General features: G+C 34.6%; 4 protein-coding genes across 18 annotated transcripts in view; 2 read left to right on the top strand and 2 right to left on the bottom strand.

Annotated features, from left to right (window-relative positions):
• Positions 1–18,733: 18,733 nt before the first annotated feature.
• On the bottom strand, positions 18,734–209,153 carry LOC111047531 (neuropeptide CCHamide-1 receptor). Of its 14 annotated transcripts, none has more exons than XM_022333294.2 (4): positions 209,068–209,153; positions 111,533–111,612; positions 64,912–64,981; positions 18,734–23,190 (listed from the first exon to the last, which is right to left on the bottom strand). In XM_022333294.2, exon 4 carries the CDS (start codon positions 23,188–23,190, stop codon positions 22,102–22,104), a length of 1,089 nt encoding a protein of 362 aa, XP_022188986.2. In that variant the 5' UTR covers positions 64,912–64,981; positions 111,533–111,612; positions 209,068–209,153; the 3' UTR covers positions 18,734–22,101. The 14 variants fall into 14 exon arrangements, 9 of the variants coding, with proteins under 9 accessions (XP_022188986.2, XP_039294656.1, XP_022188988.2 ...); XM_039438722.1 differs by lacking the exon at positions 111,533–111,612 and adding an exon at positions 139,637–139,713 and having other exon boundaries at positions 209,068–209,139; XM_022333296.2 differs by lacking the exon at positions 209,068–209,153 and adding an exon at positions 139,637–139,707.
• Positions 69,224–87,188, top strand: LOC111047533. 2 transcript variants are annotated; one of them, XM_022333302.2, is made up of 2 exons: positions 69,224–69,650; positions 78,297–78,695. In XM_022333302.2, the coding sequence occupies exons 1-2, from the start codon at positions 69,591–69,593 to the stop codon at positions 78,597–78,599; spliced, it is 363 nt and encodes a 120-aa protein (XP_022188994.2). In that variant the 5' UTR covers positions 69,224–69,590; the 3' UTR covers positions 78,600–78,695. The 2 variants fall into 2 exon arrangements, with proteins under 2 accessions (XP_022188994.2, XP_022188993.1); XM_022333301.2 differs by lacking the exon at positions 78,297–78,695 and adding an exon at positions 86,572–87,188 and having other exon boundaries at positions 69,345–69,650.
• A 6,982-nt stretch (positions 209,154–216,135) lies between the features above and the next one.
• LOC111047528 (uncharacterized protein C11D3.03c) overlaps positions 216,136–288,358 on the bottom strand; it is a 93,841-nt gene continuing 21,618 nt past the window's right edge. The window contains exons 2-7 of the mRNA XM_039438810.1: positions 254,826–255,077; positions 252,124–252,181; positions 221,752–221,901; positions 219,005–219,162; positions 218,115–218,220; positions 216,136–217,015 (exon numbers count right to left, since the gene is read on the bottom strand). Coding sequence (XP_039294744.1) covers positions 216,930–217,015; positions 218,115–218,220; positions 219,005–219,162; positions 221,752–221,901; positions 252,124–252,181; positions 254,826–255,065 — 798 coding nt within the window. The 5' untranslated portion in view covers positions 255,066–255,077 and the 3' untranslated portion in view covers positions 216,136–216,929. The remainder of the gene's footprint in view (positions 217,016–218,114; positions 218,221–219,004; positions 219,163–221,751; positions 221,902–252,123; positions 252,182–254,825; positions 255,078–288,358) is intronic.
• LOC111053425 (IQ and AAA domain-containing protein 1-like) lies at positions 256,069–288,167 on the top strand. The gene is made up of 12 exons (XM_039438801.1): positions 256,069–256,379; positions 258,273–258,425; positions 259,214–259,547; positions 268,805–269,042; positions 270,791–271,063; positions 275,764–276,011; positions 277,514–277,790; positions 278,570–278,820; positions 281,399–281,659; positions 282,238–282,447; positions 284,620–284,883; positions 287,726–288,167. Exons 1-12 carry the CDS (start codon positions 256,234–256,236, stop codon positions 287,876–287,878), a joined length of 2,808 nt encoding a protein of 935 aa, XP_039294735.1. The 5' UTR covers positions 256,069–256,233; the 3' UTR covers positions 287,879–288,167.

Below are 288,358 nucleotides of genomic sequence, written 5' to 3' on the forward strand. Positions count from 1 at the left end.
AGGTGAACGTGCGGGCCACGGTACTGGTCCACCCCGCCCAATCCACCGCTGACGATAGGTCATGTTCAGAAAGTCCGTAACAACATTTCCGAAATGAGCAGGGGCACCATCATGTTGAAACCAAATATTATATCTGTTTGCAAGAGGCACATCTTCCAAAAGTTCTGGTAGTATGTCTCTTAAAAAAGTAATGTACGTGGGAGAATTCAGACGATTAGGAAGAATGTATGGTCCAATCACGCAATTACCTAAGATACCCGTCCAAACATTCAGCGAAAATCTATGCTGATAACCACGCACTTTGAGGATCCTCATGAGGATTGTCTAAGGCCCAGACGTGACTGTTGCGAGAGTTGAAGATTCCTTCTCTTGTAAAGCTGGACTCATCGGTAAATAACACATTTTCTAGAAAATTTGGTTGGATAATGTCTTGCTGAAGAAACCAACGGGCACAGTTTACTCTTGGCTCATAGTCGCGTTCAACCAATGAGTGAACTTTTTGGAAGGGGAAGGGGTGAAGTCTTTCCTTGTTTAGTACACGCCACACAGAAGAAGCACTTGAATTGATTTGCTTTGCAACTGCTCTCGTACTCGTTCTAGGATTGAAATCGAATTTCTGCAATACTTCCTCTTCAAAAGCAACATTTCGAACTGCTCGAGGCCTACCAGCAATTACCCTGTTCCGTTCAAATGAACCAACTTCTCTCAGCCGATTCTGAGTTCTTGTGAACAGCTTGTCGGAAGGGAGACGGCGGTTTGGAAATGCAGCTGCATACATTCTTCTTGCTTCGGTCGCATTGCCAAGAGCTGCTCCATACATGAAGTGAATATCGGTGTACTCCAGCGATCTAAATTCCATTACAATAATTAAATATTTGTGTAGAAGCAACGTAAGAAAATATTGAAACTGGAAATTTAAGATAGAAATAAGACCTAGGAAACGTGAGACTAAGAAATAGGAAGCACTACATCTGGTTCTTTACTTTTAATGAAACAACAATACTTTTACAAGACAAACATTATCATCTGAAAACCATTGTAAAATCATCTGTTTGCCCATATGGAGCCATACCGAGTTTCAAAGCTTCATCTTAAATACATCTGGAATTAAAAAATTAATATTGATCTTTAAATGGTGAAAAGTGGTCATGCATGCAGTAGGAAAAAAATTAATTTCTTTGTTATTCTTCGACCAATCTTAATAAATTAGGTATCATTGGAATCGTGAAAAAATTTGCTAACTTTTTTGTCTCTTGTAAATTTTTTGTAAAATGGACGGTTTTCGAGATATTCGCCATCAAAAATTTAAAATGGCCGCCATTTTGAAAAATTTCAACGAAAAATTATTTTTTTATTTTTTATAGTTGAGTCTTTATAGCATAGATATCCATGCCAAATTTCAGATCAATACAACATTTCGTTCTTGAGATAAAAATTTTTAAGTGAAAAAAGCAAAATGGCAGCTATAAGGATAACCGCTGAGTTTTGGACACTTCAAATATGACATTTGTAGTCTCCTAGCATCCAGGTACAATACCCTAAAATTCTCGACACTACTTCTGAAACACCCTGTATATATATATATATATATATATATATATATATATATATATATATATATAGAATTTCTGTTTGTTTGTATGTTTGTTTGTTTGTTCCCTATAGACTCGAAAACTACTTGACAGAACGGCATGAAACTTTGGGAATATGTTGTGTGAATATTGGATATATATATATATATATATATATATATATAGAATTTCTGTTTGTTTGTATGTTTGTTTGTTTGTTCCCTATAGACTCGAAAACTACTTGACAGAACGGCATGAAACTTTGGGAATATGTTGTGTGAATATTGGAGATGGATTCTGAAATTTTAATAGGATCCAGAAATTTTAATAGGGAAGCTAATAATAATTATTATCCATTTTACAGACCTATATTTTCGAAATTTTCGGCCGAGCGGCTACCGAAGAACGGAAAGATGACCATGATTGCAGATCATATTGTGATAATATGATTTAGCATCTAAAGTTACCAGCTGTATAACAAACACGTCACCCTGTGATAAATTGTGTACTGGTATTGAAATGGTAGTTTGAAGTTGAAGTTAATGTAGTTAATTGGTACCAGCTGTAGATAACCTTAGATCACCTATACAAATAATTATCACTCCCCTATCATTGAGAAACTGGAGAATGTTGGAAAAAAATTATTCACCTCATGAAAGAGAGTTGTTCATATTGCATGACTAATTCACATTTTTTTACATTTAGCTTAGCTTATATTCATCCTAAAATGGAAGATGGAAAGAATATGGAATTCTGTGTAATTCATCGTACATCGCATATTCCTTGGACCATCTATCGACAATCAACAACTATGAAAACATTAAATTCATGTTTGAAACACTGATTTAATCTATCTATTTGTTTTCTGATTTATCACTCTACTGATAAATATTACTATCAATTGATTGAGAAGAATATGTTCTCGGAATAATAAATACTGCATGACTAAGCATATAGGAAGTCCGTATTGAGATTTAAATGGAAATATTGATTGTCAGATGAATATCATGATTCACCGAATAAAGTCAAGTGTGACAAGAGATACCTTGGTTTTCTGGCGCTACGAAGCTCGCCGGGTAAGCACACCGGTATATATCATCATGAAAGTGATACCGATTCTAGGTACCTTGGTCCCCTAAATGATTCACCAAATAAAGTCAAGTGTGATGAGATACATTGACTTTTTGGCGGTACGAAGTTCGCTGGACCAACTAGTTGGAAATGAAGCTTAAACTTTATTATATTTCAAAAATCTTTATGAGACGAACAATCTATCCTGGATAATAATTTATCCATCGATTAAGTTGGTGTAATCGAATCTTTCTGAGATCATCGTACTAGCAAAAATAATTAAATGTAATTGTGATAATTATGAAGGTAGTATTACAGAAATGCCTTGACAGGTATGCTCCAAGTTGTACAGAGTTAGATATTCACCCAAAATTCAGGACACTTAGTAAAATGACAATTTGCGGGAGTCTTAGAAAAGTCTTAGAGTTACATTACATTACTTTACAAAGAATACATTACTTTTATAGTAGTGTATTGTTGAAGAAATAACTATTAGTGTACTTTTTTCTTTCTATTTCCATTTAGCCTTGTGTATGTCAAGTAGAAGATCCGGTGAGATACTATTCCTCTTCACAGGCAATCATAAAATATATTATCAATTCCGACACTGGATTGAAAATGACATTCAACCCACTTCATATTAAACCCACTTTACATTTTTTACTGATGAATGTATGTGATATCCTGTTTTTTGGCTAATAAATTTATTTATTTATTTATTTATAGTCGATTGCAATATCCATCTCCCTTATGTGGATGCATTTATTAGCCTATCTGTAATGATTGTTGGGTAACTTATGGGGTAGCTTCAGTATTTTGCACATGTGATGCGCAATTAAAAGTACAGATTCCTGCAGTTGATCATGGATGGCAAGATTGAAGGAAGACGCCGGCCTGGAAGTAGGAAAACATCCTGGTTAGAGAACCTGAGAGAGTGGTTCAACATTGACTGCTTCGAACTGCAGTCAATAGAATCCAGATTGTATTGATGATCGCCAATCTACGTCGCGAAGCGGGCATATAGAAGAAGAAGAAATTCTGTGACACATAATAGTATGCTATATTTTGAATAATACGTTTTGGAATAGAAATGTGTCATTCTCGTCACAGTTCGATGAACTTATTCAGATTTCCATTTGAATATAGATGGATAGGTTGTATAACCGTATACCAGAAAAGTGTGAGATCATTAAATAACTTTAGAAGGTCTGCAGCATCATAGATGCTTTGTTATCATTAAATTGGAGCCAATTGCTTCTTACAAAGTTCAAGCGGAGTTTCATGTGACATACATTTTGTGCTCGTTCCATTTAATAAGGGAAATGCTATTTGAGGTGGCACAACGCACTGGTTGGTTTATTTAGATACTTGTTCAACCGTATCGAAATGACGTTCTGTATCATATTTCATGATATAGAACGACCCAATCACATTCAATTTCCTTCACTTTGTTAATGGGCAAAGCTATCTGATTGTTATATGTGAAATTCATATGAAGCTTCCTATCATCTTCATCCTACATCTCTTTGCGGGATCCATTATGTAACATTAATATATTTGGCTGGATTGAAAAAACTAAATAAAAATTTTTTGTAGCTCAAAGCAGTATAAAAAAGGAAGAGTGGGATATGCTTTCCATATCCTAGTGTTTGATTGATCAGTATAGATCAGAGTATAAAAGAACTTGTATTTTGCTTTCAGAAACGATTGGAAAACGGAGTTTTCTATTCCAGTACTTTATATAGATGGAAATTACTGAAATACTGTATTGCATTTATTCAAATGCTAATTATTTGCAGCATTTAATTCGGATTCTTGTTTGAAAATAATCAATAATAACCAGTACTTTATATTGTTGCATACAATATTAATTAGAAAAAACTACTATCAACATTAGAGACTCTCCATTACAGTTTTTCAAATGTCACCTGGTCTTATATATCAACCCATTTTTATTCATATAAGTACTATTCCAGTTGATGTGGAAGATGGAAGTTTCATCAATATTATCAAGCTCAAGATCATCTTAATCATTATTATCAACATCATTCTCATACTAATTATCGTTATTTTCGTATTATAATGATAACCTTTCTGCATATTTTATATTGTCTTTGAGACTATATATATATAATATTATTTGATTCTGGTATTGCCATAAAACAGACTGTGATAATTTTAACGTATTTTGGTGATACTTTACTTGGTCTGTTGGTGGTTGAATGTTGACGATTCAATGTTCACTTTTGGGATTGACAGAGTCGCTTGTTGAAGGAACAATTTATTTTCAATAACAGAAACTGTGAAGGGACGTGATATAACGAAATGGGAAGGACAATGGAACACGACACCTTTTCGTCTTGGCCTTCACATCTTGAACGGTTCCGGTGCGTTATAAAAGTGTTTTATGAGCGCAGCGGAAAACAAACAAAAACACAGAAAATTCCAATTTGAGAGAAAAAACGAGTTTTTCAGAAGAGAATTTCCCATGAAAAATTTGTCTCAGCCAGCTCGCTATTCTGGTCACAATAATTTCTTTTAGATAGATAAAGAATTTATTTTTCACTTCAAAAAACAATACAAAATAAGATAAAATTAAATACATTATCATTCGTCAACAATCAATAGGCCTACCATAGTTCATAATAATCCGAAAATTCTTAGGCATAGCCGAAGCCGTCAGCCGGAGTTGATAGTTATTTAATCTATATCTCATCCTTATCTTCTAGTTACTTTCCTTGCCCTATTACCATAGGTAAGGGAAGTATTGCTTTCCAAAAAAAATTAAGGTACCCTAATTTCATGTTTTCTATACGTTTCAAGGTCCCCTGAGTCCAAAAAAATGATTTTTGAGTGTTGGTCTGTGTGTGTGTATGTGTGTGTGTGTGTATGTGTGTATGTCTGTGAACACGATAACTTCATTCCTAATTAACCGATTTACTTGAAATTTTAAACTCAAGGTCCTTATACCATGAGGATCCGACCATAAGAAATTCAATAAAATCCAATTCTAGATGGCGGAAAAAATGGCGGATAATTACTAAAAAACCATGTATTCCACGTTTTTCTCGAAAACGGCTCTAACGATTTTCTTCAAATTTATACCATGGATAGCTATTTATAAGCCCTATCAACTGAAATGAGTCTTATTTCTGGGAAAATTGCAGGAGCTCCGTAATATTCTTGTGAAAAATGGCGGATAATCACTAAAAAACCATGCTATTCACGGTTTTCTCGAAAACGGATTTAACGATTTTCTTTAAATTCATACCATGTATAGCTATTTATAAGCTCTATCAACTGACATGAGTCTCATTTCTGAGAAAATTTCAGGAGCTCCATAATATTCTTGAGAAAAATGGCGGATAATGACTAAAAATCCATGTTTTTCACCGTTTTCTTGAAAACGGCTCTAACGATTTTCTTCAAATTCATACCATGGATAGATACTCATAAACACTATCAACTGGCATGAGTCTCATTTATGGGAAAATTCCATGAGCTCCGTAATATTCTTGAGAAAAATGGCAGATAATGACTGAAAAACCATGTTTTTCACGGTTTTCTCGAAAACTGCTTTAACGATTTTCTTCACATTTAAACCATGGATAGCTAAGCCCTATCACATGACATGAGTTTTTCTCCTGGGGAAATTGCTGGAGCTCCGTAATATTCTCGAGAAAAATGGCGGATAATTACTAAAAAACCATGTTTTTCACGATTTTCTCAAAAATAACTTGACCGATTTTTTCAAATTCATACTCTGTATAGTTATTTATCAGCTCTATCAACTGGCATGAGTCTCCTTCCTGGGAAACCAATGGGGGGTCCACCCCATTCTTGGGAAATGGACTTAGTAACCTCCATCTCGTGCATGAGGTAGGTAGGTAGCGCAGTTCATAAAAAGAACACATAGTCGAGATATTTCATCTGTAGAACAGCTGTTTAGACGACTTTAAAAAAATGACAACTAAAAAAATCATCGAATTTCACAATTATTCACACAAAGAAAAAGCACTTTGAAAACAATTAAACATACACATATACAGAAGTCCGATCTTAGTTTCAAATTTGAGCAAGGAAAGTTGTGTGAGTGTACCACACCAGATTTTTTTTGTCAAAGTTCTCACAGTAGGCTACAGAGTGAACAATGTCATGCGATAGCACTTAATAAGCTTTATAAGGCAACTGGGAAGTTAGCACTAAATATCAGTCACTCATAGCACAGTAGTCCGTCTATGCTTGGAATCTTATCATTTTCAGTTCATTTGAGAAACCTGAATTATTATTATAGGCCTAGAGATGAACTACACATTGATACAAAGTAAATTATTCTTACTTATTAATCGAACATACAAAAAATTCTTTATGAAATGAAGTGATGCAATGATAATTTGAACTCATTTGAACAATAAATAATCATCTTCAATAATAAACCGATGAACAGTTTTCGGTTTGGGAAGAATATTTACAATGACATATTTATTTTCTATTATCCACAAGTATTATTATAGTACAGCTATTTTTAGAAATTAAATTCATCCACAAGGAGCTTTCTATATCTCAATGTTACATTCACATATCCCGCTAGACTTTTCCAGTTTTTACCATTTAAATACTCTTGAACCATTTCATCCGTTATCACCGAGCTTCCAAACCATTTTACTCGGTACTCTGATAGCACCTTACATTTTCCTATAAAGTGATAAATGTTTTCAATTTCTTGACTATTACATAGTGAACAAATATAGCTGTTTTCCCCCCTATCTACTCCGAAATTCAAGGGCAATAATGACCCTCTCGCTCTGAAAATTATGTTAATCATCCTTCTTTTATTTGAGTCGTTTAAATAATCTTTCATAACTGCGTTATTGGTTCTTAACGTATAATATATTTGATGAAACTGAGAATTTGAAGCTTTCTCCCACCAAGTTCCCAGTACATTACGGCGAATTTTATCAATTATATTGTCGCACGTCATCCCCCACCGATCTGGCTGAGTTATAGGGTCCACCCATCCCTCATTAAATTGATTAAATAATTGTTTCCATTCACTACACCAGCCACTATTACTCTGTACCACTAAGCTTGTTAATATTTTAGGGAATCTATGGTCAGGTAATGCAAGTGCTTTTAATATGTATTTGAAATGCATTTTTAGGGTCTGTAGCCACATAATATCCCTCCCGTTTTCTAAATATAGAATATAGTTGGGCGTATTCTGCGGTAACCCGAACATTCGTTTCATGAAAAATCTATTGAAACATTCTACATCCTCCCTAAGTTGATACCCCCACACCTGACCAGCATACGTGATAGTTGTTCTACTCACTGTCTCAAAAACTTGCCATTTAGTGGATAACGGTACATCTTCGCTGACTATAAACTTCCGTCATAAACTATTAATACCGTATCTTGCTGATGTTAGCTTATTTGAAAAATGTTTGCTGAGGGATAAAGTGGGAGTGAACGTAACCCCTAGATATTTATACTCATTTACAATTTGAATGGGATCCTCACCATAGTACCATTTTTCATTTCGACTTAATCTACCTCCTTTCCTAAAAACCATAATCTTAGATTTATCTTTGTTTAATACTAAGTTCCATCGAAAACAGTACTGTTGCAGCCTATTTATCATACTTTGTAACTCCCTAATATTATCAGAAAATATCACTAAATCATCTGCATAAAGAAGGGAATTAATTTTAGAGTTCCCCACCCTCAATCCTCCACCTACACATTCACAAATATCATGCGTGAAAATCGAGAACAAAATTGGAGAGAGTAGGCAGCCCTGTTTTAATCCGCTCTCAAATCTAATACTCCTTGTTAACCCGTTTTCACACCATACAGAGGAGGACTCGTTTCTATATAAAGCTCTAATCATTCCTACGAATTTACTGGAGATTCCTATCTCAAGAAGTCTATAGAACAGTGCTTCTCTGTCTATAAAGTCATAAGCGGCTTGGAAGTCAATGAAAAAACAGTATATTTTTTTACGCTGTACAGTAGTGAAATATTTTATCAAGCTATACAGGACAAAAATATTATCTACGGCAGAATACCCTACTCTAAAACCCGCCTGATTCTCGGGGATAATTTTTCTCATTCTAACCCAATCCTCCAATCTAGTAAAAAGTAATACTTTGACTTTGTTGAATTGTGGTGTTCCCCAAGGATCTGTACTGGGCCCGGTTCTATTTCTGGTTTATATTAATGACTTGTTCAACCATAAATTCAAGGGATGTGTTACATCATTTGCTGATGACACAGCCCTGGTTTATGTTGCTAAGGATTCTCATATTTTGTGCAATATGATGCAGAGAGATCTAAATGATCTTAGCTTGTGGTTTGGAATGAACAGGTTGGCTCTGAATTCGAACAAAACTAAGTATATGTGCTTTTCCTTGTCTACCTCGGTTGACCTCCCTACCCCGCTCAGGTATCATGATATGGATTGCTTGATGGGGCAGCGGAATTGTAATTGTGATGTTGTCTGCCGGACCAATTCTATCAAGTACCTAGGGTTAATTTTAGATGATACTCTAACTTGGAGGCTCCATATCAAGAAGCTGAAGCAGGTTCTCTTTCTGATGCTGCGGAAATTCTATCACATAAGGCATATGTTTCCCGGTAATGTTGTCTCTAATATGTACTATGCATTTGTGCAGTCCAGACTTGGGTATGGTATTTCGTGCTGGGCATCCACTTATATATCTCATTTCTTGCCTTTGATTAGGCTGCAGAAGGCAATTATCCGTGTTATTTGCGGTGAGGGTGGGCGAGTCCACTCATTCCCACTTTTTAAAGCAAGATCCATCCTGCCGTTGAGATATCTGTATGTCTTCAAGGTTCTGGCACTATTTTATAAGAAAAGTGGTAACCATGGACCTGATGTAGGCCTACCCTATTACACTAGGAATGCTGAGAGGGGGTTCATAACATTGCCTCGTTCTCATTGTACTTTGTTTCAGAAGAGCTTCGTTTTTTTGGGCCCGAAATTTTTCAACTGTCTTCCCACTGAAGTCAAAAATGTAGCTAGTATTGCTTCTTTTAAATCTAGATTAAGATTGTGGTTGATGAATCGTTCACCGGGAGAGATTGAGGATCTTTTTGGAATTTTAATCTGAACTTTATTCACTCGTTCTTCTTTTTTTTGATACACCATTGGAAGGTGTAAGCTATGATTTAACAAAATCAGCTCCATGTTGTATGAGTGTGTGTGTGTGTGTGTGTGTGTGGTTTTAATTATTTATTATATTTACTATTTGGTATCTTTCATGTTCATTGTCATTATTATTTTATTCCCATTATTTTCAGTTTATAATATCTCATGTGTGTACGCTAAGCGAATTCCCTATTTTATTTTCAATTGTGAGATATGCTCCTGTTTGCAGACAAAGTTCACTCTTTAGCAAACAGTATTGTATTCTTTGACTGTACACTAAGCATTTTTGTTGAATTCAATATTTGATTATTGTTATTCTGTAATGTACTTGTCATAGAATAAAGATTTATTTATTATTTATTTATTTATATTTATTTATCTTTCTAATAGTATTCCTACAAATACTTTATAAACGGAATTTGTGAACGATATGGCTCTATAGTTATTAGGATTCTTGGTGTCGCCTTTTTTATGTAAGGGAAATATTATTGATTTATTAAAAGACTCAGGGAACGTACACTCATCATAAGTTTTGTTGAAAAATACATACAACAACTCCTTGAATTCTAATGGTGCTTTTATGTAAAATTCAGGAGGGATCCTATCCTCTCCTGGCGCTTTTCCGTTTTTAAGCCTTTTCAGGGATATATCTGGTAGGATTGTAGGACTGGAGAATAATTCTAGGACAACCAATAAAATGGCAAATAAAATAACACTAATCAATCCTGTCAATAAACAGACTCCTAGTCCAAGAGTCTCTACTAGGAATTATTTGAAAAAGAAGACACTGGAGGCAAACAACAAAATAGCATTGATTGACGAAAGCCCCATTGTAAAAACGATTACGCCTTAAGAAATGAATAATAAGACACAAAAAAACCATCCTGTATTGAACACTGATATCAAGGAAATAGGAGTGAATACTGAAAACAAAATAAATTTGACTATTTCTATGCTAAATGGAGAATGGGTGACAGATGATGCCCTTCAGACTTATTTTAACTTAATGAATGATTCCATCGGCATTAGGTTCTCTATATGTGTACTTAACCCTATAATTGTACAAGCGGTGAAATGCCTCGACGACATCTCTCATATAGTAAGACCATTGAGATTAGATATGAAAGAATACATATTTATTCCAATAAATGATGCAAAAAGTACGGAATTGAAAGAAGAAGGCTGCCATTGGAGTCTTGTTGTTTACGTGCGGGCTCTAAGTAAATACTTTTATTTTGATTCGATTGGAAACCATAATTTTAAAGATGCGTCTATAGTTACAAAAAAATTGGTCAAATACATTCATGTTAATTCAAATGATGATATACCTCTGTTGCCCAAATTGACTCCGCAGCAGAATAATTCAGTGGATTGTGGTATTTACGTGATTTTAATAACAGATACAATTATTTCGAGAATACTCGGAACTGATGACTGTGAATTTGTCGATGAAAGCCTACTCACATTGCCTACATTTACCGATCTGGAAGTATGGACAAAACGAGCTCAAGTTGCTTCTATACTATTCACTCACGACACATCAGTATATTCTATTAAAAAGATCATGCATATGCTGCTAAGGAACCATGCCAAACCAGATAATAATGAACACAACATGAAATATATTGCAAAACTGGAGAACAAATTGAAGACTATGGAAGAGAAGTTTCATCTTTCAATCAAAGAAAGTGTAAATACAGAATTATGCAGTGATATTTTTATTGGAGAGTATGCTAATTTAGACAAGCTAGATGTGATAAATCAGAACTTGAAAGATAATATTAAGAGCTTAACTGAGCGTATTGGGTCTTTGTCAATCTCGATTGAGGCTTTAGAGGCAGAAAATTGAGCTCTAAGAAATGATGTATTTAATGAAAAAAATGAAACAGATAGATATAGAATGCTCTATGATGAATTACACTGTAAATTGATAGAAAGTGATCAAACTATTTTCCAACCACAAAATTTAGAGAGAGTAGGTCAAATATCTGATCACAACTCTATTTCAAATTTTAATTTTCGAGATGATTGTCGTAGTGTTCCTAATTTGTCCGAGCCAATAAACAAGAGTCTCAAAAGGCGTATTAAACTCTTTATGGATAGTCAAGGAAGGAAGGTAGTCGATATTCTTATGCAGAATAAGGGTGATAATTGTGATGTCATGGGCACCCTAAAGCCTGGGGCTTGTTTCAGGAATGTAGCAGATGAGTGTGTGAGTGATTGCTCTGAAATGGGTCCACAAGATGCAGCAGTTTTTCTGGCTGGGGGTAATGATATTGCAAAAAATGAGGCCAAATCATTCATAACAGTACTACGTAGGAAACTTTTAGAAATGCGACACACAAGAGTCTTTGTCTTTGATATTCCTCATAGGCATGATCTCCCCAGCTGGTCGTGCGTGAATAAATCAGTGGCGTGGGCAAATGTTGAGCTGCGAAAAATTTGCGATAATTTTAGCAACGTTACCGTTTTGGAGTTGAGTGGACTTGGAAAGCGTTTCCATACCCGTCATGGGCACCATTTAAATAGGTTAGGAAAGCACTACATTGCAGCTAAGATATTGAATGAGCTCTATGAAAAGGTGGATACTGTTGTAGGTGAGCCAATACCATTAAAAAACTAGACAATTTAGCCGATATTGATACTGATCAATGTCGGCTGGATACAGGGAGTGATGAGGAACTGTCTGCACAAACAAATACTGAGTCGGAGTCTGAGAAATTGAAATTTATACACCAGAATATAAGATCACTGTACAATAAATTGGATAGGTTAGAAATATTCATTGATTCAGAGAAGCCAGATTTTCTTATTTTATCCGAGCATGGTCTAAGGGATAGTGAGCTGAGTTGTACTACTCTGTATAATATGCGCCTTATTGACAGTTATTGTAGAAAAAATAAGAATATGGGAGGGGTTTCTATATATCATAATATTAGTCAGCAACCATTGAGTATTCTGAAAGTTAATGTTGATGAGTACTGTATTGAGGGTTGCATTGAACTGGCCTGTTGTAGATTCAATTTAAAAAAAGAAAACATATATTCTGCTCGGTGTTTACCGGCCGCCAAACGGTGACATAAATTTGTTTTTCAGTAATTTAACCAATGCTTTCGACAATTTATTGATGAACATGGAAATCAGGTTTATTTGTGCAGGTGACTTTAATATTGATTTTATGTTGGACTCCCCTCATCGTACGGCTTTCCTCTGCATAATGAAGCAATTTGATTTAATTTATAATGTAAAGGTTCCTACTAGAATAACTACTCATAGTAGTACAGCAATCGACAACATAATTACTAGTGATACATTAACAAAGATAAATGTGGAAGTTATAAATTCATGGCTTTCCGACCATACCGCTCAGTGTATTGAATTGTCATTGGGGAAACGTTCCCGCGAAGCAGGAGTTTCAGACAGTGCAACTGTTACTTTTCGGAATTGCAGTAAGGATAATATAAACAGTTTGGAGGCATATTTGGCAGGTGTGGACTGGAATTCATATTTCAATTTCAATTTGGGAGATACAAATAAAAATTATGAGGTTTTTCATGATATTTTCCTTTACTTATATAATATGCATTGTCCCTTAGTAACCAAAACTTTATCTAAGACTAAAAAGATGAAACAAAACTGGATGACAAAAGAAATTCAAACAATAAGAATTTTACTTAAAATCGCAACAAGTAGGGCACACTCAGTGGCTGACTTCGACACTTCACTTATAAACAAAGTTGAGAAACACTATGACCAATTAGTAATTGATGCAAAGAAAGATTTCTATGGTAACAAAATAAAGAATGCAACAAACAAATCTAAATCCAGCTGGAAGTTAATCAATCAATTTAGAGGGAGAAGTTCCAATAGAAAAATTGAGAAAATAACTCTCAATATTGAAGATGTACTTATCACTGACCATCAAGAAATCGCTTTTGAATTTAATAATTTTTTTGCATCCGTTGCTGAAAGAGTTGGTACTGTCTTGAATGAGTCTCATGGGAACCCAGGTGAAGAATTCGAAATCAATAGCTCTGAGACATCATCAAATAAATTTGTTCTATATCCCACAAATGAAGATGAAATATTGGAAATAATTAAGAATCTCAAGTCGAAATGTAGTGTAGGTTATGATGATGTCTCTGTTAAGGTTCTGAAGCAGTGCAGGAGAGCAATAGTTCATCCACTGGTTTGTATGATTAACTCTATGTTTGAATGTGGAATTTTTCCAGATCTTTTAAAAATAGCGAGTTCTTCCACTATTATATCTCTACATCAACATGGTTTTGTAAAACATAAGTCGACCAGTACCGCACTTATAGAATTTTTCGAAGGTGTGATACATGAGTTAGAAGGAGGTAACTACACAACAGGTGTCATGCTTGATCTTTCCAAAGCTTTTGACTGCATGAACCACAAGATACTTTTGAAAAAGTTGATTGGTCTAGGGATAAGCGGTACAGAAAATAAACTGGTAGAGTCATACCTAACTGATCGCTATCAGTATGTTTCCATCCCTAGTGATAAAGAATTAGTGACATCAAATCTAGTTAAAATCACATCAGGAGTGCCTCAAGGTTCTATCTTGGGACCTCTCCTTTTCATTCTGTATATAAATGATATTTCCTTAGCAGTTCCACAAAATAAACTCACATTATACGCAGATGACACCTCCTTAATTTTTTCCGATTTTAGTTTAGAGGAACTCGAGAAAAAATGTAATCTATTATCAAACAGTTTAGTTCAATATTTCAATTCACTTTCCCTCTCAGTAAACTCAAGAAAAAGTCGACTAATAAATTTCAGCCTCAGACATAGCCATATAGAGCCCAAGCTATACATCGGCTGTGATCCTGTTGAAAATACAGATTCTGTTAATATACTCGGTCTAGAGATAGATTCAAAATTTGCATGGGATTCGCATGTCGAAAAATTAATAAATAGATTAAGCAAAGGCTTATTTGTATTAAGAAATATGGTGAAATTAGTACCTTTATCCGTTTCAAGAATGGTTTATTTTGCCTTATTTGTTTCCCATGCAGCGTATGGTATTGAATTGTGGGGTGGGTGTCCAAATATTCACTTCCAAAGGGTATTCAAGCTTCAAAAAAGAGCAATCCGCTACCTGGCTGGTCTTGGGTTTAATGATTCGTGTAGAGAGGCTTTTGTGGACTTGAATATACTTACGCTACCATCAATTTATATCTTCAAACTGTTAATTTTTACTCATAAGCATTTATCTGATCTAAATACAATTGCTGATATCCACACTTATAACACCAGAGGGAGGAATAAACTGTCTTTGAGACAACACCGACTGCAGCTGTACGAGAAAATGCCCTCTTATATTGGAGCTAAGTTGTTCAACAACTTACCTACCGAGCTGCAGTCCTTGCCTGATATAAAAGTTTTCAAGAGTAAAGTGTATAAATTCCTGGTTTCACAAGCCTACTACAGTGTGAAGGATTTTAGTGATAAAAGGTAGCATAGTTTGTAGGTAGGCCTACTCTAGTCTTCCATGTGTGTTTTTTTAATGTGTACTTATTATTTTTACTTATTAAGACCTGACGTTATTCATCTGTATATTATAAAGTGTACTGTGTTGAATAAAAATATTATCCTATCTTATCTTATCTTATCTTATCTTATCTTATCTATCTCATCATAACTAATTATCCTATCAAGCGCATCACTATTGATAAGTGGTTCAGCATACATTATTGGTCCACTTGATCTTTCAGGTGTGTATAACCGTTTAAAATGATATATCCACTCATTTGCACTAATATTAGGATTTTTTTTGACCGAATTCCTTTCAGTTTGCGTACTATCTCCCAAAACATTTTAGAATCTTTAACAGTAGCAAGTTTATTTTTTAAATCTTCCCAGTAATATTCCTTTTTAGTTTTACATGAAGCCTTATATTCTTTTGTTAATAATTTCTTTTGAAAAATGATCTTTCTGGGGAGAGCTCCATGCTTGAGTCAAAAGACAACAAAAATTAATCTTTATTGTATCGATGCAACGCTGAGAATAATTGTCAGTCATTGGATTTGAACAAGAAGAATTGAATTAATAAGATTTTTCTAAAGTTATGTATGATGTGTGCTAGAACCGATGATTTTTCTCTTTCAAACAATAAACAACATTCATACATTAGGACTCTGCTACATTTTCAGTATTTTCAATGTATTGATCCATTTAATAATTTCAGTGAATGTAAAAAGATCATGCGCCTTGATCTGCTACTTCCTGTACTCCTACAGTTTATCATAATATCATCCGTTGACAATGTTGTATGCAAGAGAGAAATAGGATCTCAGGTCCAGTGAGTGTGAAACTCTGAACTACATGAAATTGATGAAAGCTTCTCTGCCATGAGAATAGAATGTTTCGCGTTTATTCGGTAAGGCAGAGGGACGAGTCCAAGTGAAGTTGCCTCTCCTCTTGGAGGAGAACTTTAGTCACTCTCGGGGAAACCTCACTCGCATACTCGCAAGCAGGACAGCACAGGGTATTAACTTGTCTTCGAAGGGACCGACGGCTGTCGTGCAACTTATGAGCAACTGCTAGACATTTTTCTTCAAGTCTGTTCCAGTGAGTCCCTCCCTAAAAGCTGGCTTAGCAAATTCAACGGTAGAACTTCATCTTGTACATAAAACATGTGTGAGCTCTATAGATGTATATTGTTCAAAAACTTGTGCTCTCTGTACTGTGTACATTATAATGTTCAAGTGAATGAGGTGACACTATGATCCACTATTCTACAGGACTGAGGAGTGACGCTGTATTCTAAAGATCTTTAGTATAATTCAGCCAAGGATGGCCACATTATTATATGAAAGGTATATATACATGGAAACGCCATGTATACACTTTACATGGAAAGCGTATCTGCATCCTATTGCAATAACATCTCAATCAATAGTTTCTATGAATCAATTTGATGAATACTTCTAATATCACTCATTCAATCACATTTAGATCTTTGGAATAGCTATGAGGGAATACATTTTGATTCTAAATATCATGGATAATATCATTGTCTACAGTAATCTGAATTCATATTCCTAGCGAAAAAAATCTGGTGTGGCGCACTCACACAACTTTCCGTGCCGTTATGAAAATTGATCAACTGACGCTAGTAGTGTTCACGCACATCTTAAGTCGACTATTCTAAGATCTGAGTCAGTTGGTGACAGGACTATAACGCTGGAGACACACGAGGTCTGCTATCTCTTAATAGTGAATAGACTCAACAGTTGCCAACAGTTTGCAATTGAATAATCATATTTTCTTGAATTACGAGCTTTTTTTCTATTTTAGATGAAAATGTTACAGAACATTAATTTATTGTAGAGATTTTTATGCTCAATCTTTTCCATTTGAAATTTTTGTTTGAATTCTATCTGAAGCCTGATAATTGAGAATCTAAAATCAAATTTTGCATAGATGGGGCGGTGCTCCTGAAATTTTCACAGTTATGGGACTCGTGGCAGTTGGTAGAGCTTATCTATAACTTTTTTAGGTATGAATTTGTTCAAAATCGTTGGTGCCGTTTTTGAGAAAATCGCGAAAAACCCTGTTTTTGACAACATTTTCGCCATTTTAGCCGCCATCTGAAATTCCATTCGATCGAAATTGTTCGTGTCGGATCCTCATCGTGCAAAGGACCTTAAATTCCAAATTTCATGTCATTCCGTTAACTGGGAGATGAGGTATCGTGTACACAGATACACACACACACACACACACACACACACACCACACACACACACACACACACACACACACACACACACACACACACACACACACACACACACACACAGACGTGTGTCTTGAAACGTATAGAAATTTAGAAATTTGGGTACCTTGAAGCATTACTTTCCTTACCTATGGTAATAGGGCAAGGAAAGTAAAAATTAATATGTTCTATCACTGTAATATTCATGACATCAGCAGCTTTATCAGCTTATCGCTAATTAGTGGAAACTTATTCTAAATTGAATCTTATACAGTAGTTAATGGCTGATCGTAACAAAGCCTAGAAACTATATAATTTCTTTCTCCAGTAGCATTTGAACTTGCAAACAAAGATGTATGAGGGAATTCAATTATCTTATCATGCATGCGTTCTCTAACATAGCGGCAGGGTAATTAAATCCAATGATTTCTGTCAACAAACAAATTTCATTAATTAATTCCCGTGAATGACGTAAGTTTGGCAGGTTATCGTGTTGGCTTCCAGCCCAAATTGAATACTATACTGTACTGAATGCTTTATTCATCCTATTCTGCAGTTGCCAGATAGTCAAGTGCATCTGTGAGGCATGTTCGTAATCCATGTAATGGACTAGGCACTTTGTCGCAAGCTATGTAAAATCTCACATGAAAAGAGAATTGAATGAATTATTCAATAATTAAGAGAAAAACCAACAAATGGATGGAACTTCTTGTTCTCTCACAATGGCGTTCCATGTCTCCGTTTGAGTGATTAGATTCAATGCTCCATGTGACACTCACTTGTTTTTTAAATAAGCATTGGAAAAAAGAGCTTGTGTAACTGACTCGACTCTCCTCTTATATTCGATTGATTGCACAAACTATCACTGAGCTGGATTTCCATCAGAGTTGATACTGCATTCTATTCAATGGAAACCGATTTACCACTCAACTCTCAGCTTTCATAAAAATCAAACTCCAGTGTGAGCAAGTGAGAGCGGAAATCAGCAATTAAATAGTATGAAAACAACATAAGACATTCTCATTTATAGAATGTTTTCATGATTCAACCGATGATAAGTCGTATCAGGGAAAAATCTTAATTTAGCTAAAAAATAATATTTCTTTATTATTTAAAGTAAATTGAACCAAAAAATGGTAAGGGATTAATGATATTCCATTATGCATATTGACATTGCAGTTGAGTAAGACTTTATTAAACTTTATACACTTATTTACATTGGACATTTTTATACAATAACAAAACATTTATAATCATATCACATCAATATCGGGTTTTAAAAATATAATAAGACAATATTCAAGAAACATCACAGAAATCTTGCTAACATGCTAAGAGAGGGTCTATACTCTATACTAATACTCTAATAAATATTTTCTCACGATCAATATTAAATTTCATATTTAGACGTTGGAATACTGATAAAGTTTTACATTTAACTTTGTTTGAAACTTTTTCATAATACCATTATAGAATAGTTTCTCCATAATAATACTTGAAAAATGTAGATCTGATCATGTTTTCAAATAGTCATGATCAATCAACTAGCCTATCTGAGTTACATAAGATGCATTTGAAACTATAATAATGAGTAGTAACGGTTGGAAGGAGACTTGTAATATCTTCTCTTGTCTCACGAGAAACCTCCTAAAATATATGTATATGAACGAGATCAGAGTTGAAGCAGTAATGTGCTTATAATAATTTGATGCTTTATTCACAAGAGAGAAATAAACTGTTAGATATGAGTGATTTCAGAAAGTACAATGACCAAGTAATTTGAGCAATTACTGTAACACTATAATCAAAATATTTCTCACATACAAGCGTGCAGTTCCCTGTATTACATTTCATCCTGTTATTTACATTTCAGTATAGTACTGAGTGGAAAAATATGATGATAATTATCAATCTATAATTCTTCGAGCTCAATTTATTTTACAGAGAATAAGCCCATTAAAAGCTAGGGATTATCGTTGAATGGATGACTAGTAATTGAAGTATTGATATTATAAGTAAAGCTATCAGTGATCTCAATGGTATTCGAACAATACAACATCACAGTAACGTTGAACACAATTCTTCAAAACATACAAAATAAAACTGTTCATGACACTACGCATAAAAGAAAATACGAACACATTCATCAATATGAGGCAACTTATGGAGCAACATGTTCAAGATCAATGAGGATAGCAAGTATTGAATAACGCGATAAAGATTTTACACCAAAGTTATTAACAGAATGTTAATAACTTAATCCTTATAGATTCTATTAGATTGAACGGAATTTGACAAACACATATGTTCATCATGTGTATGATAAATTATGTTCAATCCAATAGAATCTATAAGGATTAAGTTATTAACATTTTGTTGATAACTTTGGTGTAAACGCAGCTTTAGTTAGTCAATATGCGATATGGAGTTTGTTATTTATTTGCTATAAATCATCAGCCACTGCTATACATACAGCAATATTATTTGGAGCTAGTTTCAAATCGTGAAACTTATAGTTTTATGAGTGCGATATTTTCGGCGATCAGCACTTCAAAGGAACTCACATATGAAGACGAAAAAAAACGTGTGTTCAGGAGCATCAATATAGTTGGGAAAGTTATTCCAGACTTCTAGTCTAAAATTTTCTGAACATCTATTTCTCATCATATTGGGAACTCCCCTGTGACTAGCACATGACGCTGTAAATCCCTATTAATTTCAACTTTGAAACGTGATTACCAAAGTCCTCATATACAGTGAATTCAACAGCAAGCTCAACTTTGCAATCACATTCGATACTTGAAATTGATTGAGTTAGTGAACGACGGCATCACTGCACTTCTGGTTCTTTATTTCAAAAAAAGAGTACATTAATTTAGAAAAAAATCACTGTATTGCTGTAGTCAAGTCAATGAGTTCTATATCTTCTTCTAAGATGAAAGTCCCTAGAAGCTTCCAGATAGCTTGTGACAATTAGCCTTTCGTATCATTGTGTCTAGTTTCAAATTATTTCAACAGTTATATTCCACGTCTTCAACATAAAGTTATTCAATTTCAGCAGCACATGAGCTTGAACTTGTTTCGATTCAAGTAGAATGCAAAACCGATAAATAACTCATGATATTCATTTATTGAGTTTGAAAAGATGTCTCATTATGTTCGATATCGAAAAAATTAGAAAACGTCTGATGGAGAATAATTTTAATCATAGATGTTTCTCAAACAATTGTCATCATTTCTCTCGTTACAATGAGAATGGAGTGAACAGTTATTTCATATAGTTACTATTGAAATGAAATCTCCATGAAAAATCATATGCACTTACGTTTCATATTGGTTGAATATGGAAGGTGGAAGTTGAAGTAGAAATTGCATTTTAGAGCAATATGGATTTTCCCTTTAACTTTCTGATCTAGTACATCCAGAAATGAGGAATGAAAAGAAAGTACAAACAATTGTTACGAATTTATGAAGCATACTATCATATTTTATACTACCGACACTGAATAATGATTCAATAAACAGTATACGAATTACATGTACTTGATAATAAGACTAGGTCACACAACCTTGTTACAAATCACAGATAATTTAATACTTCTCCAACAAGAATAAATATATTTTGGCTCTCAACTATTTCTATCTTTCTTATTCTCACGAATACTCCCAACATCAACTGATTTCAGATGATATACTTCCCTTTGGAATCATATTCTAGAAAGTATATTGTTTAATGAGCATAAAACAAGTCATTAGTTTACAAGTTAAGAAATCTTTCAGAATGAAAATTTCAATAATTATCTAAATGAGAATTACAAATTAACATGCAAAATTACATTTTTAATTAGTTTTCTGATAGATGAGAGACTTTTCAGAATAAAAATTTCAATCATCTTGAAAAAAAAAACAAATTAACATGTAACATTTGTTTATACAATTGGTACCTAAATAGTTGCTGTTCCGATAAATGATAATCACAAGGATACAGTTATGGAAATTCAAAACAAGAAACAAAAGCATGTCTTATGAGACTATTCATAAAAACACTAACGTTTAAGTGCTATACTAAGTTTGATTGTGAGTGATTACATTATACATAAGAATGAATCCATTTCACTCTATTAAATTCCATCAATTTAACCCACATGGTTTCAATCATCAATTCGAATCAGCTCGCATAATAGTGACTCTCTATTTTACAAATAAGTGGTAGGGAAGATTTGAGTTGTTACAGACGGAAATATCGATAATATTATTGATGATTGAATGTTCCATAGGAGTTTTATGTTACTCATAGTGGGATGAGGCAATGTTTTTCCAATACAATGACTTTGGAGAAATCAGTTATTGATATTGTGTTTATCACTTCCTCCTGCAGACTACAACATTTTTTTGAATGTTATTATCATGTTGTATATCCAGGTTAGAAATTCATGCATCGTCTACTTGTAAGGTTGTTGTACCTACAAAGGAGTGGTGTAGCAAAGTATCAGGCTATTGATAAGTTATTCGCTGTCACACTCAATGCATGATGGGCACCGTCAGGTTCTTTCAGCGTTGGATATGGTGTAGTGACTTGTGGAAATGGAATTGTGTCGTCTGTAGGTGGAACTGTACATGTTCATGCGTGACATGTCCTGTTGACTGGGGTGGTACAGACAGCAGAACAGATATTGGTTAAAGTATCTGCGAAATACTTTGCTCACACAGTACAGAGCAATTGGATTGACACATGAGTTGATGTAACTCAAACAGAAGCCTATAATACGTAAGGTATGCCAGTACTCATCGTAATCTTCTTGAGCTTCAGGGTCGAAGTGGAACCATAGCATGAAAATGTGGATAGGCAGGAAACATATTACAAATATAATGACAAAGGCAAGAACCATTTTGGCCACTTTCTTACGTGCTTTGATTTGATTCGATTGCTGACCTTGTTGTTCACCAGGCATATTTTGTGTACTGATAACGAGAAATCTGGCCATGAGGATGTAGAAGAAGCCGATAATGCAAAGTGGAATCAAGTAGTAGATGAGAAATCTGGTCATTACGATGAATTTTGAGTAGGATTTCCCATATTCTTCAGGAAAAGGTGTGCAGTATACGATGACCTTGTCTTTTGAGACGATTTCATGTTGAATGGTGCTGTTGATGACAGCAGGCAGTGCCAACAAGCAGGAAACAATCCAGATGAAAATTGCGGTTGCGATTGTGAAAGGCTTCGATGAAACATGTCTCCGTAGTGGTTTGACAATAGCAAAGTACCTTTCTGCACTGAGCACGGTCAGCGTGAAGACTGACACGCCGATCGACACATCCTTCGCCATTTCTGACAGCTTGCAGATGGCCTCACCCCATGGCCATGACTCCACCGTGTACAGAGTCGACGTGAAGGGTACGCAGCTGACGATAACTAGCAAATCACCAAGTGCTAGACTGAAGATGTAAGTATTTGGCACATTTCTCATTGCGCGATTACGCGCAAAAATTAGAATAAGTGTGCCGTTGCCCAATACTCCGACAAAGAAAATGACCGCGAAGATGACAGGGACTATGTAGGTTTCTGGTCGCTGTGAGTAAGAAACGTAGTAGCTGCTGTTATCCATCAGGCCAAGCGTGTCGTTCTCCATCTGAAAAATAATACAAACATCAATATTTAACTGGATGTGTGAGGTTTTCATTTTGAAGAAGGTGATTCGATTTTAGTCTTGCCAGAAACAAATTCAAACTTGGATTTATCATAAGTATCAAATTCACTGATTTTCAATCGACAATAGAGTTTCCTTAGCAAAACCAGCTAGCTCAATCCATTCATCAATTCTCTACAAAATACTTGAATGGAAATTAATGAATTTGCAATAACAATAAAATAAATAGAAGCATTCTATCTCTTCAATATTATTTTTTCCTGGTTACATTTTGACGACAATATCCCCTAGAGTGCGAAATTCATGACTTTTACTCTCATTAACTCCTACTAAAAGTAACAAATTTTATCAGAAGAGAAAACGATATAAGTATGATTCATAACATATTCAGTAACAGTGATGATATGAAATTATATAAGGAAGGTTGAAAAACAAGTTTGACACGATGATTTTCTACAAGTTTGTTTTTACTCAAACTTTTTATTGAAGCGGGGAAGGAAAAGTGTTTCAAATGTATGGGACATGGGAAAGAACTCTCATGTAGTTCGGCAGTTATGGTGGGAGGGGTGTATTTTGTTCAGTGTCACAAGTAGTGTGAATCCAGGAAAGCTCATTTTCCAGATAAGAGCTTTTTCGAACTACTGGAAGTGGACAAGGGAATATCGTTCATAACTGTCAGGCTTAGAACGAGAGTCTCCACCGAAAAATATCATCGATTAGGAAAATACTATTTTCAAAACAAGCACGTTTTGGAGAAGGTTCGTGCAGTAACGCCTAATATCCGTCATTATAGGCACATCGTGATTCTTGACTCGAGCTATCTCTGCTGCGGAATGTGCAGTTTACGTTCACTTCAAGAGCGAAATCATGTTAAAAGAAGAATCAATGGAATCTCTCCTATGGAGGAGAATATGATGATGATGATAACTCAATCCTGTAAAATTTGATAGAATAATTGTAAGATTGATTAATCTTGATAACATTAATTTACTCTCTTAAAAAAATATTCAGGTTGCATATGCGTTTCAAATAATATAATTTGCAGTACAACATCAAATCATACGAACAATATGAGAGTCATAAAAGAAAACAATGAGTTATCTTATCAAAGAATGTTCTAGATTTTATTATGATGACAACAGGGCTTTAAAAATTCTACCAATTATTTGATATTCTGTGTAGATTGCAATCACGTCTCTTTATCATAGTGCTTCTTGAATTACTTCATCGCTTGCTTTTTTGAATCATTACTTCAACCATGTCAACTAGGTACAATGATAGAATCATGCTATTGAATGAAATATCATAGTCACTGTCAGAATCACTGATTTTCAACCAATTTGAGATACTAGTTTCGGTTTTCGAATCTATAAATCTCTATCAAACTCGTTCAATAGAGATTTTGTGAACTAGTATCTAGTACCTAGTGTATTGGTAAACTTGGTTTTTTTAAAGATTGATGAGCCTAATGGTGTAACAACAGCATTAATTCAGTATCTCAAATTGTTTCTATAAACCAATAAATTCAACTCAGGAACTGATATACCCAATCATTATCCATAATGAGAGAAACTAAATTTAGAACAGATTCATTTACATGTCAGTTTCATGATGAATAAACTTCACTCTCAATAACAATTAAGAAATTGTAGAAGCTAATCAAAAAATCAATATGATTTACATCGAAGCTCACAGAAGCCAAATAGCTTCTACATTATAGAATAAAATGTGATCATAATTGAAATATTATCACTAAAATGAATAAATTTTCAATGTTAGATTAAAAGCAAAGACAAATTTCAAATGTCATAGTTTACAGTCTTAAGATATTGAGCAGTTTCATGCCATCATTTATCTATAAACTTGGATAATATAATATCCTCCAATCTCTTAGCGTGATATGTGTGTAATATCGTAGGCTTATTGGATCCTAAAAGCGTGTGTGCCGCCAACAAAGTAGGCCCAATCTCTCTGAGCCGCACCAAAAAAAGAAGCTCTTGCCAGATACATTATTTATAAATATTCATATTCATTTATTCCTGCTTGTATTTCATGGTTACAGAGCAATTAATGTCGCAATTCTCCCTCTTCACGTTCCATATCTCGTTTACATACCAGGATACAACGTTTTTTGCACCCTGTGGTGCCTGCTGCCTCACATCTTTATGAGTAGCTTGAAATTATCATAGTAGTATATTTTTTCCCCGCAGTTTTTTGGAAGAATTACAGAGGCTGACCAATGTTAGCAGATGTTCTGGTCGATAGTCATATTTTGAGGTGGAGGGGTGATATGAAAACTGTCAAGCAATCAAGAAAAGTAACTCATTCCAATAAGTCTATAGAATTCGATAAAAAACCCTACTCTACCCAATAAAGAATGTTCTCATTATTTCATTTTATCATTATTTTATTAAATGACATATTAATACTATACAGGGGGAACAAACGACAACTTGAAACACTACACACCTACCTCAACCGCATACAACCAAATTTGACGTTCACACTTGAATTAGAAACCAACAACAGCATAAATTTCCTGGATATCACCATCACAAAACAGAACCAATCATTCAAAACATTCAAAATATACAGAAAGCCCACAACAACCGACACCACAATCCATTGCACTTCAAATCACCCTATCCAACACAAACTTGCAGCCTACAACCACCTGCTATACAGATTAATAAATATCCCAATGACAACCACAGATTACAACACTGAACTGCACACAATAAAATATATTGCGTAACAAAATGGATACAAACCCTCAATGATTGACAAACTACTACAAAAAATTAAAAACATCAAGAACAATCCGCAAAACTCTGACAAATACAACACTGATAATCATACAGCATTTGTCACCCTCACATACCACAACAATAAAACTTACAAAATAGCAGCATCATTCAAGAAAATAAAATACAAGGTTGCATACAGAACAAAAAACTCACTGAAAAAACTCTTGTCCCCACACAACACCTCTCAAAATCAATACAATAGACCAGGAATTTATAAGCTAAATTGTAGAGATTGCAGTAAATGCTACATAGGTAAAACAGCTAGAAATTTCAATATAATATTCAAAGAACACACAAGAGCCATTACCCATCCATCCTCCCATTCCACCTTTGCAGAACACATTATCTCCACTGACCACACACACCCTGACATAGAGAACAACCTCGAAATACTCCACTATTCCCACAAAAACAGAAAATTAAATGTACTAGAACAGTTTGAAATATACAAACACACCAAACAACAGCCAAACAATATTCTAAATGACCAAATCAACTTTTTCTCCCACACCCTGTTTGACAAACTCATTTAAATACTCCTCCATTAACCACCAAAACTCCCCTCTAACCCCACCAAATTTCACCACCATAACCTTAAACACTTAAGTTCCTGTTTGGCTTGAAAATGTGCGATACCAGCACGAAACGGACGTCGCCACATCAAATAATGTGAGTGCTTTTTCACTTTAAAGTTTTATAAAAGTTAATAGTGATTATTTTATAGTTCCAGATTCAACATACAATCATATCCAATTTCATTCATGTACGAATTAGTTACATGAACTGACAATTATCAACAAGGAGTTATTAAATGACACGTACAAAAAATGTCCTACACAATAAAAACATCAATAGGTTATAGCAGAATATGCACGATCTGGGAGTAAAAACATCTACTCTTTTCTAAGAATATTTGAGACTCTAGCCATCATTCTCTCTAAAATGTACTTGTTGGATATCGTATACTAGAAAAACATTTTTGTCATTAATTTCCCTATAAGTTATCTCTAGAGTACTCCAATTCTAACAAAGTTCATTACAAAGTCGATAAACCAGCCACAAAGTTCAACTGGTGACTTTTAAAGCAGTCATTGTTAAAAAGTTTCCTTGATACTGCTGAAATCCTTCTCGTTTCAAAGTCTTTTGAAATATTCTTGAAAACACTCAATTAATGTTTTTTCTCCCCCAGATTATATTGAAATTGATGTTAGAGTCCAGAACAGAGTTCCATCTCTCGAAGTTTAACCCAACAAGCTTTGTCAATATCACTTGATATTTGAGACCGGCGTTATAAATATTTTATTGAGTTTCTCCAGGAAGCAATCTTCCATGATTTATGTGAAAAAGTGAGAATAGAATGACAAAGGTCCATGCTACTGTTCGGGACATCTCAATATAATATGTATGTGACATCCGCATTCAACTTTCAACGATCAAACTAATAACCGTGCAACGGAATAGCTTTCCATTTTCGCGTTCAGAGAGATGATTCTCCTGAACCTGAAATACATTCCAATACTACACGCTGCTCCATATTTGAGCGCAATAGCACTTCAAAAGCGCATAAGCTTTCGGACGAGGGATTATTCTGTTACTGACAGAAATTGACTCAAGTTCGACATACAAATTCTCCTGAGAATTGTTTTTGGTACGAAATAGATTACTGTATGATATCAAACGTGAATACCTCGATAACAATCGCTTTCAGAAAGACGAACAGAGTTACACCAGTTCATGAACTACCAACCATATTGAACAATGGAACATTTAATTCTACGATCAATGCTTTTAATGCAGTGCGAGTGCATTGTAAATTTACTCTATGAATTATATTTTTGTGTCATATAGTGATTGGAGGAGTGATAAGAATTAAGTTACATTTAATTCACAAAACTTGTTTCAGAATTCCATTTGACATCTTCCAATCCTTTTATTCATTGAATTACGATATTCATGTCAATAGGAGAACGGAGATGTAATATGGGGAATATTGAGAGGTTTGTATTGTAGTTTTTTTTGAGCCTTTCTTTCAGGTTGTTGAACTGATCAAAATTGGACTAAATTTTTCCAATATGAACTTCCAAGGTGAATCTTGTTCTTGATAATTGAATAATTTATTCATGCACAAAGTAAGCACCTAAATTTTGTGTTGCCATAAAAGATTTGCTAACTTGCTTCTTACCCATCCAAATTATTGTAGTCTTCTAGCATTTCCATAGTACTGGCTTGAATTCCATAATGAAATTAATGCAAACGTATTTAGGAATGTATTTCAACCGTGTGACCCCACGGCGTTTTAACCTGAAATTATTAGGCCGGGCGTTCCACGTGTTTTCTTGCAAATCGGAAAATTTGAGTGGAAAAGCGGCAGTTCCAATCGAGTCGTCACCGCGAGAAGATGTAGTCGCAGAACAAGTCTCGGTCTCTAATTTAGGCTTCGGCCTAATTAGATGAAAAATCTCCTTATTATTTTATTTTGTATAAATTAAAAGCATGTAGTCTGAAATATAGTACCGTAGTTGAAATGTAAGCGTGAGTGATTGTGAGTGCCGATTTATTTGTTAAATGTCCGATTCCATGGTGAGTGCCAAAATTATTTTATTATGCTCAAATAAATTGACCGAGGCCCTAAATTTATTGTAGAATGAGTTAGCAAATTCTTGTCTAAATATCAAAATCTTATCTAAATATTCACAATTATTAAATTGTTTGAAGCAATTCTACAAATTTAAATTGTTTGAATGTCAGTAGCAATTCTACAAAATCTTTTATTTCACGTTCCTGGCTCGTGATAAGTTACATATTTGCTAGAACAGGTGTTGTTAATAGTGAAGATCTTGGCATTTGCATGAACGAATCCATCCAAAGCTCCCAACCGTGGATTCAAATAATTTAAACAGAGTTATAGTTAAGAAGAGATTTCAAGAGCAATTATCATACATTTTTACTTGTTACAAAATTAGGTCCTCTCATAAATAAATTCCCCCCTGGCTTCCCAACCGTTACAAATGAAGTCAGGTATGGGTAGTGTTATTAATACCTCCACCCGTTACAATGAAGTCAAGTGTGGGTATTGGTTATAGATATATCCACCCATTACAGAGATAAAGTCAAACCTTGAAGAGTTGAGTGTTGGGAGTGTTCAAGAGTACTCTACCACTTGTTACTATTGTAACAGCTAAATGAATTTCTTTCCTGATTACCTTCTAGAGGAATGTTAGATTTAATATTCGAAAATGAAGGATGTTGAGTTTGGAGTTTGGAGTTTGCTCATAAATCTTTTATGTTTTAGTTTTCTATAGTTTAAGAACCCTCGACTGTTCGATTCTTATAAAAATTATTGTGTTTCTAAAAAGGAAAATGAATACTCAATATGGTAGCTCATATTTCAACTTGAGTTTGGGTTGAGTCACCTTTCCTACTTGGATGATGCTTTGACTATCTGACCATGTCGATGTAAGAGTGAGTACTTGAGTGATATGCAAATTCGATATCCAAAGTTAGTCTTCGACCAAACTAAATCCATTATAAACAAGAACATTTTCTGTGAAGGATGGGTAATTTGTTGTTGTTCGTTCAAGTAACAACGAACAACCCAAGTCTTAGTAGATGCATTAGACCTTCATTCGCAAGATTCACCTGTCAGCTCGCCTAGCAGATATCCCGAGGCGTTCTCCTTGGCCATTTTCGCACAATATTCCTTAATCTTCCCGGTCCATTGTCTTGACATGTCCGAAGTAAGACCGAATCATTCATAATAATAATCATAAGACGTACTGAGCAGCAGCTCACACAAACAAAAGACTTTTCCTTTCCTCTTGAATAGCATTGAGGCAGATGATTAATGAGCGAAGAGCTTGAGGGTATTCCACAGGTATTTGGAAATTGTACTTTCAGATGAAAACCACAAAATCGCATCATAACATAGCACTTGTACATTGTTTGTTGTTTCAGAAGAACCATTCAGTTTGAGATTAATTTCCATCACTATACTAACAGGTATTAATATTGTTTTCACTTGTTGTTTTGGTATATTCATTGAAAATTTCAAACTTGGAATGTCAGGAGTGCAAAAGTGTATGGTATAGAATTCAAGAAAAAAAATTGTCCATATTGTATCATGCTGTGTAATAATTAAACTTCTTGTAGAATTGGAACATTGAGGAAAATCAGTCATGAACTATTATTCTACCGAGAGCCTTGAATACATGAAGATACAATTATTATCATATGAATACTCATTTATAGTCATGTTGAGTAAATACGATTTCGTTATATATGTGATAGAGAGTGAAGCAATGCTAATGTAATAATATGAGTAATAACTGCAAGCTCATAGCAATGATAGAGGAAAGTAATAACAACTCAAAACAAATAATTCGACTGCATCTATGATATATAATAATGTATAACCATAGTCAAAACTGTATCAGAATGATAGAATTGAAATATGCCGACTTGTTCAGTTAAAGGAATACATAGAATTTATGTTATTGCATTGCCTGCATACGTGTTATGTTGTCTGCATACCATGCCAATAGAATAACACACTCAATAGTCCCATATCAAGATTCATATTCGAATATTCTCTATCATATTCAAGATCGTTTTGGGTATTTAAGTGAACGGTCTGGCAGGGCCCGGGTTTAGATGAATGGCGCCCTGGGCATATGTTCTACCTTATTACTATAATGTAAAAGCAAATAATCTATGTCATTTATGGAGTGGATAACAAGATCACGTATTTCAAACACAAATAGTTTTTGATCAACTGGTTTAGTTTTATTGGAATGTCGCCACCTAAAACTCGTGCTACAGCCGGCTCGAAAGATAACAACTCCACAGTACAGTCACCAGCCGGACAGCAGCAGCAGCGTAAGCAGAGCCAGCAGCAGCAACAACTGAATCAACAACAGAGAGCGCTGAGCAGCCGGTCTCACTCGGCATCGTCTTGTTCATCCTTGACTGACAGCGTCCTTCCCGTTGCCATGGAGACTCAGGGTCGTATGCGACAGGCATTGGAGGAACTGTTACTAAGTGATGATTTTCTTGATCGATTTGCGGCGCAACTCGAAGATCGTCTGCGGGAGGGCCTGTGTGCGTCGGTTTGCGCTGCTTTGGGGGGCAGGCTGGAGGCGGCTGAAAAGAAAGTGGACGAGCTCACACGTGATATCGAATTGCTGAACAACCGAATGATGCAGCTGCAGCGCGGCTTCGATAATCGTTTGGATGGCATCGAACAGTACCAGAGAAGAAATAGCATAAGGATATCTGGTATACCTGAGATCGAGAATGAACAGTTGACGAGAACTACAGTCGTATCCCTGATAAATGAAAAACTTTCACTGAATCTGGTGGACGCTGATATCGACCGGTGTCACCGAGTGGGTCGAGCGCCGCCCGCGTCTAGAGCTGATGGTGCACGGCCGCGACCGCGGCAAGTCATCGTTAAAATGGTCAGCTATCAGTGTCGCGAACTGATCATGAAAAATCGGCGAAGCCTCAAGAACACTGGAATTGCAATACATGAGGATTTAACTAGGATGAGACGTCAGTTTCTTAAGAGAATGGGTGATAGAGTGGGATGGAGGCAGGTCTGGTCTAGTGATGGTCGAGTCTTTTGGAAGCAGGATGGACAGATTCACTCACAAACTTTCGATAATCCTATTTATGAAGAAGGTACTTATTAATGGTAAATAGTAAAGCTTTACTTGAAACAATATATTGGAAAAATATTTTTCATGTATTAACTATTGTTTGAACATTTAAATCTGATTCAGCTGTCTCATGGCATTGATTTTTCTGTTTGGTTTTGTTTCGTATAGCATCTCATAAATTATTTTTCTATAATTCTCATTGCTATTTTTCTTCTCAGTTTTGATTATATCTTCCTGAGTCGAGTAGAATAGTGGAACATTGATTATAATTTTAAATTTACTCTTATTCAGACTTTCTATTCCTCTTCTCAAATTGGTTTGTGTTCTGAATTTGATAGATAATGGATTATGACAATTGTAGGAGAGCTTTTACATTATTGAGACTTGCTATTTCTTATTATTGATTTTCTCATTGAAGTTTATTATTGTTTTAGTTTTTGCTTTTCATAAGCTCTATCATTATCTTTTCAAGTCAAGGTATATGGAGCTTCCTTCCTAACAAGTAGCCTAATGTTTCTTTATTATTTAAATATTCGATTTCATTTACATTTCAAATTCGTTAATGAATTTATTTTTATTTATTTCCTCTTAACAAGGAAGATTGTTTTTTTTCATTTTAGCTTTCTTCCTTATCATAATGTAACTTACTGTACTATTCTTTTTCCAATTGATTATTTCCTGCTACTGTTTTCTTGAGGATGACTGATTCTAATGTGTGAAGACGTATATGTAGTTTCATACTAAATTCGATTACTTGCTCTTTCTGGCACTTCAATTCACATAATATTATCACACAGAAAAGTTTTCCTTATATGCATACACGCTACACTGTAGTCTGTTTGTGCTGATGACTGGATTTCATTAGTTATATCCCCATCAAAGGAATTATCATATTATATTTATTGGGGAGTTCCATCTTGCGTTGGATCTGACTGTGTTTCGAAGGGTTATATTCTACTACGGCTTTCCACACATCGTGGCTTTTCTTCTTATTTTGATATCATAATTAAAAAAATTTTTCTTACGTCTTCACTATAAATAACCATAAAAATATTAACACTTTTTCACTAAACTTTCCATATGTCAGCTTTACATGAAGATGATGAACTTGTGGGATATTATAACACTGTTGAAATAGATGATTTTTTTTCCATTGAACCTCTTGAGCGAAATCATTATGAAGGGGGCTTAAATATTTTTCACACGAATATAAGGAGCATTAACAAGAATTTCGATGAATTAGTGCATTATATTGGTAATGTCAGTATTAAATTTCAGGTTGTTGCATTGTCGGAGACATGGATTTCGGAGGACTCACAGTTTCATTACAGTTTGCAAGGTTATAATGTAATACAAAAAAAAAGTAAATTCTCTAAATGTGATGGGATATGTTTGTTCATTGACGAAAACATTAAAACAGAATTAATTGACTTAGTAATCGAAAAAGCAAACTACATCTGCATTTCATGTTTAATAAATAATGTTAAATATATTATAATTTCAATTTATCGATCACCATCTCTGAATCTAAACGAATTTATTACAAGCTTAGATACTTGCCTGAATCAAATGAAAGATTTACATAATATAATTATAATAGGTGACATAAATCTCAATATCCTCGCAAATAATCATTTCGCTAACGAATACCTAAGTACACTACACATGAATGGTTTTAAATCTTATATTAACAAACCAACCAGAAGTATCAATGGAGCCGTATCCTGCATTGATCACATTTTTTTCAAAGAAGATAATAAAACTAAAAATGTTGTGACAGGTGTAATTTCAAAAACCAATATAACAGACCATTTCAGTATTTCTTTACATTTGAACGAAGTTAATGATAAGGAAACGAAACACGGTGAGCCATGGACTAGAGTCAAAATAGATTTTGATGGTCTTATGAAGGACTTACAGGGAGAAAACTGGGAAGATATATACAGAGCCGATGATATTGATATTATGGTGAATCTTTTAGTTGACAAATTAAACTCTTTAACACAAAATAGAACAAAAACAATTCGCATGAGTAAAGATAAAAGACCTCTTAAAAAATGGATTACACCCGGTTTAGTAAACTGTATACGTGTTAGAGACAAAATGCATAAAATTATTAGAAAGCAACCAAATAATATCCAACTAAATAATAAATATAAGTCATATCGAAATATTCTAAATAATTTGATAAAACAAGCAAAAATCAATTACTTTAACAGAAAATTTGACGAATACAAAAATGATTCCAAGAAAACCTGGGAATGTATAAACGAACTTTTAGATACTAAAAAGAATACCAAAACAATCAATCTGGATGCCGAAGTACTTAATAAATACTTTGCCGATGTAGGAAAAACTTTCGCTGGGAAAATTTCTGATGATATAAATAATATACCTATACCTAAATCCCAAAACAACTCATGTGAGAGAAGTATCTTTCTCCGCCCCACAAACACAATAGAGATACAAAAGATAATTGATAAATTGAAAAACAAAGCAACACCTGGAGCCGATAATTTCTCAGGATCGTATCTAAAACGAATATCAAGTTTTATTACCGAACCCCTGGAATTTATATTCAATAAATGTTTGAGCAATGGATACTTTCCTAGTAAATTTAAAGAAGCAAAAATTATTCCTATACCTAAAACCGGCGATCCAAAAAAACCTGAAAATTACAGACCAATCAGCCTACTAAGTAATTTATCCAAAATTCTAGAAAAGATTCTAAAATTGAGGTTAATGAGTTTTCTTGATAAGGAGAATATAATTAGTGATAACCAATATGGTTTCCAAGCCAAAAAGTCTACTAAAGATGCAGTAATTCACCTTAATAAAATTGTGTGCAACAACTTCAATAAAAATAAAAAAACTTTAGCTGTCTTTATGGACTTATCTAAGGCTTTTGACACTATCCCACACAAATTACTACTAGATAAGCTGAATAAATCTGGAATTAGAGGGTCCGTAAACAATTTATTTGCAAGCTACTTATCAAATAGAAAACAATATCTAACTTTAAATAGCCGAACTGACATTAAATTCACATCCGATTTTGGACTGCCTCAAGGATCAGTTCTATCACCGATTTTATTTCTAATCTATGTTAATGATATGCTCAACCTAAACCTTGGAAATTGTACTACATTGTCATTTGCTGATGATACAACACTCATTTTTAGTGGGAGTAGCTGGGAGGAAACGTTCAGTAACGCGAACAATAATTTAAAAATAGTTCAGAAATGGCTTAAGGATCATGTTCTCACCCTCAATACTGAAAAAACAAAATACATAACCTTTTCACCTAATATTACCGGACAACCACCAATAACTATGAATTTGAATATGAATGCAAACTGTATAAACATGGTAAATGAGGACAGGAGATAAAAACACTGGAAAGAGTACAAACTATGAAATACTTAGGAATAGTAGTTGACCAGCACCTTAAGTGGAACAAACACATAGAATATTTATGCTCGAAGTTAAAGTATTTGATCCATATCTTCTACAAAATAAATAGAATAAGAAATATAGATATCACTAGGAAAATTTATTTCGCATATGCACATTCATTATTCCAATATATTATAGAGGTGTGGGGTGCTGCTTTCGATTCTCATGTAAAAAAGCTTTTTATCTTACAAAAGCACATGATTAGAGCGGCCCTGGGAAGACCTCGAATTTACTCAAGTAGAGAAATTTTCCTAGAATTAAAGGTTCCAACTCTAAGACAGACTTACATTAAAAGTGTAATTCTGTACTTGAATAAACATAACCATTTATTTACCACTCACACAACTCCCTACAAAATTCGAGCAAATAACACAAATAGATTTAATATACACTTCACAAAACTCACTATATGCAGACATCAACTTCCGTACTATTGTAATTACTTAATCAACAAAATACCAATAGGCTTTGTTTACAGAAATATAACCAAATCATTACTCTCAGATATACAGATTTGGGTTGATAGGAACATTTTCTTTAGGCTGACTTAGACCTGCAAACTAAGTTTTGTTTCAGTTGGACGACCGTTACCATGTCTCTGATTTTGCTTTTTTGTCATATTCATAATGATCGAATAGCTTGGATCTTCATCATCTCTTTTCTTGCTAACAGCTACTACAAGATTTGAAAGAGTAGACTTCAATTATTCAAACACGTCATGGATTCCACCATGTTCTTCCTGTTCTCCATACATTTTGAAGTGCAGACATCCATTTTCAAATTCACTTCTCAAGTCATTAGGGTAGGAGGCATAAAGTTTGTTCGCAGCTTGTGGTATGGCCTCTTTCTGTGATTCTTTTTGAACAAGGGCAAAGAGTATGGTATTCAAATCTTATCAGTTAAATTTTCAACAGATATATCAGCTTATAATTCTCATATTTCTTACTATTTACATTTTACATTTCCGGTAGCCTGTATTATATTTACATGTTCTGCTGTTCTATGTATTTTTGAAAATCTTGTATCAGATGTATTCAGTGGGTATTTTGATTCTCAAAATTATTTTCATCATCTCTTATTTGTGTCCTCAAAAATTTGGCGCCCTGGGCAAATGCCCAGTCTGCCCATTTATAGGCCGGGGCCAGCGGTCTGAGGTTATTGAGCAGCTTTTCTAACCTACGAATTCAATTGGTGTGGAGAGCGATAACAAATAAACAATCACGAAACATGGCTAATTAAGTGTGAATATGAAAACATAGAGATTCTAGAATTGTCATATTGAAGTTACATTGTCAGTTTTGATAAGGACCAAGAATTTATTCAAAGCTGAAGTTGCAATTCAATTAGAAATGATGCTTATTAACAATTTAATAGTGTTTCACAGCATTTTCCTGTTAAAATATTTGTATTTAAAAATGGAAATTGACAAATAAGTGACGAATCTATGAGATCTCTCTCAGACATCTATTTTAATAAAATGGAATGATAGGTTTCATTGATGCAGCCATAAATTAGAATCCACTGACAGCAATTTCAAGGGTATTGTCAAGAGCGGGATGGACTTATATCTCTGAGAGTTTTTTGATTTGTTTTCTGGAGTCTCTGCTTTGTGACGTTATTATCAAGGTGCGATATATCATAGATTTTCTGCCCTTGTCCTTCCTCATATTTTCCTCGTTTCTTTCTAACTATCCGGTAGGCTCGCTTGGCTCGTCTTATCCGTCTAGCCTGCACCTCCGGGTGTATCATCCACAATTGAAAACAGCCGGTTTGCTTTACTCGCCAGCATTCTTCGGTTGCTCTTGCTTCCTCCAGTCTTATACACACTTTCCAAGTGTTTCCAGTTAACTGAGAGAAGTGCTGGAGCTGGAAACAACGCTTTTGGTCGTATTGCTGGCGACATTTTGAAGCTCTCTCTACAAAAAACTTTTAGACCCTAGCTGAGCCTTTGTACACATATCAATATTTCCTATCAATATTAGTCCTCAAAAAAGTGTATATTAACAATATTATAACTCAAAGACGATAATTTCTGTATTTAAAAATTTCTGTATTTCTGTATCATTCTTCACGAAGAGAAGCTGTTAAGATATGGGAATTATTGTATTTCATTCTAGTTCTTTGAAACAAATAAAGTACATAACTTACAAAAACATTCATATCCGCCCTTGCAAGTTCTAATCTAGTGTACTTGAAAAATCTAAAAGAATGCATTGAGAAACAGTAGAAAAAACCCTCTAAATTAGCACCGCCATTACCCAAACAAAACCTGTGTCTTCGATAGTTCCGGAAACTCCATTGGCAGAATTTTGAAGACCTCGCTACACAACATCTCTAGACTGTTGCTGAACCTCTGTGAAAGTTTCTAACGTTTACTGTTCATTTTTTTTTTTGATGCTGAAAAACGCTTGATTATCCTTGGCGCTCCCAATTACTTCCAAGCGTTCTCAATAAAACATTTGTACACTTAGTTGAACCACTGTAACCAACTTCAAACTTTTCTGACAACCACTTATCACCTTTCACTTCTCATGAAACTGAGAGATAGCAAAATTGTCGATTTTGGGCGTATATTCCGCGAAGCCCTTTAATACGAAATTTTTAGAACCTGGCTAAACTTTTTTACCAAATTTAAACATTTTGTTCCAAAAGGTTCTTTAAAAAGCTTAGAGAATGCCTAAACACCGCCATTTTTAAATCTGGCTTCACTTCAAAACCCCTCCAATATAACATTCTCAGACCTCAGTTGGGCCTGTGGACCAAATTTGAACATTTTTGTCAATCAGTTGTTGAAAGAGTTAAGAAACCGCAGAAAAACACAGGTTTTGGGCGTATCTTGGGATTTTTCTTGAAATCCGTTCTTAGTGCACCTCTAGAAGGCCAAGAACTGATCAAATCTGCCATATTCAAACGTATTTGGTCCAGTAGATCCTACGAATCAGTGAGTGATAAGTAACTGAGTGAATGAGTCAGAGCCATTTCGCTTTTGAATGCTCAATCATTCACACGTATGCTCGTTGTACATGTTCATATTGAAGTTTAGGCTGTCGGTAAAATGACTCGGTAAATATCACAAATACAGTACTATCACTTGGTAAAGTATTATGGATAAACATGAATCGGCCTATAATTGAAATTTATCATACGTTTCATGTATTGCTGAAGAAATTACTAGGTACCAGGAAAGCCGAAATGATGTGTTCAATGAATTCGTCGAAAATGGCTCAATTGAAACAGTTTCTCAATCTCGATTGTGGTTTATGAGTCTTTATCTACAATTTATTGCTCATTGTATGACTTCAAGTATAGCCAGACATCAAATTGACTAATTATTATACCATTGATTATTTAAAGAGCTTCCATCAACATAGATAATAAATTCAAATATATGATCTACGCAAAAGAATAATCGTATAGATAAGATAATAAGAGTGTTAGAAGATACTTGAGAAACGCACTACTTCTATTCAAACCGTTACACATTATTCTAAAGCAGGCACTGTGTAGTGCTGCCGAAATAGTTAACTGAAATTACAAGAATAGTAGCTCTGTAAAGCTTGAAAATGTATTAGTCCCAGCGCTTGAATAATGTTGAACGAGTTTAGTAATACTTGTTGCCATGCTGCGACAGTTGAGATAGAACATTCGGCTAGAATTGCGGCTTCTGGCTGCGGTGAGTTGATAGAAGACTGAAACTCAGAAGCCGGCTAATGTCCTGCACAACTACAATGACGTCATTCGTATACTACCTGACCCATTTGGCCGGACCACGGTGACCCATGGCTACAGTATCACTCACAGTCACTTTTGTGCAGCGATTTAGAGCGGAAGTAATTAATCTCACAAAATTGAATGCGAGATTTGCAAGGCGCGTGTCTGACTATAATGACGCTCATCTGACAAAAAGGATTCGGCAGGCCATTTCGGGCAGCGGTCTCTTGAGCCTTGAGCCTCGAGTCTCACCAACAATGCCAGCTGCTGCGAAGCCAAACAGCTTCCAAGCTGCCTTTTGTCTGCCGCTGATTAGCAATACCAAGTTAATCTATAAGTACACTGTGTTTGCTGTAGTCTCTGAGAAGATTTCCCGATGAAACTTGCATGGAAACAAGCAGTTCTCCACTTCCTGATGATGGAAATAGTTCAATACTACTACTTCAATGAATTACATATTACTACTTTTTGATCATACGAAATCACTAGCCAAATTCGTCAAGCTTTCTCTTCGGTTGGGAAAAAGTTAAAATAGGCTTCGATAAGAGCACATGTGTTGGATGAAAGGATGAATGTCTGCAGGGGATAACACTGAGATAACCTAATTGACAGGCAATTAATAATTTGAATGATTAGTCACTCTTGCTGGAGGGTCTTTAGTCTAAAAAAATTGATAGACGTAAGATCATTATGTACCGAACGAATGGACAGGATATTAGCCTTATATTGGAATAAGTAATTGGTTGTGTGTTTCAATCTAAGATTTTTGTCACTATACTCGTACATTGAATGATCGAATAGTACAAAGTCTAGTTAAATTTTCCTATTCGATCAGATAATACCAGAGAAACGAAGCTTTCACTAATGAAGGCGAAACTCCAACTTTAAGGTTGATAAACGCAACTAGCGTCAGCTAGAGGAATGAAACAGACTACTTGTATCAATTTATTCCTGTGTAATTTGATCACCCTTCGGGTCGACCATAGCTGGAAGCTGAATCCGTTGCACAAAATGATTCGTGTTTGTCTTCGATCCAAATTCGTTTGCATGATCCTGTAGACTACAGAGCGTGGTCTCTTCTCAATTTTAATTGAAAATGAAAGCCTTCATACTTGACAACGTTGTTGACGATATCGAGCCTGTTTACTCAGTTGATTATGACAACCGATTCCAATCAACAGTTTCCCCCTCACTTACCATTCTTCGTTATTAAGTATTGATGGTTGTCTAAAAATTTCATTTGGATTAGAGCTGCTACTCCTGATTGTTGATGGATATATCACTCTGGTTTTAAACTTTCTGATCTCTCTTAGCTTTTCATGAGTTGGCGAAACATGCACCTAGCAACCTCAGAAATGAAGGGCCATCATTGTATTATAAAGAAAATAGTTTAATATCATTTTTTCAGATTTTTCTGTGAAATTCACTCGAAACAATATAGATTTCGATAAATTATCCTCAGCCTCCAGCATCATGATTTTAGCAGAATGATGTGAGAATATTAAAGACAATCACTTGAAATACTGAAAAAAATTGTAATAAAATATTATAAATGATGCGATAAATTAATAAAAGTATAAGCTAGAGAAGAGCAACCTATACAGGGCTGGTGATAATTATTCAATTAGCTTAATATTTCTGTTACAAGGCTGATTCGACAGAAGGTTTCATTGGGGTTCCTATTAAAATATTAAAAAATGTATTTTCTGTGGAATCAAAATTTAGATTCGCCGTGTTGGATCCGCCATTTCGAATCAAACATTACTTAAGGTGTAAGGTAGGCTAGTCTATGATTTCAATGCAGAACTTCAAGAGAAAATAAAATGCGAATACCGTACATAAATATCTCAACCATCCTAAATCCATTCGCATTCAACGATAATAAGAGGTTATACAAAAATTGATGGATGAGTAGGCTACATTGAAAAACTAAACTATAAAATCTTACGTCTTGAAGTGTAAGTAAACACTCAAAGTAGCTTCTACTAGCATATTTAACACTTTCAACAGAAAAGTTTGATGTGTCAGATTTTTAATGTCTCCATTTATTCAGTTTTGTGTGATTTATTGATTTTGAAATAGCACAAAGTATGTTTTCAGTTTGAGTAGGATCATCACTGGAACTTACTGTCAAAGTTTCCTAGACAGTAGAAATTTCAAGCTGTTTCCATCATTTCCACCAAAGTATATCTATCAAATGAGTTTAAGTTAGTGTTTGAGATTTTATTTTCTTCACTAATAAGGTATGTGTATCTGGGAAGCATTAGTATCATAGTCAAGGAGAAGTATTGATTCATAGAATGAATTTATGATCGATAAAAATCAAGAATCATCAAGTACGGCATCTTATTGTTATTAAACATCAGAGATAACTTTTAATTACTTATTTTAAAGCACCTGGGGAGAAGAAACCAATCGTGAACTCCAGTAGATGAATAATATTCTGAATAGAGCTGACTTTGTAGCCTTGAATTGACAGCAAAACTAGGTTAAGAATAGAAGAATGAGAGGCAAAATACGATCCATTTTAGTGCGAGGAGGGATGAAAAGTAGGTTAACGTTGTATCAACAGAAGCGTGAAAATGAATTGATTCAAATCAGCAGTAGAATGCATAAGTGTAGTCGACTCCCCGTGAAACAAATAGCCATGATGGATCATTAATCACTATAACAATACATTCTGGTATCATTCCAGGCTATAGATAAATATCTTGGCTCTCCGCAATGGATATATCATGTCGTAAACGGTACGGTGTTTTGAATGTGACAGCGAACAATGAGAATCATCACAGGTCCAGTAAATGTGAATGTAACTTGCTTTCAAAAACAGTTTGCAGCTAAATAGAATTGCTCCAATAGCATCAGTTCATTATACAAATTGACGGAATGCTTATTCCAATTCATTCACACAACTGGACATTCAACTTGGTAGGAAAATTAAATAGAGAAATTGAGGTGTATTATATACCCTGTCTGTTATTAGGCTATTTTCATCATTTGAGTTATCCTATAAGTAATTTTATCGAATTAATAAACAAAGGAGGAGGAAAAGAAAGAGAAGATGTGAGGGCTGGGATTTTCTTTGCAATCAACCCAAATCTATTGACTGATTTTATAGCATGATCATGCCTCCCCCAACTCATGCCCAAGTAAGAAGGCTTGTGTCTTCAACATTATTCTGACCAGAAAATATTAATTGATATATGATAAGAATGATAACATATATTCTCATGCTACATATCAACAAATTTCAGCTTGATAATTATTAAGCCAGTGGGAAAATATGAGTGAACTTGCTTTGTTGAAAGGTCCTCTTTAATGTAGGTAATCTCATCTCTTCAAAGGAATCGTTGTAGAAAAATAAGAATCTTGAGAGGAAACAAAGAAGATGGGAAAGAAGAAAAGAGGATGAAACGGAAAAAAGAAGGTGAAGATAAACAAGTCTGAGAAGATGATACCGATCAGTAGAAGGAAGAAGTGATAGGACACAAGCAGGACCAAGTCCATAAAAGACTGTTCAACCGCGAAAATTATCGGCTTTTCATCAGGGTTTACTCTCTTTGATGAAGACCAGACGACCACAGTTAGTTGAAGAAGCTATTGGAAACTGGGAAAACTGACTTTTCATCCTCCATCACTTGATTAGTAGTTCATCATCAAACTAGAGCTTCTTATCTGGTTTGTGTTTGATCAGGCTCAAATAACGATCGTAAGGAAGGCGGAATTGAGTTGGAATATCCTTTGTGTGGCATTAATTGATATTTTTATATAAGCAAATCCTGATTCTCAATGCAATCGATCCTTCATGAATTTAAGGCAATTATTCGAATTAATGATTAGAGTAGAACAGGACTGGCTCTCCAGAATCATGTATATGTATTCAATATGAACAGGTTCTGTTAAGTAATGGGAAAAAAGAAACTGGAGTAAGAGCATAAACTCCAATTTTGAATACTAGAACGTTTTGATCTCTGATTCAGATCATCGCACGTTATATCGCGGGTCTCAGCGTAATATAAACATATTATTCCAAGTAAATTTACCAAACCAAAGAAAATACCATGATAACTTAAAACTATATCACGAGTTGATGATACTCCATTCAATTCAGATATGAAAATATTCAATAAGAGTCTTGAGATAATGTTCAACCTCTTTTTAAACTGAGGGTTCTCGACGCTTGCATTCCTAAGCCTGCACCATCAGATGATGAAATTGAGAACCATTATTATTGCAAGGCCCGTCCAAAAAGTGCGTTTTCTGTACGATTAACAGAGATTCAGATGCTTACTCTCTACTTAGATCCTTAGACTGTATACTAGAATGAATGCTTCCAATATTAATTAGATCCCCCTTTTACATTCTGAATAAAAATCATATCCAGGAAAGCTTCTAAATATGTTTTAGCGAAAATACTGCCGTGTCGTTGACACGGTTCCCCCATATGAAGGGAAATGGCGAACATCCGCAAAGACCCCACGTTTCAAGAAACCTGCAAATAAAACATAATATCGATAGATAAGCTGAAGTCTTCTGCTGCCAGTTTCAATATTAAATTATTCTCCCACAGTGATCCTGGATTGAACCTTGTATAAAAATTATAATAAAAGATCAAAACTTCATTCTATGGAAGTGTATGTTCTTCATTATAATATAAGCATTGACGGTTCCAATAAGATGACGGTTGTCAGCTGTTATTGTGCTGGAATAAAGCATGAAGAGACAAACTAGGAATGGGCGAATTAAAACTCATAAATATTATCACTTGTCATTTTAAAAATTGTGGACTGCACGCTCTAATATAATTTATAGAGGTAATGGATTCATGTATCAATAGAATTGGCTCTCACATTTCATGGAATCTCAGATTCAAGGATATTATTAATCTTCTATTCACTGTTCAATTACCCTAATGCGAATACCATCAATCTCTTGTTAAGTGCACATCAATCAATAGCGATGTACTATTATGTGACTGAAGTAAAAAAAGCTTGACAGGTTCTTCCCATAAGAGCTCTATCCATTTAGCTCTATGTCAATTTACTTCTTCTATACAATAGTTGTCGATCGAATGTAATCCCAAACAGTTGAAGGGCTATTTTCCTCAAATCATAAAAACCATTGTCACCTCAACCAGCAGTAAGCACTGTAGCAGTTTTGAGAGATTGTTCAACAATCAGTTACTCCTGAATTGAAAAGTGAAATATTATCTGCAATATTAAGGAGTATATATATAATGTGAAAAATTCTCAATTTTCTCAAAATTATCATTCCTTCTGAAAAAGGATTACAGAAATTGAGCTGAGACTTTTAAGGTATTTTTCTCTTTAGGCGACAAATCAAATCTAATTTTATTACCAATATTTACAAAAAAACACTTACATAGAAAATATATGTGGCAACAACAAATACATTAAAAAAAAAAAAAAAAAATATGAAGCATAAATGCATTATGCGTAATCAATAATCAATGGGCGTTGACACAATAATCATTGACTACGAAGTAGACGAAATAAAATGGGGACATCCCGAGGCTTAGCCTGACCTTTAAGCTTATTCTTCAGTTAATCACTTCAAAAATGATTCAAATAAGATATTATTCCATATTCACCAATAAAACTGATTGGTCAAATAGAATATTAGTCGAAAAAACTCATACAATTATTATTCAATATGAATCCAATCGACTTTGAATGTCAAGGGTTGAAATGGATAGAAACAATACCATGTAAGTGTAGCCGTTAGTAGGACTGAAACCATTCTCCAAGTTTTGTATGATGCCTATCATATTTATGATGAAAGTTTGAAATCCAGATATTGAAATTGTGGGATGAAAACTCTGACTACATTGTCAGAGTTTTCGTAATATCCAGTAAGCTTTCAATGGATCGTAAAATTGTTGAGCTGTTTCATGTCACAGCTGTATCATCCTTGGCACTATTCAATTGAATTTGCAAGTTTAGTTCTGTAACTAGAAGCTAGTTCAGGATGGTAAATGTTCGTTGCATTCACTAGCCTTTTGCAACCGCCGTAATAAAGGCATTCAGCACAATTTAATGCTGCTTGAGTTTACCAGTGCTTGCAGAGTTATCGGTGGATTGATTTCTCGTGGTACTCAGTTACTTCCATTAACTGTCAAACAAATTAATCAACTTGTATTTTGAAATTACAGTTTTGATTTTTTCTTTGAGGTGACAAGAGAAAGAGACCACTTTTTCTCTCCATTGGAAGTATTACCTGGAACAAACGGAAAAGAGCTACTTAATTTTGCCAGTGATTTCTCAATTGCATTTGTAAAACTACCTACCATTCAAAATTTAGAGCCGATCGATTATGCTAAATAGGTGAGTTTCAGACTCTGAATTCATTATGCAGATTATAGTTCACAGGACGTGAATCCATCTTAATGCAGATGCTGTCAAGATTTTGTGTCATTTTCTTAACTCGATCGCAGAATTTCGATTACTCTATTGACTTACAACGAGTCAGGGTATTACATATTCCGCAGATGCAAGAGGAAAAATTATTTGTATTGAGGGATCTATTGTATGAAAAACTATTCTGGAGACTAAATAATAAATTTTCATTTCAGAAGAATAATAACTCCTGTCAATATTGAGTTACTGCTGAATGGGACCCAATTGAATTCATTAATTTTGTATAAGTCAAATCAACGGACCCCCGATGCCATTCTTTCATCTCAATTTGGGCTTTGAATCAATAAAATCTAAGATGAACTACTGTAATTTTACGTTTCAGATTGCGAAGAGAATCTCTACCATTGATCTTGATAAGATAATAATATTATACGGATAGTCTGTGTGAGCTTAAATCTCATTTGAAAATTATAATTCATACTTTTTCAATCCTAAATATGGAAGAGATTCTTATTATAACTGACCGAACGCAGTGAGGTCCATGTTTTAATGCGAATTTTCTTTTGTCTGTCTTTATGAAACGCGATTACGGCCAAACGCGTTGATTGAATTCGATGAGATTTGGCCGGAATATTCCTTTTTCAACTGCGCCTAGAAGTATACACAAGTTTTTTTTTTGAAATTTCGCATTTTAAGGATAATATAAAAAGAAAAGGAATTCCTCCATACTCTGATATCACTATAATAATATTATATTACCATCTACTTTGAAGATAAGATTAATCAGACTATAGAATTATTCATAATCAATCAGCTGCGAGAAGTGGATTATTAATTGCATGCATTACACAGATGTCTGGCCGTGTCTATTTTTATAAGGTAGGGCAAGGTACATTGAGGTAGGGTGTCAATTTTTTATGATGCGTGCCCATCAGTATCAATATTCTTACATTTGAAAAACAAATTTAAAAGGTGATTGAAAATGAAATAAAATATGATTAAATGAACTGAATAACGCTGGAGTAATTATAATATTCTTGATTGGAAAAAAGTTAATTTTGAAATAGTTGAGAAATATTTTTATCAGATGTAAAGATTATCACGTGAAATTATCATATGGGATTCAAATCCTATTATATTGAGCGAGCAATTTCTGTATAAATCTTTATATCTGGTTATTTATGTTTAACGGATCTCGAAAACGGCTCTAACGATTTACACGAAATTTGGAACATAGTAGGTTTATGATATAAAAATTCGATTGCACTAGGTCTCATCCCTGGGAAAACTCGCTGAAGGACATTAAAAGGATAATTCATCCTTGGCTGAAACAGTTGTGGATAGTAAAAAAGTGAGTAAGTGAAAAATCGAAATATCGCATCCCCGAAATTCATAAGATGACATAATATGTCATAGCCTGCTGTGAAATATAAACTCGATCATTTTAGAGAATAATTGTGTTCTGTTTATCAATAAAAAAAATCTGGTGTGGCGCACTCACACAACTTACCTTGCCGTTATGAAAATTAATCACCTGACGCTAGTGTTCACGCGCATCTCAAGTCCACTATTCAAAGATCTAAGCTAGCTGGTAACAGGACAATAACGCTGGAGACACACGAGGTCTGCTATCTCTTCATAGTGAATGATTTAGGTTAATAGAACCAACAGTTTGCAATTGAATAATCACATTTTCTCGGATTTCGAGCTTATTTTCAATTTTAGGTGGAAATGTTACTGAACATTAATTGTTAAGATTTTCATGCTCAATCTTTTCCACTTGAAATTTTTCGTCTAAATTGTATCTGAAGCCTGATAATTGAAAAATCTAAAATCAAACTTTGTATAGATGGGGCGGAGCTCCTGAAATTTTTATAGATATGGGACTTATAGTTGATAGAGCTTATCAATATCTATTTTGGGTATGAATTTGATCGAAATAGTTGGAGCCGTCTTTGAGAAAATCGTGAGAACCCTGTTTTTGACAACATTTTCGCTATTTTAGCCGCCATCTTGAATTGCATTTGATCGAAATTGTTCGTGTCGGATCCTCATATAGTCAGGACCTTAAGTTCCAAATATCAAGTGATTCCGTTAATCGGGAGATTGATTGATTGATTGATTGATTGAGTACTTTATTTATGTAGATTACAATTATACTGCCCCGATATTTCAAACGTGTACTGAGTTTATTAACATATTAAGTGAGTTTTTGATCTTGGAGAAAACAAATAACAGTTCTCAAGAGTAAATTAAATGAGATGATATATCGTGTACACAGACGCACATACACTCATATACACACACACACACACCACACCACACACACACCACACACACACACACACACACACACACACACCACACACACACACACACACACACACACACACACACCACCACACACACACACACCACACACACACACACACACACACACACACACACAACACACACACACACACACACACACACACCACACACACACACCACACACACACACACACACACACACACACACACACACACACACACACACACACACACACACACACACACAACACACACACACACACACCACACACACACCACACACACACACACACACACACACACACACACCACACACACCACACACACACACACACACACCACCACACACACACACACCACACACACACACACACACACACACACCACACACACACACACCACACACCACACACACACCACACACACACACACACACACACCACACCACACACACACCACACACACCACACACACACACCACACACACACACACCACACACACACCACACACACCACACACACACACACACACCACACACACACACACACCACACACACACACACACAACACACACACACACACAACACACACACACACACACACACCACACACACACACACACACCAATATCCAAAAATCACTTTTTTGGACTCAGGGGACCTTGAAACGTATAGACATTTAGAAATTGGGGTACCTTAATTTTTTTGGAAAGCAATACTATCCTTACCTATTCTAATAGCGCAAGAAAAGTAAAAATAACGAGCGAAGCTCGGTGACCCGATATTTCAAACGTGAACAGAGTTTATTATATTGTACAACATTGTATAACATTGTTGAGGTTATTAAATTTTTTCATATTTCCTGCATAAATATGGCCTTTGGTCATGTGACCACTACTTGAGTCAATGTGCTTTTGTGTGTGTGTGTGTGGTGTGTGTGTTGTGTGTGTGTGTTGTGTGTGTGTGTTGAAACAAGGTATAATACGGGGAGACAATCAAGTATACACAGCACATTAAGGGGAGGGTGTACACTAAGGGGAGACCCCATAGTGTCACTGCTCAATTTTAGTAAAAATCACTTCTACATGCTTAAAACCATGTAAAAACGTAATAAAAAAAATCTCCCCATTTTGTTAGTACTCCACCTAATTGGGATACCTCCAGTTTCCAAAATTGCCACCACGTTGTGCTACGATCGCTAATACACACTTACACAAAACTCATTACGGATTGAGCATACAATGCGGGTACTTGCATATCCCTGCATATCTCCATTGTCTCCTTCACTGTTCGGAGTAACTGGTTTGCTATGGGGCTTGCCGTGAATTTATGAATCAGCAACTTATCTCCTTTTTCGTTCAGACTCATTGAGTCACAGCTTAGCGAATTCATAGTTTATTTTTCTGTTCATCCACTTGAGACATGAGAAGGGAGCGAGGAAACATGCTGCCAGAATGTATTGTGGTACTGATTTTTTAGTTATTTGCTACAAATAGTCTGAAAATGATTCTTCACAAAAAAATACCCTCTGCTAACCTTACAGTGTTAAAAATACCTGTTTTTTTTCTCCATATAACTCAAAAACCTTCCATAGTGAATAAAATCCTCTACAATTCAACGCCAAATTAGGTTCATCACAATCAATGGTGACTTGGTAACACAATTTCCCGAGAATTTTCCGCATTGAATTTGGGCTATTGCTAGTATGATGCGAATGGAGGCTTGTTAAGATTCAAGAATAGCACGTCAGTAAGTTTATATTCTTGAACAGGCTTCACTGAGAATTCACTTACTGTTTTAGAGAAGCGGATGCCTCAAACTTTGCTAACCTAACATTGTATCTCAAGATCAGGATAGCCTATGATAAAATGAAATTTGTCTCTTAGTTTCTCTCCATATTGACATTTTCTTCTGTGTCTGTCAATCCTTGCAAAAACTCTCTTGTAAACCTTGGATTGAATATTTTACTTGTGTACGGCATGCTCACTTTTTGTGAAAAGACGTTGTTCCGGAGAAAAGATTTAGTAATCATACCCTGCTCAAAAAAAAAAAAAATAGTAGTCACAACACCTTTTCCAATTTTATTTGAGAAAGTAAAAAGTTAATTTGAGAAAGTATCAATTGTATTTGAGAATAGTCACTTGTAATTGAGAGAATGTCAGATGTAGCCCAAATGAGAATAGTCAATTGTATTTAGGAAGTCATCACACATGTAATTGAGAGTAGTGAATTGTATTTGAGAAATCGTCAAATGTAAATGAGAAGATATCATATCATGAGCAGACATTTGAAAATGAGAAAATTTTCCAATTGACATGTCGTGACTCTTCTGTAGCCTACAGTACAGGTTTGATTTGAGCAGGAAAGGATACTGTACTACGTACACAGTATTCATAGGCTTTGTATGTGTGAAATTATTATTTTCAATTGTGAAATTGAGGAGCTGGTAGAAAAACGACCCGAGGCCACTCGTGTCGTTTTTCCGCAACACGCTTCATTCTATCCGCCATTAAATTCTGAACAGATTGGTACATAAATGTTGTTGTATCTTGAAAATGATTGAGTTGTGAAAATTTTTTGTTTATGTGGCAAACCTGAAATTATTCAGCTGACAAGCTGTGAGCCAGCAGCCAGTGAAATCCTTATTTTGTTTTCTTACAAAAGAAGAAGCTGATTGATTGATTGATTGATTGAGTACTTTGTAGATTACTTGTACTTATGTAGATTACAGTATATACTTGCTTATACACTCATATACAATAGCTTACAATACAGCAAAATTATAGATGAATTTACATAATATAGACTAAGAAAATAATTATTGAACTGTATATGATATGGAAAAAGCAATTTGGAATAACTATACAAGATTATATTGTAATGCATCTACATAAATTGGCGGAGCTTTGGACATATCAATGTCCATTCTTCGGAAAGAATATTAAAAATATCCTCCCAACTAACTCTCTACCAAATGAATGGTATAAGAAGATCATTAATACATCCAAGGGAACCAATTATCCTCTAGATGATGAAATAATGAAGAAGACGCTCCTGAAGAAGAATCCGATGCTGAAAGCATTGGGTTTATGAATTTCCCGAAAATCAGAACAGTACCATGTAACATTCCAGAGTCTTGATCATGGAAGAAACGTGTTCAAGAAGAAAATATCATCTTCAATTGTTCACTTCTAAATGACATTTTTTAGATCTTTATTATCTACTTATTAATTATCCAATATCATGAGCAATATATTATCATTATCACTACTCTTGATACGGGTTTTCATCATTTTATTGAACCTCTGAACATGTAACAACCAGGGTTATGGAAAAACGACCTGAGACAACACACCTTATATCAATTAATATCAGTTAGCCTTGGATTACTGGCTAATTATGAATAATAGCATTGAAAATAGTATAAAAAGATCAATAAAGTTCAAATACTTGCAAGAATATTGCATTCTGATGAAATAATGAAGATGTGTTCTAAATATTCCAAACTCAATTTACACAAAACTTGATTTTTTGACTCAGGTCGTTTTTCCACCCAACTCCTCAATTATTTCCCCTGTGCTGTTCACGAATGATTAATGAGAATCATTTCTATGTATGTATTGGCAACACGACTTTTGTCTCCAAACATTTGAACTTGATGAAGATCAAATTCTCTATGTTCACGGCGCAATTGAACTTTATCATCAATCAATTGAATCTCTTGATCAAGCAATTCGGTAACTCTCCAATGGATTTTGGGGCTCAAAAATATTTTTTTATTTAAAAACTAAACGTTTCATTTGAATATAAAATATATTATCATATTATTTTTTATGAGTACAGTTATGGAAAATAAAAGTATTGGTTTTTTAAAATCATTCCCCAATTACAACTGACAACTTTTCGATTTCAAATCGAGTTGATAGTGAGCTGTTGAACGGAGCGGTCGCAGAATTGTTTTGCTCTCTTATCTCAAGTTTCCGGACGGGTCGTGCTTAATCGGTTCATTTAGTGCATGTTTAACCTAGAACGTTCTTTCGTAATAATTGAATTATCAATTTGTTATTTATTTGTGAAATTGTTTTCAAGTGAATCGAAATATTCAAAGTTTATATTAATAAAACATTATCCAACAATACTTTCCACCAGACGGTAGTGCTAAAAAGAGACCTAGAGCTAAAAGTTATTTCGTAATAAATTGAATTATCAATTTGTTTTTATTTGTGAAATTGTTCCCAAGTGAATCGAAATATTCGAAGCTGAATGAATAAGAACATTATCTAACAATACTTTTCACCGGACGATAGTGCTAAGAAGAGTCCTCGTGCTAAAAGTTCGCCTGAGCTCGAAGAGATGGAACAGAAAAAGCGTGCTCCAGACCCAAGTGTTAAAGCTTCCGGTAATGTGAACTCAGACTTTATTGAATCACTATTTGACCGTTTTGAAAAGCGGTTTAGTAAGGCTATGGATGAAAAACTCGCGCTGCTAGCTACAAAGGTGGATTTAAATGGTCTAATTGAAAAAGTGAATAAACTCTCTGTCGAGAATTAACAGTTAAGAAATCAAATTGTTGCTCAAAAAATTCAGAATAATCTCATAATCAGGAACATGGAAAATTTTGAAAATAGATCGAAAAGGAACAATATAATTTTTCGCGGGCTGAAATATTAATGTGCAACAGTGGATTACGTGAGAACTGTCAAAGACTTTTGTGTGAGTCATTTGAGGGCACGAGCAGGTACCTGGGTTAATCGAGCACATGCATTGGGCAAGAAAATAGATAACGGGCCAATCATTGCGCATTTTCCGGACGATCAGGACATCCATTTCATCACGAGAAACAGTAGGAAGCTGAAGGGTACACAGTTTGTGATTCATAAAGACTTTGCTTTCGACACAAGAAAACGACGATCAAAGCTTTTCCGGGTGCTTGGCGAGTTGAAGAAACAAGTTCCGGGAGTGAGAGGAGAGTATCGGTTGAAGTGGATCGTTTAATCGTGAATAGTCGGGTTTTCACGCTGGATGAGGAGAATGGACTGGTCTCGGAGGGAGAGGATGGGCTGCAGAAGATCGGGAGCATGTTCGATGAGAGTGTGATGCGGGCCGTGAGCGGGAGCATGTGTGATGAGGAGGAGCGAGGCGGCGAGGACGAAGACCGCAACCGCTGAGATAACGCCGTCAGTCCGTGTGAGAAGGGACAGTTGAGTATAGTAGCGTACAATGTGGCTGGATTAAGTGGTAAGATTTTTCAAGTATATAATTTTATTTGTAATTATGATGTTTTTGTACTATTGGAGACGTTTGTTGAAAGAGGAAAGCAATTGTATTTTGAAAACTGTTTTCCAGATTACAATTTATACTGGGAATTCGCAGTTGGAGAATCAAACTGAGGTAGAGCAAAGGGAGAAATTAATAGAAATTAGTAAAAGAATAGAGAGTTTTTGTAAGGTAATCGATGCGCTTGAGAGGAAAGTTATTCACATGAATGCAGGACAACGGAATGAATATTATATAGTTCCAATTTACCTGAGTGGTGGAGAAGACATGGAATGGAGAGAGAATTCAATACATTATGGGAGTTTATGATAGTGCAAGAGCATAATAGAATAATATGATTTTAATTGGAGATTTTAACGGTAGAATAGGAAATGGACAGGACATGTCGGAATTAACAGATGTAATAGAATTGGGAAATGCACTGAGTAATAAGCAAGAGTCAAAGGATGAGGTGATTAATATGAAAGGTAAGAAAATATTGGAGTTCTGTGAGGTTTTTAATTTCATCATTATGAATAGAAGGATAAGTGGAGATAGGTGGGGAGACTTTACTTTTATAGGCAGAGGGGCTTCCGTAATAGATCTATGTTGCATGGCTGTCGAATTAGCGCAAATAGTTGGAAAATTTTCTATTGTGCCAGAATTTTTATCTGATCATTTCCCAATTGAAGCTACGCTAATCACGGTTGATACTCTAGAAAGAGAGAGCACAATTTTACCACTCTTACCGAAGTTGAAATGGAAGGAAGCGAGGAAGAATGAATATATATCTAAACTCACCAATGCTTGTAGAGAAATAAATGGTCTTCCCGAGAGTAGTGAGGAGACTTATAAGTATTAAATAATCTTATATAGAGCTGCAAATTATGTGCCCCAACCTGATAGAAAGAGAGAAGGATGGAGAGAAAAGTGGTTCGACAAAGAGTGTGCGGTTATGCGAAAGCGAGTGTTCAGCCTATTGAATGTGTTTAGAAAATCAAATTCGGAGCAGGTGAGAGAAAATTATATGAAGGTAGTAAAGGAATACAAACTGCTATGTAAGAGTAAAAGGCAAGCGTATTACAGCGATATAAAAGAACAATTCAGAAGAGTCAAGGATTCCAGTGATTTGTGGGCTCTGATAAAGAAATTCAAGTGTAGAGAGTTCAAGATTTCGGGAACTGTGAGTGCTGAGGATTGGGTTGAACACTTCAGACGAGTGTTTGGATCAGTTTGCGGGGTAGTCACATATTATGCGGCGAGGAATGTTGAAGATCAAACTCTTGACAAATACATAGATATGAATGAATTGGAAAGTGCCTTCAAGACAATGCGCAACAATAAGGCTCCAGGTGATAACAGAGTTCCTGCTGAGTTTTACAAGAATGCGTCAAAAAATTACAAAGAGATTATTTTGACTTTTTCCAATGCCATCGTCAGAGTGGACAGATACCAACAGGTTTCCACGTTCAATTATATTTCCATTGCATAAAAAGGTGATACTAATGAAGTGAATAATTATAGAGCCATATCTTTTATAAATGCTGTCGCTAAAGTATTTTCATTTATTTTACTGAGAAGGTTGCAGTTGTGGGAGGAAAGAGAAAATATTATTATAGAGAATCAGTGTGGCTTTCGGAGAGGTTATTCGGCTACTGATAATATTTTTGTTCTATTCAATATAGTAATGAAAACGTTGAATAGACCTACAAAGAAGTTGTACTGTTTCTTTTTGGGCTACGATAGTGTGGACAGAGAGGCTTTATTTTTTAAACTGAGTGAATTGGGAGTGTCGACTAAATTTATTGCGATGTTGAGGAGTCTATATAGAAATACGAAGTCTCCTGTATGGCATGGCGTGGAGGGTAACTTAACAGAATACTTTGAAACCAGAAATGGATGCGTATTCTCCCCGTTGCTATTCACACTATTTTTGAATGATTTGAGTGATGTTATTGGTGGAGGTATATTATGTTGGGCAGAGGCTGATAAATTCGCTGTTATATTCTGATGACGTGGTATTGTTGTCTGAGAATCCTCGACATCTGCAGTCAATGATAAATAAGTTAAAGGGATATTGCATAAGGTGGAATCTCACAGTGAACATGGCTAAATCCAAGATTGTAGTTTTCAGAAGAGGAGGACGATTGGGAGAAAGAGAGAAGTGGTACTATGGAAATGAAGTTATTGAAACAGTGAATGAGTACAGATACCTGCGAGTTGTTTTTTCATCAAGACTTGCCCTAACCGCACATTTTAAATGTAAGATAACAGCTGCCAGATTTGGGATTAATAGTGTATGGCGAAGACTCATTTTGAATGATGAAGCACCTCTGTCAATGAAATGAGGAATTTTTGATTCGATAAGTAAGCAGTTGTAACATATGCAGCACAGGTATTGGGATATGCGGAGAGAGAAGAACTAGAAAATTTCTGAGGTTGTTTGTCAAGAAAATATTTGGACTACCGTGTAATACGCCAAATTATATAGTATACTTAGTGACAGGAAAGGAAATTTTGTGGTTGTATACTTTGAGCGTTCATATAAAATATGTATTGAATTCTTTTGAGATACCTGGCGACCGATATCGAACATTGATCGCAAGGCATTGTTTAAGATAAAAGTGTGGTTGGTATTCTGAATGGAGACGGATATTAAGTGAGTTTGATATTGAATTGCCGATAACAGCGGACAACTGGCAAGCAGCAAATTTCAGGAGGGGGTGAAGCAACGTGGGAGAGGGTAATGGAGAAGATAAAAGCTAAAGTTAAAGTAAGTGGCTAGAGAGAAGAGAGCGGTCACAGTTTCACAGAATCTACGCAGATGTAAAAATTGACGATGGAACGAGAAATTACATGAATGATGAGTCCAAACGGAATGTTACCTCGATGATTTTCAAGGGCCTCCTCTGGGCTATTATCGCTCAATCACGCACCGCAAAGAGAGGAGGGGATAGGTATCTGTTCTATGTGCAATAGCCGAGAAACGGAAGATGCTTATCATTTCATCGGTAAATGTTCAATTTTGGTGAAATAAGAAAGAAATATCTGAGAGGGGTGATGCTAGAGAGAGAGACAGTAATTGAGTATCTGAATGGAAAATTTTGGACGAGTCTAGTAGGATATTGAGGAGGCAGTGGAATACAGGCGAGAATTGATAAAGGAATTCAATTTTTAGGAGTTTATAATCGATAAGAGTCATTTCCTCTTTATTGTTATTGATATCTTGTTATGCATATTGTGAAATGTACATTTTAATGCTGAAGTGGAAAAGTCTTTTTAGAAAAAGACAAAAGAAATTCCAGCTTTGAAAGTTTCAAACTTCAAAAGGTTGAATCCAAATATGGAATCAGAAATCATCTCCCATTATCACTCAATAAAATACGAGAAAAAGTAACCTTGTACAGTTAACATCACTGAATTATTTACGTTGTCGGGATTTCAGTTTTGTCATACAACAATCTAATTCATTAGGTTGAAATCGTTGAATATTACCATGGATTTCCTGTTGAATCATTGACTTAAAATCTTTGCAACAATCAATAAATCTATTACACAGTATAAATATGCAGTCAGTGAGTATAGAATGTAACATTCTATACTCACTGCTTACAGTAGGCTATAAACATTGTGCTGATCTGAACAGTGAGTATAGAATGTAATTACATTATATTACTCTAACAGCTAACTGGATCTGAATTGATCTATTGTAATAATGGACATAATGAAATAATGTCTTACTATTCCAAGTAAAACGAAACTAATGTTTGTGTTTGTATTAGAGCTGATGAGTGGATACTGCATACTGAGAAATTCATAAATGATCCAGACCAGCCTGGCGACTTCGATGCTATCGACACCGAATCTCCTTTTATTTCTATCAATGAATGAATCTGAATTAAAACCATGTATTGTATCAACTATCCTATTATCGTATTGTAATTCGTGAAGCCTGTTTAGTAAAAGCCAGTTACATACACATCGATTTTTACCGTCCTTATAAAATTCTATTAGATCAAACAGATGATGTTTGACAAGTTGCACTTATTCGAATTCATAAGGATGGCAAAAAACAATCGTACACAAATCAACGTGCATGTCGAAGACCCATACGATATTGTATTCTATGATCAAATAGAATAGTAAATATCGAAATAAGTGTTGCAGCCAGAACTTGTGTTAAGAACCACACACACACACACACAACACACACACACACACACACACCACACACACACACACAACACACACACACACACAACACACACACACACACCACACACACACCACACACACACCACACACACACACACCACACACACACACACAACACACACACACACAACACACACACACACACCACACACACACACACCACACACACACACACAACACACACACACACACACCACACACACACCACACACACACCACACACACACACACACCACACACACACACACCACACACACACCACACACACACACACACACAACACACACACACACACACACCACACACACACACACCACACACACACACACCACACACACACACACCACACACACACACACACACAACACACACACACACACACCACACACACACACACACCACACACACACCACACACACACACACCACACACACACCACACACACACACACCACACACACACACACACACACCACACACACACCACACACACACCACACACACACACACCACACACACACCACACACACACACACACAACACACACACACACAACACACACACACACAACACACACACACACAACACACACACACACACCACACACACACCACACACACCACACACACACACACCACACACACACACACACACACACACCACACACACACACACCACACACACCACACACACACACACACACACCACACACACACACACACACACAACACACACACACACACAACACACACACACACACACCACACACACCACACACACACACACACACACACACAACACACACACACACACACACACCACACACACACCACACACACACCACACACACACCACACACACACCACACACACACACACACCACACACACACACACAACACACACACACACACACCACACACACCACACACACACCACACACACACACACCACACACACACACACACACACCACACACACACCACACACACACACACAACACACACACACACACCACACACACACCACACACACACCACACACACACACACACACCACACACACACACACACCACACACACACCACACACGTAAGTTAAACTAAACACACAACTCTTCCCCGGAATGTGGGTTTGAAGTGTACACACCATTTCTCCCCGCTTTGTGCAGTGGAAGTGTACACACATTTCTCCTCGGTTTGTTCAGTGAAAGTGTACACACATTTCTCCCCTTTTTGTAGGTTTAATGCGTAATTTTTTTTTCAAGTTAACAGAAAAAAAAGTTACAACTGTATTGAACACATATTAATATACTTTCTAAAACAAAAATTAAATCTCCAACATGTGTGTAAATGTGTGTAAATCAGCCTCCCCGCAATGTATGTTCATTTCTCACCTCCCCGTTTATTACCTTGTTCCAGTATGTGTGTGTGTGTGTGTGTGTGTGTGTGTGTGTGGTGTGTGTGTGTGTGTGTGTGTGTGTGTGTGTGTGTGTGTGTGTGTGTGTGTGTGTGTGTGTGTGTGTGTGTGTGTGTGTGTGTGTGTGTGTGTGTGTGTGTACCCAAAAGAATGGAATCAAAATAGGTGTTGTGGTTGCGAGTTGTTCTTTTATTCCTTAAGCTACCAGGAGTGCAATGTTTCTAACCCGATGATTATTTCAAGGGCGAAAGAAGCAATAAACAAACATATTAAGTGAGTTTTTGATCTTGGAGAAAACAAATGATAGTTTACCTATGATTCAACTGTGAATTTATTGTAATTCAACTGAATCAACTAGAACATGTGACATCAGATACTTGTGGATGAGAAAACTGCGTGTGGTCTACTGTTCACAGAGCTACTAGTAAATTTATAGAATTGCACGATAAATTGACCCACCTTAGTCTCTACGATACTGAAGGAATCTACCCCAGTAGATAAAAGAAGGATCATAATCATTCAACAATAATGAATTTTGGGTTGATGCGGTATTAATCTCGATTATTGATCAGTAGTTACAAAAAACATTAAGAGTGAATCTCTGTTGGAGACAAGAGAAATGTTATAGTTTAAGCTTGTTTACTAGCTTATTATATGGCAAACATGAATAATCCTCATAGAAATGTGAAGGTTTAATCAATTTCGCCAGATTCGTCACGAATATTTGTCAACATTGATCGAGTTGTTGTTACATTGAAGCTACGGTAGTTGTTTGGCTGTCGAATAATAGAGAAGGCCTACCTCTGGTTCTGCTTTCCTGCTTTATTTTCAATGGTATTATGGCGGCATAATGGTGTGCATCACTTTTTATCCAATCTCACTTTCCTTTCTACGCTTATTTGTATATCATTACAGTCAATGTATTGACATAGGAGGCAAAAAGAAGAAAAACATAGCAGATCAGAGAAACGATAGCAAATCATCCAATTAGGATGTTAACTGTTTGCAAAATTCAGCAGTTGAATTTAATAAATCTACAGTAAATATTCATCGTTGTAAATCAGCAAAGAAAAGAAAACAACTGAATTAAAGTTATTATATATCATATACTACCAGATATCCACAGATACCATCCACCATCCACCAGTGAACTAGGATTTATTATTAGAGGTTTTATTAGTCACAATGAAATCTCTACTGAACCGCGTGAGTTACATACAGCAACTTCCCAACAAAGATTAAATTTGAAGGTATTGAAAAGATACTGCAAATAGAAGGAGATTTTGGAGGAATTATAATGGTAATTTCATCATAATTTCTACGAAAAGATATGGGTTTGCTCCCCAGAAGACAATATCTATTTCAGAGAACCATAAAGAGTGTATTCCAGGAAAGCGTATTTGATACGCTCAATAGATTATACTCATAATATTCAGCCAAACAGACAGAAAGAGAACCGACAATTCGGGCAGGTCTCATAGGAAATGCATATTTTTGTTCATTTAAGATTGATTACATAGTCACTAAAATATATTTACTGACAGTTTTAACTACAAGTATGAAAGAAACCTTCGTCATCCGTGAAGAAAAGTAATTATAAATTCCAGAAGAATGCCTAGAATAGAAATATAAATTTAATAAAAAATTGAAGATCAAAATCCTAAAAAAGACATGAATGAATAGATGAATTCTAAATCACATTCACAATAATTTATTTGCATTTCTTTGTCATCCTATATCTCTATATCATTGTTTTCAGAAGCAAGTGTGTGTTAAGCCTTCAATATTAGTCATCTATAATTATTAATGGCAGTCATGTAACCTGTTCATCATCCATTATTTTGTATTTTTGCATCCAATCTGAGAATACGATTCATCAGAGATTTGAATTTAATTGATTGATGCAGTCAAGAGTTGAATGGAAACAAACATGAGTCTCGGGTTGTGAGTAGGACCACCAGGCTATTCATTCATCTCAACACTCAATCATTCAATCAATTATTAATACTTCAACAAGTTTTCCACCATATTAGACAGTATGTGAATACTCAAGAGAAGTATCCATTTTCGGATGAACGTTATCCATTGCTAGCTTCATTCAATTATCTCACCCATATTCTGTAGAGTACATTGGTTCTAGAACAAGGTCCAAACATCTAGTACTTTATTCACTTTTCATACTGGAAACCGATCAGCCCACGAGTTATCAAATTTTGATAATTTCCAAATGAATGAGTCGATTGCGTCAATTCTATTTGGAGTAGTTTCAACAACCATTTTTTGAGTTTTTAAATTGCCATCACTTCCCATTCACCAACAAGCAACGAATTGAATGCATTTGATCGTTAAATTCCCGCATTCCTCGGTTTAGTCTGCTCTCAATTCAATACGTTTTACTTTTCGACTCGTTAATAATATTTGTTGTTTTTATTGGTATATTTATTCATTCTCTGATCATTGGCCGCTACAATAACTCTCAAAGAGTTGAGAGTCCGGTTTTTTATCAGAAACATCATCGCAAAAACAATGAGTACCGTAATGGAGGAGGCTGCTGTAAAATGTACTTTATGAAGGCTTTAGGAATGTACTAATAAATAATGTGGTATGTAAGTGGATAATTGGTTTGTATTGCAATCAATATCAATTATTGTAATAATTTTTATATATGTGTGCATGCTATAAAAAAGGCACTGGATGCAACTTACTTAACTTGACCATTGATTAATCATGAATTCTTTAACGACATATTAGCATGTAGTGAATGATGATGGAGAAATACTTGGTGAAATCTTATTGTTGAATTTATTTCATTATTTTAGAATAATTATTAATTTTTTCAAATTTTATTCTCCTTGGCCTTAAGAAAGATTTATTATGGAGCCTTTTTTACTATGGACCCCAATTTTAATTATTATTATGGAGCCTTTATTCTCCATTGATAGATTAATCAACATTGTCAAATCACATATTTAAAATATACAGTTAGTGAATATTCCAATATGCTGTTGGGAAACTGGTTAGATTCTCAAATTTTCTCTTGGAGATTATTCTTATTAGTGTGAATTGGTGAAAAAGTCTTCTATGAACGTCCTACGAATAAAAGTGAAAAAGTCCTTCTATGAACGTCCTACGAACAAAAGTAAAAAAGTGCTTCTATGAACGTCCTAAGAACGACGAATAAGTGAGGAGGGAGCTGTGGAATGAAGCGGTGGATAGTGCTATTACTATTACAATTAATATTATGTAATAATACCTCTCGAGTAACTCAGCATTGACTTCAAACTAATTGCTATAGAAAGTTATAGAAAGTGAATCAGAATGCTCTGTAAAACAAGGGGGAGAATTTTGTAAGTCAACGTATCACTACGGAACTTGGAACAAGATGACACGTAAAAGAATGCCAATAGAAAAACCACACTTCTTTGTCATGTGCCCTGATTCATTGAAATATAAATACACTAAATTACAGTAGAATCACTGAGACAAAAATGTTTCTAACTTATTAAGTCCAAGAATATTTCATCAACACAATCTGGGTTTTAATAAATTCCAGATCTGCTTTCAGACCCAAATATTAACTTTTCGAATACATGGGAATGTACATAACAGATATATACAATCCATGAGGTAACTTTGTAGTTTTTATCATGTTTTAGCAAGCTCTTTTTGTTAGTTTTGGTGTAGTTCCGTTTTCAATTTTCCCCACGTCAAGCTTTTTAGTACAAGGGAAACTCAGTGCACATTCCGTACAAGTCTCTTGCAAAATTGTTTGAGAACTTTAGTCAATTTGCTGCACGAACTAAAACTTTGTCTAACCCAATCGCAGCGACTGATAATGTTATAAACAGTGTTTCCCAACTAAACGTACCCACATAATCTCTCACAGTAATTCAAGGTATTATTAATTTATTGTGAATACAAATGAAACTGGCATTTGAAAGATATAAGATTCAATCTGCGACACATTTCAAGTTCTCGTTTCGAGACTGAGATGAAAATTAAACTTATAATCCTTCTCAGATTCCACCATTGATCCAGTAAAGCCCTGGTATTTGAAGCTACAACGAACTAGTTCATCTGTTTGATGAAATTTCTGAAGCTTAGGCCTAATTTCTTGGCTAGGATATAAGCCAGGAGATCAGTAGTGTAACTGATTAATCTTGAGTTGAATTATTGTTCCACGAAATTAATCGGTGTGATTTCTGTTGGAGTTTGAGTCCTAATAAGTGATGTGTAATATAGAACAATAAATTTTATTTGACAGATCTATAGTTTGTTAGAAAAAGTGAAATAATGCGTCGATGATTTGTGTTTGTAATATAGTCATTTGAGTTGATGGGTAGGTATATACTTTTATGCTGATTCATTCATTTTCGCTTAAAAGGAATCCTTCTCAAACATACTACTTTCTTTATATCAGCACTGCTCTTCAGTTGATACGGTCAAGAAGTATGGATTGGCTTGACAACATGTTTGCGTCAAGACAACATAGCGTCCTGTTACACCATGTTCACACCAGTTACACCAGTTCATGCACGAAGGCTGCCGAAGTATTGAGGTTGAGTGGTAGAAAGGACTTAAAACTCCGCTAAATAAGCAATTTTTCCATTTCATGTTCACGGAACTGATGAATAATGAAGAAGAGCAATTCAATACCTATAGTCTAGTATAAGGACAGAATGATGCTTTCTCCGTTCCATCACTCATTCTGATATCAATAATAATTGGTAGTACTAGTCTTGAATGAGCTTGCAATCCGTATGAAGCCATTTTTCGACAAGAATAGGAATAGACGTGCCAGGTCCACTCTTACATTTCAGCTTACTCTTATCATCTTTTGAGACGAGACCTCTGAATAAGGATATACAATACAAACTCTACCCTACAATTATTATGATTTCTCATTTCTATGGAAGTGAGAGCCGTTATCACGAGATACGGCTGCACTATTATTTTATTCATCTTGAAAAATGTTTGAAAAAGTGTGTAACATTTAAACAACATACTTCCTTATGAAAATGCTCGAGGGAGCTTCTCAAATATTCAGTTAGTAAAAATACATTTTTGTTGAATGTTCTTGGTAACTGAATGTTACCGTACACAACGTTTTTGAAACTCTAGTTGAGAAAGTCATGAGCGTAGACTTTGCTGACTGAAAGAATGGAGTGTTTGTTTCCATCTCTCACTCAAATTCTCATATCTCATTATTATTAATAATCCAGCCCCTTCTGCTTCTTATGCTGCACTCGTAATTACAGATGAGTTGGGTGAGGAAGCTTTGCATTTTAAGAGTGTAATCAAGATCAAGTACGTTTCCCCTAGTTAGCATGATTATATTCCATTTTAATTGGATTCGCTTCCAGAGGAGGCAGCAGTGTTGCTTCAAAATTTGACAGACATGTTTTGATCAGAGCGAAAGTGTTGAATACTGTCTAGATCCGGATGGAGTTTTTGCTGAGAAGAAACATCAAGTTGAAACTGTATGATATTAAAGTGGAAACACCTCAAGTGTCTGAGAGCAACTCCCCTGTTTGTAAACTCTACTTACTCTCTGAATAAGAATTACGAGAAAACTGGACCTGAACAATAATTGTGTAAATCATGATATCTGGAAAATAAATAGAATTTCATGCTCATACAATGAACCTCTATTACAAACTTTGTTATAATGACTTAGTTGAATCACAAAATTTTTTGATTTGCAATAACCTCTTACATTTGGATACTTTGTAGTTTGTAATTAAGTTCATAGACACCTTAGAGATAATTTTACTGATTCTGACTTTTATTCTATTGAAGAAGCTATGATTTTTTCTGATACCACATGAAGTTAGTAGTTCAATACTAGAGAATTGAATGCTAGAGATACTATAGCATCATCGTTGTGTTTATCAAGATTTGCTACTGAAAAATCAATTTTTAGCGTCATAGTTCCGCGTTTCGGACCTTTGAGATGTTTCCGGGATATTGACAGCATTTCCATTTTTCTTTGAGAAGAAAGCTCAGTGGAAGAGACGTGAAAAGTCATTCGTTATTTCAAAGGAGGTAGAGTATTGAATAAAATTTATCCTTTCAAGCAAATAATATTTTGCGTGTCAAAGCTATTCTTCTACCTCTTCCGGTACCGTAGTGAAACTAGGACGGAGTCTGCAATGGTAGGTTGACACTCACTTTTTGCATCTCATCTACTCCCTGGAGAGTTTCGAAGCCTTCACGTAGGTGAAAAAGAATTATTTCAAGCTCTCTAAATCCTTTTAGATAGTTGAGGTTACATATTTATATAAACTTCAATAAATTCGAAATAAATTTTATTTTTATTGAATAAATTAATAAAATATGATGATCGCCCTTCCTCTACCATTCTCCGTGTTTAATATTTCCAAGATAGGAAAGCTTCCTAGTTTTCCATATTGTTGGTTCTTTATGATTGAAAAAATTCATCTAATTCCCTGGAAATGTGAATATATCACAAAATTAAATTAGATAGCATACGTACTTCCCCCAATTTGATGGCGATTGGTCCAGTTGTATATCAGAGCGTTCTACTGATTGTTGTCCATTTGATTCTGAAAAAATAATAGTCGTATGAGTTTCATAGATAGCATTGTCCTACAAATTGCCTTAAAAATGAGAAAAAGTTAATTGTGATTCCAAACAATGTGTTACATTCATTCCACATGTTGCCAGTGATGGTAGTGATGATTGTTCTTATTTCATTCAGAAATTCACAGAATAATAGACGTTAGAAAAGAACAGGCATTAAAGCCCAAAACTGTCTCCTTTACGAAAATGTGATGAGTAAGAACTTCGCGAATGAACACTGAATGATACAATAAATTGATATAATATTATTATAATAAATTAATATGTGAATAGATGTCATTCAAATTCGAAAAATCTGGAAAATCTAACCTAGTAACTCATTTTCCATTCCAAATTTATTTAGGTGTAATTCAGCAGAATCCAATACTTAATTTAAGAAACCTATTGAGTGAAAAATAAATAGCATATCCCCCTTCATCTTTAGGATTCCTCTACATCTCGTATATCATGAGTTGACATATTTGACTCATAAACAAATAGCAATGCAAACTTTGAATACCCAGTTACCGAATTGAAGAAATAATTTTAGAAACGTCAAAATAATAAGGCTTATTACAATTGACCAACTACAACTCGGAGCAATTCGAAGGAAGTACGTTGTTCAAATTGCAAGACAAGATATCAGAAGGTCTCCTTAAAATAATATTGAGTATCAAGACAGGAACAAGAATATTTACTCCAAATTACAACAGGAATCCTTGCAAACCAATCCACGTAATTCCAAACTCAATTGAATGCTTGTCGTTTGCGGAGTCATGGTAAACTTAGATGAGAACACCATTCAAGGACGAAGGTAAGTTAGTTTCCTTGTGAAACTAAGTTTAGCACTTCAAGAGTATACAGTATTCTCATTCCGTGATTGTCAAGAGCACTTGTTAATTATGGTCTGAGAGAACACGCTGTTGTGAAAATCTTGATTGGTTTTAGAGCTCGGTTTTGAGCTGGAGGTAGTCTCCAACAATGGCTATCAGAAGAATCAAGTTTGCGAAGATTTAAGTGCAGCTTGACCAACTACATCAAACGGATCCACATCCCTGTGCTCCGCTCCATCACTCAAGTATCCTGTCAATTATTTGCAAGTGCTCTTCGTTATTGGTGATTCCAGCATTCAACTGGAACTCCATTGCCAATTGATAATTGGTAAATAGTTCTGTCTCCGTTGTTATTCTCAATTATAATGATAGTTAAAATACCCTTGCCGATATTACTTGTGGAATTTCACAATATTTTTGTGATTGAGTCATTCATAAAATTATTAACTAATTTATTACAATTTCCAACAAACAAAAGGGGAGGTTGTGTTGACGTGATTGAAACTTTGGATTTTGTGTGACGTGTATTATAAATTTTCTGTCGACAAATCATTAATATAATCCTCAAGTACTAGGAAAGGGTATCGATGCATCGATGTTTAAAAACATCGATGTTTCAACATCAAACATCGATGTTTTTAACTTATCGATGGTTTTACATAGACATTGGTCATCCGATGTTTTTCCCAACAAAAAGGAATTTTTCAATCAGGCTCTTTGTATTTTTATGTGAGACTGTTGGATACTCTTGCAGATTTAAATAACTTCTGTGGACCTTGTCAAGGTTAGATACTTATTTAGAATTGAATAAGACTTCGGATTCTTCGTTTCTTAGGAAGAAAGTTATCTCTTATTACAAGTGATTTCCTCTACATACGTTTAACACCAATTAATCTAACTCTGGAATAGAGGTCCTCGTATTGTAAGGAGTGTAGATATCCATATGAAGAAACTTTATTTATTTTCATTTCCTAAATAAAACTATCAGGTATCGAATGAATACGATATGAGTATCAATGAATGCTAAAGTTAGCTTAGGATGAAATTCCAAGAAAGAATCTTCGAGGATATCCCGAGAGGTTTCTGACTTAATATGAAGATGACAAATCTTGTGAACTAGAGTTCACTTCTTTCTAGTCACAACCTGACTCCAATTATTCGAAAGACTGTTACTTAATAACACAAGTCCAAAATTGCTGTAATTCCAGTTAGTAATTGTTAAAATATTGGAACAATAGCTCCAGATAAAATTGTTTTCACTTTATCTGGATTTTAGATTTCACTTTTTAGATTTAATATTTAAATCTATAGAAAAATATTTTAGAATATTGGATTTTCTTTTTTATATTCGATTAAATAGGTATCAATCTCTGTTGCTATACGTCAAGTCTGATTACTCACAACTACAAACAATTTATAAACTTTCATTTTGGCTGCTGCCAATCAATAATATTTCTTTATTGTTAACTTCTTTTCAAAAGCTCTGTCCCTTTCTTTAACATGTACATAGAAAAGAAAATTGATTTCACTATCTGAGTTACTCTAAGGATATAATAGTCTTCCTAGTATCATCCGTAAAAACGTACGGCGATTCATCAATGTTCAAAAACATCGATGTTTTTTCAGCTTAACATCGATAAGTAAATGTTCAAAACATCGATGTTTTGTCTTTCGATACCCATCCCTAGCCGGTACACAAACCGGAAAATTTGGTCAATCCTCACTTCGTTCAATCTCAATTAAAAACAGTTCAGGGTTTCCGAGAAAACCAAGTAGGATTCCTGTGTTCAAAAATACAAATATTAAAAATCCTTGGTAATACCAAACGGAAAACACATAACTTCAAATCGACTTTCTTCCGTGAAAAATCATAATCGGGGGAATAGAGGGAGAATAATAGATAAAATAAATCTGAAATCTGATAAGTTCAATTTCTAAAATAAAATCTTTATATTCTCATTGGTTTATTAACTAATTTCCTTTATTGATTCTGTTCAGTAGCAACCAAAATCATCAATATATCACAGGAAAATACGAATGAAATATAAAAAGAACCGTACTTAAATCGATATATTGAACCCCGTTTAAAATGAATGTCTTTGAACGCGTTTTGAGAGCCACACACGATGCTTCATGAAAAATGAAATCAAGTACACCCCAGGGTTACTCCAGTTATACCGCTGGGATTAGGGAGTGAGCTCCAACTTGGTGAAATATTATGAACATCAAACAGGGAGAAAGAGCTGCTGTTTGTGTCTTGGAAGAAAGAAAGTCTGGAAGGCAGTGATATCTTGTTGCCGAGTAGGTAATAAGGAGTGTTGTGTGTCCGTCCAGAAGCGAGGAGTCGGCAAATAAATGACAGCACAGTGCAGTCCCATCGCCACACTTCTCATTATCACGTGTAAGATGAAAAGACGAACGAGGAAAAAACAAGTTAAACACCGTACTCGAACTTCTCTGTGCTTTTTTGCCGCAAGGTATCTGCTTTAGTAAGCGCATTGAGCTGTCTTCTGCCCCATTGCCAACAAAAAATAGTCTTCACTTTTCAGGGGTGGCAAATACAGAAAGCGATGCCTTCGCAACTTTGTTTATACCGCTTGCTATGTTGTAAATTGTATTCTCCCCTCAACCTGGAGGTGATTTGTGGCATGGAAAACTACAAACATCTTGTTTCCAACTCTGAAATGGTCCTCGTACAAACGAAAACTGACATAATATTCTGAACAGTTTTTTCTTGAGTTTTTTCAAAAGTTTTTTAACCAGATCACTCCCGTGCTACCGGATGGGCATGTTGAATTGTCGGTCCCGGCTGAAGTATGGCAGTCGTAAGGCCCATTGACGGCCTACACATCCATTCATCCAGACATCATACATTCAGGCGGTGGGACCTTCCCGCAAGGGACTCCCCACCAACAAAAGCCATACGAATCTACTTTTTTTACTTTCTTGAGTTTTATATGTTTATCTCTTCTGAAATAAACTCACCTTAACACTTGCAAAATATATTTTTATCACAGTACGATGAAGAGATTTCTTAAAAGTTTGATGATGGAAACAATGATTTTCATTAAATTTGGCTGTGTTTCAGGAGAAGCTTTCATGTCATAAACTTTATCGATTGATCTGTGGATCTGATATCCAAAAAGCGAACACAATAATTACATGAGATACATGTTCGAATAATTCAACTTTTTATGACATATTACTGATGACAAAAACAATATCTATTCATGATCTCTTTTTTCAAATCCTTGTTAATAGAGTAGTAGGCTACATTACTCCATCAGGAAATTTGTTGTGTAATAAGTTGATGTGAACTTGAAAACATGAATTATTTCTGAAGTGATTGTTATTTTTTAACAAACTAGGAGAAGATTATTACTTTTTATGGGAGTTATCAACAACTAGATGTCAATTCAAGGTGTAACTGTGACCAATCTGTAATATATTACTATACGTGTCATCCATTATTGAAGATGCTGGTGAAAGCTATTACTCACGGTTTCATCATCGTATATTGATAGCATCTTTTATTGTGATGCCTGGTATTGCTGGCGAGATACAAGCGACGGCCTAACTTGATAAAAGAGCCGTATGATCGGAATTGAATCGACCTTGGACATTGAGCGCTGCGTTCAACAGGTCCGGTGAGCCGAGTAGTGACGCAGCAGCATTACCCAGCCGAGAGCTTCCTCAACAGCCAATCCAGCAGTCAACTGACATCTCACGTTGGAGAAACATCACACAGGTCTATTTCAACATGAAAAGCATCACGTTATGTTTGATAGCTGTCAGCGTCGCTGTACTTCTTGTTAACGAGGTTAGTTTTGATGTATTACTTTTAGATTACATTGATAGGCTATTTACTATACTAGAATTAATTCTACTGGATTTGGGTATTTTTCCCCCGGCAGGAGATACAAATTGATGTATTTTGAAAAAGAATTGCTATTCATGTCATATCAAGTTTGGGTGAAAACGATCTAAACAACAAAAAACTCTTCCTCACCTTGAAACTTTCTCTTTCCGCTCTTTTAACGTGCTAATTAATTTGGAAGGGTGTCAACCTCTTAGGCTTGTCGCAAATTGAGACGCGACGCGACGTGAGTTTGTCAGATGAGTTGATAATATTCACATTATTAGCATTTATATAAGATCATAAATATGATACCAACTTATCCAGCAGACTCACGTCACGTCGCGTCGCATCTCAATTTGCAACAAATCTTAGCCATAACCAAAAGCAATATATTCATTTGATTTTAGAATACTTTTCCGAAAATACGTAGACCACCCATAAGCGTAAAAACATAAAATATTACTTGACATTTATGTAAGCTTGAAATTTATGAGAATGTAATGAGAGTGGTGTGGACAGTGCAATCTACCATACTGAAGATCTATTATAGTTATGGTAGAATTATAAAATTATGAAAATTCAAAAATAGTTTAGTTTTAATGGTTTGCTTAAACTGAATTTCTCTTCTTGAAATTGACTAATTCTTATTTGCACATTATGCCAAATCACGAATCCACATCATACTCTTCTTAAAATCAATTTTTATTCTCTGGAGAAAAATATGGATGAATATTGTGAATAAGAAGACCAGTTACTCATATTTATTTACCTAATTAGTTCTGTTGCTTAACGCGTCATCATCCAATACCACAATTCGACTATTGGATTTGTATTAAAATTTCAATTGGAAGAAGGAGTATAATGAGGTTCTGTATCGTATTTGGAGGTTCATGCCAAAACAAAGATTAGCGGCACAAAATGTGAAATATGTGAACTTAGATGATGATGCTGCCATTCCGCAGGTTATGACAGAACTTTTTTGAATCACTACCGGTACTTGGAGTTTTGATTGGTAGGTGGATTTCAAAAAAGTCAAGCATTTGACAAAGCAAGCTGTGCTTAACCATGAATTTAGACGAATAGGCCCACTTGAATTGAAGTTCTTGTTCAATGGAAACTGTTCGAAATTGGAAATAATGGACTTGTTGATTCCATGACATACTTTGTTTCATCATTGCCTGTCATTGCTGTTGTTATTGTCTACGCTGGAATTAAGAAAATGAGAAAATTGGGTTTCAACATTCCCTATAATATTACAGTTTGAATCTGAACGAAGAGGCAGAGAATAGACGTGGCCTTACGACAGAGATAAACGATATATTTACTATTACAGAATAGCAAATAATATTTCAGCCTATTTAGTTAACACATTGATCGCTGCAGGCCAGAAACTGTAATTATAGACGGAACATACGGTAATATTATATCTCGTGTATGAGGAAGATGCACGAGAACTTCAATAATATCAGAGTGTGAAATAATGAAATGTAGCTTATTATTGATAGTACCATTATATTTGTTAAATTGTACAATCACTGTCCCAAAATAGTTTTTGTTGATCTCATTTGATGACCCAGATAAATAAAGTCAGTAAGGCCAATCTAATCAAACCATTATTATTCTAGATTTTATGTGACCAAAAATATCACTGTGGAAATAATCCTCAGAAAAATCGTATAATTAATTGTAACTGATCATTTTCATTTATCAGATTTTTAATTTAGCACATCAATACGGAACATGGTTAAATAACTTATTTCACTCATAAAGAAAGTTGTGAACTTCACACTTATTCCAAAAGAGAATACCAACATCTCATACAGTTATTATAATTTGTAAGTTGATTGATTATTGAATAATTAAATAATTCGAGTAGTTCTCAATTTTCAATAGATTTTTTAAACTTTGCTTGCCTGTATTGAATCCTTTACTTATATGTGATGAAATTATATTGTGACCATTCAGTGTATGATGCAATCTTCAACATTATTACGTTATTATTCAAACTTAATATCAAGAACTTCTCAGTGAACCTCAGATGGAGTTGTATATGAATCCACATCAGACATTTTTAAGGATAACGTTACTCCCAAGATCGTTTGAGAACGCGATACGGGTTGCAATAGAGACTTTTTGTTTCAAGTATTTTATTTGCATGGACATTTTTTCCTGTTGGCAATGTCTACATGAGTTCTAAGCTTGTGCGTGGGTAATATAATGGATGATGATGAGAGATAAGTGGACCTACAGCTTTGGATGTGTTCAGAACCATCAGTAAGCAGTTTTTATACTCATTAATGATAATCAGAGGAGTTTCCCTTAGAACTAGAGTAGCAGGCGCATTTATCTAAACTTATTTTATCGATAGCTCATCAGCGCGAATAAAGAGACTATTGTTTCCTTATATAATCGCTCCCAATCACTTTGATTCAGTGAAATATTGAATGTAAAACGTAAATATAATAAGAATAGAGCTCATTCAAAATCTCGATAGATCTTGGACTAAGAAAGGAAACAATAGAAAAAATCACTGTTATTATTCAATTCTGTTTTGGTGCAATATGAAATATCATTCACATATGAAAGATCTTTCACAACAATGTACAGTATTTGACAACCAAGCCCCACTCCACAATAGGAAGGCAATCGGGACATCAACCTCTTCTCATCAGCAGTGTTGAAGATGAACATAAGACGCATAATTCAGAGTTCAAGATCCAGAGTTCAGAGTTCAAAACTGAAAGAAGGTCAAAGTAGTTACTATCAATCAGGGTCTGTGGGCTTTGATTCGTATCACAACTGGCGACTAGAGCACATTGTAGATTGTGTTCTCCAACGAGATTTTTCATCCCTCAACATTCATCAAGTAGTGATCTCTAGGACTGAAACTCTCAGAAATTTTCAACTATTGCAACCAATATACATTCTCATCTCAAATATAGGGTATACATTTTTATCAAATCTATGGACAGTCGGAAATCTGATCAAAAGTGAATATTAATATTCACACAATAATATTATTAATGACAACACTGATGTCATTCTGTTTCAGAATTAATTTCCCGATTCACAAATACGTTGGTGATGATGGTATCCTGATATTTCGATTATAGATAAAAATGTTCTATCTCCATTTTTTTCCATTCTATTCACATTTCATTTACATTCATATTCATTTAACATTTCATTCATTCACAATAACCGGATTATGCTAATATAAGAATGCAAATGAGATGATTAAATTATTACTTTATATTTAATTATTATATTACATCCAGATTGATATAAATCAGTTATCAGCAATGGATGTCTTCTGTTAGTATTGTGAATTGTTCAATATTCGATAATTTCTCAATTTCAGCGATTTTAAAAAATTGTAAGGCTCAACCATCGATTAATTATTTTTTTGAGAAATATTCTGGAGGCTTATTATTCATTGATGTAGGCGATTTCATGCATAATATAATATGAGATAATTATTAAACTGTTATTCACAGTGTATTCACAATGCCTGACTGAAGAAACCAATTGAAATATGGAATGCATTCGTTATAGATAAGTAGCAAAAATGGACATAATAGGCCTACATAACATTTTGTTTGTATTCGGGCTTTTCTGAGAATCATTTCAATCGCCATCAAGTAACAAAGAAACCTCTATTAATAAAAAAAGGGAAATAATTATGCTTTCTGTTATTTGAGGAAAATTCATTATTCAGAAAAAATTGAAAGTATTTATAGGTCAAAAGTATTTTTAGCTGCTTATCTACATTATTTGACCTATGGCTGAAAGATGGTTTAGAGGAAGCGACGGATCCATGCGATCGTCATAATTACTCATCACAATAGTGAATTACAGACCATTGTACAATAAAAACGTACTCTATTTATTTCAATCATGTCATGATTTTCATCTCGACTGTACCACAAACAATGAGCAAACCCAGAAATAATTCCGCTTTAAGTTGACAAAAACTTTTTATTTGACTATTATTACCGGTAATGAAGATAACCAAAATCTATATTCCACATATTATACCGTACGAAATTCCATTCCTATTCCTATTAAAGTAGTCGAGTTGCGAAAAATCAATTACAATAATATTATAGACTCAATAGGAAAGAAACAGAATATGGAACGAATCAATTTGTGCAACTTATTTCACTTGCTTTTCCTGTGTAGGAGTAACATACTCACATGATTTTTTTTGAATTTATAAAACGTATTTCACCATGTAGTATTGGTTGTTCTTGATTTGAAGATTTTTTAAATATTCTCTTGTTGAGATAAATAGAAAATCAACATAATAATATTTTCATGTATGAAATTTAGGTGATGTTACCTAATGAATCATGCACTTAATCATGTACTTAATCAGTAATGTGCTTGGTTATTGTCTTATGAAAAGGACTCTTATAAAGTTCATCATGTAAAGTATCATAATGGATTTCAAATATTCCTAGATACATCATATTAATCATGGGTATGGTGTTAGTCAAAGTTTTATTAGTTCATAATAGGATTATTTATCTACTGTATTATTAGGATATGGATAATTTATCTATCATAGTTCTATTAGTTCGAAGTTCTATAAACTTGATTCACAATACTGTATTTACACTGGATTTATACAGTTACGGTCATTAAACTGATGGGAACATCCAGAAAAGTTCATAAAAAATTATATAAACAACTTTAGAAGCTCACTGTAGAGTGAATCAGTTTCATACGAGTGGAATCAGTTTTTCCTAAAATCCCTTCCAACTGGAAAGTGGACTTTATCCCATTTTGATGTGCAACTACACTCCATCAGAATGTTACTCGTTCAACAAAATGATGAGAACTCCCCCACCCATTCCCAACTTGTTGCAATGGAATTGAATCCACCAGTGCCGCAATCAAATTTGTTATCTCATGTAAATATTAATTCAGGAAATGGAATACTAAACTACTCTCCCTTAGCGAGTGGAATATGAATGAGCAAATGAACAATATTCAAGACGCGCCCAATATTTGCTTAAATAGTAGCATCACTTCAACGGAGAGAATATTAATGATAATAGTTTCGATCCTTTGTTTTTTTGTAAATATTGTAACTTGATTATAATTTTTATTAGGCATTATTTTTTGTAAAGTGAAAGATAATCTATTATGATATCATCAGTTTTATTGAATTTTAAGTAATCAGTTGGTCAACAGAACAACATAAGATTGGAATATATTGATGTAGGCCTACCGTAAGTTGTTGAAATTTTCAATAAATACATTTTTTGACAGTAATTCCACAATAATCAAATAATAATTAGTATATCAAACTTTTACTTCAATGATGGCATTCTTGAAGTTTACTCCAAAATGAAAAATGTTCTACACTTTCTAGTTCATGCTTTATCATTCAGAGATAACTGGACCTGAAAACTGGACTGGCAAATATTGTTCTTGAAAATTGGAAACGCTCATGCAGAAAGTCGAAGGAAGGGGGGAAAGTGGCTGTCAGGGTCCTATCGTATGAAAACAAATCCATGAAGTAAGAAAATATTCCGGGATTGATATGCTATAGCTACTTCAGAATACCAGGAATTTGCGAAAAATAGAGAGATTGAATAGATAGTTCGCAGTCGACACTTTGGATGGAACTGTGAATCATCCATTTCTTCTTTTACTTTTTCTTCTTCTTCTTAACTTCAAGTTTTAGGCATATTTGCATGTCCGAATCAAAATTTTTGATAATTAAATAGATTGTTTAAATGATCCATCCATTCTATTATTATTTATCCCATCTAGTACTAATAATATGGATTGATAAAAGTAGCTCCTAACAAATTTCAGATCCATCGATCTATTACACGAAATGATTTTTCAGACGTTTAAATTCTTATAACTTAGATGATGAACATAAGCTTAGCAATATTACTTAGCATACCAAACTTTAGACTGCATTTAATACCTGGAATAAATATTCCATTGTGGTTTTATGAACTCAGTTATGATAATTTAGAAATAACTTACTGAGACTTAAGAGTACTTACTATGAACTTGAAGCAAGTATTTAAGTTATTAGGGAGTATTTGGGAAGAATACTAAAATGTAGTTGTTGCAATAATGGTGTATGAATTACAAATTGTTCGAGTCTCATAGACAAGCTCGAGCGTTTCTTCCATAAGTTGTACGTTGTACGATACTCGTTGGACTCATTGATCAGGATGATCTGATTTTTATTGCCCTCGGTGGGCCCATCTAAGTAGTACAACATCAAGACTGTTTATTATGGTTTGCTCTACTTCTCAACCAAACAAACTCCTGTACATCGAGTTCATTGGTGGTGTTTATTAGTGAACACTGCGTTATTCATGTGAGATTGCAGACTGGAGATTTGTGTTCAATTTAATTGTACATGGATATAATTCCTTATCAAACTAATTATTTTCTGACTGAATCAGAGCCCAACATTGAGATACAATGTAATAATACTCTCATTTAATCTTGAACTAATCTCCAAGTATTGTTTTCTATCTCCATTATTATGTATTATTATCTGTGTCACTTCGATATAATTTGTATTGGTGCGATTTATTTATGTAACTGATGAGGAACGGATCCTATAGTAAGATACACTCTAGAGTGTCAACTTTCTCCATTCACAACATTATTGCATCCTCATTCAAACAATGCTGACAGTACCAAGTGAACCTTAGTTTATTAGTGTTAGCACTGAGAAACTATTTATGATTTATCTGTGGTATCAGTATCATGGAACATGAAGTAAATGATGTATTCTCCAATTACAAGCTCATGGGCTGCATTATATTCAGGTAATTTTTAGGAAGATGAAAAGTTTTGGTCTAGCGCCTGTTTTTTCTTCTCAATATTGTGATATTTTTGAACCCATAAATAGATATGAATACTATTGAGGAACATACTTATACACATCACTGTGAATGGAATATTCTTTGAATTTCTATACCTGGTTCAAAAAATTATTTAGCAACTTAATCCTCTCCACATTTACCGATTTATCTCTTCATCACTACTTGAGAAGATTCAAAATCAACAGGTTGAATCGATTATGATAAAATATGAGCAACCAAGAATGAACATTTCATTACAAGTTGTAATTAGCATAATGAGAATCCTGTTCATAGAGAGACAATCCACATGATTATTTTACATCTTGGTTGTTGAACTACTGCAGTATAAAGCGATTATGCAACAAGTGGAATAGGTGAGTTTGACGCTCAGCGTCCAAGTTTTCTGCATGAGCTGCACGCATACGGACAGAATCAACTTAGGAAATCATTTTGACCTGATACAAAAAGTGCATGTTTATCAATAACAATCGGCAAGAAAAAGAGCCTTCTTATCAATGCTTTAGTACCAAAAAAGCATGGAAGTAGCACGTAGAACGCATGATATTATAAGTTGTGTTCAAGCATGAAATTATAACACAATATGAGTCTATATTGAAGTCTAGTGGATTGCCAAATTCTTCCTTTCCTACTCTTTTCACATTGAATTCGAAATCCACATGGAGATCCCAGAAAGTATTGAACTGAGCAAAGCATTATTATTATAATTATTTGAAAAAATGCAATTTCCAATTTATTTCCATCTGTAGACATTATATTGTTCTGAATAATAAAATAGTGGTGGGAATCGATTAATTTTTTGTGTTGAGATGATAAAGATAAGAGAATATTAATTAATATGTATCAACTTTTCATCCACACACTAATACCCAGAAAAAATCACGAAAAAACTTAGCAATGCATGAGAGTATCGATTAGCTGATTAAAATCAATCATATTGGATGTGGTTGTTGTAAGCCGTCGAATGAATTGGAACTATTCAGGAACGTGAACACTCTCATCCGATTTGATGAATCATCGTATAAATTATACAATCTAATAAACTCCATAATATCAATCGATCTCATTGTTTTCAATCATATTCTATTCTTTGCTTAAAAATAGTTTATTATTGTAGAATCAAACATGTTAAATTGGATGTAAAGCATGAACCTTTCAATAAACATTTCAATAATTTCTATTATAATAGATCTAGAATACTTCGAACTTCGAAATTTTCATCAACAACCACTACTATAACTCTATTGAATTTGATCTCTCCAATTTATATTCCATTATCAATATTTTTATAATATTATGACAATCATTACCTAATCAGCTCCTGAGCCCATGCCATGAATGGTGTTTTGATCTTGTGATGCACAAAGTTTTGCACATATTGGCATGACATTAACAGTTTGTATTCATCCAGTGATTTAGAAAAAATTCTCTTGAATCGCAAATCATTTTCGCATTACACATATTTCGAAATACAGTATAGTCATAAACTTGTATCAACAATAGTTTATTAACAATTTGATTTCCAACATAGGCGCTACGCGGAGAACAAAGTCGGCTCCTCCCAAGCGATCTTAACGTTTATCACTATTTATAGTAATAAGTATATACATACAACTCATCGAAGTTTTTTATACTTTAAATTTATTTATTGGTGTGAGTTGGATTCGATTCTTATGTCTTGGCATGACTTTGTACGTGTTGATTGAAAATAAACTGAATAACATTTTCTATCTGCTCACAGGTATCTTGCAAATGGGAATGGCTGGCTGATTTGGAAGAGAACAATTATTATGAATTTGAAGAACTGGAAACGATTAAAAGCGATCGGAATCTTAGAATGGCCGGGAATCAAACACTTTCATCAGCAATTGATGATGCAATGAATCGGATGAGTCAAGATCTAGACGAAGATGTAAGAGAAATTGAGGACTCGAAGATTGGTAAAGAATTGTCAAAACTAGCAGATCTGATTACAGACGAGCTTGGAAAAGTTGAAAAAGAAGTGGAAGATGGTTTTAAAAACATTACTGGAGGAAAGGCCTGATACGCAAGAGTAACAGCAATTAATTGAACAATGAAATGATACAATAGTTTCAATGTGAAGAAAGAGTTGTTAATAATAAAGAGTTCTCATCAACTGTTTTTTTTCTATTGGTCGATTTTACCTTAATGATACCTCATCAGAATATTATACTTTAACCTAATTTTATCTATCATTATTCTGATGCGATCGTTAAGTCAGATTCACTTAAAACTGTCTCAACATTTGAATAGGTAACATCGACAGAATTTATGCTAAAAATAACACAATGAATAAATAACTTTAACCTATCCTATTCTATTAAGCGAGCAATGTTTCCTGAATGTGTGTATGTATGTGTATGTGTATGTGTATGAGTATGATGTGTAATGTGTATGTATATTGACAGCTCCAACGATTTTGATCAAATATGGAATATAGTAGGTTCGTGATACAAAAGTTCATTTGAACAGGTCTCAACTCTCACTCTGTGAAAAGTCACTGAAGGTACTTGACAAAGGATTCAATCATCTTTCAACCAGCTGATCAAGAGATTTCCGTATTCTTGTGAAAACCAGACAGAGTGTGAGTTGGTAACAGCTGTCGAGTTACCAAATTTGGCGACGCTATTTTTTGAAAACATTGCATAATTCATCTGGAAGAATAGGTACAGAAAGTAACCGGATGATAGCAAAGCAAATTTGAAATTCATCCTCCAAAACATACTGTAGTTGAATGCAATGTTCACAGAGAGGTGATAGAAATGCGACTGATTTCTCCTGTTTCTGTTATTTCCTCAATTGCTGTTTGTACTCAGTAATGAGAAACTTAATTGTGGGGGGGACATAATATTCAGCTGCTCCAATTTCAAATAAAAATTAAAAATATGTATATTGGGGGACCGAGCTTCGCTCTGGAGTACGAAATCATAGAAAATTTATAACAAAAGAGGAAATTATAATATAAGTAGGAAATATTGTATTTTGAAAGTTACCATCGCACACATGATCTTAACATGTGTTTAAAATGTTAATAATTAAAGTAACATGCTCACCAAAAATAAACATTCAGTCATCGAAATGGGCTCAAAGAATAATGTTGTGTGAAAAAGGAAGTTGTAAAAACGAAAATAAACAGACGTTTATAAAGTAAGTTGGGAGAATATTATTCAAAAATATAAGGTATACTACATACAGAGTCTGTGAAAAGTGCGAGAACGGCTTAATATCTCATACACAAAGGATATTTGACGGTGGGTGTGATTGAGGATCCAACTAAAATTGAAAATACTACTTTACTATGACTTCAAAAATCTGGTCCGCCATCTTGGATCCCCCATATTAAATGCATCTTTAATTTTTTTAATAGGAAGGTGGTCATGTAATACATGATTTCGATACGAAATTTTAAGAAAAAAAGAATGGCGAAAACCGCATATCGATATCTCAAACCGTTTGAAAGATATTCACATAATATTAATCAATACTATTCAAAGCAGAAAGGAGAGAAAAAAGTGCGAGAACGGCTTCATATCTCATACACAAAGGTAATTTGATGGTGGGTGTGATCGGGGATCCTACTCAAATTGAAAATACTACTTTACCATGAAAAATTTAGTCCACCATCTTGGATCCGCCATATTGAATGCAACTTTTTTTTTAAAATAGGAAGGTGGTCATGCGATACATGATTTCGATAAGAAAATTCAAGAAAAAATTAATGGCGAAAATCGCATATCGATATCTCAAACCGTTCAGAAGATATTCACATTATTAATCAATATCATGCATATCAGAAATTAAAAATATATATGTGGTATTGAATAATAATGTGAATATTTTCTGAACGGTTTGAGATAACGATTTGCGGTTTTCACCATTCATTTTTTCTTGAAATTCCGTATCAAAATGATGTATCACATGACAACCTTCCCAAGTAGAAAAATGAAGTTGCATTCAATACATGACGAATCTAAGATGGCGGACCAGATTTTTGAAGTCATAGAAAATTGGTATTTTCAATTTGAGAGGGATTCCCAATCACACTCACCTTGAAATCACAATCTTTTATGAGATACTAAGCCGTTCACAAACCTTTTTCTTTCCTTTCTGCTTTGAATAGTATTGATTAATAATGTGAATATCTTCTGAACGGTTTGAGATCGATGTGCAGTTTTCACTATTCATTTTTTCTTTGAATTTCGTATCAAAATCATGTATCGCATTACCTCTAACCCATTTAAAAAAATAAAGTTGCATTCAATATGGCGGATCCAAGATGGCAGACAGGATTTTAGAAGTCATAGTAAAGTAGTGTTTTCAATTTGAGTAGGATCCCCAATCACACCCACCATCAAATTACCTTTGTGTATGAAATATTAAGCCGTTCTCGGACTTTTCACCCACTCTGTATATTATTATAGTTTATACAGAAAGGTTCCATCTAATCACAGTGGATTGAGATTGAGATTCCCAGTGGAATGCAAAAATCTCTCTCACAAAGGCCCGGTTGCACAAAAGCCGGTTAAATTTTAATCCTGTGAACCAAATCAGAGAAGACCATTTTAAAAAGACGGCTTCTTTAATTGGTTCACCTGGAATTAATCAGGATGTGAAACCGGCACTATGTACCTGATTGAATGATTGCAATAGTTCAACAGCTAAGTCATAATTTTGTTTCAGTCCCACACACATGCACTTCCATTATCCGTCCCACACTTCCATTATCGACCGACGACGAAATTATCAGCTGTTTCTCCAAGGATGAATAATAATCAAATAATAATCCTTTTTTGTCCTTCAGTGAGTTTTCTCAGGGATGAGACCTAGTGCAATCCAGATTATATATCATAAACCTACTATGTTCCAAATTTCATGAAAATCGTTAGAGCCGTTTTCGAGATCGGTTGGACATACATAAATGCATAAATAAATACATACACACAGAAATTTCTCACTTAGCCTAATATAATAGGATTCATGATGCCTTCACATGACATATATCAAACCTAATATTATGATTCACGAGTAGATACGACAATAATAGTCGATATAGATGAAAATTGAATTGTATTACATGTTCATTTAATTCCGAATCTTCATCCGTAAGCCGACGTACTTTCGATACCCTCGATAATAAGTAGAATATTAATGCTTCTCATCCAGTCACTGCTGGAAGTTAGGAGTGAATATAATGTTCACAGTTTGAAGTGAGATATCTCACTATTGTTATAGTGTTTAGTTGAACTACTTTTCAAAAAACTATCAATAAGTTCCACAAGCTCCAACCTAATTAACTGACAGAACTGAGATTTTGATCAGAAATCATTCTCAACTTACTAAGAATTTGACAAAATTATAGTGAAGTCAAAGTAGTGACTTTAGTGCTGACAATGTAGTGGCAACTACTTATTATCAATAATAGTAGTGGAAAGAGATAGGAGAACAGTGTTGCCGTGTCTCTGCCTTGCCACTTCCTCCTATAGAAGATAGCTGATACCGGTATATAATGTGATATCAACTGTTCTTTCTAGTTGAAAATATTGATTCATATTTCATCGCCAAGAAATTATAATTTTCAATGATTTAATAATTTAGTAGGCCTACAGCACCTTTTTAAAATCTACAATATAATAATCAATAGTAAAATAATAGGAAAAATATGCTTCAACACGTACGGGAGTGGAAATTCATGAATGACGCATCATCACGTCTGAACTACTCAACTGATTGACTTTAAATTGTCCATAAAGATTCTTAACACTCTAACCGAAACATGGTCCGGACTGACCTAAACCGAAACATCCGGTCTCACAGACCGGGTCTTGCTTAAAGTGTAATATTTGATATATTTTCTACTAAATATGAATTTAAATATTTTTCATTGGTAAATTTCAATTACAGTAAAGTATAATATAGATTCTAGTTGCATATAAAGTGATGGAAGAATAGAAAATTCTTCTGGAAACATTGATCCCCAAAATAAATGTATGATGTTGGATGTAAGAAAACACACAATACAAAAATCCGTGTAAGATACTATCAGTTGCTACTCAGAACAATAATCATGGAGAAATATTTTATCAATATAGCAAATTTTATCAATTTTATGATTTATAGCAAAACTGAAAGGTAATCATTGAAAATAATAATGTTTATCATTGTTAAAAAACTTGTTTGAGCAAACGTTTTCAGCCTCCAGTTATTTTATTAGCAAGAAAAGATCTTAAATAACTATAGTGGTCGAAATTATCTATTTTGTCAAGTGAATGTTTATTTTGTGACACTTCATTGTGAAGCATCGTATTGATACAAGTTCCAAAGGATGGTTGATAACTCATCCTTTGTCATTAATTTTCCTAAACCAAGGTTTTATAAATTACAAAAATCAGTTTTTCAAATGAAACATGTCAATAAAATACCGAAATAATAAAGAGAAATCATTAGAAAAAAATTGAAAAAATTGAATGCTCAAAATATCTGTTAGTCGAAACATCCGGTATTCTAGACCGGTAAAAAATCTGGTGTGGCGCACTCAGACAACTTTCCTTGCCGTTATGAAAATTGATCAGCCGACGCTAGTGTTCCCGCGCATCTCAAGTCCACTATTCAAAGATCTGAGTCAGCTGGTGACAGGACAATAACGCTGGAAACACACGAGGTCTCCTATCTCTTCATAGTGAATGATTTAATAGAATCAACATTTGCCAATAGTTTGCAATTATTGAACAATCATATTTTCTTGAATTTCGAGCTTATTTTCAATTTCAGGTGAAAATGTTACTGAACATAAATTGTAGAGATTTTCATGCTGAATCTTGAAGCATGGTTTTCTACTACTTGAATTTTTTGTTTAAATTGTATCTGAAGCCTGATAATTGGGAACCTAGAATCAAACTTTGCATAGATGGGGCGGAGCTCCTGAAATTTTTACAGATATGGGACTAGTGGCAGTTGATAGAGCTTAACAATGACTATATAAATTTGGATATAAATTTGGTCAAAATCGTTGAAGCCGTTTTCGAGAAAATCTCGAAAAACCCTGTTTTTGACAAAATTTTCGCCATTCTAGCCGCCATCTTGGATTGCATTTGATCGAAATTGTTCGTGTCGGATCCTTATATTGTAAGGACCTTAAGTTCCAAATTTCAGGTCATTCCGTTAATTGGGAGGTGAGATATCATGTACACAGACGCACATACACTCAACACACACACACACACACACACACACACACACACACACACACACACACACACACACACACACACACACCACACACACACACACACACATACAGACCAATACCAAAAAACCACTTTTTTGGACTCAGGGGATCCTGAAACGTATAGAAATTTAGAAATTGGGGTACCTTAATTTTTTCGGAAAGCAATACTTCCTTACCTATTGTAATAGGGCAAGGAAAGTAAAAATAAACGTTATCCGAAAGGTCCGGTTGCTGAGACCGGTACGTTTTCAATAGATTGATGTTTACTTGATAATCGTGAGTTGGGGACTGACGAGCATTGTTGGAGAATGTTGAGGAATAGTGGAGGGGAAGGTATTAGAGCGGGCAGCAATTTTAGATTCACAATTTTTCCACTATAGGAAAACTAATTATGCCTCTGGTCTCACAGATCGGTGTTTCGGTTAAAGTGTTTTACCGAGGATGCTTATAGGCCTATTTTAATTCCAATTTGAGTAGGTCAAGTTTTCAATTGGACCCTTGCGGAGCACGGGTTACCTGCTAGTAATTTATAAGTGGATACCATGTATCAACGAAACTCTTGGCAAGAGAGCCATTCTCTTCAGTGTATTGGATGATAGATACTTTTATTGCAGTCAAATCAGAAATTGAATTCAATTTTCTCAAATCAAGAATTCTTTGAATTATTTAAAAATACTCTAAATACTCTCTTAAAATAATCTCATTATTAGAAATATAATTCACTACCTTCTATAGGTTGACACAACAGTAATCTTACACTGCTCAACCTGAGCTGCTTTCCTGCTTAAAAATCCAAACTAGACGAAAAATTCCTGTTAAATTAATAGTTCCTCCAAATCTGAAATAACTTCTTCGGTCTTCTTGCAGTAGCTCCAGACTAAATTTCAGAATTTATGATTTTATTGCTTATTCTGTGTTAGTAAGATTATAAATGAATTCAGAACTGACAATTTATGATGGAAGTATTATTTTTCATAGAAAGTCATGAAACGAAGTCATGATACATAGACGGATGCAACTTAGTTGATGGTATCTCCGTTTATGTGAATAAAAGTTCTCCAGTTTGACAAGGTTGTAATATGTCTTTGAATATGATTGGATATATTGATTGTCTTTGAATATAATCTTGATTTTATGCTGCCGAAGAGTCTACATGGTTTTTGAGATGTCATAGGTAGAACGTATATGTCTAGGGTGTACTGGTTTATACAATCAACAAACTAATGGGTTAAATCATAGATGAAAGAATTCTTAGTTAATAAATATATTATTCTTTCTTCGGTTCAAGGGGTTGCAGGTGCAGTAATGTAAAGTGAAATAATACGAGTGATAGGATTATATATCTATAATAGAATTCAAAATAGATTGTTTGCAACTAATTACCTGGTTCTTGTTCAGAGTGACTCATTATAAGAAGAAAATCATCACGCAATGATAGACTTTGGAGATAGCATTTCAAGCTAATATCATAACTTTGGTGACTTTGGTTTTATAGCAGTTTTGTGATTGATGAACTTTCCCAATCCAAGTAGACTTACTTAGAGCATGGATTCCAGCTTAGCTGGCTTTTCAGGCACGTGAACTTTGAACTTTGCCAATTAGGCCTCCCCCTGACAAAATTGATTTTGAATGTTAAGCTTTCATAGACTGTCCCAAGAAAAAACTGTCCAGAATGTCAAGCTTCATTGTCGTATTTTTTTCCATTCAACATCTTCAAGCATGTTGGTCAAAGAAGGAAAGTCATTGCAGAGAAAAAAAGAAAATTTGTAACTTTCCTAGTGGATGATTGTTACTTATTTGTAATAGATATTTAGCATGAATATTATATATCAGATTTACAAGAAATGATTCAGTGTTCATGTGATCAACTCATTTGATGAGGCATAATAATATTATAACAAGACTCTGGACTAAACTCTGACACTCGCATTTTTAAGACGAACTCGACTCATTTAGGGCATTAGAGAGTCGTTATGAAAGTACTTCGTTGTAAAATCATCTTCTGCTAACTATTGAAACAATATTTTTTTGTAACATAATGATGATTTCATGGCAAGGTATACCATAGCTGATTAATATTCAATGTTTCGCGAGCAAGGATATCGCTCATGTGTCAAAGGTTCATTTTGGAAAGGAGAGTCATAAAACTACAGATCGTCTTATTTCTATAAGAAGGCAAATCATGTCAGTGTTACTTGAAACGAAACGGCTTTACTTCCAAGACCAGATTTGAGCGCTCTTCCTCACTTCAACTCGACCCATATGAATGGAAAATTAGGAAATTATAATCAACCTTGGTATCACAAAATTTCATAAAGCTGGACAATCAATAATTTCATTCCATGAAAATTATTATTATCGAATGCAATATAGTGATACAATAATTGTACATTATTGACGAAGGAGAATTCACTGTCAAAATAAGACAAGAACAATGAATTAAAACACGATACAAATAAGTCACCGTTCAGTAAGCAGTGAAGTCTGTACTTGAAAAATGTGAGTGAATACATTTTTTGTTCGATCGACTACCCGACTGAGGCAGTTATCATTTAGAATCAAAAATTCTATTTTTGCATTCAAATACCGATTCAACTGTATTATTTCTATGCAAAAATAAATCTATCAAAGCCAATCTGGCAACAATATTGGAATGAATTTCCTCATATTGATTAATGTTGATAATTGAATCTTATTATAATTTCAGCCTTATTTAGATGTAGGCCTATTGTTGTTCCACGTTCAAATCAATTTTCTCATCTGTCCACAGGTATCATCAGCAGGTATCTACGATGTAGAAGCTCATGCCCAGAAACATGAAGCAAAGTACGAGGACGAGCATTACGAGAAGACCAAGAACAAGTTTTCAGGTAGCAAGAAACATCGTCGCTCGGCAGAATCCAGTGAAGAAGACGAGGAAAAATCACCTTTCAGTTCCATTGGTAAGGCTTTCGACTATGTGAAGGACTCAGTAAAAGGCGCTTACCATAATGTTACAAACTCCGATGCTGCCGCTAAAGTTTCTGAATCATTCGGAAAATTCAAGGATGGAATCAAAGAGACCGGGAAAAAAGTGAAACAGGCCGTCCACGAATACACAGCACCCAACACTGATCAAGAGGGTGTCCTAGAGCACCTAGAAGTGAAAACGACGTGAGCCAGTCAGTGAGGCAGTGACTCCTTTAAAATAGGGCAAGAACAAACTGAGACACACAGTACTAATAGGCAGGCTAAGCGTGAAATCTATCCTAAAATGTGAATGAAGACTAATATTTATCACACAACAGTGACAGTTCTACTGCTACTATTATACATGCTATTAATGCATCCAAATATTCTGATTCCACTGTATAATTTTCATTTCATTAAATAATCATTCCTGTTCCACTCTTATCTTTCAATTGATACACTTTTTAGCAGTGATGACGTTTCGACCTTTTGTTGGTCATCTCCAGACTATAAATGAATAATGCGTTGTGATTCCATTCTCTGCTATTGATTCAAACTTTGAATCAAAACCACTTTTGAAATGGACCCACTTACCTTCCCAGCAGTGACAACATAGCAAACTCCTTGTTGTTCATCTTCAGACTTGGAAAACTCTTCCTGGGGAGTCTTCTCAGTCTGAATATGACCAACAACAGAAAGTTGTTGGGAGAGGGAACAGCTTTGAGCTAGGCATTTTGGTCCTTTTCTGAGCATGTATTTGATTTGTATATTATGAAATGTTAATAAATAAATAAACAGATCAAAATTTCGTCACTGCTAAAAAGTAAGTGTGTCCAGTTCAAAAGTGGTTTTAATTCAGAGTTTTTATTAATTAATAGCAGAGAAGAATGGATTCACAAAGCATAATTAATCTCTTATCAAATCCTTTATATTATTCAATATATCTTACACTCCCAATCATTATTATTTCATTCGCCTTATCCGTTATATCGGACAGTTATAATTATTGTCAGCCTTCATGCAATGCAATTCTGCTGATAGTTGAGTTGCTTCTGTCGTTAACAATATCGGGGCACCGAGCTTCGCCTCGGAGTACAAAAGCATAGAAGCATAGTTGTTATTTGATATTTATGTATTTATAAACAGTAAACAATTCTTTAAAATGATTGGGGAAGGACTTACAGGCACAGCCCAAAATTGTTTTTCCCCGAATTTCGATTTATACACTATAAATAGTCCAAAATGTAGGTTATGTTCCATATACTTGAATTCAGGTCCAATTTTCAATTCAAACATTTGAAAAAAGAAAAGTTCGATTTTAGATTGTTCACAAACCAAATTGAATAACAAAATAACACTCACTAATAACTTAAAACTGTAAAATAATGATCAACTTTGAAAATTTTGATATACTCGAATTTAGAATGATATACTTGCATCTTCCATTATCGACAGACGACAAAATTAGCAGCTGCTTTTCCAAGGATGAATAGTTATTATCCTTTTCATGTCCCCCAGCGAATTCTCCCAGGAATGAGACCTAGTGCAATAGAATTTTCATAACATAAACCTACTATGTTTCAAATTTCGTGAAATTAGAGCCGTTTTCGAGATCCGTTGGACATGAATAAGTATTCATAAGTTTATACTCATATGGGTATCATAATCAACTGATACCCATATACCATAGCCACCTCTAATACAAGGCCCCGGCCTACGATATTGCAATGTCGCAGCGTAGGCCTAGAATCTAATACATGATTGGTGAAAAAGATCAGCTGGTATTTTAAAAAATCTTTCTCACCAATCATATTAGATTCTAGGCCTACACTGCGACGTTGCAATATTGTAGGCTGGGGCCTTGTATTAGAGGCGGCTATGCTTATACCCATATACCCGAATAAATAAATAAATATACATATTTATATATACAGAAATTTCTCGCTTAATATAATAGGATTTACTTCAACTCGAACTTTTCTTATTTAATTTGATGTCAAAATGTTAAAACTCCAGGACTCCGCTACTTATCATAAGTAGTTGGAAGATAAGTTTGAAGATTCTTGGTTTGATTAGCTATCAGTATTACATCTGATAGTTAGTCAATTTATCCGAATCCACTCAGATAGATTAGTTAATATAACAGGAAAAGTGTGAAGCCAGAATCAGTCCAGTGAAAGTTTAATTGTGGGAGAGAGAGTCATGAATACATTTTCAATCTGACTCATTTCCAAATAATTAGCTTCAAAGTAATGCGTAATTCCAAAAAAATCAACACTATCACTCGTATAGTGTGTATACACTCGTATAACAGCTATGCAATAATTAAAATGTACTCTTAAGAAAATATAGATAGAATCTATCATAACCAACTGAATAATTCAGAATCTGTTCTTGTCAAATTTAGTTTGATAAAATATCAATTTTCTTAAATTTAGTTTATCGATTTAAATTCAGCGAATTACGCCAGGCCCTCACAAACACAGCAGGCTTAAGCCTACATGTGAGTCTCTTACAACGTAAGGGTATAAATAAATGTTCTGTGATTGTACTGTATTATTTGTAAATTGTGAGAATGAATTGATTTGATTTGATTTGATCTATCATAATTGATGGCCAAATAATGTATTCAATATTTGAATATGAGGAAGATTTCGAGAAATTGGAACTAACAGTAATAATTCCTTGCATGCAGTTAGTTCAACATTTCAAAAAAAATATTATCATCATTTTTGATAAACATTACTTTCTAAAACATGTTTTGAATAATGCAAACTATTAAAAATACTGAAGATAATCTTATGTAAGATAAAAAATCGCATAAATCTGAGTTCATCTATACCAAATATAACACATATAACAGAAAACTCTTTAAAGTTTTATAATATAAATTATTAAAACAGGAAACTCACGACATAGATAGATTAAAAATACTTGGAAACTTTTATTATAATCGGAAATTTTCGAGGAACTGTGAACTGTGTCCACTTTTTCGATCGAGCAAAGAGTGGTGCAGTTCGAAATTCAATTGGATCTAAAATTTTCGATTATAATGTATGTTTCTAAGTGTTTTTAATCTATCTATGTCGTGTGTTCCCTGTTTTAATTCATAAAATGAAACATTTTAACATTTGTAGAAGTACATTCGCCGTTTCACGGTTAGAGTTCTTTTGAACGCCTAATTTTTGTAAGAGTATACTTCAATCCGTACCATCGATATCACATTCAAATAATATTTCGCTCGAGAAAACAAGTGTAGTTTGCAACGGTATGACAACAGCCTTGACTAGTGTCTGTCAAGACAGTTTATAGTGGAGAGCTTTTAGTGTTTCCGTGAGAGTCTCTGCTCCAGCAGCTATGTGTTGCGGAAGTAACAATTCCAAGAGATGGCCGTGAGAGATTTTATTTTTAAAGTGCTGGCGTTTTTGATTGGTGTTCACCATTTCAAGGGAAGCTTCCTGGTTCCTGCCTTCCATTTTGCCGGTCGGTCATGTGGCGCTGGACCGGATAACGGAAGTCACCTATTCATTGCAATCCACATATCATTTCGATAAATCAAACAAACGGGAATCAGCCAATCTAATCAGCACAATAGATACTGAGTTATCACAGTACAACAAAATTCAATAGAATACGAGGTTAAGATCCATCATAGCAGCGACAGTCACCAAGAATACAGTGCTACAATAATCTTGAAGTAGATCTGTCGTTTGTTATTCAGAAATGGATCCATTCAGATTCACAATCATAAGTTGGTAACACTATCTTATAAAGAAATTATTGTTAATAACTGTTATTGTTAAGTTCATTTAATAGAATAAGTTTATCAAATATTTGATGGATTATACTTGCAAAAGGTTGATTATCATTCAACTTGATCTTGAAGATCAATCATGGTGATACAGTGAGCCCTGAAATCAATTTGCCTTAATATTTATCCCCAATTATGCTAACTGTCTATCTATGATGTTCTATCAACTGAGATTCCTCCAAACATGAGTAGGGATTCCTATATAATTGTAAAACTACGATCTTACTTACGTTGATTTATTATTTTATTGTGGGGTTACCCAAATGGGTAGGGGGGGTGGACGCAGAATGTGCTCTTGAAATGTTTTGATGATTAATGAGCAATAGAAAATAATTAATCAATTTTAAAATCTCTAATACGGATTTTAATATATAATTCTGCAGTACCGAATTCAAATCTATTGTGTAATCTGACTCTTTGTCTAAGAAAATTTGTTCTTTGTAATACGGAATGTGAATAGCCTGAGGACTGTGGCTCATATAACAGTTGAGCGTTATCCTTATAACAAAAAACCATTTCTACAGAAATGGAATACACATGAACAATTGAAGAGCTTCAGAAAGTTTTAATACAGTTATATGAAATCCAACCTCATGTAATGAATGACTTCCATTGATGAACTTTGTACAATTGGCTTATTTTTCACGTTATTGATGAAATCAATCATTTTATTTTTCTTTATAAGACACACTATCATATATCACAATATTATTGATTTTCCAATAAAGCCATTTTTGAAGGATATTTTTTGGAATTTGTCTGATTCTATCATTGTTAAACGTTGAAAAGCTGTAAAACAATATGAATTTATTTTTATCTCATCACTATTAAAAAAATAAGCCTTCATAAAACCAATCAAATTTGCCTGAGAAGTTGGGTCTGGAACTATAAGGTTGTCACAATCTATCACTGTTTAAGTAAAATCTCTAAGTTGTGTCACATTATTGACAAGAGCTGAGTCATGTTCATCTGAGGAAGGGTTCATGGGCTAATAGGGGGTTCGTTGTTTCTCATACCAGCCGAGTGGAAATTCAATTAAGTTCTACGTCCATAAAGTTTGTGGACTTTCTCACAACGTAAATACTGAGTAATAATAACCGAATCTTACATAAGTCTTTTGACCTCAAAATTGCTCAAACATTATGTTTCATCGTCAGATGCAACTCAGTATGAGTTTAAAAACGTGTATAATTGTTTGCATGGAAAATATATTTTGACCTTGAGCTTCCTAAAATTACTGCTGACAATCTAAAAGAAAAAGTGAGAGAATGGAACAAAACTCGTAAATTTGGTTATTATCATTCCACCTGGATCACCATTCTGTTATTAATATTATTCATTGTTCAGTTTAATTAAAAAAGCAAAGGAGCAGTAATAGAAAGTTGTGGTTGGAATTTGTACTGAGTCATGAGTTCTATTGATGAAAAGGAGTATGGATTTCCCACCATGAATTTTGAATCAATTTTATATCCTAGAGAGTAGCTTATGGGTCTTCTGAGAGTAAAAATTATTCATAATCTCTATTGAAGGTGAATGAAATATGAACTCCTACCGAAAATGAATACTCCTCAACCATATTGACCCACTGGAATAGCCCATGATAGGAATGTGGACTACTTTCAATTCTGAAGTTTTTTGGAGTGACACTGCAATTTTGCCTGGCAAATGTATTTCCGGCTTCGTCATGACTGAACCCTTGAGACTGTCAACTGAATTCGGGCTGAATATAGATGACTGGATAGCAGTGCTATAAACGCAAGGTAGGCTTTTTGCCGATTGGCTGAGAAGAAGTAGCTCAGAAGATATTTCTTGAGAGTCACCTACTTGCAAGATTTCTGAAGGACTCTACCCTTTACTTATCATTTTTACTATTTCTCAAACTCCCTTTCGCCCATTTCAGTGAGCTACCCACTTTTGTTTCATCATTTCTTTATCTTCAGATACACTATAGAGCTCTCGTCTATATACGTTATACGGCCTCAACACACTATGTGTGAAAACGCTACGACTTTCAATTAGTTTTCAAGATAGAATTTTTCTAATGATTTATGAACTATCAATACAAACACAGTTGAATAAAATATTATAAACGTTATGATGTGATAGAAAACTCTCTCATTGAATCAATCAATCAATCAATCAATTGAGGGCTTTTAAAAAATGTCTTAAAGACAGTCGTATATTGAGACTGAACGCGACGTGACATGACGTGACCCATTATATGATAATAGCTCATCTAGCAGACTCACGTTGCGTCATTTCACGTCGTGTCACGTCTCAATTTGCGTCAAGACTTCATAACAGTTATTTTTTTAAGATATTAGAGAATTCAAATCACACTTAATTCGATGATTAATATTATAAATATAATTATGATGTTCTCTATTTTTTTAACCAAAAATAGAGCGAAATACATGAATTAATAATACTCTTGCTAGAATAGAATCAATTTTTTATCCAAGTAAACAAACTACAAGCTTGACGGATATAAGATATATAAGATTGATGAATTATGAGCTTACATGAGTGTGAATGATAAATACGTATCCCATGTTGATGGCTTGTTAAGGACCCAGAAGATAATAATATTTGAAAGTACACTCCTTATTTTTTGGTTTAATTGAAAAAAAAAAACATTGATGAATTTTTACGGATGTTATATTATTTCCTTTCATCAATAAATACAAAGCTGGAGATCGATTTGGAAGCCGATGATGACAATATTACTTCTACCAATTTTATATAGGCCAATGCATGAATGATTGAACTCATGCAATTCTATCAAATATTGTGTATTTTGAAACCTCTTCACCCACACTGCGAGACTGGTTATTACTACCATCAGACTACAACCAGTATGAACTAAGTATTAGAAAAAGTATGAGTTTGCATGTTTAATGATTGAATGTTTAACAAGTTCAATGCATCTATTAGTATAACTTGAATACTAAGGATGATAAAGTATTCATATCGTCATATTAATCTCGCAATTCGAGAAAATAGAATGATGCTTCTCTTTAGAGATAGAAGTACAATATATTTCATCGCACAGACTTAGCGGGCAACACAAGAAGGAAATTGGAAATTTCATGCTCGAATAACAATAATATTATACTCTACTTGAGCTGCTCCACTGTTAGGGGGTAGAACTCACAGTTATTGCAGATAATATTGAAGCATTGACGAGTGGCGTATATCGCAAGTGAGACACGCACTTTTGAATGTAAAAAATATTCCATATTCTGAGGAAGTTCTAAAAATTCGCTCATAACTCATTTCGTATTCCAATTTTCATTTTCAATTGGTTTGGGTGCGTAACCCATGAATCGGTGATTGATATTGCGGCCGCATTCTTCTCGGCTATACAATTTCTTATTTCCAAGTTTCAAATCATAGGGTGGAATTGAGTGCAAACCACTTGACAGAGCATAAGAGACCTGGCAGACTTGGCGTACTCTTCAGCTGAGCTTTCCAATTCTAAGGAAGGTTAGGATGTACATTGTGAAGGAGGCACTTGCCAGAGAATGAGTGTGTAGGTGTGGATGCAGGTTCCTGTCAGTATTGAGCGGATTCAAATTCTGCCTCTGCTACTTATTATTAGCTTTCAACTCTTAAGCGGTAATCCAATGGTGATTGAAATCAAAAGTACAAAGCGATTGATTTGCTATTCAAGCAATACTTGATATCCAATTTGAATTCTACACATGAACATGAGATCTAGAAGCAGGCTTGAATGGCAGATCCAAATTCTCAGTGGTAGGCTATATGTACTGGTAGGAATATAATGAAGTTGAAATAATATAATATTCGTATGGCTTTTATTGGTGGGGAGTCCTGACGGAAGTTCCACCTCGCCTGAATAGATCATTTGAGCCGTCCATGGGCCTTAAGACTGTCATAAGTTTATCATCACGGTACTCAATATACTGGAAAAAGAGCATTCTGGTGCTCTTTCCACAATTCAAAAGTTGGTAAATAGTATGCTAAACTTGGAAAATTGCATACATAACTTTGGGGTGTACCAAACTCCAGAACCGACAGTTCCGTCTATGTTACCTATTTTACATAGGTGTGGAATATACCAATATTGTTTTAAAGAAGAGTTAACTCAAAAAAAGAATGTTTGGGATGTGGTACACCCCAGTGTTATATTTTAAGCTTAATGTGTGACTTTCATGTGCAAGGAGAATCAGAATGAAATACGTGATAATTCTCAAGGACGATTAAATGACGAATTTCTGTATAAAGTACGGGTATATAGGTGCTGCTAACTGAAAGCGTTCATGAACAAATTGAAGAGAAGCTTTGAAAAGTTTATAATGATTGTATATGGGAACTGGAGAGGCGTTTTACTCCAGCCATGATGATGGACTAACAAATTAAACTTCTATTACGATCATAAGGTGAGTAATTTGAAGCGCACTTAAAGTGTAACATATTAGTAATGTATTGCTAAATTATGCGTATCTTACTGAGTTTACCTGGCTTATCACATCTCTCAAGTCTATGAGTTCCTTCCAGTTCATCAAGATATACCAAATTGTTATTGGATAAGTTTTCAATTTAATCACTCTCATGATTGTATCAAGTACTCCTATAAACTTGGAGAGCCTCTAACTATTATCAACAAGTTCTGACGAGAACAGGATACATAATATTTTGTAGTGCTCAATCATAAGCAGAAACCTTCACTTTACAGCATCGATATGATAATTAATAACTATTTTATTCATTTAAGGAATATATGAATAGGATAATTATATTAAGGAATTAATTATTTTCAATTCACATTAATTTCCTTCAATTGGCAGGAACTTGAAACGGAATAATAGAGACACCATAGAGCACAAGTCCCTCATATTTTATTGAGCAATATAATATTCTTCACAGAGAAAATATTTATCAATGAAGGTTGAATGAGGAAAAGAAACTATTTAATAACATTATATAATACATAAATTTTATAATATTAATAAATTAAATAACAAAAATATGATAAGATTGATATATTTTGCTTATGCACAGTCTGTGCTCCAATATGTAATCTTGATTTGGGGTGGAGCTTTCAACTGCCATTTCAATAAAATGTTTGTTGTCCAAAAACATATTCTTAGAGCTGCCTTGGGTAAGCCTTGGCTGCATCCCAGTGCCGAGCTTTTCCAAGAAATGTGCGTTCTCACTCTAAAACAGCTTTATGTTAAGAGCTTAATTCTATTCATAAATAGGAATTCAGAATCATTTATCACCCACCCAAACCCATACAATATTCGAAGCGCAAGAGTAGAATGTCCCCGAACTGACCTATCCATTTGCAGAAAACAATCTGTGTATAATAATTGTGAAATAATTTTCAACAGTATTCCACAAAATTTCATCACATTCAAGCTGGTTGGGCATGTTAAAAAACGCATAGAAAATTGGATTCGTACCGATTTAAATTCTGTCATGTCTCTTATCAACACTGAACTCTACACCTTGGCTTTTCCTATTTCCATTAGCTACATTTTCATGTTTTTATATTAAGTCTTCTTCTCCAGCTTATCTTCATAATTTGTCTTCTTTCTTACTACAGCATTATTATAATGGATATTTAAGTTTTTACATTGTTATACTGAATCTTTGATATTTCATATCAATTCACTCGGCCTCTGCTCTCAGGTTTTCTTAACCTTGCAGGGACCCTCCTTATCTTACTTATACTACCTACTGTATATCTAACTATTATGTTATGTATTTTATACTTCAAGTTTCTAACTTTGTAACCATCATTAAGGATAAATAAATTTGATTGATTGATTTTTGAACTCTACGTTTACAAAACGTAATGTTTTTGAAATACCGGTGCCTCATTAGAACTACAAGAAATCAATTGTTATAGAAAAGATTCTCAGTTTGACGTGAGAATTAGGAGCAACCATCACTCGAATTGGTAATTCTACGAGGGTGTTACCTCAAACTTTCAAAAAAGGATCCCTTGGAATTTCTAGGTAACAAAAAATGTCAGGATTGTGCAACGGATAAAATCGCTTCATCAGTTCGTTTGAACATTGTTAAAGCGACAGAGAGTGAAGATTTCTGCTTCACTGGAAACAAATCCTGAGATTCTTATCATTGAATGGAATACAGGAATCAATAGAATTCTAAAGGAAAAATGACTCAGATGCTCCTACAACAAATTCCCCTTCAACTTCCATACCTTTGATGTGAAAGCTTCGTTTCATTCTTCACTCTTCTTTTAGAGTCCGGGTTTGATTTGTGAGGGAGAACATGCACATCCATGCACATTGGATGGGACTCTGAAATCTGTTATAGTACGATCATCTTAGTGATCGGCTTCTGAATCTGGACACATGGTAAGAGAGTAAGTAACTTGGCGATTTTTGAATCTGGTTCCAAATACTCAAGATTCAGGAGGTTGAATATGTCTTGTAGCCTGTCTACCCAAGACATACTCAAGCTACAACGGTCTTGAATATTAGTAGATTACTAGATTACCAGATTACTAGATTACTAGATTGCTAGATTACTAGATTACTGTATTATTAGATCACTAGATTACTAGATTACTAGATTACTAGATACTAGATTACTAGATTACTAGATTACTAGATTACTAGATAACTAGATTACTAGATTACTAGATTACTGGATTACTAGATTACTAGATTACCAGATTACTAGATTACTAGATTGCTAGATTACTAGATTACTGTATTATTAGATCACTAGATTACTAGATTACTAGATTACTAGATAACTAGATTTGATTGATTGATTTTTGAACTCTACGTTTACAAAACGTAATGTTTTTGAAATACCGGTGCCTCATTAGAACTACAAGAAATCAATTGTTATAGAAAAGATTCTCAGTTTGACGTGAGAATTAGGAGCAACCATCACTCGAATTGGTAATTCTACGAGGGTGTTACCTCAAACTTTCAAAAAAGGATCCCTTGGAATTTCTAGGTAACAAAAAATGTCAGGATTGTGCAACGGATAAAATCGCTTCATCAGTTCGTTTGAACATTGTTAAAGCGACAGAGAGTGAAGATTTCTGCTTCACTGGAAACAAATCCTGAGATTCTTATCATTGAATGGAATACAGGAATCAATAGAATTCGAAAGGAAAAATGACTCAGATGCTCCTACAACAAATTCCCCTTCAACTTCCATACCTTTGATGTGAAAGCTTCGTTTTATTCTTCACTCTTCTTTTAGAGTCCGGGTTTGATTTGTGAGGAAGAACATGCACATCCATGCACATTGGATGGGACTCTGATAGTAAGATCATCTTAGTGATCGGCTTCTGAATCTGGACAGATGGTGAGAGAGTAAGTAACTTGGCGATTTTTGAATCTGGTTCCAAATACTCAAGATTCAGGAGGTTGAATATGTCTTGTAGCCTGTCTACCCAAGACATACTCAAGCTACAACGGTCTTGAATATTAGTAGATTACTAGATTACCAGATTACTAGATTACTATATTGTTAGATTACTAGATTACTGTATTATTAGATCACTAGATTACTAGATTACTAGATTACCAGATTACTAGATTACTAGATTACTAGATTACTGGATTACTAGAATATTAGATTACTAGATTACTGGATTACTCTTGCACTAGTGGAAATGTGAAGAGAACTTTAAGTTCCATTGTCTAGTAATTCAGTTATCAAAGCAGTGTGAAGCAGTGTGACTTGACTGTAAGTATTCCACATTTCCAATTTTTTATTATGAGGCTCGATATCGTTATCCAATGTACAGTATTAGCAACAACGTTGTCTATTACCTTAGTTCTAATCCCAGTGGAGGTCTAAAAATATGAACCCTGAAAATCAAATCCATGAGAATTCAATCTTCGGAAAAAGATCAAGATTTTCAGCTAAATTATACAATTGCATAATTATATTGTGAAAAATAGAAGTGGATTTCACAAGAGTTCCAACAAAAATTAATGTTGGATTTGCAAAAGAAACAGTTGCAGACTGGGAGGAGATTGGATACCAAAACCTGTAATATTGAGAGATAGCCAACGCTTGTTGGCAACCAAATTCAAATAGAGCTTCTATGGACGATATTCGTTGAGCTATCTCGACTTGTTTATCGATGTTTACTTCTCAGGAGTGTTTACAATTCACTAAAGTAAGCGAGAGGCTGGGTCAAGTTCCTACTATGAAAGCTCACTAGGCATTGTTTGCTTTTCCTAGTGGATCCAAAGATTAATCGGTTCTGGTTCTCTCTTGAATCTCTTGACCTCGAAATCTCAGCTTCTGTGCATGATAAAAGATGTTGATAGCAGATTTCATCGATTAGATTTATGAGGTTCGATTAGCGCATCAGTGTTGAATTCTGTTTTCGACGGTTTCCCATGATGATAATTTATATCAAAAGTTCAGAAACTTTTTTCGACAATGATGTCACATCCATATTGAACTGATGATCTACACCTTTTCCAATTGTATTTGAGAAAGTATCAAGTTAATTTGAGAAAGTATCAATTGTATTTGAGAATAGTCACTTGTGTATGAGAGAATGTCAGATGTAGATGAGAATAGTCAATTGTATTTGGGAAGTCTTCATATGTAATTGAGAGTAGTAAATTGTATTTGAAAAATTGTCATATGTAAATGAGAAGATATCAGTTGAAAATGAGAAAATTTTCCAATTGACATGTCGTGACTCTTCTGTAGCCTACAGTACAGGTTTGATTCGCGCAGAAAAGGATACTGTACTACACACACAGTATTAACTACACATACATGGGGCAAATTAATATTTTCAATGGTGAAAGTATTTCCCCTGTACTGTTTACGAATGATTGGAAACGCGACTTTTTTCTCCAAACATCTACAGTGAAATATTGCACTTGATGAAGAATTCTCTATGTTTACGGTGCAATTGAACTTTATCATCAATCGATAATTGAATCTCTTGTTCAAACAATTCGGCAATTATTCAATGGATTTTGGGACTTGAAAATATTTTTTTTCAAAAATTGAACGTTTTATTAGAATATTGAATATATTCTCATATTATTTTATATGAGTACAGTTATAAAAAATATAAGTAGCCTACTGGAATTACTGGCTTTTTAAAATCATTTCCCGATTACAAATTACAACTTCTCGATTTCAAATCCTATGTTCTCAAATTGAATTGATACTTTCTCAAATAAAATCCACTATTTTCAATTACAAGTGATGACTTCTCAAATACTATTGGTTATTCTCATTTACATTTGACGTTTTCTCAAATACAAATGACTATTCTCAATTACACTTGATACTTTCTAAAATACAGTTGAAAAATGTGTAGTAATGAGGTGAGAAAGATAAACAATATTATAATAGGTTCTTTATATCATCCAGGAACGTTGTATAATCCAATAGGATACTAATAATCCTTTATCCATTGAAAAGGATAAAGGATTATCCTTTTAAAAGGACGTATTATCCTTTTAATGTCCTTCAGCGAGTTATCCCAGGGTTGATAACCTAGTGCAATCGAATTTTCATATCATAAACCTACTTTGTTCCAAATTTCGTGAGAATCATTAGAGCCGTTTCCGAGATCCGGTCACATACAGATATAAATATATAAACATAAAACATCTAAACATCTAGACATTGTCAAGTTATTTTTGCCGTAACATGTGCCCTGCTTGGCTGCAGTCGGTAGAGCAAAGATTTTTGAATATATTTGATTTTTTTTGTGACTCCTGAAAGAAAAATACCACCAGTTTCTTACCAGTTCCTCTAGGAGCTCAAACAATTCTCTGCTTTCGATGGCTGCAAACGTCGGCCGCTTTAACAGTTCACAGTTCTTGTGACTGATTTGGTTGACTCCACAGAGTCACTCCTGCATCTATAGCAGGAGAGGTATCGCCACCAATGCCACTCGGCACCATTCGACAAAGTGGTCAGCAATGTAAAATGATACCGAGCGGAATCAAAGGCAACACTCTATCAGAAAACCTTATATATTCTATCAATTTGTATTGCTGCTGCAACTTAATACTATGACCTTTGAGTTTTTTCAAATCGGATGCTATAGTCCTCGATAATTTAAATAAATCTCAGGAACGTATTATTTCCAAAGATTTAATTATCAATGCAGTATAAATAAAGGGTACACCATTCAATAAACATAAAAAATATAATTACATTAAATATATAACGAGCAATAATGAAAAAAAGAGCAACAAATATAAAAATAATATGAGTATAATTAATATGTATTGAAAAATATCACAGACAGCTCACTAAGGATTTACTTTGCTTATTAGCATCAATTATTAATACCATGTGCTTCTTTAATCAGCATATATACTTTCAAACTATACAGCTCAGTGTCCACTTGCTGTTGCTTGTCGAATAAAACTTATAAATCTTATTTCCAAATAAAAAAAAATATATATATATATATATATATATATATATAATATATATATATATCTCAGGGCTTGGGTTCGGCCTCTGGTGGAAATCAGATAAATTAATTTATCTTATGAACATGAGCTTCGCAAAAATCTAATAAATTACTGATAAAAAAATATATGAGTGAGCATATAATTATAATAAATCAAATATTAATAAATATTCCATCTGTGCATATTCAATAGTTAATCTCATAAATGCTTCTTAAGAATATTCCCTTCACATTTTAAGACTTGGGCAAGTGTTGATAATATTTTTAATATTTGAATAACCCTTCGACGAGCTAGCTTTATTCAATCATGATTATTTAGAAGCACTGAGGGCCTTTTTCCACAATTATGATGGTGATCCGGATTCGTTTTGATGTCCTAGGCCTTTCTGGTGGGCTGCTGTCGTCTTCTCCAATGAGGTTATTTAAATTTAATGACTCATGTCATACTATGACTTAACTGAGTCTTATGAAATTTGATTTTTAATTATTCAAAACTTTTAATTTTTAAAACTTTGAAAAGGGATCTAGTCTTGTGCTCTCTAAATTGGTGGATGTCCCTGATGATCTCTGGCAAGCAAGTGGGCTTGGATCTACCCTTATTCTTTTACAACCACACTTCCGACTTTTCAATTTACATAAAATATAAATATCCACTCTCATTGGTGGATTCAACTACTCCGCAATGACATAATCAAAGTTGTCGAATAGTCAACATGAAACTGTTATATTACCATCCAATGAGTGAATATTTTAGTCTTTAATTCTTATTTTATATATGTTACATAAATCTGTGTTCTAAATAGATTACAATTTCTTACTGTTTATATAAACAATACGTGTATTTTTGAATTAATTCGCTTTTACTGCCGGTCAATTACTGCATTGTGATTGGTGTATCCTAAAACTACAAATGTATCCATGTGCTGAATAAAGTTACATCCCACTTCCTTCATCTTTTTATTTGTTTTTAACATTTTGTTCATGCTCGTTTGATATAATAAATATTTTTGTGTTTTCTAAAACGCTTTTTCTTTTACATTGAATTGGCATGCTTGCTTACTAACCGTCTGATGATACTTTAAGCGAATGCTATTTATTTGCAACTAATTTGCCACAAGGTGTCACAAGGCTAATTCTCAAATTATATGGCTCGACCGATTACTTAGGTCGCCGACTAGTAAATACCAAAGAACCTAACCTCAAAATATTATATATTTTATATTATTAAATAAATAGCAATAATACTTTTATTTTCATTCGGCTGTTCAAAACCATAGCCTTGAGAGCCGTTATTATCTAATCTAGTGTTTGTTGACATCGTATATGGTGATAACGATACAGCAGCTTGCTCGAGACCTATTAATTTCCTTTCATGTCATGATTTTGAGAAATATCAAAAATTATATTCTTACAACAATATATAAACAGAAATTGTTCGTTTGATATGGTATAGGATATGAGAGGAATATTATATCCTGTTATGTACCGTATGTATCTCAAATTATATTAAGCGACCAATTTCTGTTTTATATACATGGTTCTATGGTTATTTATTTATGTCCAACGGATCTCGAAAACGGCTATAACGATTTTCACGGAATTTGGAACATAGTAGGTTTATGATATAAAAATTCGCTTGTACTAGGTCTCATTCCTGGGAAAACTCACCGAAGGACATGAAAAGGATGATAATTATTCATCCTTGGAAAAGCAGATGATAATTTCGTCATCTGTCGATAACAGAAGATGTGAGTTCTTTTGTAGGAGAAAGACAGAATTATGTTCAGCTGTTGAATCAATCAGCTTATCTCACGAGAAATATTATCTAGAAATTTTGATCGACTTGATCAAAATAATCTGATTTGTTGACATGACATGGTATATCATTCTAAATTAGAGTATATCATAATTTTCAAAGGTTTAATAATTATTATCCAGTTTAAAGTGATTAGTGAATGTCATTTTGTTGTTCAATTTGGTTTGTAAGCAATCTAAATTAGATCTTTTCTGTTTTCAAATTTTTGGACTGAAAATTGAACCTGAATTCAAGTGTATGGAACATAACCTACTTTTTGGACTATTAGGCCAGTCAAGGAAAGATTATAGAGGGAAAAGTAGGGGAGACAATTGTTGACCCCAGAGTTCTGTTGAGGGTAGTAAGGAGGTAAACATATCAAAAGTCCCCACCCTTACCCACTGTGCTAACGGGGTGGTGGTGGTTCAAAGGTACCATTTTTTGGTTTCTCGCATAAAACTGGAAAAGTATGTATCCTAAGGACTTGACTGTCATATAACAAATTAAAGCTTACATAATTTCCTACAATATTCATTCTACAACTCTTCCTATATCTCCTCTAGTTTCCGAGATATCCGCTCTTGAAGGTGTGACATTTTTGAAAAAAATACATTTGCCACCAATTTTTTTATATTTTTGCTCTTATAACTTTTTGAAAATCGATGGAAAAAATTCATGTTGATTTTGAGCTTATAAAGCATTGAATTTTCTTCTATTTGATGTATAATTTCACACTTTTACGAAATTCCCTACACCTTTTGCAGCAGCTTTAGTGTTGAGTGTGAAATCTTCATTTTCGCAACAATAGACCAATTGACAAGGAATTTTGTGAGAATGTTTCAAACATAATTCTTGACTTCGCAGCTTTGTTGAGACTAGTTAGGAGGAGAACATATCAAAAGTCCCCATTCCTAACTGATGTGCTAAGGGGATGAGGGTGGTTTAAAAGTTGAGTTTTTCAGCGTTTTGCTTCGTTGCTCATATCTTGAGAACAATACGTACGACCGACATAACTAACAATTCAAAAATAAAGCTTGATAAATTCTCTACACTTTCTGTTCAGTGGAATTTTGTGATATTTCCAACAGTTACCGAGATATTCGCTCTTGAATGTGTGTAATTGTTAAAATAACAGGTTTTTATCCAATGTTTTGCTCTTTCAGGGCTTATAACTCTCGAACAAATGCATCATAATAATTTATGTTCATGGTAGGTTTGAAGAGCATTGATGTCTCTTTCAAATGGTGTATTATTTCACTATTCCAAGTTTTCTTTCATTGATATAGCACCTTCAATGTAGGGGGTGAAATTTTCATTGCTGCAACAATTGATAGTTTGACAATGACATTTGAAGGGGATGTATGTGACACAATTTTTCACTTCACAGCTTGACTTGGACTAGTTATTACGTGAACATAGCGAAAGTGCGCACCTATATCCCACTCTGTTGAAGGTGTGGAACTGCTGAGTTGACACTTGTTGCAGCAATGAAAAATTCACCCCCTACATCGAAGCTGCTATAACAATGAAAGGAAAACTTGGGATAGTGAAATAATTACACCATTTAAAAGAAAATTCAATGGTCTACAAACCTATCACAAGCATCAGTTTTTATGATGCATTGTTGGAGAGTTATAAGCCCTGAAAGAGCAAAACATTGGATAAAAACCTGTTATTTTAACAATTACATTCAAGAGTGAATATCTCGGTAACTGAATATCACAACATTCTACTGAACAAGAAGTGTAGAGAATTTATCAAGCTCCATTTTTGATTAATTAGTTATGTCGGTTGAACGCATTGCTCTCAAGATATGAGCGAGGAAGCAAAACTCTGAAAAACTCAACTTTTAAACCACCCTCATTCCCTTAGGACATTAGTTAGGAATGGGGACTTTTGATATGTTCTCCTCCTAACTAGTCTCAATAAAGCTGAAAAGTTTTCACACTCAACACTGAAGCTGCTGCAAAAGGTGTAGGGAAATTAGTAAAAGTGTGAAATTATACATCAAATTAAAGAGAATTTAATGCTCTATGAGCGTATATTCAACATGGATTTTTCCCATCGATTTTTAAAAAGTGTTGAGCAAAAATATAAAAAAATTGGTGCCAAACGGATTTTTTTCAAAAATGTCACACCTTCAAGAGCGGATATCTCGAAAACTAGAGGAGATATAAAAAAGTTGTAGAATGAATATGATTGTAGGAAAGTATGTAAGCTTTAATTTGTTATATGACAGTCAAGTCCTTAGGATACATAGTTTTTCAGTTTTATGCGAGAAACCAAGAAATGGTACCTTTGAATCACCCAAAGTGTGTAGGGGTGGGGTCTCTCGACATGTTCTTCTCCTTACTACCCTTAACAGAACTGCGGGGTCAAAATTGTCACCCAAACATTTCCCTCTATACCTTTTTTTGAGCATTCATTGCCTGTACTATTATAGTGTGTAAATAAAAATTCGGGGAAGTAACAGTTTTGGATTGTGCCTGTTAGTCCTTCCCCAATCATTTCAAAGAATTGTGTTCTGTTTATCAATAAACGAATAACGAGCGAAGCTCGGTGCCCCGATATTATTCTAGTGATATAAGAATTTTGAGAATACTATACAATTTTATTATGTTATTTCAATAAGTATGAATTATATGTACATATATAATAATATAATAGGGGTATTCACAATGTTGTTTTAGCCAGATAAAGTGCTATTTGATGTCTCTGGATTGTGAACGCCCCATCTAAAATCAACTGCTATAAGCTAACTGCAATAGCGCTCCATACGGATAATTTGTGTAACTCAAAGTTTATTATCTTACTTTTGCTACCAAAACATATGGCCGCCGTTTTTACAGAGTTAGCTAGAGTTAGCGGACTCAAACCTGCGCTATCAGCTATCTCGTTGGCTTGTTTTTTCTAACTATAGCATTGAGTTAACACAGACTTAGCAAATAACAGGAGTTAGCGAATAGCTCGACTTAGCCAGCTAACTCCAACATTGTGAATAACCTTAGTAGGTCTCTATAAGGTTTTGATATTCAATTTAATAATACGTATAACAAACACACTCAGTCCAGGCAATCAATGCTCGAAAGAAGGGGAAGCTTGGAAATAAATTTTTGACAGCTTTTTTGAGGATAGATAGGGAGTAAAAATGATAAAAGTCCTCACCCCTACCCACTGTCCTGAAAGGGTGGTTTGAAATACTAACTTTTTCGTTTTTTTAGTACATCTCAAACAATATGCGTTTCACGGAAATCATAAAAAAAATTAAGAAATTGGGAATGAAGAAGCACAAATCATAATCATCATCACCTTTGAGCATAAGGGGTCGAGGACTTTTGATAAGTTCATACTGCAACTAGTCCAAACACATCTGCGAAGTCGAATTGTGTTTCAAACATTCCCTCCAAATTGTCTTGTCAATAAGTGATATCATATATTGTTGTTTAACTGAAGATTTCTCAATCAACGCAACTAAGAGTGCTGCAAGTCGAAGAGAAATGGGTCTGCAATACCTGTGGAAATCAATAATTTGGAAAAAAACAGATGTAGGGAGATTCGTAATATTGTGAAATAATACATAAAATTAAAGATAATTCAATGTCTGTAAACGAATAATGTTCGATACGGGTTGATCCAAAAACGAAAAAATAATATTTTTTAATCCACACCACCACCCTTAGCACAAGGGATAGGGGGTAGGACTTTCATATGTTTACTTCCTTAATCCTTGTAAGAGCTGCGGGGTCGAAAATTTTTTCCAAACTTCTCCTCCCTAACCATTCTTGAGTGGCCTAAATGTGGAATTAAATTTATCCGATCCATCGCAGTAACGCTTGAAACAATTAGTAATAATCGAAAATTGTAATGTGCGATTAGTCGTTTGCGAGCAACGGTGTTTGCTAGTGAAAACACAACATGAGACGCTGTTTAATGTTCAGTGAAATGTGGTAAACATTGAATACTCAAGTATTCAAATTATCTAAGTAGGCTACATTTGGAGCAATTTATTGCTCTTTATGGTTTATGAAGAGCTCAACAGCACTTGATAGCCCTTTGAAGCTTAAGTAACAGTTAGTAGCCACAGCACAAGAGTAAATGCCCCATATTGTACCGCCGTAAAACGTAAATATTATCCTCATATCATAACCACCCCGTACCGTATCGATATGCAATACTTAATGCTGTTATTATTTATCAAATTTAATATCATTGCCATCCAATTATTCATATTTTGGTAAGTTGATTGATTAACATAACTATATATATATTTTTTCAAATTTTAATTGTCTATCCATTTAGATATTAATTCTATTAAAGCTTGCAGTAAGATTTACAGAGTTCAGATACAAAATGCAAAAATGGAAGAGCAAAATTTTGTAAACTTATTATGCTGTACCTAATATTTACCCACCTGATCATATAGTTTGTTACTATAACTTTATCTAGAATAACGTTTGGTATTGACTGGTTAAGCAATCTTGTATAGAGAAGCTTGCTGTGTGGAGTTCTAGCCTAGTGCTTAGCTTATGAGTATCTTATGATATAGAAAGATCTACTTTGGATACTTTAAGGGCCGGTTTCCGAACTCGAGATCTAGCTAAGTTCTAGACTTTAAACAGCTGGAGTCAGAAAATTGGCTTTCCGAAACAGGGCGTAGTCGCAGCTTTCATGATCTCTATTTTCCCATTTTTATGATTGGAAACGTTTTTCCTTGACGAAATGAAACATTCCAAAATAATTCAAAATGGCTGAAGCTTTACACTATTCTCTCTTTATTTTTTAATTCTGTGTTCAATTTCATAGTTTTTTTGAAATTTAATTCAAACGTGGACTGCGACTACACCCCGTTTCGGAAACCCAATTTTCTGACTCCAGCTGTTTAAAGTCTAGAACTTAGCTGAATCCTGAGCTCGGAAACCGGCCCTAAATTTAATATCAGTCACGATAGCTGAGACACTTGTCGTCAGATATCATCTGCTCACAAGTCAATTCAAAATTTTATGCTTTCTCTCCTGATACGCGACCTACATTTCTACATGTAATTTTTTATGGAGAACAGGGTTGGCTGTTTTTTCTTTCATTTTTTACATGTCCGGATACAGAATGGATTGGAGAAAGCCAGGGTATTGAAGTGTGTAACTCTACCATCTGCCTTTAAATTTCCTTTCCTAGAAGTCTGGTAGCTTTCTCATCGATCAATTCTGCCCTGAAGCTATACAATGACTTCAATGAGAGAGGCTCACTCCCGCATTTACAAGGAAGATTGTATTACTAACGTAGAAAGCAACCTCCCCGGCCTATAAATAAGCCATTTAAAAGATTGCACATTGGCTCCAATAGGAAATAAGATTCCCATTCACAAAGGTTTTTCATCGTGCAAAGAATTGGATATGGATCCATGAACAAAGAATTATTGATTCATGTAAACTACTACAATGATGAATAATTAAAATAAATTCTTGCACTTGATCTATGAATGCTTCTATGACGAAAGCGATTGACTAATAAATAGATAACTCAATCAAAAGATAAATAAATTATAGCCATTATCATTATAACTGTAACTCAACTTGATACATCCACGGAGGAGAGATTATCCACGGATTTCACATACTACCTTAGATTTTGAGAAAAATCATGAATCATTCTAAGGCTTGTTATTATTATAACAATATTATCTATGTATATGCTATAATTATCAATTGAATCGATTAATTGAGAGAAAATATGTGTTTCATTTTACGTTGTAGTAATATTTGTGGATGAAATATCACAGCCAGTGAGGCCAGGTATTTAAACCCTGGAGGTTACTCAGGTACTATGAAGTTAATGGAGAACGAGTACATCCAGACAGCTTAGCAAAGTATTCAGAGACAACATTCTCATACCAAAACATGAGACCTCCCTCCAAATGTGATCATCAAAGTATGTGAGACTGGAACAAAAACGTTTTCGTACCCCAACTTTGCACAGCTGCATTTCTTATTTTAGACTCAACAATCAATGAAATAAGAAGAGTACTCGCAAAATGTGAATAAATATTGTCTGTTTCCGACCTGGTGACTGAGTGAATTGATTGGGTGAAATAGATCTATTAAATTAACACTGATATCTTCTTGAAATGCATGAATTCAGGGCTACTTTCTTGTATTTTATTATTTTCAAAGGGTACTATAATTCTATTTCATAAATATTAACACTGATATATAAGAAAAAGTGTGCTCGATAACTAGACCATGTAAATTATCTTAAGGCTTCTATTTCAGTACTTAGCACAGTGTTTACCAATATGAACATTGGTAAAATGAATCAACAACTTCCAAATTTAGCCTGTAATGATACGATATTGCAGGAAAATTGATCGTGAACATCATTGATACCTTTGCTCTTTTATCCAATTACACCTGATATCACAATTTGTAATTCATAATATTATAATATAGTGAATATATATAAAAAATTTGTCGATTGAAAAAGCACTTGATAGCATCATGTGGAACATTATGTGAGGCTTCCAGGATATTCCGTGGTTATGATTTATCATGTATGAGGCAGAAGTTTAGAGTGTTATAGCGGTTAGCTTGCAAGACAAAACCTTCATCTAGAAGAACGTTGAAAACCGAGCAAACAATGTTGATCATAAAAACGGAGGGTTGATGAGTTAAAGCAACTTTTTGCCCTCCTCATATCCCATGAGAGCTGTACATACTTGTAGAGGCCTAATTTCAACGCAGATACCACAATGAATGCTGATGATTCGCTAGGAGAGAAATTCATCCACATAATATTATTTATGAAAATACGATGTCGCTCAACTCAGATCTCAGATGTATATTTCTCGAGAACCCATAAAATAGAAGCAAAGTTGACCCAGATGAAAAGAGATGAAAGATAATTTCAAGATATTTGGAGAATTATTCAATCTGACAGTCATCAATACATAGTAAAATGAGTGTATTGCTATGTATATTGATTGGAGCGAATGCAAGTGTGATTCCTTCGACGAAACAAAGTCATGTTTCACTGCTAATTACAATAAATACTCAATATTTATAGTATATTTATTCTGTAGTGAAAATATTTCCCTCCTTGTTGTGAATAGTATCAAATACGCAAACTCAACTCTTGTTGAAAACTATCAATTCAATATCGGTAACTTAATAACTATTGAACATGATATGTATATTTCAAATGAAAATAGAAATTAAAGTACCCTTTTTCAAATTATTTAGTGATTTTCCAATCATGTAGCCATCATTGGCAACATATAGTCGAAACATGTTGTGAGTAAATAATTTTAAAAAGGGTACTTAGATTTCTATTTTTTTTTTATTCAAGAGTAGCCCTAACAGAAGAAAAATACAATTTGTGTGAATTATTTTCAGTATATTAAGTTTAATATATAGCTTTCATAGTTTATGAAGCAAAGTACACTTGAATCTACAATGCAAGTGGTGATGATAATTTTCTTCAGAGATTCAAAGTTCTGAGTAGTATAGATTGTTTAAATTTTCCTCAATACTTGAAGATCAACGAGAAATGATAATATTCGAGCCAGAGTTTCTCCGTTGGAAATTTAATTCTTCCCTGCCCTATCACGTTATTACATTCCTGCATACAAAAACTTCTCCTTTATCTCATTTTAATGTATGTTGATGCACTTTCTAACTCGATCAATCAAGACTCCAAACTACTCAACTGCATCCCAATATCTATAATAATGAACTCTATCTGAATGCATTTTTTTCATTCTATTGGTAGCTTTCTCTAATAATAATAGCAGATGAAGAATCAATCTTCTTCCTGGATCAATAAGAATGCATTGTATGTAAGAATCTAGAAGTTTTTGAGTTGAATAAAATTGGGATAGGAAAACTGTGTGTTCAATTATTCTTCAAATTTAGAAAATTATTACTCATTTTGAATTGGACACAGAAAATTGTAGAATTCATTGGTGTGATATATCAGCTCCTTTACAGTATGAAGCTGATTCCTTTTTTCCAATCAAGGTTGGACATTTTCCATCAATCGCATTACTCTTCAAAGAGATTATTTTTGAGCAACGATTTGTGTATCAATGGAACTTGAAGTTCCAGTTTCCTCGTTGAGCAACAACTGAAGCACTACTCAACTTTAAGAGTATCCGAGTTGAAAACTGTGACAGTAAATTTTCGAGAGAAAGTTTCTGAAATCATTCAGGAATGACTTGACTGAGCTGCAAGATGGTAATGTAACCACCATTTTGACTTCAAATCCATTAACATGTAAGTTGCGTTGAAAAGCAATTATTATTCTAGACACGTTGAGAGCACCGGGAAGGGGCTTCCCTCGATACCTTTTTGTTTTCCCCACTTCCCTTCCCAAGCGATGAGGAAACGTTGAACATAGATTTCTCTTTTAACGCTTTTCACTCTCACATCTTGAATAGCTAATGGCTGATAGGAAAAAGCAAGTGTTTTCCCACGTTTCCCAATGCAAATGCGCTTCTTGAAAGAACCGAATAGCCTAATTACCATCAGCAATTCCAACTCTAGTTGAATTTGAGTTCGGATAGTCGAATGTCAGTAATTGCCTTACAACATTTTCACTTACATCCAAAAATCCCTATTCTTTGGAAAAAAAATCAGAGATTAGTAATTCTACCAGGAATTGAATTATTATTTAACTTACACTTTACTCATAATACTTCCTCAACTTTTACAATAATTAATTGCTATGCTGAAAATGTATCAGTTAAGACTCACCTTCGTATTAATATTAGAAGTACACTTCCTCTCGATCTCTAATGACCTTCAAGCTTTTTCCAGCGCTTTTGATTTCATATCTGCGAGCAAGAGAACATTTTTCTAAATTTACCAAGGGAAGAATGAAAAGTTTACTAAAAAGTATTATCATTGCTCAACTGATGATTGGCTGGCTATGTAGATCAGACGTGAATTAGCATTAGGATTCGTGTTAAAAAGTAAATGCCATGGAAAAAATCCAATGGAATTGTTATGGATTTCATAAATTGTTTCAATATTCAACTCATCAACAGTGAAGTAGGTTCTTCAACTTGAACTGTTATCAGCATTCTTTAATTGAATTTTATGGATTATGACTTTTAAAAATTAAGCAATCCAGCCTCAAAAGGCAAATAGATTACAGTAGTCTTGTTATAAAGCTGGAGACTATTCCATCCTCCTATAGAGGGCGATTGAAAAGAGATGTTTCCGAAACACTGCTTTCACTTTCCTTGCCCTATTATAGTAAGGAAAGTATTGCTTTCCGAAAAAAATTAAGGTACCCCAATTTCTAAATTTCTATACGTTTCAAGGTCCAAAAAAGTGGTTTTTGGGTATTGGTCTGTATGTGTATGTATGTATGTATGTATGTGTGTGTGTGTGTGTGTGTGTGTGGTGTGTGTGTGTGTGTGTGTGTGTGTGTGTGTGTGTGTGTGTGTGTGTGTGTGTGTGGTGTGTGTGTGTGTGTGTGTGTGGTGTGTGTGTGTGTGTGGTGTGTGTGTGTGTGTGTGGTGTGTGTGTGTGTGTGGTGTGGTGTGTGTGTGTGTGTGTGTGTGTGTGTGTGTGTGTGGTGTGTGTGTGTGTGTTGTGTGTGTGTGTGTGTGTGGTGTGTGTGTGTGTGTGTGTGTGTGTGTGTTGTGTGTGTGTGTGTGTGTGTGTGTGTGTGTGTGTGTGTGTGTGTGTGTGTGTGTGTGTGTGTGTGGTGTGTGTGTGTGTGTGTGTGTGTGGTGTGTGTGTGGTGTGTGTGTGTGTGTGTGTGTGTGTGTGTGTGTGTGTGTGTGTGTGTGTGTGTGTGTGTGTGTGTGTGTGTGTGTGTGTGTGTGTGTGTGGTGTGTGTGTGTGTGTGTGTGTGTGTGTGTATGAGTGTATGTGCGTCTGTGTACACAATACTCACCTCCCAATCAACGGAATGACTTGAAATTCAGAACTTAAGGTCCTTACACTATAAGGTTCTGACACGAACAATTTGATCAAATGCAATCCAAGATGGCGGCTAAAATGGAGAAAATAGTGTCAAAAACAGGGCTTTTCGCGGTTTTCTCGAAAACGGCTCCAACGATTTCCATTAAATTTATACCTAGAATAGACATTGATAAGCTCTATCAACTGCCAAAAGTCCCATATCTGTAAAAATTTCAGGAACTCCGCCCCATCTATGCAAAGTTTGATTTTAGGTTCCCAATTATCAGGCTTCAGATACAATTTAAACATAAAAATTCAAGTGGAAATGATTGAGCATGAAAATCTCTACAATTAATGTTCAGTAACATTTTCACCTAAAATTGAAAATAAGCTTGAAATTCGAGAAAATGTGATTATTCAATTGCAAACTGTTGGCTTGTAGAGCCAAATCAAACTTTTGATTCTATTAAATCATTCACCATAAAGAGACATAGCAGACATCGTGTGTCTCCAGCGTTATTTTCCAGTCACCAGCTGGCTTAGATCTTTGAATAGTACACTTGAGATGCACGGCAACACTAGCGTCAGGTGGTAAATTTTCATAATGGCAAGGAAAGTTGTGTGAGTGCGCCACACCAGATTTTTTCATAACTGATGACATCTGGAAAATGAGAACAGATCACCTAGGCTCTCTAAACTGTACTATTGCAAGTAGTTATATCAACTCATGGGTTACTTGATATAATTATCCAAATATAGTTGATACACTGATTTAATAATTGTTGAAATATTATTTAACCAATACTAGAGTGCTAGAAGTTCTGTAGAAATGTAAATAGCTGGTGCAGTCATCCATATCAACTTATTATTCATTTTCAACCTAAGAAATATATATTTTCAGAAAACAAATCAAAACTGTACGTATTGGAATGCTGAACTAACCCATTTTCACATGCGAACAACATAAAAAATGACTAATATGAGGTTCTCAGTGACTGTAAGTAGTTTTTATGGCTTTCAAGATTCTCAATATATCAAAAATGAGTGTAGATATTTTTTTTGTAAGTCTCGACCTCGACCTTGACCAAGAAACTTGACCTTGACCTTGACCTTGACCTTTGACCTAATGGGAAGTCTGGTGCATTTTGTCCCAGAACATACAATTCATAACTACTAATGATGATTCATAATATTGCTGGTGATATCTCATTTACTCGATTATTGATGTCTCCTCTATTAGCAATAGTTATGTACTCCATATTAAATTTTCAATCGGAACTAAATGACGGAAATTTATTGGAAGGATATATCAGTGATGAAATGATTGTAATTTGTTTAAAAGCCTTAACGACCTCCAGATTGAATTCCGTCCAAGATGTGACTGATGATTTCTAAGCATTATAATATACCAATGGAGGACTCAACCCATTCTGTTCACAAATTCGCTTATGTCGTGCTCATTTTTCATGGAGAATGCTTATTGAAGATCAGTATCTGACCTCATTAAAAGTTCTTGACTCCCTTCAAAGTTGTGCGTTCATTTCCGTTCATCATGGTTTCGTAAGCTGCTTTCAGGGAAACTTTGAATGTGTTTATTGTGTGCGATCATAATAATTGATGAGCCTCAAATGAACAACAGAACTATATTCATTCTTATAGAGTTGGCCGCTTGATTACCATGTAGCTAATTAAAAATTAAATTAATGGTCGATTACCGGTTACAGATTAGCAATGCCCAATCCAAGTGATGAATGAATGAATGAAAATATTCTCTACAACCTTGTCTAGATTTCTAATTTTCCATATCGAGTATTCGATATAAACATTCCACGAGGAAGAATGATGTAACGATAACTGCATTATCAAAAAATCGTTATTGTCAAATAATTTCCCAGTTAATGAAGGCAAAAAAACTGGATCTTTCGCAACTGAAAACTGAATTTTCGCAGGATGTTAGTATACTTAGTACATAGCATGGAATAACAAAATACGCCCGCCCCCCGCGTTAAATGACCACTCAAGCAAAATAATATTTTATTTGTTCAAGAACAATTACATGATTGCATGAGACATTGTCGTGATAGTTATCATATTCAACTACATCTTAATATATTTATATACAATATAAGTCATAATAAAATCGAACTATAATTTTTTTTAAAGACATAATACATTCAAATATTCACTTCTCATAGTACTCTTTCAAGCTGTAAAAGGTATTTTTGACTAGAACATATTGTAAAGTAAATCTTTAAACACCAAAAACGGGAAATTTCTCATTTCTAGTTGAAGGTGATTGAAGAGTCTCAAACCTACATTTACATGGCTTCCGTGTCTTTGCTAACCGTACTTGTGGTATATGCAAATTTTCATAGCTTCTTGTATGTTGTGAGTGGATATTCTTGTCGCTGGTAACATTTGTTTCCTCAGACTTGACATGTAGTCCAGTCAATATAGACATAAAAAGGGGGGTGTGCCTGCAATTCATATTGTAGATATGATTTTCTTATATATTATTTGGGTACATAAGAGAAGTCCAGAACAAATTTCTTCATGCAAAATTTCCTTGTTCTAGATACAGGGTGGCTCAAAAACCTCGTATTTTTGGCTCATTTTCCAGTTTTCAGCTATTTCTGCCAAACCTCATAATCGGACAGAAAAATTTGCTCTTGCCTTTTTTTTAGACTATAAAATTATGAATGAAATGAGATCATTCAAAACTCTCTATTTCCAATAATTAATGAGTTATGATTTTTCAAAAATGAGTGAAATTTGAAGAAAAAATAAATTTTGATAAATTTTAGTTTTTGATCAACAATATCTTCCGATTGTTACCAATTAGATGTTTAATTCAAAATCCCTCTGGGCGTATTTTTGAGCTCTACAATCTGAGATCAGGTAGAGCGCTCTATCTCATATAGATTTCCAGGTACACCTGACAACAATGCTCCTTGTATTGTGAAAAACACTTAATTTTCAGCTTCAACCATCATCACCAACTACATTGTCCTCACATTGATATTTCGCACAATGACAAAAGTTCATGAGATTATGTTCTATGAGAATCACCCGTTAGATCCACTCCATTTTAGTATTTCCCGTGAATGCAGGAGAGATGCAGGTCATAATAAGAGATCTCAAGATGAATACTGCGCCGGTAGTGGATGGTATCTCGATTCAAACAATTGAAGAAATTCTAGATCACATCCTAGACGTTTTAGTTGAGCTCTGCAATCTGAGCTTACAAAAAGGTTTTTTTTCCCGAAATATTTAAAAAATCCGTTGTAATCCCAATTCCCAAAAGTAGCAGAAACATAAACATTGATAACTTGAGACCAATAACACTATTATCAATATTCGCTAAAATACTTGAGAGGGTGATGAAAAACAGGATTCTGAACTACTTAAATTATAGAAAATTCTTTAGAAAGAACCAATTTAGGTTCCTTCAAGGTAGAGGTACTAAGGAGGCAATGAAAACTTTGCTATCCAAGGTAAATAACAGTTTTAATGAAGGCTTGAAATGCTCGGCAATATTCCTGGATATTTCGAAAGCATATGATTCCATTGAACACGATTTGCTTTTGGAGAAGCTAGAGAAAATAGGCATAAGAGGAGAGGCAAATGAATGGTTTCGGAGCTACCTTAGAAATAGATTCCAACAAGTAAGGCTAAATAGTGAGTTGAGCGACTTGGGGTTAGTTAAGTACGGCATACCGCAGGGATCGGTTTTGTCAGCAGTTCTTTCCCTAATTTATGTGAATGACCTATGCAATGGAAAGCTTTTGGGTGAAATCGTATCCTTTGCGGATGACACGGCTATTTTCTACAACGGTCAAAATGAATTAGCAATACCTACATGGTAAAATGAAATGCAAGATGATATTAAGTGTATTCACTGGTGGCTCTGTAGGAATAAATTACTGCTCAACGCAAATAAGTCGAATTTATTTAATTTCACGCTCAAAAATAACAATTTTAATAATACCTTGCCATCACTAAAATACCATAAGCTCAATTTGTAAGGATACCTTGCTTGATTGCCTTTGCTATTTGATAAAAGAAACATAATTATTGTGTCAAGTACCTTGGTTTGCTAATAGATAATAAACTTTCATGATATGATCATAATATATATGAATTAAAATCAGAAATGTTAATTCCCATAAGGAACTTCTACTTTCTAAGGAATATGTGTCCAAGATATTTTCTAGTACATTTGTATCATACTCTGGTTGAGTCAAGAATTAATTATGGAGTCATATGTTATGGAAGTGCATATACAAGAAATTTGTAACCTATTATTGTAGCACAAAAGCATTTCATAAGATTGATTTGTGGCAAGCCAAGGATCGAACACTCGCTACCCCTGTTCAGATCCCTTAATGTATTACCAGTCACATATATTCCTTTTCGTTTAAAGCAGTTTTGGATACTTTCAAAAATAAAAGTCAATTGGCAACACAAACCCATATCGCTGATTATAATGTACGCTATATAAATAGAGTTCAATTACATAGACTTACGCTTGAGCATAACAGAAGATTTTTTAGATATGTAGGTGGTGAGCTTTACATTGCCTTGCAACCTAACTTTCAGGAGTGTCAATATAGCCAAATAGTAAAGGCGAGAATAAAATAATTAATTGTTGCGATTGATGATACACAGTTGTTTTTATGAAGGTTTCCATGCTCGAAAGTTGATATTTTGTTTTTCATGATTGATTTAGTTTTTGTATGGTTGGGAATTTGAATTATTTATGTAATTATATTGTGTCATAGCACTTATATTTTTCATTGCTTCATCTGTTGACTGAAGAATCGATAATTATCATTTGGAATATGCTGCCCGCACGGAGAACTATTTAAATTGCAATATATGATTTATTATTTTAGTTTCAATTTTTTTTCTCTTGATTCTTTTTTGAAATTTTGTATACTATTAATGTAAGACTCTATATATTCCTTCATTCGTTTTTTTTATCTCTTGTTTGATCATTTTCTATTGATTAAATATGAAGAAAGGCCCCACACCTTTGGGGCTTCATTTAGACTATGATGATAAACATGTATTGTGCATGCGTGGGTGTTTGCTACACCAGTTATGTTATTTTATTTCAATTTGTTTGTACAATGTTTGTTTTTGTTTGAATAAATTATCATTATTTTTCAATTATTATTCACGCTTTTGCGGATTCTACAAATAAGAGGGGCATTTACATGCAACCTACAACTCTTCTCTATTATTCGGATTGTTCTCATCAGCCTACATTTCAACTACCAGGTACATTACAGTGTTTGACGTACTATACGTGCCATATCTAGAAGAACTGATTTTTGCATCTTTTCTACTAGATTGTCTGAAACGTCAATCATTTTGAAGCATTCCACTGTTGTTTTTGGTATCAGCCCACCCACAGATATAATGATTGGCAATATTTTTACCTTGTGCAAGCCATACATATCTTTGAGTTCAAATGAGAGTTCCTGAGTTTCTCTCCACGGGTCTTTATTATTATTATTATTATTATTATTATTATTATTATTATGTTGCGCATTTACGGCGAAACGCGGTAAGAGATTTTCATGAAATTTGACAGGTATGTTCCTTTTTTAATTGCGCGTCGACGTATATACAAGGTTTTTGGAAATTTTGCATTTCAAGGATAATATTATAAAAGGAAAAAGAAGCCTCCTTCATTCGCCAATATTGGACTAAAAATCAGACTATAGAATTATTCATCATAAATCAGCTAACAAGTGATCACACAGATGTGTGGAGAAGTCAGTCCATTGCTGTATTTCCATAAGATCTATAGTTTCAATCAAGTGATTGTGGATGAGATTACTGCGTAAGGTCTACTGTTCACAGAACTACTAGTTAATACATTACATTTCAAAAATACATGTTATAAAAAGTAACATTTTGAATTGAAAAATTTACACCACAATATAAAAAACAAATAAATTGTTGTAATATTATGCAATATTAATAATTGACCAAGCGAAGTGAGTTCTTGAGGTGCGTACAGACTTTCGCTCTGCTCCGCAACCGAACGTCACTCCAGCAGAGCGATTGATGATCGACTGGTGAGCAAGAGTGGTTCGACCGGGGAACGCGAGAAGATCTAACATCTTCAGCTGCGTACACATATACGCGCTTCCAACCCGCACCGAGCACGCTCCGCTCTCGTACCGCCCTCGTTCCTCCATCGTACCGCAGTCGCTCCGCCCCCGCTCTGCAGTCGCACCCATCATGAAAATTACGGAAGATGTTGGATCTTCTCGCGTTCCCCGGTCGAACCACTCTTGCTCCCCGGTCGATCATCAATCGCTCTGCTGGAGTGACGTTCGGTTTAGGAGCAGAGCGAAAGTCTGTACGCACCTTTCCGTAACGTTCATGATGGGTGCGACTGCAGAGCGGGGGCGGAGCGACTGCGGTACGATGGAGGAACGAGGACGGTACAAGGGCGGAGCGTGCTCGGTGCGGGTTGGAAGCGCGTATATGTGTACACAGCTTAAGATTCAAGTCAACGGTTTGGCATTTCTCTTAATGTTTAAATGTTTATATGTTGCGCATTTACGGCGAAACGCGGTAATGGATTTTCATGAAATTTGACAGGTATGTTCCTTTTTAAATTGCGCGTCAACGTATATACAAGGTTTTTGGAAATTTTGCATTTCAAGGATTATATAGAAGGAAAAAGGAGCCTTCTTCATAAGCCAATATTGGAGTAAAAATCAGACTATAGAATTATTCATCATGAATCAGCTGTCTAGTGAACTATAATACTACCCATTCAAGAACATCAAACATCTTGAGAATGTATCTTACATTTTCAAGTAAGTAGACAGTTGACTATAATACTACCCGTTCAAAAACATCGAACATCTTGAAAATGTATCTTTCCATTAACTTTGTAGACAGTTGCAGCCAGACATGATAACAGCGCTCACACTCACATTCCGGGACGACACGTCACGGTACAATAGGACAGAAAGCTCTATGTTTAAGCTATTTAGGATTTTTTCTAGACATTTTAAATTGATAAATTATTCATTAATTTTCGAGAAAACATAACAACAGGTCAATGTAAATTACTGAGCGCGAGGTCTACTGTTCAAAGAGCTACTAGTTAATAATTTGTTGTGATTAAGAGGATCTAGAAAGAGAGCAGATGAGTTTCCATTCTTGCATAATTTTAATTGTTCCTTAAGATTCTAGAGATTATTGTTAAGTATCTCAGGGAGAAGGAAGAGAAAGTCTTTCTAATCTGTTGAATTGATCAATACATGTTAATTAATCATGTATTGAGTCCTGAGATTGTAACTCATAATATACTATATTTTTCATTTCATGTAGATATTATGTAACTCATAAATATTAAGCTGAGTAGTTTGCGACTTTCTAAAGTTTCATATTTTTCTGACAGTGTTTTCTTGTGGAGTTAGGTTTAAGGCCGTCCAATCAATTTCGAATTATTGTACTTGAATCATCCCAAAACTTTCGATTAAGCCATGTAGCTAGTTCCATTAATTCCGATACAATTTATGAGTAATTTGAATTTGAAAATTTAATAGTATGATAATCTTGATTCAATAGAAAATTCTTGTTTTAGCTTATGATGAATAGTAGAATGAGTAAGAAATCAATGCTGTAATACGATTATTGACAGCGATTCATGTACCACCGCTTCATGTGTCACATCTCCACGAATCAACTCCACACTCCACCACTCCACCACTCCACCACTCCACCACTCCACCACTCCACCAATCCACCCCTCCACCCCTTCAAGAATCACAGGTCCAGGGACGTAAGGAGACGTCGCCCTCAAGCCAGATTCAGCTGGTAGGGTCACTGCGAAAAACAAGTTAACCCCAACTATTAAAACGAAAAACGATGAATTGATCAACGAGAGTGTAGTGTAATGAAAAGGGTTGGTACAAAAGTTGGAATTCCATAAAAAAGAGCTTTGAAGATACAGCGATGGGCTATCGACAAAATTTTGGGTCTCCGAACAAAATTTGGGTCACCGGGTTCCTTAGTAATATTGAGTTTTTCTGCTGTTGAACATCTCCATAGATCTTGTTATTTCATGATTGATATTGGTTGGTTTTTGTGACGTATTATTATCTAGATGAAGGATAGTAATGCGCCCCCGAATCAGATGAAGAATGTCAACAAAGTAACTTGAAATTGTTTTTCCTTTGTGTGATTTTATTTGCCAATTTGTTTTGTGCCTGGCCTTTTTGAAGGTAATAAAAAAAGATAATTTGGAATAAAATTTAGAATTTGGAAATAGGCCGACACATCTAGAAAATACCTGAGTCTATACTTAATTCATGCAGGTGAACGGGCTAGAGTCAAGATAACTTCAATTACTCGACTTTCCATGCCTGATTAAATAGGTTTCTACTATAAACTAACACTACACTTTAAAATAATTGAAAAAAAAATACAAACAACTCCAATAAACTTTGGCAACTAAAATCGGACAAAGGAAGCAACAATTTCATGTTACTTTGTTGACATCCTTCATCTGATTTGGGGGCGCTTTAGTATCCCTCGTTCACATAGAAATACGTCACATAGCCAAACAATATCAGTCATAAAATAACAATTAATTTCAATGCAATAACTCAAGAAAGAAAAACCCGTTGAACCCGATTATCGTCGATAAGAACCCATATAACCCTGTGCCGGGCACTGTCTTTAATTCAGGCCTTTTCCCAAGTTATAATAGTAAATTTAATACGCAATAGACTAGAGCCATTATTGTAAGTGAGTTAGCGAAATAAATTATTTTCTCTCTCTATTATGAACGGCCATGACTTCGAGTTTCCCATGATAGATATTTAAAAATTGTGGCTCCGAGTCGTCGAGGAATGTAGATTATGGAATTATCTCTAAAACTTAGCCTTCTTGTCGCGACATAAAATGCGATAAGTTGGAAAACAGCAAGCATTGAAATTATAACAAACTACCGATTTTGCAGTTACTATTTGGTCCAAAGGCTCTAGAAGGCACTCGACGATTGGTCAAATTGATTCTCTTCGCCCAATAGGAGACCTGTTTCTAAATACAGTAGTGGGGCGATTCCCCAGCCGACAGACCAGATTACGTTTCGGAGGACACTTTGCTAGGAGCACTACGAGAGTAAAGATGTAGTCATTATGTTTCGCCCTTTTTGGGCAGGTTTACAAGTATTTCATTAGTTAATGTAGGAGCTAGTTTTATTTTTATTAAAGTTTAAATTTTCTGGTAGTGCCATGTCCTGAAAGGTTTAATTGTGTTTCTTCATCATGTACGAATAATTGTTTCTTCAAATAACCGCTAAGGTACGTAAAATAAGGTTAAAATATAATTTAGGGAAATTAATTAAGTGAAACTTCAATCAAAAGATTTTATCAACAAAGCCTGTTATTTTTCAAGTTAATAATATTGATTGAGAATAATCCTTTTGATTTTATTAGTGATGGAAGATACTTATAATTTTTTTCTACAGAAGTATAGAAAGTTTTCAGTTACGTTACATTTGAGTTATTGTTCCTGGAGATATATTATCGTAGAGTATTGCTGAAAGTCAGGAAGATAGCCTTTAAATTGAAATGAAACTTTTAAGAATTGTTCATATTGAGTTTATGACATTTTTTAATTTATATTTTTCAGACTCTGTTTTCTTATGTCATTAAGGCTTTTGAATGATTTAGTAAATTTTTTATGATAGAAATCTTAATAGATGAAGAAGAAAGTTTTCTTCTCCAGGAAATTAATATCAATGAATGTTCAAATTTTAATACAATTTAAATTATTTTCTATGTGTCTACTAATTTTATTTAATTAAAGGTGAATCTTATAAGGCAAACATTATCTTTCCTTAAAGTGAAATTTTCAATATTTTTTTCTTTCATTGTGTTATAAAGTGTCTTGTTTTATTAGGTGATAAATTCATAATTTCAGTTGATACTAGTTTTTGGACTTGTATTTGTAGGTAAATCAAATCATAAACTCTGGAATGTTCATTTTTAATTAAGGTTCTGAGCAGTTTTGGGCGAATGCCCGTTATTTACCCTTGGATTGCGTCCTAAAGTTCATAAATAATAAATAAAATAAATGTTGGCTAGCGCACAAGTTTCCAACAATACTAGCCGAGCTACTATATGAAAAATTATATTTGATTTTGCAAACCAAACGAAAAATATCATAAAAGTTAACATCATAATTAATGAAGTATTCATTTTTCTAAAAGCATTATATTAATTTATTACGAGTGTTTTCATAAAGTTGCATTGTAGATTAATGACACTCTGGCAAGTAAATTTGTTTTAAATCTGTTAAATTTTGAGAAGGAAATCAGAACGTCAAGATAAAATCTAAATTAAATAACAGAATAAACTCCTGTTTTAGCTTTTGATGAATTGTAGGAAGAGTTAGAAATTAATGCTGTAATACATTTATTTACAGCGGTTCATGTGTGTCCCCAAACCAACTTCTTGTACTACCACCCCTTGGGTTCCGCAACTTTATGTAACACCGCTTCAAGACACCCGTTCAGACGACAGGTCTAGGGACGTAAGAGGACGTCGCCGTCAAGCCAAATTCAACCGGTAAAAGCTCACCGCCAAAAACAAGGTACTGTAACCCCGACGATAAAGCAACGTACAAACCAACGAAAGTGCAGTGTAGTGAAACAAAGGTTCATTCGAGAATGTCAATAAAAGGTGGGGATTCAAAATTATTATGAAATGGGTTATATGGGTTACTATCGACGAAATTTGAGTTCAACGGGTTTTTTTTCTTTCTTGAGTAATTTCATGTTGAAATTGATTGGTTATTTTATGACTGATCTTGTTTGGTTTTGTGACGTATTGCTATCTAAACGGGGATAGTAATGCGCCCCCGAATCAGATGAAGAATGTCAACAAAGTAACATGATATTGTTGTTTCTGTTGTTCGATTTTAGCTGCCAATGTTTATTGAAGCTGTTTGTATTTTTCTATTATTTCAAATTGTAGTGTTATTCTATAGTATAAACCTATTAAATCAGGCATGGCAAGATTAATTGAAGTTTTCTTGACTCTAGCCCGTTCACCTGCATGAATTAGGTATAGACTCAGGTATTTTCTAGATGTGTCGGCCTATTTCTAAATTCTAAATTCTATTCAAAATTATCTTCTTAGGCACAACCCATTTCATAAATTTTGAATTCCCACTTTTGATCAACATTCTTGAAAGAACCTTTTGTTCCACTGCACTGCACTTTCGTTGGTCTGTACGTTGCTTGGGTTACGGTACCTTGTTTTTGGCGGTGAACCTCTTTACCGGTTGAATTTGGCTTGACGGCGACATCTTACGTCCCTAGACCTGTCATCTGAACGAGTGTCTTGAAGCGGTGTTACATAAAGTTGCGAAAACAAAGGGGTGGTACATGAAATTGGTTTGGGGTCACACATGAACCGCTGTAAATAAATGCATTACAGCATTAATTTCTAACTTTTCATCAAAAGCAGAAATTTATTAATTACAGATTATTGAAATTCTCTCATTCTATTTGAATCCTCATTTTATATAGATTCTTACCTTTAAAATACTGATTATTTGTACCAGAGTTAATGGATCTTCCTTCACAAATAATTCAAAAGTTCTGGTATAATTTAATAAATTAGCGTTCAGTTGAAAGGTCTCAACGCTGAGAAAACACAGTCAGAAACATATAAAACTTTAGCAAGTCTCAAACACAACATAATTTTCAAAATCACATTCCAATTTAAAGACTATCTTTCTGACTTACAGCAATACTCTACAATAATATATTTTCAGAAACAATAACTCAAATGTAACATAACTGAAAACTTCTCTACTTCTCTCTACTTCTCTCTACTTCTCTACTTCTGAAAACTTCTCTTCTCTACTTTCTGTACTTCTTTAGAAAACTTTATAATTATCTTCCATCACTAATAAAATCAAAAGGACTATTCTCAACCAATATTATTAACTTGAACAATAACAGGCTTTGTTCATACAGTACTCTGATGAAAGTTTCAATTAATTAAATTCCTTAAATTATATTTAAACCTCAATTTACGTACCTTAGCGGTTATTTGAAGAAACAATTATTCGTACATGATAAAGAAACACAATTGAACTTTTCAGGACATGGCACTACTAGGAATTTTAAACTTTAATGAAAATAATCCTAACTCCCACATAACCTAATGAAATTATCAACTTGCCCAAAAAGGGCAAAACAAAATGACTACATCTTTACTCTCGTAGTGCTCCTAGCAAAGTGTCCTCCGAAACGTAATCTGGTCTTTCGGCTGGGAAATCGCCACACTAGGCCTACTTCATTTAAAAACAGCTCTCCTATTGGACAAAGGGAATCAATTTGACCAATCGTCGCGTGGCTTCTAGAGCCTTAGGACAAAATAGTAACTGCAAAATCATTAGTTTGTTATAATTGTAATACTTGCTGTTTTCCAACTTATCGCACTCTATGTCGCGACAGGAAGGCTAAGTTTCAGAGATAATTCCATAATCTACATTCCTCGACGACTCGGAGCCACAATTTTTAAATAACTATCCTGGGAAACTGGAAGTCATGGCCGTTCATAATAGAGAGAGAAAATAATTTATTTCGCCAACTCACTTACAATAATGGCTCTAGTCTACTGTGTATTAAATTTACTATTATAAAATGGGAAAAGGCCTGAATTAAAAACAGTGCTCGGCACAGTTTTTTGGGTTTGTTTGGCTTTTTTGATTATTCAAAGTAGTATTTGATCAGCAAAAATCCATCATAATCAGGCATTGCGGAATTGATATTGAAGCTTTCTTGACTCTAGCCCGTTCACCTGCATTAATTGAGTATATACTTGGGTATTTTCTAAATGTGTTGGTCTATTTCAAATTCCAAATTTTTATTCCAAATAGTTCATCCATTCTCTCAAAAAGGCGGGCACAATTCGAAATAGGAAGGTGTTCAGAGGGATCATTGAATTTATTCAAGGCTACTATAGTGAGGTACATGTTATAATGGCAGTGGAGAATGAAGATAGAAAGATGGGAGAACAGCGTTACCGATTCTCTGCCTTGTATAGCGGATAGCTGATACCGGTAATCTGATGTAATATTGGCTATTAATTTTTGCATAAAATGATCGATTATATTTTATTCGTCAAGAAAAAATATTTTTCAATTATTCAATGATAAATTTTCTCGATTGAGATCACATATTTTGTAAATAAATTATATCTCTACATTTTAAAAAACGATCGGGCAACGTTGCGGAGCTAGAGAATGATAATATTATCTGCTTTGCCAAGTGATAGACAACGACAGCAACTACAATGCTGATCAATTGCTGCCATTATAACGTGGAACTCATTGTATAATATATCATTATAATTATCAATTTATTATTGTTTTTGTTACATCAATTCAATGTGATCAAATCAGGCGACAGAGATTTCTAATTTACTGTCAATTTTAATACACATCTTCATGATAATATAGGTAATCAAGAATTGCTGAATAATAGTCTGGAAATTCGCTATCCACTTGGTTCGTGGCAACAATATAAATTATCACAAGAATACACCCAATCATCATGGTCAGCGCTAGAAGAATCAGAATAATGTGATGAGTCTGCAAAAATAATCAAATGAAACACAAATTAATAATGCAAAGTAATGATGAATTAATTTACCATTATTATTGCATCCAATGGATATTGCTATGAGCCAGAAATTTGCGTACAGAAGCATTGACTCCAATGAAATAACATGGGTACAGTAAAATTCCAATTATTCGAGTTGGGAAGAAGTACGCGGCATTCCAGCTAACTCCCGCGAACTTTAGATATGTTTAAAAATCGTCAATACTATTTTAGCAAAAGTTCACAGTTATTCATAATATTATAAAGGAAGTACGGGATAGGAAATATGATTGACGCATTACGTCAATCGTATGGGATAGGAAATACGATTGACGCATTATCCCTACTCATTAACTAATGAATTCACTCAGGATGGATAAAGGCATCTTCCCATTTTTTTGATAGATTTATTTTGATTCGATGATTCAAGCGAGAATAAATTCAATTTGTGATTCAAAGTTCACGCAACAATAAAAGCCCAACCGAACAGAGCTTTCTCCAATTGAAACCATGGCGTAGTTGGCACGAGTGGTTTATGAATGAAAGGTTGCCTGTTGCCTGTGCGAAACCAATAAAGCTCTTTTTTCCCCTAAGGATTTTCAACTCTGATTAGGATCATGAACGTAACTTTGACAAGATATCAAATACTTATTAACTTTTCTGATATTTTCTGGACATAAAGAGATAGCAATAAACAACACAAAAGTTTCCCCTGTGCAAAGCACGGGTTACCTGCTACTACAGTATATTTCCAGATTTTTGTCAAGCTTCAAGAAAAGCAATCATTGCTATGAAGAGCAGAAAATCCAATTTTGTATCAGGTTTCCTCTGGAATTAGATAAATTAAGGCTGTTCGCTACACTTTTCATATCCAAATTGGATAATCTTTTTCAATATAATTGTTAAGATCATTATAAGAGTGAGAAAAAGTGGCAACTGAAATTTTTAAGTGGTCTTATAAGCGAGTTATGGGTTGATCAGGTGCTAACTTTCCAGATTCCGTTTTCTTTCCAGATCATAAACGGTGTCGACTATTATTAAAAAACTTCTCTTAAAAATTCAAAAATGTCTCTTTCCAAACTACAACATTCTACTCCCAATATCGTTCATAAATAGAAAAGTGAAATTTTTGTGAATTCGAAACTTGTTTTTTTTTGCATTAATCGCGAAAAAACGCATATTAGAACAAAGCCAATGATATACTGAGTGTATTAAAAAAAAAACTCCAATGGAAAATTCGTAACCGTTTATAATCTGGAAAGTAAACGGAGTTAGCACTTCAACAACCCATAACTCGCTTATTAGACCACTTAAAAATTTCAGTTGCCACTTTTTCTCACTCCTATAATGATCTTAATAATTATATTGAAAAAGATTATCCAATTTGGATATAAAAAGTGTAGCGAACAGCCTTAAATTATATTATTATATTATTATATAGTCCAGTCAGCATATACATTGGGGCTAGCAATTTATATTGCAGTTCTGATTTTCTAATCTTATTTGGATACGAGAGAGAAGTCTTGAACCAATTCCTTAATGCAAAATTTCTTTGTGCTAGATACAGGTTGGCCCAGATATAGAAATTGTCATTTTTTGTGTATTGGAATATGGGCTTAAGTACACTCAACAATGAATTTTCCATTTTTTGGCCGAATTTGAGTTATGTTGCATGGTTTTGGACCGCCTTGACGAGTCGAGAAGAATGAAGTGTATAATAGTAAAATGAGATTCAAGCGTTATGTCAAAAGTTATAAGTGTTTGAAATTCTGATCCTTGAGGTGTCCTTATATGCGCGCCTCTCCACTAGGAGATACTGAAGTGAAGAGTATCCAACAGGTGATTCTCAAAGAACATAATCTCATGAACTCATATCATTGTGCGAAATATCAATGTGAGGACAATATAGTTGGTGATTATGGTTGAAGCTGAAAATGAGGTTATTTCACAATACAAGAAGCATTGTTGTCAGGTGTAACTGGAAATCTATATGAGATAGAGCGCTCTACCTGATCTCATATTGTAGAGCACAAAAATACGCCCAGAAAGATTTTGAATTAGGCTACACATGTAAATGGTAACAATCGAAAGATATTGTTGATCAAAAATTGAAATTCTTCAAGATTGATTTTTTTCTCTAAATCTAATCCTTTTAAAAATCATAACTCAGTACTCATTGGAGATAGAGAGTTCCGAACGATCTCAATCTATTCGGAATTCAATAATCTGAAAAAAGGCAGGAGCAAATTTTTTGTCCGATTACTGGATTTGGCAGAAATAGCTAATAACTGGAAAATGAACCGAAAATACGAGGTTTTTGAGCCACTCTATATCTAGCACAATGAAACTTTGCATGAAGAAATTGGTTCTGGACTTATCTCATGTATCCCGAATAATATAATAAAAAATCAGAACTACAATATGAATATTGCTAACACATCTCCTTCTTATGACTGGACTAACTATGGAAGTGACTTTAAACCAGTTTGAAGTATGAACATTCAGTGCGACTATAGTTGAACGAGCGTTAGCGAAGCTCTCACTTTTGACTTACTGGAGGCCGAATCATTTCCTGTCTGCTTGTATGTTCGACACGAAAATTAGAGAGAATCGATGGATCAACTTCAAATTTTGAACACGGATTCTTCGAAAATTTTTACAAGTCAAGTTCGTTGGACAACAAAATTGACTCACTCATTCGTCCTTTTTCAGGATATTGAAATAACATTGAAAGTGCATAAGAAAAAAAATTGTTTTGATTTTATTATTTAGTCAGCTGGAATTAATTGCATGCTATTTCTTTAATTTTTCCATTCATTTAAAAAAGCTGATGCTATTTGGGAGATATCATACAGACTGTCAAACAGACAGACTTTATTCGCCGACACATGATTTCAGCTGTATAATACACACAATATTAATTATTTATAAGTTCTATATTTACTCGCTTCCCTTAATGTCTGTCTGTCTGTAACATACACGTAATTAATAATGCTACTTGTGATTAGAATAGAATAGAATAGAATAGAATAGAATAGAATAGAATAGAATAGATAGAATAGAATAGAATAGAATAGAATAGAATAGAATAGAATAGAATAGAATAGAATAGAATAGAATAGAATAGAATAGAATAGAATAGAATAGAATAGAATAGAATAGAATAGAATAGAAGAATAGAATAGAATAGAATAGAATAGAATAGAATAGAATAGATAGAATAGAATAGAATAGAATAGAATAGAATAGAATAGAATAGAATAGAATAGAATAGAATAGATAGAATAGAATAGAATAGAATAGAATAGAATAGAATAGAATAGAATAGAATAGAATAGAATAGAATAGAATAGAATGAATAGAATAGAATAGAATAGAATAGAATAGAATAGAATAGAATAGATAGAATAGAATAGAATAGAATAGAATAGATAGAATAGAATAGAATAGAATAGAATAGAATAGAATAGATAGAATAGAAAGAATAGAATAGAATAGAATAGAATAGAATAGAATAGAATAGAATAGAATAGAATAGAATGAATAGAATAGAATAGAATAGAATAGAATAGAATAGATAGAATAGAATAGAATAGAATAGAATAGAATGAATAGAATAGAATAGAATAGATAGATAGAATAGAATAGAATAGAATAGATAGAATAGAATAGATAATAGAATAGAATAGAATAGAATAGAATAGAATAGATAGAATAGAATAGAATAGAATAGAATAGAATAGAATAGAATAGAATAGAATAGAAGATAGAATAGAATAGAATAGAATAGAATAGAATAGAATAGAGAATAGAATAGAATAGATAGAATAGAATAGAATAGAATAGAATAGAATAGAATAGAATAGAATAGAATAGATAGAATAGAATAGAATAGAATAGAATAGAATAGAATAGATAGAATAGAATAGAATAGAATAGAATAGATAGAATAGAATAGAATAGAATAGAATAGAATAGAATAGAATAGAATAGAATAGAATAGAATGACTGCCTTTATTTTATACCTGGGAGGGCGAAGTTAGGGCGCAATCGGCCCTCTCAGGCTGCTATGACAAATTTTTTTGTTCAAAGTGTTGAATTTGTAAGTAGAAGCTAATGATTATCAATCAATGTACTCTTCCATTCCATTTTTGTTTAATTTATTAGTATCTTGAAATGTTGATATCATTGACACGGTTCAAGATATCGATGTGCAGGCTTCGCCATTAATTTCCTTCGAAATTCTGTATCAAAATCATGTATATAAAACATGACCACCTTCCCGTTTGAAAAAATGAAGTTGGATTCAGAATGAAGCTGGATTCGAAATGATGTTAGTTGGATCCATATGATGGATCCAAGATGGCGGACAAAGGTTTTGAAGCGACAGAAAGTATTTTTATTCAATTGGAATAGGATCTCCATGGAACCTACTCCTGTAATTATCGTCGTCGTCGTCTTCTTACAGGGGTAGGCATTAATACCTGTTCCGCCTTCAAACATTCTACCACCTTTTTCTTGGTCTGCCAATACTTCTCCTCCCTTCTGGCTTGTAAGCAATGGCAGCTTTCGGGATTCTTCCGTTTCCCATTCTCTCAACGTGTTCTCTCCACTGTTGTCGATTCTCGTCAACTTGTTGAGGTATAGAGATCACATTGAGCTCTCTACGGATATCGATATTATAAAGCCTGTCCTCTCTGGTGCATCCCTTCACTGACCTTGAAAATCTCATTTCGGTCGCCTGTAACCTGCTTCACTCCCTTCTCTTTGGTACCCAGGTTTCAGAGCCATACAAAAATGTAGGGACGGCCATTACTCTATAAAATTTGAGTTTCGTCTCTTTCCGGGCTTTGTTTTTGAGAGTTCTGTTAATAGTTCCGCATATGTACTGGAATCTGTTAATTTTTGCATTCAAGTCCTGGTCTTCCTCGTATGTAATATCACATCCCAAATATTTGAAATGTGATACCTGTTCCAGTATTCTGTTGTTGAGAACTATTCTAGAACGTATTGGAGACTTCTCAGAAACGCCATCACTTTTGTTTTGTGCAAGGAAATCTTTATATTATATTCTGAGCTCAGTAGATGGAGTTGGTATATTGCTCTTTGCAGATTGTCCTCGGATTCCTGCAATATCACTTGATCATCTGCAAACCATAATGAATTGACAACAATATTGTGTGTTAGTTGTATACCTGGGTGAATTTGTTGCTTCCACTTCCTACAAAGGTTGTCCGCATAAATATTGAAGAGAGTTGGTGAGAGAGGACAACCCTGTCTCAAACAAACATTGATAACAATTTCTTCTGAATGGGAGCCTGAGCAGTCTAGGTTTATTTTTGTCTCGCTGTACAAACTCTTGATGACTTCGACTAAATGAATCGGGAAACCTCGATTGATCAACTTATCTAACAATAATTGACGATTGACTTTATCAAACGCTTTTTCGTAGTCCACGAATGCAGGTGTGTCTCTAAATTGGATTCTACTCTTTTTGCTATGATCTGTTTCAATGAGAAAACATCGTCCATACATGATCGGCCCTTTCTGAAACCAGCCTGCTCCTCTAATAAGAGTACATCAGAGATTTTCCGAAGTCTATTGTTCAGAATTCTGCTGTACAATTCATAGACATTGTTCAACAAGCATATCAAGCACCTCTATAATTATTCAGGTCTTTTCTGCTTCCCTTCTTGAATAGAGATATTACTAAAGCTGTCATCCACTCCTCAGGCAAATAACGTAATTTCCAGCACATGTTGATTAGATGAATCAGTCGAAATTTAAGTAATGTTCCGCCATATTTTAAAAGCTCTATATTTAGCAGATCCACCCCAGGCCTTCCTATTTTTCATTTGATTGAGGGCTTCTTCCAACTCATCAATGCTTATGAGATCAACATCACTCACTGGATCCATCCGCTGGTCAATACTTTCCATGACTGGCAAATCTTGGTCATACCACAGTTCTTTGTAGTGTTCAATCCATTCATGTTCGCTCACATTTTTTATCTCAGCCATTTCTTTGACCGTACTATTGAGGTGTCTCATCCATTTGTAAGCAACTTCCAGCCTGCCAAGAAGGTCATCTTCTATTGATTAGATGAATCTATCCCATGAATCTTCATGTGCTTTCCTAACAGTTGTTTTCGCTATATTACGTTTGAGCCGATAATTTTCTTTTGTGTGGTCTGTTGGTGACTGAAGGAGTTCCTTGTATGCTTTTTTCTTGTCTGCAATAGCTTGAGAAATCTCGTCGTTCCAAATTTTCAAACCTCTTCGTCTTTTAACAATTTTTTTTCGTGCCAAGTATTTCATGGGCTACTTCTTTGATAGAGTCTTTGATATTTTTCCATTCGCCTTCAATTGTTGATGCTGTCGGTCTTGTAGAGAGCCTTTGTGTTAGTCTTGTCTGATATAAAGTTCTTATACTCTCGGTTCGCAAAAGATACACTTTGAATACTTTGTTCTCCGCTTTGTTTTGAGGTTTACTCGCTTTCCTCCATCTTGCCCAAAAATTAATTTTGGAAACCACGAGGAAATGGTCACTGGCTACATCACACCTCTATAAACTCTGGTATCCTGAACCTGTCCGGACAGTTTCTTGTTCACAATCACATAGTTAATCAGAGATCTGTATCCTCTTCCTGACCAGGTATTTGTGTATGTATTTTTTCTAAAGAATGTATTTGTGATCTTCAGCTCATTGTATGTGCAGAAGTCTCGCAAATGCCTACCATTCTCATTTAGGTGATATTTCCCAAATGTTCCTACCACCTGTGGAATCGGCTGGTTTCCTACTCGAGCATTCAAATCTCCAGCTACAATTACATAGTCTGCTTTGTTGCATGCGGTCAACTGTTTCTGTAATTCTTCATAGAATTCTATCGTAGCCTCTTTCTTCCCTTCTTCAGGAGCATACGTGCCAAATAGAGTCAAGTAACCTCTGTCCATCTTGAATCGGACCCTTATTATTCTTCCACTAACAAAGGAGAAACTCTCTATTCTATTTTTCCATCTCCGATCAACCAAGACCATCACTCCAGCGCTAGCTCTCCTATTTTGGTCTACTCCACTCCAAATTTCAATGTACTCTACCCAATCTTTTGTTCCCTTCAGCCTTCCAATTCACTCCTCTCACGTTCCATGTTGCAAAATTTATTGTTTCTGCTATTCCAAATCGTCTTTTCTTCGGCAGTCCATTTTTATTATCCGTTGTTGCGATCCCATCCGAGGCTGCTTGAAGTTTACCAGTAAGTGAAAGATTCCCCGGCCGCGTTACGAGCACTGCGCAGGTCAAGTTCAATGGTGAGGCCGCCACCTTGCTGCATCTGAACTCACAGGATTTTTATAAGGTTCACTCCCCTAGACAAGTTGCTTTAACCCAGCTGATGAGCCTTGTCTACCCAAGAAATTAGAAAAGAAAAAGAAGAAGAAGAAGATTTGTCAAGGAAGACCAGACAGAGAAAGTGAGGGAATAGAGAATAGCAAAAAGCTCAGGTCAATAGAAGAAGTTATTCTAGATATGAGAGAGTTCCAGAGCAAAATAAGATGAAGAAGGGAGATGGGAGAAGGGTTCTGGAAGTTGGAATGATGTCGCAGATAGCACAGTCTACATGTTTTACTGTGGCAACAGTCTAGATGGAGGTGACTGCCGATCTGACCACCTGTAATTATAATACTTGTAAGAGATCTCAGAGATCAATACAACAGTTCATGAGTGAGTTTTTAAACCCAGGGGGTCTCTTGTATAGGAAGCGAATCAGCTAAGTTCTACGGTATTATAGTAAGGTCCACGTTATAATAGCAGTATTTGATTAACGTTGGTGTTGCTATCCTTATCTATCATTCGACAAAGAAGATAGTGTTATCCTTCCCCAGCTCTGAAACGATGCCAGATTGTTTTTAACATGGTGGAAATATAAATAGATAAAAAAAACTATCTCAATTTATAATGTAAATTTATTATTCAATAGTTGAAAAGCAACATACGAGGGGTGATAAATACAAATAATCCATCATTTGAAATAAGAGTTAACAGTTGATATCACATCAGATATACCGTACCTATATCAGCTATCCTCTGTAGAAGGCAGAGGCAAGGAAGAATCGGCAGCGCTGTTACTCTAATTTTCTCCACTGTCATTATAACGTGGATTCCACTATAGCAATGAGACTACCTCTATGGAAATGAATATTTCTTTTAAGAACAAACGCGAATAGACTGGAAAAATTAACTACGAGCTCGCTACGCTCATGTAATGAATTTGGTGAATAGTAGAGGTACATAGTACATACGTTAATCCTAGAGTTCAGCTTCTGCATTGCTGAGACGAACTGTTTCATCCTATTATCACAGAATAATCTCGAAAGATTTTGAGTTCTCTTGAAAGATAGCAGTATTCATACTAGAACGCAAGCACGGAAATGTTGAACAGATTGTGAATAATCACGAGTTGTAGGCCCACTATCGACTGCTGCTGATTAACTGCCTATTGTTCCGAACGGTGCAACTCCGCAAATAAATGCATTATAGTGAGGTCCACGTTACAATGGCAGTAGTTTATTAACATTGGTGTTGATGTCTATCATCCGACAAAGCAGACAGGAGATAACACTATCTTTTTCCAGCTTTGCTACGTTGCTAGATCGTTTTCTAACAATGTAGAAATATAAGCAATCAATTAAATATATAATCTCAATTATGAAAATGTATTATTGAATCATTAACTGGCGTTATTGATCATTTTTAACGAAAATGAAAAGGGAATATTACATCAGGAAGAGAGCTCTGAACTATTTCATTTTATTCGAAATTCTATTATCTAAAGAAAATGCGTGAGTGATTTTTTCTGTCCAACAGCTCTATTTGGCGTAAATGTCAAAGAACTGGAGAATGAACTGAAAATCCGCGGTTTTCAAGACAACCTGTAAAAATCTCCAGGGCTACGAGGTGAACTATTTGTATTTAAGCTGTTCAATACTCGAGAATCTTTGCACGAAAAATTTAGTGTGTTTGGAATCCATTCTCCAAACGGCCCTTTTTCACTACCTCGTGATTGGACTAGTATTGGAGCTGACGCACATGACACACTAAGCTATGACCTGGACCTTAATTTGTTTGGTTACTGTCCTCGAATTTCTCAATTGATAAATAATTGCTCATATCGACTTATTGTGGGCGAAAGGATGCCATTCAATTTGCATACCACATCGAGGACAGGAATAAATTATCTCATTCAGCTCAAAGCTTGAATTTCCATCAGTCTTGGTTAGAGCGCACCACAACACGCCTCGTATAAATTGGGTTGGCTTCTACTGCTGCTTTGTTCTCAGCGTTTAGTGGTTTGTAATTCACCTCATCCAGTTTGTTAATTTTTGAGCTTTTCCAAAACTCGTCCCATTCGAAATAAATGCAATTAAAGCTGTTACCTACCCAGAATCGTCATATGAGTTGCGATCTTCACTTGTGAGAATTGATAGGAGTCAGAGTCGAGCTCCGTTGACCAAGAATGAATTCCGTATTCAATAAATCAACCTCTGAAATGCATCGCAATAACCAGGAGATCGATGTTAACACATCTGTTCCGCTGCATAATTTGGAATATCATATAAGGACATGTCCCGAATAGTGTCTCCAGTATTGCTTTAGAATTTCCAATTTGACGCGTCAATTGGTCTGAGTATTAACTTGAGGTCTAAAAAAATTGACTCCATAGTTCACTCTCTGTGTGACGTTTGCTCTTGATGATTTCGATAACTCTACCAATGATGAAGAGCTTGAGCTCTTATTAAAACTGCATCATGAGTAGAATTAGAATGTTCCAGACAATACAAGACTAAATTTTGTTGACTAATATACCTGTTCAAATAAAAAATTATTTCCATGATCCAATTTCTCTGATGTGTGTAAATATAAACTTATAAAATTCTTATCTCACTGACTCACTGACTCACTGAATCACTGATTACGATTTCTGGAAAACTACTGGATGGATTGCAACAAAACTTGGAATATAGCTTCCTTAAACGTCCTAGGTGCTCACTAAGGAATCTTTTGGCGATATTTCAACTCTAAGGATGGTTTTTAAGGGTTTAAAGTTCGTCTCTTAGCATGTATATTCTTCTTCTCCCAATCTCCTTATTATAATAGAAATGTCCATATCATATATTATTATAGATTCATAATCTATTAAGGGTACCTCTTCGAAACAGTTGTTAACTGGCAACTAAATCAATAATTTTGACAGGTTGGCATTAAGTTGAGATGACTTCATTAGGTTGGCACCAAGTTGAAGAACTAATCAAGATGCATTTATCGAGAACAAATTGATCGGGCACTGCTGCTTCAATCAGAGCTATTCCTGGGAGTATAGATAGTTTTTATTTTTCATAAAACAAACTTTCATGACGGGAGTTGCTTCTATCAAGTGATCCTATTCCATCAAGACTAATTTAATTTTGTTTGTATATCCGATCGCGATAACTGCTTAAATAATTTCGATGAAATTTAATAATTCAGTATGATATATGGAGGGTATTTTCAAAACTTCAGAAGTGTCCGTTGTGGAATCTGTTCCAAGAATGAGGAAATTCGGCCAAAATTTAACTTGGGCGGAAGAAAGGGGTTATTTATTAAAACGTCCAAATAGCTGTTGTTCCTTTTCCTAATGTAGAAGCTAATATCTTCCATAGAAGTAAGGCGCTTTTCCCATGCATCAATATTATTCTCAAACATTGATTGTTTTACCAAAGAAAATAGAAGGTATATAGAAACGAAAGCTTTCGTTATAAATATTGGAGAATATGCATAACAGTTCGTTGACTGTCAGTATTCCTCATTAATAGCATCAATGCTCCCCATTCAAACAATGCTGACACATTGATGTGAATCTTACTATAATTTGGTTACTTCAAATCAGATGAAGATAATAATGTTGATGATTGCTATTGTTTCAATTTCAATCATGTTTGACATTTTTGCTTTTGATGCCAGCTGTTATTATTATGTGAAATAAGCTCTCATTGAATGAAATCATAATCATTGAAGTGAATAATACTTAGTAAGCTATTTCTGTTTGAATATGTGTATTTGTGGATATGTATGTATGTCGGACGGATCTCGAGAATGGCTCTAACGATTTTGATTAAATCAGGAATATAGTGGGTTTGCGAAAAAAAACATTATTTTGGAACAGGTCTCAACTCTGGAAAAATTCGCTGAAGTTCCTTAAGAAAGGATTATTGGTCCCTCAAGTAGCAGCTGATCAGAAAAAAGTTTTCCATACTCTGTTGAAAACGAAAGAGAGTGTGAGCAAATGAAAAAGATTATAATAGCTGTAGTTGAGTTACCAAATTAGGCGACCTTATTTTAAAACATTGCAGTATTCTTGGAACATCTGGTATAATAGGTTCAGAAAGTGACAGGATGATAGCAAAAGAAATTCATGATCGATCTCTCCAAACATATGATAGTTGAATGTAATGTTCATTGTGAGGTGATAGAAATGCAACTAATTTCTTCAGCTTCTGTTGTATTGGTTCCTCTGTTGCTCTATGTTTGTACGCAGCCGTGGCCTTGAGAGAGCCAGTTGCACTGTTAATTCCTATTCTGGACTAAATATCACGAGAACCAATGAGAGAGGCCATCTATTGAAAAAAATCCCTGCTCTGATTAATTCTCATGAAATTTAATCCTGATTAAAATTGAACATGGTTTTGTGCTACTGGGCCTGATATTTTCATGTTTCAAAATCAGCTGAAAACTAAATCGAAAAAAACATAATATCACAAGTAAATACTAAAGTTGTCAATTTGGATGGAAATAAAATTAAGTTAAATGTTAGTTTACATCAAAATTCACATCCCTAAGCTTTTGGTTTCAAGCTAAGATCAGAAAAAATCATATAATGGTAGTCAATAATCGAAGTGAATGAACTCTATTCAAATTTATGCAAAATGACATTAAAATTACCCCACTTCAATATTTATGGTAGTGAAGTTTAAGACATGAGAAATCAGGCACAATAAATGTTATACTAACTATTATGAATGGACTCTTATGTATTAATGGATTTCCATGGAATAAAGAATCAGTGGATTGGCAGCTCTTACACTTTTGGATAAGTGAAATGAAAAGTAAGCTACAGGATATGCCAAAAATTCCAGAATAAGCAAGAGATCCATGGATACCAGAGTCATCAAATTCCGAATCAACTAAATTTGGAATTTAATCTTCAATTGCATCAAGCAAAAAAAAAAATAATAATCACAGCTAATTTGATAACTGTCAACGGGACATATTAATTGCCAATGAATAAAGTCGAGGTTGACTCTTGAACCCCGCCCAATATTCTAGAAAATTCGCTGCAATTGGACTACTATTCTATAGAGCACTTCCAACACATCAATGATTAATCGAATGATTTGACTCAATAGTTTTCATGCAAAGCTGTGGCCTAATCTCAAAAACGATTATAACAATGTTGGTAGAATTTAGATTATAATTAAATGGTTCACAAAAATAATCTTATCTTTCAATTCCCGTAGCGTAGCACGGGTGCCCTGCTAGTACTCTGATAAAAATGTGATCAAAGAATACAGAGAGTGAGTCGCCTTGTAGATTTCGGTTTCAATCGATGCCACTAATCAGCTGTCAATGATGAAAAAATTAGGTCCATTAGCATGTTATCTTGCTGAACGGAAACCGAAACGTAACCGAACTGTTCATACCCATGCTTTACAATGTTGTGTTTGTGTTAAGCTGCGTACAGACTTGAGCGCCACGAACACGCGGATTTCACTTTTCATCAGCTGATTATACCTTTATTTGTACAGAAACACTAAGGTACAGATAAAAAAACGTAGCATCAGCTGATGAAAAATGAAATGTGCGGCGTGTTCGTGGCGCTGCAGTCTGTGCGCAGCTATAAATGAAAGTCGATCGCGATCGCGACCTGAAGTTAAGAATCGACCAGGCCGTTCTGTTCGTACCCCAAGGAGAAAATCGAGGAATTCTTCAAATAAAAATGATGTAAATGATGTATTTGTTCTCTATGACTGAAATGCAATGAAATACAATCACAGTGGATTCAAATGAAAAAATTCCCATCATGGTCAAAGATTCAATATATATTTTGGAAGAAAAACTCATTAGTAATGTTACCAAGATTGGTAATTCTTTCAGGAATTGAATTATTATTTAACTTACTCTTCACTCATAATATTCCCTCTACTTTTACAAAAATAAATTGCTATGCTGAAAATTTTTAAGTTAAGACTCACCTTCGGATTAATATTAGAAGTACACTTCCTCTCGATCTCTAATGACCTTCAAGCATTTTCCAGCGCTTTCATATTATCTGCGAGCAAAGAATGATTTTTCTGAATTTACCAAGGGAAGAATGGAAAGTTTACTGAAAAGTTTTATAATTGCTCAACTGATGATTGGCTGGCTATGTAGATCAGACGTGAATTAGCATCAGGATTCTCGTGTTAAAAATTAAATGCCATGGAAAAAATCCAATGGAATTGTTATGGATTCCATCAATTGGATTAATATTCAACTCATCAACAAGTTTGTATTGAAAATAGATTTGTGAAGTAGGCTAATCTTCAACTTAAACTGTTATCAGCATTCTTCAATTGAATTTTATGGATTATGACTTTTAAAAATTAAGCAATCCAGCCTCAGAAGGCAAATGGATTATAGTAATCTTGTTATAAAGCTGGAGACTATTCCATCCTCCCATAGAGGGTGATTGAAAAGAGATGTTTCCGAAACACTGCTTCCACTTTCCTTGCCCTATCACCATAGGTAAGGGAAGTATTGCTTTCCGAAAAAATTAAGGTAGCCCAATTTCTAAATTTCTATACGTTTCAAGGTCCCCTGAGTCCAAAAAAGTGGTTTTTGGGTATTGGTCTGTATGAGTGTATATGTGTATGTGTGTGGTGTGTGTGTGTGTGTGTGTGTGTGTGTGTGTGTGTCTGAGTGTATGTGTGTCTGTGTACACTATATCTCATCTCCCAATAAACGGAATGACTTGAAATTCGGAACTTAAGGTCCTTACAATATAAGGATCCAACAAGAACAATTTCGATCTAATGCAATTCAAGATGGCGGCTAAAATGGCAAAAATGTTGTCAAAAACAGGGTTTTGCGCGATTTTTTCAAAAACGGCTCCAAGGATTCTGATCAAATTTATACCTAAAGCTTTATTGATAAGCTCTATCAACTGCCACAAGTCCCATATCTGTAAAAATTCCAGGAACTCCGCCCCATATCTATGCAAAGTTTGATTTTAGATTCCTGATTATCAGGCTTCAGATACAATTTGAACATAAAGTTCCAAATGGAAAAGATTTATCATGAAAATTTCTACAATTAATGACTGTAACATTTCCACCTGAAATTTAAAATGAGCTTAAAATTCGAGAAAATGTGATTATTTCAATTGAAAACTGTTGGCAACTGTTGATTCTATTGAATCATTTACTATGAAGAGATAGCAGACTTCGTGTGTCTCCAGCGTTATTGTCCTGTCAACAGCTGGCTTGGATCTTTGAATAGTAAACTTGAGATACGCGTGAACACTAGCGTCAGGTGATAAATTTTCATTAAGGCAAAGAAAGTTGTGTGAGTGCGCCACACCAGATTTTTTTGTTTCTCTTGGGGTTTAATATATTTGTTTCCCCATGTCTCATAATTCTCCATAGATCTGGTTTCCCGGTGAACTACGAGCCAAACTGTAGAGTATAATATTGTATAAACTACACAGTATGCAGAGAACAGAAATGTACAATGATGGTTTGCATCTGGTGGCTACGCTACACAAACTCCTTCGCTGCTTTGAATAAGTGAGCAACGAGGAATGAATAGCACAGGTGTTCTGACAATAGGTTACTCCAGTCTTATAACTTATAAGTAAATGGAAGCATGATTCACACTGAAAGTAGATTTATTTCCGAAATGAATGTTCTGAAAAGAAAAATGTGTTTTACTCCAACTGTAGGTGGATATTGAATAATGAATGTTTCAATTGAACGAACAAGGTGTTGTTTTGTCAGGTTGCATTGAAAGTAATGATCTGAACCATACATTACATAATGCGGAAAACAGGGCTGGAAACTTATCCAAACCCTTTTTCCGTCTCCGATCTGCAATTTAAAGCTGGTGTGACGAATCATGACATTTATCTTTTCGTTCAGAGCCTTTGAATGATACGATATCTGCTCCCCACTCATATACGTTCACCATGCTGGAAGATTTGGCATGAACAAGCACTATTTTTCAAATTTCATGGCTTTGGCACTTCTGCTTTCCTTGTTCTGTAGAATCGTTTATCAAATGGGATTTTCTTGCTTGGTCGTGATAATACTCAAGAAAACCAAAGAATTCCTCAAACCTGATAGATTTGTCTAGACACTTCAATAACCACTTATTGAATAATATTATAGATGCTAACCGAGTTCTCCCTTTTATGCCATTAAACTACCGTACACAGTATAATGGATTTATGTTATAAAATATGATCACCCTTGACTGTCATGAAGAGTTTATTATATAGAGAAGATATCTTGCCTCTTTCCTGGAAGATTCAAAATTCTGAGAAATATCTAACTTCTAGTGGTCAACCTTATCTTCCACCTCATAATTTGAAAATCTCATATTTTGATGCCTCCACAAATGTAGATTATTGTATGTTGTATTGTATTATATCATATTGAAAAAAGCAGCAGAAATGTATGCCAATTCAAATGAATCTTTTCTAATGTCTCAAAACGTCTCTAATGAATTCTATCAAAATTGATCCTAAGAATATTAATGTATCTTGTTTATTGTATTATCCCGTCATTGATGTGTAGCAAAAACGGTTATTGAAGTATTGAAATTCCGAATTAGGCGATGAAGGTGAGCCATAATAAATTGGAAGATGAAAGATAGAACAATTAAGAAAAAATCCATTGATGGTAGAGGAATTTCAAAGTGTTTTCTTGTATTACCTGTCTGTTTCTGACACCGGTTAGTAAAAAGGTGAGCACTAACTAAATGCTTCGAGAACTTTTCTTGCAACATTTAATAGCCGTTCACCACATTGACGTTATCACAGGCTCATCTTCTACATCCTCTCAAGCTTTTTGTTCTGCTGTTGTTTCATCACTTTAGGTAAGTTGATGCCTACACATTTCTTCTCATCTCTTCTACTCTCAAAGCACGATCTTCTTGGAGAATTTCATCAGGAAACTCAAACGTTGGACAAGAAAAAATTCAACGCGCTCCTAAATGAATTGCCTGAGTTTTTGTGCGAAAAAGACGCGAGAAGTAAAACTCTCCACTTTACTTCTTCAATTTGATAATTTCTTGCTATTGTACTTCCAAACACATTGTTATGCCTACGAAAGTCACTATTTTGTCATTTATCGAAAAAAAATTAAATAAAAATGTTTAAGTTACTTATTGTTAAAAATAATTCAAATGTTATAGATTGCAGTGTATTCCCAGTAATGCGATGATTTTAATTATTGAAAGTTTTCAATGATTTCAATTTCATACATGTATTTTCTTGAGTGATGATTAACTAATATTCCTTTTTCTGTAATATTCACTTGAATTTCAAAATATAGTGACGCTTCTCATAATGAATTATGAGGCAATCTGTGATATATGTATCTTTGTTTTGAATCAGCATACAAATTTATATCTTTATCGGAAGCTGTTTCAATGTACATTGTTATTACTCCCGTGTCGTTTCTTCAATCAATAATTCGATTAATGAGTCTAGAAAGTCCATAATTTATCTGAATAAGCTGTGATTTGTTGTTACAATCATAATCAGAGACGCATATTATTGATGATGCAGGTTTAGGAGCTGCAATATATACAATATATTCTATATAGATGGCAATACTCAATGAATGATTCCCAACTTTCAAGGAATACGAGATCTATCATGGATACAATAGAGCTGATTCAAGTCATGGAAATCGGAAATAATGGAGGCAGATAATGTTTTATACTTGATCAGAAGTATGTCAGGAGAATGGGAAGAGTTGAGGATTCTGAAACTTGCTTTTCTCATGCAGGCTACACATTAGAATGATTACTCCTTTGTATGCGTGAGATGTGTGTATTCTACTTCATCTGAAAGACATTTCTGTCTACAGAGTAAATGAACCTTCAAAGCATCAGACGAGGGCATCTGAGAGTATGTATAGTCCTTTTAGTCGATTTCGAATGTGGGTTACTCTTCAGACCTCACTCAAACGTTGACTACCTAAAGAGCATAATCCAGTGAAGTAGTTTTCAATTGTTTCCCACTCGCTAAATTTCCAATTATAGTAATATTTAATTGAAATATTGAATTTTATTTTGATCTGTATTGGATTTGATCCTATGATGAATGTGAGTGATGCGATAGGATTGACTGTCAAACTTATTCAAAATCCTGATTTCAAATAATAGATTATTTGCAATTCATTGGTAATATTGATCTATGATGAACTTCTCACCCTATTGATACTGGATTATTCAGTAAAAAAGCTTTCAACAAATGTTTTTTGTAAATTTTCCATCAATTTTCATAAAGATTTATCTTATTTTTGGAATGTTGAAAACACGGTTTCTCATCATTCATACTTATATCCCAAACTTTTTCATGATTTGTCCCGACTTCTAGGCTTCGTTTCCAAAGTAGTCCCTGATCAAAATTTTTGATTGGTATTCAGTTTCATCATTGAAATGGGAAATGAGTTTTGGATATGTAGAGTCGTAGTATATTTGGAGCCCACTGTCACAATTCACTGAAGACGTTCTCTGGATAAACTCCACCAATCCGTTTTTGTTGTAATAAGCTTTGGTTGCTGAAATTGTTGACTAGCTGATGTCAGTTACTCACACAGATTGATAGAAGAGAGCGAAACTTGATTGCATCGATCAAAATTTTCTCTGAAATTTTCGAATATTAAAATTCAAAGCTTATCCATTTGCATGCTTGTCATCTGTGGTTCTCCTCTATTCCTATTCCAGGAAGGTCTTTGAAATTCTAGTTGTTCAAAAGAATTTGGTATTTAGGCTTAGTAATTCATCATATTTTGTATTAATGCTCACTATTTATATTAGATTTCATTATATTGTATTACATTACAATTCATTATGAGACTGTTTGAATTGGTAGAATTACTGTTCTAAAATTGATATTTTCAGGGACATTTGAAGAGGTGAAATAATGTTCAGTCGAAGGATTGAGAACATTTTCACTGGAGATTCAATTTCGAAGATTACAAAGATTGTTCCATTAGTATTAACTTGACTAGTAGTGCACGTTGAGGTGGAATCAGGTACATCGTTGATTATTTCTAATGAAATAAGGAGTCAAACTTCAACGATATCAGTCTAGTAAAAACCAACTTTTTCTCAATGGCGAGAATATCTTAACCAAGAATTTAATTGGCAAACTTTGAACAGGAGAGCTGGAATAATCAGCATGCGAATCTCATTTCCCCTTCATTACACATACAAACAACTTTGATTCACCAAAGAAATCACACCAAGCTTGCAATCATGGCCAGAAAACTTTATTCGGTTTGTACTAAAAATAGTTAGTTAGTCCTCTTGTCTTGATAACTTTTACCAGTTCCCTTATTGGTGTTAATAATGATCCACAAAAATATGTTGGCAACTGCAAACGTATTTTAATTTCCCAAGGGTTGGAAAGGAGTAGAATGTAATATAATATTCTTCTGTGATTTTCTGCTCGTATCTTCTCATTCAATAAAAATAATTTGTCATTCCAAAAGTAAGCTATAGGAATGCTAGAAACGCCTGATGAGGAATCAAAGTAATGATTACACAGACAGGTTTATTACGCTCGTGACATATCGATAATCGATGAAGGAGCAATAGGCATTAATTAATTGGTTCCCAAGTAGCTGAAGTCTCTCACTTGATCTAATGGTTGGTTGTCTAGCGATTTTCGATCTGACTGGAGACTTTCCTCTGAATGCCATTATATTGAATTTTTAAGGTGAGATTCTGAAGTCCGACCCAATTTCGTTGAGCTTGAAAAGTGCATATTGGAGTTCATCTTCCGTGTTAAAAATGATAAATTAGGAGATAATTTATGAAAAATTCAGTGCTAGCAGACCAAAGTTTATACTCTCCGTACATCAGAAACATCAGATTAATCCATTATTTTTTATATAATTTTTTGAACAATAATAACTTGTTATGAATAATAAGTGAAAAAGATTTGAGGGAATATCTATTATATTTTGTAGTTGGAGAAATATTAGCGTGGATCTGAGTGCCAAAACGTTGATGCTGCAATGACTTCGTAGCTATCGATTGAAACTAATGCGATTCTAGACGGCAGAAAATGCGATTCATCGTGGATGAAATTTCTGTGAAGACTACAAAGCACCAGGGAAGCTCATAAAAATCTCTTCATCTTCTCTGTGAGAAAGAGATCACACATCTCTCCCCTGATAGCATTTCATATTTTGCCGTGAATTCTTTTGTCGCGGTAGCACCTGAAGGTCATCGATACAATGCATCGCCAAAGCTCGAATAATGGGACTCTGGATCTCAAATTCAAAGAGAAGTATCATTGTGAAGATTTGGTTCAAGGGTATGTGGTTCAGTAGATTTCCTATCAAAAATGCATCGCAGAAGAATGAAATGCACTTTTATTTAGAGTTGCTGCTGTCCTAAAACTGTATAGATTATCGAAATTCACTCCTTTCTATAACTTAATACGAATGGATATAGTAGTGAGTGTGGATGCAGTTAGTTTTTGGATGAAACTACCTACGTTAGAGCAGGAATAATCCATAAAGTAGGGAAAAAGCCTTTCAAATGAGATCCACATCCATAGATTCACGCTATGATATTTATACGGATGATATTTTCTCAGAGCGTTTTATACTTATTTTCTTTTGAATATTTTAATATTCTACTTTTCTTGTGATATTCGAATCTTTTATGTGTTTCTGAGCTCTCCGATGTCCACTTTTGTGGCTCTCTTCACAGAGTGTTTCAGAACTCCCTTCCATTCTAATGGATTGTTTCTGGGTAAAAATCATACCTCAATATCATTTTCAAACCGTCCGAAAGTCCTAAGTTACTCACGCAGCCATAATTTTTTTTCACTTATCAATTTTCCCGATTAATGGCAGAATATACAAAGCGAAACTTTGCACAGACATTAATGACAACTAGACTTAGCTACAAAAAAACTATGACAATTTTTCAAATTCATAAAGGAAAATGGCGGATGTTAAAGATTTTATTTCTCTAATAACAAAACAAAATCCGTGTATTTCACAGAAATGTTATTATGCTAGTTATATTAGAAATTACAAAATTACATTTTAAACAACCGCCATTTTGTATCATGAATTTGGAAAATTGTCATTATTTCATTGTAACTCTGTTCAGTTGTCATAAATATCTGTGCAAAGTTCCAATTCCATATGCCCCGTAATCAATTAGAAAAAAAATTGTAAGTAAAAACATTTAAAGGGGGCTGTGTGAGTAACTAGATGAGACTTTCGGACAGTTTGGAAATTATATTTAGCTATGTTTCCTACCCAGGAACAATACTTTGGAATATTGATAGGGAAACACTCTGTATACATACATTATATAAACTGTTGGACAAAAATTCACTGTAGCATAATTTGTCGTTATTCCCCTTCAGTACTTTACTAAGTATTCCTAATAATTCAGTGATATTAGACTTGCAAAGTCATGAGTATGAAAGATAAAATCATTTTGCATCATTATCAGTATCAAATCTCCTGTATAAAAATTAAAGTTTGATTCAAGTGTGAGGGAATACACATTCTGAGTAGCTAATCCAGAAAACAAAGGCCTGATAACTAGGATTGAGAATAAAGGCGCAAATAGACCGAGTATAAGGTGCGTAATGGATTGTAATTTCAATCGATACCGCTAAACAGTTAGCAATTATGAAAACATTTGGAGTCGTTGATAAAGATAACTTAATACTATATTTATATAATTATTATAGAAGTATGATTGCGATTACAACTTCGAGGTCACGGAAAGCACACTGACCTGTCCATTTTGTTCGTATTTAAGAGCTGTACTGCTCTTTAGTTAAATAAGTGCCTTCATTAATCTTCTTAGTACTGCTATAATTCAAATTAACCACTGCAATTATAAGAAAAATTAACTACTGACAATTCCGAAGAATATGAATTCTTTGAAGCCTTCAATTTCACAGAACTCTCTATAAGGATTACATTTAGAGGGAGTAGTTTCACAGTTCACCTGGATATTTTATGAGTTTGATAGTCCCAAAATCTCTCACCAGCTAAGGCTCTGTGGTCAAGCAGCTACAATCTTACCATCATATTCCTTATTGATATAATAAGCTCTATAGGTTTTCCAAGAAGAATTAAACGAATTTGCAGTCGTTTCAAAAGACATCATGCATATTTCAAAGCTGTTTTCGAATAGGATTCTGGATACCATCGTACACTGCATCCTGCATGAGTGGGTTTTGGAGACGAAAGGATGCAGCAATCAGCCCTCATTTTGAAACAGCTTTACGAGAATCAAAGTCGGTGATTAGAGGACCGTGAGGCGAATCGTGCTACCCAGGGAGTGAACTCATTATCACTTGCCTTTGCCAGCACCCACTCGATGACCCTTTGACAACCTACGTATGCTAAGGCTAAGGAAGGACCAACCAGGCGTGGATCACTCAGCAAGCAGACCATCTCATTTTCGGAGGAGTGATTTTCGGTTGAGGAATTTCAGAGGATGAGACACTGGAATGCAACCAGGTATTCTAACAACAGGTCAATGGTTTTGCATCAATCTTGAAGAAATATCTCGATTTCTGTTTTATATCATGTTGATATACTGAGAAAAGATTATTTTTATAACGAATACACACGTTTATGTATTGATGATTGGATGATTTCTGAATTTTGAATAATTCGAAATTATTCGAAATATTATCCGAAATATCTATTCTATATTTCTGATATTTTATTTGTGTATGGAAATAAGGGTTTAAGTACACTCAACAATAATTCTTCCATTTCTTCAACAAATTTGTCTCATGACACATGAATTTGAACCGCCTCGACGAGCTGAAAATGATAGGATTAGCACGAGGAGATCTTATCATTTTGTCGAAAGTTATGAGTGTTTGAAATTTTTATTCAAACGTCTTATACACGCCTCTCAACTAAATTAAGTGCATCTAATGGGTGATTCTGATAGAACATGATCTTATTAACTTATAATATCATTGTCGAGATTTCAATGTAGGGACAATGAAGGTTATGATTGTTGAGCCTAACAATATATTTGTTGTTTTTCAAATACAAGGAGCATTGCTAGCAGGTGTGTCTGAAAATCTATATGAGATAGAGCGCTCTAGCTGTTCTCAGGTTGTAGATCACAGAATTATACTTGTTGGTGGTGACAATCGGAAGATATTGTTCATTAAAACTAAAATTCATAACACAAATTTTTTCTCAAAATTTTACTCATATTTGAAAAATTTCACTCAGTACTCATTAAAGAGAGCTCAGAATGATCACATTTTATTCGGAATTTTAAAATCTAGAAGGAAGGCGAGAGCCGAGAGTGAAGTTTTCTGTCGGATTTTGCGGGAATAGCTGAGAACTGGAATAAGAACCGAAAATACGAGGATTTAGGGACACTCTATATTCAGTACAGAAAATTTTGCATGAAAAAATTGGTTCTAGACTTCTTTCATATATCCAAACAATATATTAAAAAATCAGAAGTACGTTATAATTATATTGCAAGCACCAATTCAAATAGTGACTGGACTCGGAAAGCATAATGGTATTTAGGTAAGTTTGTATTATTTTCTCATAGTTATTGTGAATAGTATCATATTGGAAAAAAATGGACTGGAATTTAAAATTTTGTTAAGTAGTAGGCTGAAACTTATTCAATCTATTCTAATCACAACAAGTTTTGTGATATTCCAAGCTCATACTTTCGATTACAATATTTCTCCTTAATAACAGATTTCGAGCTGGTTGATCCTGTCATTTGAATCACCATACATGTTTCATACAACTTGTAATGGCGCATTATGATATCGTGGGATGAATATTTTTATAAATTTGAGATGAAATGAACTATTTTCATTGAAATTTGTCATTAATAATATGATTTTTGAATAAGTTATCTCTACAATAATTACTTCCGGGGAAGGCGAATGCCACTAAGTTGCTGCTATCCTCAATAACTATGAGAAACTTGCATGCAACTCATAATGAGAAATTAAGTTAGTGTATTTCCGAGCAGAAGGTTGTGACTTGAGCTTGAAATAGGTGAGAGTATATCAAATGCAAGTGACATGCATTGGAGCATTTAAGCGGACAGCGCTCCCATTCACAACAACGTCAAGCCGTGGAGCTTGTCGATGCCTGAACAACTTGAGGCATTGAAGGTTAATCGTCTGTAGAGCTGTGAAATTGAGATTGCGAAGGAATCCAGGGTTGTAGTGGAGGTGTTGGTGGAGGGGGGGGGGGCTGAAATGGGCGTCGTTTGAGAAGTGAGCGAGGGACATCAAATGTCTTTCAGCAGAAGGGAGAATTATGCAAATCTGTTTCTCTGTTTGCTAACCTATACATACTACTTGTGCTCAATTCCAAGGTGAGAGAAGGCGATGGAGTGCAAAATTTCATCGTTGATGCGAATGAGAAGGAAAACGATGAAAATTGACTCGAAGCTGGAAAGGCAATTGCAAGAAAATATGGGGAAATGTGGAAAGTGACAGAGCTGAACGATGTAATGCGTTTGATTAAGATGAACTTATTCTGCAAAAAAAGTGGAAAAGACGAGAAAAATCCCAAGGAAAGACAGACGTTCCGAGGAGAAGGATTAAGTAAACGCAGCATAAGACATCTCATCTGACAGTTGAACATCTTTCTATTTCACGTTTCTGGTGCGAGACGATGCATTTGTGAAATGAAAATGAAAAAATGAGTCACCCTGATACGCCTTGATTCAAACAAATAATGTTCAAGTGGTCTGATATTATTTCAAGTCTGTCTCTGCTCCTTGAAAATTCTAGTGGAGATTAATTTATTATGAGTGATATTTCCCATGAATTTTGAGGTCATATAAAGAGGGGAATTTTAAATATGTTTTATCAAAACGGAATTTTGAATAGATGTTATGTCTAGTAATCTCTATATATTTAGAAATCTCCAAAATGTCTATTATTCATTCAATGAATTGAATTCAACTCTTACATTTAGAATAGAATATTTTCATTCAGGATAGAATTTTACTATCAATTTTATAAACTAAGATGATGGATTATGTTCTACAAATAAAAATATGAGGTTGCACCAACAGTATTCAATCTTTTCGTATTATAGAAATTGTATTCAAGTACTGATAGATACAAGGAAAAAGTTTTCAATATTCAGAACACCTGGAAGTATTCTCTGTAAGTTGTAGAATAGATGAAAACTATGAGTTATCTATTATCTATTAACCTCTCAACAATGTTCTTCTCAACTTGAAAACATTCTCAAATTACTGATGGCACTATCAGTCACAACTCTCCATGGAAAACGTTTTAGATTGAAAGATAAGATGATCAATTTGTAGAAGAATGCTTGTCACATCACAAATCTGTTCAGTCACATAATGTCCAGTTACTGAGAAGGATAATATCAAGAACGATATTCCAATGAATAAATATGGAGTATTCACCTGAAAACGAAAGGTCTCCAAATGCGAGTTTGATAGCAAATTATTCCCTCTTCAAAATGATTTTCAGTTTTCTGTCAATGAAATATTGAGATACATTACAACTTAACAATGTTTATCTCAACAGACCTTTTAAGGTTATCGAATCCGATAATGGTTAGTACAATAATATTGATTGTCGAAGCTTCTCTCCTTCAATGTCATTGAAATACTTCTGAAAATTCTGAATGGATTTCAGAAGAATATCAATGGAGTGATTATGAAGTATTTTTTGAGTATCAATTTCATTTCAATAATGATCAGTTGAAGAAGATTCAAGAGAAGTACGCTAATGGAGGTAATGATGTTTATAGTATTAGGAGAAAATACCCTAGCTCTCTCATAATACCGGTCGCGTCCCTCAAGCAAGACTTGTTCGGTAGTGTGTTATTAATGCATTAATGCATCTCCATCACTCCACGGTAATGGACCACCTAATGTGCTGACGGCTCCTATATGAGAACCTATAAGTCCTCGTTCACCTTACCATATCTTATAAGTATGGTTGTACTCTACACACAATTTCCTGCATGTATGGGAAAAAGTAGATGCATGCATGACTAGATCATCTTCAGACTTTGATACACATATTCACGGCACCCCGGGCTTTTCTCAATCGCGGAGAAATGGTATATTCTCAAATATAGGCACATCATCTCTCCAATTTCCAATGAAAATATCAAGTTCTATATATCTAGATCTATATCAGAAAAAGACTCACTATAAAATTCGCACTAATGATTTGGAATTGAATATTGATACCTAGTTTCAACTCAAAACTTTCGAAAAGGAAAAAGCGATGAAACAAATTGGAAGGAATTGAGCCTTTATTCGATACCGAACAATATGAAAGTTATAACAATTTCACTTAAATATGCTCATGTATAATAAATAAATTTAATAAATTGGAAGATTTTATTCATGGTCCAATATACAATGTACATACAGTTGATGACATTCAATTCCATCACAATTTTCATGTGAATAAGTATCTATTCAATTTTTTTCATATTAACAAGCACCAATTGAATACTTGAAACACCTAATATTACCAAGTCATATAATATGCATCAATATTGACATTTCGAATATCTTCTTCTTATATAAGTATACCATATAATATATAAGCCTATTCTCTATTCTATAATCATGGATGAGGAATATTAAATAAAACGAAGAAATGTAGCTGAGAATAAAGGCGCTTCAAACAATGTGACAAAAGGAGCATCTCAGTGTGTATGTCACTTATGAGAGTCTCGTATACTTTGTTCATCACTTTTTGCATCAAAATTGAGATCTCTACTCCTTGGTAGAAGAGAGAGAGTAACAATTCCATTTATAGAGGTACATACTCGCTTTTAATATTTCTGCAAAAGTAATACATGCTCATAGAAATGACAATTTTTCAATCCTTCATATTGATCACTTTTCTGCTGAGATTAAAACAAAAATAAGCAAATTGAACACAGCAAAACTAATTTTTCTGGGAAGAGTTTTGATTTTGCTATCGTGTGCTATTGAGAACTTAATTGGTTTCTAGTCCAAAAGATCCATTTGAGGTATTATTCTCTGGTCAGTAAACATAATAAAGGATAAAATTGTTTGAAGAGGAAGGAATATATATTCACATTGTTTTTCTTTTTTTTGACAATTTCTTAGTCTTTTTCATTCAATATTCACATTGTACCTGGAGTATTCATGATAATGATAGAAGAATAATATATTTTAGAAAATAATGTGCTATAGACGTGAGTTGAATCTCACAGTGTGTTATAGTCTCACTGGTCATGTGTTTTGTTTCCTGTACACATAACATTCATGATTATTGTCTAGATTCGTATTTCGGATGGTCACGTTGGTCAGAGGCCCTGATCAGTTGCGATCTGAAAAGTATCACACCAGACCTGAGTCAGCCAGGTCCCTCGATAATATTATTATAATTTTCAACAACTCACGCACAAGTTATGCGGGCCTATCCATGAATTTTTCCAATGTCTTTTCTCTCTTACTGAAAATTGGACAACAAATCTTCATGAGTTCATTGCACATTTTCAGATTGGAACTGGTCTTGACAATTTTTGAAAAATTCAGTCTTTTTTGTGCCATGAACTCATCTGGCCATAATAAGCCAACTAAATATTATTTATATTCTCATAGTCATTCATTCACAAATGCTTATGCGCACTGGATCGTGAAATTGAATAGAGAATCGTAAAATTTCCCTTGGATATCAGTGATAAGGCAATTATTTTTTTTTGGAACAGACTCAGACAGAATATGAACTTGCTAAAATTTTTTTATGAAAACTCAATGCCGATAATTATTCTTCCTTCCTCCAAAATGACATCCTATATTTCTGCCTTGCGATGATGAGGGATTCTCTGGCTCAAAATCGGATTTCTCTTCATGATGAAACAGACAACAGGCTTGAGAGAATACGGTCTACAATGACACATTGCGGATTGTGGATATTCATCAGATTGATGAAGATAGATCCGAATGTTATCTCTTGTACAGTGCAGTATGTTTGTCAACGATGAGTAATAATTGTTATTCCATGGGCATACTGTTCCAGATTCAGCAGAGATGGAAATTATCGGATTATGTCTTGTCAAACGGGATTTGTCGGTCGGAAAATCATTCGTGCGAAGGAAATGGGATGCGCAATTTAATAAATAGGAGCCATGACGTCGATGAATTGCTGCTCACCAAGTGGAGAATGGAGAGAGAGAAGGCTAAAGAAAAAGAGAGATGGAAGGAGAAGGGAGAATGAATCGTAAACGGCACTTGGTCCTTCTCAATAAAAAACCCAAGGCGCAATACAGCCGTCATTATAAAATATTGTACGTCAAATTGGTTTTTCTTTCTTTCACCACCTTCCTCTTTGGATAATGCATATTGCTTGATATCGTGGTGCTCAACCAGCTTCACATTTAAATACACTTTTAATAACTCGGAAAATGTCCATCCTTCGAATTGGCATGAATAATTTTGCTTAGAATAAAACTCATATCAAGCTTGATCTGAGATTTCCGCTACTGCGAATGTTGACAACACTGATTAATCTCCTTCCACCTCACTTAATTTATTCTTTTTTTTCATAGTCATTCAATTTCAGCTGTTTTACATTCATGAAATCAAACCGGTAAACAGCTGATTGTAGAACAAATAAACAAACATATGATTCTCATAAAAGCATACTTTACTGTAATAGAATCATATGTTTTCTTTACAGTCGAGTATGTTTACTAGTTCCGAATTGGGAACAGCAAAACTGGTACAAGAAACCGTCTTTTAGCGCTCCGGGTGGAAGTTTTGTCAACTACAATCAGGACATTCCTGATTTGAAATTTGTAAACTAGGTTATGTTTATAGAATGCATGTAGTAATGTCAGCACAAGCAGGTAATGTTTTCTGTTTTTCAATTATTCTTTTCTGGATTATTATGACAAAAAATAGTGTAAGTTACTTGGACGTGAATGTCTTTTGCAGTGCTCGAATGAAATTCTATTCCATTATTCTCGCCTGAGATACATCATTCTCGCCTGCAAAAGGCCCCATTGACTTGACATACTATTACAATATCATTGTAATGTTCTATTGATTAGATGATATTGATTAGATAAATGTTCTATTGAGTGATAGTGTGCACTCTTGAGTGTAGATTCACATTTCAAGATTCAAAAAGTTGATGTCAGAGCAGGGCTAGACTTAATTATGGGCTGAATGGACTATAACCCAGGGACGTAGAATTCAGGGGGCTACAAATTTTGGTAAAATGTAGAAAAATAAAAAATCAAAATTTATTTCCTCAAAAAAATACATTCACAGAAACAGAAATATTACATTAGTCTATGAAGAAATATCTCCCTGCAAAGGTAAAAACCTGAGCGCAGGAAGGAGTCTATATAAATTCTGATCACAACAAAGCAGCAAGAAGGCGAACTATTCTAAGCAAAAACAATGCATAAACTATTTTGATTATTTTTCTTATGTGAAATATATTTCAACATTTATATATTCACTTATATTATATATATTACTTATATTTTTCTACATTATTAAGTATTCCTACAAATAGAATAAGACATAGTTATGAGAACACTTCAGACAGACAGAAATACACAAACTACAAAATGAAATATTGAGTTTTGAAAATTAAGTAAGTTCAATACAGAAACACAACGGAAATCCTCCACAACTCTTAAAAAATCGGTAGACAAGAAATAGGTACCTGACAAACTCAGATCACCATACAATAAGATCATTTGTTTTTATCCAATTATCCACTTCCTTAGAGTTATGTTTCTTACAGCTTATTTTAATAATTCTACTAGGCACAACATTTATTAATCTATTAACTCTGTAACTGAATTGATATCGACAAACATTCAGGTCAACTCTGTTTTGGACCACTGTCAAATTTCTTAGGTTGTACGGGGTTTCACGGATATCATGTTGAATTTTATTTTTATCCGCATACTGAATTAGACTTTTAATATATAGCTGTCTTAGAGTCAGAACATCAAATTCTCTAAATAACTCTGAGCTTGGGTAGAGTCTGGGCTTACCCAACGCTGCTCTCATAATATGCTTTTGCACCACAAACAACCTACCTATGTGACAACCCGCCGCACCACCCCACGCCAGTAAACCATACTGCAAGATGGATTGAACGTAAGCAGTATAAAGCAACTTTGAAATACTTTTATCATTAATCAAACTAATTCTGTGAAATCTATATATTAAATATTTTAGCTTTTTACATTTATCATCAATTTGACAGTTCCATCTAAGATGTGAATCAATAATAATCCCAAGGTACTTGGCAGAGTCTGTTTTATCCAGTACTGCACACCGGCAAGGGGTTGATGCAGGCAGACTGCAGGAAGGAGAATGCAACTTCAAGGCCAGATTTATAGGCTGAGTCCTAGCATTTGGTGAAAAAGTTATATATGTACTTTTTTATGATTGAGTGTGAGTGTATTTTCATTCAACCAAGACTCAACGATGCTTAATCCCTCAGCTGCAAGAGCATATACATCCTCCCATGATGTACCTGTAAATGTTACCGTGGTATCATCGGCAAACGAGATAAGCGTTCTTTTATCAGTACTCAAATTTAGTAGGTCATTTATATAAATGAGGAATAGTATCGGAGAAAGCACCGTACCCTGTGGTACACCATATCCTGATAAATTTGTTCGATCTGTCTTGTCACCAATAGTTATCATTTGTGTTCTATCCTTTAAATAATTTTCAAACAATTTTAGAGCTATACCCCTAATTCCTAGGTTTTCCAACTTTGTTAACAGTATTTTGTGAGGTATTGTATCGAAGGCTTTCGCCAGATCCAAAAAAACTGTAAGAGTCTTCCTACTACTTGTAAAATTCTCAGTAACAATGCTTAAGAGATGTGATATGGCATCTTGTGTACTTTTCCCAGCTTGAAACCCATATTGATTTTTATTTATAATGTTATGGTTATCTAGATAGTTTATAAGTCTTATTATTATTACCTTCTCCATAACCTTTGATAAACTGCAAAGTAAGCTTTGTCTCGTTATTTTTTATAGTTAAATAACGATTAGCCTCCTGCTTGGCATCAGTCGGTAGAGCATGAAAATATTTTAATAATTATAAAGATCAGGTCGTGGTTTTTTATAGGATACAGTCTCATAAAAATCTTTATAGGCCCAGATATGAGTTTCCACAATAATACTAATAATTTTAAAAAAATATATATATAAAACTTATCCTATAGTATTGAGGAATAAAAATAAATCTTACACCATAAACAATTTGATACATATATTAACAAATATCTCAAAAGTAAATCAGAGCAAAAATATATAGAGCGACAGAAATATATAATATAAGACAAAACAATAATCGAAATCAATAAAATATCACAGGCTAATACTATTCTTTAAGTTTATAACACGAAACGCTACCATGTGCTTTCATTTTTATGATCATATGCAGTTATTTGCATGTAGCTGTGATATCAGCTTGCTAATACTTGTCGACTTGGACAATTCTATTTAGAATAAATTCTTAAAATCAGCATGACAAATTGACAAACTAGTAATCAAAATATATATATTAAATTCTATAGTTTCTAATAGATTTCTTTGTAATAAATATATTTTTTATCTCAGGGTGCAAGATTCGGCACCTGAAGGAATAAATAGAGCAATTCATCTAGTGAATCAGAGCTACATTAAATTATCGCAAATTATATTGCAGAAATTAATGATCATATGAATATTGTATTAACAGCCTAGATCTTAGACTTCTTTGTTTGATAGATCTTCTGATATGTGGATTGATTCGTTACTATCTAATAAAATAGCTTTTATACTATCTTTACTTGCGCAAGTATTTTTACCAAATTCTTAATTTATAAAAAAAAACCCTTTCGACGAGCTAGCTTTGATTCTTATTTAATTTCGAAGCACTGAGGGCGCCCTATCACTATTTCATTATTTTTCACTCACGTGCCGGAATTTTCTATGAGCTGCTGATGTCGATCCTACTCCTGGTGGTCCTGGATTATTGTAGCCGGAGTCGTCTCTTCCAAGGGGTTAAAAATTATTTAAAAATGACTTTTGCTTTATATGAGCATCACAAAGTCTTATGAGAAAATTTAGTAATTCAATTTAACTTTAAATTATTACAAGGTACAATAAGGTATTGCGCTCTATAATTTTTGGTGACCTCTCATGGTGGTAGTTGGCAGGCGAGTGTGGTTCTCGTTTCTCATTTTTACAATTTTCATTTCCGATTTCTAAATTTACATAAAATTTGAATATTCTATTCCTCCGCCATTCAAGGCTCAAATAGACTGTACCAAAATATTAAATTATTACTTATGTTACATCTTTAATAATTTCTTTGCCTTCGGGCAATATCCAAAACATAAACTATACAACAATTCTTCACAAATTCTCATCATTTGTAGAAATATATACAAATATATTTGAACCGGCTCACTATTGCCGCCTATCAATTGCCACTATTTGATTGGTGCATGCAAATTATTACAGTATTCATGCGCCCAGTACTCCTACTTCCTTAATACATTTAATTATTTTTGTTGGGGTTTTTAAATATGCTTTTTACATGCCAAGTAATTTTTTATAGATTATTAGTTGTTTCGTATATTACAATAATTAGCCACGTGAGACTTTTAGTTCCTCAAGTTGCATACTGTTTTGCCACAATAAATTTCTGCCAAGGTGTTTGGTCAGATTCTACGTTGTATGGCTCGGTCGATCGTTAGGTCGCCGATCAGTAAATGTTTTATGCCTAACCTCAATTTTTCAATATTTTATATAATATTATATAGTGGCAAAAATTATTTCCATTCCTCTTCGGCTGTTGTACAATTTGCCAGGATGTCTGATATTATCTAATCTTTAACGTTATCATCTTTGGCGATATTAGCCTATTACTTCACTTAGACCTATAAATCTTTCAACTAGGGATTTTTATTTATCTATCCAAATTAAAATATGTTACAGCTTATTGGTCTGTAGTTTGATGGATCATTTACATTCCCCGCCTTATATAGTGGAACAACCCTTGCAACTTTAAACTCCTGAGGAAAGTGTTAAAAATAACATAGAATAACATAGATGGACCACAAGCGTAGCTCGTCCATTGCGGGTGAGAAACACAAACTGCACTACACAACACAATTGATACTGCCAATCCTCATTACTGCCATATATCCTACATTCATTGCAAGGTACAAATATAACTGTCCAATCCTTTTATCATGGGAATAAGATATATTTGAACTTGGTGATGGAAAGTAGCCTCTCCTACTACGATCCATCGCCACGCAGGCTATAATAATATTAAAGGAGTGAAGTATAACCGTATAAGAGGCGACCCTTGTCAGCTTTACATATAGGAATGCTGAAAACTTCATGAATGTAATCAGAATAACAAATAAGTTACAGCATGTCTGCGCGCAAGGTACAGATGTTGTCCGTTTAAAAGTCTCGTCACATTCACAAAAGCATATGACTGTTACATATTTTCTACAGGAAACTGACGCATTCAAATAATGTGTTGCTCTTTGTTGAAATAGAATTGTTGCTCTAGAACGTCCGTATATTAATACTCACGTAGACGTCTCATTTGTAATTTCAGATATGATTGCTGCCTATCTACTAATGCACTCTACTAAATGCGTGATGACAATGAAGAATATTATCACTTGATATTGGTCAACTCATCTCTCCTGGTAATGAAGCAATAATCAATTTATTTTTTTTCTGCACCCTTATCCCATAAAACAGTTTTTACTGTTTTAAAAAGACTTTTTTGCTTCCTGAAGAATGATCACTCCATGATTTATCATCATCAATCTCTGATATTTGTATAGCCATCGAATTTCTAAATTTGTCACGCTCAACTTATACGAAAATTTATTGATTCAAGTACAATAATATAACATCTCAAAATAAATGTCAAAGTTCAAGACAAGACCGGCGTAAGACTGCAACCTGCTCTCAAGTTAGTATAATCGTTTCCTGCTCTACTTGTCAATTATGCGTGCTCGAGACTTCATTTTTTTCCACTCATTTGAAGGTTTCTAGAGTTAAAAATAATAGATTGTTGCTTAAAGTCAAAGATATAAATTATTTCATCTTATTGATGTGGAAATGAGAATATTGACACTATGATCTGGGAGTTGATGAGAAGCATTATCAGCCTACTATGATCTGGGAGTTGATGAGAAGCATTATCAGCTTTTATCTTCGTGAAAATAAATAATCTGCCATGGGACAGATGTTTCATCAGTTTATACCATGGCACTACAATTAGACTGGTGAACATTGATGTAGATATTATTGATATAATTCATCCCTCCACCTTGAGTAAACAAATTTAAAAAAATATATTTATTAATAATGTTCATTATTCTGATTCTATAATTAACTTCCACTCAAAAGTGTTTCATGATAAAATCAGAAAAAGCTTGAATGAGAGATGACACCTATTGATAGTATTCTTATTCCTAGAGAGTGTAACCATAGTAGTTGTGATCGAAAATTCTAATAATGTTTGAGTTGCACTAGTGAACATGGATGTGAGCCTGTATCTTTCATGGAATAGGTTGTCATATTTTCAATGGGCTTGTTTCAAAACTCTCTCAGCTTTTTCAATGTAGGCAGCGAGATACCATTAGTTACCTCAAAAGGAAAACTCATTTTCTGATGAGAGAGGGGTTAGTCGAGGTCTACTTGAAGAAAATGGGAGAGTTTGCATTATATAGCAACAGAGAAACTTATGTCTCCTAGGAGTGATCATACAGATGAAGCTGGGCAAAAGTTGCTGAATAGAGTTGACTCTTGTTGTGAAGCAAAGCGTCAGGCATTCAACCATGTTGATGAACTTGGATAAGATTTCCAAGTAAACTGATAGCTGCTTCTCACATGACTGTTCTATTAAGTGGAATGGAGGTAGGGAAAGGAAAGAATATGCCTATGGTGGAGTAGAGTTTTCAAAATATAATATATTATTTTTCGTTAACATTATTTTGGATCAAACTTTGTTTTCTTGCTCAAGTCCATAATAATGTTAACGAAAAATATTCTAATTTTGAAAAAATATAATTTCATTATATGAGAAGGAGAATAATATATCAATATGTATAAATTAGTATTGGAAAACAGGAGAATTTTGAGCTCGAAAACTTGAAGGAAGGTTGTTTAGGAAATTGTTGTTCTTTTTGATAAATCGATCAGAACTATTTGTTTCAGAATCTAATCAAGAATTCATGGAGAATAAATCGATAGCAATCTATCAGAAAGAGAATGTTTTCTCCTACATCCATTCTTCCACATCAACTTCTCTTTTATTTTGTGATACAATTACGAAACGAATGAAACTTGGTAACTGAACTAACAAGATTCAAACGTGTCATATAGTAATCAAATTGTAGGTGCATGGGAGAACCGTAATAATCTATGAATTAAAAATATTTACTCCAGATTATAATAAGAAAACAAAGATATTGTCAAATTTCACTGAAAAAAGTGAAATTTCACTAATTTTTAGTGAAATTTGACAATATTTTTGTTTTCTTATTATGGAGAGATCTCACAGCATCACCATAAACTCTACTGATTTTATTTACTTCAGAGACACAGCATCCTTCCAGCTATTGAATTTCGATCAAAGCTATATACAAACAACTGCGATTCGCATGACGGCGACGCGGAAGTTAACATTTTTTAACCTGTTGGTTGAACGGTTGAAATAATCGCTGTCACCGTCATGCAAATCGCACAAAGTGTAAGTCTCAGCCGCTCTAGAAAGTTCGCAATTTTTGAATTTCCTCAATTCTCTACAATCTTTGTTCCTTCTGTAATTTTTTCTTGAATGATACTCGGAAATAAATTCAATTCTCAATAACATCTCTGTAACTTGTCCAAATGAGTCATTTCATATCATAATTTGAATAGTGGCTATATTCCGTGGAAAACAATACATTAAATCGTTTTTCATTTCAATCTACCTTTTGTACTTTGTGTTATTTAATTTCACTCAATTTTTTCACATGAAAAAGGTTCCTCTGCCCCATTAGGACTACTATTAAGAAAGTTGACAAGATTAGTTTTCATCCCAAATGCTAGTATAAATTGCTTGATTTCAGAAAAGTGGAATTGAAAAATGATATGCAGCATCGAGGGTCATTGTGCAGTGGTTGATCTTCTATCATTAAGTAGGTGAAATTCTATGACATTCGATGTTGTTCAGTTTTTCGTTATAAAATATTTTCATTTTACTCTTTTAATATTTTTATTTTTAGGAGAGCTCTGAACTGTAATCAATAAATGACAGCTTGTTTCTACATTTTCATAGCTTGCATTTTATGAAATTATTATGCAAGTTGGAGAAAACCAGACTCTAATAGATTACACATAATATTCCATCATGGCCTCTGACATTCGAAATAAATTTATTCATTCATTTGAGATGCTTGAAGTCTGAATATTTTTTCAAAAACATCTGATTGTACCTGAATATTTCAATTGAATGAGACAGTATTCCAAGTTGACGATCGTAGAGCTTAGCAACAAAGTTCGTTCAGAATAATACGATACAAATGCATTCAAGTAATTCATGGCTCCTCTGGGATAGATGAATCTTTCTTTACTTGTCTGAGCCTTTACTGAACAGATAACTTGAGAGTCGCGTTGAAAATAATGCTTGTCCCATATTTCAGTGTTCAGAGCTCTAGTTCCCAGACAGCAGTGAGCATTGAGACAAGTGAACTAGTTGATCAAAAGCTAGATTCAAAAAGCGCTTTTCAAATTGAATAGAGTGATTTAAGAGTGAGATGCTCTCAAAGTTCCATTTAATTTAAAAAATAATGTTATCCTCTTCTTAGACCATCTAGGAGACCTACCAAGAGGAACTTAAAAAAGTCTTTGTTATTTAGTATCATTTCACTGTGTGGTTTGACAGAATGTAGAGAACCTTTTAGTCTCTTGTATTGTCGTGCTCTGAATTAAACTTGATTGACCCAAGATGAATCCACCATAAAATATTCTCTTCATTTTTCATGAGAAATATCATCAAAATTCAGAATTTAAACCGCTGCAATGCATTATGTAATAGTTCGATGATTGAGGGACAGTTTTTATCGAATGATTTAATTCTGATAGAGCTTTTTCAGGAAGACTTTTGTTAGTCTGATCTGCAAGGTCTTTCGAACTACTTACTAAATTTTTAGTATTCTAGACAACTTCTACATGACATTCAAATGAATTATATTGACGATCTCAGTTAAAGTTAGCTTTCAATCAAATTCAAAATATTATATTTTTGTCAATTTATGATTCACCACGAACAACCATGCCCTTTCAATTTGAAAAAAAAAACAAACACAACTTTATTTCGACCCAGATTCCGTTCAATGATGTATTGCAAGAGACTGGTTGATTCATGATTGTAGTTAATTTTCAGAGTATTCCCAGACAATGGCTCATCACAGAAACCCTTTTTTGAAATCTTTTTCACTGAACTATCTCGACGACTAAACTTTTCCATTTGTCTCCAACATTCAATCAGAAAGCCTTTTCATGTGGAAAATCGTAGTCCCTCATAAGCCTGATTGGGTAAGCTCGATCTGGGGTTTTTAAAAAAGAAGGGGACGTTTCAGCAAGATTCACTTTCCACATCCAATCCTTTTCTGTCTTTCCAATTCACTTCTCGGAGGGTGAGGGGTTCGAAGGGTTGAGACAGTGTTCCTCAGAATCGATTTAGCATTATTTTCTCTGAGTCTTATGAGAATAAGATCCATATTCTAATAATCAGTTCTCACTACGTACCAATCTCACTACTTCAATGGGTACAATATGAACTATCATAGGAGCTTATGATTGATTCACTTAACTTATGCAACTATTTCTACTTCTCACAAGACTGATGAGGATCATTCAAGAGTTGTTGGTATTCTCCATTATTATTATCTCTACATTCATCTCAGGAGAGCCATGATTCAGCTGAGGTTTCAAAAGATGCAAGTGTCTGTCAATCAGTCAATTGTGTTTTACTGCATTGAGTGAGAAAAAACACTTACTCAGTAATGCAGTGGAAAAAATCATACAGATGCTCTTGCTTGAAAACAGAATATTGAAGCCTAATGGATGAGGAAAAAAATTTTTATGAAGATCCTGCAGATAGAAGAAGTAGTTTGAAAGACAAGTTATTTTGAAACGTCTTTTTGCTATCAGCTGTGAGCTGGGTGAGAATAAACTACAAAAATATTATAGTCTCAAGATTTTATAGTTTTTCAAAAGTTTGGAATTTTCTGAAAATTTTCAATATCGATTCAATTCAACTTAGAAGTATTTTTTCATTTAAAAATGATTTTTGTGTGTTTTGAATTGTAAATTGAGTGTGTAACTGAAGAATGTTGACGTGACACATAACCTAGATACATTTGGACTGTTGTATAAATCAAAATTGGAACTGTTTTGGGCGTGAGCCTGTGATACTTTTCTGTAAGTTGTGTAATTCTGAATGATTAAATAAATAAATATTTATCCATACACTTGAATTATATTTCTTTTACTTCCATCTTGACTTCTACTTGAAATTGAACTATACCTATTGAACTATCTCTAATGAAATAATTGAGATGAAATAGTAGGTAGACTGGATGTTAGGCGTACAGGGTACAATAATATTATCCACAATGACATTGAATTATGGATTTTCGATTCTGACAGGATCATTATCAAGAGAGATATTAAGAAGAAGATATTTTGAATGTAGATATTTCTTATTTCAAGAGTGATGAATCAAGAGAACATTCCGATGGATACTTGCATAGTAGGCAAATTGTACGGAAAAAAGGTATAGAAAATTTATTGTTACTAGATCGTGAACCGCCATATCTCTTGCTACTAGCATACCGTACGTGAGAGTTAGAAGAACGATGTTGCACACATAAATCATATCATGTCACATTATTATAAGAGACCGTGAAGCATTTCAATGGTAGAAAGATCAAAAACACAACCTATAAATCTATCAATGTGAGATAGGGCACTCAAACATGGATTATTCATAAAGTTGAAATGGTGAGTATTCGAGAAGAGAGAGAGAGAGATAGAGTGAAAGAGAGAGGGCAAACTATGTGCAAGTTGAGAGTGAATATTGAAAACTCAGTTTCATGGTTCACATTTTCTTCTCAAGATATTCACATTTGAGTTGGGTTCATTGCTTCAAGGCTTTAATTCTTGGATTTCGGTATAACTAATTTGAAGGCAGTAATAACTCAGGTCTATTTTACAACGAAGGTTCAGAATAAAAGACTTCTCAGAACTAATTTTCATTTCTGGGGCTATAGACAGCCTGTGTCTATATTCTATACTCTATATTATATATTCTATCTATACTCCATTCAATTTCTGGTATTTCGTACTATTACATCGTCCCAAAACTTGACTTGTTTTGTTAGCATGACTTGTTGAGAACTATCAGTGTCTTCTTATTCATTGAATAAATAATATTCAATCAAGAATAGGAAAATTGAGAAACTCGATTTTGGAAAATCCTTCTCTTAACAGAAGATATTACTATAGCATAGTTTGAAGATAAGTAGATCATTAGAGAAGAATAAATAATTATTATCTCTCTATAAATTGATTTACAAGAATTCACAGATGTGATTGAGAGAAGTATGAGCACAAAAGATAAAAAAATACCAGGAACAGAAGCAATGTTATCAACTAGTGGTGCATTCCTAATAATTATAGATTTTTTGTGTGAAAACTTGACTGTATAATTCTAGTTTTGTGAACAATTATAAACTGCGAAACTGCCTTCTTCATAATTATATGTAAGATAAGATTCATTATTGTTGTACAAATACGAATACTATCAATTTAAGTTGTTCGGTCTGAGACAAAATTATTCTTTCTATGAATTACATCAATTTCATCCCACTCATCTCAATTAAACTAACTTGCACAATTTTTTCTTCAATTCAGAAAATCATGAGATAATAAGGTAGAACAAGGGAACTGGAGTCACGAGTTATTTGTATCCAACATTATATTATAGTTGATAACTTTCTTATTTATCACCTTCCACAGTTTGATGTGTTTGCATAGAATATTATGCGATAGGAATTGCATCTAAATGGGAAAAATTATTTAAAAAAAAAAATACAAGTCGAATGAAGACCTTAGTGATTCAAAAAGGCTCTCAATCACCTCAGAACTGTCATCAATACGAAATAGGATGAGTGAAAAACAAAGAACAAGGGAAAAAGGAACGGGCAGTATTAGTTAACAAACCTATTCCGAAAATAATAATTCATTATTAATGGTCCTCCATCATGGTGTAGGAGTGATGGAGCATTGAGGTCACAAGATTAATCTGCAATATGACTATGATACCCGTGATTATCATGATGGAACGACCTGACTCAGAAAATATATCACGTGTCATGGTAAACCAAACTCACGTATCGAAGTGTTACCACAGGGAATACCCTTCGATTGATAGAGCACACCTGTCTCGGACCAAGAGATGTGGTAGGGTGGGAGAGGTCAAAGCATTTTCCTTGAAAATTGAAAAAGATATGCTTCCAACAAAATAGAATCCACTCATTGCTCATTGTCCGATGTCTCATCCACTTCCTAATAAGTTGAAAAAGGTGAAAATGGAGAAACTCGTAGAGAACTCTTAAAAAATTAATCACAAGCCGGCCAACTGGAAGAACTATCTCTCATTCTCATTTTAAAATTGCAAAAAGTAACGGATTCCTCTCCAGCATGAATGGAGGGGACTCTTTGACAAACATACAGGAATTTGTAAAATGAGAAAACTCTTAGGAGCAAAATCGTTAAACCTTTCCTGCTTGGAGAAGTAGTATTTATGATGAAAGCTGAGCGGGAAAGGGTCAGGAATGCGGCTCGAGCCTGAGCAACAATTACTTTTCTAAATTTTATATTGAAAGCGCGCGTGCCTTCTCTCTTATGATATCAAACTATAAAACAGCTTAGGCCTAGTAAATAGTTCTATTGAAAAGATGCCTGAAGATAGATTATCTTCGATTATGAGGATACTGTATTGTGAGTGTACAGAGTACATAATTTGAGTGTACTATATTAATTTGAAAATCCTTTAAGGTTTATCACGATTAAAATGATTCCCATGGAATATTCTCCACTAAGAATTGAGAGGTTCGAAATTGTTTTTTTCTATTCTGAATAGGAAATATTGTATTTTTTTTCATTTTCAACACGTGCCTTGTGCACAATGGTTTTGGAACACCAGTCAAGAAGAGTGAAAAAGAGGTGAAATTTCACAAATAGGATTCTCAGGATTCAATATAACATTGATTTTGCTAGGATTACGAGGTTTCCTCAGCGTCATTTTAGAATTAAAATTTCTTCCACTAGAAGGTTTTACTCTCAGGAATACCTTGATTTTGGACAGCAAAAATCGAAGAATATCGAACACTGAAGTGAAAGAAAAATTATCGGCAGTTCCAGTTTTCAAAACATGAAAAATGAATCAAATATCAGTTCACTTGATAATTGAACTTTATCAAACCATAACTGTAATCAGAAAGTACATTCAAAGCGCATAAATTCTAGTGTTGACTTGACATTTTTTTGTGATCAATTGCGAATTAGATATTCACCCAATTTTTTCGTTAACAACTTGGCAGACAAATTTAATAAAACCATTGCCATCCAGAAGTGAACGTTGTTTCCCATCATTTCTATGATGAGAGATCAATCAGCAATGATTTCACGATACTTGGTTCTTTTTCAGCTCAGATTCTCTCAGGTCCCGAATGAAATAATAAAAAATGTGTTCCCGATATTGGCTGATCAAAAATCTGTATGAGCATGTGCATATTTTAGATAGTTCAATAATATCATTTGTTCCCACTACGTGTATCATAAGAATAGTTTGTTGAAGCTCGTGATATCAGGTAGAAGATTTGAAGTGATGAACTCATCCAAGATTTGAGGAGATGAAATCATATTATTCTATTAGGTGAACAAAGTCTTATGTGAAAGTGATATCCAAAAAGCACAGGAGAAGTCAGAGATTTCATAGATTTAACATATAAATAGTTTCAAATAATGTGAATTCTGTGTACGCCCTTTTCATCCTACCCTAATTTAACATAAGTAATTTCTTCCAACTTTTGAAGCAAACAAATCATTTCCACTGTCCTTGTGTGAATGTAAAAACCATTGACGTGGGCTCATTTCAGGGGAGATTTTTAAATGGAAACGCTATTAATTTGATTGACGAGCTCAGTTGAACTTTTGTAGTTGATATTCGCTATGATATTAGAAATTCAATTTGCTGTTATAACATCATACAGAGTTACCATCATTGTCATCCAATTGCTTAAGCTGCATCAAAACTGAACCTTTTCATTGTTTTTTTTTTCTTCAACTTGTCTACATTCAAACCATTGAAACTAATATTGGGAATCCATTTCATCACTAAGCAGTTTGAAATATTGTAGATGAATAGTTGAGAATATTGATTGAATAATCAATATTGTCTAATAATGATTGAATAGAACATAATCATTCGGCACCTCCAAAACCCAGAGCCAGTGCACGTGCACCCTTCACACCCACAAGATTCAGCCCTGCTTTCGCCCATCTTCCCGCTCTTCGCATGTTAAATCCAGGTCACTTTTTTGATAGTGTTATCAAAAGCATGTTTCAAAGTTCATGAATTTCTTGGAATCTGCTCTTAGAAATTGACATTATGGGTCTCTCCGATCAAACTACTTAAGACAAAATTTCAACAGCAACTTTAACTATGTTTGCACACAAAGTTTCAGAATCTCCCAAGTCTTGTAGTGAACCACTTATTTTCATACTTCAAAGTTCCGTTTAAACTTGTTTTATATATACGGTTGATTGAGGATTCAATACATGTATACCTGTACTGTGAGATTGTACTCGTGTTCAGTTTGCAGCTCAATACATTATGTGTAGTGGTTATTCACAGAGGCTTCAAAGTAAGCACTATGCTGCTTTTGTTTTGTGCAGTATACTCTAGCTGCCTTGTGCCAAGCCATTGTTTCTCTAGTGCACAACAATAACATCCACCTAGCTTCAGCTTCAGAGATCAAGGTAACAAGCGGAACAACAAGATTATTATAAGCAAGGATCAGCGAATTTCTGGTCTCCAGAAACACTCGTCAGACTTAACGATAGTTGTCATCTAAGAAAGTAACAATCAACTAGTCAACCCCCCCATCAACCAACTCCGTGGTCAAACTTATTATATAAATGTATTGTTTCATCCCTCCTGTGACCCTTTCAAAGATGGAATTACTCGTATATGCCATACCAATAGATTGATTGTTTCAATAAAAGAGTACAATAAGCTCTCGTGCAGGAAAGTAAAGCGGAATAGTATAAAGTAGTGATACTAAAACGAATTTTAGTATTGGATATAAATTTGAAATAGTTTGAGGTTCGATCGATTCCAAAACGATATAAAATTGAAAAACACAATACTGCATAACAATATCATTTGTTGACTCCAAAATGAATACCAAAATTATTTCTATCATTTGTGATGGTTGTAGGATTTTGTACAGCTCATGGCTTACTCCACTTGTCCTATCACAAAACACTTTTGCAGAGTGGTGTGGAGGTATGAGCTTGTCATAGAGTTCACCTACTCGGATGAGAAAACTACCACTGATGTTCAACCACCAAAAGTGAGCTGCCTTAGCTACTGAGCAGATACTGAGGATAGGCCTTCTAGAGAAGGTTATTTGTGTCATTATGAAGAACTGGAAGAATAATGATATTTAATTTTGGAGAAATTTCCAATACAGGCAAGAAAAAGCATTCTTCAAACCTCCAACGTTCAAGAGCTGAAAAGGCTAGTTATGCAAAACGAAAAAGGCACTGCGGATTAATCCTTGTTAAGTACGTACTTTGCCGACCCCGAATTTCAGAATAAGAGAGGGAACTGTAGAAAAGGGAATGGAAAATAATCTATTTATGGTAAGATGTTTGAATCCTGTTCAGAAATGAAGCTTTGAATGAAGCGTAGTATGGAAATTTCGTCTTCTCTTCAACTGATTTTTATTAAATTCTCAATCTTTATAATATAGATTCTTCATGAATCACGACTCCTATTGAAATCGGAGAAGAGTACAGAAGCCATCAGTTATATTGATGGCCGAATGAAGAAAAAGCTCATCCCCATCTACTTCTATTCGAAAACTGAATTAAGCATGAATGCTATTAATGATAGCCCAAATAAATATTTAAGGCGAAGATGTTTCATCGGTGTTTAATATTGTGTAGTACTCAATAATTGTCTCAATATTGAAGAGTAAGTAGCCTTCATTATAAATATTGAAAAATATTCATTTGTGGGCTATATTCAATAATAGTAATTAGAATTGTCGTATTTCGAATAGTGTGATACATTCTTATACTATCTATTCAGAGAATTCAAAATAATTATGAAAAAAAATATCTCGAATATCATCTCCAGCTATTGTCAACGTTATTTTGTTTTCGATTGTAATAATAAATTGCATTAGAAAATCGATGACGTAAAATGACGAGATATGAATCAGATTTGAACAGCCAGTCCCAATCCCAACATCCAAAATTATTTATCCAATGCAGAATGATATTTTTCCTGATTCTCTCAATATCCCTCTGTAAATCAGAAAGCAGAGAGACACGATGCTCGTTATAACATTGCTTGATTGTATTTGCAACTGCCTACGCGAAGCGTTCAACATGTTTGAATAATCAGACTGTAACAAGGAAATTAATGCATTGAAGACCACAGAAAAACAGAGAGAATCGATGCTATCAGGGATTCTCATTTGCAGGAGCACGGATTCAGTGGCACAGCAGGTTATTAGCCGCTTTCAGCACTCTAAATGAGATGCATTGAAAAGTTTAATACAGATTGTGAAAAGTGTATTTAAGAGATGAGTGAAGCCATTCCAAGCAGGAACAAGTTAATTGTGGCAATATTGAACATGTGTGAAATTTTAGTGATTTCCATTAGTTTCCGTTGGGATGAACCGGTTGAAAGAAGGAATAGTTGATTTCTAGATTTAGTTGACAAAGAGAAATTGAATCCGATGATTACACTATACATGAAATATGGAATTCAAATTGAAATGTACTGAATAGGGAGGGAATGCACATTTGACGCATTCTCAGATCCGAACTACTAAACTGATTAGCTTGGAATTTTGCATGACGTTCCTGAATTTACCGAGGATGGTTAAGGGTCTATTCAAATTTTCACTATTGAATCAAATTGAATTTAATGAACTGGAACAATATTATTTGATTTGTGATGTCCGCGTAACAATGAGGGGCCATTCTTGCCCTCATGCATAGTTTCCAGTATAATTACTTGTGATCGAAAGTTACTTCTCCCATGATAAAGAAATTACTTTTTATCAAAAAACGGTGAATCTGATTTCGAGCTGCAATTCATAAATTGAGATGAACTATAAATATGTTGTACAGCTAATTTTACCATGAGAGTGACTTTTGATGTTTGTAGAGAATATTTAATGTTGAACATTGATGATGCGTGTTGAACGTTGGGTCTCAATACAATAATGATACAAGAAAGTCTGAAATCTGAGTTTGTTGTAAGTAGAATCATTTATCTTGCTTTCCAGCATCCCTTTTTGCCTTGTTGACAAGAAGTTGAGTTTTCTCCACTGTGGAGGATATCTTTTGTCATGAAGATAGTGGTGATGGTTTAAACCAGTGTTGATTCAGCTCGCTCATACCATGTTCATCTTTCTTATGCTAACAGTATTTTTGATTGATGAGTATTTTCCCTTGAAGTCAAGCGCAAATGTCTCTTTGAAAAATGAAAAAGCATGTAGACATGCTCTGGAATAAAGTTCATTCAAATTTATGGTTATCTTGTAATCGCTATATTTCTTATGATGGAACGACATATTGTTTTGCTTACATCAAAGACCCATCTTTCAGCTATAGTTGAAGTCAAGCTCAAATTTTAAAATAAAGTTCAAACTTCTGACTTGTACTGGTTCTTTATTCTCCTGACTTGCCTACACATCTTTTTGAGGAATAATACAACTTGATTGAGATCGGTGATCACGTTATCACTTGTCATGAATATTCAATACTGCCAATAGTCATAATGTTTTCAACTGAAATGATTACAACATCATGTACATCATTATTAAAATTAAAAAAATTATAAGATAACAATATAAAAAATTATTTAATTATTTATACAACTTTCATTTTGATCATCTTCGATCTAATGATAAAATTGTGAAATGATTGAGTGATACGGAGAGAATTGAGTGATTAAGTTTTACGTAAGATGTTTTGAAGGATTAAACTGTCAAGATCTTCGATTCATAAAATTGTTCTGTACAATATCTCTTATGAAGTTGAAGACAGTTGAATGAAGATGGTGAAGGTAGAGTAAGAGGAGTGAAAGGTACTTAGATTCTTTGATTTTGACTTTCAAAGTCTCCATGTTCCCCTAGAAAAATAGCGTAAACATCAACAGAATCTTCTAGAGTGGGGCCACGAAGTTTCCGACGTTGCGAACAGCTTGTAACACTCGTTATTATTTTTTTTAAATTTTGAGGTATGATGAAAGCTATAAGTAGTAAGTAGACTACTTTTGCCTAATTACATAAACACTGTTGTCGTTATCAGTTCATGCTAGCAGTATGTACTACCAGAATCACAATGGAATATTTTCAATTTAATTATCTATAAGACGACTGAATTAACTTTCAACTTGTATCCTTTCCAAGCTGTATGACTGAAATCACGACGCCTTCCCTTTAAAGCATAGGCAACAAATCCGACATCACAATCTAGTCTTCAAAGAAAGGGTTACTTCAGAAAAAGGATCAGGAATCATTGTATTCACTGTGTGACATGAATTAATATATATATAATGAATTCTCTACATCTATTCTCAAAAAATATAAAATTACTCAAAAAATGTGTTTTATCTTCTTCAGTCGTTGTTCACTTTGGTAGAGAGTTTTTGGGGAGGATATTTTTAATATTCTTTCCGAAGAATGGACATTGATATGTTCAAAGCTCCACAAATTTATGTAGATGCATAACAATATAATTATCTATAGTTATTATATTACAAATTGCTTTTTCATATCATATACAGTTCAATAATTATTTTCTTAGTCTTTATTATGTAAATTCATCTATAATTTCGCTGTATTGTAAGCTATTGTATATAAGTGTATAAGCCAGTATATATTGTAATCTACATAAATGAAGTACTCAATCAATCAATCAATCAATTCTCCAAAAAAAAATATTTTTCGAACAAGATTTCCATAGAAAATTCCCTATGACAATTATTTATTTAACACTTCCTGCATATGATATTATTATTCCTTATCATGATCAGTATCTTATATTCACTGCTGATGCTTCTAATCATTCAACAACACAGAACAACTTCAAATATCGTATCCTATTATATTGAGCGAGCAATTCCTGTATATCTGTTTATATTTTTATATCTGGTTATTTATGTTTAACGGATCTCGAAAATGGCTCAATGATTTCCACAAAATTTGGAACATATAGTAGATTTATGATATAAAAATTCGATTGCACTAGGTCTCATCCCTGGGAATACTCGCTGAAAGACATTAGAAGGATAATTATTATTCATCATTGGAAAAACAGCTGATAATAATTATTTCGTTGTCTGTTGATGACGGAAGTGAGTGAGCGAGTTCATGTGTGGGGGACTGTGTCAAATTAATGACTCAGCTGTTGAACTTTCGTAATCATTCGATCAGGTACTTAGTGCCGGTTGCAAAAAAGCCGGGTTATTTTTAATCCTGATTAATTCCAGTAGATCCATCTTTTTGAAACGGTGTTCTCTGATTTGGTTCACGTGAAATTTGGGTCAGGATTAGAATTTAACCGACTTTTGTGCAACCGGGCCTTTGTGAGGGAGATCTTTGCATTCCTCTGAGAATTAATTTCAATTTACTGTGATCAGATAGAACATTTCTGTATGAACTATGAATGTTATTATAATTTCTTCTTTCGTAATAATTTTTTTATACTTTTGTACTCCAGAGCGAAGCTCGGTCCCCGATATTGATTCATAATATCATGAGGGATTGGATTTATAAAATATTATTCATGAGAAACGAGGAATATTATCCATGGGAAACTTCAGAATCACTGAAAAATAACTACTACTGGAAACTAGCTACACATACACACATTTATTATTGGAAAATGAGTTTGTGTAACTGGAGTTTTCATTACCAAATTTATTTTATCATCATTAATCCCTTTAAGTCACTGCTAAACTAATTGTGAGCTGTTTATTTGAATAATGATTCTTGTATGAGTCGATATAACACCGATACACATAGCTATGGATGAAAATTCGTCCCAATAATCAATTATTCACCTTAAGTTTACTGACTGTATTGCCACTCACATTTTGGTGGAATGAGAATTGTGTAAGTGGATCGAACAATATTTGCGACTCTGAACAGAGCAGCTCCTGCACTCACGTGAATCCACAACAGATATGATATCACATGAAGTGGAATTATAACAAATCAAGGATTTTCGAATTGAATGCGAACTTGAATGAGAGCTGTGCACTGTGCTCTGTGCACTGCGCAGCCAACTCTGAGAGAGATTACAAATAGAGCTCAAGCTCTCGACTTGGAAGTTCAACGTTGGAGCAGACAAATTTCATCAACAGTTGTTGCGCTCTTCCAAGTCAAATACTGGCACTTGTGACTGACTATGCCTGTGTAATGTGTACATTAGCGCGAAAATTCAATACTACATCCCAGAGTCAATACGACAAACGTTCGGTTGGACTGTATGTTGAAGCTTTTTGGATAGTGAAATCAATCCTGATAAGTGTGATATACGAGTACATACTGGAGTTTTCGCGAAGCTTGACTGTTGGTACAGTGCGATCATGACATTCCATGGCAAGTAGTACAATGATGACCAGATTCCATTGAACCAGCTATTCCAATGTTATTCCCATCGTATAATTATGGTTTGATTGTATAAAAATTAGATTCGACTGATCATAGAATGATGGAGATAGATATATTTATGATTCGATGCCGATCAAATATTTGGTAGAATGTAAATTATTTTAAGTGTATGAATTTGTAGAATTCATGAAATAGTCTGTTGAGATTAGAATAATATGAGAAGCCTATTGCTACAAACTGAGATATTACTGTAGATTTGAAATTCCTGATAACATTCAATGGCATCGTTTTCATGTCCTTCATTGAATAATAATCTCATTGAGACAATATTAATATCAAATTTTCAACTGCAGCTCATAGTTATTCTGAGCTTCTGGTTGTGAAAGCTCTAATTATGTTTGAATATTTCCAAATATGAGGAAAAATATTTCCAAATTTGAGTTTTTTCAAGTTTTTACTTACACGAGTTGTACATTTTTCAACATTCTAGTTTTTTTCAACATTCTATTCTATTGCAGGTGTTCATGTATTATGTTAAATTGAATTACATAAGAAAAAACATGAAAAAAGAATTGATTTGAAAATGCATTCAGTTCTGAATGCAACATCATTGGATCTGTTCCTTCGCAATGCATGTCTCTTGTACATGATTTTCATGATGGATCTTCGAGAAAATGGAAAATTCAATTTTTCATGATTTTCATGATGGTTACATGGATTTTCGAGAAAAAGGAAAATTTCAATTTTTCATGATTTTCATGATGGTTACATCATGGATTTTCGAGAAAATGGAAAATTCCAATCTTTTATGATATTCATGATGGATTTTCGAGAAAAAGGAAAATTTCAATTCTTCATGATTTTCATGATGGTTACATCATGGATTTTCGAGAAAATGGAAAATTTCAATTTTTCATGATTTTCATGATGGATCTTCGAGAAAATGGAAAATTCAATTTTTCATGATTTTCATTATGGTTACATCATGGATTTTCGAAAAAATGAAAATGAATGATTTTCTTTTTCTTAAGCTGAGATAGGTCGCATCCCTACTAACACTATTTCTGCCAACCTTTCATCGATGTGGGGTGCATCATTTTCCTTACCTTACCAGTAAATCTTGGCCATCAATGTGCTTCATGAATGTGCCAGTTCATTATGTCAATATGTGATACAATAATTCTTCTATTATTGTACACATCTAATAATCTAATAATTTCAAGGTTTAAATTTGAGCTTTATTTGGAAATGAATGTGACTAGCTCCAAACAATTTGTTCTCTCCATAATACCCTCTACACCTTTAATTTTGTGCTCCTTTTTGAGGAGTGTCGCATATTGTGACATATTGACTGATTGCACATCCCCAAAATTATACATTAAAGAATTTTGTAAAGAATTGAGTAGAGAAAACAGATTCCAATACCGAGTACGGACCATAATCTTATCAAAGGCAGATAAACAACTGTTATCTGACCTATAAAGGCTGCACTTAGCGAATTAAATAGAGTATATCTTTTGGAAATTGATTAATTAAACCACATATTATTCATAGTGTTTATCATTTTGAATGGTAGTCCGAATATTTCGAGGTTGGAAATAAACCGGTTACATAACCCCAAATAAATCAAGGCTTGCTTGTACCAACATCTTGCCAATTTAGAAGGCAGCTCGTTTAATAATTATTTGTGACAGCTATTTATAATTGAATTTTCTCTTTAAATATCACAATTTGTATGGCGGATAGGTCCAAATATTTATTCAAGTAGCTGTCATTGAGCTGAATTTATTTGTAAAACTTTTATTTTTTCCTCAGAGCCTTTATATAGTTTGGTTATGTGTATTAATTTGGGATTGACATTTAATCATATGAAAAACAATATAAAAAAAAGAAATATTTATTACCACGGTTACAAGCATTGTGTATTATTATATATGTATTTATACTTCTACTTTATTTTATAAAAATTACGTTTGACTGTGTTTCACAAATCTACTAATTAGCTATTTGAAGCTCACAAAATTAGCGCCAGCACAAGTTCTTTTGAACTGCTCAGCATATTTCCTCATTTAACAAATGTATATCATAGTAGACATGATTATATTGTTTATTTTTGTTTTAAAGGAACCTTCTTATTATTTAGAACAACATATAATATGGAATTTTTCTCTTTAAAAGCTTTAAAGTTGGATCTATTTATACTACTCAATTGGCGCATTTGTAACGTCATGGGATCTGACCAATCCCGAATTAGTATGCAAATTTGGAGAGTAATAATTTCTGAGAAGAAAGTGGAAATTGGAAGAGGGGAACTCGGGGCCATTTTTGACAAATCATCTGAAGGATACAGACTTGGTCCACATACTGATTTTTTTTAAAGCTTTAATTCCTGTTTTAAAAAATTTAATCTTTGTTTTTTCTGTTTTAAAAGTTGTTCAAAAGTTCCTATAATCATATGTGATATTAATTTTTGCGAATTCATTTAAAGAGTCCCTAAAATTCAAATAGTGAGGTCTGATCGACGATTTTCGCCACGCGTGAAGGATCCAGCCGGGACGAAATATTCTACGACCGAATATATTCCAACTACCAAAATGGAAACAAAAGTCTTACATAAGTTATTCGAATATATCAAAGGGGATCCCTGGTGTTGTACGAATATTATACAGCGTATGAATTCATCATTTGGGAAAAAGTCATGACTGTAGATTTAAGGGTACCAAAATTATTATGAATAATTTTTATTCAATAAGTAAAATTGAATATTCACGCTGTACTTAGCCAAAAGGTCTATTACCTCACGCGAACCTTCACCCCGATTCAATCATTATTTCTGATCATTTATTATTTATTATCAAACTATAATTTTTGTACAAGCCTACTTGGCCCACTTATTTTTTGAATGTTTTATGACCCTTTCCAAGGGCTATCATCTATCTTACTTAATCAATCTAAAAATCATCACATTCACATACAGTATGATTGTATGAAAATTGATTTTAAAATTCAATTTTATCATCATTTAGTATTTATTCATTATCAGTTCGTACATACTTTTTGTATAGCCTATTTATCTATAAATTCTACTTTTGCTATGTGGATATTTCTTATAACAATACATTACAATACATTCATATTGTCCATTCACTTTTCTGGATTTATTCCACTACACCTTTGAATCCGTTCTTTCTCAACTGACACATATCGATCGTGCTAGACAGGACCTGCTTTATAGTAGTCAGATATTGTTGAGTATTATAAGTATTATTAAAACGCTTTTCCATCTGGCGGTAGATGGTAGTCGATATTCATATCAATTAATAAAACATTTTGTTGGAGATATCCTCTCAAATCAAATAAGATCGTCTGCCATCAATCTACCATATCGAGGTGTATTGGATCCAGCATTGACAACCAACTAATGCTCCAAGGGGAGGTAATTGATCGTATAGACAGCACCTACTCGAAGCATCTACTATTTTGGTTTAGCACTTCCCAACATTATAACTATAGTATTTGTCTGAGACCTGGTTTGCATGGATTTGCCATTTGGTTTGTTGTCTTGTGCGGTCTAATATCTCCTCCAACTGTAAAACAGGTATTAGATTTTAAGTATTCTGGCTATTATTTAGTGAGTGGATTCATTCCGAACGAATTTTAAATCTCTGCCTAGTCCTAGTGACAGCATTGATTATAACAGGCAGATTCAGATTGAACTGCATATTAGTATCAAATTGAATTTAATTCTACTTTATCATATTTCCAACTACAGAATTAGTGCAGAAAAGCTACCTTGTAGACCGTCAATCTACCGATTTAGAAAATTCTGCCTAGATCACACAGCTTAATCGCTGTCTATGCCTTCGAAAAGCCGAGCGAATGTCAACATGACCTTCAATTTCAAGATACATTTTCATAACCTCAAAGTTTATGATCATTCTTTTTAGTGTTATCCATGACTCCCCCCCCACAGGAGCAGGACATTACAATATGAATGCAAAACGTTCCCAATCAAACGGTTACCTGTTGAAAATTACATCCCACCCATTCCTGGATAAGTGTATCTGAATCAGCAAATACATCCAGCCACCTAACGTATTTGGTAGCATCGAGTGGTGACCAAGTTATTATGGGCTTCATACTAATACGGTGAACCAATTCGGTGAGAAAGCTGGACGGTTACAGCAAACGGCTCACCTGTTTCAACACTCGCATGTGCTGTGGGTGCAGTAGTTTACAGTAATCATACATGCTTCAAAGCATCCAATGTACAAGTCAAGTCCCCTTGTTTACCTTATTACTACTACCGTTATCCGTACAGCCCTGTATTTGCTCCAGCATGTCAACAGCTAGATTCGATTACCACTGAAAGTCGATTGAAAATAGTAACAGATATGTTCAAAGTCTTTATTGTCGCAAAAATAGGTATGCAGCATGAAGAGAGTGAGCCTAATAATAAGTCTCTTGATACTCTTCTAACATGATATCATTGATTTCCTGTAAAATTTGATCGTTGTATAGTATACTACAACGAGCTAAATCGTAATATCATCAAAACTAATATAATCTCTCCATTCCAATGGATTAATAGCTTGCTCTGATGAATATGACATAAATATTATAATGAATGGATTCGAAGGTTTCAACTCTCACGTCCGCATCTTGAGGAAAATGATGGTTGAACATTTTTTGCCCTACTAAAATTTGCACTTAAAAGCTGTATGTGAATATATCAAGGAATTTGCTAATCTCCTACTCTCTTAGCAGGATATGAATGTTAGGGCCAAGTCACATGAAGCATTTTCAGGCGTTTTTGCACTAGCGGCGGACAAGTCGGTGAGGCAGGATGCTCTCCAATTGGCTGATTGTCAGCTGATTTGCCAAACGCCAACTCAATCAGCTAATAATTAGCTCACCGGAGAGCTCCCTGCCCAGTGAGTCGTCCGCCGCCAGTGCAAAAATACCTGTACGCTTCATCTGACTTAGTTCCCAAGTGGCATGAATTCTCAGTCAACTCCTAATTCTCTGTGACATTCCCCTGACAGACCTCTACAATATCATAATAGTTACTGCTTTTCATTTTAATGATTTTACTAAGCATGGAATCCATTTAATTCAAGACAGACAATGGAAGTCATATCAACGCAATACTTCCAGATATCCCAAAAATGCATGAGGGAATTTTATAAAAATATATTGTTTATTATTTATTGTTTTTGAAGGGATGGATTCAAGGATCCAAAGGTTCAAAGAGCCCCACACGTCAACCAAAGCTTATTGTGTTCCCAAGTAGTATGTTATTTAGGCAAACCAATACTTGTGTTCTTTACAAGAACCAGGAGTTTTCCCAATACTAACATCCCATTCATCACCTGGTTACTTGTTGCAATCCAGTGTGATATGCTTGGAAGTCTCTTCAGACTGATTAGTTCTAGTGACCTACGTGAGTTCCACTCCTAGCCTACTTTGAAGGTCCTACCGCTGAGCAAGGGGTGGCCAAGTTGCCTCTAGGGCGCCCGACCACCCTCGACTCAGCCTCTTGACCCACATTTGTGCCTGGAGTTCCACCCACCTCTGGTCTCTTGGGTTTTCTTTTTTTGCCCCTCCGGAACTTTGCAGGGTCAGAAGCCTCACCTCTCCCAAGAAGTTTTGCCTAAATGGCCGTCCTTCTTTAAGCAGTGGTGAGGTTTGGTCACTCCACCCAAAACTCGTGACCTATGTGAGTTCCACTCCTGGTCTTTATGTAGGTCCTTCCGCTGAGAGAGGGGACGCCAAACTGCCTCTAGGGTACCCAGCGCCTGGCCACCCTCGACTCAGCCTCTTGACCCACATTTGTGCCTGGAGTTTCACCCATCTCTGGTCTCGGGTTTTCCTTTTGCCCCTCCGAAACTGCCCTGATGGGTAGAACCCGTGGGTTTGAAGGCAAGGCAACTTCTGGAGTTGCCTTGAGGTCCATTTTAGTCGCTTCCTACAACAAGAATGGATACTGTGGGTGAATTCTGGTTTTCAACACATTATTGAGTACGATAATCGACTCAAAGCTCCCTCAACCCGCAGGGGGCTTATATAAATGGATTACTCATGTGTGTTGGTCCCAACACACAATTGTGAATGATCTTTGAAACAACCGTGAAGAATAGTGAATACCTAATTTGAACAGGGTTTCCAATGCAAGAAAGCGAATAGGTTAGAATTACCTGAATCCTCAATAGCTTGAGTTAAATGTTAGTATAATTTATTAACTGATTCTTGTGATGGATAGAATCGGAAAATGATAAAAATTTGACCTTTCCCATAGAAACCCCAGATCATCTCTTAAGATTCTTGTGAAAAGAAATCCATAACTATTCTATTCATTTTTATTATAGTTAGGTCCCAAATTATAGTTAATGATCAAATGGTTCTTCACTTTGACATCAACAGGCTACAATAATTTGAAACAGAATAATTTTCCAATCATGAACAGTAAATAACTATTACAGCATCGCATAATTTTTACATTGTAATATAAGTTGTCACAAAGTGAATTTTTGTGACGGATAGAGAGCCGTCGTCCAGCATAAAATTAGCGAAATTATTCTATTTTAGAATAGGAATAGGATCGTCTGCCAGATATATTTTGTTAGATTTGTAGTTGTGTATACATTATCACTATCGCCGTCAACCCCTTTAAATTAGCAGCATTCGTATCATCTAAACGATAAGCGGCTACCGAGTCGGGCCAGTATCGCTCTTCATGAAATTTCTGGAATAGAAATATTGTTTACCGGCCTGAATTAGTGTAGTAATTAGTATCAGTGTCGTCATTAGCTGCACCCTTATCATCAGCACTAGTGGATTCAAACCCTGTCACATGACTAGTGGCGTGATCGTCTTTTCAGACTCCCATTGGTCAGCAAGCCCCTTTTCCCCCGGCCTCCTAACTTTCAGCGACCCGGTGTGGCTTCAAGGAGACCTGGGAGAGAGTCAGTTGTTCGGTGGTTGAGCGTGAGATCGGGTCGCGAATCTCCTCTCCTTACGACGTTACCGACACTAATTATTATTCTATCTTGTGTTAACGTAGAATATTGTAGGTCGAGTTCCGAACAACTCGGAGTTAGAATTCCCTTGTGGGTTTTTCTTTCTTGTCAGCTATTTTTTTCCCGAATTCGTATCACTGGGGGTGAACGAATTATTCTTGGTTTTGAAACCTGTAAGGGATCTCAAGTTTGAGCTACAAACAGTTGAGTGGGGAAATTTAGCTAGGCTTTTAAGCAAATTATTTTTGAGGGCTTAATTCTTAAGTCTCGACTCTGTCGCTTCACGACGTTTAAGTTTAGTGCGGGAATTTGTTTGCTATTCTCCGTATTTAATTCTGCAGTGATTCAGGTAACTGTATGTTAGGACTGGTCACTTGTGTGCATTTCCTCTTCTGTAATAAGGTAATCTCAGTTTTTAGGGGTGTATTTTCCTTATTAATTTTCATACTATAGAGTGGCCCTGTATTTTAAATTCGCTTAGCAGTTTCTGACTTGCTGTAATTCCAAGTAGGAAAAGCCCAATCCTTTTCCTAGAGAACTCAGGTGCAGCTTGAGCTCGTCCTCGTCGAAGTTTCTAGACTGCGACATCCTTTCTCTTTCTCTCTCTTAACTTTTCCTATTCTATAACCCTTCTAGCTCTCAGGTACAGCTTGAGGACTTCCTCGCCGAAGTTTCTAGACTGCGGCATCCTTTCTCTTTCTCTCTCTTAACTTTCCCTATTCTATAATCCTTCTAGCTCTCAGGTACAGCTTGAGAACGTCCTCGCCGAAGTCCCCAGACTGCGGCATCCTTTCTCTTACTTTCTCTTCACTTTCCCTATTCTATAATCCTTCTAGCTCTCAGGTACAGCTTGAGGACTTCCTCGCCGAAGTTTCTAGACTGCGGCATCCTTTCTCTTTCTCTCTCTTAACTTTCCCTATTCTATAATCCTTCTAGCTCTCAGGTACAGCTTGAGAACGTCCTCGCCGAAGTCCCCAGACTGCGGCATCCTTTCTCTTCACGTCTCTTCACTTTCCCTATTCTATAATCCTTCTAGCTCTCAGGTACAGCTTGAGGACTTCCTCGCCGAAGTTTCTAGACTGCGGCATCCTTTCTCTTTCTCTCTCTTCACTTTCCCTATTCTAAAATCCTTCCTGCTCTCAGGTACAGCTTGAGAACGTCCTTGTCGAAGTCACAGACTGCGACGCTTCCCGCTCTCAGGTGCAGCTTGAGAACGTCCTTGTTGAAGTCACAGACTGCAACGCTTCCTGCTCTCAGGTACAACTTGAGAACGTCCTTGTCGAAGTCACAGACTGCGACGCTTCCACTCTCAGGTGCAGCTTGAGAACGTCCTTGTTGAAGTCACAGACTGCAACGCTTCCTGCTCTCAGGTACAGCTTGAGAACGTCCTTGTCGAAGTCACAGACTGCGACGCTTCCCACTCTCAGGTGCAGCTTGAGAACGTCCTTGTCGAAGTCACAGACTGCGACGCTTCCTGCTCTCAGGTACAGCTTGAGAACGTCCTTGTCGAAGTCACAGACTGCGACGCTTCCCACTCTCAGGTGCAGCTTGAGAACGTCCTTGTCGAAGTCACAGACTGCGACGCTTCCTGCTCTCAGGTACAGCTTGAGAACGTCCTTGTCGAAGTCACAGACTGCGACGCTTCCTGCTCTCAGGTGCAGCTTGAGAACGTCCTTGTCGAAGTCACAGACTGCGACGCTTCCTGCTCTCAGGTACAGCTTGAGAACGTCCTTGTGAAGTCACAGACTGCAACGCTTCCTGCTCTCAGGTACAGCTTGAGAACGTCCTTGTCGAAGTCACAGACTGCGACGCTTCCCACTCTCAGGTACAGCTTGAGAACGTCCTTGTCGAAGTCACAGACTGCGACGCTTCCCCTCTCAGGTGCAGCTTGAGAACGTCCTTGTTGAAGTCACAGACTGCAACACTTCCTGCTCTCAGGTACAGCTTGAGAACGTCCTCGCCGAAGTCCCCAGACTGCGGCATCCTCTCTCTTCCTTCCTCTAAATTTTTCCTGCCCTGTATATTGCGAGATCTCAGTTCCAGACTAGAGATCGTTCCCGTCGCGGTCCTCAGACCAGCGAGAAGCTTAGGAGAATCCTTGTAAGCCCTTCCCTATCCTCTCATAATAGTCGACATACTGACTATTAATTTAAAAGCGTTTCGGACGATTGAGAGTGATTCCCATACCCTTAAGGGCAGTTACAGATTGGCCCTTAATAACCGGCGCGCTGTCATCAGATCAGCGCGGAAATCCTGTTTAGCAGTTTCAGAATTGCTGAAAATCCTTTCGCAGCTGCAGGCTCGCGATTCAGAAATCCGACACCCGAAACCTCATCCTTTGAGCTTTAGTTATCATAAAATTGTAATAGATATACTATCTTTAGCTAGCAGGTTCAGCTTGCTGAGGACTATATCGCGGTTCACAGATCGCGAGTTATTGAACCAAACCCCATTAGTTATAGGAAGGAACAATCCTATTAACGAATCTCCATTCCCCAGGCCCGATAAAATATTCCCTATACCTCTAACTCGGTATACCATATCCTGTACCTTATACCTCTTACGCCTCTCCAATCATATTGATCTAATACCGGTGCGCAGGTTCAGTCTGCACACCGACAGCCCGCAGTCTCAGATTGCGAAAACCGTAACAAAAATTCTATATCATTCCTTGTTAAGCTCCATCCCGAGTTCCTCCACCTACAACCTTTATTCCGGGCTTGCAGGTACAGCTTTGCTCGCCGTCAACTCGCAGTTGGTTCAGATTGCGTACTACCTTTACAAATATAATTATTTGTGGGGATCTGATATCTGGATCCGTATCCTTGGTTAAGGTTACCTCAATTCTCCCTAACACCCAACCTGAATTCCAAGAGCCGAGGGCCGAATCGGCCAACAACGGCACGGGCACACACTCTTCCCTTCAAATTAAATACCTCCCGCCAAAGACAGAGGGTAAAGAATCAGGACAAGGGGAGAAGTGTAGGTCCAGTATCTCCACCAGTCAATACGGTCACCGACCCCGACCCATACCCGGCTGTAGCTAGTCCGCGTCGTAGCAATACTTCGCAATTATTAGAAAACCTAGAGGGTGGAATAGGACATTCTAATAAAACTGACGTCTCCCAACGTGAGGCTAAGACGTCTGGCGCCCAAGTAGATCGTGAGCAAAGGTTAAGTAAACCCCAGTGCACGATGTCGGAACGGGGAGAGGAGTCTACACTCCAAGAGTACGAGGAGGACCAGGGAGATCACGAGACAGACACCACGGAGCGAGAAACCGACCCTCGAGTGTCGTGGGTGTACCGGCTGAGTAAGGAGGAAGCGGTCAGCTACCTGGAGAGTCTTGGCCTGTCGGCAGCGGGGACTCTGACGGAGCTGAGGAGGAGGATGGTTGAACACCATCGGTCCCGGACCGCTGCGACCTCTCAGACTCGCCGGGACGATGCTATCCCAGGCACAAGCCGTGTCTACTCCGAGCCGTCCCTCCACAACAGAGTGAATCGACCAACAGGTATAGAGCCGGCACCACACCGCTCTTCAGGCACGTATAGTCAGGGCGCTGTATGTGATAAGGTAAGAAGTTGGAATTTACGTTTTGATGGTGTATCAGATGCTCCCAGTTTTATCGAGAGGCTCACTGAACTTCAGAGCGCATATGGGATATCCGGGGAACAATCTCTTATAGCCCTACCAGAGCTGATGGAGAGAGGGGCCCTACTCTGGATGCGGAATCGTCGCTCCCAGTGGAGGACGTGGGCTGACTTTGTAGAGGCGTTTAAACTCCGATACTATCCCCATACTTATAGTGACGATCTTGAAAGTCAAATCATTGCAAGGAAGCAGAGGGAGGGCGAACCGGCTGATGAGTATGCCGAAGCCCTACTCACTTTAATGAGGAGATTAGGAAGTTACGACGGGGATAGGATATATCAGAGGGTGTATCAGAATTTATTACCCAGATATAAGTTACATGTCCGAAGTGTAGGAGCCCAAAACATAGACCAACTGTTAGATATAACTAGGGAATATGAGGCAATCCGTGCTGAGGAAAAACACTCTAGGTTGTCCTCACGGAATACTAAAATCGAGGACAATAAACGGGGAGAAAATTCAGCTAAGGCAACTACTAAACCACGGGAGACTAAAGTGATAGAAGAGAGTAGTACTAGTCAGGGTCCTGTGTGCTGGAATTGTAAAAAGACAGGACATTGGAGGTCAACTTGCCCCGAGCTTTCTAAGTGTAAGGAATGTGGGAAAAATCATGATCAGTGTAACTGTAAGTCCCAGAGTAAAAGATCGTCGGGAAATTCAGTAATTCATTCAACAAAGATTTTAAGCCCCAGAACCGTGTCAGGAGATACACGGACTTTCATTGATGTGAGTTTGGCGAACCAGAAATTTGTCGCTTTGATTGATACAGGATCGGAAAAATCCTACATCAGTACACAAGTTCTGAGAGCATTAGAACGTGAGGGGTCAGTAAAGAAAGAAAACTGCACACATAAAGCGATACTCGCTGATGGGAAGTCTGCTCTCCTCTCGATAAAAGTTGTTACCCAATTGAAAATAGAAAATATTTCTGTTTCTTTCCAGGCTGTAGTGATGGAAGGCCTTAAGCCTGACGTGTTGCTAGGAGTGTCATTTATGATTCAGCATAATTTAACTATCAATATGAGGCATAATAGAGTAGAATGGGAACCAGAGATAGTGGGAGCTATACGTGGTAGTAAGAGTTCAGCGAATACTTCTAAGGTGTCGACTGTAGCTGCCGTTAGACCAAGTAGGGAGGTCGGAGATAACGGGGTGTACATGTACGTAGGAGTAGAGGGGGTGGACCTGAATGCCGCTATAGATACCTCATCTCAAAAGTCATACGTTTCTAGTGAGATCGCGAAACGTCTTAAGATAGAAGGAGAGACCACTTTACCGGTCACTGTATGTGGCAAGGAGTATAAGTGGCAAGTGTCAGTTGTCCCAGATATTGAACCTCGTATGATTTTAGGAGTGGAAAATCTGCGTAAGATGGGAGCTGTATTAGAAATGCAACCCCAGGGAGTCCGATTACGGAGTAGGGAAGGGGAAGGTAGGTTATCAGTTGTCTCTGAGCAGGAGAAATTCGATAATTTTCTGGAAGAAGAAATCCGGAAATTCTCTTCACTCCCAGGACGGACCCATATCTTGAAACATAAAATAAAACTCCAGGAAGGAGTTGAACCCTTCAGACTTCGTCCCTATCCCAGGAACCCTATCATGCAAAAAGTGATCGATGAGGAAGTCGATACAATGCTTGAACAGGGAGTCATAGAACCCAGCTGTAGCTCGTGGAGTTCTCCTATCGTATTAGTAAAAAAATCGAATGGGAAAATAAGGTTTTGTATTGATTTTCGTAAACTTAATTCTGTGACTCATAGAGATGCTTACCCCCTCCCAAATATGACTGGTATTTTAGACAGGCTTCGCGATGCTAAGTATATATCTACTATTGATCTGAAGAGTGGTTATTGGCAAGTTCCGTTAGATGAGGAGAGTAAAGAATTGACTGCTTTCATAGTGCCGGGCAGAGGTCTATTTCAATTTAAAGTGATGCCTTTCGGCTTACACTCAGCTGGAGCTACCTTTCAACGTTTGCTAGATCAGGTGATAGGGCCTAAACTCGAACCGTATGCGTTCGCGTACTTAGACGATGTGGTAGTATTAGGGGAGACTCTTGAATCCCATAGAGAACATCTCGCAGAGGTTTTCCAGAGGTTGAGAGACGCAGGTCTAATTATAAATAAAGATAAGTGCAATTTTCTGAAATCTGAGCTGAAATACTTAGGTCATATTGTGACAGAGCAAGGCCTCCGTACCGACCCGGAAACGATTAGGGCTGTTAGAGATTTCCCTACCCCGCAGCGTGTTAAATCTCTCAGGAGCTTCCTAGGGTTAGCCTCCTGGTACCGTAGGTTCGTCCCTAATTTTTCAGAGCTAGCAAATCCGTTACATCGTTTGTTAAAATTGAAGGTGAATTGGCAGTGGGGAGAAGAGGAGGAAACGGCATTTCAGAAAATCAAAGATGCTTTAACCTGTGCCCCAGTATTAACCTACCCTCATTTTGAGTTACCCTTTGTGATTCAGACCGATGCCTCCGACGAAGGGTTGGGAGCTGTCTTGACTCAGGAGATTAATGGTGAGGAGAAAGTTATTGCTTATGCGAGTAGGGGTTTAAGAGGTCCCGAAGTCCGATATACTACAACCGAGAAAGAGTGTCTAGCTGTGATATATGCCCTGAGAAAATTTAAGTCATATGTGGAAGGTTACGAAATTACTGTGATTACCGACCATCAGTCCTTGAAGTGGTTGCATGCCATTCCCCATCCCACTGGTCGTTTAGCACGATGGGTAATGGAAATGCAACAATATAATTTGAAAATAAAATATAGGAAAGGGAAGTTCAACATAGTTCCAGATGTACTCTCACGCACCCCCTGTAAGGAGGAGCTCACTTCGGGAGAAACGAACTCCGAGGGAGGGGTGGCCCCTATCGCTATTGGTCGAGAGAACGACGATAGCTGGGTAAAGAAAATTAAATCATTACTGATTGCAGACCCCGAGAAATTCCCCGACTATACAGTTAGAGATGGGTTGTTGTATAGACACATTTGGCCTAGGAGGCGGCTCCAGAAGAGCAGAGTGCTGAGGGGTGGAAGCTTTGTGTCCCAGTGAGCTGTCGCTCTGAAGTTTTACAACAAAATCATAATGCTCCTACCGCGGGTCACTTTGGCATATATCGTACATATGACAAGATAGCGCGCCTATATTATTGGCCTGGATTGTTTAATGATGTTGCCACCTATGTACGGAGGTGTGATGACTGCCTTAAAATTAAGGTAGAACAGAGGACCCCATATGGTCGCATGAAAAATCCCCGTAAATTGTTTCACCCTTGGGAGACTGTCAGTACTGACTTAGTCGGCCCGTTACCCCGTTCCAAGTTAGGACACCGTTACATAGTCGTGTTTCAAGATCAGTTCACTAAGTGGACGGAAGTGGCCGCCCTATCTAAGGCAGATAGCGCAGGAGTCACGAAAGCTTTCCGTGAATTGATTGTCACACGGTATGGAGCACCTAGGATGCTCATTTGTGACAATGGAACCCAATACACTAGCAAGTATTTTCGCTCGTATTGTGAGGATAATGGCGTGAATGTGTTTTTCACCCCCCCATATTCTCCTAGTTGTAATCCTACTGAAAGAGTGAACCGTGTACTCAAAACTATGATACAAATCTTTGTAGGAGAGAACCACTCGGATTGGGACCGATATTTAAGAGAATTTTGTTTTGCGATGAATACAACTATTCATCAAGGCACCCAATATACTCCAGCTTATCTCAACTTCGGTAGGGAATTGAGGGCTCCAGGTGAGTCCGCATTCGAGTCTCAAGACGATCCACGTACGCAGGGTTTTGAAAGTAGTCAGGCCACGCTACAGAAAAATATTAAGGTATTAATTCAAACCAGGAAAATTGTAGTGGATAATTTGGATAAAGCATATAGGGATGCTAGCCGTTATTATAATCTTCGGAGGCGAGATGTTAAGTTATCCCCAGGTCAGTTGATATATAAGAGAGAACATTATTTATCTTCGGGAGTTGACCAGTTCGCCGCGAAACTCGCTCCAAAGTTCTCAGGCCCCTGGGAGGTGGTTGAGATATTGAGTCCTACAGTAGTGAAGGTTAAAGTAGCAGAGAATAAATCTGTGACTGTTCATGTGAAAGACATTAAGTTGTTACCCCCATGTGTAGAGGAGGAGGAGGGGGAATCTAGCTCTGAAGAACAGGCGAACGCAAATTGCGTTGGTGGAGTGAAGTGCGGGTTGCCTATACTAGCCTTAGACGGCGCAAGGTGCGGGGGCAGCACTTCATTCAACTAGTTATTACGTTTCCCGTTAGATGCCGCGACAGGGTTGATTCACTGGTTTCTTGCTCCTTCTCTCGTTGTCGCATCGCATAAGACGTTCGAACCTTTTCTTTCAGGATATTTTTGTTATCTGTTTATTGTAGGGTTGCTTTTATCGCGTTCCCGATAATGATAATCTTGTCTTTCTACACTGTCGTTACCTGAATATTTTTGTATAAGCCCATCTAGTCGTCTTTCTATTGCTTCAGTAGTGCTTCGACTCTCTTAGCAGTATGGCGCCTCGTCTTGGTCTACTTGATCGCTTTTTATCCATCGCTGAAGTGCGTTCACGTAATGTGAAAAGTAGGGAGGATGGTGTGTTGTTCCGTAGTTTGAAGGTGCGACATTGGAACATGTCAGTGAGAGAGCGCCGCGGCGCTTTGTGCCGTATATCTACTGAAGCGCAGTGGGCGATTCCTATTGAAATCATGGGTGGGGTGGTGGTCGCTCTTGTGAACCGGTCCGACTCATCTGTATTACTCTTCGACCCTTGTCGGATAGCTGATACGACGCTTAGGGCTCGTATTTTGTGGCTTATTCATGATCATTCCATGTTGAAAAATTTGGTTTCAGCTCCAGCATTTCACTTCCGATTCCATCCGTTTTATCGCGATTCACTCTCTTATTCCGATGCTGTGTTATACATTATTTTCCATTTGAATAGACATTTGCACGACTTGCCATATGCCCTGTCAACACCGTTGTCTGAAGTGGTGTCGGAGATCGGTCAGAGTATTCCAGAACTAGATATTTCGGAATTTTCCTCCTTTTGTTCTGCTGTCAATGTATTTCCGCCTGTCGGTTCGACAGACTCTTCCCTGACATTTCCGTATCCTGAAGTGGTATCCCCTGTCCCAACTGAGAACGAGGACGAGCTACTAGCTGATCCGGAAGACGACTCAACAACAGTAGAAGTCAATGAGTTTGTTCGAGTGGACAGTCACCAGCAGTGTACCTCCTCCACATCGTCATCTTCTTCATCTTCGACCACTTCTTCCCCGCCCGCATCACATCCCTTCTCTTCTTCCCCTCTACCCGTAGCCCGTGTTCCCGAGGCTATTCCCCCGTACCGTTTCAACTGATACACGAAGTCTTGACTAACCATAGAATGATTCCGGCGGAGGACATGGAATCAGTATCATCGATCACTGGAGCAGCCGCGGAGGTCACCACGATGGATATAGAGTCATCTGCCCCCGCGTCGGCTATTTCAGCAGCGACACCGTCTACTTCCAGGAACCTGAATCCCCCGATTTTCGACAGATCCCGCATTTTGTACAAACCTTACAATAAGCCAGGTGCTCGTAAGCGACGGGCCGGCCGTCCTAGGTTTAAAGTGCTCGGTCCCGACGGCAAGTGGAAGTGGATGAGAGTGCGACATTGATCTCATATTATTTTCAATGAGGTATTAATTAGGAGGTTAGTTTTTTTTTTGAAGAGGATTATTGTTGTTGTTTTCCTTTCTTTGCTCCGTTCTTTTATATTCAGTACAGTCGTCGAAATTTCCTTTTAAATATTTTTCTTTATTACAGCTGCTGCTCCCAGATACATAGGAATTTCAGATTTATAGCTCTATGCCGTCCTCACCATAATTTTAAAACTCATGTCCATTTCTTTAGAGTAAGATACCGTTGACGTCGACTCTCTATTTCCAAATTTATTTTTTCCCGGATATGACGTACTATTCCCCTGGACTTGACTTTCCTTTCTTTGTTGGTTGAACTTCATGGGACAATTCGGATGTGGTGTGGTTATACCCGGTATTCCCGACGTCGCCTTGTACCTTCAACGCCAATCCCCCCCCCTCCTTAGTAGGAGTGGGGTGTCACAAAGTGAATTTTTGTGACGGATAGAGAGCCGTCGTCCAGCATAAAATTAGCGAAATTATTCTATTTTAGAATAGGAATAGGATCGTCTGCCAGATATATTTTGTTAGATTTGTAGTTGTGTATACATTATCACTATCGCCGTCAACCCCTTTAAATTAGCAGCATTCGTATCATCTAAACGATAAGCGGCTACCGAGTCGGGCCAGTATCGCTCTTCATGAAATTTCTGGAATAGAAATATTGTTTACCGGCCTGAATTAGTGTAGTAATTAGTATCAGTGTCGTCATTAGCTGCACCCTTATCATCAGCACTAGTGGATTCAAACCCTGTCACATGACTAGTGGCGTGATCGTCTTTTCAGACTCCCATTGGTCAGCAAGCCCCTTTTCCCCCGGCCTCCTAACTTTCAGCGACCCGGTGTGGCTTCAAGGAGACCTGGGAGAGAGCAGTTGTTCGGTGGTTGAGCGTGAGATCGGGTCGCGAATCTCCTCTCCTTACGACGTTACCGACACTAATTATTATTCTATCTTGTGTTAACGTAGAATATTGTAGGTCGAGTTCCGAACAACTCGGAGTTAGAATTCCCTTGTGGGTTTTTCTTTCTTGTCAGCTATTTTTTTCCCGAATTCGTATCACTGGGGGTGAACGAATTATTCTTGGTTTTGAAACCTGTAAGGGATCTCAAGTTTGAGCTACAAACAGTTGAGTGGGGAAATTTAGCTAGGCTTTTAAGCAAATTATTTTTGAGGGCTTAATTCTTAAGTCTCGACTCTGTCGCTTCACGACGTTTAAGTTTAGTGCGGGAATTTGTTTGCTATTCTCCGTATTTAATCCTGCAGTGATTCAGGTAACTGTATGTTAGGACTGGTCACTTGTGTGCATTTCCTCTTCTGTAATAAGGTAATCTCAGTTTTTAGGGGTGTATTTTCCTTATTAATTTTCATACTATAGAGTGGCCCTGTATTTTAAATTCGCTTAGCAGTTTCTGACTTGCTGTAATTCCAAGTAGGAAAAGCCCAATCCTTTTCCTAGAGAACTCAGGTGCAGCTTGAGCTCGTCCTCGTCGAAGTTTCTAGACTGCGACATCCTTTCTCTTTCTCTCTCTTAACTTTTCCTATTCTATAACCCTTCTAGCTCTCAGGTACAGCTTGAGGACTTCCTCGCCGAAGTTTCTAGACTGCGGCAACCTTTCTCTTTCTCTCTCTTAACTTTCCCTATTCTATAATCCTTCTAGCTCTCAGGTACAGCTTGAGAACGTCCTCGCCGAAGTCCCCAGACTGCGGCATCCTCTCTCTTACTTTCTCTTCACTTTCCCTATTCTATAATCCTTCTAGCTCTCAGGTACAGCTTGAGGACTTCCTCGCCGAAGTTTCTAGACTGCGGCAACCTTTCTCTTTCTCTCTCTTAACTTTCCCTATTCTATAATCCTTCTAGCTCTCAGGTACAGCTTGAGAACGTCCTTGTCGAAGTCACAGACTGCGACGCTTCCTGCTCTCAGGTACAGCTTGAGAACGTCCTTGTCGAAGTCACAGACTGCAACGCTTCCTGCTCTCAGGTACAGCTTGAGAACGTCCTCGCCGAAGTCCCCAGACTGCGGCATCCTTTCTCTTACTTTCTCTTCACTTTCCCTATTCTATAATCCTTCTAGCTCTCAGGTACAGCTTGAGAACGTCCTCGCCGAAGTCCCCAGACTGCGGCATCCTTTCTCTTACTTTCTCTTCACTTTCCTTATTCTAAAATCCTTCCTGCTCTCAGGTACAACTTGAGAACGTCCTTGTCGAAGTCACAGACTGCGACGCTTCCTGCTCTCAGGTGCAGCTTGAGAACGTCCTTGTTGAAGTCACAGACTGCGACGCTTCCTGCTCTCAGGTGCAGCTTGAGAACGTCCTTGTCGAAGTCACAGACTGCGACGCTTCCTGCTCTCAGGTGCAGCTTGAGAACGTCCTTGTCGAAGTCACAGACTGCGACGCTTCCTGCTCTCAGGTACAGCTTGAGAACGTCCTTGTCGAAGTCACAGACTGCGACGCTTCCTGCTCTCAGGTACAGCTTGAGAACGTCCTTGTCGAAGTCACAGACTGCGACGCTTCCTGCTCTCAGGTACAGCTTGAGAACGTCCTTGTCGAAGTCACAGACTGCGACGCTTCCTGCTCTCAGGTACAGCTTGAGAACGTCCTTGTCGAAGTCACAGACTGCGACGCTTCCCGCTCTCAGGTACGGCTTGAGAACGTCCTTGTTGAAGTCACAGACTGCAACACTTCCTGCTCTCAGGTACAGCTTGAGAACGTCCTCGCCGAAGTCCCCAGACTGCGGCATCCTCTCTCTTCCTTCCTCTAAATTTTTCCTGCCCTGTATATTGCGAGATCTCAGTTCCAGACTAGAGATCGTTCCCGTCGCGGTCCTCAGACCAGCGAGAAGCTTAGGAGAATCCTTGTAAGCCCTTCCCTATCCTCTCATAATAGTCGACATACTGACTATTAATTAAAAGCGTTTCGGACGATTGAGAGTGATTCCCATACCCTTAAGGGCAGTTACAGATTGGCCCTTAATAACCGGCGCGCTGTCATCAGATCAGCGCGGAAATCCTGTTTAGCAGTTTCAGAATTGCTGAAAATCCTTTCGCAGCTGCAGGCTCGCGATTCAGAAATCCGACACCCGAAACCTCATCCTTTGAGCTTTAGTCATCATAAAATTGTAATAGATATACTATCTTTAGCTAGCAGGTTCAGCTTGCTGAGGACTATATCGCGGTTCACAGATCGCGAGTTATTGAACCAAACCCCATTAGTTATAGGAAGGAACAATCCTATTAACGAATCTCCATTCCCCAGGCCCGATAAAATATTCCCTATACCTCTAACTCGGTATACCATATCCTGTACCTTATACCTCTTACGCCTCTCCAATCATATTGATCTAATACCGGGTGCGCAGGTTCAGTCTGCACACTGACAGCCCGCAGTCTCAGATTGCGAAAACCGTAACAAAAATTCTATATCATTCCTTGTTAAGCTCCATCCCGAGTTCCTCCACCTACAACCTTTATTCCGGGCTTGCAGGTACAGCTTTGCTCGCCGTCAACTCGCAGTTGGTTCAGATTGCGTACTACCTTTACAAATATAATTATTTGTGGGGATCTGATATCTGGATCCGTATCCTTGGTTAAGGTTACCTCAATTCTCCCTAACACCCAACCTGAATTTCAAGAGCCGAGGGCCGAATCGGCCAACAACGGCACGGGCACACACTCTTCCCTTCAAATTAAATACCTCCCGCCAAAGACAGAGGGTAAAGAATCAGGACAAGGGGAGAAGTGTAGGTCCAGTATCTCCACCAGTCAATACGGTCACCGACCCCGACCCATACCCGGCTGTAGCTAGTCCGCGTCGTAGCAATACTTCGCAATTATTAGAAAACCTAGAGGGTGGAATAGGACATTCTAATAAAGTAATAAACATTATACAAAATTCAAAATTATTTAAATTCAAAACTCAATGTGCAATCCAAATACGTTTCCTTCACAATATTGAAAAGAATGTAAAACTATCCCCAAAGTATGATGTTGAGATGTTACCAAATATGTTACTTGAATTCAGTTGACAAAATGCTCAGGGTCGTTTAGAGCTTGAATAACGCTTCATAACGAACCCATTCATAGTTATTACGTAGGTGAGTTAGTATTAAAGTATAGTTATTATTTATAGTTAGGTCCACATGAAGGCTTTTCAACACGTGGGCTATACATTTTTTCGTATGTTATAATATTACAGTAGTAGGCTATTGTAGTTTGCTCTTCTCTCTCTAAAATGATCGAAAGCTTCACCATTTCCATCTCTGTTGATTTTATAGCCGAATAGAATCGATAAATCGTTCAGCATTATCTAATCGATCATAATATATTTATGATTTTCCCAGATGGACGAAGGTTTTCTCATTCACTTGTCAGAGTGAATCGTATCAGATTTGATTGAATGCTACATGAATATGACGCTGAATTTCCCATTCCAAAAGCAATAAACTGTCAACATGCTGAGATTGCACGATTTTGAGCTGCTTTTCATCGTGACAAGAGTAACTTCCAACACCCATCCTTCCTCAACAGACGTCCATGCAGTGTGCAATCCAAATACGTTTTCCTCTGAATATTGAAAAGAATGTAAACCTATCCCCGAAGTATGATGTTGAGATGTTACCAAATGTTACTTGCATCAGTTGAGAAAATGCTCAGGGTCGTATAAAGCTTGAATGACGTTGAGAATTCTTGCTTTTGGTACATCAAGAGGTTGTGGGTCACAAAGGTCCATTAAACACATAATGATTTTCCATTAACAGGAATTTTCAAAAACAAATCTGATATTTTAATACAACTAAACGTGACAAATTCAACTCAACATATTTTTACAATAATTCTAACATAAAGACATTGTAGAGTATTAAATTAGCCTTATTAGCATACTAAGTAAATGAAGAATGAAATAAGATGATGATTTTTAAAAGAATCAGATAATGTTCCCTCGTTGTAGATGTAAACGCCACCAGATTATTCTATATACGTCAGCTTGAAACTATGTTTATTAATATACCATCGAAATGGAAGAGATGATCATGAATGGAGAGCATTCAATATGTTATTATTCGAAGAAAAGTATAAATTCAATTTTTAGAGACTAAAACCATAGAGAAAATATAAGCGTAAGTTGTTTGTCTCTGCTAAAACGAAGATTGTAGAGTGTCTATACATACTGTCAGTTTTCATTCATATTATTCAATAACCAACAAGTAATGTGGGGACTGTATCATTATATCTCCAGATCTGAGATTCATTGTGAAATAGTGATAATAATTTTTGAAATTTGAAATGATTCGAATTGAATCTTTTATCAAACAGGGGAACTGGATGGAATCTGTATGGAATGGACAAATTCCTTTCAATTTCAAAAATAGAAAAAAATGTGAAGAAACAAGAATTCGATTCATGCAACTTCTGAATAGAGAAACTGTGAACAATAAAGTAGCTTTGGCATGGAGTAGCTACATCGCAAGAGATATTTTTTTGTTGATTCTAAGCCTTTTTCTGAAGTGTAACTGTGAATTCAGTTGATTGAACACAATCCAATATAAAAAGTGTAAAGAGGACTCTAATCCTCTTCTCAAATGGAAGTATAAGGCGTAACAAGTTTGTGGTGAGAAAGAGGTCCGTAGTTCTTTGCATCTGATTGGGCTCTATCCTGTATCCTCTGCATCTATCTCTTATTCTCATAATATCATTCTCACATTTCTCGCATTCTTTAATACTGCACTCAATCAATATAATAAATATGAGAGACGTTTTAATGCATGAGTGATGTTGCAAACACATTATATCATTTGGTTTGGATGAATGTGAATTCTGAAATGAATTATGCTGTAATATTTGTCTTCATAATACAGTAGTATTTTCGGAATCACTTTAGTTACACAATATTTTGAAATAAAATTTAAATTGATATTCAAAATATTATCTAGAACGTCTCTTAACTTTTATTTTCCTCCACAAGAAGAGAATGATATGATTAACTCTATCAACGTTTATTCCACCATAGTAGAGAAACAAGAAGAAGAATGCAATTCCTGAGAGATGAGATCTCAAGTGGATGCTTGTGAGGATATTCATCAACAATGAATACTAATGAGCGACGTTTGTGTGTTGATGTGTGGAACTTCACTGTTGAACGCGCTTCTTTGATTTGAAATGCACTCACAAAGAGCAAAGAGGAAATACTCAAACGGCAAACGGCAATCCCTTCCGTCTTCATATCATGAACATGAATACAACCTGCTCTTTGCTATCAGACTGAGCCAAGATCAAGTTCAGTTATATCTCCTAACTGAAGTGATTATTGTATTGATTTGTTGGATTGTACAGTATAAATATTGTTTCAACCGTCTGTGGTTGACTTTTGAAACAGAATGATGGAATTGAAACGGAATGAGAAATTATTGTTGAGATGAGGTGGATTAGAAAATTTTCCTGTTAATAAGTTGTGTTTATTCACAACTCTACCATACTCTACCTTACATTCAACATTACTCCACCTTTTTGAATAATCTCCACTCCTCGTCTCCTCTCTTTCCCCTCTTATTCTGATATTGTAATTCTTAAGAAATTTGGTCATATTCATGAGATTCTATTCTACATTCTGGTGAGCTGAAATTCCAAAGCCACATATATAATACATCTCCAAAGCTAACTGAATCAGACATAAATATTCACCTCACACCTGAGAAAGAGGCTACTTGGAGTGGAGGGCTGCATTGTGTTGAATCAGCTCTATGAAGGATGTTTTCTTTAGTTGTCGTATCGAGGGAAAGCTTCTGATTGTGAATAGGTGGCTGTATTGCTCTAGATGAGGTCAGTTGGTTCGTGCTGGGAATGATTGAACCTATGGTTTTCCTTGAGAAGCTTCAAAAATTATTCTGGTATAGTCCACCGTGTTTTCAAGAACACTGCAATAGATTCTTCACTGGAGAGGATTGAAAACTCGCTCAGCTTTGTCTGATTCTTCAGGTTGGAGAACGGAGAACTCGAGCAAATGTTTTGGTAGAAGAAAGTCTGTAGTAGAGCAAAAACGGTTTGAAAAGCCTTGGGATTTCCTCTTTAGATTGTAGCAAAAACAATCCAAAAGTTTTCTCAATAATCTATCAACTTACCAACTCAAAAAAATAGTATTGAACAAATAGCAATGAATGATACCTTGTGAACTATAATCTACAAGTGAATCCAAAACAATGTATTGAAAATTCCTTATCATTCTCAAAATAATATTGGACTGCTTCATAGTATTCCTACTCATATGCTCAAGAACTTTTCAGAAAAGTTTATTCAATTATCACTATGATTCAAATCCAGAAGATCTACAAAAATGAAGTCCGTTTGAGTTCATTTGAAAACTAGCAGGTAAACCTTGCTCCGCGAGGGTCTATTTCAGAACCGAGTGGAATCTTAAAGAGTTTAAAATAGGCCTATAACCATCCTCGGTTGATTGAAAATCTATATGCAAAATTTCAAGTTAATCAGTTCAGACATGATGACGCGTCAAACATAATTCTTCTATCCCGTACGTGTATAATCTTTTTCCTTTATTATAGTAGTTATATTATGGTTTCTATGATTCGTGTACTATTGTTCAAATTAATTTATGATCATAACCAGTTTTTTATCATTTACAAAATGATTTATAGTGTTTACTGTTTCGTTTAGTATCCATTGATTACGCAGATAAGTGCTGTGTAGTAAGTAGCCTATTCGGTGATATTGAGATTTAAACTTAAGATCTTAATAAATTGTGCGCACTCACTCCTCCATACTCCATACTACCAGAAACGTGCTTTCTATTGCCTCATGAGTCATGACGATTGGAAAAATCGTATCACGCAGTAGATTTTTGTCTCTCCCTAAGGAGTACAGAATATGGATTGGTATTGACACGCGGATGAGATATTCATGAGACTAGGGAATATCGTATGTATACAATATCACATTTACATGCACACGCATGCAGTACTTCAACATATTGAATCTTCAAAGAGAGTATAGACTTTTCTGGAGTAGATGCGTAGATTGCAGGCTAAAGTAACATGATAATAATATTCTGGTCGCACAATCTTGAATCCAATTCATTTCGTGTCATCAAAGATGACTCGAATTATTATTAATTTCAAGTCCATCAACTTGGTTGAGTTTTGATTGAAATATCTTTTTTCCTGGTTACGTAACATGAGGATTGAATAAGATTTGAATAAGATTGAACAAGGAGGTGGGATTACCAGTTAAATTTTCTTGGTTAAAAAATTGAAAAATAATTCTTATTATGATACAATCAAAGTTATATTTTACAAGTTGTGTAAGTACAACTTCCTTATAGAGTAGCCTGTTAGAGTTATAAGGTCGAAGCTTTTTGAAGTAACTTGATAATAATGCTACTATTGTAGCATAATTAATCTATTGCATTGAGAGAAATATTAAAAGAGAAAAAATGTAGTCAGATCGTGAAATGAGATTATTCATGACACTATCGATGAAATTAAAATTCAATCTGACATCACTTCTCTGGAGTTATCATGAAATAATCTGAAATCTAAGTTAATCATGTGTGTCATACAAATGGTAATGCTAGAGATAGGCTACATACCAGATAATTACAGTTTTCCAGTTTTCTGTTGAATGTCATTGTGCACTTCACTATTCCTTAGTAACATAATGGGAATGGAGGTGATATGAGCAATTGGAAAATCAAATGGAGGTAATATGGGTCATGCCGGAATGTTAGATAGAAAGAGGTCATGAAGAAATCATGGAGCCTTTGTAATGTCTGAGATCGTTAAACGCTCCACAGCTCCTAATATACTCACTTCTACTGTACACGTCCTAATTTTATGATGATATTCCTACTTGTTTGAGTTTTATTCTTCCGAAAGACCTTGGCCGTCAGCTCAGTTCACTTCTGAATATAGCATGATGTCGATGATTAGAGTAGTTCAGGCCTACTCCACTAATTTGGAAATGGGACATAGTACACTCACTAGGAAAAATTTTGCACTCTCATGATTTTTACCTGATTACTACAGATCGGAATTATCATAATAATAATATTATGATATTGATAATTATGAATTATTCATGTAAAATAGGAAAGTAGGTTCATAATATTATTGTTTTGGAAGCTTTCCAACTATCAAAAAATTGGAGAGACACAGTTTTGGATTCAGCCTGCTGCCTTCGCCCGATCGTAAATTATTATAGAATATTATAACTTGTGGCTCTGTTGATAAATGAATGATCAAATCAATTATCTATCGGTCGCCCGATAGTTGGAGCAAACAAACTGCTTTTTTAAGAGATTTCAATAGGCATGTATTAATAATCGTGAATCTTGGATCAATCAATAAATAAATTTTAAATCGAAGAAATTAATATATAATTATTTAGCAATAAGTGCAACTATAGTGGAACTAATTTGTTTAGAACACACGTTTTGTGAGCAATGAAGTAAGTTTGATGAGGTGTTGAGTTGTTGATAAGTTTAGCCCGTTAGGCATTATGTACTGCGGAAGTTTCCACGAGTATGAAGCACGTATTGCTACAATATTTACATGCATATCCGCATGCAATATGTACTGCATGTGGTGTCTGATCATAAATCAGTGTCTTACAGATAATTCGTGACTTGGTTTGATGGGGAAGATACATGATAGCAAGAATAACAATTATTCTCTGATACCTTTAAATAAGCTTAGTTCCAGATAAATCACTTTCAAAAGTATTCAATTACTGTCCATTGGAGCCGGATTCAGCATTAGCTTATGAAATCATTTCTCCTAGGCTTCACTACTGACTTGTCTTTCATTGATATCTCATTTCTGATCTCATAATTTTCCCTTTGAGCCCAAGTATGGTACTTCGCTCAATATTTTTCCATAACTTCAATATGTCACAATCATATTTCTAACTCACGCATGATTGTCTCTAATTACTTGAACCCCTAAAAATGTTGATTTGGTATTGTACTTTAATTTTAAGACTAGTTAAAATTATCAAGTATTCCCATGCATTATCTTGGATGAGTATTACTCATTATGAATAATCATTATGTGAAAGAAGCACAACAGAACAATTTTACAACACTAACAGAATGAATTTGTCAGTGTTGTAATACGTTTCAGGGAATACCTGTCTCTGCATGTCAATATACGTGGCTTTGTGTTGTATCCTATACTATTAAACGAGCAACTTCTGTTATGTTTAAATTTTTAGATGTTTGGATGTTTAGATGTTTAAGCTGCGTTTAGACCAAAGCTATTAACAAAATGTTAATAGCTTAATCCTTATATATTCTATTAGATTGAATATGACTTATCATACATATGAACATATGTGTTTGTCAAGTACCGTTTAATCTAATTAAATCGATGAGGATCAATTTATAAACATTTTGTTAATAACTTTGTTGTAAACCCAGCTTCAGATGTTCAGATGTTTAGATGTTCAGATGTTATTATAATTTCTTCTTTCGTGATAAATTTTTTATGCTTTTTCACTCCAGAGCGAAGCTCGGTCCCCGATATTTTTCGTTATTCACACAACAATTTTATGTAACTACTTCAATCACATATGACTAAGTTCCGTTCTCCTGGCTTAAATATTTATCACTGCACATACATACTAGTATACACATCATATTCCACTCAAATTTCTGAAAAACCATCAAGTAACCGCTGAAGGATGCTATTGGAATGTTTCTAGTAAGGTAATCAAGAGGAGAGGCATCATCTAAACCACGTGTCAAAACGCGATGAGACTGGTGTTGTTTTATGTGGAGGAACTTGGGTAGCAGAAACTAATAGCTTGTGCTAATCACATCCAGTTTGAAACCGAGAAGTTCAATGATAACGGTACTTGAAACTTACAAGTACGATGGATGAACATGAGCGCAGCCATTCCCTACCAACTATTTGATTGAGTTTGTGCCCAATTTCCTAAGTGAACAAGGTACGATGACCCAGAATAAAGGGATTTGCTGTGATGTTGAATAATATGATCTTCAGATCTTAATTATTGCCTAACTATATTCCTTATACGGTATGAATGTTGATGTTTATGACTTCATTGAACAATAGAGATCAGTTGCATTATTTTGCAAGAAATACATTAGACATTGAGGATCGACATGAGTGGAATAATTTGCCCTGAAATGGTTGTAATATTGAATTTTGGAAACTCATTCTATTGTCAAGACGTCAAGAGTAGAAATCCTCTTGCTTGAGATTTTTTTTCAAAAAACATTATTATTTTGTATCATGTCATCAGAAATCTCCAGACGTCCAACCTACAATTAAAATTTGGGAAGATCAGTCAATCATTTAAGAAATGAATCATTTTCATAGTTAGTAGCAGGAAAGCAGTGCTTTGCACAGAGAAAAATGTTGTGTTTTAAAATAAATGCTATAGTGCAAGTAAAATAAATATTGTAAGATAATGCAAGTCCTCGATCAGCCTCATAGGAAAGTTGTAATGGAATTAATGATGCGAAGGACTGAAATTCCAATTGGATCAATGCCAATAACTCTGGTCTGTTTCTTACTCATATATCTGACCTCAACCATGAATATTGGTCTATCAGTATGGGGCCATATTACAATATGGATCAACGCTTCTGAATATATTCCTACTATTACCTGCTATACCTGTAATGCATCACGCAATGTTTAACTGGAGATGCATTCCAATCATTGTTTCCATGATTTAATTGGTTAGCAGGCTTGTTGACCACAACGAGTTCCAAGCTCAGCAAGTAAGGCGAAGCATGCAATCAATTGCGGATTGCGGCTCAAGCCTAATATTCAATCTCCATCCATCTGCCGGAAAATTTGGGGCCTGGACCCTCTTGGATCGTTTATTCCAATGATATTGAATTGTAGAGATTATTAACTGATAAGCATCACTGAAGGACCTGTAGAATTTCAGTAGTCTTTAATATCGTGTAATCCGAAGACAGGTGAAACATTCCTAAATCTCCATATTGCTGGAATTCCTTCAAGTGGCTTAGTTGATAGGTAGTCCTCTAATTGAAAGGCAGTCCTCACTAATTGTGTTAGACATACATCTTGATGCGAGTGATTTTCGCTGATAACTCCAAGCTTTCAGAAGTAAGAAGAAAATTGAAGAGGATTGAAATAGGAAAAAACTTGTGCTTCAAAAGATCAAATAAATTTTGGATCCACTTCTAGTTCTATCACACTTGATGAACTCACAGAAACCAAGAGTCTACGTAACCTTCTAACTTTCTCAGGTATCGAATTCTTTCATGATTCATTTAATGCTCTCGATAACTGGAGCATTCAATCAATGCATCAATGCAAGAAGAATATCTGAGTAGTATGTAGTAGTAAGTTAGTATGCGACTATTTTTCTCAGTGACTGGGAGTGATTTTATGCATATAATCAGTACAGATGAGGCATGCATCAATCTCACTCACTCACTAATCGCGCTTCTAAGTGAGGTTGCAGAACTGTCAAATTTCTTTTGTACGGTAGTAGGGATGAACCCACTAACTGCTGTGATATCTCAGTGGTGCGATCAAAACTGTAATTGCCGTCGAAGACGTGAATAATGGATCGAGCCGAGAATTTGAAATGACAGGTGATTGATGAATCTTCGAGAGTATTCCTCTCTGCAGTCAAGCAAGTACTTCTACCCAATGACCGTTGCGGCTCATGCGTAATGTGCCTTGTCAGCTCCCATTTCACCAATTTTGGCTCACTATCCCAATCTCATGTACATTGATTCAATGCTCTTCGTTCTTACGGATGTTTTGCATCGAGAGGAAATAAGATCACAGTGGATAGTTGAAAGTTGTCAAATTGTCACAAGTGCTATTGATATATGCGGTTGCATGATTGATGATTGATGCTTCGAAAAGGACTTTGATAAATGTAATGAAAACCTAGATCTATCAATGGAAGATGTAACTTTCACATATAAAATCAACTTATTCATTCTGTTTTGTAACTATATTTTTTAGTAGATTTGCGATTCTCATGAACATTGAACATTAAAACCTATTGTTGAACTGGACCCTGTAGTCTGCATCATAAATCAAAGGATGGAACACGTTTAGTTTATGGAAAAAAATGCAAGGGGAATGTGATTGATTAGTCTTAATCAATCTTATTCCAATCATTTGCATTGATTTCTATATTACATTCAGATGTGATTGTGACTATTATCAGAGATTGAATAAACAGAAATCTGTCTTTTTTTGAATCTGTGCTCAATTATTTGAATCAATCATTCTCTGATCATTTGTATGATTGAGAATTTTATATTTATTACTCTCTTACTAGAAATCTTACGTAATTCATACCTCACATTCAAAGATTCGAGCACAGCATTCCAAATAAAAGACTAATAGAAATATAAAATCCAGTCGAGATGTAGACAGGAAAGCTTATCGACTATGCAAAGCCATGTGGTGTGAGATCTGATAGAGATAATACGGATTTGACCTCCAATTACTCCAATGTTATGTTCTCCTAAAAATATACCACTTGAAAAATCACTCAAAATACTATGATGAGTATTGATGAGTACTGGGAAGAAGGCCAGTAGATAGTTTCAATCATCATAATATAGAGTGATATATTGTAGAAAAGAAAGGTTGAATATAAGCTATCACGAAATACATTTTAGAATAGGAGAGAGAGTAAAGACAATTCGAATAAGATTTCTGTATTAAAAACATCCTATGGCTGATCGGCAGACAATGATTTATTCTAATGTGCTCATTGAGGGGTGGTAAAACGTATTAAAATTCCCATAATGAGGAAGCCCATAAATAATAAACTATGATTATATCATAAAGCTTGATATTTGATTTTTTTCATTTTTGGTGCAATCGACATGATTTTTTGAAAATGAACAGTAATATGAAACTTTCACTTGAAGAAAACCTGGGGTCAACCTTTCAGGATGATTTCATAGAGTGTCATTTGTTTGGAAAAATTGTTCAATTGAAAGTGGATTCACAAAATCATAATATAATAGGAAAGAGTGTTCCCTATCTTACACGCAAATTCACAGAAAGACTACAAACATTTCTCGGTGAATTGAACTAATATTGATAATAATTCATCCTTTGTATGTTTCAAATTAGCTTTTGAAAAAGAGAAAAGAGTTGTGCAGATACTTTGTTAGATTCAGCAGAGAATCGCGTAATGCAGGCTGGGAGTCGAAGATGGAGGGTTTTCAACAGAAGTGCCAATTGAGTTGCCGGGCATTGTGCAGCAGTGAATCAATAGAATAGGAGGATCTGGGAAGAGGAATAAAGTCTTCATTCAAGACAGCGAAGAGCCGCAGAGATTTAAAAAAGCGCTGTACCTTATTATTATCGCGGGTAGGACAACTGTCGAGAGGAAGCTGTTATGGAAATCGTTTATTGATTCATGTGGCTTCCCATCGTATTACTTAGACTCAACAGAATCCAATAGAAGTAGGCTATGGCTGTAGCTTCATATGAAAATGAAGAACAATATTGAATTAAAATTGCAATATATGGTTGGATTCAAAAAGGGTTAAGAGTACTGAATGAAGTGAGATAGCATTTCCGAAATGTTCCAATGACCATAATAAACGAGTAATATTGATTCCCATTTAGCCGAATGAATTCCACTAAACCGAACTATAGAGTTAACGAATATTATTTTAACTGAGGTACTTCTCTGGCTTATCAATAATCTTTCCTTACGTAAGTACTTTTTGCCTGATTTTAAATTAGTCAAGCTCTTCTGAGTTATATTCTGTTTGAGTTAAATATTTTCGAAAATTTATAGAATGTAAAAAGTCTCAAGTATTGGAAAGAGTTGAAGAATCTGAACTATTGAATTCAGGATAAGAAATCAGATTGAGGTGACCGGAAATTTCTTCACATACTCTAATATATCAAGTTTATCTTTACATATCGATACAATATCTCGAGTATCTAGCTTTAATTAAGTATCGACTAAAAATAATTTGAAATTGTTCAAATTCGAATGTTGCATTGCATTATCATCAATTGTTATCAATTTCAAATGATTCCAACTTATCTCGATAGTTACAAATAATAGTTTTAGCAATCCATGAAGGTGGAATATTATTGTGAGTGCTGCTATAGCACCATCACCAACTTATAACTGAGTTAGGCCTACCAATTCGCAAGAACAAACTACTAACACAATCAGTGAGTGAGGGCCTAGGAGATCTTTTTGGAGCCTCCCTCTCCATTGCAATACCTACAGAGTAAGTTAACACGTAAAAGTAATCCTATATTCAATTCTTCACACGTAAAGTTCCAATTATGAAGACACAGTATATGTAGTAACATTCAAATAAACTTATTTCCAAGAGAAAACTTTCTCATTCGGGTTCAGTGCCGTTCCTGATTTTGTGGAATCTACAATGCTGTAGGAATATGAGAGGGAATACATTTTTTGAGAGTGCTAATAATTCAGAAAAAAAATTAAAAATTATAAATCAGATGGAAACATCATGAATGATTCTCTTCTGGTCTGAAAAGCAGGGTTCTCTATGATTACTAACCAAATCATTTCCAAGTCAGCATCTTCGAAAGTGTTCCCATGTGGAACTAGGAAATTCTAGAATGGCAATCATTATTTGAGTTGAATGATAATCCTATTAGGAGAGGATATTTTTATAAGAAAGCACCTCAATTGAGATCAAAACACATGTGAGATATGGGAATTCATGCAATTATTGAAAGTTTGGAAGTTATATTGGTAAACAATTGTTAATATTACACTAGCAGCAAAGTGTTTATGGCCCGCAAAACTCTAAACAGCATTAAAGTCAGAGGATAAAAGATTCTGCTCTAAATTTTTGGTTTACAAGATCGATGAAAATTTGCCACATTGTAGATAAAGTTTTAATTTAAAAATAGACTGTTAATTCCTCGGCTGTGCAAAAGGCTGAAAAAGCTTTTTACAGAAGATATTTTTTAAGTTTTTCGATCCTTATGCTAACAATAAGGTATCAAAATGAAAAAGTTTTCTCAGGGAATTTTTTTCCGATCATCACTTTTTGAGATATGAACGCATAAAGTTTAATTTTTTAGACGGATCTTTTCAAAATCGAATCAAATCAAATGATCTTTATTCACAAAAAAGTAATACAGCAGCAGAAAAAATATATAAATAGGTAGTGAATTTTCCCCACAAAGACAACAAGTCTGGGTGTGGGGAATGAGAGGGACCGAATCCACGACATTTTGAGGATGAATTCTTCATGGTATCGTTGATCGAATAGAACGAAAATTCTCTGTGAATACCAACTTTCGATGAAGGTATTAAGTTCTCTAAATTATGTAACGACATGTTTTAAGACACGTCGTTAAATCGTTCGTATACGTTCAAAATATCTTAGAGAATCAAATCCTCCTAACAATGTCTTCTACGCATAAAATACTCATAACTCAATGAATACAGCAATTTTAGTTTGTGATGAAATTTTTTTTCATAATATTTCTTGAAGAGGAGAATCGCTGAATATTAAGGATGAACTGTTTGACTTGAATTTCACGATCCATTTGAGAGAACTGCAAAATTATTAGTCTCTCATCTGATGCTTTTGACTGTATTTATCTATAAAATGAATGTTGATTGATATACTCATCAAGATCAATTCAATATTATCGTCAAAAATCTGGTGTGGCGCACTCACACAACTTTCCTTGCCGTTATGAAAATTGATCACCTGATGCTAGTGTTTCCATTGATTGAAGAGATTCTCATGCTCAATCTATCCCACTCAAAATTTTTTGATTAAATTGTATCTGAAGCCTGATAATCAAGGATCTAAAATCAAACTTTGCATAGATTGGGCGGAGCTCCTGAAATTTTTACAGATATGGGACTTGAGGCAGTTGATAGAGCTTATCGATGACTATTTCAGGTATAACTTTAATCAAAATCGTTGGAGCCGTTTTTGAGAAAACCGCGAAAAACCCTGTTTACACTCATACACACACACACACACACACACATACAGACCAATACCCAAAAACCACTTTTTTGGACTCAGGGGACCTTGAAATGTATAGAAATTTAGAAATTGGGGTACCTTAATTTTTTTGGGAAAGCAATACTTTCCTTACCTATGGTAATAGGGCAAGGAAAGTAAAAATATAACGTAATTTTGGTAATTTGTGACATAGTTTATTTCTTTATATCGATTTTATCGTCGTAAACAGATACTAATGTCAGAACTATATCCAAGTCACCTATTATCAAAGTTCACCAAAGAAGAATTACTATTTCTTTGAACTTCCCCCTTTTCAATGGAGAATTGGAGTTTCTGTATATTATTGTCATATTTTCAAAACTTTCAATCCAGTATAATCTTAATTTTTTGTTTCCTGCATGAATATGAGCTGGGAAAAACTGATAGTGATAGAAAATACATTTTGTGAAGTTCAGAATTTGATATTGTGGTGATTATTCATTTTAATAATAAAAAGCTTGCCCAGAGGCTATGAATATTGCAGTTTCAATATCACTGATGTATTCTATGAATATCCATATTTTATTACTTAGAGGAGCGTGATGAATTGATTTAAGCAAATAATAGGTAGAATTCATGTAATTCAAGTTGAAATGATGAAAAATCGTAAAATTGGATATTACCATTAAAATCTTTGAAAGATTATATATGATTCAGTATTCTTGATAGCGAGAAAGACTTTCGCAGGGTGATGACTTCATAATTCCTACTATGTATATAGGGATTCTCTTGAGATTATAGTTGCTCTATTGACTGCAAATCTTTGGAAAATAAAGTCATAAAGCCATAAACGACAAAATCCTCAAGATTCAATGAAGCGAATGTCTTTTAGTTCATCACATAGAAAGTACGAATTGAACTTTCAAGCTCTAAAAGTTTACAACTAATTTTGTATTGTGAGAGAAAGTGGAGCAGTTCTCGTTTTATTTTGGCTACAAGAGCAAGGCTCATTCATACACATCATTGTGAACCTTATTACCGTATTAGTAGTTTTGTGAGATAGAAAACGACTTGCCTTTTCTGCTAGGGATAAAGCTGGAGCGTGGCACATGAGAGTGACGCGTCAGGCTGGCGGGTGGCCCGCTACTGACTGCTTCTACTCATCCTGAACCCTTCTGTTGGCGCAAGCGTTCTCAGTCAGCTACCCCCAGACCCCCCTCAACTACACCCTCCCACAACTCACGCTCATCACCTCCGAATGTACCTCAATCCTCAATATCATTGAATGTACGTTCTAGAACAATACGCGTCCTCATCATCTGAAGTAGGGTGAACCGAAGGAGGAATGTTTATCAATATTATATTCAACTTTAGTGATTACTTCTGATCGTAAGTTGTTCTTAATTCATTTCCGATTATGTCAACAGATACTTAGATCCGTTACTATATTGATGATATTAGGTACTGATATCTAGAATTTTAAATTTATCAACCATTGAATTGAAAAATAGACAAAATCGAGATGAAGATGAAAATTTATAGTAAGAATTAATAAGTAACATAAGTTACATTCCTGATTATAACTATTTTCAAATATTTCCCGAGTGAATCGAGTTTAAAGATAATTCTGTGATCTTTTGTGTATCTATTACTATATTCTAATGTATCAAACTTCATAATATTATGCAATGATTTGATGAACTGGTTAGTTCTCAGTTCATCATTCCCATTAGTTCGGTTGGTTCTAGCTCATGAGTTGAGAAGCTTCCACATTTGACAGAATTCGAACAATTCAAGCTGAAAATTGTGTGCAATCGTGCGAGTAATAAAGTTAGAAGTTGGTGAATGCAGTATAATTAGAGCACTTGTTTCCATGCATAGTCCTATCGAAAAAATGATCATGATTCAAAATTCTATTCATCGTTTTCACATGCAAAAGCTGTTCTCTGAACTCATGAGTTTGAGCACATTGGCTCGGATTGAAACCATATATATGCACGAATGTTCGTTAGGAACTGGAGTTTTTCCAATTGCTGTCATACTGTCATAATAATTGTATTCGAAGTTGAAAGCTATCTATCAATTCATAGATCTATCAACAATAAGCTGAATTATCTACGATACATTCTCAAACATTGTGCACTGTATTTATTTGTGGAATTGGTTTTTCAGGATAGTTCCAGATCCAATATGTACAGGAAAACTTGACCCAATTTGTTTATGTACATGGAATTTCTACAATAATCTGTAGCTTTATTATCCTCTATATCCCACTCATTGACGTGAACATGTGAAATTTGATAATATTAATACATACCAATGAATTTTATAAGTGACTTATAATAAATGATAAATATTATCTAGTAATGGAGTGATAAATCGACTCGAAGGTAATTGATTCATAGAGCTAGAATTTTGACTCTTGAAAAATACTTCAATTAATATTGCTCTTTGGGAGAAAGAAGTACAATTAGAAAAACATGGAGTAAAAGATGGTGATTCTGCTCTCATGTCAAAATCAGTCCACATGATACATGGATCTGATGAGTGTAATTTTGTTGTGGATCAATTGAGTGACGTTGCCTGTGATGACAAATGATGTCAAAGCATATGAACATAATATTCAGTCCATCTCTATATGACAGAGTAGTCCATGTAACCAACGGTTTCAAAATGTGGGATGAGCACGCTGTGGATGCGATTAACAAAGCTGTCATCACCAGACGACTTCCAGGCTCATATTGAACGGTTGGTCAGTGCTGATTGACGTGCAATAAGTATTTCTTTGAACTTGACTATTAACATTCCCATCAGATCGATGAGTACTACAATTCGGTGCGGCCTGATTAGTTTTTGTTGATTGCGCATTCACTTCTTCCCGCATCACTTTCAACATTTCCATCAGCCAGAAGAGAATGCATTTTGGCTAATTTTCTGTGTACAATTGAAAATATTCCACCAAGATCAATAACTCATCAATAATTTATCTTGGTGGAATATTTTAAATTGCACACAGAATATTGGCCAAAATGCATTCTCTTCTGGAACAATTCATTCGAGAGGTTTAAAAATGCCATTCAAATTATCTTTTTTATTGTTATTCATTATCAATATAAACTTACGAAGTGAACAATCAATAAAGGAAATATCTAGCTCCATTTATAAACGATTTTTGACAGCGAATATAAGTTATGTTGTAAAAATTTACTACCCAAAACCTAAACCGAATTAGTTCTGATAGGTTGCTGTTGCTGATTGATACCAACTATCAAAATTTAACTTATGTTTGTTCATGGAATCGTTAAAAAATCCTTATAGTATATATGTATACTAGCAGGAACCCGTGCTTCGCAAGGATCTATTTTCAAACTTGATAATCTGAAAACTTGACGTAATGAAATCCTGAAGAATTGAAAATAGGCCTATAACCATCCTTGGTTAATCAAGAATCTAGCCTATATGCAAAATTTCAAGTTAATTAGTCCTATAGTTCAGACGTGATGATGCGTCAAACATAATTCTCCTATCCCGTACGTGTGTAGAAGCCAACTCTTTATTTTATTATAGATATGGTTAACAACTGCAAGAGATAGGAGTGTGGAACAGAATAGTTGTGACACTACGTATGATAGCGCCAGAAGTGTCTCAAACACAATAGTAGGTACTACATGAACTTTTTGAAAGTGATTTGGAAAAAAAATGTTAAAACAACAGAACTGAAAGTTCTCAACCTTATCATTCTACATCCATTTAGAGAGGCTTTTGTTTGAGCCGAATGAAATCTTCTATTTATATAAAAATGAATGTCTGTTTGTGTGTTTGTTCCCTATGACTTGAAAAATACTTGACATAACGGCATGAAACTTTGGGAATATGTTGTGTGAATATTGGGGATGGTTTCTGACCAGGAATTTCAATAGGGTGGCTGATAATGATTATTTATTAGGCTAATCCATTTTACAGATCTATGTTTTCGAAATTGTCGGCCTAGCGGCAACCGGTGAACGGAAAGATGATCATGATTCAAGATCATATTGAGATAATATGATTCAGCATCTTAAGTTATCAGCTGTAATAAACACGTCACCCTATGATAAATTGTGTAGGCTACTGCTATTACAACGGTAGTTTGGAGTTGAAGTGTAGTTGATTGATACCAGCTGTATGTTCCTAATGGTTCCTTAGAATACCTATACAAATCACTCCCCTATCAATGAGTAACCGGAAAATGTTGGAAAAAAATTATTCACCTCATGGAAGAGAGTTGTTCATATTGCATTCATTAATGGCAGAATAATTTAAAAATTTTTTTCAATTCAGCTTAGCTTATTATTCATCCTAAAATGGAAGATGGAAAGAATATGTAATTCTATGTGTTTCATTGTACATCGCATATATCCTGGACCATCTATTGACAATCAACAACTATGAAAACATTGAATTCATCTTTGAAACACTGATTTATCCTATCTATTTCTTTTTTAATTCAACACTTTACTGTTAGATATTACTACCAATTGATTGAGAAGAATATGTTTTGGTAATAATGAATGCTGCATGACTAAGCACATAGGAAGTCCGTATTCAGATGTGAATGGAAATATTGATTGTCAGATACATTTTATGATTCACCAAATAAAGTAATGTGTTACATGACGTACATCGACTTTTTGGCGGTACGAAGTTCGCCAGGTAAGCTAGTTGTAAATAAAGCTTTATTATTAATAGTCAACGCTGAAAAAAGACAGGCTCAATCACCAGGAATACTATACATTCTATGAAGGACCAGTAAGCCATTAATTTTGAGTAGTTCAATCACTTCCATTATAGACACTGAATACATTATGGACAATCAATACGTATGAAATTTTTTAGCTACAAAATAATAAACTTTGATTGAAGTGACTCCAACTACTACAATATGAATAACCATTTAGATCAAATATAAGAAATCACTCACATCTCTCATCAACTCGTACTCTTTGTTCACAAAATATTAACACAAAAATATAAGTTACAGTATATTGAATGAACTCACGGCTAATACCGTACTCAAGTTTGTCTTTTTCTGGCCGTGCTACAAATAAATGTAGGTTTATGTTTGACATCTCGTTTTTGTAATCTTGTTGTTTATTGAGAAATTTTTCAATGTGATTTTCGTTTGCAATAAAATTTGAATTTGAAAAAAGAATTATCAAGAAACTCCTAACCAAAGAAAATCTTAGTTCTAATCGGAATGTAACAATGGAACAAACACGTGGCAAGCTTGCGCTTTCGATCCAAAGAAAATTAAATTTGATCAGCTGATTGATAAAATTATTTTAAGCTTTCCAATGATTACAACATATATGTTAGAATATCATGTGTCAATTATTACAGTTCCATATGGCATTCACCTTACCATGATCATAACCTTACTAAATAGGATCCTTGTTCATCCTTTGAAACCCTTAGAGGCGAAATATCTCAAATTCCGTTCTTAGTGCGCGTCTTGCATGTTTGAAGAATATTTGTGCAGAGTTTTAAGTCTATAGGCCAATTACTTCGAGCTGTAGTGTGATTTTACAAGAAAATTTTCAAAAAATGTCCTCTCCTGGACTCCTCTCTGCTCCTAGCCTAGAATTTTTTTTCGTAGCTGAACAAAAAAGTTCCTCATGACTTTGCTGTGCAATGAGCGGTTGAAAAATTTTCAAAATTTTTTGGGGGGCCCAGCTCCCTCAGGGGGGCAAATTTCTGAAAATCCTTTCTTAGTGGATGTTTTTAGGCTATCATAAACGATTGTGCAAAATTTCAAGTTTGTAGGCTCAGTAGTTTGGGCTGTGGTGTGATTTCAGTCTGTCGGGGCTTAGCCTTTTATAGATATAGAGAAGAGAAGAAAAGAAGAAGAGATAGTGAATTGTTACTTTGATGATGAATATTTGAAATATGACTAACTTCCTGATATCTTCCATCAATTCCTCTTAAATATATGATTTTTGGAATTGTGGATTCCAAAGTGATCAGCAAAGGTTAAGAGACCTTTGAGGACTGATAACTTTTTTCAACAGTCGTAATACTCCATTCATTTCATCAAGTCCCTGTAAATTATACTCTGTCAACTTATTATAATGTACACTTCTCTGACCCACATCTTCCATAATAAAGTATACTTTACCCACAGTAGGCTACAGAAGAAGTATAGAATACAGTAGGCTATAGAAGAAAGCTTCTATATGTATATTGATATTTCATAGACTATAGATCTTTATTGTGAATGTATAAGCATGCTTACTCTTTAAATTATGAATCAGCTATAAGCTTGAGTTATAATGAATTGAACGATTCAATTCATACTCTTGTTCATATACATAGCTCTGTGAGCTCTGATAAATCTTTCAAGCATTGAAAATACGTTCTTCTTCAATCAATTCATTTAAACATTCTTAGGTGAGTGGTTGACGCTTTAATTTGTCAAGACCATGAAACTTCGAAAAGCGAAATTAAATTTCAAGGATGTTATACTGAGTCAAGGTATCAAGTTCAACTTGAGCTAAGTTTAAGCTTGTAACAAGTTGAACTGAACAAAGAATCAGTATGACCAGTCCTTGCTTGAGGGTTTCAGAATCTACCTGCTACCATCGAAGAAGGAGCAGTTCTTCATAGAAATGGAGAACACCTAGAAAGAGAAATGGAATAATAGTGCAGAATTGGGAGAATGAATATTCTGGATGAATCCTTGATTTCAGAGGAGCAGAAAGGGACAGAAATTTGGTATTTGACGGGACAAGCTTCATAGACCCTATTTTGTAGTCTAAGGGTTAAAGCTCGAGTATCAAATTCCAGTTTTATTATAATGAAATTGAATTGGAGTAAGTAGAGTTAATTGGAGCGAGTAAAATGAATAAACTTTCTCTAGATCATTTGCTGATCTGTATTAGTCTCCATTGCAGGCAATACAGTGTACATTAAAATAGCAAGTTTAATGGAGTATGAGTATGGTTGACGCTTTAATTTGTCAAGACCATGAAACTTCGAAAAGCGAAAATAAATTTCAAGGATGTTATACTGAGTCCTATTACTATTACCTGAGTCCTAGAGTACTATCACTGTGCATTACTGGTTTATAAAGTGCCGACTACTGTTATACTACAGCATATCACATCATATTGTTCCATCTTTATAATGATAGTATGGTAGTGAAGAGCATTGCATTGGTCAATGCATATTCGGGCTGAAGCTGAAGAGTTTTAATGAGCCTGTGGAGTTTCCGAGTGCAGGAATTGACCATACGCTTATCCTAATGGAGAGTTTCAGCTGGCAGATGGCTTTGCTGACCCTCGTCAAATCCAGTAACACTCTTCAGTATAATGAGTTTGTAAATGCGACAACTAACTGTCGCTGACCAGCATCAAAAAATTGAAAGTGAATGCTGAGGGATATCTCAACCTGACTCTCAATTACACTCTCCAACAGCTATTAGCCGTTTTCACATCGGTATCTCACCGACACGACACAACAGGACTGAGTTTACTCTGATTGACAGTTCTGGAGAAGGCTGTGGTTTATAACTGCCCGAGGTCTACTGTTTCCAGAACCACTACGAGTTTATTGTAAGTAGGATTAATTATAGATTTAGAACTTAAGTTTGCAGTGGAAACTCACCAATAAATTCTTACAAAAACCCCGTTCTCATTTCGGTCAGATCAATGTTGAAGGAGGATAAGGGATGTGTTGGAGAGTTAGCTTGATAAATTCATGAGCTTGCACTAGCATTGACTTACCTTCATAGTTCTGATCATTATAGCGTCCCTTATATCGGTTCGTTGAAGAAGAAAAGCAAAAATGAATCGTGAGAGTTAACCAATAGTCTTGAAGAAGGGAATAAACCAGCATTTCTCAAACAATTTATCTTCGAGACCACATCATTTATTATTTTCACCCGTTCCTGACGATGGTGCTTTTATCATGGGATTGTATCCAATCATCACTCTCTTGTCTCAGACCTTTAACGAGGAAAACATTCTCTTTACTATAGCCGTCGCACGTTTATAACGCTCCAGGAAATTCTACTTAGTTATTTTTCTGAAAATTGACGCCGAAAATAGCTTCATGTTCGTTAGAGCTACGATAATAAACTTATGGTGAGGGCAATCACATTTCTATATCGATTATTAATACTTTTTAATTAAATCAATTGGTATTATTATTTATCCAATGTAGACAATAATATGATGCCTTATCATTATAGGATTGTATTGACTGTCCTCCGCGTGAAGAGGTTTGCGTGCTGCTCCCGAAAATTGCCGATGAGAAGTGTTGAAAATTATAATTATTCATGGGGAATAAACGCACTTTTTGCGTGCTGCTCCCGAAAATTGGCGATGAGAAGTATTGAAAATTGTAATTATTGATGGGGAATAAACGCACTTGACAATTGATTTTAGAAGCGCATAGCATTAATGAATATAATTTCTCATTTCTCAATAGAAGTACTTATCATGAATGCTACAGTTCTACTGGAATTTCCAAGAATTAAAAGATAATTAACAATATTAGAAATATCAACTGAGCTGATAAGACATTATGATAGAATTTAAATAGAGAAAATAGAGTCTGCTGATAGAATTTTATCTACTGATTTCCACTTGTCACACGCGAGATGAGTAATTTTTCAGAACATGAAGCTATTTTATGAAGAATGCATAAAATACTACTGAATTTTAATTCCAACGCAGAAACGTAGAGTGCGTTTTAATTGAAAATTCATTAGCCACAGAATTGTTGCAGCTTTTCAGTTTCTCATTTTGATGGATTCCCAATATAACCAAGTCTTCAACGAACAATAGGTCTGATTGATCAGTTCTGTACTAATAAGAAGTTATGAAAAATTGTTGCTTTGATCACTTCGCAGTTATATGGTGGAGAATTTCAAGTTACTCCTTCCAAATTATATCAGCTTTAGGATGTATCTCTGTAGACTTCAACACCAATCGGGAAACATTCTTCGTCAGGCACATCTTCCCCCACTGGCTTTGACACAGCTCCTGTTGGAAAAATGCAAATGCAGCTTAATTACAAAAATGTATTGCATGTTGTCTAATCTACCATTCTTGCAATCTGTAGGTGAAGATTTGGGTTTAATGACAGGGAGAAACTTTGGAGTGGGAATAGTAATAATTGAACATCTTCCTGATAAAGATGGTGAATTAATCTTCACATATGAATGAAGAATGTCTATTTGTGTGTTAGTTTGTTTGATAGTTTATTTGTTCCCTATAGACTCGAAAACTACATGACAGAACGGCATGAAACTTTGGGATGATATTGTGTGAATATTGGGGATGGTTTCTGACAAGAAATTTTAATAGGAGGGCTAATAATAATTATATAATTAATCCATTTTACTGACCTATGTTTTCGAAATTGTCGGCCGAGCGGCTAACGTAGAACGGGAAGATCATCATGATTCAAGATAATGTTGTGATAATATGATTTAGCATCTAAACTTATCAGCTGTATAAACACGTCACACTGTGATAAAATTGTTCACTGGTATTGAAACGGGAGTTTTAAGCACATAGGAGGTCCGTATTGAGATATAAATGAAAATATTGATTGTCAGATAAGATTCATGATTCACCAAAAAAGTCAAGTGTGACATGAGATACATCGACTTTTTGGCGGTACGAAGTTCGCCGGGTAAGCTAGTATTATAATATTTGTTAAGTGAAGACAGTGAATGTTGGCTGCCTTGTCGATTAGTGCTAAACACTGATAAAATAAGCTAGAATAACACAAACAAAATAAACATAGCGTATGCAGACTATAATACATGCGTATGTATACTATAGTATACTATCCTATTTCTCCTCAAGTCGCAGTCATTTCCCATATAGTCACATAGTGACTGCACTATCTAAAAAATTATTATCAGCTGTGGGAGAATCACCCAGAATGCTATTACAGATGAATGCAGTCATGCGTTTATCCACACAACCAATAATTATATAACAATATATTTATAATATAGTGGAAGAAATATTATGATATTCCACCACCGTAGTTTAACCATATACAGTACAATCAGTTGTATCTGTGGTTCGTCATAAACATTTTCAAGAATTTTGACTGGTCTCTACATACCTTGTGGGCAGCTGCTTAGAGCGCAAATGAGATCCATATCAGCTATGATCTCGATGTAGTCACCCTTCTTTACTGGTGTGGGTTTCACAAAATATTGATTAGTTTCCTGTGGAAAAAGGTTCAAGTTGTAATTATACTTTATTTCTGTGCTGTATGATGAACAGACTCTAGACTCTAGTTCTAGAACTATGACTCTTCAACATCTGTAGCTCCAACAACTCATATCTATATATTATCTAGATTGATGAATAGTAATCTAGTCTATTGAGAATTGAACGTAGAGCTCACTGAATTTCCTACCATCACAAGTTCAAACTAGAATCTACGCCAGAATTATACTGGCATAATCTAAAAAAATACAGAATTCTTATAGAACCTTATTTGAATGATTTCTTACTATCTTCGAAATAGTAAGCTCAACAGCTTTGAAGTATTGCAAGATTCTCAATGATTAAATCAATATTTTCTAGTGGGTGATTAATTTTTGTTAATGAAAGTTAGAAACGTTTTAATCAGTGATGGTCAAGGCTCAGTTCTTCCTGAAAAGAAAGCATTTGGGTATGATCACATTGGATGCGTCTATTATATTATGCAAGTGTATGTATGATCAAGCACGCAGATGAGGAACAACATCTGGGAAGAGCAATAGGAACACTCACACTTAACGCGTGCACTTGCTGGTTGCGTTCAATGTGAGCAGCTACAGACAAAACACAACATTTTTCAATAGATCTTTCCAGATTTTTCTCGGCTCATGCACGATCTGATGTGCACTTGCATGTAAAAGCATTCAATGTGATCATACTTAATTTTTCACCACATTTTCTCCTGTTTCCGCCAAATATTGTGAAGTACAAGGTTGAAAGAGCCCGAAAAAAACTGATCATTACCCTAGTGAATCCGGTGCACATGAAAACATTCCAAACATCATGAACATCTTCTTCGTCTAGACCAATCTTCCTGACTGCATCCACCAGCTGAGAGTGACAAGATTGTCTTCTTTCTTTTCCTGTTATTAATTTGTATGTGAAATCATCGCATCTGGTACCTTCAAAAACGTAATGAGGAATACTTGAAAATTTATACTTAAAAGAATTGATGAATGTGAGCACAAGTAACAAGTATCTTGGTAGAGTTCAACACCGTCGTTAAATATGATTGAAATTCAGAAGTTTTAGTAGATTGTTAATCAATAATCTTGTTACATGTGCAAACAATTACGCTATCTGATTCAGTCTTTAACTATTGAAAAATTATTATACCTGATTCCAGAAATCCATTATCTCAACTCATAATCAATATATTATTACTCAAATATAATTATTACTATCAACGAATTCGAGTATGAAAGAATAGAGATAACATAGTTCATGTTGATCGAAAAGCTAGAGTTATGTAATGAGAATTCAATTACAGTTGATTGACTTGTGACTCTTCAATCGAAGAATTTGTGAGCCTTTTGAATTCAACTAATATAAATTGAACCTGCAAAGAAAACTTCAGGGGAAATTCCAGAGTAATTCTGAAACAGTCTTCCTATATTATTAATGAAAAAACCAACTGAAATTGTAGTCATCACTTTAGTCTCTAGAGGTACCATAGAAATGGAAGTTGCGAATTACCATCCATTAACCCTCCGACTAAAAAGGTTGATGCCAGGATGCTAAGTCAGGATAGGCAAAGCTTTTAAAATGTTGATGGTTGGAAAAGCCGAATTTAGAAAAAGTATTTCAGAGTGTGTGCTTGAAAAAATGTAACATGTTTTCCCTGATCACCAGGGTGCATGAAGAGATGTGGGTTATTTATTTTTTGGCGTTATCAATCACATCTAGTTTAACAGATTGAAGAAGTGGGCGATACAAAATAATGTTGTGTTACATATCGTTATTGATTTACGACTTGGAATGAACTGTGAACTTGATTAAGTTCGAAATTAATGTGTGCGTGGAGCTCAAACAATCAATCAATCACCATTGTTCGTCGATGATCAATTTATGGAATTATTCAGATCCGTCGGATGAGGAAAGAAAAGAATGGAGGCGTTTTCCACCTTCTGGCAAAACGCTATTGGCGCTTATTGGCGCTCAATAGGATGGGTCTTGATTAGTGCCCGCAAAATGAGTGGAAATTATCACGCCTCCTTGAGAATAAAATAGAGGTCGGAAAAGATTTGCCATCTGGGAAATGAGATAGAATAATTGACGCGATAAATAAGAAAACTCAAAGGTCCAATTAAATAATTGCATTCAGGGAGAAACTTCGTTTGGAGCAATCAAGAGAACGAAGCTTCTAATGGTTGGGCGCTTTCAAGATGAAACGGTTCATAAATAAAAATCGAGTTTAAAACTAAGTTAGCTTTCTCTTTAAGTGTGAAAATGAGTGGATAGAACGACATTGGCGAACTAAGTCCGGGTAATTAAAGTCACCCACGGCGGTGAATAAGTTATCGGGGAATATCCATGCTTGACTGTTAACAATGATAATGAGAAAATCAAAAAAGGATCTTGGATTCGAATGACTATAATTAAGTTGTGAGAATTGATTCTCTACTGAAAGGGATACTTGAATCAATGATACTCCGAACTTTTATTAAAAAATATTCAATTATATTTGCACAGTAGAAGTATCAGTCTATTACAATGAATCTATTATAATATAATTAATTATATAAATTATAACTAATTCTATTATAATAAATTTGAATGATCTATCAATAAAAATATGGTTTGAGTTTTCTGGATTCTTGAATTATATTTTTTGCTTTATTGCTTTATCTTTCAATCCATATCAGAGTAAAATATTATAGTATAGTGAGTTTACCCATGGTCGTGTACTATATAAATCAGTGTAGAATTTGACAACATATTTGTGTTTTTATTCAAGTATAGTGAGTATTACTCACTCCAATATTTTGTAAGAGATAAACCAATGATCAACAAATTTACATTTTTCACACCAGATACTCACGTTATTGCAAGAATTTTAGTGCGATTAAACTACTAAACTAAGTATAATGTAAGCAGTTTCCTCTTGATTTCATTAACAATCTTTTGATACGTGTCATTGTTTTGAAAGGGAATATTAACTGAATAGCTTAAAGAAGCAGATCTCTAATCTCATCAAGAAACTAGTCATACATTCAGAAAGCAGAGTTAATTATTATCTAAATTTAAAATGAATAATATTGAGTTTAGTGCAATGTTCTATTTTAATTACTATTCCAATCAATTCCATAACTATCATGTAATCAATAGTTTCCATAGTAGTTCATAGATTTTATGATTATGGATGTGAATAAACTTAATTAGTGATATAACGATATCGGAACACATTATACTTCATCAGAGATTGGCTTGAGACAAGAGACTGAAGACCAGTTCTGATTTGAACTAATAAATTGTCTATTCCCGATCATAATAGATAGTATCATTATCCTCAGTCTATAAAAATTAATAGATGGATCATAGACTCAGCAAATTAGAATTATCTCGTCAATTGCTATTTGCTAGGAGGTGACGGTAGAATTCAAGTTTGATCACAGGATAATGATAGGACATTGAATAGTAAGGTACATTCTAGTGGAGTGTACAAAGGCTACAATGGATTCGATTGCAATCTCTTCATTATTTATGCTCACCAATAACGTCGTGGAGACTCGCTCCATCACTGTCAATTCCGTAATTTATTGAATCAGCAACCATCGTGGCCATTGGTCTCAAGTACGGCAGATTACTCCACAGCCTATCATACACCTTCAAATGGGATGAATGTAGCTGCCTCGTCTTACCTAGAAGTGAATTTCCAATCTATCATCAAAATTAACCTCAAATAACTATTGATAACAGAGAGAGGGTGGAATATTCATGTGTATTCCAAAAATAATCTTTGATTCCATGCCAGGATTGAATTCTACACTCTGTATTGTAGTAGGCATTCAGAATACAGAATTCCTCTTGATCACGATCGATCTCAATGACTATGAAAAATCGTTTTACTTTTTAACTGAAAATCATTGGAGAGTGATTTAACAGGTATGAAATAGGATAATTGTTTATATTCGAGATTACAGATTTTGAAAATGCCTTGCTTTCTCTTATGCCTTGTTATAGCCGTATACTAGTTATGGGGGATATGAACACCGACTTGAACATGACAAATCGTAACTTTGACTACTTTCAACTGACTACTATTTTCCAATGCCTAAACATGACTATTTTACCTCTCGATCCAACTCATCATACTAATGAATCTGACACACTCATTGACCTTCTCATTGTTAGTGATCCTAACGAGGTTGTTCAAGCAGGCCAAATCCCAGTCCCAGCTATTTCTGGACATGATTTGATCTACTGTGTTCTTTCCCATAAGATACCTAAGCCAGAACAGAAAATTATCACTTATAGAGACTTCAAAAACTTTGATGAAGCCGCCTTCCCGACTGATGTGGCTCAGACTCCATGGCATCAAATTGAAGCGTTACCCTCAGTTGATGACATGGTCAAGGCTTTCGAGAATTGGACTTTGACTCTGTATGACAAACATGCACCTTATGTGACAAGGAGGATTAATAGAAAACGACGAGTACCGTGGATGACTAAAGACATACTTAAGATGATGGGACGTAGAGACAAAGCACATAGAAAATTTAAAAAGACATTTGACTTGGACAGTTTGATAGAGTATAGGAGCCTTAGAAATAGAGTTAAACAGGAATTACGGAACTCAAAGATTAGGTACTTGAATTCGTTTATGACAAACAATAGACAAGACTCTAAATCACTTTGGCAGGGAATAAAAGAATTCGGGCTTGGCAAACAGAAATCGAATCCACAAATTGACTTACCATTGAACAATATAAATGACCATTTCGTTTCACACACTAACCAACGCGACGAAGTTGTCATTGCTAATCATATAGATGATCTTGAAGAGCAGGTTACAAACTTAGATTTACCAATTACTGATCAATTTCATTTCCATCCAATCTCAGAAGAAGACACTTTCAGAGCAATTCAACGTATTCATAGTAATGCTACGGGTGTAGATGAAATTCCTATTAAATTTATCAAGAAGATGTTATTTGCTGTTTTACCAACCATTACATATATTTTCAGCAAGTCACTTGAAGAAGGCATTTTCCCTGAAAACTGGAAGTTTGCTCTGAAGAAGGCATTTTGCCTGAAAACTGGAAGTTTGCTGGTTCGCCCTCTAAATAAAGTTCCATCACCCAATAAAGTTGAGGATTTTAGACCAATCAGTATTTTACCTGCATTGTCCAAAGTGCTAGAAAGACTCATTCATGGTCAAGTTGTAAAATTTCTAGACAACAATAGTAAGCTTCATAACTTTCAATCAGGCTTTAGAAAATTCCATTCAACTGAGACAGCTCTGCTTCGTGTCACTGATGATATAAGGTTAGCTATGGACCAAAGAAAATGCACCATCCTCACCCTATTTGATTTTTCTAAAGCATTCGATACTGTTGATCATACAGTCCTTCTGAATAAGTTGGCTATTCTTGGTTTCAGTCACAACTCGTTAGTTTGGTTTAAATCCTATCTATTAGGTAGGAAACAATGTGTATCTGTCGGTGACAATAAGTCTACTTGGAAAAACGTTATGCATGGAGTACCACAAGGTTCAATTTTAGGCGCTCTCCTGTTCACTTTGTATGCTAATGACCTTTCTTCCATTATCAAATTATCCAGTTTCCATACTTATGCAGACGACCTTCAAATATATTTAAGCTGTCCCATAACAAAAATTAATGAAACAGTTGGCATAATGAGTCAGGATATCAATTCGATAGTGGAATGGACAAAGAAAAATGGCCTTAAGCTTAATCCCATCAAAACACAACCCATTATAATTGGATATTCTCGTCTTATAAACAATATTGACCTTGAATTGATTCACAAAATTAGTGTAGATGGTAATGATATTCCTTACTGTAGCTCAGTTGAAAATTTAGGCATTATAATGAAAAATACTCTTGACTGGTCAGAACAAGTGAACAAAACTTGTAAAAAGGTATTCTCAGCCATGCATGCATTGAAGAAAATGCACGATATTCTCCCTAGAAACATTAAATTATTATTGGTTCACATTGCTAGTTCAACATTAAAGCTTCCCGATCAAAGGCTTTTTCAAATAGTCAAGCTTGTTAGAGATATCTTGAAATACGGTAATCCGAACTATTTTAAAGATGATTTCAAATTTGTCTCTAAAGGTAGGAGGATAGATGCTTCACATACTAGAACCGGAGAAAGTACTTTAAGGATACCCAATCATCGAACTACTATTTTCACAAAATCCTCCTTAGTCAGTGCCTGTCGTGCATGGAATGCACTTCCTGTTTCTATCAGGTCCATCGAGAGCCGAGCGAGCTTCATCCTGACTTTAAAAAAACATCTTCTGGAACAAATGACTGGAACTGTCCGGCCCTAGAACGATCACATGACAACCATCCCCCACCCATCCAACAAATACAAACCTTTAGACCTGTTATAGAATGAATTGTGTATATATATATATTATATAAACTCATGTTTTTTAATTATCCACTGCATACTGCTGTATATTACTGAAAGTTGATTACCCTTACTACTTTCAGCCTACTTCATTCTATTAATCAATAATTTGATCTTATCTACCTATATAATTATTTTACTCTATCAATTTTCTGTTTTTTTTCTCTTAAAAAATTATATTAATTGAAACTTTCACAAAATTTCCATTAATAAATGAATCCTTAGCTTAATTGATTAAATTAACGTTTTGGTAGAGAGTTAGTGGGGAGGATATTTTTAATATTCTTTCTGAAGAATGGACATTGATATGTCCAAGCTCCACCAGTTTATGTAGATGCATAACAATATAATTATACATAGTTATTATATTACAAATTACTTTTTCATATCACAATACTTTCAATAATTATTTTCTTAGTCTATATTATGTAAATTCATCTATAATTTTGCTGTATTGTAAGCTATTGTATATAAGTGTATGAGCCAGTATATATTGTAATCTACATAAATAAAGTACTCAATCAATCAATGAAATGCAAAATTTCCAAAAACCTTGTATATACGTCGACGCGCAATTAGAAGAGGAATATACCTGTAAAATTCCATGAAAATCTATTACCACGTTTCGCCATAAACGCACAACATATAAACATTTAAACATTAAAAAATTAAAACATTTAAACATTGAAACATTTAAACATTTAAACATTTGAACATTTAAACATATAAACATTTAAACATTTAACATTTAAACATTTGAACATTTAAACATTAAACATTAAACATTTAACATTAAACATTTAAACATTTAACATTTAAACATTTAAACTTTAAACATTTAACATTCAAACATTCAAACATTAAACATTTAACATTTAAACATTTAAACATTTAACATTTAAACATTAAACATTTAAACATTTACACATTTAAACATTTAAACATTTAACATTCAAACATTCAACATTTAAACATTTAACATTTAACATTTAACATTTAACATTTAACATTTGAACATTTAAACATTTAAACATTTGAACATTAAACATTTAAACATTTAAACATTTAACATTCAAACATTTAAACATTAACATTTAAACATTTGAACATTTAACATTTAAACATTAAACATTTAAACATTTTAACATTAAACATTTAACATTTAAACATTTAAACATTTAAACATTAAACATTTAACATTTAAACATTTTAACATTAAACATTAAACATTTAAACATTTAAACATTTAAACATTTAAACATTTAAACATTCAAACATTAAACATTTAAACATTTAAACATTTAAACATTTAACATTTGAACATTAAACATTTAACATTAAACATTTAAACATTAAACATTTAAACATTCAACATTTAAACATTTAAACATTTGAACATTTAAACATTTAAACATTTAAACATTTAACCATTTAAACATTTAAACATTAAACATTTAAACATTAAACATTAAAACATTTGAACATTTAACATTTAAACATTTAAACATTTAAACATTTAAACATTTAAACTTTAAACATTTAAAATTTAAACATTAAACATTTAAACATTTACACATTTAAACATTTAACATTAAACATTTAACATTAAACATTTAAACATTTAAACATTAAAACATTTAACATTTAAACATTAACATTTAAACATTTAAACCTTTAAACATTTAAACATTTAAACATTAAACATTTAAACATTTAACATTTAAACATTTAACATTTAAACTTTAACATTTAAACATTAACATTTAAACATTAACATTTAAACATTTGAACATTTAACATTAAACATTTAACATTTAACATTTAAACATTTAAACATTTAAACATTTAAACATTTAACCATTTAAACATTTAACTTTAAACATTTAAACCTTTAAACATTTAAACATTTAACATTAAACATTTAACATTTAAACATTTAAAAATTTAAACATTTAACATTTAAACTTTAAACATTTAACATTTAACATTTAACATTAAACATTAAACATTTAAACATTTACACATTTAAACATTTAAACATTTAAACATTAAACATTTAAACATTTAAACATTTAAACATTTAAACATTAAACATTTAAACATTTAACATTTAAACATTTAAACATTAACATTTAAACATTTAAACATTTTTTAAACATTTGAACATTTAAAAATTTAAACATTTAAACATTTAAACATATAAACATTTAAACATTTAAACATTTAAACATTTAACATTTAAACATTTAACATTTAAACATTTAAACATTTAACATTTAAACATTTAAACATTTAAACATTAAACATTTAAACATTTAAACATTTAAACATTAAACATTCAAACATTTAAACATTTAAACATTTAAACATTTAAACATTTAAACATTTAAACATTTAAACATTTAAACATTTAACATTAAACATTTAAACATTTAAACATTTAAACATTTAAACATTAAACATTTAAACATTTAAAAATTTAAACATTTAACATTTAACATTTAAACATTAAACATTTAAACATTCAACATTTAAACATTTAAACATTTGAACATTTAAACATTAAACATTTAAACATTAAACATTTAAACATTAAACATTTAACATTTAAACATTAAACATTTAAACATTTAAACATTTGAACATTAAACATTTAAACATTTAAACATTTAAACATTCAAACATTTAACATTTAACATTTAACATTTAAACATTTGAACATTTAAAAATTTAAACATTTAAACATTTAACATTTGAACATTTAAACATTCAAACATTAAACATTTAACATTTAAACATTTAAACATTTAAACATTCAAACATTAAAACATTTGAACATTTAAACATTTAAACTTTAAACATTTAAAAATTTAAACATTTAAACATTTAACATTTAACATTTAAACATTAAACATTCAAACATTTAAACATTTAAACATTTAACATTTAAACATTTTAACATTTAAACATTTAAACATTTAACATTTAAACATTTGAACATTTAAACATTTGAACATTTAAACATTTAAACATTTAGATATTTAAACATTTGAACATTCAAACATCTAAACATTTGAATATTTAAACATTTAAACATTTGAACATTTAAACATATAAACATTTCAAAGCAGTATTTTACACGCCTCACACATGTTTAATCATGTAGAGCTTTTCCTGGGGGAGCCACTCTCGCCTCAAAGGATAGGTCGATACACGTATAATGAATCTTGTACTGAGTCACCAGTACTGAGGTTATAAATTTTGAAAATGCATGCGTGGACGCTAAGTGAGTACCAGACTGATTGATTCACTACAAGATTTGATACAATCGTTGGAATCGCGGGAGGCATAAACACGCGCTCACCCTTGATTCTTTTTATGACAGATTGTATAATGATAAAAATTTTCATCAAGCAGTGTAGCAGTTGCTAAACACTGAATACGGATGTCCTAAAACTATTACCTGTGATGGAATAGCATACAAAATCATACAGGTCAAGCAAAAATCCCGATGTAGATTATTTACGGGACTGCGTCTCTAATAAGCTCTGAAGGATTAAGATAGGGTACTGGGACCAGATATCATTGGGAATATACACAATAATTGACAGGCTTAAGAAATAATCAAACTCAGAAGACGAATTGACAAAATTGGAATATAATATAATAAAATAAATAGTTTGACAGTGCACACTCAGAGCTTGATTTAAAAATTGAAAATAGTTTAACATTAACAAAAATGATTAGAAATTTTCTTGTACTTGCATGACACCATGCATGATTTGACAGAATTTTATGATTGATAATTTTAACAATTTGAAAAAATAGTGAAAAAATAAATTATAAAAGATTTTTTAAAATGCTCAGGGTTGTGGTTCTGCAGCAGAGGACAGTGTTAATCAACTACAAGTTCTTATGAATTCTATATTAAATAAAATCTGTGATCTTGATAATTAATAAGCGCTTGTTGGAGTGGCCATTAATTTAACAAAGAAAATTGTATATCTTCTGCACTGTATTTTATTTTGAAGCGTAGATTGGGGCCCCTTTTCAATTTCAAAACTCACGTGAAACTCCTTGGCGGTCGTGGTTTTCCCTTTAGATCAAATTCGTTTGATCGGCGGCGGGTCCAGGCTTTGGTCTCAGCACGTGTGGAATTTTAATTTGATATCTCCTTCACCAAATTAATAAGGGAATAATTGAACTTGAATTTCTCGAATTATAGATGGATGAAATGAATTTACAAATAACAAATAAAATAGCCTAAAATATTGGCTCACAGATAAAACATATAAACATTTGAACATTTAAACATTTAACATTTGAACATTTAAACATATAAACATTTCAAAGCAGTATTTTACACGCCTCACACATGTTTAATCATGTAGAGCTTTTCCTGGGGGAGCCACTCTCGCCTCAAAGGAAAGGTCGATACACGTATAATGAATCTTGTACTGAGTCACCAGTACTGAGGTTATAAATTTGAAAATGCATGCGTGGACGCTAAGTGAGTACCAGACTGATTGATTCACTACAAGATTTGATACAATCGTTGGAATCGCGGGAGGCATAAACACGCGCTCACCCTTGATTCTTTTTATGACAGATTGTATAATGATGAAAATTTTCATCAAGCAGTGTAGCAGTTGCTAAACACTGAATACGGATGTCCTAAAACTATTACCTGTGATGGAATAGCATACAAAATCATACAGGTCAAGCAAAAATCCCGATGTAGATTATTTACGGGACTGCGTCTCTAATAAGCTCTGAAGGATTAAGATAGGGTACTGGGACCAGATATCATTCGGAATATACACAATAATTGACAGGCTTAAGAAATAATCAAACTCAGAAGACGAATTGACAAAATTGGAATATAATATAATAAAATATATAGTTTGACAGTGCACACTCAGAGCTTGATTTAAAAATTGAAAATAGTTTAACATTAACAAAAATGATTAGAAATTTTCTTGTACTTGCATGACACCATGCATGATTTGACAGAATTTTATGATTGATAATTTTAACAATTTTGAAAAAATAGTGAAAAAATAAATTATAAAAGATTTTTTAAAATGCTCAGGGTTGTGGTTCTGGCAGCAGAGGACAGTGTTAATCAACTACAAGTTCTTATGAATTCTATATTAAATAAAATCTGTGATCTTGATAATTAATAAGCGCTTGTTGGAGTGGCCATTAATTTAACAAAGAAAATTGTATATCTTCTGCACTGTATTTTATTTTGAAGCGTAGATTGGGGCCCCTTTTCAATTTCAAAACTCACGTGAAACTCCTTGGCGGTCGTGGTTTTCCCTTTAGATCAAATTCGTTTGATCGGCGGCGGGTCCAGGCTTTGGTCTCAGCACGTGTGGAATTTTAATTTGATATCTCCTTCACCAAATTAATAAGGGAATAATTGAACTTGAATTTCTCGAATTATAGATGGATGAAATGAATTTACAAATAACAAATAAAATAGCCTAAAATATTGGCTGACAGATGAAACATATAAAATCGAGGAAAATTTCACAAATAGGTCTGGTAACTTTTAACAAGGTCTTACTGGTGAGGATTTCAAAAGGGAAGTGACTGTCTTTTTCCTTAGCTTCTTGGCTAGAACCTTTTCTCTGAGAATCTCTGTGTAATAAATTTGCATGAAAATTTGCCATTGGTAGGATGATTATGACTTCACACTTAACACTAAAAACAATATATTGTGCACTTTTGGCTATGAGAAAATAAATACTTGATTGTTCCTTTCATTGGATACAATCTGAATACAATAATTAATGAGGTCTCTTTGGATCCTTCATTAAAACAACTTCACAACTTCCATTCACGGGTGGCTTATGAGCAGACCCACAACTATAACAAATATAACAAAAAATTCATATATTATCCTCTTGGGATTCTAGCCATATTTGCAACAAATATAGATTTTCATTATTTTTTATTGTTATTACAAGTTTCGACTCTTTGTCTGGGCTTTTACATATATTGGGTGAGAACATTATTAACTTCGGTGACTTAACAATTGTCTACCGCTTGATTCGAGCGATTCCTTTTGTACACTTGGTATGTTGTGTACAAGCAGGGTTACACTTGATGTGAGTTTTGATTTTCATCAATGCTGGTTACAAATACTATGTTTTCAAGATTATTTTCGTTGATTTGAATTACATTTCATGATCCCTTGATGCAACAATAGTTTATTTCAAATTTAATGACAAGAATTTTGTTTTCTTTTGGGCTTTTTAGGGATACATTTAGATAACATTTAACATGCGGATTTTTCGTGCAATTTTACATAAATAATATTTTTGGTTGCATTTTTCTTTATAATTCCACATTAAATAATAGATTACAATGATTAATAACGATATTGCTTTGATTAATTACAATTTGCTCTGTGATCTCGCACACATTGGCTGGTGTGACGAAAAAATTATTGAACAGGCTTTGGTTCTGAATTGATTTCTTTATAGATTCCATATTTCGAGGTTATATATTAACACATTTATTCAAATAAATCTTGTTTATTTTCTTTCCTCCTATCCACTACTAACTTCATCTGATTTCTAATTTACAAATATTTTCTGTTGATAATACAATTTTTGTTTCTGTTTTTCAGTTGTGCGGATGGCACTAGGCGATTGTTTCTGTGATGACTGTAGCATGAGGCAGATGGCTTGATCAGGTTGGTAATTTTTAAAGTTGTTTTTCAGTTTTATTTTCTTGACTTAGAGTTGATAATAATTTCTTCATTTGATGTGGATTGACAATATTTCCTTATTAGCTGAGATGTGGCGAAGTAAGGTTATGTCATTGATTAGGCTGCAGTAGAAAGATGCCAGTATGCAAAGATAGGATTCGATGGGTAGGCTGTGACTATGAAAAGTTTGATAATTTGTGTAATTCACAATGGAGCTTCCAGTCAATTAAAAAATTATTTCTTCCTTAAGCTCCCATCTAGTTTTGATTTCGGTGTTATTCAAGGTCCAATTCCGATTTGCAACTATCCATTTTACTAATTTTGACTTTAAAACGAACATGCCTGTGGTGTAAATCAATTCTTACAAACGCATTTCATCTTTGTCGGCCGGTGACATGCAGTTTGACATTTGTAAACCTTACATGCCGGTGGTATCTGTGGGTTTTTCAAAATAATATTTTTCTTTTTGGCATGCTGGTGTACAGTCTGTTTGATTTTAACCGGACATGACTGTGGTGGTTGTAGGTCCTTCTTGATATTGTCTTCCTTTTTTCCTGCATGTTGGTACAAGGTTTGATGTAGGATTTCAGCCTTATATGACGGTGGTGTAAATGAACTCTATTAGATGGTTTTCTTCCTTGACATATTGTAATCTTTCTTGTTTCTTGTTTTGATTTGTAGGTTTTCAGTTTTTGATTTGTTGTGGGTTTTTGTTTTATTTCTATTGTTTAGTGGGTGATCTTCATGAGTACTGGGTTTATATGTTGCAGGTGCTGTCCTCGGTAGATCAAGATCAGAGATACGGGCGGTCGGCGGTCCGGGCTGCTCTTCAACTTGGCGGGCAACGTCCTTGGACTCCTGGTGGTCTGCGTGTGGTGGTACGGGCTGTCCCTCTATGCCATGGATGACGTCCTCGGCTTGGTGCATGATGTCGTCCGGCTCCTCTCGGCGTTCTGCGGGGTGCGGTCTCAGTCTTGACATTCTCGGTAGGTTGGTCTTCCATACATGTGTCACGTTCACTTGCCTGTTCCATGACCTCCTCTTCGAGTATGTTTGCTTCCGCATGCATGGGCTTGATCACTGGTCTAATATTGATTTCCATTGCATGACACTTCTCCTCAATTTGCTGTGTTACCGTCCTGCTTTCTTCCACTGCTCCCTTCAACTGTTGATCTAGCTTTTCTAAACCTTTTTCATTTACTTTCCTCATCTGTTAGATTTCTCTAAGAACTATTAGTTCTTCCTTTGCTTGTTTGTTTTCTTTGATCATATTGTTTAGTGTTTCATTTATTTGTTTGGTTTCTTTATCTATATTGTTTGATGTTTCTAGTGTTTTCTTTGATGCTTCATTTGTTTGTTTGATTTGTTCATGTGCATCGTTTAATGCTTCCAGGATGATGCTCATCTCTAGCACGGAAAGGGTGGGTATGTAGTCTTTGGTCGGCGGCAGAAACTCTGTGCTGTAAAGTGCGGCGTCTAGACTTCTGGGACGGTGGTACATGGGCGTTTCTCCCGTGCGACATCTTCCGTCCTTGAAGTCGCTGATGTGGGCTCCAGGATGGTGTGTGGTTCTTCCATGATTTAGTGGATGATACAATGATGCGAGTGCAGTGAAACAACCACGAACATGTGAGGTTATGTGAATGACTACAAATGAATGATCACAAGTTGAAATAGTGTAGAGAATTCGTTCAAATGGAAAAATAATAAAGTGTGATTTAAAGATATGTGTGATAAAAATGTGGATCGAATTAGCAATATCGTTAACATAAAACAATGAACATAAAAAGTAATGGATATTCAATAATGCAGGTACGCCTATTATAATTTATTATTCTTATTATTATAAGTATTTCAATCTTATAAGTTCCTGCCGTAATTATATTTAGGGCTAGTATTTCTCGCAAAATTTTATATAAAAAGCAGTGATGCTCTGCTTGAATTACTCCACAATATATCCGTGACTTAGTTTGGCTTCCCTCTTTATGCCTTAAAAAATTGAAAATGCAGTAAATAAATTCAATTGTCCTTTTCTGTGAATTTTTGATAACTGCTTTGATATAGACCTAATGCTCTTAAAATAATATGACCTTTTCTCATGGTATTTTTTATACCTATGACTTATAATATGATCAATTTCCAAATAACAATAATAGTGAAATTCTGAGTTCGATTCTTTCTTTAAAAAATTCATCAATTGATAAATTTCTTTTGTTCAAAAATTGTGTATGGCTTGTCTCGCTGTTTTATATCTCAGTGAACAGTTGATATTGAATTTGAAGAAATTCACAATCATGAATCTTTCACAAAAATTTCCCATTGTCAGCACTGTAGTATACTGAACAACTATATGATCCTTGTAGTCGATTATCCACCTCATCAATGCCTATCACTTTGGACGCCAAATCATGTAAAGCGGTATTTTACACGCCTCACACATGTATAATCATGTGAAGCTTTTTGTGGGGGAGTCACTCTCGCCTCGAAGGATAGGTCGATACACGTATAATGAATCTTGTACTGAGTCACCAGTATTGAGGTTATAAATTTTGAAAATGCATGCGTGGATGCTAAGTGGATACCAGACTGATCGATTCACTACAAGATTCAATACAATCGTCAGAATTGTGGGAGGCATAAACACTCGCTCACCCTTGATTCTTTTTATGACAGATTGTATAGTGATAAAAATTTTTATAAGCAGTGTAGCAGTTGCTGAACACTGAATATGGATGTCCTAAAACTATTACCTGTGATGGAATAGCATACAAAATCATACAGGTCAAGCAAAAATCCCGATGTAGATAATTTATTGGACTGTGTCTCTAATAAGTTCCGAAGGATTAAGATATATAGTTTGACAGTGCACACTCAGAGCTTGATTTACAAATTGAAAATAGTTTAACATTAACAAAAATGATTAGAAATTTTCTTGTACTTGCATGACACCATGCATGATTTGACAGAATTTTATGATTGATAAATTTAACAATTTTGAAAAAATAGTAAAAAAATAAATTATAAAAGATGTTTTAAAATGCTCGGGGTCGTGGTTCTGGCAGCGGAGGACAGTGTTATTCGACTACAAGTTCTTATGAATTCTATATTAAATGAAATCTAGGATCTTAATAATTAATAAGCGCTTGTCGGAGTGGCCATTAATTTAATGAAGAAAATTCTATATCTTCTGCACTGTATTTTATTTTGAAGCATAGATTGGGGCCCCTTTTTAATTTCAAAACTCATGTGAAACTCCTTGGCGGTCATGGTTTTTCCTTTAGATCAAATTTGTTTGATTGGCAGCGGGTCCAAGCTTTGGTCTCAGCACGTGTAGAATTTTAATTTATTATCTCCTTCACCAAATTAATTAGGGAATAATTGAACTTGAATTTCTCGAATTATAGATCGATGAAATGAATTTACAAATAACAAATAAAATAGCCTAAAATATTTGCTTACAGATAAAACATATAAAATCGAACAAAATTTCACAAATAGGTCTGGTAACTTTCAACAAGGTCTTACTGGTGAGGATTTCAAAAGGGAAGTGACTGTCTTTTTCCTAAGCTTCTTGGCTAGAACCTTTTCCCTGGAATCTCTGTGTAATTAATTTGCATGAGAATTTGCCATTGGTAGGATGATTATGACGTAGGCATGATGTCAGTGGCAAGCAGTAAAATATAATTCATTTAATCACAATAATAACTTAATTTTTATAATTCTTTAAACTGCTTAATTCTCTAGATAGAGTTCCTCTATACAGTGTACATGCACTAGCATATATATGATAAGACAGGTTTATTGTCTGATAACAGATTAACGTATGATGTTTTCAAACAATCATCCTTTTAGTGCTATTTCTATGGCATATGATTGGCTTAGACTTGCCAAAGAGATTCATTCACCATGTGGTTCAGTTGAAACAATAATTAATAATTTAATATTTCTGCACAATTCTTATCATGTTTGAGACTGTTATAATTATTTTTTTGCTGCTCTTATCAATAATACAATATTCATGCTATGACCTAGTTAGTTACAATAATACTTGACATTATAATATAATTTCGTGAATAATAAATAGTTTCAACAATAATACATACATTTCATTTTCCTATTCGAAATTCTTGGTCCTTTATCAATAGTTCTTAATTTTAGAAATAATATTATAGCTTGCATGAAAACCTGGCATGACATTTTATAATATATTGAATCAGTCAGCTGTGTTTGAGCTGCTGCAAAACATCTGATCAATAGTAAACAAAATGTAACCTCCAAAATTCAATGAGCAATCCATAAATTGTTCGTACTCAATTTGCAGAATAATTATGATTTTATTGAATAATTCTCTGGAAAAATGTGTAGTACAGAACGGTACTCTCATCTGATACACAATTGTTGATAAGGAAGCTTTATCGCTCAGTCGCTAACTATTCATTTAGCAGATCTTTCATTCTATAAGGGTAATTACAATTTCCCTAGCTAGTTCTCTCCTTTCATGAGATTCATTTAAAAGTTTCATCACAACATTTAAACATTTAAACATTCAAACATTTAAACATTTAACATTTAAACATTTAAACATTCAAACACTTAAACATTTGAGCTTTTAAACATTCAAACACTTAAACATTTAAGCATTTAAACATATAAACATTTAAACATTCAAGCATTTGAACATATAAACATTTAAACATTCAAGCATTTAAACATATAAACATTTAAGCATTTGAACTTTAAGAGAAATGCCAAACCGTCGATTTGAATCTCATACCTCACTCCGCTAGGTCAATCAATTATAAGAAATCTGTCAACTGACGGACAAATGGAATATACAGTAGGCGATATTTAGATGGTGAATAATCCCACAGATGATTGTGAGACGGAAATGATTCTAAATAAGATGGGTTCTTGGTGACAATGACAGGAGGTTGCTAATAATGTTTTTCATGAAAAGTGGATTCAATGTGTAACATATTAAAATGTGATGGGTAAACAAAATCCCTATTTGGGAGGATTTTATAGGTCTGAAGTGAAATAGCTAGTCTATTGTCGCCAAATGTGATAACAATTATTAAAAGATTAGATAATAACAGGTATCACAGCTATAATTGGAACAGCCGAATAGAAAAAAGGAAGTTATTTGCTACTTATATTATATTATATAAAGTATTGGAAAATTTGAGGTTAGGCTTAAAATACCTACTGATCGGTGACCTAATGATCAATCAAGTCTCATAATGTAAAATCTAGCCAGACACCTTGGCAAAAATTTATTGTAAACAAATGGTATGCAACTGGAGGACTTTGGAAAGCACATGGCTAATTGTTGTAGAGGGAGAAACAACTTATAAACCCTATAAAAATCTATTGTATGTAATAATAATATACTTGAACAACCAAATAAAAATAAATTAGAATTTTAAGGAAGTAGGATGTTCCTAGGCTCATGTATACAGTAGTGAATTTGCATGAACCAATCAAATTGTAGTAATCAATGAGCGGCAATAGAGAGCCGATTCAAATGTATTTATAAATATTTCTGTAAATGATTGGATTTTATAAATTTTTATTACTCAGTAATATCGGATATGGTCCAAGAAAATATAAGGTATCAGACCTGGGATTAGTAGATTGGTTTAGTAGATTGGCATGGACTATTTGAACCTTTAATGGCATAGTAGTGAATTATTTGAATTTTATGTAAATTTGTAAGTTGGAAATGAAAATTGTAGAAATAAAAGTAGAACCTGCCCACTTGCCTGCCAGACACCACTATGGAATGACACTAAAATTTGTAGAGCACAAGACCCTTTATTACATTGTACTTTTCAAAGACTTAAAGTTCAAATTCATTAATTAATTTTCCATAAGACTTGGTGATGCGGCAATAAAGCTAAAGTCATTTAAATATTTATTTAATCCCTTGGAGAAGACGACTTCGGTCATCAAAAATTCAGGACTACCAGGAAATTCGGATCGCCGGCCAACAGCTTATGAAAATTCAGCACGTGAGTGATAAATAGTCGAAATATATAAAGTTAGGGCGCCCTCAGTGCTTTGAGTGAAACAAATAATATAAAAGCTAGCTCGTCAGAAAGGTCATAAATATTAAAAATTAATACAAAACTTGTGCAAGTCTTAAGAAGGTATAAGAAATATTTTATTAAATAAGAGTAAGTCAATTTACATATCCAAGGTACACAAATTAAAGGAATATTAAATTTTAATCTTGTAATACAAACGCTCACTCAATCATTGATTCTATTTAATAATTTGTAATGATATAATCTAGCTCTTGTTCACTGGATAAATTGATTTATCTATTCCCATCAGAGGCGGAACATTATGCCCTGAGATATATATATATATATAATATATATATATATATATATATATATATATATATATTAAGAAATATAATGAAAACTACAGAAATTAATATATTTATAATCTATGATTTATCCATTTATTTTTTTATGATTCTTGGAAAGAAGATATAAAGTGAGATTTCCTAAATCGACAAGCAACAGCAAGTCGATACCTAAGCTGCAAACAAATAAATGCATATTATCAATGAATTAAAAAAGCACATTGTAACATTTCGTGCTAAAGAGCTAAAAAGTAGTGTACCAGTCTGTGATATTTTATTTTGATATATTTATTCTTGTATTTATTGTGTGTTTGTTGCTCTATATATTTCCATATTTATCCGACTTTAATATTTATTCATACAATATATGTATCAAGTTTTTTTATGGTGTACCATTTATTTTATTCCCCAATACCACGCAGGACAAATCTCATATCTATTTATTGATTATCAGTATTGAATTATTAAGAGAGTTACCATCCGATTTTATCAGTAATAGAATAAGCTGGTTTTCACAGCAATATATTGCATTGTTAATTAAATCTCTGGAAATAATACCTTCCAAAGATTTCTATAAATTGTCCAAGAGCAATGTATTGCAAGAGCTCCTGAGCGAGCCTATAAGGATTTTATCGAAGTTGTGTTCTAAAAAACCACAACCAGATTGGTATATTTTCACACTCATGCTTTACCGATTGCAGCCAAGCCAGGCAAATCGTTATTCATTAAAAAATAACGTCAGAAATGTTATGGCTTGTTATGTCTTTGCAGAATGTTAATTTTCACAACTTGATTTCTGATCTCATACTAATAAGGGAACAAAAGACGTAACACTGTAGAGCCACACAAAAATGCACAAAAAATGCACATTTTTAAAGTTACCACATCCGCTCTTTCATGCGATCTGTCTCATAGTCTCATAGATACAGCGGGAATTCGAGCGAGACTACTACACCTCAGAATTTTGCATTCATAAACTGATGCACTAATGTGTTTATAGGGCATTCCCATGCTCTCTCTCTGGAATAAATGTGTCTTTCACAATTTGAAAAGACTAATTATAATTATTATTGTATAAGATATAAGATATTTTGTATTACCAATAAACAAATACAGTGCAATAATATGCAAAAGTCACAATACAAACAGTACAATAAAAGTAACATAATCATATCACTGGCGGAAATCACAATACAAACAAAAGTTTACAGCTGAGTACCTGATAAACTGAGAATTCAGTTGAGAAGAACTAAAATAATAACTGATAATCATGAATAAAAGAATCTTGAGATTAAAGAAATGTTTATGATGACTACAACTAGAATAGTTTGATTTATTAGTTGATTAATTTTTATGATGATAAAATTTGTCCAAAACTAGAATAGTTCAGTTATCATTCTGTAACATAGACAATAATAGTTGACCGAAGCGAAGCTGAGGTCTTAGTTCCGACTCAATCAGCTTTTGTCTGTTTGTTTGTTTGTACCGCAGTTACATTCGCAGTTATTGTCCGATTTGGATGAAATTTGGTATGAAAGTTCTTTGAAACAAGGCGCAGAAACGTATGTGTAACGATTTTTGGTAAGACCTCCGGTTTTTTTGTATTATTTAAAAAACCGTGAACTGACCTCAAAAGTTTTTTTTCGTATCTTTGAAGATACAGCAATTCATGTTCCTACTTTTTCGCATCCACTGTTACCAGAACATGGTGTCCAAGACGGTTAGAGCGTAGTTTAACACACATTGGGACCCAGGATCAAATCTTGTTCCAACCAGATTTTTTTTGCAGACGATACTAATTGTTTATTTTTTTCTAATAGTATATGATTATAAAATTATTATCATTACTATATAGAATAATTAAATTGAATCATCTCATTAATATTAAATTGATTTATTGAATTGATTGAATAAATTATTTTAGAAAACTGTTTATATCAATACATAAATAACTATTATTATAAATACTAGTAGGTAACCCGTGCTTTGCAAGGGCCTATTCTAAAACTTTGCATACTGAAAACTTGATGAAATAAAAAATTCGAAATTTGAAAATAGGTCCATAACCATTCTCGGTTTATAAAGAATCTTTATGCAAAATTTCAAATCAATCAGTCCAGTAGTTCAGACCTGATGATGCGTCAAACATAATTTTCCTACATAATTTCACATACATGTATGAGCCAGCGTTTTCCATTATTATAGTAAAGATGATGGATATATGGATGATTTATCAGTATCTTTGAATGAGAATAACTTTTGAACGGTTTGAGAAATCAGTGCGGTTTTCACCACTCATTTTCTCTTGAAATTCTGTATCATATGACCAATGTAAGCTTTCTGTCTTCTAGCTTTGTCATATGACTACCTTCCCATTTAAAAAATGAAGTTCAATTGAAAATGGCAGAACAAAATTTTGATGCGACATGAAATCAGTTATTTTTATTCGAATAGGATCCTCAATCATACCTATCATCAAATGTCCCTTTTAAAATGAATGTTCAGCTGCTTCTATACAACAACTGGAAGCATGACAAATTGAGAACTTGACGTAATGAAATCTTGAAGAACTGAGAATAGGCATATAACCATCCTCGGTTGATTAAAAATCTATATGCAAAATTTCAAATTAATCAGTTAAGTTGTTCAGACGTGATGATGCGTTGAACATAATTCCCTATTCCTTACGTGTATAAGCCAGTTCTCTTCTTTATTATAGTATAGAAAACTGAAGAAGACATGATACTTGAAAACCTCACAAAATCATATTGATTTTTCTCAATACATCGATAAATTTTAGTATTGATTAGATCCTCCTCAATTTGAATCAGGCAGCCTTTTGTTTTCCCAAAATACCTAAGATATTCGTTTCACTGCGAATTTGTGTCTGATAGTACATTATAACTGAATAATATTAATTATTACTTATTTTTTGTGATCTATACATGTGTTTTATATGAAATTCAATGATAGGCCTACAGCATGAAGAGACTATGTCCATTTCATTTGTACTGGTGGCAAACTATTACATTTAAAACAATTATTTGATAAAATCTGAGTTCAATTGTAATGGAAACAAATTCTTTCAAAGAATAATTGATAATAATACGTTCCGAGGGAAAAATTAAGAACAAAAAAATTGGGAAGAATCAGGATTCGAACCGAGGAACCATCGCTCCAAAAGCGAGCGTTTTACTGTTACGCTACACGCCTCTGTTGAAGATAATTGTCTTGTAACATCATTATGAAACCACCTCTTAAAAAAAACACACTTCTGGGCTACAACAATGATAAAGTAGCCTATGACTTGAATGGAACTTCATGTACGGTAGCATGAATGAAGTTTGAGCATTAATTATGAAAAATCTGGAAGGGAAATTGATATTTGGGCTTCCAGGTGCACGAGATTGATATATTTAGAATCTATGTGCAATATTTGGATATCTAAATCATTCCGGTATGTAATCCACAAGTTGATATGTTTTGATGCGAACAAATGAACACACGAACAAGCGAACAAACGAAAAATGAACAAACACAACCCTACTCTCTCTTATTATATAGATGTTGCTGATAACTCTACTATTTTAGTTGTGGACAATTTTTATAATCATAAAATTAATCAACTGATAAATCAACAACTATTTTAGTTGTAGACAATATTTAACATAATAAACATTTCTTCAGTTTCTAACTTCTTTTATTCATAACTAGCAGTTATTATTTTAGTTATTTTTTAACTGAATTTTCAGTTTATCAGGTACAATAATTATTGAATTATATGCATTTTTGTGTCGCTCTACAGTGTCAAGTCATTTGTTTTCCTTTAGGTTTGAGATCGGAAACCGATTTGTGAGCATTAACATTCTGCATAGGCATAACAAGCCATAGCATTGAATCCACTTTTTATGAAAAAAATCATTACCGACCTCCTGTCATTGTCACCATCAAACTCATCTTATTTAGAATCATTTTCCATCTCACCATCGTCTGTGAGACGATTCATCATCTCAATTGCCTACTGCATATTCCATTTTTCTGTCAGTTGACCGATTTCTTATAATTAATCAATAGAAAAGTTGTAATATATATATTTATATTGTAAATATGGAGACGATATAAAGGCATCTCCTTGATAAGTCTGGTGTCCCTGCAAACAGTGTCTCTAGTACTTTCAATGGATGACATTAATAGATGACATGGCTAAATCTTCACAATATACTGTACTTACTGTACTGGCCCTTCTCATTAGATTGAAAGTTGTATTCATGAGCGAGGTCCACTGTTCGCAGAACTACTAGTAGTAGGTATTTATGTATAAAGAGTGTAAAACTCGACTTTATTGCTCGAATTACTTACAAAAATTTCTCTGCAAAAGCAGTATTGGATTCCAATACAGTTATTTCTTAATAATTCATCCAATTGATTTGATGAATCAATTTAACAAAAATAATAAGATAATTCAATTCAATTATTCTATCTAATCATTATTGACCGAAGCGAGGCTGAGGTCTTAGTTTTGACTTGATTGACTTTTGTCCGTTTGTTTGCTTGTTTGTACCGCAGTTATTCTCCGATTTAGATGAAATTTGGTATACAAGTTTTTTGAAACAAGGCCCAGGAACGTTGGGTAACGATTATTAATAAGACCTCCAGTTTTTTTGTAATTTGAAAAACCGCAGACCAACCTCCCGCGCCGTTATTTAGCAAGATACAGAGATTTTTAATCTTTTCAAAATGGAAGATCATTGTATTTTCAATATGTCAAGAGTAAATCTTGTTCAAAATAAATATAAGTGAAAGATTCTCTCCCATTTTTGTAATAGAACTTGTGCCACTCTAAAATGTGTTGTATTTATTTATTAATTGTAGAAAACGTCTCACTTGACTGCACAATTTTTTCCATCTTCAACATGAAATTTCCCTGTTTCATAGATAAATATTTTGTGGCAGAAAACTATTAGCTTTTGTTCTCCCTTTTCTTATGAGATCAGAAACAGAAACCGAGTTGTGAGCATTTAACATTCTTCATGGCATAACAAGCCATACCATTGAAACCACTTTCCATTAAAACCATCATTGCATCCTCCTGTCATTGACACCAAGAAGCCCATCTTATTTAGAATCATTTTTGTCTCACTATCGTCTGTGAGACGATTCATCATATAAAAAATATGTAACTCAATTCAATTTCTATCTAAATTGACAACTTTGGTATTTACTTATGATCTATCAATATCAATAGGTTTGTCTTGTGTCATGTAATGACATCATGGAAGGAAATAGGAGCAGCTGATGGAATATCATGTTTTTTTCGATTTATTTTTTAGCTGATTTTGGAACATGAAAATATCAGGCTCATTGGCACAAAAGCCTGTTCTATTTCAATCAGGATTGAATTTCATGAGAATTAATAAGAGCAGGGTTTTTTTAATAGGAGGCTTCTCTGATTGGTTCTCGTGGTATTTAGTCCATATTATGAATTAACAGATGGTGCAACTGGCTCTCTCAAGGCCATGGCTGCGTACAAACAAAGAGTAACAGAGGAACCAATACAAGAGAAGCTGAAGAAATTGGTCGCATTTCTATCACCTTACAATGAACATTACATTCAACTACAATATGTTTGGAGAGATCAATTTTAAATTTATTTTGCTATCATCCGGTCTCTTCCTGAACCTATTCTTTCAGATGTTCCATGAATGCAATGTTTAAAAATAAGGTCGCCAAATTTGTTAACTCAACTACAGCTATTATAAAAAATAAATATTGGGGCGCCGAGCTTCCCTCATTATTTTTATCTATTGATAAACAGAACCATGGCTTACTTTAGATATACTCTATCTATATAGTAGGCTATGACAGAACACAATTCACTAAGATGATCATGTTTATATTTCACAGCTGGCTATCAAAATAACAATTTATTCACACTTCAAAAAACAAACACATCTTCAATTACAAATAGATACACTATGAATTTGATTTAGAATGATTACCAAGTTTGCTACAATATTTGTTAATATACTATGTACTACTCTACACTAACAGCATCTATTTACTATTTTGGACTTTCTGAAGTAAACATGTTTTCTAGAAAAAAGAGAAATAAACAAAATTAAGTTTTTCTTGCTGGATTATTTTTCTCGTGAGATCAGCTGAGGAATAACCCTGTGTGGGCCTGTGTGGGTTATTCCTCAGCTGATCACTCACTTCCATTACGGTATGTCGACAGACGACAAAATTTCCAGCTGTTTTCCAAGGACGTTTATCCTTCTAATGTCCTTCAGTGAGTTATCCCGGGGTTGAGATCAAGTGCAATCAAATTTTCATATCATAAACCTACTTTGTTCCAAATGTCGTGAGAATCGTTACAGCCGTTTTTGAGATCCGGTCACATACAGATATATAAACATACAAACATCTAAACATAAAACAGAAATTGCTCGTTTGAAAGTATAATATCGGGGCACCGAGCTTCACTCGTTATTTTTATTCATTGATGATAAACAGATGAACACAATTCTCTAAAATTACCGTGTTTATATTATACAGCTTGCTATATGTCATCTTATGAATTTTGGGGATGCAATTTTTTTATTTTTCACATACTCACCTGCTCACTCACTTTTTTACTATCCACAGCTGTTCCAGCTAAGGATGAATTATCCTTTTGATGTCGTTCAGCGAGTTTTCCCATGGATGAGACCTAGTGCAATCAAATTTTTATATCATAAGCCTACTATGTTCCAAATTTCGTGAAAATCGTTAGAGCCGTTTTCGAGATCCGTTGAACATAAATATATTATGGGTATAACCATATAAATATATACAGAAATTGCTCGCTTTATACAATAGGAAAGGATAACAGCTGGCATAAAAAGCAAAAAATGTCAAACATGAAATTGAAACAGTAGCGATCATCAACATTTGGTTATTATCTTCATCTGATCTAAAGTAACCAAATTATAGTAAGATTCACAGCATTGTGTCAGCATTGTTTGAATGGGGAGCATTGATGCTATTCAATACATTAATACATTCATTTTCAATACAAATGAGACTCATGTAATAACATTGGTAGATAAAATAATAAGGTAGTCCTTGTGCTATTTTTCTTCCAAATTTGTAGGTGACACAGTCCAAGAGGAATACTATTAATGAGGAATACTATTAATGAGAATACTATTAATGAGGAATACTATTAATGAGGATACTATTAATGAGGAATACTATTAATGAGGAATACTATTAATGAGGAATACTATTAATGAGGAATACTATAATGAGGAATACTATAATGAGGAATACTATTAATGAGGAATACTATTATGAGGAATACTATTAATGAGGAATACTGACAGTTTCAAGTGGATATCAACCAACTGTTATGCATGTTCTCCAATATTTTTATCGAAAGCTACCTTCTATTTTCTTTGGTAAAACAACCAATGTTTGGGAATAATTGATTCATGGGAAAAGCACCTTACTTCTATGGAAAATATTTTTACATCAGGAAAAGCAACAATAGCTATTTGACTGCTTTAATAAATAGCCACTGTCTTTCGCCAAGATTAATTTTGGCCGAATTTCCTCATTCTTTGCAAACAGATTCCACAATGGACACTTCTGAAGCTTTTAAAATACCCTCCAAATAATATCATACTGAATTATTAAAATTTAATCGAAATTGTTAGAGCAGTTTTCGTGATCTGTCGGATATACAAACAAAATATTAGTCTTGATAGAATAGGATCAATTGATAAAAGCAACTCCTGTCATAAAAGTTTGTTTTATGAAAAATAAAAATTATCCATACCCCGGGAATAGCTCTGATTGAAGCAGCAGTGCCCAATCAATTTGTTCTCGATAAATGCATTTCAATTAGTTCTTCAACTTGGTGCCAACCTAATAAAGTAAACTCAACTTAATGCCAACCTGACAAAAAATTATTAGTCAGTTGCCAGTTAACAACTGTTTCGAAGAGGTACTCTCTCTAGATTATAGTTCTATAGTCACATATGATAAGGAAATTTCAATTAGAATTAAGAGATTGGGAATAGAAGAATATACATGCTAAAAGACGAACTTTGAACCCTTGAAACCACCCTTAGAGTTGAAATATCGCAGAAAGATTTCTTAGTGAGCACCTAGGACTCATAAGGAAGCTATATTCCAAGTTTTGTTGCAATACATCCAGTAGTTTTCCAGAAATTGTGATCAGTGAGTGAGTCAGTGAGATAAGAATTTTTATAAGTATAGATATTATTAGAATAAGACAAAGACCTAAAAGAGATATAGACTGTAAGACATCAAATTTGGATAAGCAAGCAAAATCGCTAATTGAAAGGATTTTATAAGTCTCGAGCAAACAGCTGCTCTATTATCGCCGGGTGCGATAGCAGCAAGTGAAAGATTAGATAATAACGGGTATCATGGCTAAAATTAGAACAGCCAAATAGAAAAGAATTTTATTTGCTATTTATTATATTATATAAAATATTGGAATTTTTAGTTCAGGCTATAATACCTACTGGTCGGCAACCTAATAATCAATCAAGCCATGTAATTTGAAATCTAGCCAGACACCTTGGCGAATTTTTGTTATTTATAAACAGATAGTATTCAACTAGAGGATTTGGTAACCACATGGCAACTTGTTGTAAATGGAAAAACAACTTACAAAATTCATAAAAATTTATTATATGTAATGAGCATGTACAAAACACATAAAATAAATAAAAATATCAAGGAAGTATGATATTCAGTAGGCGCATGGATACATTTATGAATTTTGGATGAACCAATCAAATTGCAGTAGTTGATGGGCGGCAATAGCGAGCCGATTCAAATTTATCTATAGATATTTATATAAATGTTAAGAATTTATAAGTTATCACTACTCAGTTTATGTATCGGATGTGGTCCGAGTAATTATAAAATATAATACCTAAGATATAGGTAATAACTTAGCAGATTGGCACAGACTATTATTTGATCTTTTCAATGGGGTAGTAACTGAATATTTAAATATATGCAAATTTGTAAGTCAGAAGTATGATCTTAGAAAATAGGGGGTAGAACAGAGCCCACTTGCCTGCCAGACACTGCCATGGAACGCCAGTAAATTTTATAGAGCACAAGTCCCTTTTGTTGAATTGTACATTTGAAGGACTTAAGGTTTAAATTCATTAATCTATTTGTATAAGACTTAGTGATGCTGTAGTAAAGCGTAAGTCATTTAAATATTTATTTATTCCCTTGGGGAAGACGACTTTGGCCACCAAAAAATCCAGGACGACAGGAAATTCGGATTGCCACCATCTTCTTGTGAAATTCAGCACGTAAGTGATAATAGTCAAAATATATGAATTTAGGGCGCCCTCAGTGCTCCGAGTGGAATAAAAATATAAAATGCTAGCTCGTCAACAGGTTATAAATATCAAATTAATATAAAACTTGCGCAAGTCTTAAAAGGTACAAAAAACGTATTTTACTAGATAAGAATTATATCAAATTCATATGGCCAAAGATGCACGGATGAAAGGAATATTTAAATTTAATGTTGTAATATATATGCTCACTCTATCATTAATTTTATTAGCAAATTATAAATATATGAATGTAGCTCATGTTCACCAGATAAATTGATTTATCTAATTCCACCAGAGGCCGAACCTTAAGCCCTGAGAAATATACTGAGATATATACAGATTGTTATATTTGAGATTTATGATTTATCAATAATTGATTAATTTTATTATTTTTGAAAGAAGATATATATTGAGATTTTTAATCGACAAGCAGTAGCAAGTCGATATCGGAGCTGCATAGAATAAATGCATATGATTAATGATTCTAAAAGCACATGGTAACGTTTCGTGCTAAAGAACTAGTGAGCTAATCTGTGATATTTAATTTTTGATATATATAATTTGTTCTTATTCTTATTGTTTTTTCCTTTTTCTCTATATATTCCTATATTTATTCATTCGTTGATATTTTTGTGTAATATATATATAATTTTTATGGTGTATCCTTTATTTGTTTCCCTACTTCCATGCATGACCAATCTCATTTTTATTTATCTAATTACCAGTATTGAAATATTAATAAGATTACCATCCGAGTTTATTCTTCACCAAATAAGTTGGTTAAGATGGTGATATACAGCCTTGATAGTCAAATCTTTGGAAATAATACGTTCCAGAGGTTTATATAAATTATCCAATATCATTAAATTCGACCAGAAGAGTATCAAATTTGTAGAATTAAGTTGTAGCCATGCAAATTCTCGCATCTATACTTGCGAAGTCAGTCACAGAAATTGTGAACTGTTGGAGCAGCCAACGCCAGTAGCCGGCAAGAGCGGAGAATTGTGGGAGCTCCTGGGCGAGCCAGTAAGAATTTGGTATAATTTATATTCTAAGAACCACAACCAGGGTTATATAATTTATTACTCATGCTTTACTGACTGCAGCTAATCAGGGCAACCCGTTATTGACAAAAATAATGTGATAAGACTCACAATGCCTATGCCTTCCCAATGATAGCTCTTACTTGGAATTGAAGGCCGCCATTGGGGTATTTTAGCACGAGATAAGTAGTGGGAAAGTGAGAGTACTGAAGCAAAGCTGCCCGAAAGCTGCCCCAAAGCTGGCTCAAGGCTGTCCAAGGCTGTCCCCAAATATGATTCTTGGTTCTAACCTTGCCCAGCCCAATGTAATCTGAACTAGCTTAACCTAGCCATACCCCTAATCTCACAATAAACCTCAAATGAAGATCCTCATTACGACTTTTTTTGGAAAAACCTAGATCCAGCTTTCTTTTATTTCTTGAATAACTAAGAAACCGTTAATTTTACAATAAAAATTACAAGAATAAATTTTTCCATTAAATCTAATTACAAATCCATTGACACCCCATTTGTCAAGATTGAACAAAAAATAAGTATCTTATGGGAAAAGTGGATCCAATTTCTTGAATAACTGAGAAACCATTAATTTTATCAAAAAGCTACAAGAATTTTTTTTTTTCAGTAAATCCATTTGTCAAGGGATTAGTCACCCTCAACTTTCTCTGAAACTGAGCAACAAGCACACATAATCTCCAATGATATTTTTATATTGGGACCTATCACAGCACCCTTTATTAAGGAACACCAACCTCAGCACTAAACCCCCCCCCCCTGTGGGGGGTGGGTGACCCTTTGTCTTTAACCAGCTAAGTTTGAACTACTTGAAAACTTACCTCAGGTTTTATTGAGAAGAAAAAATATATAATAAAAATGTATAAGAAAGAAGTCAAGTCAGATATATTACTCGTTGATCAGAGTGTACATCTTGATGAGAGTTTTACCAAATATGAGTATATCACTCACTCACCATATATTCAACAGACATTCAATTACAATGATGAAATTTGAATTGGTTTGACTCAAAAAGATATTTAGCCTATACACTTCCAAGTAGAAGTTTTCTCATAATTGAAGGTGAAATCAAAGTGAAAGATAAGGATGATGTAGAAACCAAAGACTATTTGCTTATCAATAATGGAGTTGCATACCTATTTGATGAAATCAGATATGAATTGGGAGGGGTTGAGGTTGATTGCACATGTAATGTAGGTTTGACAACAACCATGAAAAACTATCTACGTCAATCAAAACTCAATGAAAAAAATTATGGAGAATGCAGGATGGAAGTTGACTGGATAGAAAAGTTTAGATGAATTCTGCTTTCGCATTCCTTTGGATATATGATTAGGTGTAATGAAAGACTATAGAAAAGTTCTATTAAATGTTCGTCAGGAAATTGTTCTATTAAGATCATCAAAAGACTTGAACTGTATTGAATCAGAGACAGCAAAATTGGTGAAAATTGATATTACAAAACTACAATGGAAAGTACCCTACATACATGCTTCTGACACTGTTCATCTTGATCTGCTGAGTTTAACACATAGTGATATACCAATGACCATTCCATTCAGGTCATGGAAATTGCATAAATTTCCACAATTACCTGAAACTATCAATCTTCAATGGACAGTTGAGACAACTTCGAACATATTAAAACCTAGATTCATTATTCTTGGATTTCAAAAGAATAGGAAAAATGTTATAACTGCTAACAGGTCATATTTTGATTTCTGTAATCTGAACAATGTTAATCTCTATTTAAATGCTTAATCATTCCCCTATGAAAATATTGCTGGTAATAAACATTTATTGTATCACATGTTCTCTCACTTCCAAAATGAATACTATCCTTATAACAGCAGTACATCAATTGATTATAAAACATTTGATGAATATGCACCATTGGTTGTTATAGACTGAAGTAAGCAAAATGAACTATTGAAATCTGTAGCAATAGACATAAAGTTGACATTGGAAACAACAAATAATTTCTCAGCAAAAACCAGTGCCTACTGTAAAATCCTCTTTGATAATGAGTTTGAATATACACCACTGAGTGGAACAGTATAAAGAGTATTTTGAATTTGAAAAAAATTTCTATGAAATAACAAAAAATTTGGTTAAAAACTAGACAAAATTCAAATCAAAAGTATTAATCTCCCAACCACTTCCACACTCTACAAATTTATCAATATTTTACCTTCAGTATCATCCCATTGATTACTAAACATTATCATTAATTTGTAGAATTGTTTTTTTGCTCCCATAGAATGATCTCCAACCATTTTCTTAAAATTTAATTTCAAAGCAACATACCATTTCATATTATTATTATTTGATTTATCAGCTTCTTTCAAAGCACAAGATATTCGAATACTGACTGTGATGATATAGTGTCAATTTTACGCCAACTATATGAGCTTGGATTTTTCAAATGAATTTATTTTATTAAAGTTGAATAATGTACCTACAATATCTCTTTCTGGGTGTACTCACCTAAACCTAAGATTTTCCACCTATATTTATTACATTTATTTCATACCATTCTTTAAAAGAGATTCCAGGAGAAAGTGAGAATTGTTGGATTAAGTTTGGATCAGTCATATACTTCCACTCTTTTCCATTATTGAGATTGATGTTTGGTAAGAAAGTTGCAGCTGATGGTATGCATTGTAAAAAATGGAAAAAATTCTGAATCAAATATTTGATATCAACATTATTATCATCACTATTATTATCTTTATCATACAAATATGGACCAAATTTATCAACACTCATGATCTATTTTTATAATAAATGTTCAATACAGCCTGAGGGAAGGTGAGTTTTCAAGTAGTTCAAAGTTAGGTGGTTGAAGACAGAGGGTCACCCAGCCACCCCCCTCCCCCACAATGTGGTCGAGGGGGGTTTAGTGCTGAGGTTGGTGTTCCTGAAGAAAGGGTGCTGTGCTAGTTCCCAATATAAAAATATCATTGGAGATTCTGTGTGCTTGTTGCTCAGTTTCAGGGAAAGTTGAGGGTGACTAATCCCTTGACAAATGGATTTACAGAAAAAAAATATTCTTCTAGCTTTTTGATAAAATTAATGATTTCTCAGTTATTCAAGAAATTGGATCTACTTTTCCCATAAGATCCTTATTTTTTGTTCAATCTTGACAAATGGGGTGTCAATGGATTTGTAATTAGATTTAATGGAAAAATTTATTCTTGTAATTTTTATTGTAAAATTAACGGTTTCTTAGTTATTCAAGAAATAAAAGAAAGCTGGATCTAGGTTTTTCCAAAAAAAGTGGTAATGAGGATCTTCATTTGAGTTTTATTGTGGGATTAGGGGTATGGCTAGGTTAAGTTGGTTCAGATAACATTGGATTGGACAAGGTTAGAACCAAGAATCAGCTTTGGGGTAGATTTGGGGGCAGCTTTGGGGCAGCTTTTCTTCAGTACTCTCACAATCCCCATACTGAGATATTATATCTATATATTTGTAATACTATAGATTACAAAGGCATTGGTATGTAATAATCTTATGGGTTGACCCCTCAATGGCCGATTTCAATTCCAAGTACGACACTAGCGCTGCATGTGAGTCTATGCATCTTTAAGGTCTCTGGAATAAGATACCACATCTCTATGCTCCACATCTCTACGCTACCATGAGCTGGTGATATACAAGGCGAAAAAGTAGGAATATGAATCACTGTATCTTCAAAGATAATGGCGCTAAAGTAAATTGGGATGGAGGTTGGTCTGCGGTTTTTTAAATCACAAAAAAACCGGAGGTCTTATCAAGAATCATCACACATACGTTTCTGCGCCTTGATTCAAAAAACTTGCATACCAAATTTCATCCAAATCAGACAATAACTGCGACTGTAACTGCGGTACAAACACACAAAAGCCGATCGAGTCGAAACTAAGACCTCAGCTTCACTTCGGTCAATTACTTTGTATGATACTTTTACAAACCTGAATAGAATCTTTCTTTCTTCGGCTGATGTTTGCACCAAAAGTTCAAGTCAACCACCTGGGAAAAAATCACTGATGATAACAATGTTGTTCATATTGAGAGGGTATCTTTATAGTTTTTTTGTTAATTGTATCTTTTTCATCTTATTGAACTGATCTAAGAGATTGAACTGTCATGAACTTTGATTTTTACTGTGAATCGTTAGTATAATATAGGCCCATTATTATTATTTTATTTCAATAGGCCTATATTAATCATGCCTTGATTAAATTTGCTTTATTACTGCTTAGTTGTCAAAATTCAATCAATTTTCCAAGTATCAGTTTCAATTTCATGTCGAAAACGCTACTATATTTTCATGTTGTACATACATTGACATTCATGAAGCTTTGGCTGTTCTACTGAATGTTAGGCTCAACGATCGTGGAAGGGGAATAATATTTCCAGTGGAAAAGACACAGTTCGGACTGAGACGTAACCGGGAAATGATGTAATGGTGAACAAGCCACAACTTTCTGAATGGGTCTGCTTCCAACTCAGCGTGGCAAATGGTCGGTTTTAATACAGTTGATGCATATGGTTAATTCACTTATCAGTGAATTTAGTAGTGAATTTATAAGTATCATGGATGAGAAACTAGTTTAAAGTTTAGTAGAGAGTCTGCGTGAATTCGTGAGTTGTGTGTCTTATGGTGAATAATTGTGAATTTTAGAAGTTGAGTATTCTTTCCTTATGATGAGTGCCAAACAAACTCTTGTTATTTTTATTCAACTCAAACAAACCCTTGTTGTTTTTATTCAGCTCAAACAAACTCTTGTTGTTTTTATTCAGCTCAAAAATTGAATATCATAGAATGACCAAGCCCCCAATATTAAAGTAGCAAGTTAGCAAGTTCCCAAAATGTATAAATCGAAATTGAAAATATCTTCTTGTCCTGAAGCAATAGCTGAATAACTTTGTTCTTGTTCGAACATTTGAGATGCGATTATGATTGACAAACTTCTCTATTCGAGAAGTTCAATAAACCTGGAGTTAGAATACTATAACAATATTCTTCTTCGAAGTTCCTGGCTTGTTGTTACTAGTTGCTGAAATAGGTGACAATTATTTATGATAATCTGTGTATTCGAATAAACCAAGCAAATAAGTTCCCAACCAATCGAAGATTCTTATCCTCAATAATAGCAGTATAATTTGAATGAATATCATTGAAGAGATGAAACCCCCCAATTATTTATAATAATAATATTCGATAGATATTATTGAAAAGCTCACCAGCGAAGGTTCAGCATTGCCTTCAGAATAGATTTCCAAGTTAAGTTCATGAACATTTTATAAAATCTCATTCACAAAATAAATAAATCATTATCGGTAAGAAATGGAGACACTTCTAAACTTTTTAAACTTTTCCATCAATTGGCCACCAGCCTTTATTACAAGAGAGTTCTTGCTGTACAGTACTGAATCAGAACTTTAATTCCTTAGACTATTCTGAATGATAATAAATTAATTAGATTGATCAATCAGATTATCCCATTATGATCAATGAAGCTTGATTTTGACAGTGCTGAGATACAAAGTACATTAGTGCATTGAAGGTGTCAAATCAATACAGTGTCAGGCAGTAATACGCTTTGTAGAACTGATGATAAATGATGAGCACTAATGGAGAGAGGTAACGTGATGGCAGATGCGGAGGACACTGTGTGATGTGGAGGATATCTATTATGGGCTATCTATTAAGATGTACCATGTAGTCAGAAACAAAAAAGCATTATGGTGTTTCCTTGAAAATTAATTTATCAAAAAAGCATTCAAAAGTGGAATATGAATCCAGTCTCTATCAACGTTGAAGAATAAATCTATTTTTAAAATCCAAGTTCAAAGAATAATCAATCATCATCTCTATAGCCTGATACTATACCTATAATGTTAAATTGATTTGTTAGTAATGTAAATAGAAGTTTTCCTTTCTCTTGAAAAATGATTATTATTTCAAAATTAATTCCTTTTCGAAAAAAGAGAAATATTATTGTTTTTCTTCTTTTATTCTTCTTCTTCTTCTTCTTCTTCTTCTTCTTCTTCTTTTCCCTTTTTCATTTTTTTTTTGGACGTCCTCGGTCTCTCGCCTTCTGGATTGTAATTTATATGGGCATCAATTAACTGATTAATATGATGATACAATTTTAATGAGAAACAGTCATTGATAATGGACAAGGAAATATGAATAATAATATGAGGCCTACATTATAATCCGATGAAATCAATCACAGAATTCATCCATATTCAGACACAGTAATATTGATATTCACTCTTCCATGTGTATAATACTGAAATTTCTGTACTGTACTGTATATTTTTAAGTACATAATGTTCTCTTTTCTCAATTTAAATTCAAATAATAATAAAATTGTCTCTAAATGTTAAAAATCATTTCCATGAAATTCGTATGGAATCTGAAAAAAATAATACCATGTAAGAATGATTATTGAACTCCTGCAAGTGATTTTTTTTATTAGAACCTACATTTTTCACTTATGATAAATAAAAAACGAAGACCTGCAGTTGATAGCGGGGTTTTGAGAATAAGAACTGAGAGTGGGCTGCTCTGGCTATGAAGAAGAATGAGTAACGCCCTTGGGAAATCAAGTCGATTGGATCTTTCCTGGATTAAATATAATTATTCAAACTTCCCGCTCACCTGTGGACCTTCAATGATTTTGATACGGCACAGATCCCCTTCGTTCATCTCCCAGGTTCTGGCAGTTCGTCTCTCAACAATCAAACTTAGTATATTCTCACCGGTAAGAGCTCTGAATCTTTTATCGTCGTATAGGCTCTTATCGACTCGGGCAGCAGCTGGCTGCTCATAGCAAATTTTCGGTTCATATTTGACAAATGCTCTTGGTTTGTCATTCCTGCCACACCATCCTGCACTCATCTTGTGGAATATCTGCAACAGAAACTTCATATGAAATAAACGTGGAGAAGAAACAATATAGTTTATAATTTGTCTGTTCTGACAAGCAGTGAAAAGAGAATAATATTGCACTGACATGATACGCCAACTCAAAAGAAGACACATTTTTGCGAGTAGGGATGCGACAAAAAACATCTTTCCCTTGCTGAACAATGATTGTGGATACCAAGTGTAACATTGTATTGATAACAATCGAAGCACATGACATATGCATCCATTCTCTTCAAATGAGGATATCTATTACAGTAGCCTAACTTGGAGAAGTTTTTCTTTTGTAAGAATATAGTAGCATCATTATTCTTTGAACAATATTCGTTTGACAGTCAGCAGTGAATATACATCTGGTGAATCGCTATAAATTGAAACTTTCTTTGATGTCTGAAAATGCGTTTACTACGTTGTGAAATAGCAAATAAAAAGATTTTGAACTTCATTTTTTGTGTGTGTTCTCTGTTTGAACAATTATAGACTGTATTTGCCCATGAAACGTATTCGTATTCTTTGATACTTATTCGTATGCTATTAACCATCACATCGAATAGGCTACCCAATCCCTACACTGATTTGTTTTCAAAGATGCTGAATGAATGTGGATAGAGAAATTGAAATATCCCATCTATGAGTATCTGAAAGTGTTTTGTGGAGACTCTCCCACTTGTGAAATTTGTCTTGAAAAACCCGATTGATGAACGTAATTGATCAGAAAGTACTTCAAACAATACTAGAGCCATTTTACGTTTCACACTTCAACAAGAACCTATCAAAGCATTGCAATTTATTGACCTACACTGAGATAAAGGACTATAAAGGCTCCTATGAAGAAGGACTACCGGTCACATAAAATTTGTCATTGTCAATACGGATTTTTCGTTACTGCGGGTAAGTCCAGGTCACCCAACCGGATTAGTGTAATGGAGTGATATAAAAAATACTTCCATATGACTCTCTCCGTTAAACATGTGCTAGAACAGAGTCAAAAACACCAAATAGGTTAAACGAAGAGAAAAATAGGTTACACAATGTATTGAACGTTTCGTAGGAGTCAAAATTCCAGTTACATAACAAAAAAACTTGAATATTATTTGATAAAACTATGGATACTTTCCTCTTGATAAATTAAAATACAACTATGTCCATCGAAACTTATGAGAAACTTTATTCAGAAGCAACAGATCTTCTAAATGAAGCACTGCAAAACGATGAAGTACTTTCCTCTGGACCTCCGATAGTAAATAGACCGGAGGCTATTAAACAACTCTCCAAGCAGTACATAAGGTAAGCAAAGATCGATTTGAGGTACATGAGGCGCTTTTAGGCGCAGGACGTGTGCCAATCTACGCATACTCGAATAGACAGACCCTGTAGGTTACTTAGACTAGTTGCCTAGGAGCATAGATTAAAGTAAACAATAGATTATTTCTCTCATCTCTGCTAGGGGGTACAGTAGTTTCAACCCAGTTAATATTAACCAAGCAGGAGCTGAGGCAGGTATAATGCTTGAGTTATAATTTGTTTCTTATAAGCATTGAAATCATTGAAAGTGCTCTCAAATACTGCACTCTCACTCTGCAAATTTTGTCTTTCTGATTTTGAAATTGCCGAGATAGTTTGGAAACATTCCTTAACGATCAGTAAGCCTAGATGGAAAACAGTTATGCGGGTGGAGAAACAATTTCTGTTGTTTTTACGCTTGTTATTTCGATCTCACTGAGCCAGAAATTGCCCTCAAGAAAATCACCGTGGCAAGCAGCCAAATATTCTGTGAGTGAAAAATTCAAGCCAAGAGATAAGTGGAGAGCACGCTCGATTTCTGACAACATTTCAAATAAGAATCTTTTTACTGGCTGAGAGTGATCTTGTTCATTTGTACCCTCAGGGCCGGCAACGTCGAGCAATCATCCACTAACAGCAATGGAGATATCCCATTTTGAAAACATCATGAGCTTCATTATGTGATTTGGAAGTGTATTTATTCAATTTCCTCGTGATAGAAGACAATAAAAATTTGGAAGTGCCTCATTCAATATTTCGACATTCACTCCCACTTCTTCTCCCTCCTCTTCTTCTTCTTCTTCTTCTTCTTCTTCTTCTTCTTCTTCTTCTTTTTTTTCTTCTACTTCTTCTTCTTCTTCTACTTCTTCTTCTTCTTCTTCTTTTTATTCAGAAGAGAAGTATGGTCGTACTGTACCGTATCTCCAGCTAATAACGAAGGAATGAACGTGTTGTTCAAGCAGGTGAATATTATATGATTGATGTAGATACTTCAAAGCCGCGATATCAACAAACTTCTTTTGAAATCGTTCTACAGAAACAATATTGATTCTCCAGATCGAAAAGAATTTCAATAGAATAAAATGGAAGGAGAAGTGCCGCATTAGTTTACTCACAATTAAAGGTTTTCTGTGTTAAGAAGTTTTCTCATGAATACCAGCTTGAGTTATTCAACTCCAATTTAAGTGTTTGAATCCACCTTCTTCACTACCTCAAGTTTCTTTCCATTTACCTTTCATTTTTTAATAAAATAACACATCGTTAGTGTCAGGGAAGGAAATATGAATATTTTTTCCTTCCAAGAATTACTCCAGTTATAATGGTATTTATTATAGAGAGAATCGTTTGAAAGAGAATATCCTTAAAATAATTTGGATTTCCTCCGAAGTTTCCCATGTACTGCTGTTGATTGTTACCAAATTCGCAAGAGCTCTGGCCTGGAGAAATCGTTGTGCCTGAGATTCGTTGGAGAATTGATCTGCCTGCCAGTGACGTTTCTTGATGGTAGGCTACATTATTTTTCTCATTTTCTACTCTCTCACGCAATACATATCATGATATTCTTGGGAGGAGAGAAATTATTGTCACTTTGCAAATATCATATTCCAATATCTTAACTCTTTATAACCAAATAGGTTCAAGGTGTAAGTATCGATCTGTTCTACATTAGAAAATTGGTAGTTAACTATCTTACAGTTCCTATATTGTAGATTTCTCAATAATTCAATGTTATATCTCATTTGACAGTATATTATCAAGTAGTGTAGAATTGGAATGGCGCCTTTTGTCTCGAGTGTGCATAATCTAATTACTTCAAATTGGATTTGATCAACTTTCAAGTAGGTTTTTACAGTATCAAAAATTCCCGATTTTTCTTGTTTTATTCCTGATTTTTAGGTATATTCTGATAGTCAATCACCTTGGAACAGTATACGATCAACACAATGAGTTCTTGAAACTTCAAGTGATGAGAAAAGTTCTCGACTGTGCCGTTGGTAGACTTCTTGAGTTGAAATATGAGTTATCAAGAGAAGAATACTCTGATTTTATGTAAGTAGAAGGAATCAACAAGTGTGTAAAAGCTTCCCAATTATCACATTTTACCAGTTTTACGAAATCGCTCATTACTTACAGTTACATAATACACAATGGTGAAAACTAATATTTGATTAATGAAGGTAACAGTGATCTGGAATATCGCAAATTCAGTAGATGCCATAGAATCTAAGGCATGATCCTGATTTCGACATCCATTATAATAAAACATTAATGATATAATTTTGGCATTTATTATGTATAATCATCATTCATAATAGTCTTGTAATAATCATCTCAATGGAATTAGGAAGGTGACTTTTCCTTTCATGGTTTTACTGTAAGCAAGTAACACTATTACCCGTATTCAGTATCATCATTGACAATTATTTACATTCAAATCATATCTATTGTAGATCACATTCATCGTGATAATGATTTTCAAATGATGCTCATAATTCACTACAATCAGGATTATGGTAATGTGGTTAAGCAGTACAGTTGTAGATAGCAGACTCAAAAGTCAAGTGAAGAATTCTTCAAAAAGGCTAGGCGTGATTATCACCCATTATTCCCCACACACAGATTTGTCTGTGGAGAAAAATTTACATTTTTCAGAGTATTCCTCTATTGTAATGCAATTTGAATTATTGTTAATAAATTTTAATTTGATCACGAACTAAAAGTTTGAATTCTAAAAGATAGAGTCCATGTCTATGAATTTCCAACAATCCCATGATAAATTGATTCCATTACTCGATAACTTCATTCTTACGATGTTTCAAATGAGTTTTTTATCATAGATACTTGGATGATTCTCTCATTGAGATGAAACTCACACGTAGAGATATTGAATTAAAAGTTCCACCTTACTATTTGATCGAGAGAAGAGATATATTAAGAAAATGGAATGAACAAATAGATGAAATAATTACTCGGCGAGATATGGAAACGGGTGAAATGATGGACATGGCTTTAGACAATCAGAGTGAGATAGCAGAAAATCCAGATACAAACCGAAACTCTGGATCAGGCCAAATACTCCCCCTCTTAGCAGAGAAGAAGAAAAAAATGCAGTCGGACACTTTCCTTCAACAAATCATCAATAAAAAACCTGAACTAACACCTGAGCAGAAGGTAACATTGATCACATTTTTCCTTAATATCTCACGAAAGGAATAGGTTAATAAATATTAGTTCAATATGTATGATGCAAAAATCAATGAATACATAGTAGCATAGAACTCCTTGAAACCCAACAGAAAAGCCCTCGTATCCTCCAAGAAAAATGTTTTCCTCATTCTTCAACACTGATGAAGATTATTTTCGTAAGTTTGACAAAATGATAATGAATGCTTATTCTATTTTCTGATGTTCCCTCGACAAGAGCAGATATCATTTCACAACACAACATTTTTTCCAGTGCAAAGCAAGGGTTGTTACCTTACTTAAACTTATATAAGAAATAAACTAGTCTTTTATAATCTATCAAAGTTTAATATTCATACTTTCAGTAAGTTCCATGAAATAAATTCTCCATCTTAATAATCTATTAATTCTGTGAATTTTATTGGATTTTTTTGTGAAATCTTAAAATTTCAATCTTCAATGTGTAACTCCAATATTTCCGAATAACTACAATATCTCCAATAACTCCAAATAACTCCAATATCTACAAACATCCGAAGGCAGAGATCCAAAAGAATCTCTTTGCCAAAAATAATCATCCATTCATGTATAAATGTGACTATTATAATGAGTTTGCTAAGATGTACATAGGTAAGAGATATATTTGTGGTAGCTTCACTGGTGTTAATCAAGGAGATGGGCTGCAACTGCATTGTGAATTGTAATACTTGTCAGACACCACTCAAGTACAGACCTCATGATCACATTAGCTCAGAGAACACAAGCTTCACTAGCGAGTCAGTGGACTAGTATGTTGACATTAATCTAATAATCTTGTTCCATCATGTCTACTGTGGAGAATAATACTTTTTTGAACTTTTGAAGCTGGTGATCAAGTTATAACTGGGTTTCACAAAAGATTCAACAAAATTCACAGACGAATATTAATATATTAGGATGAATTATTTATACCATGTAACTTACTGGACTATCAGTGTTCGGACGTTATATGAATGTTCCCCTTTGTTGTCTGGCGTTGTGTGGTGGAGGGGGCAATTAAAGGGTGATGTGTATAGCATAATCGCGCCAGTTGCTGATTGACAGCCAATCGAACAGCTCACTTCTCGTAATGTCGATTTTTGCAAAGTGATCTATTGATTTATTGTGATTTATTACAAGTGTCGTCTCGTCTCGTATCGTGATCTGGACCCGGGATCCTAGAAGCAAGGATGATTTGGACACGAAGGTAGGCCTATGTTATTGTGCACTTAGCCATTTAAATTGTTCAACTTGCTACCCGACACCAGACAACCCCCAAAAGGTTCTCGATGTAATTGATACAGTCCACAAACCAGAGTGCTGTTTGAGCCAGCCTCTGTCGAATAAACAATCAGGTTTCTTGAGTCGAGCTGGAGCTAGCAGATTCTGAATTTTTCCTTTCAGAGGAGGTTGATATTTTATTGGGTGCTGAATACTTCCCCTTCATTCTGACTGGAAGAAAGATTATTGGTCCAGCGGGTACACTATCTGCCCTAGAAACTGTATGGGGCTACTGCCTGATGTGTAAGGTATCAGAGGAGAGTTCTACTATCTCAAATAATCTGTGCATGTATTCCAATTAATTTAGAAGCTAATTTAGAAGAGTTGGTGAAGCGATTTTGGGTCGTAGAAGAGCCACCTAGGATAAAAAAATTATTGGAAGGTGAAATGGCTTGTGAGGAGATATACAAATCAACTGTTTGTCGTTTGAATACTGGTATATACATTGTAGAATTACCATCCAAGGAAACAAATACGAGTGAGATATCTGGATATCTTGAAGGTAAAACTAATATCGGAGAGAATGTTTCCATGATTCGAGAAGAAGAATTGGGAGATAAGTTAGAAGAAGTTCCAGGTAAACAAGGTATAGCCTTCAACAGTAATTTACCGATCAACGGTAATTTAGGGAAAGAGTTAAAAGTGATTCATAGTCCACATGAAATCAAACATATGGGAAGACCCATACCGAAAAAGGAAATTGGAGAAGATTTTTTTGAAAGGGTGAAACGAAATTTGGAAGAGTTAGATGATGATAGACAGGATAATGTTGAAATAAAATGGACAAAATCCGAAAAGGGAGAAGAAATGAAAGAGTATACTCTAAGACCTATGTCGTATGGTGTATCATCATCGCCATTTCTTGCCATTTGTACTACGCATCAGTTTATTGAAGATGAAGAAAAAATATTCCCTGCGGCTTCTGAAGCCTTACGATGTTCTACTTACATGGATGATATAGTTACATCAGTCTCATCAATGGAAGCAACCAAGCAACTGCAGCTTACTGAATTGTTAAGCAAAGGGAAATTTGAATTGCTAAAGTGGGCCAGCAATCATTCTACTATTAGCCCAGTCAATGAAGGTCCAAAAAAGGAATTTCGATCCGAAAATTAAATAAAAGCTGGATTTCTCACTATCGATAGAACCCTCCCAGAGGGTCATTCTACCAAAAGTCCCAAGAAATCCCCCTGGAGCTTTCACCCCCAGCCCCCTAAAACATGAAAAATGCAGGTAATCACGGAAAAACAAATATCTCTGTAACCATTGATCGGAAAGAGTTCTATTATATCTCATTCGATTTGTTAAATAATGTACTACAATATCAGTCACATTCATTCTCCCAATAAAACTAACAGTTTTCTTGATAAACTAATATATATGTAAAAATTTAGGGGGGTTGCAATTTGATTTTTGTTTTCTCCGATTAACTTCGAAGCAAGTGATTTAAAAGAAAAATGAGCCAAATAATTAATGTAGTCACTACCATTGCGAATCCATTGATGTATATTGTTACGTATTTGCGATTCGATTTGACGCCGTGGAAGGGGAAACAGCCGACGCGGTACAGCGCGTCATAGTAAACAGTAAACAGGAAATCAATTATCTCTGTAACCATTAATCGGAAAAAATCTATCATATGTCATTCGATTCGTTACATTATTGACTACAATATTAGACGTATTCATTTTCTCAATAAAACAAACAGTTTCCTTGATAAAATAATTCATATGATAAAATTTAGGGGTTTTTCGATTTGATTTTTTTGTTTTCTCCAATTAACTTTGAAGCAGATGATTTAAACGAAAAACGAGCCAAATAATTAATGTCGCAAATTTCATTGCAATCCATTGGTGTGTATTGTTATGTATTTGCGATTCGATTTGACGCTGTGGAAGGGGAAACAGCCAACGCGGTAAGGCACGGCTTACTCTCTTCACCATAGTAAACAGTAATATACCTCTAGTACTGCTTCCTCAGTTGCATCTTATTTACACTATGGCGCTCAAAACAATCAATTTCGTCCATTGTTTTGACATGCGCTGAAACTAAATATCCACCTTTTAATTCTCTAAATTCTAAATATTATAATTTTCGAGATTCAACCAAGTTGATTACAGTAATACAGCTTTCATTGCTGGTTCTGGAGATCAGTATTTTCTACGTGAATTAATTATTTTAATGCCACTATTACAATACAGTCATCATTATTGATGTCTATGTTTTGATTGAAATGTGATAATTAACTCATCATTTCGTTGTTATATATATGTGCTTCTAATTATGCATTCTATGACAGACAAAGATATTGTTTGCAACCGATAAGATATTCATACTATTACATAATATGATAAATATTTATGTATACGATCATAAATCTATGTTACAATTCATCATAAGTTATGAATGTCAAATACTGAGATAAATCATAGATTACAATAGTGATAATAGTGGCAATTTCCTGAAAAATCATATAGCGTGTAGTGTTTGCTGTTTTCCACAGTTAATATTCTCCAAGCCAAGTTGATAATATACCTACAGTTGAGCCAAAATATATATGACGGCTGAGGCATAAAAATTATACATTGGGCTTGTTGAGTTGAAACTTTCTATGATTCTCTCTGTAAAAGTAGCTTATCTTCCGTTCTTACTAGTTGAATCTACATATCTAAACAGTCCAGTATGAAAATTCAGTAGATTCTAAAGATGAAAGCCATGCAAAAATACAAATTAAGGAAGAGTAAGCATTTATATGAAGTAGGAAAATCATGAAAGTGTTTTACATTATTCTACCCTCTTAATCACAAGTTGAACAAGTAGGATAGAAAGTTGAATATTCAATTTATTGAAAACTAGATGTACAGTCCATTGGAGATGGAAAATTCGTAAAGAATCATGAATCAAGTACAAAGTAGCCTACCGTGTATTAGATGAATTGAAAGATGATTTATCATATTCTATTATTTGTTATCACATCAATGCTTCAACTCCACTCATCTTGTCATTCATTACACAAGGGCCTCAATGAGAACTTCATAAATGGAAGTAAAGCATGAGTAGTATCATACTGGAATTAGAAGGTTGGTAGAAGCTATTCTTGATGTCGATTAATGTTGATTTATATTGGTTTTGCTTCGGGCACCAAAAGAATAGACCAATTTTTATTTATATGCTGAAGCATTAAAACTAAATCTATTAAACATGATTTCTTATGACTTGGCATTCACAGACTTAGTTGGGTGAAGCTATTTGAAAAATGTACGGTATCTGATTATCAATATAATAGTTTTCACAGCATTCTAGTTGATTGTGATCATTGAAGGGTTGAAGTGAGTTAGTTCAAGTGAATTTTAGTACAAGTATTTTGTGGTTATGATGGGCTCTTCTTTATTTTCTATCGATGTTTTACTCCAGTAGAGAAGATTGAGAATGTTAGTTTTATATTTTAAAAGCTTTGAAGGTACGGTAACATGAATTTGATAAGCTCAGTATTAAATTAATAGATGTTTTTCATTGTATCGCTTGTATCAATGTTACATACAATATTCATCAATATTCTCTCAAGAATTAGTTTGTTATGAATTCCATGATCTGAAAATTCAAATTTAAATGCTATTTGGATGACGTTCACATTCCATTTGTTTTTTTTACAATAATTGTTACATTGGAGAGTCAAGCAATTTAATCCATTTGAAAGTATAAAAGGAAATCACAGTGCAAATTGAACAGTGGATAGTCACTTTGATTCAGTTGCTCTATTCATTTCGGCTTGATACTATCATTTTTAATTTGAGTTGATCAGAGATGTGCATTGTATATAATGTTTATATTTTAGTTTGACTAATCTCTTATCACAGTATCGCTTTCATCCATAAACATGATAATCCCAAATAAGTTGATTACCTTAAGGATGTAGCTTATCTTACGTTGAACAATACAAAGAATTTTCATTAAATTACCGTAGGTACTATTATGATGATCATTGGAATTTCTGCCTGTGGTTGGGAAAAAGTCATATTGAGAGCCTCGAAATTCGTACCTATTAGAAAAAGTTGAATTATCACTAGAATTTTTTCTATTTGTTTCAAATACCTTTCACTTTTATTTTCTAAAATCTTTACTTTAATTTTATTAAATACCTACCCTCTTATTTTCTTTGTTCACCCGATCCGATGATACTCATTACATTATCAAGACTAGTGTTTAAATTATAAAAAGTAATCAAATAAAAAGAAGAAACACAAAAAAGCTATGAAAAGAAATTTTGAATCTTCATTTTTCACAAAATAAGGATAAGGTGAAGAAGTCGGACACGTCATAATCTACAAACTTCATTGAAGAACATCAACATCTGAAACTAGAGTTATCAAATTGTGATACTACGTGTGACTCGTATTGAGATGACACACTTAAAATTGATAAATTCTGTGAGCATACAACGAAAGCCTGATTTTTATCATCAGCGTAGTTAAATCAAGACGATTATAATAATCTGTAGAGTATTGAAAAGTGGAAATCTAGATTCAGAAAATGTCTTAACAATAGACAAAATTGATTGTTTCGAGCGCAAGAGTGTAAATACGATGCAATGTAGAAAGCAGTACTATTACCTACTGTTTACTGAAAACTGTTTACTATGGTGAAGGGAGTCAGCCGTGTCTGCTGCTTCCCCTCCCACAGCGTCAAATTGAATCACAAATACATAATGATACACATCAATAGATTTGCAATGGAATTGCCGACATTAATTATTTGGCTCATTTTTCTTTAAAATCATCTGCTTCAAAGTTAATTGGAGAAAACAAAAAAATCAAATCGAAAAACCCCAAAATTTTTTCATATATATCATTTTATCAAGGAACCTGTTTGTTTTATTGAGAAAATGAATACGTCTAATATTGTAGTCAATAATGTAACGAATCGAATGACATATGATAGATTTTTTTCCGATTAATGGTTACAGAGATAATTGATTTCCTGTTTACTGTTTACTATGGCGAAGAGAGTCAGCCGCGCTGTACCGCGTCGGCTGTTTCCCCTTCCACGGCGTCAAATCAAATCGCAAATACGTAACAATATACATCAATGGATTCGCAATGGAAGTGACTACATTAATTATTTGGCTCATTTTTCTTTTAAATCACTTGCTTCGAAGTTAATCGGAGAAAACAAAAGAATCAAATCGCAACCCCCCTAAATTTTTACATATATTTTAGTATATCAAGAAAACTGTTAGTTTTATTGGGAGAATGAATGTAACTGATATTGTAGTACATTATTGAACAAATCGAATGACATATAATAGAACTCTTTCCGATCAATGGTTACAGAGATATTTGATTTTCTGTGATTACCTGCATTTTTCAACTTTGAGGGTGGCTAGGGGTGAAAGCTCCAGGGGGATTTCTTGGGACTTTTGGGAGAATGACCCTCTGGGAGGGTTCTATCGATGGTGAGAGATTCAGCTTTTATTTAATTTTCGGATCGAAAAAACCTTTATTGACAGCTATATTTCATCAAATCTCCCTCCAGAGCATTGCGCTATTGATGCAAAAGATTTCACTTTGGAGTCTGATAAAACCATTAAAATTCTTGGCTTCCAATCGAATCCAATTGGTTACTACCTCTTCTACAGGGTGAAGGTTCCATCCAGTCTAGCTACAAAACGAAATGTTTTATCAACTTTTGCACCAATTTTTGATCCATTAGGATATTTCACACCTTTCATGCTTACCTTTAAGAGTATAATTCAATGTCTATGGCAATCGGGATGTGACTGGGATGATATAGCATCCGTGGAGGTAGTGAAGAAATGGGAGCTTTGTGTGGTTGTCCTAGTAGCTAGATTATTACATGAAGTTCAAGAAGTGCTTTCAAAAATTATAAAGATAGATTATATTGCAGCTTGGACTTATTCAACTGTGGCAGTGAGTTGGATTTGGTCTTCACTTCATCGTTGGCCTAGGTTTGTGGCACTGGAGTGCTGGCCACACCAAACCCACGGTAATGATGATGGAAATTCCAAACAGATTGAATTGGAAGCAAGAAAAATTACTCTAGCAACACAGAATAAAGACGCAGAGGAATCAATTCAATCGGTGAACTTGAGAAATCGATGGAGTTTACTCAAAAGAATTGTATCCTCATTCTGGAACCGTTGGCAATTGGAGTATGTATCTAGCTTGCAAACCCGAAAAAATTGTACAGAAAACATAGTAATGTTAACATTGGACGTATGGGCTCTCTTACAGGTAAGTAACCTACTCCCTCTTCACTGGAGGCTTGGTCGAATAACAAAGATATTCCCTGGACAGGATGGAGTTGTGAGAGTGGTGGAGGTACAGGCTGCAAAGGGAAGTCTAACTAGGGCTGTCAATAGGGTATGTCTCCTCCCTATTGATGAAGATTAGGCCTTATTGAAGGGATCTTCAATAAGTTTAGTGGTTAGTTTTTTTTTGTTTCTTGTTTTACATGTGGGAAAGGTTCCCAAGTTGCTTTGTTTCTTGTTTTTATCTATATTGGTTGTATATAGTCATTATTTCTTGTCCCATCCTCTCCTTTCCGTGGGCCTCCTACTCCTTTTGTATAAGTCTCCTCAATGGCCCCTGAGGAGTGAATATTTTTTTTTCTAGTTTCCCTAGTAGGGTTCGTTATAGGTGGTTTCTTTTTTTGTTATTGGAAGTTCTTCCAAGGTGGGCGGAATGTTCGGACATTATATGAATGTTCCCCTTTGTTGGCTGGCGTTGTGTGGTGGAGGGGGCAATTAAAGGGTGATGCGTATAGCATAATCGCGCCAGTTGCCGATTGACAGCCAATCGAACAGCTCACTTCTCGTAATGCCGATTTTTGCAAAGTGATCTATTGATTTATTGTGATTTATTACAAGTGCCGTCTCGTCTCGTATCGTGATCTGGACCCGGGATCCTAGAAGCAAGGAGGATTTGGACATGAAGGTAGGCCTATGTTATTGTGCACTTAGCCATTTAAATTGTTCAACTTGCTACCCGACGCCAGACAACCCCCAAAAGGTTCTCGATGTAATTGATACAGTCCACAAACTAGAGTGCTGTTTGAGCCAGCCTCTGTCGAATAAACAACCAGGTTTCTTGAGTCGAATCAACCTATCATTTTTATTCATTCATAACTCTACCTTCATTGTATTATCATTTATCTCATCATCATCAACTAGGCTTAAAATACTTCTAGGAAGTCGCATTTGGAAAATAATAATAACTAATAAATAAACCCTTACTCTGCACTGGGGAAAATTATGTGTTGTGAAATGAAATTTCTTCATTTCCAGGAAACATCAGAAATAGGGAAAATATGTATATTTTGTCGAAATTATGTAGATAACCTCCATCAGTGATGGAATTTTCCAGCATAAAATGAAGAGAGTACAGAGAGTAAAATAAGAGAGTAGTGTATGTTTGGTATCGAACTCGCAACCTTTCATTCATGAGTCGAACCTGCTACCAATTAAGCTTACGCTACTTAGTCACGGAAAGATTTGTCCAGTTGGCTTTCAGCGTTTAATTAGAATCACAAATTTGATAAATTCGTTCCAATTATCAAATTAAAATGAATTTCTCAATTATCTAATTGCAATGAATTTTTCAATAGCAATGATAATAAGCCTATATATCCATCCTCTGTAAATTTAGAATCTTTATGCTTGTTTAAAGATTATTCTGCTCAAAAATAGGTCCTTCTAAATTATCACAATTCAATCCTCTGTATTGTTCAATTATATGCAATATTTATATACTTCTCATTAGATATTGTAAGTCAGTTAGTTCATAAGGGATGATGCGTTAATCGAGTATTCCCCATCTTGTACATGAATAAGCCAATTCCTTCCTCTATTACATAGAAAGTATTGTGGAATAGAAAATTCTTTTTGAAATCGAATTGATGACTTGAAACATCTTTTGGTAAAATTACAGACTTTTCAATCAATCATAAGCCTGATCCAGCGCCATGAGAGAGCCAGGCAGGCTAGATTGGTGGCTAGAATAAATTGGGAAAATGCTGTTCTGAAACATCAACTTGCATGGCACACGTATGTTCCAATTGAGCCAGATGTTCTTCTGGAGGCAACACTGAATATTCAACGTTTTTGGAGGGGATACAGAGATCGTGTGCGAATCCGCGAGAAAGATGTCAAGCTCAGACTCCTCATTGGTGAGTAGGTCAGTCAGAGGTTGAGCTAGGATCATAAACGTTCTGTAAGATTTGTCTGTAAGATTTCCTGTGTAACACTCTGGGGAAACCCAGAGACACACTCTGTGTACCATTCTATTTTATCAGAATTCGGATTAAAGATGAATAGATTGAATGTGAATTCCATTATTAATCCATCTCATCTTATGTTAAGAAAGAATAAGGGAGGATCACCTGCCCACTTGCTTGCCAGAGATCGACCGGGACACCGACCAATATGAGAGCATTAGACTGAACCCCTTATTACAATATTAATTTTCGTTCGCCAAGGTTTAAATTTGAATGTTCCTAATTAAGCAATCGCTATAATTCAGTGGAGTCGCTCTATGACAAGAGTTATTCAATTAATTATTTCCATTGGAGAAGACGACAGCAGCCCACCAGAAATAAGGCACAGGACACACGAGGCGAATCCATGCCACATCTTGAATTTGTGAAAAATCGGCGCACGTGAGTTATGAATAAGTAATTATGAATAAGGGAAAGTCTTATTAAGAACATTGATGAGAATTAAATATTTAAGTATCTATCACTATTTTATTTATTACATTCTATGCTAATTTAATATATTTTAATATCAGTATTATTCAAAAGAATTAACAGAAGCTCAAAGTTCCAAGGATAATTTATCTTATCTAAATTCCACTGACAGTATTTTTTTTATATTGTTGGAATACAAAACTATGAACTTTTATTTGACAAGCGAAAGCAAGTCGAACGATTGAGCCATATAAAAGAACATAATATATGCTGATAGGAGAATTACAAGAATTATTTATTGATACTAGTAGGCATAGTAAGATTTTTAATTAGCCATCTGTGATATTTTTTCTTGCGTACTTTCTCACATTGGTTTTATATTTATCGTTTCATATTTTATTATTGCTCATTTGATATACATTTATGTACAATTATATATTTTACTGTTGAATGGTGTACTCTTAATTTTTAATCCTGTCTTCATGCATGACCAATCTTGTACTAGCATATTTTATGGTTAGTGACAAATTAATAAAATTATCAATCAACTATATTCTTCACCGAATGTGTTTGATAAATCAGCGATATACAGCATTGATCATTAAGTCTTCAGAAATATTACGTTCTCAAGATTAATTTGAATGGTTCAACATAATTACTGGAGTCGAATTGACTGAAACACAGGGTCATAGAATTAAGCCGAAGCAGTTCTACTAGATCATAGAAAGTATAAGGAATTCTGATCTTCGATCAGACTCGGTATTGTCTCACACTGCTGACCCCTTTGTCAGATGGTGGCGAGTTGGGTTGGTGTCGGTACCATATTGTCTTGTGCAATATTTAGAACCCTCATATTTATCTACCTCTCCAGCATCTATAATATTATTGTGGAGTCAATCAGAGCAGCAATAAGGATTCCCGATTGATAAAGCGGCAGCAGTTTGCAGTAATTGATAGCAGAAATTTATATAAACTCCTTGAAGAGCTGGTAAGAACCATATGGTATTTTTATTTCAGCGGGCGCATAAATATAAAACATATTCAAATCTCATTTGCTCTACCGACTACTGCCAGCTGGGCACATTTAACCCCAAAAGGACGTTACAGAGTGTATTAGGGAGAGTCATGTTTACAGATTGAATTAAATAGAGAATGCATTTATTCAAATGCTAATTAATATATAATAGAGTCATGTTGGTTGGATCATAGATTAATTTTTTCTTTCTCAGATGAGCTGAGAAAGAGTCAATACAGTACTCCACAAAAATGGAGGAAGGAGGAAATTCTTGAATTGGGCAGAATCAGGCAGAAGGAATGGGTTACACGGTGGATCAATCAATATCAAAAGAGGGACTACATGGTGAGATCCGACGAAGCATTCGTGGACATCACCAAAGAGCTGAAATTCTTCATATGGTATTGGTTTCAAATTGTGAATAAAGTGGCTCTCTATCCTCATGAATATGTCATTCCACCTCCTGGTCTCATAGGACTGCTAGCAGGTATGTTCCAATTGAAGTGATATCCAATACAACAGCTATGAGACACATAGGCATTCTGTTCTATTTGTGGTGTTCATAAAAAATAAAAAATTGGATGATTGATGATTTTTGTTCGAGGTTTGTGTGAGTGGCAATCTGGCAATCTAGAAGTTCTTTTACGATCCTTTAATAAAGTAATACCTCTCATTATCCAAATCACTTTTTTAAGTTATCAATATTCATGATATTTTTTTTATATTTTTGATATTTTTTTGTCTAGCAGAGTCTATCCCGTCATATCACTTCTCCTCACACACGCACAAGCCTAGAGGTCATGTGCAAACATAATCCTCAGCAAAAAATTAAGATAATAGAATATTTAGTTTGTTTGTGAAAGTGAAGAAAGCAAATTAATCAATTACTAATGTGAAGAAACAAAAATCAAGCTTATAAACAATTTGTAAAATATACATAGTACAATAGTAGTTTAGTGTTAAGAAGGGTCTTTTAAAGAAGCAGTTTTATTAGAAGGGTCTTGGACGCACGAGTTTAATGTTGGAGTTAAGTTATAGTAGTTTGGTGGTAAGAAGGGTCTTTTAAAGAAGCAGTTTTATTAGAAGGGTCTTGGACGCACGAGTTTAATGTTGGAGTAAGTTAAGACATAAGTGAGCGAGCGTAGCTAGAGAATATCGTGAAAACATGAGGGCATCTGAAGAGTGCTGAAACTCTTGTGTACATTATTTATTTCATCTACGACAACTCTAGCAAACTATCACATTGTTGATCTGATGTAAGGTTGGACAAAAGCCAATTAGCCTATATTTTAGAAATATCTAATAGATGAAAAGCTACTCAGAGTGAGTGAAAAGTAAACTTGAAATGATAGCTTGAAATACAGAAAACAAGACAAAATGAAAATCTTACGAATAAGAAAACTTGACAAATTGAAAAATTGATAAACTGGTAAGTAAATAAACTAAAAGCTTGATGGACTGAAAACTTAATAAACTGAAAACTTGACGAACTAAAAACTTGTTAAACTGAAAACTTTATAAACTGAAATCTTAACGAATTGTACTGAAACTTGACGAAATGGAAACTTGAATACTTGATTAAGTGAAAATTTGACAAGCTGAAACCTGAGGCCTGTTTCATAAAAACCCAGTAATACAGGGCCTGTATTACAGGACTTATAAATTAAATTTACAATTCTGTAAAATTATGTTTCATAAAAATAATTCTACACTTGTAAAATCACCTGTATTACAGTTCTCTTATTTTGAATTAATGTTTCCATTGGCCAGCGAGCCTAATATAATATCAGAACAAAGTGCTACCTACTTAAAATATTTTGGTGGAAAATCCACGTTATCAAATTTCTGATGATGGACAGATTGCATTCATGCAGGAAAATAATTTTGTTAATGATGAATAGTTGAGAAATTATGATAACTACTTAACTTGTATAACTTATAATAACAGTTATAATTTATGTAAGTAGTAATGTTTCAAAAAAAGGTTAATTATCAAATGTTAATAATTAAATTAACGACATTAATCAAATTTTGTTAAATAAAAAACATGAAAAATTATGGACGTACATTTTCTGAATATTTCCAATAAGCTTTACTGAGGAAAGCTTAATCTAAATCGTTCATTATATTGATAAGTTTCCTGCATCATATTGTATGAAACTCTGTCCTTGAAAATTCTCGGCCTACGAATAATAACAATATAGTTATCTTCACTAGAACTAGAACTACTACCCTCATCCATTTTAACACGTTGTCTCCAACAAAATGCCACTTTTCAAGATTTTACCTTTACGTGAAAGTTTTAGGATGGTCTAAACAATGATGAAATATTCAACAATTTACAGGTCCAGTAATACAGGAAGTTTCTTTCTATAAAACAAAAAAATGATGAAGTGCTGTATTATTTACTTCTAATACAGGCAAGTGACTTGTAAATTGTTTTACAGGAAAAATTGTTTATGAAACACAAACTTTTAATTTTCATCTGTAATACAGGAACTTTTCCTCCATTACAGGACTTGTAACCTTCATGTAACAGACCCCTTCTGCTAGAATCAGTAATGTTGCTCCACAAGAATCGGAAACCTTTGCATAACGTTACAATTGATAGTAGTTTTAAAAATCCATTGTGAGAAGACCCGTGCTATTGGATAGATTGTGATGTTTTAATGCTTACATCATGACATGGTCGTAGATTAATGAAATTATTCCATTCAGAGTCAATTATTATCATCTCTCCCATTAACCGAATATCATAAAATACAGCTTTTTTCAAATAGAACAGTTAAAATATTATTACTCATGCAATATCGAAATTATTCTCAGTCCCCAATATTAAAGTGATGAACAGTTTTTCAATGAACGCCCTCAATTCAAAGGAAGATGTTCAGCTCCACCGATGCTCCCAATAATGATACAGTAGGACTACACATGAATGAGTTTTTCTTTTCCGGAACATTCTGAACGATCTCAAGATTCCGAACATGTTGTTAGTCCCTGCATGCCGTTCTCAGCAGAAAACTGCTGATCCTCTTGTCCTACTTACTTCCATGTGGCCCATTACTACAAGAAGAGCTGAAATTGACGTGACACGTTGTGTTGCCAACAACCAAATACCTGCTCTCAGTTCAAGTGGTGATGGTGCATGGAGGCGGGAGGGGAAGAGTGACAAACCATGTCTGATGTTTACACATTGGTTGAAGTGCGTTGTGTTGTTAGCTCTCGCTAAATTACGAGCGTTCCTATGCGATTACTGATCACCACAGCTATGCTGTTCATTCCGTTCCAATGTGTGCAAGCACACAAATTTAGACGCATGAATCAAATTGTATAACTGGTGATTCATAATCATAGCTGTGATTGATTCCCTATCCAAGTTGGTTCAAATACACGTCTTGGATTTCGATGAATAGTTGAAGAAAGCTACCACAATAGTCCATGCAGAATTGTTTGGACTTGGAGGAATATGCGGAGCAGAGAAATGAAGGGAGATCAGCCAAATACAGTGATGAATAGAGTCATAGAAAGAGGCGCAGTGTCCGATTTGTCGATTATACTCAATATGAAACTTCAGTAGATGTTTACAGTCTACATTATTCACAGTAGAAACTTCGAATGTTCATCATGAGCTGTTGAACTAACACTAGTTGAGAACGCTGGCTGCTGTAGCACGGCAACATCACCGCCGCTGTATACCAACTTTTCTCTGCTCCACATATCCCTCCAAGTACAAACTAATTTTGTATGGACTATAAATGGTGATCTCTGTTAGAAATTGGTGAAAAATCCATGGAATAGGGGATAATATGCATATTTGAAATACATAGTCTAAGCAACGAATGCTAAATAAATGTATAAAGGGACACAAGGTAGTTAGGGACACAATTTTTGACCCCGCAGCTCTCTCAAGGATGGCTAGGAGGTGAACATATCAAGAGTCCTCACCCCTATAGTTTCTGTAGAACAAGTTGAGACTTGGCCCTCCATCCGAAGAAATTACAGGGTTGCCAAATCGTGTAAAATTCCAACTTTCTCAAATTTCCAATTCAACATCAGAATTGGATGTAGAATATCATCCCCGATATACTAGTAGTGTTGAAAATTTTTCTGGGTTGAAGGATTGAAAGAAACTTCAACTTTTATGATAAAATTGGAAACATCGCGAAGATTCGTATTTCTTCTCTCAGAATCATGGGGCATCGTAATCCGTAATAAATTCATATCAAATTAACGAGGAGAATGTCTCCTTTCTATTGGTGTCTGGGTCAATTCCATCCGAACCATAGTTATTTTTTAATTAATGATTATGTTCGTCAATTTCGAGATATTTCGAGCAGAAAACATGAAATTTTCGACATACTAGAAAATTTTTTCATCTTATACTCATCTTCTACTTAAGGGTGTGCAAAGGCTAAAAATGAACTTTCTACTCGTGATATTTTTCGAAGTTTTTCGATTTGTATATCATTATGCTATCAAAATGAGAAAGTTTTCTCAGGAAAACATCTATTTTCCGATCATTACTTTTTGAGATATGAGCGCCTGAAGTTTGAATTTTTGGGACCGAACATTTCAAATTCGGTAAGATATAAATCCATGAGATTCATAGGATGGACTCTTCATGTTATTGTTGATCTAGTAAAGCAAAAATTTTCTAAAAATATCCATTTTTAAGATAGTTATTCAATTTACTAAAAATAACCAAAAATAAATTTTTGTTGAGTTATTTTGGTAGATTGAATAACATCTTGAAAATTGATATTTTCAGGAAGTTTTTGTTTCACTAGATGAACAATACCATGAAGAATTGATCTTATAAATCTCATGGATTTATATCTTACCGAATTTGAGATGTTCTGTCCCAAAAATTCAAACTTCAGGCGCTCATATCTCAAAAAGTAATGATCGAAAAAAAATGTTTTCCTGAGAAAACTTCATTTTGATAGCTCAATGATATACAAATCGAAATACTTTGGAAAATATCACGAGTAGAAAGTTTATTTTTAGCCTTTGCACAGCCTTAAGAATGTCACCTGATATTTTGCTAGCTGCTCAAATGTTGGAGAGAATCAAGCAATTCTGTAATCCTATATCCCTCCCGTGAAAGCATTTTGGAACGTTACAGGGTTAATTAGTAGAATGGAGCTTGATCTTGAGAAAAGCTATTATGATTGACTTTGTTTCCAGGACTGCCTGACGCATTCATGGAGAAATACAATGTGAGCCAGGTTAAGCCTCCTTATCCTCCGCATTTGTTGAGCGTTCCTGTTATAATCCTTGGAGGCTTCATCATCACACCTGAGTTGTTTTCTTTCGCTGCCGAGGCGGCGTTCACCATCAAGCATCTCATGCTGGAGGAGGAGAAACGAGAAAAGTATAAGCCACTTCCACCCCCAAAACTAACAATCGAAGAAATGAAGCTGATGAAACAACAAGTGAGTTAATTAGCAACATTCGTGATGACCTTTCAGTGTTTGGCAGTGGAAGTTAACCATATTTCTCAATATTTAGGTGCCGATGCTCCTACTCTCACCCCCTTGAAACAACTTTTAACATAGGGCATACTACAATATCAAATGGTAACTATATACATTTCTGGATAAAAGAATTATCCTTATTATTTGAAAGTTTGGAGAAACTGTAAGTGAACAGTTGGAAAAGTACTATCTTTTTAAAATTCAGAAGAAAATATTGAGCATTCCTGGAAAAAGGCATTTGCTTTATCTATATATATATATAAAAGCGAAATGGCACTCACTCACTGACTGACTGACTGACTCACTCACTCGCAGAACTAAAAATCTACCGGACCAAAAACGTTCAAATTTGGTAGGTATGTTCAGTTGGCCCTTTAGAGGCGCACTAATAAATCTTTTGGCAATATTCTAACTCTAAGGGTGGTTTTTAAAGGTTTAAAGTTCGTCTTTTAGCATGTATATTCTTCTTATTCTCTTAATTATAATTGAAAAATGTCCATACCATATGTTAATATAGAACTATAATCTAGAGAGAGTACCTCTTCGAAACAGTTGTTAACTGAAATGCATTTATCGCGGAAAAATTGATTGGGCACTGCTACTTCAATCAGAGCTATTCCTGGGAATATTATACTACTAGCCGTCAGGCTCGCTTCGCTCGCCATATTCGTTCAGCCAGACGTTTAGTCTTGTCCCCCGACTGGATCGTCCAACATATGATGAAAATACTCAGATGAAAAATGCAGGCGAGCGAAGCGAGCCTGCTGATCTCATTCTTGGACGATCCAGTCGGGGGTCCAGAGGGCGGAGCCCCCCGTGCTAGACGGATATGGCGAGCGAAGCGAGCCTGACGGCTAGTTCATTATAATTATTTCAATACAGTCAATCAATCCTCGACATCACATTATGTAGATTATGTCAATAATACTATTATTGTGAATATTTCTTGACTATAATTTCTTAAATGTTCTAGATGCTTACGTTTAAAGCTCAGGTTTCAGATTTCTATGAATGTAACTCATCTAAAATAGTATAATGACTATTCTATTTTTCTCAACCCTGTTCGACGTGAATAAACCTGAAGCTCAGGTTTGGAATAGGCTGAAACTATATAATAATTATTATTCCAAACATCATTGATGTCAACTACCTATTCACTCTTAATGGTATTACATTGCTAATAACAAACCAAGTGTACCGATCTTGAAGAGTTTATTTTTATACGGCTATGATTGAAATTTTGTAATAAGAAGTGATTGTACATCAATGAGTCCAATAGTCACGCAGAATAACTTGGTTTCATGATCCCTACCCTATGGATGGAGAATTCAAAGCTGGGAATGTTGGACTATGAAACTCTCTTAATGTATATGATTCAATTAATTCTGTATTCACGTTTTGCTCCATATCTATCACTCTAACCACATTTGATACTTTTACATCTTTTATATAATTTTCAGGCTAAAATAGAAGCGAAGGAGAAAAGGGAGAAAATGCTGACAACTATAGCGGAGAAACGAAACCAGGGAGTGTATACATGTGAGCCGAAGCACCTGGAGCAGATGATTCACGACATGTTGGAGGCGGTGGGTGTGTGGAGCATAACACTGCCGTTCCTCGAGAAAGTTGACGGCGAAGTGATGAAGAACATAATGTCCGATCTGAGGTCAATGGTGGATGATGTGATTCTAGAAGAGATGGATCGTTTGCAATTCTCCGCCTTCACTGACAGAGGAAGTGAGTGCGAGTGCATGGAATTTCAAGAGTAGGCTATTGCAAGTTCCAATGCACGAGGCTACATTAGCGTAGAACTCGAGATCCACCGATTTTTCAAGTTCGACTCTCCATGTCGACGAGTTGATTGATCGTCTCTCTGCTTGTTCATTCAAGTAGAGAGTTTCATTCACCATGAATCAGTAAATTACATATGAGAAAATCAATAATCATTTCATGTTCATAGTCATAACTATGGATAATGTTGGATTCATGTAAGGATGAGTGATTCATTCACAGTCATCAGTCATGCTTCTTTATGTCAGCAACACATGAAACAATTTTGTTCAACCCTGCAGGATGTAGGTAGTGAAAAAATGAGTTTTCTGAGAGTATTATTAGGCTACATCCATTCATACAGAAGGTACGTCTGGCAGGGACGTTTATCACTTCCACGCCACACCAATGTAAACATATTATGGCGTAATGCAAAGATAAGAGACGTGGCGGCACGGCCGTGCCAGACGTCGATTATGGTGGATTGGACCTGAAAGGATTTCCTATCCTGATACAAAAATAAGGTATCATAGGATATTTATTTCGTTAAGTTCATCGATGTAAACGATGCTCACGGCTTTTTCACTCAATTCAAAACTCATCATTCTATAAATTCCAAAAATGAATAATGGATACCTGTAATCAAATGATAGGTAAAATAAAATAGAATTTTTTCGATTGTCAATAAATATGATCATTCAATTATTAAAAAAAAATCACTCCTATAAATTCTGTTTTCTTTAAAGAAAAACCTTTGGACTTCATGAAAGACAAGAAAAAGCCAAAGCCGAAAAAAAAGCGAGTAAAAAGGGATCCGACAAAAGATCGTACTTTCGATTCACTTTTCGAGGAACTGGTTTTGAAAAATGTAATCAAGAAGTACGACTTCATAAACATAGATGACGACTTGATCCTTGATTATGCATACTGTAATATGGAGTTACGAGGGGATCCATATTTTGGTGATCCATTCTCTAGGAGTGGCGATTTGAAACAGGTAATCAGTGTCTAGGTCTAGAAACATATTATATTTTCCAATTATATTTTCGATTACTAATCGTATCCAATGTAGGTTGTAACCTACATTATGATATGTAATATAAACCTGGAAATGACCATAGTCAAGTAGATTAGATGCTGGCTTTAGAATTCAGATGCCTGGGTTCGAATCCCTGCTCGGACAAGATATTTTTCTTGGGCCACCACAGTGTTTCGGATGATCAGTCGTTGGGTCATGGCAAAGGCCATAAAAGTGATTGGGAGCTACCTTAAACATATATTATATGTTTCTGCTGCTGAGCCAGCAGCCATGTCACTCGATATTATTATGATTATTTCATATAACAGGTGAGAGGTGCCCACCCCCATAAATTTAGAAAAAATCAGTTTCTCCCCTCCCCTAAACAAAACAAATCCTGAATATAATCTTCCTCTTTCAATGATTGCGACTAGTACCTACTAAGAATTGTAGATGTATTCCCTCCTAGATTTAGAAAATTAAAAAGAACAATGAATGGTTTCTCAGAATGCAACTTTGAATGGAAGCTGATATTGCTGACATATTACTAGGAATAGCCATATAGATTGGTTATTCTATGATACTACTGGATTATACAAGATGAAACGTCCATCAAGGATGTGATGCAATATTCAACCCGAATCGAACGTGTTCAAAGAGAACTTTATTACTAGTCAGTTGACAAGCATGAGCTTATGAAATATTGCATAAGGGAATATGGACAGCAGCAAAGTTTTGTTAAAATAACAAAAAATGAACCGTGTAGTAAAATGCCGACATTTGTTCAAAGACAGTATTATGTTGGGGAAAATACTGCAATATTGAAAAACAAAGAATAATCTTTGAGGTTGAAGAAAAGAAGTGAACATCATGTTTGAATGTTATTGGCATGGAAATCGACTTGGTAAAACATTTTTCCTAGCAATGTATTAGCCTACTGTTCGAGTCTCAGTTGACATAAGAGACCTTCCGGAGATGATCCACAAAGGATATTTTTATTTGTTCAATGCCTCTCAATCATAGTGAATAATAATAATTGTGCATGCGTGATACCACGAGCTACCTCGATAAAAAATATTCAGTTCAGCGCACTGCTACCAATGTCAGTAAACAATTATCATAATTGGAATTCTACTCTGTGTATTCGCTTGGTTGAACTCCAACAATTCCAATCATAAATTTCATATGGATTTATATTTATTCATCGGTAAAGTGGTGTGGCGGTTACTGAAGTGCAGTAAAAATACAAATGGTGAAATTGAGTGGAATGAGTGGCAGGGGACGATCGATCACGCAATGCCAAGTTGGATTGGGGATTAGGTACTCATCGCAAATCTCATATTGTATCAGTATTATTTACATAGTACTCTACATTGGATAAACTCAATTCCCATTGATTGAATCTGTGGAAGTCATATCATGTGTATGCATTACTGAAGTGAAGTGTGTTTTTGTAAATAGTAAAAAGTTACAGGAGAACTCTAGATAACTGGATTACATTGCATTGGGAGTTACACTGAGATAAAAAATGGCGAGTTCAACCAATAAAGCTATTGAGAAGAATTCTTAATTGAAAAACGGTTCAAATACATTATTCTGTTCGAATGGAATATTATTCTATTCTATCAATGTTATTTAAATTAATAAAACAAATTTGAAACATTCTCAGTATTCAAAGCCTCACACAGGAAACTACTATTTGCTGAGTGGTTTACGTAGAAGTGACGTGACTTCCATTTTGTTCAAATCCAGATTCATTATAGTTCGGGAACGGCAATGCAAATTATTTTGTAAATTTACAAAATTATCAAGACTTTGAGCGGCTAATCAATAACTTGTTTCGATTGAAATCAAAGTATTGCTGTTGATGAGATTGGCTTTGATTAAATCAGGATTTTCAATTTGTCAAGGGAAACAAGTAATTGAATGAAAAAGACTGAGAAATTGCCAAAAAACCACTGATTTATTGATAATTAGAAAGACCGGTTTCGGTTATTACACCATTGTCAATCTCTGATAAACTCAGTTTATCTGATAAGTTATACTATATATATATATAATTATATATATAGCGTATGGAATTTCCTTATTCGTAAGTCCTTGTAATTTCGCACATATTACAAGTGCACGTCCAAATTCCACCATTATTACACCATTGTCAATCTCTGATAATCTCAGTTTATCTGATAAGTTTATCAGAGATTGACAATGGTGTAATAATGGTGGAATTTGGACGTGCACTTGTAATCTGTGCGAAATTACAAGGACTTACGAATAAGGAAATGCCATACGCTATATACGGTATATATATATAGCCGACAATTTCTCAGTCTTTTTCATTCAATATGAATAATTACCACAATATCAACTTCTCAACTACACAAAAAGGAAACAAGATATTGATGATGAGACTTGGAGAAATAGATACTATATAATGTTTTATTGATATTGGACTTTATTTACGTGTATTGCCTTCACTAGCACCTGCACTGAGCCTAGGTAAGCTCTATAAAATTCAGTCAACCTGACGACTCATCCAATATTCTCTTGTGCTCAGGTTTTGAAAGAATACTGCATACTGAACGTGATGGCCCCACGACCCCCCGTCGACAGAAGTGTGATTCCTCCCAGAGGGCACTTCCCTCCTCCGATCAGATCGGTCCTGCTGATGGGACCCCCCAACTGCTGCAAGAAGACATTGGTGAACGCAGTATGTAGTCAGCTGGGAGCTGTCAAGTTTGACCTTTCACCCCCGAATTTGAGAGGTCACTTCAAGTCCAAGAAGGAAGTGGGTATGCTTGTGCATCTTGTTAGCAAGGTAACGTTCCGAAGGTGAAATTCCAACTACTACTGAATTGCTGAATAATAATAGATGAGTTGAATAGATTGGCCCAAGAATGCTCCCAATTTCTTGATACTTCCATGGAGAAAGCACACACAAATATGAATTAGTATATTATTATTGATGATACATTTTACATTACAATAAGATAATAAAATAACTCTATTTCGGTTTTTTAATGCTTGATGAATTTGAGAAAGAAATAGTATCACGTATTCTTAGATTTAATCTGCTAATGTGGTTTGTTTTTTTTGGTAAAAATAAAATAGGTGAACAGTATAGAACAATAATAATAAAATAGTTAATAGGTATGATGATATAATAATATAACAATACAATAATTCATTAAAAGGAATGTTCTTCAGTTATTTAGATTTTACTTCTAAAAGTATGAAAATATAATATTCGAGGATCATTATTTCCTGGAGTCCTCTGAAATCTGAATATGAAATCCGTAATCTAATCTGGGTAAGTGAGTTCGTACTAGCTATGTGAGTTATTTCTTTAGCAATAGCTCTCAATGAAGATATTGGTGTTTTTCATCTGTATTTCAGATGTCTCGAATGATGCAGCCTAGCGTTATATTCATAGATGGTGCTCATAAACCTTTCTATAAGAGAGTTCCGAGATCAGAAAAAGACGACAACCCAAGAATGCTTAGATCAAAATTAATGAAGCTCGTGAAGGAGATTAATGGTGAAAATGACCGGGTACTTTTCCTAGCTACTTCTGATTATCCTTGGCAAGGAAATCCTGACAAATTGGTAAGACCATAATCTCAGAAGCAGAAATGTAGCTTGAAAGCTCGAGATCTTACTCTCTAATGTAGATTCACAATGCTTCCATTCAAACGACTCAGTTACTCTGATAAACAAGCTGTTGGAAGCTCTACAAAGCTGTAATAATAAAAGTGCTATAATATCATAGTATTGCCTGCTATGAATTTTGAATTGGATAATTCCACCCCAATGGAATATTGACTTGATCTAATCAGAATACTCTGCAAATATTCAAGCTACTATCAATACTGTACTTCAAATATTCAGCAATTTCATTATTAGAGGAGTGCTAAAGAAACAAACATATTTATATCTATTGAGATTGATGATCAAAATCTATTTCAATTCAGTATCATTGACAACTACAATGTGGATGATGTGGATGGAGTATCATTCGCTTGATACTTATCCATGTAATGATTATCCATTGTTATCAATAATCTTCATACATAAAGATCATCCATGTAGCAATTTAGAATTCGCTTGCAACTTTATTGTTGAGTAAGAAACTAATGTTGCATGAAAAACGCATCTGTTAACTTCAAAGACGGTCAAATTCTATTGGTTAAGATGATGGTGTTGAGACCAAGATGAGAAGATTATTTAAACTTTGTTGGAAAATGTCATTCAAAGAAGATAAGAAATTGATCTGCTCCTATAAAATTGCCTTTGATGACAGGATTGCTCTTGAATTGGAGAATAGTGTTATAGATTCCTCTTCTGTCAACAAACAACAAAAACTTTGAAGATCACTAGAGCATTATCATTTTTTATTACATCGCTTTTTAAGAATCGATGTTCACTGAATTATTCGATTGTTTGACAAATTTTATCAATTACTTGTCTTGCAATCTGTCACAATATTGAATGCATCATTTTCATTCGATGATCAGTTTTATTTGAACTCCTCTGTAACAAAATAGAGCCCTAAGCTCTATCTCCCTTATAGCCGTTCCACCACTTGAAACAGTTTCCATCTCTTGAGATAACTAAATCATTAGCCTATATTTGATTTTATCACCTCACAATATAATTATACAAAACCATAAATTTCGTGAATTGTCATTTACAATCAACACAATTCACAATCAGTGACTGCAATCAAATATTCCATGTGTTAATTGAATTGCAACACATCAGCAACTAATTTGAAATTCCAGTTATTTCAAGGAGTATTCGATAGACCAGGAATTGATGGAATTGATATCAGCTCAAAAACATCAGTGTCCACCATTCCGTTGCTTGGTGAACCTGGCATTCTGGCTTAATATCGTGCAATTCCTCGTTATTGTATTTCCATTCGACAACAGCACTCCCTTAGCATTTCACGATAACGTTAAATTTTGCTGAAAAATATCAAAATGTTTAATAACTGCTATTAATTACGTATCCACTAATATGAAACAGAATAGTGTCTCATAGCTTTGAAGAGTGGAATTGCATTGTGCAACAGGTGGAATGGAAGAGGACCAGCCAATAAAGTTATGTGATCAAGCTATGTTATGCTATGCTACTCACTTGAGATTGGATGAATAAGATACCATTCTTCATTTTTTTTTGTATTCCCATGAATGTACTTTGCAGGATGAGGACCAATGTTCGATATCAATCTTAAAATATCATTGGTTTACTGGAACGCACCAGCCACTGCATTTGTTTAAGATTTATCGATTTCACAGCTTCAATGAGAGAAAACTACTATAGTATTATGAAGAAAGGAATGAGAATTGAATACGAAATACAGTACATGTTTGACGCATCATTATTTTTCTGAACTACTGAATTGATTAACTTGAAATTTTGCATGAAAATTCTGAATCAACCGAGGATGGATATAGGCCTGTTTCCATTTTCATTTTTCAATTACTTGTAATATTTATAATTAGAACAAATTCATCCAATTCGTGTCTGAAAAAACATTGTGAAGCACGGGTTACACCTTTATTCTTTAATTACACCGATAATCTGCTCGTTATAAAAAAATGAAGAAATTTCAATTTTAAATTTAATTTTTTAATACAATTTTTTAGTTGAATATATTTTGTAATCATACTCATTACACAATTTGGTGCTAGTAATCGCGCCCGATAGAAACAATCGAACAGTAGTTTCACGTGGGAGTTGTGTATCACTTCACGGTTTATTGGATTGTTTCAGAGTAAAATGTACGATAAAATACTGCCTGTGTTTAGACCTGACTATGGAACACTGTATATGTACTGGTGGAACAAGCTAATGCAATTTCATGGGCTGAGTAGGGACTTTCCTCTCAGCCCTCTCTGCCAAATGAGTCAATACTTTCCCATTTACATTGTGGATGAAGCGATAAGTACAATTCTGACTCCAGAGCGTATAGTAAAGTTGAAACCGAAGCCACTCGATCCTCTTGAATTCTATGATTTTTTCCTGTCACGAGCTCAGGTAAGAGAAGGCTATATTATACGGTTACATACAGTAAAGGCGCGAACAGAACGAGTGCATTCGTGACCCATACACTTGTTCTATTTTATGCAATTTAATACTGTAATAATAGCCTTGTATTTTCGTCCATGACCAGTCATGTTAGATAAGTAGCCAAGCTTACTTATTTCCTTGAAGCTGAGTATAAAGCTAAGAATAAAGCTTGCTTTATTATAAGTATGAAGCTTGCTTTATTATAAATGTATAAAGCAAAGTCCTGTTAGCCTATTTAACAATCTACAGCCTATTCTGTGTTGTTTTTTCAGGATGCCGTTTGAGTGGAAGAGCAAAACTGGTAAAACAAGAAAAAAAACGACCCTGAAAAACTGGAAGAAGCTGTTAGAGCTGTAGTAGAGAAGAAAAAAGGATTGAGAGAAACAGCCAGGGAATTTGAGATTGACAAGCAGACTCTTTCAAGGTATGTACAAAAATTCATGAATAGGCCTGTCGAAAATGAAGCAGCTTCAATGGATTTCTTCACACCAAATTACACAACAAGACAATTCTTCACAGAGGAAATGGAAGTTATGCTTGAAGAGTATCTGAAGAAATCTTCTTGTTTGAATTATGGACTAACTCCTAAATTAGCTCGAAAACTTGCATTTTTATTTTCTCAAGCAAATAATGTACAAGTTCCTCCATCATGGACTGAAAACGAATCAGCTAGCAAAGATTGGATGAAAGGTTTTATGAAGCGCCACCCAAATCTCTCATTAAGGCAGCCTGAAGCAACAAGTTTGGGACGCTCTACAAGCTTCAACCGACATAATGTAGGTCTATTTTTTGATAACTTGGAGGAAGTTATGAGAAAATTCAACTTTGGACCTCAAAATATTTTCAATGTTGATGAAACTGGTGTTCAAACCACACATCGCCCAGGGAAAATCATTGCCATTAAGGGTACCAAACAGGTTGGGAAAATGACCTCTGCTGAACGTGGACCAACTGTAACAGTCTGTGGTACAATAAATGCCTTGGGGAACAGCATTCCACCATACATAATATACCCAAGAGTTCGTCATCAAGAGTATATGGAGAGGGGATCAGTGGCAGGCACTAAGATTGGTTGTAGTCAGAATGGCTGGATGACTTCAACGAATTTTGAAGAATATCTTGAGCACTTCATAAAATATTCAAAACCTACTATTGACAACCCCGTTCTTTTGGTCCTAGACAATCATGAAAGCCATATTTCACCTGCAATTGTGAAAAGATCTAAGGAAACAGGGATAACACTTCTCACACTACCTCCTCATTGTTCTCACCGGCTGCAGCCACTGGATAGAACTGTCTATGGACCATTCAAGGCAGCCTACAACCGCATCGCAGATGAATTTATGCTGAAAAATCCAGGAAAGCCAATAACTTTGCAAACAATTGGAGAAATCATAGGTCAAGCCATTCCCTTGGCATTCACTCCACGGAACATCATGAGTGGATTCAGGTCAACAGGAATATTCCCTTTCTCTAGAGACGTTTTCAATGATTTGGACTTCATGCCATCTGATGTCACAGATCGACCATGTCCAACCACAACTTCAATAACAGCTTCAACATCTCAGACAACTTCTCTTCATTGTACAACTCCTTCTCAACCACCAATTTCTGAAATGGATAGGCCTACATCAACAGCTACATCTTCTCCAGGACCAACATCTTCTGAAGTGAATAGGCCTTCATCACCTCAACCCTTGAATACTGGATCTTCAAAGCAATCATCAGCTCTAGTCTCACCAGAAGTCATAATGCCTTTCCCCAAGGCTGAAGAACGTAAGAAGGTAGGCCCATCTGTGACTAGGAAGAAAGGAAAATCACGAATTTTGACCAGCACTCCAGTGAAAGAAGATATAGAGAGGGAGTTTGAAGACAGGTGTAAGAGGAAACTAAGTCTGGGTGCTCCCAATATGAAGAAAAAAAGAGTAGGTAAAGGAATTTGGAAGCCACCACGACCATCATCTAAAAGTGCTCCAGATAGTAGGGATGATTTATGCCAAGAGTCAGGCTCTTCTGATATAAGTTTTTCCTCCAATTCATCTTTGTCTGATGGAAGTGAGGAAGAAAATGTGGAAATAAAAGAAAAAGATTTTGTAGTGGTGCAATTTCCAGGGAAAAAAAATATAATCCACTACATTGGATCAGTGGAGAAGGTGATTGATCCTTCATGTGAATATGAAGTTAAATTTCTTCGTCGTCAAGGTATTGCATTTGTCTTTCCAGCAGTGGAAGACAAATCAATTGTTTCAATGGTAGATGTATGCAGAACTCTACCATTGATGCAGTCAAGGAGAGGAAAATATTATTTCAAAAAGCGACACATTGCTAAATATCATAACTTACGATGAGTCCACTTTTTCCACTTTTCAAATTAAAACTTAATAAAATCACTTTTAAATGGAAAAAATTTACTAGTTACTTCCTGAAGATGACCTCAACAACAGGTCGAAATTAGTTACCACTATGTGAGTAAATTTTCTTTTAAATAGAAAGAAAATTTACTCACATGGTGGTAACTACAGTTTCGACCTGTTGTGATCATCTTCCTGAAGATGAAGATGATTAGTAATAATGAAGATGTGAGTAAATTTTCTTTCTATTTAAAAGTGATTTTATTAAGTTTTAACTTAAATAATAATATTGATTATAATAATTGATTATTTTCAATAAGGTAAATAACCAGATGAATGTATTCTAGTGAGAAGATGCAAGGCTACCAGTGTCTATTGTTTTTTCTATAAAGGACTTTATATTCATATTCTAATGGACTTATATATCCTTGACATAGAAAATAATATTTTCAATTCAGATTAAAGTCAACAATTTAAAAGAAGAAATGTACATCAATTGGTACAAAACAAACTATCCCATGGCAGAAAAAAGATTGCAAAAGCTGGTTTCGGATCAAATTTTGAGGGAAAAATTAAGTGCTCTGGAGGAGAAAAAGAAAGGCAGGAAGTGAATAAAGTCAAAACAATATAACTCTGTGAAACAAAGTACAAGAAACAGTACAAAGTACATTGGTTCCTATTCACTGTAACATCCAGCTCTGGACACTTTCATAAATAACTAGTTGCCACTATCGTACTATTTATAACCTATTCAGTTCAAATGCATAACATCATTCATCCATATATTCATCAATCCCTCTCTAGTTCAATTACATGATAGGCTATGTTGTGTAGGCACTGTTTTGATTACATAATACTTGAATAACTCAATATTGTGAAATACATCCACCATTTCATACAAACGAACTCGAACATCAATTTATTTGAACTCCGTCGGGTCAATAAATGTTTAGAGCCCAGGTTCCACGTCAAATATGAGGTGTATCATGACGTGACAAAGATCGCTCTCATAATAATGGATTCTGAATAGATTTTATGATTGTGAGATCAAAACCTAAGGCTGATTTCATACTGTTGTTTTTTGACATCAT

Source organism: Nilaparvata lugens, chromosome 1 (assembly GCF_014356525.2).
Source record: "Nilaparvata lugens isolate BPH chromosome 1, ASM1435652v1, whole genome shotgun sequence".
Lineage (NCBI taxonomy): Eukaryota > Metazoa > Arthropoda > Insecta > Hemiptera > Delphacidae > Nilaparvata > Nilaparvata lugens.

Bases quoted from the DNA above. Each gene is read 5' to 3' on its own strand.
- LOC111053425 (XM_039438801.1), top strand. From the start codon at position 256,234: ATGTCCATCGAAACTTATGAGAAACTTTATTCAGAAGCAACAGATCTT. The intron at 269,043-270,790 runs GTGAGTAGGTCA...TTTCTTTCTCAG, and splicing joins CAAGCTCAGACTCCTCATTG to ATGAGCTGAGAAAGAGTCAA. The intron at 271,064-275,763 runs GTATGTTCCAAT...CTTTGTTTCCAG, and splicing joins TCTCATAGGACTGCTAGCAG to GACTGCCTGACGCATTCATG.
- LOC111047531 (XM_022333294.2), bottom strand. From the start codon at position 23,190: ATGGAGAACGACACGCTTGGCCTGATGGATAACAGCAGCTACTACGTT.
- LOC111047533 (XM_022333301.2), top strand. From the start codon at position 69,591: ATGAAAAGCATCACGTTATGTTTGATAGCTGTCAGCGTCGCTGTACTT. The intron at 69,651-86,571 runs GTTAGTTTTGAT...ATCTGTCCACAG, and splicing joins CTGTACTTCTTGTTAACGAG to GTATCATCAGCAGGTATCTA.